Raw genomic sequence first — 275,233 nt, 5'->3', positions numbered from 1 at the left:
CTGATCAACCACCAGTAATCAAAAACCATTGTGGAACATTTGTCACAAACCGCCTCGAATTCCATAACAAAAATGGAGATAAGGAATAGCAAAAATATATTTATTAACTGAAGTAACTTAAATACAATTAACAATGGTATGTGTGTGTGTGTAGTCAGTAATCAGTAGTATAAGTGAGTGGTTGCGTGCATACACTAGATGTGATAATGAGGGGTGTTGAAAGGTGCCAACGCAGACAAACAAAACGGACACAAAATTGCCACAACCAAAATCTGACAGTGTGTCTGCATGGAGAGAGTCTCCTCAATGAATGGGGAAAAGGTGTAATTATTCCGGGACACACCCGAGCCCAGGTGTGTCCCATTTCGCTGACGACCCTCCCAGCTCCGCCCACCGACATCCTATTAAGGAAAACAAGAGCAAAGAGAAAGAATTCGGCAGACAGAGTGGGAGGGTCGTCACATATTCCAAATCCTTCTGGCTTGTGAACAAAACCCTGCAGCACTGCATGTTATAAGGGCTCAGGGCCAGACCCAGATGCAGACACAGGAGGCAGATGGTTTGAGTGTTTGATATTTCTTAGTTCCAAAAGGGGTAGGCGGGAGAATAGTCGTGGACAGGCAAAAGGTCAAAACCAGATCAGAGTCCAGGAGGTACTCAGGTAGGCTCGAGGTCAGTGCAGGCAGACTGGTCAGGCAGGCGGGTACAGGGTCCAGAAAACAGGCAAGGGTCAAAACCGAGAGGACTAGAAAAAGAGAGAATAGCAAAAGCAGGAGCACAGGAAAAACATGCTGATTGACTTGAAACAGACAAGACGAACTGGCACAGAGAGACAGGAAACACATGGATAAATACACTGGGGAAAATAAGCGACACCTGGAGGGGTGGAGACAATCCCAAGGACGGGTGAAACAGATCAGGGCGTGACACAATATATAGGATTTCAACAAGCAACCCAATCATTGCTGACAGCTGGGCTGGAGGATGTGCTGTGGTGGGCTATAGTTATCACTTGGACTGGACATGATATATACATTTTGATGTGCAGTTCCCCTGTTGGAAGTCCTAAAAAATACTGACGGTACAGTTAGCAGATCTAAATGGAGTTACCTGGGACATAGCAGATGAAACAAACCGATCCACCTATAATGCTAACTGGAAATCTTCTTCTTATAGACTGGGCCTGCAGTACCAAAAAAACGGACATTATGTCCAGTCAAAGGTTTCTCAGTGGATTATGCTTGTCTATCTTCTACTGTTGCGATTAAGCTTAAGGGCCACCCTGGATTTACCTGTTAATCTTGAGCCTATGGGGGGTGCTATTTCGATCTTGGAAAAATTGGTCCCCAAATTAAACTGCTTCGTACTCAATTCTTGCTCGTACAATATGCATATTATTATTACTATTGGATAGAAAACACTCTCTAGTTTCTAAAACCGTTTGAATTATGTCTCTGAGTGAAACAGAACTCATTCTGCAGCACTTTTCCTGCCAGGGAGTGAGATTTCAGAAATCTCGGCCTCTGTTCCCAGGTCAGTTTATAAGTCCCTGTGAACGCTGTGGGGCTACAAACACTGCATACGCCTTCCTCTAGATGTCAGTAAGTGGTGACAATTTGAATGGAGTCGATTGCGCAATCTGGGACCTTATATTAGACCCTGGAGCGGAAGTACCTTTCTTTTCAGCCGTGCGCTCGACGCAGAGTGGACGTCGGACTGGCCTCCTTCCAAGCTTTGGTTTAGCCAGTTCTATATCCCCGGTCATGTTTTTATTCGTTATAGGTGTTAAAGACATCATAAGGTAGTTAATTTAAACCGACTTATAGCAATTTATATCAGTTTATTGCGATTTTCTGGCATTTCTTTGTGACGCACTTTCAAGAGTTGGACACTTTTCCGGTACATGCCGAACGTTAGTGGCCATTTCGACAGGACAAGAGGACATCTTTCGACCAAAAGACGATGGTTCTGGAGAAAGGACACCTTGCCCAAGATTCTGATGGAAGCTCAGCTAATAGTAAGAACTATTTATGCTGATAAATCGTTGTTCTGTTGAAAAATGTTAAATGCATTAGCCGCCATTAATTTTTGGGTAGCTTCGCTTTAGCGCACCCTGTATTGCGCAGTAAGGTTAATTTTAAAAATGTAATTCAGCGATTGCATTAAGAACTAATTTGTCTTTCAATTGCTGTCCAACCTGTATTTTTTTAGTCAAGTTTATGAATAGTTTTCGATAAAAATAGGTGTCTTTCCAAGATGGCGCCGGACAGATTGCTTGAGTAGTTGGAAACTATTTTCATTTTATAAGCACGATTTGTGCCGCTAAATATGCACATTTTCGAACAAACTCTATATGTATTGTGTAATATGATGTTACAGGACTGTCATCTGAAGAATTCTGAGAAGGTTAGTGAAAAGATTAATATATTTTGGTGGTGATAACGTTATCGCTCTTTTTGCCTTGAATCAATGCTGGGGTAATGTTTGCACATGTGGTATGCTAATATAACGATATATTGTGTTTTCGCTGTAAAACACTTAGAAAATCTGAAATATTGTCTGGATTCACAAGATCTGTGTCTTTCAATTGCTGTACGCTGTGTATTTTTAAGAAATGTTTTATGATGAGTAATTAGGTAATACACGTTGCTCTCTGTAGTTATTCTAGTCGAGTTGTGATGGTGGCTGCAATGGTAAACTATGATTTATACCTGAAATATGCACATTTTTCTAACAAAACATATGCTATACAATAAATATGTTATCAGACTGTCATCTGATGAAGTTTTTTCTTGGTTAGTGGCTATTTATATCTTTATTTGGTCGAATTGGTGATAGCTACTGATGGAGTGAAAAAATGGTGGAGTAAGAAAAATTGTGTCTTTTGCTAACGTGGTTAGCTAATAGATTTACATATTGTGTCTTCCCTGTAAAACATTTTAAAAATCAGAAATGGTGGCTAGATTCACAAGAAGTGTATCTTTCATCTGGTGTCTTGGACTTGTGATTTAATGATATTTAGATGCTAGTATTTACTTGTGACGCTATGCTAGGCTATGCTAGTCAGCTTTTTTACTGGTGGGGGTGCTCCCGGATCCGGGTTTGGGAGGAACTAGAAGTTAATTGAAATGCATTCCAGTTGACTACCTCATGAAACTGGTTGAGAAAATGCCAAGAGTGTGCAAAGCTGTCATCAAGGCAAAGGGTGGCTACTTTGAATAATCTAAAATGTATTTTGATTTGTTTAAAACTTTTTTTGGTTACTACATGATTTTATATGTGTTATTTCATAGTTTTGATGTCTTTGCTATTATTCTACAATGTAGAAAATAGCAAAAATAAAGAACAACCCTTGAATGAGTAGGTGGGTCCAAACTTTTGACTGGTACTGTATATTTCATCAATAGGATGCTAACTAGTTAAAATATTACATTTGGAATCTAGCTAATGATTAACACAATAGTGTAAATGCAGATAGGCTGTCACACCTGCTCCTGCTCCGGCCCAACATTACGCACACCTGTCACCATCGTTACGCGCATCAGTGCTTCATTGGACTCGTCTGGACTCCATCACTTATTGATTGCCTCCCCTATACAGTATCTGTATATTCCTCAGTTTCATCCCCGTGTCAGCATTAATGTCGTTTATGTTCCACGTCCAGACGCTGTCCTTGTTGTTTCATGTCAGTTATTTATTCAATATTCACTCCCTGTACTTGTTTCGCGTCTCCCAGCGTCTGTCCTCACAGAATGCTGACACCACAATATTGGAAGCATCAGGGAGTTTTTTGTTGGTGACGTAAGATCCGGGTGCCTCTGCCGAAGGAACCGGGGATGCCTCAGCTGGCTCGACAGGCTTCCATGCCTTAGCTAGCTCGAGAGGTTTTCTTGCCTCGGTTGGCTCGGCAGGCTCCCATCCCAAGTCATACCTCAGCCGTCTCGTCGGGCTCCCACACCTCAGCCCTCTCGTCGGGCTCCCACGCCTCAGTCGGTTCGTCGGGCTCCCACGCCTCAGCCGGCTCGTCGGGCTGGGACGTCGGGTGGTGCGCCTAGAGGAGGGGTACTGTCACGCCTGCCTTCACTCCCCCTCTCTGGCTCTTGAGGGCGCCAGGCGGCCCATCGTTACGCACACCTGTCACCATCTTTATGCGATTCATCGGACTCACCTGGACTCCATCACTTATTGATTGCCTCCCCTATATCTGTCTATTCCTCAGTTTCATCCCTGTGTCAGCATTAATGTTGATTTTGTTCCCCCTGTCCAGACGCTGTCCTTGTTTTGTTTCATGTCGGTTATTTATTAAACATTCACTCCCTGTACTTGCTTCTCGTTTCCCAGCGTCTGTCCTCACAGAGGCAACCTCACCCCTATTTATTTATAGCAACTGTGATGCATCAGTTGGGCTACAGGTGATAATGCTTATTGATAATAGCATACCTGGCAATATGGACCATGGCCAGCCTATGGATAGGCTATATTTATGGTCCAATATGTATAAATAATTTAACCAATTTTGGGGTCATTTCTGGAGGTGAAAATTATATTTTCATTCATTTTGGAGTAGAATGTCCTTTTGAAAAGTCACCAGAACTGAGCTTCTCAGTACTTAAAAATAAAAATGATCTGGGGGGTCCCCGGATCCCCTTCACCCCAAGAAATTTGGCATGACACCCCAGGTCCTTTCCAAATACTACCGCTGCACCCTGGTATGGGAATTGCTCCATCCACAGCGGCAAGGCCCTCCAGCAGGTGGTGAAAATGGCCCAGTACATCAATGGGGACGTTTTCCCACCCATCTAGGATACTTTCTTGAAACAGTGCCTGAGGAAGTCCTGCAGCATCATCAAGGACTGCACACACTCCAGCAACGAGCTGTTCACTCCCTTAACATCGGACAGACAGTATCGGAGCATGAGGTCTGATGCCAACAGACTCAGATACAGATTTTATCTAAAAGTCATCAGACTGCTGAACACTTGAACTGGTCTGACCACCTGCACTGGAAAAACCAACTTAGCACACATGCACTCACGCACGCATGCACGCAAACACACACAAACACACACACACACACACACACACACACACACACACACACACACACACACACACACACACACACACACACACACACACACACACACACACACACACACACACACACACACACACACACACACAGTACAGTACATTCATGCTACACACTTCACAACTGCTTACTCTTATTATGATTGCTAAATACTGCACAATTTAAACACTTTCCCCCCCAATCCCCGTCCCCAGAACTTGTAAATATTGGAATATAAAATTGTGCCTTCCTGTATTACCCATACAGTGCATTCGGAAAGTATTCAGACCCCCTGACTTTTCCCACATTTTGTTTCGTGACAGCCTTATTCTAAAATGTATTAAATTATACATTTTTCTGATCAATCTGCAGCATTGAATGTCCCAAAGAACACAGTGGCCTCCATCATTCTTAAACGGAAGAAGTTTGGACCCACCAAGACTCTTCCTAGAGCTGGCCGCCCGGCCAAACTGAGCAATTGCGGGAGAAGGTCCTTGATCAGGGAGGTGACCAAGAACTCGATGGTCACTCTGACAGAGCTTCAGAGTTCCTCTGTGGAGATGGGAGAACCTTTCCAGAAGGACAATCATTGTTACAGAACTCCACCAATCAGGCTTTTATGGTAGAGTGGCCAGGTGGAAGCCATTCCCCAGTAAAAGGCATATGGCAGCCTGCTTGGAGTTTGCCAAGAGGCAACTTAAGAACTCCCAGACCATGAGAAACAAGATTCTCTGGTCTGATGAAATCAAGATTGAACTCTTTGGCCAGAATGCCAAACGTCACATCTGGAGGAAACCTGGCACCATCCCTACGGTGAAGCATGGCGGTGGCAGCATCATGCTGTTGGGATGTTATTCAGCGGCAGGAACTAGGAGACTAGTCAGAATCGAGGGAAAGATGAATGGAGCAAAGTACAGAGATCCTTGATGATCCTTGATGCTCCAGAGCGCTCAGGACCTCAGACTGGGGCGAAGGTTCACCTTCCAACATTACAATGACCCAAAGCACACAGCCAAAACAACACAGGAGTGGCTTCGGGACAAGTCTCTGAATGTCCTTGAGTGGCCCAGCCAGAGCCTAAATTTGAACCCAATCGAACATCTCTGGATAGACCCCATCCAACCTGACAGAGCTTGAGAGGATCTGCAGAGAAGAATGGGAGAAACTCCCGAAAAACAGGTGTGCCAAGCTTGTAACATCATACCCAAGAAGACTCAAGGCTGTAATTGCTGCCAAAGGTGATTCAGTAAAATACTGAGTAAAGGGTCTGAATACTTATGTCAATGTCATATTACAGTTTTTTTGTTTTTAATACATTTGGAAAAATTTCAACAAACAATTTAATCAATTTTAAGAATAAGGCTGTAACGTAACAAAATGTGTAAGAATTCAGGGGTCTAAATACTTTCTGAATGCACTGTGTGTATACAGTTGAAGTCGGAAGTTTACATACACCTTAGCCAAATACATTTAAACTCAGTTTTTCACAATTCCTGACATTTAATCCTAGTAAAAATTCCCTGTCTTAGGTCAGTTAGGATCACCACTTCATTTTAAGAATATGAAATGTCAGAATAATAGTAGAAAGAATGATTTATTTCAGCTTTTATTTCTTTCATCACATTCCCCTGGGTCAGAAGTTTACATACACTCAATTAGTATTTGGTAGCATTGCCTTTAAATTGTTTAACTTGGGTCAAACGTTTCGGATAGCCTTCCACAAGCTTCCCACAATAAATTGGGTGAATTTTGGCCCATTCCTCCTGACAGGGCTGGTGTAACTGAGTCAGGTTTGTAGGCCTCCTTGCTTGCACACGCTTTTTCAGTTCTGCTCACACATTTTCTATAGGATTGAGGTCAGGGCTTTGTGATGGCCACTCCAATACCTTGACTTTGTTGTCCTTAAGCCATTTTGCCACAGCTTTGGAAGTATGCTTGGGGTCATTGTTCATTTGGAAGACCCATTTGCGACCAAGCTTTAACTTCCTGACTGATGTCTTGAGAAATTGCTTCAATATATCCACATAATTTTCCTACCTCATGATGCCATCTATTTTGTGAAGTGCACCAGTCCCTCCTGCAGCAAAGCACCCCCACAACATGATGCTGCCACCCCCGTGTTTCACGGTTGTGATGGTGTTCTTCGGCTTGCAAGCCCCCTTTTTCCTCCAAACATAATGATGGTCATTATGGCCAAGCAGATCTATTTTTGTTTCATCAGACCAGAGGACATTTCTCCACAAAGTACGATCTTTGTCCCCATGTGCAGTTGCAAACCGTAGTCTGGATTTTTTATATCGGTTTTGGAGCAGTGGCTTCTTCCTTGCTGAGCTGCCTTTCAGGTTATGTCGATATAGGACTCGTTTTACTGTGGATTAAGATACATTTGTACCCGTTTCCTCCAGCATCTTCACAAGGTCCTTTGCTGTTGTTCTGGAGTTGATTTGCACTTTTCGCACCAAAGCACGTTAATCTCTAGGAGACAGAACGCGCCTCCTTCCTGAGTGGTATGACGGCTGCGTGGTCCCATGGTGTTCATAATTGCGTACTATTATTTGTACAGATGAACGTGGTACTCTCAGGCATTTAGAAATTGCTCCCAAGGATGAACCAGACTTGTGGAGGTCTACAATTATTTTTCTGAGGTCTTGGCTGATTTCTTTTAGATTCTCCCTCAAAACTTGAGACATCTGTGGCATTGTGTTGTGTGACAAAACTGCACATTTTAGAGTGGCCTTTTGTCCCCAGCACAAGGTGCATCTTTGTAATGTTCAGGCTGTTTAATCAGCTTCTTGATATGCCACACCTGTCAAGTGGATGGATTATCTTGGCAAATGAGAAATGCTCACTAACACAAAATTGTGTGCACAACATTTGAGAGAAATTAGCTTTTTGTGAGTATGGAACATTTGTGGGATTTATTATTTTGGCTCATGAAACATGGAGACCAACACTTTACATGTTGCGTTTATATTTTGTTCCGCAAAATAGGCACATTACCGTTAGCTACAGAATATCTTACCACTGTGCGTTTCCATCTCCTCTCTCTCCTTCATTCCTTTCTCAAGAGCACAGAGAAAGGGGCTGTCAACAGTTTAATTAAATACTATGTTTAGTTGTGAAAACTATCGATGTTTCCCAACCTATTTCACTTGGTTTCTCAAATTAAGCACTGGTTAGCTGCAGGAACATGGTTTGGGAGCCTATTGCTGTCACAAACGTCGTCAGGGAAATGACCGGACCAAGTTGCAGTGTAGTGAGCGTACTTTAAAAAAATTATGAATGTCGCCAACAAAAATAAGAAACAACAAAAACGAATGTGAAGCTTAGTAGGGCTATACAGGCCACTAACAAATTCAACTACCCACAACTAAAAAACAGGCCCGGTGGAGACACCGTGCGCTCCACCGCATAACACGGTGCCTGACCAGTACCACGCTTCCTACGGTAAGCACGAGGAGTTGGCTCAGGTCTCCAACCTGACTCAGTCAATCTTCTCGTGTGCCCCCCCAAAAATGTTTTGGGGAGTGGCATCCCAGTCTTTCGTGTCAGCCGTGACCCTGTGTAATCCTGGGCCCTTTTACTCGCTGCCTCCACCTTCCTCGCTGCTTCCACCTGCTCCCACGGCAGGCGATCCTTTCCCGCCAGGATCTCCTCCCACGTCCAGGATCCTTTCCCATTCAGGATGTCCTCCCATGTCCAGTCCTCCTTACCACGCTGCTTGGTCCGTTTGTGGTGGGTAGTTCTGTCACGAACGTCGTCAGTGAAATGACCGGAACAAGGTGCAGCGTGGTAAGCGTACTTTTTTAAATTATGAATGTCGCCAACAAAAACAAGAAACAACAAAAAACGAACGTGAAGCTTACCAGGGCTATACAGGCCACTAACCAAGTCAACTACCCACAACTAAGGTGGAAAAACAGGCTTTCTAATTATGATTCCCAATCAGAGACAATGATAGACAGCTGTCCCTGATTGAGAACCATACCCGGCCAAAACATAGAAACAGAAAACATAGAAATAAAGAAACTAGAATGCCCACCCTAGTCACACCCTGGCCTAACCAAAATAGAGAATAAAAGCCTCTCTATGGCCAGGGCGTGACAATTGCATACAGAGTTGAGGGAAAGCGGCCTCCATTCGCTATTCGAGTGCATTCACTTTTCCCTGTTTGTACCCATTTGATAATAGGCCATTCTAAATTGAAACAAATGTAACATAATAGTAAAGACAAGATTACATTGAGAATAGTCTGATGGGTGAAAATATGATTACTTGATGAGAGAACAGGTGTGCAGCCTGAGGCAAGGCACAGAGCACAAGCTTTTTTTGCAACTTTTCAAATCATCAGTAGCCTATAGCCGCATCATGCAGCCCATATACAGTATGTTTTGATTTCTAAGACATTCTAAGGTTTGTATAATTCACAACTAAATTAGCCTAATAACTTTAAATCTAGTGTATAGGACCTGTTTCAAATGATCACTTTTACGCTCAACATAGCCACTTCATATGCACATGTTTATTCAACTAAGTTCAATTATATTTTTCTTAATATAAAATCATATAAAATTATGGCATGGGACTTATAAGCATATCTTGTCTGCTAAATACACTAGCCTATAGCCTATGGCATGGCGTATAGCCAGATAACATACAGTAGGCCAACTCCTATTCAGTTCAGTTTCTTGAGATCATAATGTTTCTTTAGACCTGCCTAAAATAAATAATGGATTTATTTTGGTGTGTATTAAATGGATTTATTAGACTATATTTTAAATTGATATTTTCCCAAGGCGTGCATCAGCGGCTTGTATGCGTAGAGGCCTGGAGATGCTAAACATGTTTCTTAATTAACGGTCAGTCACTGTGAGACTGGCAGTGATTTGCAATGTCATGACCGCCACAGCCCTAGACCTACCAATTAGTTTGTGTTTTTACTGATAACAATTTGGTTTCAAATCAAATTTTATTTGTCACATACACATGGTTAGCAGATGTTAATGTGAGTGTAGCGAAATGCTTGTGCTTCTGACAGTGCAGTAATATCTAACAGTAATCTAACAATTCACCAACAACTACCTAATACACACAAATCTAAAAGGGGGGAATGAGAATATGTACATATAAATATATGGATGAGCGATGGCCGAGCGGCATAGGCAAGGTGCAATAGATGGTTTAACATACAGTATATACATATGATATGAGTAATGTAAGATATGTGAACATTATTAGTGGCATTATTTAAAATGGCATTGTTTAAAGTGACTAGTGATCCATTTGTTAAAGTGGCCAGTGATTGGTCTCCATGTAGGTAGCAGCCTCTCTGAGTTAGTGATTGCTGTTTAGCAGTCTGATGGCCTTGAGAATGAAGAACAGCTTCTGTCTCTCGGTCCCAGCTTTGATGCACCTGTACTGACCTCACCTTCTGGGTGGTGGGGGTGTGAACAGGCAGTGGCTCGGGTGGTTATTGTCTTTGATCTTTTTTGCATTCCTGTGACATCGGGTGCTATATGCACATTTGTGGCCTGCTGGAGGTCATTTTGCAAGGCTCTGGCAGTGCTCCTCCTGCTCAAAGGCGGAGGTAGCGGTCCTGCTGCTGGGTTGTTGCCCTCCTACGGCCTCCTCCACGTCTCCTGATGTACTGGCCTGTCTCCTGGTAGCGCCTCCATGCTCTGGACACTACGCTGACAGACACAGCAAACCTTCTTGCCACAGCTCGCATTGATGTGCCATCCTGGATGAGCTGCACTACCTGAGCCACTTGTGTGGGTTGTAGACTCCGTCTCATGCTACCACTAGAGTGAGAGCACCGCCAGCATTCAAAAGTGACCAAAACATCAGCCAGGAAGCATAGGAACTGAGAAGTGGTCTGTGGTCACCACCTGCAGAATCACTCCTTTATTGAGGGTGTCTTGCTAATTGCCTTTAATTTCCACCTTTTGTCTATTCCATTTGCACAAAAGCATGTGAAATTTATTGTCAATCAGTGTTGCTTCCTAAGTGGACAGTTTGATTTCACAGAAGTGTGATTGACTTGGAGTTACATTGTGTTGTTTAAGTGTTCCCTTTATTTTTTGAGCAGTGTATATATATTTTTTAATCTGATGTTGATCTAATTTATTCTGTGAAGTTAAATTTTTGTATTTTCTGTTTGGTTGTCATTCAGGCGCTGAAAGAGACATCTCAGAGCAACCTGTTCTCCAGAGTCTGGCGGTATCGACTGTTTCAGTACTTTGAGGAGAACGTCAAGGGCATTGTCCTTCGGAATTATCAGCTGCCGTGGTCATCGTGGCGATCGCCTTCTTGGAGCCGGGGTGTGAAGTACAGCAGACTGGACACCCTGTGACCCAGGTCAAGTGACGGGTGGAAGAGAGCACGAGATTTCTTGAAGTTGTGATCTTCTGAAAGAAAAGATGGCGTCGCATCGTGTCACCAAGCTAGTGCTGTTCCCTTCACCTGTAGGACTCATATCAGTCAAATCCCAGTCCAACTGGCTAGGACTGTGACCCTAGTCTTACTTTAGCTTTCTAAATAATTTTCTTTTGGAAAAGGTTTTTGAAAATGTAGAGCACTAATTTGAAAATCTATTTTTTTCTTGAGACACTTTGTAATTGCTGCTTTGTCTGCAGCAGATCTGGCTAATTTTTCAATAATATAGGGAAATTATTTTGTTCGCTTTGACCATGGCTGTAAGAAGTAGTTTAGACTTTTTGCAATTCTGGTCCAATAAGGTCTACCAAGTGCAAATCATGTCGCTGAAATGTTTTATTTGATAACCACAATGCCATACGCTATCTTGGAGAGTTTTAGATGAAAATCATTATTTATTTTTTAACAAATTACTTTTTTGTAAACTAAAACTTGGCAACAGTGCAATTTCTTGGAGACTTTTCTAACTATTTCAACAACTGTATTTTTCAAAACGAATGATGGCCCCAAAAATATTTTTCGATTTTTACCTTCTTCAAGATGGAACACTAAAAGCCAAAGAATCTGTGGAATTCAGAATTTTTCCAGTGCCTTCCTTAGATGGCAGTCCACAAGGTGGCTTGAGGCGGTTCCTAATGATCGTTCAAATCTTGTTCGCATGAATGTAAGAATAATAATGCCAGTCTTATGTGATAATTGGTCTCCCCAAAACAAAAAACTGTGAGATGAGTGAAATGTCCTGTTTATTTATTTATGTTTTTATATGTAATTATTTTTTCCACAGCTGGTAAGTGCTGTTATATCAATTAACAAAGGACTGTTAAGTTGTTTGGTAATGTCCTAATAATTTCGTCATCCTTAGCCAGTCTTGACTGTGTTCTAATCATGTTCCAATCCTATTACAACCATGTCCCCGCAAGACTGTGGTGCATAACCGTGGTCCCAGAAAGTTTTCAATCCTTTGTAACATGTCATTAACACTTTAAAGCTCATTGGCTTGCTAATCACCTTGTATCAAAGGTCTAGATTACTTGCTAACTTTGACAGAATGATGAAAACCTCAAGGACTGGAGTTGTGCAGCACACATACAAATATTTGTAAGCGATACTATCAGAATGTCTTACTGATAAAAATAAACTTATTGGGATTATTTATTGTCTCTTATCTACCTGCATATGCTATTTGTTCTAATAATGAATGTCTTGAACTCAATTTTAATTTTGCCTGTTAGCTTGAGGCAGCGGTGTTTGTTGTCTTCTAAACAAAGTTTGTGACACCTTAGTTGAAGGGGTATAAGACCATCTGTTTATGACTATATTAAAAGTACATCAACATTAATGAGTTTAGCATGTACCCATGTGACATTAGACATAAAGTGCTGGTCTCTCATTGACAGCGTAAGCATTGTCAGGTAAGTTTAGGAATATGATTGTGAAGATCAGATATATATATTTTTCCTTTATTTAACTAGGCAAGTCAGTTAAGAACACATTCTTATATACAATGACGGCTTCGGAACAGTGGGTTAACTGCCTTGGTCAGGGGCAGAACGACAGATTTTTACCTTGTCTGCTCAGGGATTTGATCTATCAACCTTTCGGTTACTGGCCCAACGTTCTAACCACAAGGCTACCTGCCTCCCCAGGATGATATATCTCTATGTATATATTGATGTAAACCAATCTAAAGCCATCTACAGTGCCTTCAGAAAGTATTCACAACCTTTGATTTTTTTCCAAATATTGTGTTACAGCCTGAATTTAAAAAGGATTCAATTGAGATTTTGTTTCACTGGCCTACTACACACAATACCCCACAATGTAAAAGTGGAATTGTGTTTTTATAAATCTTGATTTCATTTTTAGTTAATTAAGTATTCAACTTTGTTATGGTAAGTGTAAATACGTTCAGGAGTAAAAATGTGCTTAACAAGTCACATAAGTTGCATGGACTCACTCTGTGTGCAATAATAGTGTTCAACATGATTTTTGAATCTCATCTCTGTACCCCATACATACAATCATACAAGAGATGCATACAAGAGGACTGTATCTGGGAGGTTATCAAATAAAACAGTTTGCTATTCAGTATTTTAACAGTGTCCTCTGTCCATTATTGGAAGCTGTGGCCGAAGACGGACCCCAGTAGAAGAAGATTGTTGTGGTCTTATGTCCCATCTGGACAAAGATTGGGGCATAACAGACCTTGGGTGAAAATGTTGCAATGCACTGAAGGTGGTGCTATAACACAAATATTCAGGTAACTTTTCAACATGCAGTACTTTCACAACCTATGGGCTTTCCTCTTTATTGATTGTGTACATTCCTATTAATAATGGGTGTGGTCTTAAGAACAGATGGTATGGATTTGTTAGGGGATGAGATTTAGACCTTATTGCTGAGCAACCCTGTTCTTTGGGGTGATGATAAAATAACCCTGACCGTATGATGTATATGCCCATCAGAGTGAAATAAATTGGTTTGCATAACCTCCAGTGTAGTTCTAATGGTCTGTGAAAAGCTGGATAACTCTAAAGTGTAATTCGCTGAATGAAAATAGCAGCAGATTATATTTATCTCAAGTGCTGGGTCCTCGGCTCACTCAGGCCAGAGTGACCATGGTTTTTGGGAGTGTTGGAGAGTGTGAATCTCTTTTAGAATGAAGGCTTGTACATTCATGCATTTCTGTGTGCTCTATTTACTATGAATCCTCTGCATGTATAAGCTGCAAGACCTGCAATATTAAGAGAAACTGTCCTTAAAGACATTGTGTATTTTCTGGCAGAATGGGCCAGTCTGTCCTTCAATCTGCCCCTCTACTGTCCCCTGTTGTCAAGTCATCTACCAAAATATACAGTAATTCTACACATATACTGTATATGGTAATTGAAGAATGTGTTGGATTCATACACAATGTTTACCATCTCAAAAGCTATGCTGTGTACACACATAGTTGCAAATCATCTTGAATGATACAAAGATTACTTAAAATTGCTCTGTTACACAATGCTACAATTACAACATGATCAACAGGTGTCAAACTAACTACTAGTTAGTTCAATTACATAACCTGACCCTAAAACTGTCTGATACTAACATGGCCATAATAAACCAATACTAAAAAGAGGCTAGATGAAGCCATTATACTGTGCTGTCAGATCTGCCCTTCCTTTCATCAAGATGCTGCCAAGGCAAACAGCACTCTGATGGAGGAGTTCACAAATACATTCTATTCCAAGTAGTGGTGCATTCTCAAGCCGTAATACCAAACTTAGACTGGGACCATGTTCTTGGAGTGCTAATGGAGAGAGAAAACTATTCATGGATGACTGGAAAGAAGGCGTCATTTGTGGGTCAAAACTTCCATGGGGCTACTTTAGTGACACCCCCCCCCCCCCCCCCCGCAAGGTGGGCTACACACACCTTGCGAGCAAAACATTTTAGTGGCCCCTCTTGACAGTGAAGAGAAAACATTTAAGAGTTACATTCCTGCAATTCTACACATTTTACCAGGGCGTGTAGAGAAAATGTTGAAGTTTCACAGCAAGTTTGCTGCTATTCTAAACATTTTGCCATGGGGCGGAAATAAGATTTAGCAATTATAACTAATTCCATGCAATTCTACTCCTTTTTCCATGGAGAGGAGAAAACAATGAGCAGTTCTACAGCCAATTTCCTGCAATAAAAAAAAACAGAGGATGGAGACAAATGTTAGGCCGTTTTTAATATGATATCTGATGATCAAATTGGCAGGTCAATAATTCAACCATTATTAGATAGCTGGCCGCTAGACTAATTTACCAATCTAATTGAGTGACTGTCAGTAGCTTGGTTTCCATCCAATTGGCGACAGATGTTAATGCAAATATTCTAAAATCCGCATAAAAACAATAAGCATTTCTCACCAGAGATGTGTTTCCATCACATTGACATGTTGCCGATAAAAATGCTGTGCTTGATGACATGGTGCACATAAAAATACCTTTTGTGATTAAATTCCCATGAAACCGACAAATAAAATACAAGTTAAATGGGTTTCCATCACATTTTCAACACTACTGATGGTAGTTTCTTTCAAAACATGTTTCGTTATATAACGAGTGTGCCACAGCGTGCAGGGCTACTGTAGCTTTGAGGTTTGTATACATTTTAAAATAATGTAGGAGAATATAACACAATACATATGGTAGGAGAAAATGCAAAGAAAAACCAACCAGAATTTTTTTGAGAGAGAGAGACCATCCTCTTAGAAAGGCAAGAGAAAGGTCATATTGAAAATTAGCTCCCTGGATGCAATTCATATGGCTTCCACAGGGTGCCAGCAGTCTATGTTCAAGGTTTCAGGCTTGTACTTCAAAAATAAGAAATATCATTTTTAGCAGGACACAGTCTTGGAAATTCGTGTTTGTGCGCGCATGAAAACATTACGCACCCTGTGAAATCGGTTTCCTATTGAACATACTTCTTTCCATAAGAAATATCATAGTTTGATTACATTTTAGGGTATCTGAGGAGTATATAGAAACGTATTTTGACGTGTTGAAACAAAGTTTAGGGGTAGATTTTCGGATTCCTTTGTCTGCATGTTGAACGAGTGGATTACTTAAATCGATGGCGCCAACTAAACAGACTTTTTGGGATATAAAGAAGGATTTTATCTAACAAAATGACACTACATGTTATAGCTGGATGACAAATCAGATGAAGATTTTCAAAAAGTAAGTGAATATTTATTTGAATTGCGCGCCCTCCAGTTTCACCAAATGTTGTCCAGCTAGCAGGACTCCTATCCCATTAAGATTCTAAATCGCAAGTATACAATGACACAGCTATAATATAATTTGACAGTTCTGTTTTGCCTTTTAGTCAATATACTTTATGTAGGTTAATTGTACATTACATATACTCTCATACTTACTTTCAAGGCAAAGACCCCACAAGAAGTAACATATTGATGGCATGGGTGAGGAAGGGTACCACATGCCCATCTGGAGATATTACACCCCTTCTCTCTCAGGAATGATCTTAACATATATGTTAAAGTACAGCATTTTGAAACACTTTATTGATTACAATATAGAGATTAATAACAGAGGGGAATCTGAGAATGCAGGGATTCCAGCAGGGTATGAGTTGAAGTAGTCAAATCTGGAGCTGACAAGGGCTGGAATGTAAATGATGTGATCATCTGGGATTATCTAACATCTGAACATGGGCAGGCATTCCCTCGGATGAAGAGAATCTCCGTCTTGCTGATTAGGTGCTGTCATCCAGGTGGAAATGTCACCTGCATATCCGATGTAGGAAAAGAGATAAGAGATAAAGTGAGTGTCCTGTGAATATGTTTATGTGTCAGTACTGTACATGTGTGTGTATGTGTATATATATCTTGGTATATATTTTGATTTATTTTAATTTCTATTATTATTATTATCATTATTGTGTTTTGTGGTGGAGGTGTGGGGGAGGTTGATGGGGATAGTGGATGTGCTGGGGGTGTCCTACTGAGGGCGAAAGGACCTATTGGAGAGGGGATTCTTCATGGAGGCACATTCAGTCATAGTTTTGTTTACTATATTATTATACATTTATTCATTTTTTTCTTCTTTTTTCTATTATTATAACAGTTTACTGTGATTATGGATATGCACTCATGTTGACTTATATATTTGAACTTAATTTTTCACCCAGAGTACACATTTTTGATGTATTATTGTTATTATTATTTTATTACTCCTACTGTACCTACATTCTTAAAAACGAAAACAGAAATGTGTAAAAACAATGTAGGAAAAGCAATAAGAGGGAAAAGCACGATGGGCTGGGTGATTGAAGGATGGGTAGAGAGAACAGTAGAGGGCTCTGAAAACTATTATTTCTGAAATAACCACTTTCTTTTGTGACTAGAGTCGAATACATCCTGTGGCACACATCAGAGGGCATGATAGGTCACCAAAAAGTATTCTGAAGGGTGTCAGGTCTTGCAGTACCAAGATAGAAGTGGGGGGGGGGGGGGGGGGGGAGAATTTCGGCCTGCAAGAAAATGGCCTTGCTGAAAACCTACCCCCCTTCCAATATCCCTAATTTTGTGGCTAGAGTCAAATACTTTCTGTGGCACACATCAGAGTCAAATACTTCTATGGAACAAACTTCACGTCAGGATAGGCAACCAAAAATAATAATTAATATATGTAGAGGAGGGAGTAAAATGTAGGCAAGCAATAAACATTTCAGAACAACTACGAATAAGACATGGGAGAGATGGCGAATTTTGGTAAAGAGATTTTTTTATAGACTAATACACTTGAAACAAATAGCCAAACCGAAAACTGCAGACATTACCAGTGCTTCGCCCGCGATCTAAATGACATAAAAAAATCAAATGAAACGCAGCCTAACGTGATCAGAAATCTCAACTAGCAAGCAAGTCGCAGCAATGAAGAATTGAGTGCGTGCGCGTTCAAGCAAGTCGCAGCAATGAAGAATTGAGTCCGTGACGGTTCAAGCGAAGAGCGGGTGGGAGAATTCTGGCAGGGGGGTGCTTTTCGGCACAACACGCGACAAGTCGTAGTGAGAGGACCACACAACATGTCATCGCTTGACTCCAAGTTCACTTTGATATGGTTATTTAATGAATATTTGCACATAGAAGCGTTTCCGCCAACATTTCTGGCATAATTAATTTCACCCACAAAAAAAGATCCCACGTTGTGTAGCATATTTTGTTTTATGACATTTGTTAAGTTTACTGAAAAATAATTATGTTTCCATCAGACCTGTCATTATCTTTTTTATCCTACAGGTAGGGCCTACTTTACTTGCATAAAAAGGTTGGATGGAAACCTGGTTATTGACTGACAAGAGAAAAACGTCTGATGCACAACCAAATATAGATATTGCACTTTTCCCCAAATAAAAAATATGTACAGTACCAGTCAAAAGTTTGGACACACCTGCTCATTCAAGGGTTTTTCTTTATTTTTATTATTTTCTACATTGTATAATAATAGTGAAGACATCAAAACTTTGAAATAACACATATGGAATCATATAGTAACCAAAAAAGTGTTAAATCAAAATGCATTTTACATCTGAGATTCCTCAAAGTAGCCACCTTTTGCCTTGATGACAGCTTTGCACACTCTTGGCATTCTGTCAAACAGCTTCACCTGGAATGCTTTTCCAACAGTCTTGAAGGAGTTCCCACATATGCTGAGCTCTTGTTGGCTGCTTTTCGTTCACTCTGCGGTCCAATTAATCTCAAACCATCTCAAATGGGTCGAGGTTGGGTGATTGTGGAAGACATGTCATCTGATGCAGCACTCCATCACTCTCCTTCTTGGTCAAATAGTCCGTACACAGCCTGGAGGTGTGTTGGGTCATTGTCTTGTTGAAAACAAATGATAGTCCCACTAAGCGCAAACCAGATGGGATGGCGTATCGCTGCAGAATGCAGTGGTAGCCATGCTGGTTAAGTGTGCCTTGAATTCTAAATAAATCACTGACAGTGTCACCAGCAAATCACCCCCACACCATCACACCTCCTCCTCCATGCTTCACGGTGGGAACCACACATGCAGAGATTATCCGTTCACCTAATCTGCGCCTCACAAAGACAGGGTGGTTGGAACCAAAAATCTCAAATTTGGGCTCATCAGACCAATGGACAAATTTCCACCGGTCTAATGTCAATGGCTCTTGTTTCTTGACCCAAGCAAGTCTCTTCTTTTATTGGTGTCCTTTAGTTGTGGTTTATTTGCAGCAATTCGACCATGAAGGCCTGACTCACCCAGTCTCCTCTGAACAGTTGATGTTGAGATGTGTCTGTTTACTTGAACTCTGTGAAGCATTTATTTGGGCTGCAATCTGAGGTGCAGTTATTGCCCATTTCTGAGGCTGGTAACTCTAATGAACGTATCCTCTGCAGCAGAGGTAACTCTGGGTCTTCCTTTCCTGTTGCGGTCCTCATGAGAGCCAGTTTCATCAGAGCATTAGATGTTTTTTGCAACTGCACTTGAAGAACTTTCAAAGTTCTTGAAATTTTCCACATTGACTGACCTTCATGTCTTAAAGTAATGATGGACTGTCATTTCTCTTTGCTTATTGGAGCTATTCTTGCCATAATATGGGCTAGGTCAATTTAAAAAAAAAAATATGGCTATCTTCTGTTTACCACCCCTACCTTGTCACAACACAACTGATTGTCTCAAATGCATTAAGAAGGAAAGAAATTCCACAAATTAACTTTTAACAAGGCACACCTGTTACTTGAAATGCATTCCAGGTGACTACCACATGAAGCTGGTTGAGAGAATGCCAAGAGTGTGCAAAGCTGTCATCAAGGCAATGGGTGGCTACTTTGAAGAATCTCAAATATACAGCATATTTTGATTTGTTTAACCCTTTTTTGGTTCATAGTTTGGATGTATTTCATATGTTCTCCAATGTAGTAAATAGTAAAAATAAACAAAAACCCTTGAATGAGTAGGTGCATCCATACTTTTGACTGGGACTGTATATATTACAATTTATGGGGAAATTTATCCACAGGCCTACAAAAGGGGGCCGTGGGCCTCCAGTTGCCCATCACTGGTCTAGAGTCTTGAGTGGCCTCCTGTACTTGTCTCCTTCAATTTGTCTGCACTGATCTGGAAACACAGTAGATTGGAAGCAATGTCAGCACAGTAGCCAATGGTGGAACTTGATTTGACCACTCCAATATAAGATCTGGGTCCATGAAGTAAAGGGACGGAGGATAGGAAGCAAAACCATTTGGACATTTGCAACAGAATTTCTCACTCGCTTTCTTTCTCTCTCTAGTTCACCCATTATTGTTAGCACCTTTAATGAGTGGTTTTGGTGAACATGAGTATGATTGCATTTACTAAACAATATTTATTTTGATGGCCATTGTCCGGAGCACAGTAGATGCTATTGAAAGATGTGCTGTGCTGTTATGCAGTAGTGGCCTAACTTGCTACATTCAACAATGAATACAAATGCTTAATAACATGAAAAACTCTAAAACCATGAAACGCTAAATAAAGGCTTCACAGGAGTCAGAATGTGTTACATTGTTTTTGACACTGAATTATTTAGAAAAGAGACAACTTCAAAAAGAACACTTTCAAGATGTTAGAGGGCATGTCAAAGCAAGTCTTTCAGTTTGAATATCCCTTTGGCTGAGACTAAGATACAGTAGTATGTATCAATGTGCTTCGGGCTCTCACATGGAATTCAACCAATGAATATGCTGTCTTCTCCACGCGATCATCAGTGGCAGTGCATCAGAGTGGGTGACCTTCAGGGAGCTGCAATCTAAAGATTGTGGAGCCAACTAGGGGTTAAATCACAAGACCATGATTGTCTCCGAATAATCATCACAGTCACCAGGGTCTGACAGAGCCTAGAGTTAAAGGTCACTGATCTTATGAAGCTCTGTCAAGTCCACTATACTTTTACTAGGGAGATTATTTGGTTTCATGACGCTTGTCATAATAGTTTATATAACACTACAGTAGTGGAGTTACTACTAAGTAGACCTGAGGTAAGTGTCCCCCTTGTAGTACTAGCTCGATAGCCATTTAGTTTAGTGGTTGGTGTTATGTAGGCATTATGACCACTTCAAGCACAACTTGAACACCAAACATTACAGTAGACTACAAGTGTTAGAGTTCGTAGGCTCTACAGTAGAGCCACTTTTACATTGCAGGATCTCAGCATTAGCGAAACTAAATATCCTTCTGTCCTCCACAATTGTATGGTGCCAAGGAAAGTGACTTCTATACATCATCCTTTACCCAGAAATAAACTGTTTTAATCTCTGGCTTTTAGTAGGTTTATTTTGGTCGGGGTAGGGTGGAAATGGAACATGTTTCTGACAGTGTCTGAGCAGATGTTAGAATGTCTGTCTGGTCTTTAGCGACGCCTGTCAGAGCATGTTTGTCAGAGTCACATGACATGCTCTTTAACTCAACTCATCATAGTAGCTCTTCTGTATGGATTAATCATGGTCATATGGATTTTAGTAGCGGCTACAGTTGACACCTGTCTGTCTCATATTGTATGTACTGTATGTATGTAGACCCTGGAATAATAATAAAACACTTGTGACATCATGCAAGTAGAAACTATGCACAAGTAGGATATAAATTCATTTAAATAGATGTAGGAGCCTATAACGGTAGTTAACTCCTGGGTTGTTGACACAGCTGGACACTGCTGAGAGCCCCTGTGGGCACGGGTAGCTGAGATCAACTTCACAGCCTGGGACAGGAAGGGGGAAGGAGGAGCATTATTAAAATACAGTGTTTACTTTACACACAGTGCATCCACACTTGGCACAGGAGCGAGACAAAAAAGGACAACCAAAGAAATATGGTAATGTGTATTCTGTTTACTGTTTCCGGGTCCCACAAGTCATGTTCAATTCAGCTTTCAGCAATGCAAACAACATTTCAAAGTGCAAAAACAAAGTTTTGACAGACATTGTCTTCGTCAAGGAACTAGCCTATATAACTCAACACACATAAATATGGGCAACCCGTACTGTCCCTGTGGAACGAGCAGTCCAAGATGACATCAGTTCACTGGAGACAGAGGAACATTAAAGCAGAGTTATGACCTCCGTTCAGCAGTAGAATAGAGGTACACGTAAGCGTCTGGGTTTTAGCTCACTAATGTACTGCAGACAGGTTAAAGAGACTGTTTCAGCTTAGCAGAGGTTGGGGGTCAGAGGAACACTCTCTCCCCCATCAACGGGTCCTTCCCAGCAGCAGCAAGGCCCTAAGGCCATCTGATTTGTGGGTGTCCTTTTGACTGCCTGTGTCTATCTTTAGCCAGGCAAACTTTTATGAGAGTGTTTAAGTGAAGGCGTTCTGTGGCAGTGAGGGTAGGCCAGCCAAAACCCAGCCACTCGTGACAGGGCCTCCGCCGTGACTGACGTTATTTCCTACCTTTGCATAAACATACTCGGGATGCCTGTCATGGTGAGCATGTTTGGATGGCCGGAGGAAGACATGCTCAGAATGCCCGGTGCCAATAGAGATCTGCATGTGCTGGAGAGGAACAGAAGTATTTTATATGTAATAGCTGTTGGTTGAACTAGCTAACTCCTGTGGCACAGCTGCAAGGACTTTTCAGGTTTACTTATGAGGAATGTTTTTGAATTGTGCTGTTCTTTAAAGCCAATTTTGCTCACAGGACCTCCTGCAAATGATGTTTTTCTTTGGTCTTACGTTTTGAACATACAAGATTTCTTCCTGCTTTTGCAAGAATAATTGCAATTGACTACAACTGAAATGGAATTCCGCCTGCTGCAACCCAGGTGTTCAGTCATCATGTTGTTTACTCCACATAAACCGCTGTTTGAAAGCACATGTTTCTGTATATCTTCCACACTCTTCAACAGAGATTCATAATTCAACACACAGAACACAGCATGGTACCTAATGCTCCATGAGTCATGAGGTGTGTTCACGCTTTATTACGTAAAAACATCTCTGGAGATAAGAAGTATTCCCCACCGGTGTTGCCAGACGTTTCCTTCTCCCAGTAAAATACACAGCAACTCATCTTCCCTGACAGCTTTGTTCTCTGTGACTAAAACAGTATGGTATGGGTGGTGACCTTTTCAAACGGCTGCTTATCCTGTCTAGACAGACATTTACACACGCACGCACGCACGCACGCACGCACGCACGCACGCACGCACGCACGCACGCACACACACACACACACACACACACACACACACACACACACACACATACACACACACACAGAGAGGTAAGGTGGCGAGGTCAATGGGATCAATGCATTTTGTACGTAACCCCAATTACATCCAGTTATCCTGTGTATGTCTGGCTGTGTGTCTGACAGTATCACTGCATTAGTTTGCTGTGTTGTACGGTCTGCTACAAAGCCAGTGGATGAGAGAGCCTGTTTGTTGTCTTAATCCTTAGTTGGAGAAGAGGGATTGAGTCCTGCTTATATAACAAATCTTGTCATTTCAAATACATTGGACTTTGTCAGTCTACTCCATCAGTCCGTATCAGAATCATCTATTCGATTGGGTTGTTATTCAACGTTTTTTTAAGCTGCCAAATAAGCAACAGAGTATTCAGATAGAATACCCAGACCTAGACCCAGATTTAAGAAATAGTAATAGTACAACCATAGAATTAGGATAACATTTCTATGAATAAATTCCCATGCATTAGGCCAATAGTGCAGTCATAAAAGTCTACAACATAGCAATTTAAGAGTTCTGTTTTTGAGGGAATAGTTTAGCAGAAACAGATGGACAAAGACCAATATTAGGACCATAGTGTCACGTATACTCCCTCTCCGGCTTACGAGATCACCAGGCTGCTCATTATTACGCACACCTGTCACCATCGTTACGCGCACCAGCGCCTCATCAAACTCACCTGGACTCCATCAGCTGCCTGATTACCTTCCCTACATATGTCACTCCCTTTGGTTATTTCCCTAGGCGTTATTGTTTCTGTTTCAGTGTTTCATGTCTGTACGCTGCCTGTGTTTTTTTGTTTTGTTCTATGTTAATTTATTTATTAAATACACTCCCTGAACTTGCTTCCTGACTCCCAGCGTACATGTTACACATAGATAGAGCAGTCCAAGATGACTTTTTTTTACTGCCTCTACGACAGCATGGAAGAGATGTAGTAAAAGCTTGTTAAAAGCATACAGTAAAAGTATCCTTAAAGGATGATTGTCCTGAAGAAACCTAGTAAATTGCCCTGAAAAGGACACAGAATCTTATTTATGCTGCATTAGCTTATGTGTCGGGGGGCTAGGGTCAGTTTGTTATATCTGGAGTACTTGTCCTGTCTTATCCGGTGTCCTGTGTGAATTTAAGTATGCTCTCTCTAATTCTCTCTTTTTCTCTTTCTTTCTCTCTCTCGGAGGACCTGAGCCCTAGGACCATGCCTCAGGGCGACCTGACATGATGACTCCTTGCTGTCCCCAGTCCACCTGTCCCCAGGTTACCTGGCCAAATGTTCTGCCTGCGGCTATGGAACCCTGACCTGTTCACCGGACGTGCTACCTGTCCCAGACCTGCTGTTTTCAACTCTCTAGAGACCGCAGGAGCGGTAGAGATACTCTTAATGATCGGCTCTGAAAAGCCAACTGACATTTACTCCTGAGGTGCTGCACCCTCGACAACTACTGTGATTATTATTATTTGACCATGCTGGTCATTTATGAACATTTGAACATCTTGGCCATGTTCTGTTATAATCTCCACCCGGCACAGCCAGAAGAGGACTGGCCACCCCTCATAGCCTGGTTCCTCTCTAGGTTTCTTCCTAGGTTTTGGCCTTTCTAGGGAGTTTTTCCTAGCCACCGTGCTTCTACACCTGCATTGTTTGCTGTTTGGGGTTTTAGGCTGGGTTTCTGTACTGCACTTTGAGATATCAGCTGTTGTACGAAGGGCTATATAAATACATTTGATTTGATTTGATTTGAATCTTCCATTTCAGGGTAATGTTCCCTCAAAAACAGAACTCTTGAAATCACTGGCCACTTTAATAATGGAACGCTAGTCACTTTAATAATGTCTACATATTTTTGCATTACTCATCTCATATGTATTTTCTGTATTCTACTGTATCTTAGTCTATGCCGCTCTGACATTGCTCGTCCATATATTTATATATTCTTATTTCCATTCTTTTACTTAGATTTGTGTGTATTGTGTGTATTGTTGTGAAATTGTTAGATATTACTTGTTAGAAATTACTGCACTGTTGGAGCTAGAAACACAAGCATTTCACTACATCCGCAATAACATCTGCTTGACACGTGTATGTGACCAATAAAATGTGATTTGATTTGAATGACACTCCAGTGTACCATTTCCCTGATGGGGTATCGACAAAAATCAATGTCCTTTCAACCCTAGCAACAGCATAGATATACTGGTGCCCTAGATATACAGTATGCACAGAACATTTGCCAGTGTGATAAAGTGCACAGTTAGAATCTATTCTACGATTGATCTGCGTTGCCCACTGCACTGTTCCAGTCACGATCCTATAACCCAGAACCTGTCACATCCAGTTGGATCACAATTCATAAAAATGTCGAAAAATGTCGAAAAAGTCAAGGGGAGTGAATACTTTCTGAAGGCACTGTATGATGGACTTGGGAAGCGGAGCAGGAAAACAGAGGCATAATACGATGAACTCCACTTGCAAATTATGGATCTCCGGGCTCTATTTTTAACAGTCAAAGAATAACTTTCAATGAAAAAGACAGAGAATGACACTCGCAGTGTGCCATTGCTCTGATGGGGCAGCGTCAGACAGTTTGGGACAGGCGAGAAAAGCGATCCAGGAATAAATGGAGAAACAGGATCCAAAAAAGTCCTGCTTCAGCTCAGCAGACACATAGAGGAGACTCACCTCTCCTCAAAAATAAGACGATATGTGACTAACCTGGTGCTGAGTGGGGAGAATGACAGGGCATAATCAGACTGATTTGGCTGTCACTTCATATGACCTCCTCTGAGGTTACGCTGAGGTGTCCTTGTCAGAGGAGGCCAGCATCAACACTAAGACTGACTACATACAGCAGTGGCAAAGTGAAATCAGAATTTAGGTTATTGACTTTTCCATGGCAATAGTTTGCTTCTTAATACTCACAAATGCCTCCTAAATATGATGTTTTTAAGCAGCTAACTGGCAGAGAGGCCATAACATTTCATTATCTCAGCCTTACAGAGCATATGCTTAAAATTCCAAGAATTGCATAAGGACTATTTTAAAGTATTTTTCGAAGTAATATTGCCATCACATATAACCCAACATGGTGAATTGACCTGAAATAAACAGAGTATTGAGTAGAACATTTACTCTGTTGTCTTGTTTGTCCCCATCCCCCATCTGTCTGGATCCTGTTGGGCTTGCGGTCACATGATCTGGGTCATTTAGCCAGTCACTCACATGGCACACCTGGATAGTGAGGGGAGGAGAACATTCCAGCCTATGACCTCTCACCTGTTGCTAATCTCACATGCTTGTTCCCTGTGTGTGTCTCTCTACACACCCATCTAGCACAACTGTTCTGTAAATACTGTAAAAGGGGATCTGCCCAACCTCAAGCTGATTATGATGAAAAACTTAATTTTGCCAACCCAATTTCCAATTTTCACACACCAAAGAATTTCTAAGAGAGGAGGCACTAAGGCACTATGCTCTCAAATTCCAGAGGAGGGAGAACACTGGTTCCACTTCCAATAATCAGTCAATTTTGTTGTTGTTGCTGTGGTGTTATATGATGATGTGGGTATTGAGACCCAGGGACAGGTGGTCCTCGTCCCCTCTTCAGACTCCTCTGAAGCAGACGCCCCAGGCCTGCAGCCAGCTGCTGGCATCACTGCATCACAGACACCAGAGGCACCAGCAGCAACTCTATCAACCACCACACCCACCACCACCACCAACCTCTGAGTCACAACCCCTCTAGGGTCTCCATACGGGCAGCAGGCAGCCATGAGGGTGTGTGTGTGTGTGTGTGTGTGTGTGTGTGTGTGTGTGTGTATGTGTGTGTGTGTGTGTGTGTGTGTGTGTGTGTGTGTGTGTGTGTGTGTGTGTGTGTGTGTGTGTGTGTGTGTGTGTGTGTGTGTGTGTGTGTGTGTGTGTGTGAGGTTATGTACTGTATTAGTGAACATTTGTGGTAGGGGGTGGTTAAGGATTTATAGGGATGTGTGTGCCGGTATAAACGTGTGTGAGTTTGTATGGACGTGTAAAGTTGTGTCTATGTCTATATGCATCTGTGCATATGTGTATGCATACGTGTGTGTGTCTGTGTGTGTGTTACAGGAAAGCAGTGACTAACGTCTGCCCCTGCTCGTCTGTAACCTGATCGGTCCCAGGGTTTAGTCTGCCCAGACACTTTGGGAGCACTGCAAAAACATTGACTAATGCAATGGCTCGATGTGAAATCACTTGATAACAATGGAGCCACTCACATCCAGTCATACTCTCTGAGCCAAACAATGAAAGTTAACCAGGGCTACTCAACACATTTAGAACTGATTTTCAATGCTTTAAATTACCACAACCAACACCCTGTTTCTCAATTACGCTGACCTGACCTTTCTGTGTCAGACCCAGGCCTTTGTGCAAATGTCATTGGATAAACGTCCTTTCAACTCTAGCAACAGTATAGATATACTGGTGCCCTAGATATACAGTACCCCTTGACTTTTTCCACATTTTGTTACGTTACAGCCTTATTCTCAAATTGATAAAATAGTTTTTTTCCCTTCATCAATCTTTTTACAATTATTTTTTATTTAACCTTTATTTAGCTAAGCAAGTCAGTTAAGAACAAATTATTATTTACAATGACGGCCTAGGAACAGTGGGTTAACTGCCTTGTTCAGGGGCAGAACGACAGATTTTTCTAGGGATTTTTTTTTACTCAGTACTTTGTTGAAGCACCTTTGGCAGCGATTACAGGATAAACTGTGTGGAGTTTGAAGTTTGTGACAGCAACTATGTGATCTTATTACAGTAATAGAGTGCCTTCGGAAAGTATTCAGACCCCTTGACTTTTTCCACATTTTGTTAGGATAAAGCCTTATTCTAAAATTGATTGAATCGTTTTTCCCCCTCATCAATCTGCACACAATACCCCATAATGACAAAGCAGAAACTGAAATATTACATTTACATAAGAAATCAGACCCTTTACTCAGTGCTTTGTTGAAACACCTTTGGCAGCAATTACAGCCTTGAGTCTTCTTGGGTATGATGCTACAAGCTTGGCACACCTGTATTTGGGAAGTTTCTCCCATTCTTCTCTGCAGACCTTCTTAAGCTCTGTCAGGTTGAATGGGGAGCGTCGCTGCACAGCTATTTTCAGGTCTCTCCAGAGATAGCCAAGCGGGATCAAGTCTGGGCTCTGGCTTGGCACTCAAGGACATTCAGAGACTTGTCCCGAGGCCACTCCTGCATTGTCTTGGCTGTGTGCTTAGGGTCGTTGTCCTGTTGGAAGGTGTACGTTTTCCCCAATCTGAGGTCCTGAGCGCTCTGGAGCAGGTTTTCATCAAGAATCTCTCTGTACTTTGCTCCGTTCATCTTTTCCTTGATCCTGACTAGTCTCCCAGTCCCTGCCACTGAAAAATATCCCCACAGCATGATGCTGCCACCACCATGCTTCACCGTAGGGATGGTGCCAGGTTTCCTCCAGACGTGACGCTTGGCATTTAGGCCAAAGAGTTATGTCTTGGTTTCATCAGACCAGAGAATCTTGTAGTTAGGAGCCTTTTGACAAACTCCAAATGAGCTCTCATGTGCCTATTGCTGTGGAGTGGCTTCTGTCTGGCCACTCTACCATAAAGGGCTGATTGGTGGAGTGTTGCAGAGATGGTTATCCTTCTGTAAGGTTCTCCCATCTCCACAGAGGATTTCTAGAGCTCTGTCAGAGTGACCATCGGGTTCTTGGTCATCTCCCTGACCAAGGCCCTTCTCCCCCGATCGCTCAGTTTGGCCGGGCAGCCAACTCTAGGAGGAGTCTTGGTGGTTCCAAACGTCTTCATTTAAAAATAATGGAGACCACTGTGTTCTTGGGGACCTTCAATGCTGCAGAATTTTTTGGGTACCCTTCCCCAGATCTGTGCGTCGACACAATCCTGTCTTGGAGCTCTATGGAGAATTCCTTCGACCTCATGGTTTGGCTTTTGCTTTGACATGCACTTTCAACTGTGGGACCTTATGTAGACAGGTGTGTGCCTTTCCAAGTCATGTCCAATCAATTGAATTTACCGCAGGTGGACTCCAATCAATTTGTAGAAACATCTCAAGGATGATCAATGGAAACAATATGCACCTGAGCTCAAAGTCTCAACGCAAAAGGTCTGAATACTTATGTATTCAGGTATTTCTTATGTATGTACTTATGTATTCAGGTATTAAGGTATTTCCGTTCAAATTTCTAAAAACCTGTGTTCGTTTTGTCATTATATGGTATTATGTGTAGATTGTTGCGGAAAAAAATGTAATTTAATCCATTTTAGAATAAGGCTGTAATGTAACAAAATGTGGAAAAAGTCAAGGGGTCTGAATACTTTCCCGAAGGCACTGTATGTACAGAACATTTGTTAGTGGGATAGAGGATACAGTTAGGATCTAAGCTATGATTGACTGATCTACGCTGCCCAAGGCACCGTTCCAGTCATGACCCTGTCACCATGGCCGGCTGCAGGCATAAGCAATCATAAGCGGCCACTAGGGGTCCCCTGAACCAATTTTAGGAACTCCTTTGGGTTCTTAACTTACTCTTGAGAGTTAAAATAGTAGAATATACAAGGAGTAAGTTCAACATTTGGTTGTGTATCAGCAAATTTTAGCCATGTCAGCTAACAATTCCTTGAATAGTAAGTTTGTCTAGCCAGGTATCTAAACTTGTAGAAATCATGGCCAAAAACCGTCCGGGCATGCAGGGCACGTGCCCAGGGGCCCTGACCTCCAGGGGGCCCCCATTGATTTTGTAAGTCACTCTCACTCAGATATCATCAACATGGCATAAGTCATGGCACAATGTGTAGAATTGCAGGAAATAAGCTTTAAAACTGCTAAACTTGCACTACCCTCTGGAGAGCCCTGCGGTTGTGGGCGGTGCAGTTGCCATACCAGGTGGTGATACAGCCCGACAAGATGCTCTCGATTGTGCATCTGTAAAAGTTTGTCAGGGTTTTGGGTGACAAGCCAAATTTCTTCAGCGTCCAGAGGTTGAAGAGGAGCTGTTGCGCATTCTTCACCACACTGTCTGTGTGGTGGACCATTTCAGTTTGTCTATGATGTGTACACCGAGGAATTTAAAACTTTCCACCTTCTCCACTGCTGTCCCTGCGATGTGGATATGGGGGGTGCTCCCTCTGCTGTTTCCTGAAGTCCACGATCATCTCCTTTGTTTTGTTGACGTTGAGTGAGAGTTTTTTTTCCTGACACTTTCATTGATTTTGAGACACCCAGATATGATGGACTACTATGAACTCCACTTGCAAATGTTGGCTCTATATTTATCTCAGAATCTTAATGAAACATTCCCCCGGCAGCCCAAGTCGCTCTTACAATTAATTAATTGAGCTGAAATGGATTTAGTCAGTGGGCTCAACGTGTGTGTGGGTGTTTGCCTGTGTGTATGACAACATTGGCCTCTCTTTACCTTTACCCAATGCAAACTCAACATACAGATGAAGGATTTCAATTTCAATTTGATCACCCTGTTTGTAGGAGAACTTTCATGCAATGCAGGAAATGTACAACTTGTAGTGTATTTGAGTTTTAAAAAGGGTTCTAAAGTTTGCAATTTCCACTTTGAAATTTCAGAATTGATTTTCCCTTATGAAAAATGTATCAACCCCTACAGAAACGTCCAATAATTATAATCCACATAATAATTCAAATTTCCTGTTGCTGCAGAAATATTTTCCTGCTGTAGAAAACTGGCTCAAATTAATATCTACTACTCAGCTACAGACCACCAAGGATTGTGATAGTGATGTGCTGCTTGAACAGTTTAGTTTATATATTAGAGTTTTTTTTATGCGAAACATTGTTAGGTTGGTGGGACATCTCTTATGGAACCACAAATTCCATGTGTGAAGTAGAGGTAACTGCCAAAATAATGGAAACACTTGAGGGCTACAAAGGAGCTGCTTCAACATACGTGTGGTTCCTGAGTTAATTAAGCAATTAATATCCCATCATGCTTAGGGTCATGTATAAAAATGCTGGGCAGGGCATTATGTTGGCCTTTATTTTGGCTACCATCAGAGATCTGTATATAAGAATGAGATGCTCATGTACTCTACCTGTCAAAAGTTTTAGAACACCTACTCATTCAAGGCTTTTTCTTTATTTTTACGATTTTCTACATTGAAGAATAATAGTGAAAAACTATGAAATAACACATATGGAATCATGTAGTGACCAAAAAAGTGTTAAACAAATCTAACTATAATTTATATTTGAGATTATTCAAATAGCCACCCTTTGCCTCGATGACAGATTTGCACACGATTAGCATTCTCTCAACCAGCTTCATGAGGTAGTCACCTGGAATGCATTTCAATTAACAAGTGTGCCATTTTAAAAGTTAATTTGTGGAATTTCTTTCCTTCTTAATGCGTTTGAGCCAATAAGTTGTGTTGTGACAAGGTAGGGTTGGTATACAGAAGATAGCCATATTTGGTAAAAGACCAAGTTCATATTATAGCAAGAACAGCTAAAATAAGCAAAGAGAAATGACTGTCCATCATTACTTTAAGACATGAAGGTCAGTCAATATGGAACATTTCAAGAACTTTGAACATTTCTTTAAGTGCAGTCGCAAAAACCATCAAGCGCTATGATGAAACTGGCTCTCATGAGGACCACCACAGGAATGGAAGACCCAGAGTTACCTATGCTGCAGAGGATAAGTTCATTAGAGTTACCAGCCTCAGAAACTGCAGCCCAAATAAATGCTTCACAGAGTTCAAGTAAAAGACACATCTCAACATCAACTGTTCCGAGGAGACTGTGTGAATCAGGCCTTCATGGTCGAATTGCTGCAAAGAAACCACTACTAAAGGACACCAATAATAAGAAGAAGCTTGGCTTGGGCCAAGAAACATGAGCATTAGACCGGTAGAAATTTGTCCTTTTGGTCTGGAGTCCAAATTTGAGATTTTTAGTTGTGAGACGCGGTGTGGGTAAACGGATGATCTCCGCATGTGTATTTCCAACCCGTAAAGCATGGAGGAGGAGGTGTGATGGTGCCTTGCTGGTGACACTGTCTGTGATTTTTTTAGAATTCAAGGCACACAACCAGCATGGCTTCCACTGCATTCTGCAGCGATACGCCATCCCATCTGGGTTGCGTTTAGTGGTACTATTATTTGTTTTCAACAGGACAATGACCCAACACACCTCCAGGCTGTGTAGGGACTATTTTACCAAGAAGGAGAGTGATGGAGTCCTGCATCAGATTACCTGGCCTCCACAATCCCCCAACCTCAACCCAATTGAGATGGTTTGGGATGAGTTGGACCGCAGAGTAAAGGAAAAGAAGCCAGCAAGTGCTCAGCATATGTGAGAAATCCTTTAAGACCGTTGAAAAAGCATTCCAGGTGAAGCTGGCTGAGAAAATGCAAAAATTTTGCAAAGCTGTCATCAAGGCAAAGGGTGGCTACATTGAAGAATCTTAAATATAAAATATGTTGTTTAACACTTTTTTTGGTTACTACATGATTCCACATGTGTTATTTCATAGTTTTGATGTCTTCACTATTATTCTACAATGTAGAAAATAGTAAAAATAAGGAAAGACCCTTGAATGAGTAGGTGTTCTAAAACTTTTGACTGGTAGTGTATATGCCCTAACAATGGGAGTCATTCTCCCAAACGCAAGAAGGCAGGCGACAAGCATTGGGCTTATTTTGGACAGATTTTGGCGAGAGTGAAACCTCTCGCTTCGCCTCTTCCTCTCTGCTACCATGGCTATGCCCCCATAGGGTGACAATGCACCCATCCTCAGGGCACAAGTGGTCACTGAGTGATTTGATGAGCATGAAACTTACGTAAACCTTATGCCATGGCCGTCTGTCACCAGATCTCAACCTAATTGAACACTTATGGGAGGTTCTGGAGTGGCACTTGAAACAGCGTTTTCCACCACCATCAACAAATCACCAAATGATGGAACTTCTCGTGGAAGAACGGTGTCACATCCATCCAATACAGTTTCAGACACTTGTAGAATATGCCAAGGGGCATTGAACCTGTTCTGGCTCGTGGTTGCCCAAGGCTATGACACTTCATGTTGGTGTTTCCTTTATTTTGTCAGTTACCTGTAAATGTGTGGGTTGTTATAGCCTAAATGAGTTTCATATAGTCTAATGAGACAACAATGGGGTGAGTGTTTCTGTCTAACAGGCTCGTGAATCAGATCCCTAGCCAGATCGAGTTTCACTGGGCTGCGTTAGCTGCTCGGATCAAAGGGTGTTTGCTGCCATTCCAGAAGCTTGATTTCAAGACGGTGAACATTTGGAAAAACAATCTACATGGCTGCAGGAAGATGTTTTGGGGTGGGGGTGCTCTCATACAGGAGTAATTGTCACGTTCCTGACCTGTTTTCCGTTGTTTTTGTATTTGTTTAGTATGGTCAGGGCGTGAGCTGGGTGGGTAGTCTATGTTATGTGTTTCTATGTTGGGTTCAATGTGTTGCCTGATATGGTTCTCAATTAGGGGCAGGTGTTTGACGTTTCCTCTGATTGAGAACCATATTAAGGTAGGCTGTTCACACCGTTTGTTTGTGGGTGATTGTCTTCCGTGTCAGTGTTTGTTACCACACGGGACTGTTTCGTTTGTCTAGTCTGTTCCTGTTCGTGCGTTCTTCGTTTATATGTAAGTTCTCATGTTCAGGTCGGTCTACGTCGTTTATTGTTTATTTGTAATTTCTCAAGTGTACTTTGTGTTCGTCTGGTCTAAATAAATTCATCATGTCTTCACAACACGCTGCGTTTTGGTCCGATCCCTACACCTCCTCTTCAGACGAAGAGGGGGAAATCAACCGTTACAGTAATAATAAAGGCCTAGTTCACTAATTTGGTGGGTATTATTTGTATTTATTTTAAAAATATTATTATTTATTTTCGATTTATCAGGGGATGCTGCAGCAGCCTCAGCACCCCTATATCCTGCGGCTATGTCTCCCTAGCTTTGGGACACAACATCAGCAGTATGTGTATTGGTTGGACTTCCTCAGTTGCGAATTAATCGTTTCTAGGTGAGTGGCTACAACAATATAGCAGACTACACCAAACAAAAATGTTCCTTGTCAACAAAGGAATCATTTCCAGGAACTCTACTTACTATATATAAAGTGAACTGTGACCCTCCCTATCAAATAAAGGTCTGAATCCAACTTTTTGTTGAACCACACCATATTCCTGCTGTGTAGACAGTACATTTCATGGTAGGAGGTCTTGAGTGAATTGCGTGGTCTAATTGGCAGCCCACTGTCTAACTCAACAGGAATATGCTGCTGTTCGGACAAAAGTTGGATTCAGACGTTTATTTGATAGCGAGGGACACATTTCATTTTACATCTGGTAAGTAGTTTTCCTAGAGATTGTGAAAATGCCTTTGTTGACAATAAACCTTTTTTTTGTGAGAAGCCGGCTATTTGTGGTAAGTTTATTTTCTGTCAACAGCCACCAGAACGATGCACAACTCATGGAGTCCAACCAATACACAGACTACTGATGTTGTTTTCCCAAAGCTACAACCTTCCACACTATGACAGTCTAGTAGGCTATGTTTCTGTCCAGCATATGGCTTGCCTCCCCAAAGAGGAAGACTGCTGTATTGGTTTCTAAATGAAGGATCATCAATAGGTCCCTGGAGGGTCAGGATATATGTCTGTGGACCAGCCGCCCAGCGGACCAGCGTTGCGGATCTATCAACCGCCCGCTCGGCTGTTTAAACACCGATTTAAATCCCCTCCCTTCAGCACCAACCGAAACAAACACGTGGATTGCAAAGGGATCCTTCTCAATACGCACGGTGGAGCCCGTTTATGCATTGGAAACAACGGAATTCTGACCACTGCTTAAATATAGGAGTTGTGTTTTTCGAGAGTTAACAACGGTGAAGTTTCCGCAGATTTCAAAATGAGTGACCTGGAGGAGGATTTTTCCAAGATTTTAATGTTGAAGGAGGAGAGGATACGAGACTTGGAGATGCGTCTGGCGGACAGGGAGGACGAGATCCAAGAACTGAAGAGGAAACTGCACAAATGTCAGTCCGTTTTGCCCAGCGCTCAACTTATTGGACCGAGGACCAGGACTCGGGCACAAGGCATCTCGGCGGAGCCTCAAAACTACCAAGACCTGTCGAGGCAAGCCTTTCGGAAATATGACAAGTCCGACTGGTAAGAGTTTGAACCTGGTGTTATTGGTGTCAAATTATTTAGGGTTTTTATACAGCAAAATATGTCTGTTTATCCATCGTGTGCAGTTGATGAGGTAGGCTATAGAAAACATATAGAACAAAAATGTAGCCTAATGGTTTGAGTTGCATTTAGACTACTTTAAACAGATAGGTGTGATGTCAGGCTATTGAATGTCAATCATTCACAATGACAACAGGGCTGACCACTAGTTCTACTGTGGAGACGGAGACGCGCTTTCATGAATGGGGCAGTGCGAGCGCGTTCATTCTTGGGGCCGATGACGTAGCTCCAAGACAGGCTTCCAAAAGGAGTTTATTGATCCGATCCATCATTGCATTCCCAGCGGAGGTAAAGTGGAGGAAGCAAGAAGCATTATTGGCTTTTAGTAGCTGGATGCTAAGCGCTCGAAGTATACGTCTGAGGATATTTAATACTCCATTAGAAAAAGCTTTTTTGACCGTATCCTCTCCTTATCACCTTCCGTTGCACCTTTGTAGCTTCAGTGTTGGATGTTCTAAATTATTAGGGTTCATTCTTTGTAGGACCGACTCCCTTGGCCTGGTAACTGGATGAAATTTGATTACAGATGTCACATCATGAAAGTAAACACAGAGGAAATGAATGGATACAGAGCTGTTATTTTTTAAGGTAATGAATGCCTCATCTTTAGGCCTAATCAGATTGAGTCAATGGTATCCGGCCTAATGAGTTACTAAACATACACTTCAGAAAAAGTGTTTATCAAAAGATTCAAATATATTCCTGATGATTTAACAATGGTAGATCAAGTCATGCACAAAAAACACCAAAATGGCCATTTACAGTATGTAGTGTGATCAATTAGGTTTCCTTTAACTCAACACAAGCCCATTCATAAAGTCTTCACTGTGGATTTCACTGTAATTTCCATTTAACTTTAAAGTTTTTTCTTGTGAGATTGACACAGCAACTCATCTTCCCTGACAGCTTTGTTCTCTGTGACTAAAACAGTATGGTATGGGTGGCGACCTTTTCAAACGGCTGCTTATCCTGTCTAGACAGGCATTTTCACACACACACACACACACACACACACACACACACACACACACACACACACACACACACACACACACACACACACACACACACACACACACACACACACACACACACACACACACAGGATCTGAATTAGATTAGAAACTGTACCCACTGCACACACAGTAAAAGGCCAATATGAGCTGATTGTCAGGTAACCAGATAGCACTAAAATAACTATACAAGGAGGAGATTATAAGAGTGTTATTAATAATTCAGTGTTCTACTGTTATGTCAGGCCATAATGATCTGTCGGAAATTTTGAAATTTTTCAAATTATGTTTCCAGCCCTGCTGGTGTTCCATAGTGAGTCATGGGAGAGCGCAGTGATTTTATGAAGTTAGGAACTAGTGTCACGTGGACGAACAAAATCTTAATTTTTAAAAATGAGTTCCAAGACAGCTGGCTCCTGGCAACGTGTGTCGGTTTAGCATGACACCATCTGTTCGAAGACAATGTCATTATCCATAAAGAGTAATGCCATTAAGGTGCAAAATAATTCATTTCATGTCCTCTGGTATTTGTTCTCTTTCTATGGAAAATTATCCCTTTAAGGCTATTAGTACAGTGGTGGTCCAAGGCCACAGGCAGCTGATGAAAAGGATGGCATGTCTTGATTCCTGGTTAAAGAATGGGATGCGTGTCATTATTTAATGGATCTGGTTGTGCACCTGCTCGTGGCTCTGCTAGGGGTCAGAGACATTGAGACATAGTGACCTCAATTCGTGTCAGAACCAGGCACCAACGGACAGCCTCCTGATCATCGGATTACAGAACCATGAAGCAATGGATCCTGTTCCTATTGATCGCCATAGGAAAGGGCTGAGCTGGAAGCATAGCGAGGTGAAATTTAAGCCTGTCTCCAACACAGAGGTGGTTTAAAGGGCACAGGGAGGCTGGGAGGGATGGAGGATAAGAAGGGGATGTACTTATCTGGTTGTTGAAAGTTGACCTATTGCCCTTTATTTAGGAGTGGAAGTGTACCTAATGGTTCATTGTCAGTAGATTTAAGCAATGCCCAGGGCCAGGAGTTTATGTGATCAGTGCCCTACTCCCCACAAATGTAAAAGTATTGGTTTAAGCATGGGCTACATGCTCCACTACATGGTTTATACCAGTCCTTTTTAAATCCAGGAAAGGGAAGTATTGGGATGCAGGGCATGTTTCCCTGGTCAAATCACTTGGTCAGGAAAATATCCTGGACCTAGAATGCCTCATAGGTCAGTAGGTTTGTGTAATGAGGTCTCCAGGAAAGTATTTTGTTTAATACTAATACCTTATCTCACGAATTACATCTCAAGCTAAAAGGGAAAAGAGTATAAACTTGCCTCTTAAACTGTTCCCCTTGCAGAAGTGATTAGCATTCTCGTTTTACCAAATCATATATTATGTCAGAGTTGTTTAAACTTTGTTGTCCCTAAAGCACCCACTAAAAGGTTCAGGCTCTTGATCTTCAAGCCAGCTCTCATTGATACATTATTACAGCCAATATTATATATCACTGTCACCGTATCATAGACAGACTTACAGTGTGATAATTGAGCTGTGATAGCATTGTATAAACAGCTGTTGAGTGGTTCGGCAACACAAACTCTCCTATCCAGACCTTTTGAAAACACATAGAAGGATCCTTCAGACAATGTTTGTGGTCACAGTTTGCTGTCCTCTGTAGCTTAGTTTAGTATGGCGCTTGCAACACTAGGATAGTAGGTTAGATTCCCGGGACCACTTGTATGTTAAATGCATGCGCGCATGACTAAGTAGTTATGGATAAAAGCATCTGCTAAATGGCATATAATATTATTATTATGATATATATTATAGTTAAGCATGATTAAGGTACAATAATGGCATTTCTCTAGATCACTGGTTTCTGAGTTTCATTGATCCATAAGTGTGTGTGCACCAGACATTCTATTAGTCTTCAGATATTCTCCCTAACTGCACAGTCACTGTTATCACATACAACCACAAGAGGGCAGTTTTGATCTTTTTTTCAAGTCATCATACTGTCTGGTGACTGGCTATGGACAGAGCTACAGCACTTTCTTACCACATGTGATTCTAACCACTAACCCCAACCTTGAACTTAGCCTTGACCCTACCTTTAAATTAAGAATAAAAAGCTCATGTAGGCTAATTGCTTGTCGTTAGTGACGATAATGCCACTGGCGTTTCTAGTGACCACTGTCCTTTGATCTTACAATATCACACATCACTGCATTTTGATTTAACATCAAAGGTGATTATAGACGGGCCGCGATAAGCGGCGAAGGTCTCAGACTTCAATTGGATTAGGGCAGAAAAACGCAAGGAGTTTTGCAAGAGGCACGGTTTGTGGTGCTCACTCCCGTGAGCGGTGTTGCTGGCTCGGCGCTCGAGGTGGCAAAATATTAGCTGAAGTCTTGAGCGGTCGCCGCGCATGGTTGACCAATGAGCAGAGTTCATCTTGTCAACCAATCAAACAATGTTTTAATGACAACATTCGAGCTGACACCAACCGGGGAAGGAGGGTGGGAAGGGTAAACTGGTTATCTTTGAAGATGGAGGACAAGGGGAAAAAGGAAGAAACTGGAACATGTTATGAATAAATATAAAGTGGGGGATTGTACAAACCTTCAGGAAGACTTGGTGAAGGAGAAGATGGCGGACAAGGGAAACAGAAGGAAAGTGAAATATGTCCTTAGTGAATATGGAGTGGAGGTTTGCACAGAACTTCTGGAAGAGCTAGAGAAGGACATTGAATATGACAAAGGTGAGGGTGAATCAATTGTGGTGGCAGGTGTAGTGATGACAGTCAAGAAGGAGTTGAGTGTAGAGGGAAGCGGGGGGTAAGGAAGGTTGGCAACAAGTGTAAATTAGGGATACGTGCTCTAGTAGCTCGGAGATGGAACCTTACAGGAGCCTGAAGTATCCGCGGTGAGGACTGCCGAGTTTGGGACTTGTTCCGAGGATGTAAAGGATGATTCTGGCCCAGTGGGAGTGAGATTGGTGGAGAGAGTGGATCCTTGCAGTTTGGCTGAAGAGTGGAGGACAGTGATGAAGAAAAATTGAACAAAAAGGCAAACGTTGTTAATGAGTATAGGTTTTTGGTTGAAGTAAGGTTCACTAACAATGATGCTTTTTTTGGGAGATGCATTTGAAGTATCAAGGATGGTAAAGGATGCATTGGGAAAGGTGGAGATGGTCAGAGTGACCAGAAGTGGTTTTGTTTTGATTTCTTGTGTGTCGAAAGAGCAGATGGAAAAGGCATTAAGGATCGACTAACTATCGACTGGAGAGTTTAGATTTTTGTAGCAGAGCACTGTTAAAAGGTCTCATCTCTGGTGTTGCGTTGGATGTGGAGGCCTTGTGATTTATGAGGAGCATACCAGGAGTAGTTGGAGCATGCCGGCTGAACCGTGTAGTGGATGGGGGAAAAGAAGAAAGCCTGTCGGTATTATTGATGTTTGATGAAGAGTTTCTCCTTTCACATGTGAAAATGGGATATGTTAGATATGCGGTGAGAGCTTTTGTGTCCAAGCCGTTGTTTTGCCAGAATTACAAAAGGTATGGACATGTATCAAGTGTGTGCCGAAGGAATGTTGTTGAGGAATCTGAGGGTGTACGATGTTGTAATTGTGATGGCAATTCCCAATTCCCTCGGAGGGTAAAGGAGGGTAAAGGAGTATGAAGTGCCAAGGGTCAGAGATATACAGACAAAAGACTTTACAATTTACATACAGTACCAGTCAAAAGTTTGGACACACCTACTCATTCAAGGGTTTTTCTTTATTTTTACTATTTTCTACATTGTAGAATAATAGTGAAGACATCAAAACTATGAAATAACATGTTGTCGTGCCCTCTTCACAATTGTCTTGGGGTGTTTGGACCATGATAGTTTGTTGGGGATGTGGACACCAAGGAACTTGAAACTTGACCCGCTCCACTTCAGCCCTGTCGATGTTAATGGGGGCTTGTTCGGCCCTTCTTTTCCTATGGTCCACGACCGGCTCCTTTGTCTTGCTCATATTGATGGAGAGGTTGTTGTCCTGGCACCACACTGCCAGATTTCGAACCTCTTCCCTATAGGCTGTCTCATCGTTGTCAGTGATCAGGCCTACCACTGTTGTGTCATCAGCAAACTTAATGATAGTGTTGGAGTCGTGCTTGGACACGCAGTTGTGGGGGAACAGGGAGTACAGGAGGGGACTAAGCACGCACCCCTGATGGGCCCCAGTGTTGAGGATCAGCGTGGCAGATGTGATGTTGCCTACCCTTACCACCTGGGGGCGGCCCATCAGGAAGTCCAGGATCTAGCTTAGTGATGAGCTTTGTGGGAACTATGGTGTTGAATGCTGAGCTGTAGTCAATGAACAGCATTCTCACATCGGTGTTCCCTTTGTTTCAGGTGGGAAAGGGCTGTGTGGATCTGTTGGGGCGGTATGCGAATTGGAGTGGGTCTTGGGTTTCTGGCATGATGGTGTTGATGTGAGACATGACCAGCCTTTCAAAGCACTTCATTGCTACCGACGTGAGTGCTACGGGTGGTAATCATTTAGGCAGGTTACCTTCACTTCTTGGGAACAGGGACTATGGTGGTCTGTAGGTATTATAGACTCGGTCAGGGAGAGGTTGAGAATGTCAGTGAAGACACTTGCCAGTTGTCTGCGCATGCTTTGAGTACACATCCTGGTAATCCGTCTGGCCCCGTGGTTTTGTGAATGTTGACCTGTTTAAAGGTCTTGATCACATCGGCTATAGAGAGTGTGATCACACAGTCGTCTGGAACAGCTTGTGCTCTCATGCATGCTTTAGTGTTGCTTGCCTCGAAGCGAGCATAATAGGCATTTACAGTGGCTTGCGAAAGTATTCACCCACTTGGCATTTTTTCCTATTTTTTTGCCTTACAACCTGGAATTTAAATGGATTTTTTGGGGGTTTGTATCATTTGATTTACACAACATGCCTCCTACTTTGAAGATCCAAAATATTTTTATTGCGAAACAAATAATAAATAAGACAAAAAAACTGAAAACTTGAGCGTCCATAACTATTCACCCACCCAAAGCCAATACTTTGTAGCGCCACCTTTTGCAGCAATTACAGCTGCAAGTCTCTTGGGGTACAGTGGTTTCTCCTTTAAAAGTTGTGTCATACTGCGGCACACCTTGCGTGCTGCTGCAGCATTCTGTGGCATGTCATTTAATTCTCAGCCATTCTTTCTGTTACTGCAAGTTATTGCTAGTTTGACCACCAGAGGGGATCTTTGAGAAGCATTTGATAGTATTCCGTATTGGCATTACCAGAGAATTTAAAACCTTTTTTTGTAATAACATAGTATATGGGATTGATTTAAAGAAATTTGGCTTAATTAATTTGATTAATATTATGGTGTTTCTATTGAAAGAAAAAAAATGAAACCCTCAGGGTTTCCGTAAGGATGGAATGGAAAATATGGCAATGTACAACATGACCGTCAGGAGTAGGCTACAGGATTGGAGGATTCTAAATTGTTTGCCTTCATTAGACAACTTTGTTCCAATATTTCTGTAAATCAGTGATATTTATTCCCATTGTAATTCGTGGGAATTACTAAATCAACATCTGCATTTTGAAAGAGTATTTTTTATCATTATTTTATTCACAAAATGTGTTTATTTGTTTATTGGGCTACTGTGCAGTCTACAATACATACTGTAGTAAACATGGGAAAGTGCCTAATTCCTTACTTAAGGGAGAGCAGGCCATGTCTGTACTACAAAATGCAGGGCACGTGGGAGACCGGTGTTTTTTCATAGTTGTGATGTCTTCACTATTATTCTACAATGTAGAAAATACTAAAAATAAAGAAAAATCTTGGAATGAGTAGGTGTGTCCAAACTTTTGACTGGTAACGTTACTTGCTTAATTCATTTGATTCATATTACGGTTTTAATATTCCATGAAAAATGAAAAACCCTCTGGGTTTCCGTTAGGATGGAACAGAAAATATGGCGCTGTACAACGTGACGCTCATAAATTTAGAGCATCGTCAGTTTGTAAATACAGACCATTTCGCTCTCGGAGCGCACCCTGGACGTTCGGGCCGAGGAGTAGGGTTTATTTGAGTGTTCTGGCCTTACACCGGCAGGCAAGCACCCAAGCTAACGTTGGCTAGCTTTCTAGCTACTTCCAGACACAAATGAGACCACTCTGACCATTTTACTCCCCCTAGCTGAGCTGGTAAGGCAGTTTCCGTGTTAACCAGAGCGTTGGTGAATGTAAATGTGCTGCTGGAAACAATTTAATTACGCTTTTTTCCCGACGTTTACTGACACCGGCCATATACAACGGGTGTTGAGCGCTCGTAAATTAATTATTCTGGGCTCTGGTACACACAAGAGTGCTCTGAAATCCGTGTAGATAGTAGGCTGGACACATTACATTTTTAACAACGTTCTTTTCTGATAAAAACAAGTTCAACGCATCCGCCGTGGAGCCCAGTTTCATAATGACCATATTTCCCAGCTGCTTGCCGTCGTTTTGAAGGAATCGCGAAAAAACATTCCTTATTTTAGTGCATTTTTCATCATGCCAGCTCCTTTTAGTTCTATTGAGCACCGTGGCACCAACTCGCCTTCCGAAAGTTCTATTCCCAGCTTATTGTTAAACGTCACAATGCCTGCTTTGCTATTGTTGGCAATGATACGTGCTCATGTTGTGTTATAGTTAAAATGTAATCAACCCAAAAATTATATTGGAACTCTGCAGTCTTCCCATTGTTTCCTATGGGGGAAATATAGGCATGTCTGTCTATTTCACCAAATATCTCGCAATGTGTATAATTAGATTTTTTTCAGGTCGGACGCCATTTTAATCATGAGAATCTCCTCTTTCTAATTGTGTAAGCCTGAGCAGTGAGCTCATTTGTCATCGATCGCTAGACCAGAAATAGTCAGAAGTTTTAATTTTTTCCCTACTTTCTCATTACGCAGACATAAGCACAGTTGACACCACCGAGGTGCGGATGTTTACTTTCTACACAAGTTGTTTTTTTCCAGTTTTCTCCGACGAACAGATTGTAGTGGTAAAATAAAAAGGGCAAAATTGTTTGTGGCATTTAGACGAAATGGAATTCTAAGCATCACTCCAGTCAAAACACGCTCTGCGAACGTTCGATTCCATTAATTTGATATGGGCTCGCGCTAGTGTTCCAGCTTAGCCAATGTTCTTAAGCCGTTTTTCAGCCTTGGGTGAATTTTGACTTGTTCTATTGTCCAGCCTATAGCCAGAGCGAATTTACGAAAGCACCCGAACGTCCATTGAGAAAGCACAACGACGATACCATTTAGCTAAGCTAAGAATCACAAGAATAATCAAGTCAATAAACGTTAGGTAGTTAGATAGCCTATAGTTAATATACTGGCAAGTTTGATGTATAACTACTAACGTTAGGTAGCTAGCTAACATAGCATATCATTACAGCAGTATGTACCGGTATGTGGTTCATAAGGACAGCGTAGCAAACACATTGTCAGCCAACATAATGTGTAAGGTAACTTTTTTGAAAAGTCATTACTTTATTACATTGAGTAGCAAGCTACCCCTTGGTCGTTAGGGAAAATCTGGTCTGTGATAGGAGGGGTGGTTTTCACATCTAGCTCGGCTATTAGACTATTCTTTTGCTCAGCTATTAGCCCCCCTCCCCAACTTGCAACAAATTGTTGTTGTTCCCATCTCGTTCCTTTCCCTCTTCCATGCTCTCTCTCTATCAATCTGTCTCTCGTGTTCAAGTATGTTTTGATGTGAGAGAGTAAGCCAGTCCCATCATCGTCACTTCACCCACTCTTAAGATAACCTTCGGGGCATCTGGGGGCCCAATGCTGGTTAGGAGACACTGTAATTGTGATGAACTGAGAGAATATTAGGGTAGCACTGTAATTCATTAATCATATGCTGTCTGCCTCTGTTCTTACCTCTTTTCCATTCTGTCTTCTACACCTCTCCCCAACTCGTCTTTCTTCCTTGTTTTATAATGCACACCATATGTGCATTGAAGTACAGATTGAACTTGTATTTATAATATAATATTACAATTATCATAATTATAATGCATGTATTATGTATTTATAACACCTGGATAATGAACTTCTTTCAATAAAGCATTTCACATTCTCCACTGGTTGAAATTAAGTATCTTATTGAAAACCGTCCTGTGTCCTCAGATTAATGCAGATGAAGGGAGTTATATATCCATCGATTTTTTTATGTTTATAGGAATTACAAATCAGTCATGTTTCTAGTCTATTGCATAGTTACAATGTGTAATTGTAACAGTATAGCTTCCGTCCCTCTCCTCGCCACTACCTGGGCTCAAACCAGGGACCCTCTGCACACATCAACAACTGACACCCACGAAGCATCGTTACCCATCACTCCACAAAAGCCGCGGCCCTTACAGAGCAGGGGGAAAAACTACTTCAAGGTCTCAGAGCGAGTGACGTCACCGATTGAAATGCTATTAGCGCACACCCTGCTAACTAGCTAGCCATTTCACACCGGTTACATAATCATTGATGTCCCAGGAACAGGAGTGGTAAACACTGTTGAAGTGTATAATTGTAAAACATACATGCAGACACAGCATCATTCAAATAATGGAGTTTGATATGACTGAAAAATAATGTCTCAGGGATTCATACCTGAACCACACCTTTATTTGCCAAGGAAGAGTACATGATCAGTGAATATATTCAGTGTACAGGCTACAATGTGGGAATCTCATGCATGGTAATAACTATATATAGGACTTGCATCATTGGCACAATAAAGTTATTATATTCTAATCTATCCGTAGGCTTCATTAATGCCATTCAGACTTGAAGTTGATACAACAACTATGATAGCTGAGGTTTATAGAGAGGTTCTGAACTAATATTCATACCAAACGTTTTAGGGTCCATACACAGATCGGCTACATAGTGAAGCTAGTTACACATCCATAGGCATCCGGTTATTTTTATCCTCCACTACACAAAAAGCAAGTAAATAGTTAGTTAGCTATGTTACTTCAGCTGCATTGCAAGGCAAGCTTACACAATTGTACATTCAATTTGCAGTAAATGCTTTAGCTAGCTAGATTCTTTACATCCACTTTTTCACAAGACGACAGCCTGGTTTACTGGTTTTCTCAGGAGTCCCTAAAACATTAATCAACACGGATTACAAATTAATTCTCAGAACACTAGCTAGCTGGCCAATGTTAGCTAGTCCGATAACTTGCTAAATAGCGATTTTCATAAATTAACTTTATGACCAAAAAATATGCACAAACGTTTGTCTCTACATTAACTAACATTTTCCTCTCAATTGTAATTTTTTTGCTTGACTTGTTATGATGTTATAACTACTTACATTTGGTTCCACCGTAATGTTTTGTCAGCCATCTTTGTTGAAGAACACCACCAGGCACGGGTGGCTCGTGTCAAAATGAATCATTGGAACCACTCGATATGATTGGTCATATAAAAACCTTTGGACCCAAATGCATAATAAGTGCTCTAACTCCCCCTTGTGATGGTCGGGAGCATTGAAGCCGTGACGCTGGGTACCTCTAAGTCCCGCGGTGCAAGCTCGCAACTTTTAAAGGAGGAACTACTGTATGTCTCTATAAGCTTGACACTTCTAGCCACTGGGGTTTTTACCCATTCTTCAAGGCAATACTGCTCCAGCTCCTTCAAGTTGGATGGGTTCCGCTGGTGTACAGAAATCTTTTAGTCATTCCATAGATTTTCAATTGGATTGAAGTCTAGGCTTTGATTAGGCCATTCCAAGACATTTAAATGTTTCCCCTTAAACCACTAGAGTGATGCTTTAGCAGTATGCTTAAGGTCATTGTCCTGCTGGAAGGTGAACCTCCGTCCCAGTCTCAAGTTTCTGTAAGACTGAAACATGTTTCCCTCAAGAATTTCCCTGTATTTAGCGCCATCCATCATTCCTTCAATTCTGACCAGTTCCCCAGTCCCTGCCGATGAAAAACATCCTCACAGCATGATGCTGCCACCACCATGCTTCACTGCGGGGATGGTGATTTTGGGGTGATGAGAGGTTTTGGGTTTGCGCCAGACATAACATTTTCCTTGATGGCCAAAAAGCTCAATTGTAGTCTCATCTGACCAGAGTACCTTATTACATACAGTTGAAGTCGGAAGCTTACATACACCTTAGCCAAATACATTTAAACTCAGTTTTTCACAATTCCTGACATTTAATCAGAGTATAAATTCCCTGTCTTAGGTCAGTTAGGATCACCACTTTATTTTAAGAATGTGAAATGTCAGAATAATAGTAAAGAGAATGATTTATTTCAGCTTTAATTTCTTTCATCACATTCCCCTGGGTCAGAAGTTTACATACACTCAATTAGTATTTGGTAGTATTGTCTTTAAATTGTTTAACTTGGGTCAAACGTTTCGGGTAGCCTTCCACAAGCTTCCCACAATAAGTTGGGTGAATTTTGGCCCATTCCTACTGACAGAGCTCGTATAACTGAGTCAGGTTTGTAGGCCTCCTTGCTCGCACACGCTTTTTCAGTTCTGCCCACACATTTTTTATAGGATTGAGGTCAGTGCTTTGTGATGGCCACTCCAATACTTTGACTTTGTTGTCCTTAAGTCATTTTGCCACAACTTTGGAAGTATGCTTGGGGTCATTGTCCATTTGGAAGAACCATTTGCGAACAAGCTTTAATTTCCTGACTGATGTCTTCAGATGTTGCCTCAATATATCCACATAATTTTCCTACCTCGTGATGCCATCTATTTTGTGAAGTGCACCAGACCCTCCTGCAGCAAAGCACCCCCACAACATGATGCTGCCACCGCCGTGCTTCTCGGTTGTGATGGTGTTCTTCGGCTTGCAAGCCTTCCCCTTTTTCCTCCAAACATAACGATGGTCATTACGGCCACACAGTTCTATTTTTATTTAATCAGACCAGAGTATATTTCCTCAAAAAGTATGATCTTTTTCCCCATGTGCAGTTGCAACCCATAGTCTGGCTTTTTTATGGCGGTTTTGGAGCAGTGGCTTTTTCCTTGCTGAGCTGCCTTTCAGGTTATGTCGAGATAGGACTTGTTTTACTGTGGATATAGATACTTTTGTACCTGTTTCCTCCAGCATCTTCACAAGGTCCTTTGCTGTTGTTCTGGGATTGATTTGCACTTTTCGCACCAAAGTACGTTAATCTCTAGGAGACAGAACGCGTCTCCTTCCTGAGCGGTATGGCGGCTGCGTGGTCCCATGGTGTTTATACTTGTGTACTATTGCTTGTACAGATGAACGTGGTACCTTCAGGCGTTTGGACATTGCTCCCAAGGATGATCCAGAGTTGTGGAGGTCTCCAATTTTTTTTCTGAGGTCTTGGCTGATTTCATTTGATTTTCCCATGATGTCAAGAAAAGAGGCACTGAGTTTGAAGGTAGGCCTTGAAATACATCCACAGGTACAGCTCAAATGAGATCAATTAGCCTTTCAGAAGCTTCTAAAGCCATGACATCATTTTCTGGAATTTTCCAAGCTGTTTAAAGGCACAGTCAATTTTGTGTATGTAAATTTCTGACCCACTGGAATTATGATACAGTGAATTTTAAGTGAAATAATCTGTCTGTAAACAATTGTTGGAAAAATGACTTTTGTCATGCACAAAGTAGATGTCCTAACCAACTTGCCAAAACTATAGTTATTTAACAAGAAATTTGTGGAGTGGTTGAAAAACGATTTTTAATGACTTCAACCTAAGTGTATGTAAACTTCCGACTTCAACTGTGTGTTTGGGGAGTCTCCCACATACCTTTTGGCGAACACGAAACGTTTGCTTGTTTGCTTATTTTTTTCTTTAAGCAAATGCTTTTTTCTGGCCACTCTTCCGTAAAGCCCAGCTCTGTGGAGTGTACGGCTTAAAGTGGTCCCAAGGACAGATACTCCAATCTCCGCTGTGGAGCCTTGCAACTACTTCAGGGTTATTTTTGGTTTCTTTGTTGCCTCTCTGATTAATGCCCTCCTTGCCTGGTCTGTTAGTTTTGGTGGGTGGCCCTCTCTTGGCAGGTTTGTTGTGGTGCCATATTCTTTCCATTTTCTTAATAATGGATTTAAATGTTGCTCCGTGGGATGTTCAAAGATTCAGATTTTATTTATAACCCAACCCTGATCTGTACTTCTCCACAACTTTGTCCCTGACCTGTTTGGATAGCTCCTTGGTCTTCATGGTGCCGCTTGCTTGGTGGTGCCCCTTGCTTCGTGGTGTTACAGACTCTGGGGCCTTTCAGAACAGGTGTATATATACTAAGATCATGTGACAGATCATGTGACACTTAGATTGCACACAGGTGGACTTTATTTAATGACTTCTGAAGGTAATTGGTTGCACCAGATCTTATTTAGGGGCTTCATAGCAAAGGGGGTGAATACATATGCCCGCACCACTTTTCAGCAATTTTTTTTTTGTTTGAATTTTTTAAAACAAGTTATTTTTTTTCATTTTATTTCACCAATTTGTACTATTTTGTGTATGTCCATTACATGAAATCCAAATAAAAATCCATTCAAATTTCAGGTTGTAATGTAACAAAATAGGAAAAACGCCAAGGGGGATGAATACTTTTAGCTCATCTGGTAGGCTCCTGTCACTGGGCAGCTCGCGGCTGGGTTTCCCTTTGTTGTCCGTAATATTTTTCAAGCCCTGCCACATCCGTCGAGCATCAGAGCCGGTGTAGTAGGATTCAATCTTAGTCCTTAATAAACACTTTGCCTGTTTGATGGTTCGTCTGAGGGCATAGCAGGATTTCTTATAAGTGTCTGGATTAGTGTCCCACTCCTTGAAAGCGGCAGCTTTAGCTTTTAGCTCGGTGCAGATGTTGCCTGTAATCCATGGCTTCTGTTTGGGCAATGCACGTACGGTCACTGTGGGGACGACGTGGTCCATGCACTTATTGATGAAGCCGGTGACTGAGGTGGTATACTCCTCAATGCCATTGGATGAATCCCGGAACATATTCCAGTCTGTGCCAGCAAAACAATCCTGCGGCGTAGCATCCGCATTATCTGACCAGTTTAATCTGAATAAATGAATACATTGAGTTTTGTTTTGTTTTGTTTAGCTTTATTTTGTTAATTATGTGGGCTGATATACAGCCAAAACAGTAGGTGGCGGCATGCACCTATAGCATTTGTTTGTGGATTGCAGTGATAGCAAAGAAGAAGACCCCGTACAGTAGGTGGCAGCAATACAACAATAGGTGTAGTGTGCTATTAAACTTGAAAGAAGAAGAAGAAGGCAACATCCGGGACCGCTGGTCTCTACACACAATAGGCAGATTTTCTTGCGGTTCAATTGCCTATTACCGTGGCCCGTCTGTAAGCACCTAAACCCTCAGCTGCATTGTCTTCATCACTAATGTGACATCCTCTGGAAGAGACCAGTGAGTATAAGGCGATATAAGGTCTAATGAAGTTCAGTGGGTTTCAAATGCATCAATGGCATAACACTTGCCCACACTCATGACTCCAATTCCATTGCATTACATTGAGCCATTGAACGTCCCTTTTATTCTTGTGAGGAAAATGCCCCGATGCTCCGACACTGCCCAAATGCTCTGTCTAAACGCAAATCACCTCAAACGTGATACAGTTTTGGAAATATTTGGAACTTAACTTTCATATAAGCGAGAAATATTCTTTCAAAAACAAAAGATAGACTTTTGTTGCACCCTGCTGTATTTTCAAGAGCACCGCCTCCAACCGAGACTGCACCAGGGATACTGTAGTTAAGGAAATTAGGATATTGGAAACTCCATTGGATTCGTATAATGCCCATTGTGTACGTGGTCTGTACATTGTCAATGGGCCGCGTGGTGCATTCTGGGTAAAATCCACAAGGAGTGCACTCCTTCAAGGAGCGAATGGAAGTCAATTGGGCGCTAGAACAAGTAGCACATTACAAATATTTTCTAAGATCTGACATATTTAACTTATTCTTTGTAATATTGTGTCATTTTCAAATCGTGACATTACATACTTTTGAGGAAAATAAGCAGTTTCTTGACTTATACCCTGACTTTCTACAAAGGATTTGGTGATGATCAGCTTAGCAACCGCGTATTACAATGTAAGCTTACTTTTAATCAGTCTGTCTGCACATTTCAAGACATGGAATATGGGGGTGTAGTGATATACCCAATGGGCTGGACGATTCTATTCTCATCACTCATCTTGAAAAAATGTATATTAAAAACATGGAAGTCAAACATTCTGCCATCATTAACACAATGTAAAAATCAAATTATTTATTCGTTCAATATTTAAATAGCATGGGCGACCGGGAAAAACAAATTGGTATAATTTAAGGCCATGTGGCTAACAATAATACAGGCACTAGGAATGGGGGTGTGAGCATGCGGGTCTGGACAGATGAGATGTTTATGTGTGTCTTTGTTTGTGTCTGTAAATTGCTGTTTGTGTATGTATGTATGTTGCTTAAGTATTACATTTTGCTTTTAATAATTTAGCTAGCCTGAGTGGGGTTTCTTTCGAGAGAAAAAACTGTTGAGGGAGGTTATCTTTTGCACTGTTGAACCAATCCAGTAAATGTGGAGGAGGATTTGATTTGATTTAGATTTGATTTATTAGGATCCCCATTAGCCGACGCCAATGGCGACAGCTAGTCTTACTGGGGTCTGACACATATCAAAAAAGACATTACAGACAAAAGACTTTACAATTTACATACAGTACCAGTCAAAAGTTTGGACACACCTACTCATTCAAGGGTTTTTCTTTATTTGTACTATTTTCTACATCGTGGAATAATAGTGGAGACATCAGAATTATGAGAAAACGCATATGGAATTATATAGTAACCAAAAAAGTGTTACACAAATCAAAATATATCTTATATTTGAGATTCTTCAAAGTAGCCACCTTTTGCCTTGATGACAGCTTTGCACACTCGTGGGCATTCCCTCAACCAGCTTCACCTGGAATGCTTTTCCAACAGTCTTTAAGGAATTCCCACATATGCTGAGCACTTGTTGGCTTCTTTTCCTTCATTCTGCGGTCCAACTCATCCCAAACCATCTCATTTCGTCTTCTTCTTATTGGTATCCTTTAGTAGTGATTTCTTTGCAGCAATTAGACCATGAAGGACTGATTCATGCAGTCTCCTCTGAACAGTTAATGTTGAGATGGGTCTGTTACTTGAACTCTGTGAAGCATTTATTTGGGCTGCAATCTGAGGTGCAGTTAATTGTCGATTTCTGAGGCTGGTAACTCTAATGAATTTATCCTCTGTAGCAGAGGTAACTCTGGGTCTTCCTTTCCTGTGGCAGTCCTCATGAGAGCCAGTTTCATCATAGCGCTTGATGGTTTTTGCGACTGCACTTGAAGAAACTTTCAAAGTTCTTTACATTTTCCGAATTGACTGACCTTCATGTCTTAAAGTAATGATGGACTGTCGTTTCTCTTTGCATATTTGAGCTGTTCTTGCCATAATCTGGACCAAATAGGGCTATCTTCTGTATACCAACCCTAAATGTAACAACACAACTGATTGGCTCATTAAGAAGAAAATAAATTCCACAAATTAACTTTTAACAAGGCACACCTGTTAATTGAAATGCACTCCAGGTGATTACCTCATGAAACTGGTTGAGAGAATGCCAAGAGTGTGCAAAGCTGTCATCAAGGCAAAGGGTTAGCTGCTTTGAAGAATCTCAAATATAAAATATATTTAGATTTGTTTAACACTATTTTGGTTACTTAATGATTCCATATGTGTTATTTCATAGTTTAGATGTTTTCACTATTATTCTACAATGTAGAAAATAGTAAAAATATAGAAAAACCCCTGAATGAGTAGGTGTATCCAAACTTTTGATTGGTACTGTACATAAAATCATTAACATGTGGTGTGTGTGTGCATTTATCAGTTGCACATATATGTAAGTGCATACAACAAGTAGAGATTGAATATGGATTTGTTAACGTACAAAAGCAGAAATCGCTTCACAAGCTCTCTTTCCATTTACCCTGATCACCGGAAGCATCTGGTTGTTTTCAGACCCGCATATCACAGTCATAGTAAGCACATTTTTACGTCAATAAGTAGCTATCAGCAACATCAGTGCTAGTAAGAAAAGACAAGTGTAAGTGTTAGCTCAGCAGAGCCTTCTGTTACAATAAAGGGCTATGGGCTTGAGATGCAAAACCAATTTATGTGCAAATAGTGAATAAGCTTTCTGTTATTTTACCTGGAGTGTAATTCCATTTTGGGTTTGGTAATAACATTGATCCTGATATGCAGTTTGGTTTGCTTTGTTCATAAGCTATCCAAATCGGACTATAATGAAGTGCAAACATGATTGATGGTCTGTTTTGATGGTCTGATAGCCATTAATTTAGTTGCAGTATTATGATCAGAATTATGCCATTAGAAAATGCTGTGGCACATAGCTTTGATCTTATCAACACACACACACACAGACACAGACCAAAAAGACAAAAACAAAGACAAGCTTTTTTTTTTTTTTTACCACGTACGCTACATGGCCGTATGCAGTGGCTCATTACACCAATTTCAAAATATCTCCGTGTGTTTTTAAGGCCAACGCAACCTTAGCAAAATTCAACTTTTGTCATTTCTATTGTCAGTTGTGCCTGGGGTGCATAGTCCAGTTGACCTGTGTTTTCTTCTCACAGGATTGACGGCATTGTACCTCGGATTCCAGTAGTCGCCCTTCTCCCCTCGCGCTCTCTCAGGGTCGTAGCCTGACGCACTCCGGGAGGACCGGCCTGCTTCACCACTGACACTTTCAGCCAGAGAGAGAAAGACAACTTTACATTTCCAGAGACGGCGGTGCTCCCGGGGGTTCACTTTGATAGTCGTCTCATCCACTGTATTTGCTTAATTAGATATTCAGCACCGGTTGTCAACGGAGATCAAGACGTTTGGAAATCAAGTAGGACTGGAGGGAGGATATTATGTTTTAAGCTGTAGATGCGGGATAAAGTTGTCAATAAGAGCGGAAAAGGTATAGGCTACAGCATCGACTGGATAGCTTTGGTTAAAGGTTTGTTAAGTCCCTTTGGCGTCGGGATGAACATGGGTACCTTGCGCGACCTCCAATACGCGCTGCAGGAGAAGATTGAGGAGCTGCGGCAACGGGACGCGCTCATTGACGAGCTAGAACTGGAGCTTGACCAGAAAGACGAGCTAATACAAAAACTACAGAACGAGCTGGATAAATACCGGTCCGTTATCAAACCGGCAACCCAACAGGTCGTCAAACAAACTGAGCTGCACGAGCACCAGCGGACTAAGAGAAAGGCGATTTCTGCGGAACCCACCGCCATCGACATCCAGGATCTTAGCCATGTCAGGCTGCCTTTCTATCCCAAAAGTCCACAGTAGGTGTACAGTTACAACAGGGGTGCCTGTTTTTGCATTACTATGTTTCTGCATTACATGTTTTGACGTTATGTGATACAGCCCGTGGCTGTGTTTATCCATTGTGCATTATTCTTAGTGTGCGTAATTCTTCAATGGTGCATTTGGAGCATCAGGTGTGCGACCTCTCGGACTCATATTATCGATATTTCATCTAGGATCAGTCAGTATGCTAATATAATGTATTTTGCATTTTTTCCAGCTTCTTCTGAATGTGATATCACACTTGGTATGCATCAATGATATGCATCTATGTAAAAACAGTATGGGTTATTACTGACACCATCATGTGAGGTGAATGTGTCACCTCAGTGACGCTAGAGACCAGTGTTGTTGAGGTGTTAAAGGGTATGAATACAAGCCCGACTCTGTGTAATGTACCTGTGTTTGTTTAATTCAAACTGTGATAAAAGGCGGTGCCATGATATCTCTCTACGAATTGTTTACATTCTGATGACACACACACACACACACACACACACACACACACACACACACACACACACACACACACACACACACACACACACACACACACACACACACACACACACACACACACACACACAGGGCTCTAAAGTTTGACCAACCTGGAGTACAAATTTTGGAGGACAGATGTATTTTTTAAATAATAACTGTTCTAATGATAATGTTTCGCTGTGGTGTTATTTGTTGAGTGTAGCTTCGTTAGTGTCGTGCTTGCACCATTAATAGAGCGAAAACTGTTTGTTTCTAACCTAAACAATTCAAAAGACACACACACACACCTCTTGCTCTCTTCACACATGCAATATGCACCAGTGGCGGTCGGTGCCGTTTAAGATTAGGGAGGATGATAATTTGTTTAGGAGCATGGCCTTATTTCTATTGCAGTATATTGGATGACTGTCATTCATATTCCATTCACCCAGCTCAATATACATTCGATAGGTTTAGGCTGCTACATGATACAACATTTTTCCCTATACCCATCACGAGGTTGCTACAAACTAGCCTAGGAATTAAAGTTTACAATGTAGGTGCACAGATCGAGAGAAAATTTAGAATAATCAAGGTCACAGACAGTGATACATTTAATACCGCCTAGCACACTCTTGCGTGCATCTAGCTGATCTTGGGTGTAATCATTAGTCCAAACAGTTGCAAACAAGATTTTCTATTGGACAAATTCAGTTATGTTGATCCCCGTTTCGTTCCATTTGCTTCCGTTTAAGAAACGTTTTTCAACCGAATTGGCTGAATGAATACACCCCTGATCACCTGCAGACACAGTTCACTTTCATAGCAGCCACATACAAACGGCATGATTACTTTGCTCATTGTTTAATTCCTTCTCGAATTCACATGCTTTCCTCCTCTCACCTTTTCTCATCACTTGTGGACTTCAGTGTACAACACAACAGCTGTCTGTGACTAGGCAAAACCTTTCCAAGCGAAACCTTCATACCATAACCGCTAACCGCTACCCACAGCCTACATCAGTGTCACCATAGAAGCTAACGTCATAGTCAACATAGCTACTAGAACTAACGCGTTAGTAAACCCGCTATAATCATGCATTACAGTGTACAGCAAGCAGTTTTACAGGGCCCCGGTGGCAATAAATCAACATATCAAAATCTTACCTTGACTTGGAAGAGTTCCAGCGTTGGATAGCCATAGCCAGCTAGCTAACATAGCATCTCTCTCTGTTTGAGCTGGGTGTTTGAGTAGGCTAAACTGGCTAGCTGCATTCACTAGCTAAGAAAGTGAAAGTAGAAAAAAAGTCTCTCTCTCTCTCCCTTCTTTTTTGGGAAGAAATTAACTTGTTAAAAACTGTTATACTATTGTCTTTCTCTCTCTTTGAGTCAATTGCTCACCACATGTATGCACTGCAGTGCTAGCTAGCTGTAGCTTATGCTTTCAGTACTAGATTCATTCTCTGACCCTTTGATTGGCTGGACATCATGTCAGCTCATGCTACAAGAGCTCTGACAGGATGGAGGACGTCTTCTGGAAGTTGTCATTAGTGTGTAAATCTATGGAAGGGGGTGAGAACCATGAGCTTCCTAGGTTTTGTATTGAAGTCAATGTAACCAGAAGAGGACGGAAACGAGCTGTCTTCCGGCTACACCATGGTGCTACCCTACAGAGTGCTGTTGAGGCTACTGTAGAACTTCATTGTAAAACAGTGTGTTTTAAACAATTATTTGGTGACGTGAATATATTTAGTAAAGTTTTAACTAAAAAATATCATGTTTTTTGTTTCACACATTTGTTTTCCTTCTGAAATTCACTGAGGAGTATGTTCCTCCCCTCCATCCTCTGAGTAGCCTCCACTGATATGCACATATGCAATCAACACTCATCCCCCCCTCTCTCTCTGTTTCTCTCTCTCGCTTTCTCTCTTTTGCCAACAAACTTGTGTGTGGTCTCATCGGTTTAGAGACAGATTCCCAGTGGTGTAAAGTACTTAAGTAAAAATACTTTGAAGTACTTCTTAAATTGTTTTTATGGGTATCTGTACTTTACTGTTCAATAGTATTTTTGAAAATGTTTACTTCTACTCCACAAGATCCCTAAAGAAAAAACAGTTGAAGTTGGAAGTTTACATACACCTTAGCCAAATACATTTAAACTCAGTTTCCCACAATTCCTGACATTTAATAATCATACAAATTCCCTGTCTTAGGTCAGTTAGGATCACCACTTTATTTTAAGAATGTGAAATGTCAGAATAATAGTAGAGAGAATGATTTATTTCAGCTTTTATTTCTTTCATCACATTCCCAGTTGGTCAGAAGTTTACATAAACTCAATTAATATTTGGTAGCATTGCCTTTAAATTGTTTAACTTGGGTCAAATGTTTTGGGTAGCCTTCCACAAGCTTCGCACAATAAGTTGGGTGAATTTCGTCCCATTCCTCCTGACAGAGCTCGTGTTACTGAGTCAGGTTTGTAGGCCTCCTTGCTCACACGTGCTTTTCCAGTTCTACCCACACATTTTTTATAGGATTGAGGTCAAGGCTTTGTGATGGCCACTCCAATACCTTGACTTTGTTGTCCTTAACCTGTCTGGCTCTGGCGTTCCGCTAGCGGAACTCCTCCCACATTCCACTGAAAAGGCAGAGCGCGAAATTCAAAATATATTTTTTAGAAATATTTAACTTTCACACATTAACAAGTCCAATACAGCAAATGAAAGATACACATCTTGTGAATCCAGTCAACATGTCCGATTTTTAAAATGTTTTACAGCGAAAACACCACATATATTTATGTTAGCTCACCACCAAATACAAAAAAGGACAGACATTTTTCACAGCACAGGTAGCATGCACAAAGCCAACCTAACTAACCAAGAACCAACCAAACTAACCAAGAAACAACTTCATCAGATGACAGTCTTATAACATGTTATACAATAAATCTATGTTTTGTTCGAAAAATGTGCATATTTGAGGTATAAATCAGTTTTACATTGCAGCTACCATCACAGCTACCGTCACAAATAGGACCGAAGCAGCCAGAGTAATTACAGACACCAACGTCAAATACCTAAATACTCATCATAAAACATTTCTGAAAAATCGATGGTGTACAGCAAATTAAAGACAAACATCTTGTGAATCCAGCCAATATTTCCAATTTTTTAAGTGTTTTACAGCGAAAACACAATATAGCATTATATTAGCTTACTACAATAGCCTACCACACTACCGCATTCATTCATCAAGGCACGTTAGCGATAGCAATAGGCACGTTAGCGATAGCGAATAAACCAGCAAAAGATATATAATTTTTGACTAACCTTGATAAGCTTCATCAGATGACAGTCCTATAACATCAGGTTATACATACACTTATGTTTTGTTCGAAAATGTGCATATTTAGAGCTGAAATCAGTGGTTATACATTGTGCTAACTTAGCATCTTTTTCCCACAACGTCCGGATATTTTTCTGACACTTTTTCTGACACACATATTCTGACCAAATAACTATTCATAAACATAACTAAAAAGTACATGTTGTATAGGAAATGATAGATACACTAGTTCTTAATGCAATCGCCGTGTTAGAATTCTAAAAATAACTTCATTACGATATGCAGTTTACGTTATGGCGAGAGCATGCCCAAAACCTGGCCGCAAACTACTAGTTCACATGTACGACAGATATATGAAATAACATCATAAAATGGGTCCTACTTTTGCTGATCTTCCATCAGAATGTTGTACAAGGGGTCCTTTGTCCAGAACAATCGTTGTTTGGTTTTAGAACGGCCTTTTTCCCTCTCGATTTAGCAAGCACACTTGCCAAGTGGCGCGAATCTCTCCATCGTCAACAAACTCAGAGAACGGAACACGGCAAAACTCCAGAAAAAATTTCAATAATCTGATTAAACTATATTGAAAAAACATACTTTACGATGATATTGTCACATGTATCAAATAAAATCAAAGCCGGAGATATTAGTCGTCCATAACGACAGCTTATCAGAAGGCAAATCCAGGTCCCTTCTCGCGCTCTCCAGAAAACAGGAAACTGGTGACAAGTCATGCCAAGAGCTATTATTCGACCCCAGATCAAGTTACACACTCAATTTCTTCTCTCACTGCTTGTCGACATCTAGTGGAAGACGTATGAAGTGCATCTAAACTAATAAATATCAAGGACTTTAATAGGCAGGCCCTAGAACAGTGCATTGATTTCAGATTTTCCACTTCCTGTCAGGAAGTTTGCTGCAAAAGGAGTTCTGTTTTACTCACAGATATAATTCAAACGGTTTTAGAAACTAGAGAGTGTTTTCTATCCAATAGTAATAATAATATGCATATTGTACGAGCAAGAATTGAGTACGAGGCCGTTTAAATTGGGCACGATTTTCCCCCAAAGTGAAAACAGCGCCCTCTGTCCTCAACAGGTTTTAAGCCATTATGCCAGAACTTTGGAAGTATGCTTGGAAACATTGTTCACTTGGAAGACCCATTTGCGACCAAGCTTTAACTTCCTGACTGATACCTTGAGATGTTGCCTCAATATATCCACATAATTTTCCTTCCTTTGATACCATCTATTTTGTGAAGTGCATCAGTTCGGCTTGCAAGCCTCCCCCTTTTTCCTCCAAACATAGCAATGGTCATTATGTCCAAACAGTTCTATTTTTGTTTCATCAGACCAGAGGACATTTCTCCAAAAAGTATGATCTTTGTCCCAATGTGCAGTTGCGAACCACTGTCTGGCTTTTTTATGGCAGTTTTGGAGCAGTGGCTTCTTCCTTGCTGAGTGGCCTTTCAGGTTATGTTGATACAGGACTTGTTTTACTGTGGAAATAGATACTTTTATACCTGTTTCCTTCAGCATCTTCAGAAGGTCCTTTGCTGTTGTTCTGGGATTGATTTGCACTTTTCGCACAAAAGTACGTTCCTCTCTAGGAGACAGAACGCGTCTCCTTCCTGAGCGGTATGGCGGCTGCACGGTCCCATGGTGTTTATACTTGTGTACTATTGTTTGTACAGATGAACGTGGTACCTTCAGGTGTTTGGACATTGCTCCCAAGCATGAACCAGACTTGTGGAGGTCTACAATAATTTTTCTGAGGTCTTGGCTGATTTCTTTTGATTTTCCCATGATGTCAAGAAAAGAGGCACTGGGTTTGAAGGTAGGCCTTGAAATACATCCACAGGTCCACCTCCAATTGACTCAAATTATGTAAATTAGCCTTTCAGAAGCTTCTAAAGCCATGACATCATTTTCTTTGTTGTTGTTTAAAGGCACAGTCAACTTATGTACGTAAACTTCTGACCCACTGGAATTGTGATGCAGTGACTTATAAGTGAAATAATCTGTCTCTAAACAATTGTTGGAAAAATGACTTGAGTCATGCACAAAGTAGATGTCCTAACCGACTTGTCAAAACTAAAGTTTGTTTACAAGAAATTCGTGGAGTGGTTGAAAAACGAGTTTTAATGACTCCAGCCTAAGTGTATGTAAACTTCCGACTTCAACTGTAATTCACAAGTGATATGCTAATATTGTGATAGACTTATATATATACATTTACAAAATAATATATGTGTGACATTTGTTTTGATTTAAAAATGACCATTATCATGCACCTGTATCGAAACAGGGGCAGCGGGAAAAAATACATGTCATCTATGCACTTAAATAGCGAATGAGTACCAGACAGTTAGCAAGTTTGGTAAGCTACTAATGACCAGCAGCAGCAGCAGAGCTGGGAGAAATCTAATAACCATGACTAAACAGTCATGTGGAATTTGACTGCCTTCATGACTCGTGACTGTGGGTGTGGCGGTAATACGGTCACCGCAACAGCCCTAATCACCACCACAACCACAAAGGTACACTATATATACAAAAGTATGTTGACACCCCTTTAAATGAGTGGATTTGGCTATTTCACCCACACTCGTTGCTGACAGGTGTATAAAATCGAGCACACAGCCATGCAATCTCCATAGACAAACATTAGCAGTAGAATGGCCTTACTGAAGAGCTCAAAGACTTTCAACGTGGCACCGTCATAGGATGCCACCTTTCCAACATGTCAGTTTGCCAAACGTATGCCCTACTAGAGCTGCCATGGCTGTTATTGTGAAGTGGAAATGTGTAGGAGACACAATGGCTCAGCCGCGAAGTGGTAGGCCACATAAGCTCACAGAATGGGACCGCCGAGTGCCGAAGCACAAAAAAATTGTCTGTCCTCCATTGCAACACTTACTACCGAGTTCCAAACTGCCTCTGGAAGCAACGTCAGCACAAGAACTGTTCGTCAGGAACTTCATTAAATGGGTTTCCATGGCCGAGCAGCCGCACATAAGTTTAAGATCACCATGCGCAAAGCCAAGCGTCGGCTGGAGTGGTGTAAAGCTCACTGCCATTGTACTCTGGAGCAGTGGAAACAGCTAAGCCCCTTTGTTCAAGTGAAGGGAAATCTTAACGCTACAGCATATAATGACATTCTAGTCAATTCTGTGCTTCCAACTTTGAGGCAACAGTTTGTGGAAGGCCCTTTCCTGTTTCAGCATGACAATGCACCCATACACAAAGCGAGGTCCATACAGAAATGGTTTGTTGAAATCGGTGTGGAAGAACTTCAATGGCCTGCACAGATCCTTGACCTCAACCCCATCAAACACCTTTGGGAGGAATTGGAACACTGACTGCAATCCAGGCCTAATCGCCCAACAACAGTGCCCGAGCTCACTAATGCTCTTGTGGCTGAATCGAAGCAAGCCCCCACAGCAATGTCCAACATCTAGCGGAAAGCTTTTCCAGAAGAGTGGAGGCTGTTATTGCAGCAAAGGGGGCACTAACTCCATATTAATGCCCATGATTTTGGAATAAGATGTTTGACGAGCATGTGTCCACATACTTTTGGTCATGTAGTGTAATTTCTCAGCAAACTTTTGAGCCACTGGAAAGCATAGAGTTCAAATATCTCCCCTTCAAGACGGCTTTGCTGATTGCCCTTATATCTGCAAGCGGTGTGTGAGCTGCACACACTGTCAGTCCACCATGTGCCTACGGTTTGCCCTGCCTTTATGCCTAAGGTCAGCTGTAATTACAATTGTCTAGCCTTAGAGCTTATGGCCGCCATTTACTTCTACGGAAGAATGGCTCCTCCACCATTTATGTCCTGTACGTGCTTTGCATATCTACTTGGATAGAACAAGAGCATATCACAAGAGTGACCAACTCTTTGTGTCTTGGCCATCCCCTTGCAAGGGTGGGCCCCTCTCTCGTCAATGGCTATCCCATTGGATAGTGGAGGCTATTATATTGGCTTATAATAGCAAGTGTTTACAGTCCCCGGAGGGCCTGAGGGCTCATTCCAGCATAAGTATGGGCACTGTTCTTTTTACAAGAGATTTGCGAGGTGGAATGTTGGGCCACCCCTCGTATTTTTATGAGGTTTTACCGACTGGATGTCACTGCACCTTCATTGGCGCATACTGTCCTTAGTGTTTGAGTCTCTGAGGGATGATGCTGTTGGAACTACCCTGGCTTCAGAGAGCATGTCTGTGTTACAGGAGTTGGCCATATCCCATAACTGACACAAAACGAGTATTAGAAAAATTATTTAGGGTTACTAACGTTACCCCGGTTCTATTAGAACACGAGTGATATGTTTTACCTCTTTTCCCTGCTAGCAAGAGCGCAATGAAGAGAGGCATGTTTGAGAATGACCTGGCAAGTGTCTCCCTTTATGGAGGACAACGCAGACATATAATATAAGGTTGTGAATGCTGAGGTCATTGACAACTATTTTGGGTACAGAGGAATGAGTTTCAATAGAGCTGCTCCTCTATCGATTAGAACAGAGGACTGTGATGTTTACTCAATGGCTTGGAGATCGATGCCTCTTCTCTGTTTGACCAACTTGTTAGTCAGTTTGGGTTTAGATATCTGAAAAGAAAATGAGAAACCAGCACACTGTTCTTGCCAGTAGTACTGTTGATTAAGATTTTGTATTGTATTTGTATTTATATCAAATCAAATGTATTTATATAGCCCTTCTTACAACAGCTGATATATCAAAGTGCCTTACAGAAACCCAGCCTAAAACCCCAAACAGCAAGCAATGCAGGTGTAGAAGCACGATGGCTAGGAAAAACTCCCTAGAAAGGCCAAAACCTAGGAAGAAACCTAGAGAGGAACCAGGCTATGAGGGGTGGCCAGTCCTCTTCTGGCTGTGCCGGGTGGAGATTATAACAGAACATGGCCAAGATGTTCAAATGTTCATAAATGACCAGCATGATCAAATAATAATAATCACAGTAGTTGTCGAGGGTGCAACAAGTCAGCACCTCAGGAGTAAATGTCAGTTGGCTTTTCATAGCCGATCATTGAGAGTATCTCTACCGCTCCTGCTGTCTCTAGAGAGTTGAAAACAGCAGGTTTGGGACAGGTAGCACGTCCGGTGAACAGGGCAGGGTTCCATCACCGTAGGCAGAACAGTTGAAGCTGGACCAGCAGTACGGCCAGGTGGACTGGGGACAGCAAGGAGTCATCATGCCAGGTAGTCCTGAGGCATGGTCCTAGGGCTCAGGTCTTCCGAGAGAGAGAAAGAAAGAGAGAAAGAGAGAATTAGAGAGAGCATACTTAAATTCACACAGGACACCGGATAAGACAGGAGAAATACTCCAGATATAACAGACTGACCCTAGCCCCCTGAAACATAAACTACTGCAGCATAAATACTGGAGGCTGAGACAGGAGGGGTCAGGAGACACTGTGGCCCCATCCGATGATACTCCCGGACAGGGCCAGGGCCAAACAGGCAGGATATAACCCCACCCACTTTGCCAAAGCACAGCCCCCACACCACCAACCCAGACAGGAAGACCACGTCAGTGACTCAATCCACTCAAGTGACGCACCTCTCCTAGGGATGCCTTCGCCTTCATCAGGGGGTTTAGAAAATCGTTTTTTTGAAAAGAGTTGGCCATTAAAATGCTGATGTATATTACTGGCCCTGTTCTTTCTTTCCCAATTTCCCCCCTTTTATCTTTCTAACTGGATTAGTCCTCTGGAATGTGTCTATTGGTCTCTCTCATGTACAGTAGGACCTTAATTTGACTCAAGAACTTTCCTGCAATGCAGAAAATGTATAACTTGCAGTGTATTTGAGATTTAAAATAGCTTCTAAATCTGTGATAACACTTTGACATATCAGACATGATTTTGTCCAAAAATGTATCAACCCCTACAAATACGTCCATGAATTATAATCCAGACAATAATTCACATTCCCTGTTGCTGCAGGATTATTTTCCTGCTGTAGCAAACTGGCTCCAATTAAGAGCCTACAGCTGTATCTCTACTTTCACTCGCTCAGCCTCTCTCTCCCTTATTCCTCTAAAAGAGCATATTTTCTCCTTTTAAGGAAGACGGACCGTATTCGGTCCCCAAACCTGACTGAGTGTGTGTATCTTCCCTTCCAGCAGAGAGAAAGAGAAGGAGAGGGGGAGGAGAGGATAGAGGATTGTTGTGTAATGGGGTGGCTGGCTAGAATCTAGAGGACATGAAACAGAGAAATGTCACAGGACTTCAGGCTCCTCCACTTTGGGGTCTGTAGTGTAGTACGCGAGGCCAGGGATCCTCACTCCTTTCCTGTGTGTAAATCTGTCAAAGGGTCAGGGGTTAAGGAGAGAAGCTTCCGGAGGTATGCAGATATTGCTCTTGGGAAACAGGGGAGTACTATAACATTACCGCTCCCTGCTGTGCTTCTCTTTACTCTCTCATGGTTAGGATTAAAGGATATATTGAAAGATAATGTTGTTTTTAAAGTGTGCTCCTTTTATACCTTCATAATATCAACAAAGGATAGGCAGGCCATATGTTTTGGCACAAACTAAATATTGTAGACCTGTAAGTAAAATGTATGCACGCATGACTGTAAGTCGCTTTGAATAGAAGTGTCTGCTAAATTACATACTGTATATTATTATTATATTATGTTTGTGTGGCTGTATGTGGTCGCTCGTAAAAAGGAAGAGAGGGGTGTTAGGTGGTGTGTTGCCAGAGAATACTGGACGGGACTTTAGAAGCTTGGGACACACTTCAAACCGTTTCCCTTTTGTGAGTTCTATTCCCAGCATCTGTTGAGGGGTAGAAAGCATTTTCTGTCCCTTTTTTATCCTTAATGACATAGAAGCTTCTCTTTGAATGCACGAGTCCTTGTTACATGTGATTAGCCGCTTTTACAGTCGGGTGATAAAGCGCTAATTGACTGTCTGCTTCCTTGTGAAATTATTTCAATACAAAACAGACAATCTTTGTATACAGCACTCATTACACCCAATCTTGTCTAATCGAATTCTATGTTCTGGTCAAAAGTAGTGCACTAGGGAATAAGATATATTTTGTCTGTCTCTGTCTATGGAAGTTATTGAGATGCATCTTTGTAAGATAGTGGAAAAAGCAATCTTATCAGGGGGTGCGAAGCATCAGGCATCAGACGGAATCAGGTGCAATATTGTGGTATTTATCATGCATTCAGAAAGTATTCACACCTCTTGACTTTTCCACATTTTGTTGTGTTACAAAGTGGGATTCAAAATTGATTTATTTGTCATTTTTTTGTCAACGATCTACACACAACATTTGTAAAAAATGAATGAAAAACAAAACACAAATATATTTTGATTAAATAAGTATTCAATCCCCTGAATCAATTCATGTTAGAATAACCTTTGGCAGCGATTACAGCTGTGAGTCTTTCCGGTTAAGTCTCTAAGAGCTTTCCACACCTGGATTTGTGCAATATTTGCCATTTTTCTTTTCAAAATTCTTTAATATGGCTGCAAGGCAAAGTGTTGAGTAGCCAGTGAAATCGTGCCCATTTCAAACGGCCTCCTACTCAAATCTTGCTTGTACAATATGGATATTATTATTCTTTTTGGATAGAAAACACTCTCTAGTTTCTAAAACAGTTGGAATTATTTCTCTGAGTGAAACAGAAGTCCTTCTGCAGCACTTTTCCTGACCAGGAAGTGAAATGTCAGAAATCGATGCTCTTTTCAACTTGATGCCTATACATGGTCTTGACACTTAGGAGTCTACTTACACTCCATACGCCTTCCTATTGGTGTCAAGAGGATGTGAGAGGAGAAATGTTGTGCTCATCTTGGTCTGTGGTGGAAAAAAACCTATTTCTTTGACGTGACCGTCCACTTCCGGTACTCTGAAGGAAGTGGGATTGACTTCTGTTTTGCTGCCGTAACGGACGACAACTAGCCCCGGCTCGAATTTTTTTTGATACATGTGACCATATCATCGTAATGTATGTTTTTTCAATATAGTTTAATCAGATTATTGAAATTTTTTCGGGAGTTTTGCCGTGTTCCGTCCTCTGACTGTGTTTACGTTGGAGAAATTTGTGCCACTCGGCTAGTGCCAATGCTAAGTGAAGAGGGAAATTTGCCATTCTGAATCCAAACAACGACTCATCTGGACAGAGGACACCTTGTTCAACATTCTGATGAAAGATCAGCAAAAGTAAGACTCAATTTATGATGTTATTTCATATATCTGTCGTGCATGTGAACTGGCCGTGGGCGCCCAAGTGTTTCTGTCTATTGTGGCTACGCTAATATAGCGATACATTTTGTTTTCGCTGTAAAACATTTAATAAATCGGAAATATTGTTTGGAATCACAAGATGCCTGTCTTTCAATTGCTGCACACTATATATTTTTCAGAAATGTTTTATGATGAGTAATTAGCTATTTGACGTTGGTGTCTGTAAATATTATGGCTGCTTTCGGTGCAATTTCTGATTGTAGCTGAAATGTAAACTATGGTTTATACATGAAATATGCAAATTTTTCGAACAAAACATATGCTATACAATAAATATGTTATCAGACTGTCATCTGATGAATTTGTTTCTTGGTTAGTGGCTATTTATATATTTATTTGGTCGAATTTGTGATAGCACCTGATGGAGTAAGAAACTGATGGAGTTAGAAAAGTGGTGTCTTTTGCTAACGTGGTTAGCTAATAGATTTACATATTTTGTCTTCCCTGTAAAACATTTTAAAAATCGGACATGTTGGCTTGATTCACAAGAAGTGTATCTTTCATCTGGTGTCTTGGACTTGTTAATGTGTGAAAGTTAAATATTTAAAAAATATATATTTTGAATTTCGCGCCCTGCACTTGAGCTGGATGTTGTCATAGGTGTACCGGTGTCGGGCTGCAGCCATAACAGGTTTTAAGCTAGGTTGAATTGGTTGTTGATCATTGCTAGACAACCATTTTCAGGCCTTGCCATATACAGTATTTTCAAGCAGATTTATGTCAAAACTATAACTTGGCCACTCAGGAACATTCACTGTCTTCTTGGTAAGCAACTCCAGTGTAGATTTGGCCTTGTGTTTTAGGTTATTGTCCTGCTGAAAGGTGAATTAATCTCCCAGTGTCTGGTAGAAGGCAGACTGAACCAGGTTTTGCGCCAGAATTTTGGCTGTGCTTAGCTCCATTCCGTTTCTTTTTTTATCCTGAAAAACTCCCCAGTCCTTAATGACTACAATTATACCCATAACATGGTGCAGCCACCACTATGCTTGAAAATATGGAGAGTGGTACTCTCTAATGTGCTGTATTTGATTTGTCCCAAACCACTTTTTAGTCAGGACAAAACGTTCATTGCTTTGCCACATTTTTTGCAGTATTACTTTAGTGCCTTGTTGCAAACAGGATGCATGTTTTGGAATATTTTTTATTCTGTACAGGCTTCCTTCTATTCAGTCTGTCAATTAGGTTAGTATGTGGAGTAACTACAATGTTGTTGATCCATCCTAAGTTTTCTCCTATCACATCCATTAAACTATGTAACTATTTTAAAGTCACCATTAGCCTCATGGTGAAATCCCTGAGCAGTTTCCTTTTGTATCTTTGTAGTGATTGAAAGTATTGATACACCATCCAAAGTGTAATTAGTAACTTCACCATGCTCAAAGGGATATTCACGGTCTGCTTTATTTTTACCCATCTACCAATCTACCCTTGAACACGGTAGGTAAAACTGCTCCCCGGGCGCCGATGACATGGATGTCGATTAAGGCAGTCCCCCGCACCTACCTGTTTCAGAGGGGTTGGGTTAAATCCGGAAGACACATTTTGGTTAAATGCATTCAGTTGAGCAACAGACTAGGTATCCCCTATCCCTTTCCCAATAGGTGCTCTTCTTTGCAAGGCATTGGAAAACTTCTCTGGTCTTTGTGATTTAATCTGTGTTTGAAATTCACTGCTCGACTGAGGGGCGATACAGCTACTTGTAATCATGTTAAACACTATTATTGCACACAGTGAGTCCATGCAACTTATTATGTGACATGTTAAGCACACTTTTACTCCTGACCTTATTTAGGCTTGCCATAACAAAGGGGTTGAATACTTATTGACTCAAGATATTTCAGCTTTTCATTTGTAATTCATTTGTAAAAAACAGAATTCCAGTGATAGGGTATTGTGTGTTGGCCAGTGCCCCACAAAATCTCAATTGAATCCATCTTACATGCTGTTTAAAAATATGTGTATTTTTATTAAACCTTTATTTAACTAGGCAAGTCAGTTAAGAACAAATTATTATTTACAATGACAGCCTACCCCGGCCAAACCCTAACCCGGATGACGCTGGGCCAATTGTGCGCCGCCCTATGGGAATCTGAATCACGGCCGGTTGTGATACAGCCTGGAATCAAACCAGGGTCTGTAGTGACGCCTCTAGCACTGAGATGCAGTGCCTTAGACTGCTGTGCCATTCAGGAGCCTAAACACAACAGGCTGTAACACAACAGAATGTCAAGGGGTGTGAATACTTTCTGAAGGCACCGTATTTACAGGTGCAGAGGGTGAGCCGTAACCATGGATATCAACAAAACGTTGACTAACACTGACATATAAACATAGACTATCAAAATCATAAACAGTAATATAAATGGGATTATCCTACATGCACCTTAACCCTACCAGTCCTAAGACCTGCATTTCATTTATCTGACTTTAATTTATCTGCATGTATTTACATTATATGAGTGCTGTAAGTACATAAATTGTTGTTGAAATGAATGTCCAACTAGTCAGTGAAAACTGTGTGGAGTTAAGAACAAATTCTTATTTACAATGACTAGGATCAGTGGGTTAACTGTCTTGTTCAGGGGCAGAACGACAGATTTTTCTAGGGATGGTTTTACATTTTTTTGCAAAAAACCCCAAACTTTATTGAAGCACCTTTGGCAGTGATTACAGGATCAACTGTGTGGAGTTTGAAGTTTGTGACAGCAACTATGTGATCTTATTACAGTAATAGAGTGCCTTCGGAAAGTATTCAGACCCCTTGACTTTTTCCACATTTTGTTAGGATAAAGCCTTATTCTAAAATTGATTGAATCGTTTTTTTCCTTCATCAATCTGCACACAATACCCCATAATGACAAAGCAGAAACTGAAATATTACATTTACATAAGAAATCAGACCCTTTACTCAGTACTTTGTTGAAACACCTTTGGCAGTGATTACAGCCTTGAGTCTTCTTGGGTATGACGCTACAAGCTTGGCGCAACTGTATTTGTTGGAGTTTCTCCCATTCTTCTCTGCAGATCCTCTCAAGCTCTGTCAGGTTGGATGGGGTCTATCCAGAGATGTTCGATCGGGTTCAAATCCAGGCCCTGGCTGGGCCACTCAAGTACATTCAGAGACTTGTCCCGAAGCCACTCGTTTTGTCTTGGCTGTGTGCTTAGGCTGATGGTCCTGTTGGAAGGTGAACCTTTGCCCCAGTCTGAAGTCCGGAGCACTCTGGAGCAGATTTTCATTAAGGATCTCGCTGTACTTTGCTCCGTTCATCTTTGCCTCGATCCTGACTAGTCTCCCAGTCCCTGAAAAACATCTCCACAGCATGATGCTGTCACCACCATGCTTCACCGTAGGGATTGTGCCAGGTTTCCTCCAGACGTGACACTTGGCATTCAGGCCAAAGAGTTCAATCTTGGTTTCATCAGACCAGAGAATCTTGTTTCTCATGGTCTGAGAGTCTTTAGGTGCCTTTTGGCAATCTCCAAGCAGGCTGTCATGTGCCTTTTACTGAGGATTGGCTTCTGTCTGGCCACTCTTCCATAAAGGCCTGATTGGTGGAGTGCTGCAGAGATGGTTGTCCTTCTGGAAGGTTCTCCCATCTCCACAGAGGAATTCTAGATCTCTGTCAGAGTGACCATTGGGTTCTTGGTCACCTCCCTGACCAAGACCCTTCTCCCCTGATTTCTCAGTTTGGACGAGCAGCCATCTCTAGGAAGAGTCTTGGTGGTTCCAAACTTCCTCCATTTAAGAATGATGGAGGCCACTGTGTTTTTGGGGACTTGCTGCAGAATCTTTTTGGTACCCTTCCTCAGATCTGTGCCTCGACACAATCCTGTTTCGGAGCTCAATGGACAATTCCTTCAACCTCATGGCTTGGTTTCTTCTCTAACATGCACTGTCAACTGTAGGACCTTATATAGACAGGTGTGTGCCTTTCCAAATCATGTCAAATTAATTGAATTTACCTCAGGTTGTCTCCAATTAACATGTAGAAACATCTCAAGGATGATCAATGGAAACAGGATGCACCTGCGCTCAATTTCGAGTCCCATAGTCTGAATACTTATGTAAATAAGGTATATCTGATTGTAATTTTCAATACATTTGCAAACATTTCTAAAATCTTTTTTTCGTTTTGTCATCATGGAGTATTGTGTGTAGATTGCTGAGGATTTTTATTTATTTAATAGATTTGAGAATGCTGTAATGTAACGGAATGTGGAAAAAGTCTAGGGGTCTGAGTAGTTTCCGAATGCACTATTTAGAGACTATGTCTTGAAATTTCATATCATCTTCTATGTAGAATAACCTCTAACCTTCTAACAACTGTTGTGTAGCTTGTGAGCGTCATAGAGCCAAACATTACATGTGTGTTTGTGAGATTTTCAGCTTTTCATAGAAATCTTTTAATATGGGTTGTAGCTCAAATCATTCGGACTCTTCAGACGTTTCTGTAAAAAGAAACACCTAACAAGTCCCCAACTGGCAGCTTCATTAAATAGTACCCGCAAAACACCAGTCTCAACATCAACAGTGAAGATGCGACTCCGGGATGCTGGCCTTCTAGGCAGAGTTGCAAAGAAAAAGCCATATCTCAGCCTGGCCAATAAAAAGAAAAGATTAAGATCGGTAAAAGCACACAGACACTGGACAGAGGAACTCTGCCAAGAAGGCCAGTATCCCGGAGTCACCTCTTCACTGTTGATGGTGAGACTGGTGTTTTGCTGGTACTATTTCTTTCAAAAACAAGGACATTTCTAAGTGACCCCAAACTTTTGAACGGTAGTGTATATTATTTAGTACATGTAAAGACAAGATTGAGAATAGTCTGATGGGTGAGAGTATTATCAGGTGTGAATGATGCCCAGTAGTCTAAGAAACGGCGCATACTTTACCCCCTACTTTTTAAAATCAGAGTCACATGCATCATGTAGCCTAGCCCATTGATAAGGTTTGTATCCCAACTAAAGTGGCCTAATAACTCTGGAACAGGGTTGGAGAGCCCATAGCCTAGAGAGCCTGGTGAATTGTGTTCTTATAAGCCCAGTCATTGTGCAATTCTGTGTGAAAACAACGTTTTGACAGGCCACTATTTAAAAGAGGATCCCAGCTTTCTCGTGCTGCTAGATTTATTTCTCAATTCTTAAAATTTTACACATTCATCCTCTTTACAATCGGTGTAGCCTACCTGGCATAATAACTGAGGGAAGCGCTTCCTCCATTCGCTATTCTAGTTCAGACCAGTCTACGGGTGACATATTTTTTTGTGGGCCATTTTAAATAAAAAATAAACACCAGATTAAATTGAGAATAGGAGGACCTGTTTCAAATGATCACTTTGTTACCCGCTCAACACAGAATGTGTGCATCGGAAATCGTTCAGGGAAGATATACTTTCTATTTTATTCAGCTATGATCAATTGTGTTTTTCTTACTATACAATAATATAAAATAATGCCACAGGAATTATAAGCAAGTCTTGCCTGCAAAATGTACTAGTGTAGCCCACAGCCATATGGTATAGCCAGATCAGGGCCTAACATGAGAATGACTCAGAATATGCTATTCTGTTATTCTGAAATAGGCTTCATTTTCTTCTTCATATCATAATGTTTCTTCCTGCCTAAAATAAATAATGGATTTATTGAGATGGTGTAGGATATATTACATTGATTTATTAGGTTTCTTAAAATGTAGATGTTCTCGGTGTCCCCCCTGTGGGACGGTTGAGCTAACGTAGGCTAATGTGATTAGCATGAAGTTATAAGTACCAAGAACATTTCCCAGGACATAGACATATCAGATTTTGGCAGAAAGCTTAAATTCTTGTTCATGTAACTACACTGTCCAATTTAAAGTAGCTATTACAGTGAAATAATTCCATGCTATTGTTTGGGGAGAGTGCACAGTTATGGACTTGAAAATGTATTAATAAACCAATTAGGCACATTTGGGCAGTCTTGATACAACATTTTGAACAGAAATGCAATGGTTCATTGGCTCAGTCTAAAACTTTGCACATACACTATTGCCATATAGTGGCCAACATCTAAATTGCACCTAGATTCCTTAGTTAAATATTGGCCTTCGTCTTGCATTTCAAAGATGAAAAAATATTTACGTTTTTTCTTTGTATTATCTTTTACCAGATCTAATGTGTTATATTCTCCTACATTAATTTCAATTTCCACAAACTTCAAAGTGTTTCCTTTCAAATGGTATCAAGAATATGCATATCCTTGCTTCAGGTCCTGAGCTACAGGCAGTTAGATTTGGGTATGTTATTTTAGGCGAAAATTGAAAAAAGGGGTCCGATCCTTAAGAGGTTCACACCTGACCTCTTGATTACGGCACTTTGAATTAGAAGTGTTCATTATACCATCCCCTAGCAACAGGTTTCCCTGCATATTCATAGCACAAAATAATCTCAGTTCACATCTCTTAAAAGAGCTTTGTGGATTACCCTTGTAGAAAAGTCTAAGATAAATTTGTCTTTACACAGTGTACTTATGAATCAAATCAATCCATTTCTATTCGGCATGGATTTCTTTTGTTTTTTGGGTTGTTGCGGCTGTTGAAACAAATTGAAATAATAAGAGTCATCTTGAAACCACAGAATTTAGAACATATTTTGTTAACGGGGTATTTTCTGAATATTCAGTTGAATAATGATTTTAAATTCAGCAGGCTCACAATACTCCACCTTAGACAAACTGCTGAATGTCTAAACAAGGTACACTTTTTTGTAGGGCATTATGCAATCAGTGTTTCCAACATGCTTTTCTAGGTACAGTACGGTGTAAAATAGAGGCAGAAAAATGGGTAGGGGGTATCCACTCCACCTAAACAATGCCAAGGAAAACACTAATCCCCAATGAGTGTTTTACATGTCCCTTACAATGACATACGAATCCCATTTATCTATCTCCTCCTCTGTCCCCCCAGGTCCAAAGACCTGATCAAGGAGGCCATCTTGGACAATGACTTTATGAAGAACCTGGAGCTGTCTCAGATCCAGGAGATCGTGGACTGCATGTACCCTGTGGAGTATGGCAAAGACAGCTGCATCATCAAGGAGGGCGATGTGGGCTCACTGGTCTACGTCATGGAAGGTACATACAGTATCTTTACTCACTCCCTGCATCACACACTGTGATTTGTACATCTGGCATTGGGGTTTTGTGAGGTTGTGTGAGGCTCTAAAATGTTGTTGTTGTTGTTGTTGTTTGAAACAGGATTGGATAACCATTAGTGGGAATAACCATTAGAATTGCAGTGCCTTGCAAAAGTGTTCATCCCCCTTGGCGTTTTTCCTATTTTGTTGCATTAGAACCTGTAATTTAAATGGATTTTTATTTGGATTTAATGTAATGGACATACACAAAAAAGTTTAAATTGGTGAAGTGAAATGAAAAAAATAACTTTAAAAAATAAACAACGTTAAAGTGGTGCGTGTGTATGTATTCACCCCTTTCACTATAAAGCTCCTAAATAAGATCTGGTGCAACCAATTACCTTCAGAAGTCACATAATTACTTAAATAAAGTCCACCTGTGTGCAATCTAAGTGTCAAATGATCTCAGTATATATACACCTGTTCTGAAAGGCCCCAGAGTCTGCAACACAACTAAGCAAGGGGCACCACCAAGCAAGGGGCACCATGAAGACCAAGGAGCTCTCTAAACAGGTCAGGGACAAAGTTGTGGAGAAGTACAGATTAGGGTTGGGTTAAAAAAAATAATCAGAAACTTTGAACATCCCACAGAGCACAATTAAATCCATTATTAAAAATGGAAAGAATATGGCCACAACAAACCTGCCAAGAGAGGACCGCCCATCAAAACTCACAGCCCAGGCAAGGAGGGCATTAATCAGAGAGGCAACAAAGAGACCAAAGATAACCATGAAGGAGCTGCAAAGCTCCACTGCGGAGATTGGAGTATCTGTCCATAGGACCACTTTAAGCCATACACTCCGCAGAGCTAGGCTTTAAGGAAGAGTGGCCAGAAAAAAAAGCCATTGCTTAAAGAAAAAAATAAGCAAATACGTTTCGTGTTTGCCAAAAGGCATGTGGGAGACTCCCCAAACATATGGAAGAAGGTACTCTGGTCAGATGAGACTAAAATTAAGCTTTTTGGCGATCAAGGAAAATGCTATTTCTGGCGCAAACCCAAGACCTCTCATCACACAAAGAACACCAACCCTACATTTAAATTTGATGGTGTCAGCATCATGTTGTGGGGATGTTTTTCCATCGGCAGGGACTGGGACACTGGTCAGAATTGAAGGAATGATGGATGGTGCTAAATACAGGGAAGTTCTTGAGGGGAAACCTGTTTCAGTCTTCCAGAGATTTGAGACTGGGATGGAGGTTCACCTTCCAGCAGGACAATGACCCTAAGCATACCGCTAAAGCAACACTCAAATTATTTAAGGGGAAACATTTAAATGTCTTAGAGTGGCCTTGTCAAAGCCCAGACCTCAATTCAATTGAGAATCTGTGGTATGATTTAAAGATTGCTGTACACCAGTGGAACCCATCCAACTTGAAGGAGCTGGAGCAGTTTTGCCTTGAAGAATGGGGAGGGGGGGGTGAATAGTTATGCACGCTCAAGTGTCAGTTTTTTTGTCTTAGTTCTTGTTTGTTTCACAATAAAAAATATTTTGCATCTTCAAAGTGGTAGAAATGTTGTGAAAATCAAATGATACAACACCCCAAAAATCTATTTTAATTCCAGGTTGTGAGGCAACAAAATAGGAAAATTGCCCAGGGGGGTGAATACTTTCGCAAGCCACTGTAGGAGGACAGAGTTTGACCAGTCTGTCCAGACTGGATGTGAAGGGATTTTGGAATGGGCCATTTAGTTGAAATTAGATAATTTCTGATCTTTTTAGACACTAAAAGTTGTCTAAATGGCTCCATTCCAGAATCCTAGTGTTACTTTCGTCGATGGAAGGATTGGACCAAGGTGCAGCGTGGTAGGCATACATTTTAATTTATTAAATGAACACCGAAAAAACAACAAATATGAAACGTAACGTCTAGTAGGGCTAAACAGCACAGTACCAAAAACAAGATTCCACAAACACCAGGTGGGAAAAGGCTGCCTAAATATGATCCCCAATCAGAGACAACGATAGACAGCTGCCTCTGATTGGGAACCATACCAGGCCAACAAAGAAATAGAAAACATAGATTTCCCACCCTCGTCACACCCTGCCCTAACCAAATAGAGAATTAAAAGGATCTCTAAGGTCAGGGCGTGACACCTAGAAGTTAAGCCTGTGTCTATTCTGGAAAGGAAAAAGAACTCTGAAAGCTTTATTTGTCTAGGACTTTTTTTATACAATGTCATTGTGGCAAAGCATTTAAGTGACTTTAAGGGATCATGACAATGACAAAGGCAATGTACTGCACTATAAACCCCCACAGACCCATAGCAATAGTAATGGAAAAAATATTTGTTTTGTTTGGTGTTATATTCTCTACTTCTCTGTGGGGGGATACTACTCAGAAATAAATGTGTATGTGTGTCTAATAGTTACAGTGGCATTTCAAGTTAATTGAAGCGGTTATTGATTGACGCCACTGGAGGAGCATTGATTTTATACAGGCCACTCATTTAAATTATGCAATCTGTAGCAGCGTTTATGGATTCCTTATTGGATAAAAAATTGGGAACTGGGAGTTTTCCTAGAAAGACAAAACAGAAGTCTATTTGTTCTGCAAGAGAGAATGATTGAATACCAAGTTTTTTTGTGTGTACAGTAAACATGTGTGTGTTCTTGATTAAATGAACCCAAACAGGCTTTTGCTCTCTTTAGATCAGGGCATGGGAGGAATCCCCATCACTGCCAATGCTGACTGAATATATTTGAATTGATAATATAAATCACATAAAGCCCCAACATCACGGAAATAGCTGCACAAACTGTACAATAAAAGATTGAGAATGATGGAAAAATGTCAGGGACACATTTGCATTGTGGTCGTCTAGCTCAGCTAATCCATGTAGGCTACTGAGAAGCGACATAGTGTTGAAGGAAGTACACTCTCTTGACTGATCTTTCTTATTGTCACTGACACAGTGTCACTGACACTGATGGCTCTTCAACAGGATGGCTGCTAAAATAAACTCCTTCAAGATGAAATATTACTTTGAGTTCAGAGCAACAGCAGTTTTCTTTGCCTCTAGACCTAAAATACGAACACATCAAGAGGTAGATATCAGAACTGTGGCATTTCAATTTGATTGTGTTTGTGAGAAGGTTAGCCTCAGTCAGATTGATTGACATTTTGGGTGTGCAGAGGTTTTCAGATTGTATTGTTTATACAGTGCATTCAGAAAATATTCAGACCCCTTCACTTTTTTCCCACATTTTGTTACATTAGTTTTATTCTACAATGTATTAAATAAATGTTTTTCCTCATCAATCCACACACAATACCCTGTAATGACAAAATGAAAAATAGTTGTTTTGATTTTTTTCCAAATCTAAAGAGAGCAAAAGCCTTATTTACATAAATATTCAGACCAATTGCTATGAGACTCGAAATTGAGCTGTTTCCATTGATCATCCTTGAGATGTTTCTACAACTTGATTGGAGTCCACCTGTGGTAAATTCATTTGATTGGACATGATTTGGAAAGGCACACACCTGTCTATATAGGGTCACACAGTTGACAGTGCATGTCAGAGCATAAACTAAGCCATGAGGTCGAAGGAATTGTCCGTAGAGCTCTGAGACAGGATTGTGTCGAGGTACGGATCTGGGGAAGGGTACCAAAAAATGTCTGCAGCATTGAAGGTCCCCAAGTACACAGTGGTCTCCATCATTCTTAAATGGAAGAAGTTTGGAACCACCAAGACTCTTCCTAGAGCTGGCCACCCGTCCAAACTGAGCAATCGGGGTAGGAGGGCCTTGGTCAGGGAGGTGACCAAGAACCCGATGGTCACTCTGACATGTCTCCTGATTCTGCCCCCTTGACACTACTCTCCTCCCTTTCCGCTACCTATGACTAGCCCTGTCCCCTTTCCTTCTGGCCGGCTTGGCCCTCCCCTCCTGCTATGCGGCTGAGTGACTCATTGCGAGCTTACAGAACAGGGCTGCGTGCAGCTGAGTGAAAATGTATCCTTTCACTCCCTCCTCTCTACCTTTTCTTCCTCTGTATCCGCTGCTAAAGCCACTTTCTATCACTCTAAATTTCAAGCTTCTGCCTCTACCCTTGGAAACTCTCCCTCCTTTATTTCCCACCTCCTTCCTCCCTTTCCGTGGACAACTTTGTCAACCACTTTGAAAATAAGGTTGATGTCATCCACTCCTCATTCACTCAGCCTATTGAGTCCACTGGTCCCACTCACACAGAACTACCCTTACGCCTTGACCTCTTTCTCCCCTCTCTCTCCAGATGAAATCCTGCGACTAGTGAGGTCCGACCGCTCGACAACCTGCTCGCTTGACCCCATCCCCTCCTCCCCTCTCCAGAACATCTCTGTAGACCTTCTTCGAGTCCTCACTTTTCTCATCAACTCAACCCTGACCCCTCTGACTTCAAAATGCCCAGAGTCGCTCCCCTCCTCAAGAAACCAACACTCGACCCCTCTGATGTCAAACACTTCTTTTTTTTCTTTCCAAAACTCTTGAGTGTGCTGTCTATGACCAACTCTCTCGCTATCTCTCTCAGAACAATATTCTTGACCCTAACCAGTCAGGCTTCAAGACGGGTCCCTCAACTGAGACTGCCCTCCTCTGTGTCACAGAGGCTCTCTGTACTGCCAAAGCTGACTCTCTGGTTTTATCCTCCTATCCACCCTCTCAGGGCTTTGCGTCTCAGGCTCTGCACACTCTTGGATTGTCATCTTACCTGGCAGACCGCTCCTACCAGGTGACCTGGGGAGGATCTGTGTCTGCACTATGTAATATCACTACTCGTGTTCCCCAGGGCTCGGTTTTAGGACCTCTCCTCTTTTCTCTATACACCAAGTCACTCAGCTCCATCATATCCTCACATGTTGTCTCTTATCATTGCTATGCCGATGTCACTCAACTACTTTTCTCCTTCCCCCCTTCTGACATCCAGGTGGCAACACACATCACTGCGTACCTGGCAGATATCTCAGTTAGGATGTCGGCCCACCACCTCAAGCTCAACCTCGGCAAGATGGAGCTGCACTTCCTCCCGGACTTACATGCCTGCTCCAAGACCTCTCCATCACGGTTGACAACTCCATGGTGTCCCCTTCCCAGAGTGCAAAGAACCTTTGTGTGACCCCGGATAACGCCCTGTTGTTTTTTTGCAAACATCAAAGCATTGACTCGCTCCTGCAGGTTCATGCTCTGCAACATCCGTATAGTACAACGCCACCTCACACAGGAAGCGGCGCAGGTCATAATCCAGGTACTTGTCATCTCCCATCTGGACTACTGTAACTCACTGTTGGCTGGGCTTCCCTCTTGTGCCATCAAACCCCTGCAACTTATCCAGAACGCCGCAGCCCGCCTGGTCTTCAACCTTCCCAGTTCTCTCATGATACCCCGTTCCTCCGCACACTCCACTGGCTTCCAGTCGAAACTCGCATCCACTACAAGACCATGGTACTTGTCTACAGAGCAGCAAGGGGAACTGCCCCTCCCTACCTTCAGGCTATGCTCAAACCCTACACCCCACAGCACACCTTCTGTCCTTACTTCCCCTCCCCTCTGTCCTTACTTCCCCTCTTCCTACACACAATCTGCTTTAGTGGTAAATGTTAGTAGTTTCACCCTGAGGTCAAGAGCCTTGATTTAAGTTGGAAAAAGTCCAGAGTCCGTGACCTTTAAAACGGGACTGTCGACAGGACTGCTGGCTGTGTCCTCCCAAAGCCTGTGACAGTCATCCAGCACCACAGTGCCAGCATCTTCTGGCCATTGTTTCTGATGTCATTGGTTTGACTCAATTGCATTGCTGTTTGTGATGAGCTGTTAGCCCCATGGTGGCCGCTCTTCTTCAGTGGATAGCTCTCCTTCAGGGGAGAGCTATCCACTGTTAAATGTACTGTTAAATTGACCTTTTTTTATGAAATTGTTGCAGAACTTCTCAATTTGACAAGTAATGACCTAAATGAACGGGTTTGACTTAATGTTCTGTTCTAGTGTAGTCGACATGGAGCTGCTCTTGAACACTGATTACAGTTAAGGAATGAGACTGACGCCCATGTTTATCGGGGGTCCTGATTGGATGTTTAAAATCTGAACACTCTTGCAGGTCGATAATGGGGATAATAATGTGGTTATTCAGATCCAATTACTATCAAGTGTTTAAATCACTATACCGTTTACAACTCCCATTTTGTTATAAAGCTGTAGTAATGAAACATTTTCTGTTGGGTGCCTGTCTTGTACTGGATTCCCTGCTAAGTAGAGGCAGCTTTTTTGCATATACCGTATACCGGGGTATTTGGAAATAGCCACAGGATGGTTTTTGAATACTGTCAATACCGGTGAAACTGTTTAATTGTTGTTTAAGTTTTTCAATACATTTTAATATTTGCAGCAATTTTTTAAGTAAATACCTGCAGTCAACTTGTGCAATGTGTTAGGAGATAAAGCAGATGGCGTTCTTATTTCACCTGTCACATTATTTTACATTATGAAGCTTACATAGGTCCCCAGAACAGTTGAGCCAGTCACGTGTTTGTTTGTAAATAGCAGAACGTGAGAAAGTGGGAGCAGGTGAATCCCAGCTGTATATTGACAGGGGTCACATTTTATATTTAAAGTCAACAGTGTTTGTCAAGTATGCTCCCTCTCCGGCCTCTAGGTCACCAGGCTGCTCGTTATGGCGCACACCTGTCACAATCGTTACGCGCACCTGCGCGTCATCAGTTTCACCTGGACGCTATATGTCACTCCCTTTGGTTCCTTCCCCAGGCATTATTGTTTCTGTTCCTGTGTCATGTCTGTGCGTTGTTCGTGTTTCTTATTTTGTATTATGTTGTGTTATATATTAAAACACTCACTCCCTGAACTTGCTTCCCGACTCTCAGCGCACATCGTTACAGAATAACGCCTCACTCACCTAAGGGAAGCATCAGGGAGTGTTTTTATTTATTTTTTATTTTTTTGGTGGGAATGACGTCGGATCCAGGAGCCGCTAAAGGCTCTCATGCCTCAGACAAATCGCCAGGCTCCCCTGCCTCAGCTGGTCTGTCAGGTTCCCACGCTCCAGTCAGCGACAGGTTCCCGCGCATCAGCAGGGGTGACCGGTCCGCTCCTGATCTCTGGGATTGTCCCTTTGGTTGGCGTACTGCGGCTAGAGCCTAACGCGCCGGGGAGGGGGTACCGTCACGTATGCTCTCTGTCCGGCGCTCTAGGTCGCCATGCTCCTGCGTCTCTGCCAGACTGACAGGTTTCCCGCGCCTCAGCAGAGGTTACTGGTCCGCTCTTGATCCCCGTGATCGTCATTTTGGTCGGTGTCCTGCGGCTAGGGCCACGCGTTGGGAGGGGGTACTGTCACGTGTGCTCCCTCTCCGGCCTCTAGGTCACCAGGCTGCTCGTTATGGCGCACACCTGACACCATCGTTACGCGCACCTGAGCGTCATCAGACTCACCTGGACTCCATCACTTCCCTGATTACCTTCCCTATATATCTCACTCTCTTTGGTTCCTTCCGCAGGCATTATTGTTTCTGTTCCTGTGTCATGTTTGTGCGTTGTTCATGTTTCTCATTTTGTATTATGTTGTGTTTATTTATTAAAACACTCACTCCTTGAACTTGCTTCTCGACTCTCAGTGCACATCGTTACAGTGTTATTTTTGCTTCAATAGTGATCAGAGACGTGTCACAATTGTTTTCCTTCACAGAAAATACACTAGTGCAAAAACAATCGGCAGAAAATAGCTTCATTTTCATCAGATGACAACAGAAGTGCAACGCTATTTGGCTAGCAGCCAACACAAGTAAAAGAGCTAAAAATGAAAAAGCAAGGTATTTTTTGTGAAAACGATGCATGGCCAGGTACATTTCCCAATGTTTTGCTTGAAGTTAATCTTGCATTTTACCTGAAAAAAGTTGGCTGGCTACAACGAGAAAAGTACAGGAAAAAAGTAGCTACACATCAGACAGAGCACTGTCCGCTGATATAATCCCTGTTCGTGAATTCTCATCCGAGTTTAGAAGTACAACTGAAGCACAATATTATTCTGATGCTGAGCATAAATTACAATAAAAAGCATTTAAAATATTTCTTATATGTCAGTGGCTGAATTAATAAGGTGACAGGCATCATATTGTTTTAGCTTTCTGCCGTGTTTACGAAGTCAAAGCCCTTTGGATTAGTTATTTGTACACCTGCCTATCTTGATTTCCTTGCGTTTTTTCTCCTCTCTGTTCTCGGCTGTTTGCTCCTCCCCCTTTTCTCCGAGCAGAGCAGGCAGGCCCGTTGCCTTAGTGACTCCAGACTCCACACAGCATATAGCCATGCTGCTGGAGAGCCAGTATCTGCTTGTGTCAAAACTTTGTTCATTTGCACAATGTCTCGCGTTCACATTTGCTTGTAAATGTCCAAACTCACCAAAAATGACATTTGTTAGCTTCTACCTATATACAGTGCGTTCGGAAACTATTCAGACCCCTTGACTTCTTCCACATATTGTTACCTTACATCCTTATTCTAAAATTGATGAAGTAAAACCATTTCCTCATCAATCTACACACAATACCCCATAATGACAAAGCAAAAACAGGTTTTTAGATTTTTTTGCAAATTTATAAAAAATAAAATCTGAAATACCATATTTACATAAGTATTCAGACCCTATGAGACTTGAAATTGAGCTCAGGTGCATCCTGTTTCCATTGATCATCCTTGAGATTTTTTCTACAACTTGATTGGAGTCCGCCTGTCTATATATGGTCCCATAGTTGACAGTGCATGTCAGAGCAAAAACCAAGCCATGAGGTCAAAGGAATTGTCCATAGAGCTTCGAGACGGGATTGTGTCGAGGCACAGATCTGAGGAAGGGTATCAACAAATTCTGCAGCATTGAAGGTCCCCAAGAACACACTGGCCTCCATCATTCTTAAATGGAAGAAGTTTGGAACCACTAAGACATTTCCTAGAGCTGGCCGCCCGGGCAAACTGAGCAATTGGGTGAGAAGGGCCTTGGTCAGGGAGTTGACTATGAACCCATGGTCACTCTGATAGAGCTCCAGAGTTCCTCAGTGAAGTTCCTCGGTACATTTGCAAAAATTTAGAAAACCTATTTTTGCTTTGTTGTTATGGGGTATTGTGTTTAGATTGATCAGGAAATGTTTTTATTTAATCCATTTTAGAATAAGGCTGTAACATATATTTTTTTGAAAAGGTCAAGGGGTCTGAATACTTTCTGAATGCACTGTATGTATAACGTTATGAGCTGGATTGCCTGTCTTTGCAATTCGTTAATTTTAGTTTGCACTCGTTAGCATATTTGCTAGTAGCATCCATGTAAATTCTTTATTACTTGTGCTAATTTTGTTAGCATTCTTGTACTAGACACCCGATGGGCTTTTTTTGCATTTTCTGGTGCTCCCTTTTGTACTAAACCAGTAATACTGTAAATCCTGGGATGAAAGAAGGACAGTATGACAATATTAAAATCTGAATACCTCCAACCCTAAGCTGAACCCACATCTTTTGATCCCACGTTTGTCCAGACTTTCCCTTGTTCTCTTCTCAGAACTTCTCTAAGAGTCTAGTTAATCCACACAATTGGATTCAGGGGATTTAAAGTTAAAAGGGTCATGCTGTGTGATTTAGTGCTTTGTTGACAAAAATTGGACACACTCAATTGGACACACTCCCAAATGATTTATTTCGACCGCACTTGAGAAATGTTGTACTGTGATGTATTTGCTCCTATTACAGCTCAGTTCGTTGGATTGAAGGCCGGTTTTAGATGTCACTACCGTGTATAGAACCAGTCAGACAAAAACTGACACATTTTGGCAAACGATTCACACTGGCTGAGGCTTATGCAAATTCCCTCGAAAGACGTTGTTAGACTAACAGAGCATTTACATTTTTTTGTATCCATTTCCTGGTATGTTTCCAAAACTAACAATGGCCAACTTTGCGTGACGCTTGATTTGATTGTTAATGTTGTGAAATACCTTGCCTTGTTTTCCTATGATACTCTAGTTGATATTGTCCAGCTATACCCCCATTCAGATGTGCTCTGCATAACGGTTAATTTTCTAGTCTTTTTTGCATATTAATCTAATATAAAAGCTATCAGAAATTTATACAGGTGTTTACTTCTCATTCACTTTTCATTCATTGTGGATATTTTATTCATGTGATGGGCTAATCCCCTAAATTTCCCTGCCATCCCCTTCCATCGTCATCTTGTAGGCTACTGGATCTCTTAGACTCATTGCAATAGACTTGAAATGCGGAGAGACAAATACTTGTTCCTGTACTCTGTGACATTTGCTGTTATAAATGATGTACTTGTGTAGATATATTTTCGTTTGTTTATGATAATTGGCAATATAGATTTTGTCGATGTTTGACATTATGCTAATGTACATTTTAATCTGTTAGAATTAGGGCTATGACGGTCATGGAATTTTGGATGATGGTAATTAGGACTGCGATCACTGTAATAACTGTTTGAATAGCACCCCCCAAAAAATGGACACAAATTTTCTCCTCTCCTCCACTCCTGATTGCATGTGCTGCCATAGAAATATAATGAATAGAACGGGCATCCCCATTCAAGTCAATGGTGTTATAATGGGTGGACTGGCGGCCATTGCGAGTGTACCCATAAGAGCAAAGCAGGAAGTAAAATAGATTATGTGCTGTGATTTGTTGATTCAGCTCAACTAACAATACAAAACATACCTTCCATTGCATGAGCCACATCAGTTTATATAATTTGAATGAACATTCTACATTACCATGGAATTATTGCATCATAATATTAGGCAGCCATTGCGAGTGTACCCATGAGTTTACCAGTCAAATTGCCAGGGTTAGAGGTTCCAAGCCTGTTCTATTTAATCTATTTCTATGTGTGCTGCATTGTGGTCATTCAGTCAGCTGTTCGTGACGGTCTTCACCCATAACCGTCAGTTACATGGTCAGGAATCAGATTTGTATCTGACTTCAAACCACCTACGAAGGTGGTTTGAAATGTGGATTGAAATATCCGATTCCCTTTTGCCTGTCCAGACTGCAGGAAAAAGAAGATTAGAATCGAATATGCATTTATCAATTTTTTTGAATCACTTCAAACTTCCAATGTGAACAAGGCTTTAGAGAGTTGGGCTTGGTGCTCACTGACCAATGAGTCAAGGCAGTGAAGAAGCGCCATCTGGCTTGTCTTTCCCCTCGAGTGAAGCTCAGAAGTGGGATCAATGATATGTCTTTTGACACAGTGCCATACAAGCAATTTATAAAGAGAGGCAATCAAAAGGAAATCAAAACTGGTTTAAATCGTTCTAGTGAGTGTAAATGGTAATGAAGGACTCATGTTTCACCAATCAAAAACATATTAAATGACATGCAATCAAAGCAATGGAGTTATTTATGTATACTGAACAAAAATATAAATGCAACATGAAACAATTTCAAAGATTTTACTGAGTTACAATTCATATAAGGAAATCACTGAATTTAAATTAATTAATTAGGCCCTAGTTTATAGATTTCACGACTGGGAATGCAGATAGTTTATGCATCTGTTGGTCATAGAAAACCAGTAAGTGTCTGGTGTGGCCAACATTTGCCTCATGCAGTACGTCACATCACCTTCACATAGAGTTGATCAGGCTGGTGATTGTGGCCTGTGGAATGTTGTCCCACTCCTCTTCAATGGCTGTGCGAAGTTGCTGGATATTGGCGGGAACTGGAACACGCTGATGTACAAGTCGATCTAGAGCATCCCAAATATGCTCAGTGGGTGACATGTCTGATGAGTATGCAGGCCATGGAAGAACTGGGACATTTTCAGCTTCCAGGAATTGTGTACAGATCCTTGCGACACGGGCTGCACCTTTTCATGAGGTTATGGGGGCGGATGAATGGAATGACAATGGGTCTCAGGATCTCGTCACGGTATCTCTGTACATTCAAATTGCCATCGATAAAATGCAATTGTGTTCATTGTCTGTAGCTTATGGCTGCCCATTACCATAAGACCACCACCACCATGGGGCACTCTGTTCACAAAGTTGACATCAGCAAACCGTTCACCCACATAATGCAATACAAGCTGTCGGCCATCTGCCCGGTACAGTTGAAACCGGGATTCATTTGTGAAGAGCACACTTCTCCAGCATGCCAGTGGCCATCGAAAGTGAGCATTTGCCCACTGAAGTCGGTTACGACTCCGAACCGCAGTCAGGTCAAGACCCTGGTGAGGACGACGAGCACGCAGATGAGCTTCCTTGAAATGGTTTCTGACAGTTTGTGCAGATACTCTTTGGTTGTGCAAACCAATAGTTTGATCAGCTGTCCAGGTGGCTAGTCTCAGATGATCCCGCAGGTAAAGAAACCGGATGTGGAAGTCCTGAGCTGGCATAGTTATACATGGTCTACGGTTGTGAGGCTGGTTGGATGTCCTGCCAAATTCTCTAAAATGACTTTGGAGGCAGCTTATGGTAGAGATATTAACATTACATTCTCTGGCAACAGCTCTGGTGGCCAGTCCTGCAGTCAGAGATGCCAACTGCACGCTCCTTCAAAACTTGAGACATCTGTGACATTGTATTTTGTGACAAAACTGCACATTTTATAGTGGCCTTTTATTGTCCCCAGCACAAGGTGCACCTGTGTAATGATCATGCTGTTTAATCAACTTCTTGATATGCCACACCTGTCAGGTGGATGGATTATCTTGGCAAAGGAGAAATGCTCACTAACAGGGATATAAACAAATGTGTGTAAAATTTGAGAGAAAGAAGCTTTTTGTGCATATGGACATTTTCTGGGATCTTTTATTTCAGCTCATGAAACATGGGGCCAACACTTTACATGTTGCATTTATATTTTTATTCAGTATATATTAAATGGATGAATGAATTAAGACATGTCCAATTGCATTCTAATTTACTTCAATTGATTAATTATTTCATCATATTGAAAGCAAGACAAGTAAATTTTTTTCCTGCACTCAGAGCAACATCGAAGGAAACCTCCAGCTGTCAGGAAATGCACAAAACGGTGACACACACCTGATGGTTGCTAGGCAACTAAAATAATGTAATCTCCGGTAGTAGTTATTCGTGTTTGGTACTCTGCAGTCAGTGAATTAGAAGTAGAGATGTTTGGAGGTCTTGACAGAAATGTGACATGTTTTCACTTCCATACTGCTTTGAATGCAAAGTGATGGTAGGTAAATAAGGTTTGATTCAACCCACTGTTGAACACTGGTAGATTTGTCCATTTCTATTGAGAAAGTTTCAGAAGTGGAATGTCACACACTTTAACCCTTCTCAATTAAATATTGTAAATGGGCTGTAAAATATGTGCATGTCCGTTTGTGTTTGTGTGTGTGTTGTATGTGTGTGTGTCTCATAGGCCCTTGCTAAGACCATCACCTTCCACACTGATTCTAATTAGTCCAGGAAGCCCCGTGGAGGTGTACTGGTGGCCCCAAGGGGGTCCAGGTGGGGGGCCTTTAATTAAGATGACATTTACATGATTCCCCCTTCTTGCATTCTCTCCCATGTTCTTTCTGACTGAGGATTAGCACGGGGTATTATTCTGTAAGCCCACAGGGTTAGCGGGCTGGGGAAACCCGTCAATAGTATTTAGTGTGTTTTTATGTGTGTGTCCTCTCCCAGAGTTGATGGAATTTCTGATGTAATCAGGAAGTATGAAAAAGAGATCGTTCTGAAAATAGAGCAGTGAAACAATCCTATTTTTCCCCTCTTTCACTTTTTTCTCATTTGATTTCTGCTTTATAACTGAGAATGGGGAAGTGAAGTAGCTACATATACAGTGCATTCGGAAAATGTATTCAGACCCCTTGACTTTTTCCACATTTTGTTACGTTACAGCCTTATTCTAAAATGTATAATTGTTTATTTATTTTTATCAATCTACACACAGTACCCCAAAATGACAAAGCGAAGAAACAGGTTTTTGTAATTTTTTGCAAATGTATTAAAAATAAAAAACAGAAATAACTTATTTACATAAGTAATCAGACCTTTTGTTGCTCAGGTGCATCCTGTTTCCATTGATCATCCTTGAGATGTTTTACAACTTGATTGGAGTCCACCAGTGGTAAATTCAATTGATTGGACATGATTCGGAAAATCACCACACACCTGTCTATATAAGGTCCCACAGTTGACAGTGCATGTCAGGGCATAAACCAAGCCATGAAATCGAAGTCGAGGCACAGATTTGGGGAGGGGCACCTAAAAATGGCTGCAGCATTGAAGGTCCCCAAGAACACGGTGGCCTCTATCATTCTTAAATGGAAGAAGTTTGGAACCACCAAGAACCCGATGGTCACTGACAGAGCTCCAGAGTTCCTCTATGGAGATGGGAGAACCTTCCAGAAGGACAACCATCTCTGTAGCACTCCACAAATCAGGCCTTTATGGTAAAGTGGCCAGACAGAAGCCACTCCTCTTTAAAAGGCACGACAGCCCACTTGGAGTATCCCAAAAGTCACCTAAAGGACTCTCAGATCACGAGAAACACGATTCAGACTGGGACGAAGGTTCACCTTCCAACAGGACAACGACCCTAAGCACACAGCCAATACAAAGCAGAAATCAATTTGGCACAAGTCTCTGAATGTCCTTGAGTGGCCCAGCCAGAGCCTGGACTTGAACCCAATCAAACATCTCTGGAGAGACCTGAAAATAGCTGTGCAGTGACGCTCCCCATCCAACCTGACAGCTTGAGAAGATCTGCAGAGAAGAATGGGAGAAACTCCCCAAATACAGGTGTGCCAAGCTTGTAGCGTCATACCCAAGAAGACTCGTGGCTGTAATTACTGCCAAAGGTGCTTCAACAAAGTACTGAGTAAAGGGTCTGAATACTTATGTACTTATGTATTATTTCCGTATTTTTATTAGATTTTTTTTTAAATGTAAAAACCTGTTTTTGCTTTGTCATTATGGGGTTTTGTGTGTAGATTGTTGAGGATTAAAAAAACAAACATTTTTAGAATAAGGCTGTAACGTAACAAAATGTGGAAAAGATTCAACGGGTCTGAATAGTTTCCGAATCCACTGCACATAATATCTCTGCTCTGTTAAACCTCTTGACGCTAGGGGTCAGATTTATTTTTATTTTTAAATAACGTTCCCAAGGTAAACGGACTATTTCTCAGGTCCAGATCGTAGAGTATGCATATACTTTACAGATTAGGATAGAAAACACTCGAAAACCTGAGAAAATCTAACCCGGAAGTGATTAAAAAAATAAAAATCTGTGTTTCCTGGCCCGTCTTTCTTCCATTTAAAGGGGTATCAACCAGATTCCTTTTCCAATGGCTTCCTCAGGCTGTGACCAGGCTTTAGACATAGTTTCAGGCTTTTATTTTGAAAAATGAGCGACATTTTTCAAAACTAGTCAGGTGTCCTTTGATTAGTTCCTGCTCGCGAGAGAGGTAGCTCTCCATTTTCTTTTTCTCTCTTATTGAATAGGTTACGGTCCGGTTGAAATATTATCGATTATGTTTGTTAAAAACAACCTGAGGATTGATTATAAAAAACATTTGACATGTTTCTACGAACATTACGGATACTTTTTGGAATTTTCGTCGAACGGAACGAGGCTTTGGTTTACTGAACATTTCTGAACATTTTTTTGTTATAAAAGTAATATTTATCGAACAAAAATAACATTTCTTGTGTAACTGGGAGTCTCGTGAGTGTAAGCATCCGAAGATTATCAAAGGTAAGCGATTCATTTTATTGCTTTTCTGACTTTCGTGACCATGCTAATTTGGGGCTCGCTGTTGTAGCATTGATTGATACACTCACAAAAGCTTGGATTGCTTTCGCTGCAAAGCATATTTTCAAAATCTGACACGATAGGTGGATTAACAACAAGCTAAGCTGTGTTTTGGTATATTTCACTTGTGATTGCATGATTATAAATATTTTTAGTAGTATTTTGTTTAGGAAAATGATCCCGTAAAAGGGATCCGTAGCGCAGAGAAGTTAAAATAATTATGTAATTTCAGAAATAGATAAATAAAATTAAAATAAAAAATAAGCTGTTTGCAAAGCGAGAGTTTGTGGTTAAAAGGACATGTAATAGAGACTAATACACACCATTCAGCATGTTATTATTGATTTGCTTGCAGAAGCGAACACACATGCACATGGCCAAACAGACTATCCTTCTAGCACGCACAAAATTAGCAAATGTGTCATTTGTGCAAATAGTTCCTGGACATGGAGTGCAAACTAATCTAAACTCAATGTGGACATTCACTCTGTCTCTTTATCTGTCCACCTATTTCCCCCATCTTGGTCCTCCTGTCTTTCTCCATCCCTCATCTAACCTTCTATTCCTCTCTATTTGACTACGGCCTATTCTAGTTTCACCTATCATTCCCAACATCTCTTTCTCACTCTGTCCTCCTCCCTTCTTCACCCTAATGTTTCCTTCTCCTTATTATTTATCTCGTTCTCTATTTGTCCCTCTTTTCCCTTTCTATCCACTTATTTTATTTTCTCTGTCAGTTCCCTCTTCTTTTTCTCTCTGTATGATTAGTATGTGAAGAATTTTTTTCTGCTGCTCATCCCAGGAGAGAATATTGGTTATTTTTCCCAGTCCATGGGTTAGATGAATATGCCTTAGAGAGAGCCTTAATGAGTCATTTGTGAAGGATCTCTGAGTCTTTAATTCTCACTCTGTATAAATCTGCTGTGAAGAGCTCCTCAACAATAAGGTCATACATTTATTCTTCATACAGTGGTTCCTCCTTTAAAAGTTGCGAGCTTACACCGCGGGACTTGGAGGTACCCAGCGTCACGGCTTCATTGCTCCAGACCATCACAAGGGGGAGTTAGAGCACTCATTATGCATTTGGGTCCCAAGGTTTTCATATGACCAGTCATATCAAGTGGTTCCAATGACAAATTTGACGCGGGCCACCCGTCCCTGGTGACTTCAGCAAAGATGTCTGACAAAACATTACGGGGAAGCAAATGTAAGTAGTTATAACGTTATAATGAGTCAAGCAAAAAATGTACAATTGAGAGGAATATATTAGTTAATGTAGAGACAAACGATTGTGCATATTTTTTTGTCATCAAGGTAAGTCCAGCGGGCTATCGACTGTTCCCAAATGTATTAATTGGGGTTGGGGCAGATTGTGGCTAAAAACACTTTATCAATTGGAATCTTTAACATGTGGAAAGGGGAAAAAGTATTATTATTCGTTTTTCTCAAGCGTAGCAGGATGGGCTATTAGCTGAACAATAGACTATTCAACCTTTACTAAAGAATTGTCTAATAGCCGAGCAAGGTGTGAAACCCCCCCTCCCCTCCAACTTGCAACAAATCATTTTCAGGACTATCTAGAAAAGGCAGTGGAGTTGCGCAATAGGTTTCTAAGAAGAGGCTATTCTCCACAATGTGTGGATGAAGCTCTTAATTTGGCATTGGGGAAAACACGAGATGAACTGCTACAAAAAAGACCCGCTAACACTCTGTAATGTTCACAACCACATATACTTTGAACTCCAGAAAAGTGGGAGATGCGGTCAAGAAACACTGGCCTGTTTTATCATCGGACCCAGTTTTGCCTGCTGAATTTAAGAATCCACCACTGATTGTAAATAGGAGAGGTCGCAATTTACGCGATAAATTGGTCAATGCCGACTGCCAGCCACAAAAGAAAATTAGCCAGGCTCTTTTACGCCTTCTTCTTCTTCCACATGTTAGCTATAAATGCAGAGGTTTCGCACAGTGCAACAATATGATGAAGTGTGAATATTTCTGCCACCCACATACAGGAAAATGGTTCCAAATAAATTACATTATTACGTGCTCCACCACCCATTTTATCTACATTATTAAATGTCCATGTGGGCTGTGCTATGTAGGTAAAAACTCTTGTTCTCTCAAACAGAGAATCAGTGAACATAAAAGTTCAATTAGGAGAAACGACAGGGATTATCCAGTCACAGTACATTTTAATGACCTAAAACATGACATTTCTACCTTTTAGATTTTGTGGCGTAGAGAAAGTTAAGATATCAGACAGCGGAGGTGATATAAATAATACTCTGAGTAAAAGAGGATGTTTTGGGATTTTCACCCTCCAGACATTATTTCCTAAAGGTCTTAATGATGAAATGCCTATGTATGTTATGTTGTAAATTTGAACATGAATTATGTCCCTATTTCAGATTACTCTGATGTTTAATTTATGAAAACTTGCTTGGTAGGAAGCTTGTGGAAGGCTACCCAAATGTTTGACCCAAGTTAAACAATTTAAAGGCAATGCTACCAAATACTACTTGAGTGTATTTAAACTTCTGACCCACTAGGAATGTGATGAAAGAAATAAAAGCTGAACTAAATCATTCTCTCTACTATTATTTTGACATTTCACATTCTTAAAATAAAGTGGTGATCCTAACTTACCTAAGACAGGGAATTTTTACTAGGACTAAATGTCAGGAATTGGGAAAAACTGAGTTTAAATGTATTTGGCTGAGGTGTATGTAAACTTCTGACTTCAACTATATATATATATATATATATATATATATATATATATATATATATATATATCAAACATTTCTTACCGAGCCTTTCCATAAGTCCACGCAAGTTTCTTCAATTGTCTTCTGACTGAAATAGAGTGATGTTGATTTCGTGCCGTGATGCCAGCAGATTACAGATTGCCTTTGCCTATCGCTCATCATCTTCATGAATATAAGCAAGTGATGTCTGCAAAATAATCAAGTTAGGTTTAACCAGAAATAAATAATTCTAAATAACAAACTGGCTTTATTTACAAATTTCTGAGAATGTCTCACCCCATGTTCAACAATTGCCTTTTTCTCGTTCACTCTAGGTTAAATGAAAACGAAATCTCAAGCAATTATTATTAATTCATTTAGAATTGTATTAAAGCCCCTTAGATATTCTCACAGATCCTAATGGAAAATGCCCCTTAGATATTAATTTAGAGTCCTCTAATCCTCTAATTGTAATTTTTGGCTGAGAGTCACGTCATTGAAAAAAATATTTTTCAATATACTGTAGGCCTACCATAGGCGAAATGAAGATTATAACAGAACATGGCCAAGATGTTCAAATGTTCATAAATGACCAGCATGGTCAAATAATAATAATCACAGTAGTTGTCGAGGGTGCAACAAGTCAGCACCTCAGGAGTAAATGTCAGTTGGCTTTTCATAGCCGATCATTGAGAGTATTTCTACCGCTCCTGCTGTCTCTAGAGAGTTGAAAACAGCAGGTCTGGGACAGGTAGCACGTCTGGTGAACAGGTCAGGGTTCCATAGCCGCAGGCAGAACAGTTGAAACTGGAGCAGCAGCACGGCCAGGTGGACTGGGGACAGCAAGGAGTCATCATGCCAGGTAGTCCTGAGGCATGGTCCTAGGGCTCAGGTCCTCCGAGAGAGAGAGAAAGAGAGAGAGAGAGAAAGAGAGAATTAGAGAGAGCTTACGTAAATTCACACAGGACACCGGATAAGACAGGAGAAATACTCCAGATATAACAGACTGACCCTAGCCCCCCGCCACATGAGACACTGTGGCCCCATCCGATGATACCCCCAGACAGGGCCAAACAGGCAGGATTTTTTCTGCATCATTTTTGGACAGAAAATGTCAGATTTTTGCAATGATACGTAGATGGAAAAAAGCTGTCCTTGTAACAATCTTGATATGTTCGTCAAAAGAGAGATCAGGGTCCAGAGTAATGCCGAGGTCCTTCACAGTTTTATTTGAGACGACTGTACAACCATCAAGATGAATTATCAGATTCAACAGAAGATCTCTTTGTTACTTGGGACCTAGAACAAGCGTCTCTGTTTTGTCGGGGTTTAAAAGTAGAACATTTGCAGCCATCCCCTTCTTTATATCTGAAACACAGGCTTCCAGCGAGGGTAATTTTGGGGGTTTACCATGTTTCATCGAAATGTACAGCTGTGTGTCATCCGCATAGCAGTGAAAGTTAACATTATGTTTTCGAATGACATCCCCAAGAGGTAAAATATATAGTGAAAACAATAGTGGTCCAAAACGGATCCTTGAGGAACACCGACATTTGTCAGAGGACAAACCATCCACAGAGACAATCTGATATCTTTCCGACAGATAAGATCTAAACCAGGCTTATGTCATGCAATAAAATGCAAATTAATTACTTAAAAATCATACGTGATTTTCAGCGTTTTTGTTTTAGATTCCGTCTCTCACAGTTGAAGTGTACCTATGATAAAAATTACAGACCTCTACATGCTTTGTAAGTAGGAAAACCTGCAAAATCGGCAGTGTATCAAATACTTGTTCTCCCCACTGTACATTGTTTGTCTTCAGGAAGGCAGTGAGTTGCTGCGCAACAGCTTTTTCGAACATTTTTGAGAGGAATGTGAGATACGATATAGGCTGATCATTTTTTGGGTCAAGGTTTGGCTTTTTCAAGAGAGACTTTATTACTGCCACTTTTAGTGAGTTTGGTACACATCCGGTGGATATTGAGCCATTTATTATGTTCAACATAGGAGGGCCAAGCACAGGAAGCAGCTCTTTCAGTAGTTTAGTTGGAATAGGGTCCAGTATGCAGCTTGAAGGTTTAGAGGCCATGATTATTTTCATCATTGTGTCAAGAGATATAGTATTAAAACACTTGAGTGTCTCCCTTGATCCTAGGTCCTGGCAGAGTTGTGCAGACTCAAGACAACTGAGCTTTGGAGGAATACGCAGATTTAAAGAGGAGTCCGTAATTTGCTTTCTAATGATCATGATCTTTTCTTCAAAGAAGTTCATGAGTGTATCATTGCTGAAGTGAAAGCCATCCTCTCTTGGGGAATGCTGCTTTTTAGTTGGCTTTGCGACAGTATCAAAAATAAATGTTGGATTGTTCTTATTTCCCTCAATTAAGTTGGAAAAATAGGATGATCGAGCAGCAGTGAGGGCTCTTCGATACTGCATGGTACTGTCTTTCCAAGCTAGTCGGAAGACTTCCAGTTTGGTGTAGCGCCATTTCCGTTCCAATTTTCTGGAAGCTTGCTTCAGAGCTCGGGTATTTTCTGTATACCAGGGAGCTAGTTTCTTATGACAAATGTTTTTAGTTTTTAGGGGTGCGATTGCATCTAGGGTATTGCGCAAAGATAAATTTAGTTCCTCAGGTGATTATTAACATATTTTTGTCCTCTGATGTCCTTGGGTAGGCAGAGGGAGTCTGGAAGGACATCAAGGAATCTTTGGGTTGTCTGAGAATTTATAGCACAACTTTTGATGCTCCTTGGTTGGGGTCTGAGCAGATTATTTGTTGCGATTGCAAACGTAATAAAATGGTGGTCCGATAGTCCAGGATTATGAGGAAAAACATTAAGATCCACAACATTTATTCCATTGGACAAAACTAGGTCCAGAGTATGACTGTGGCAGTGAGTAGGTCCGGAGACATGTTGGACAAAACCCATCAAATCGATGATGGCTCCGAAAGCCTTTTGGAGTGGGTATGTGGACTTTTCCATGTGAATATTAAAGTCACCAAAAATTAGAATATAATCTGCCATGACTACAAGGTCCGATATGATTTCAGGGAACTCAGTGAGGAACGCTGTATATGGCCCAGGAGGCCTGTAAACAGTAGCTATAAAAAGTGATTGAGTAGGCTGCATAGATTTCATGACTAGAAGCTCAAAAGATGAAAACATCGGGGGTTTTTTGTAAATTGAAATTTGCTATTGTAAATGTTAGCAACACCTCCGCCTTTGTGGGATGCGCGGGGGATATGGTCACTAGTGTAACCAGGAGGTGAGGCCTCATTTAACACAGTAAATTCATCAGGCTTAAGCCATGTTTCAGTCAGGCCAATCACATCAAGATTATGATCAGTGATTAGTTCATTGACTATAACTGCCTTGGAAGTGAGGGATCTAACATTAAGTAGCCCTATTTTGAGATGTGAGGTAAGATTGCTAAGGCGAACACCGCCATGTTTAGTTTTGCCTAACCTAGGTCGAGGCACAGACACGGTCTCAATGGGGATAGCTGAGCTGACTACCCTGACTGTGCTAGTGGCAGACTCCACTAAGCTGGTAGGCTGGCTAACAGCCTGCTGCCTGGCCTGCACCCTATTTCATTGTGGAGCTAGGGGAGCTAGAGCCATAACGAATTACTTTGGGAATAAATTTCACTGATTTACAGAAATATTGGAACAAAGTTGTCTAATGAAGGCAAACAATTTGGAATATTCCAATCCTGTAGCCTACTCCCAACCGTCATGTTGTACAGCGCCATATTTTCCATTACATCCTAACAGAAACCCTGAGAGTTTCGTTTTTCATGGAATAGAAACACCATAATATTATTAAAATGATATAGCAAGTACCAGTCAAAAGTTTGGACACACCTAATCATTCCAGGATTTTTCTATATTTTTACTATTTTCTACATTGTAGAATAATAGTGAAGACATCACATCTATAAAATAACACATATGGAGTCAGTTAAGAACTAATTATTATTTACAAGGACAGCTTACTACTTCCTCCCCATCGGGAGATTGAACCCCGGTCTCCCCTTCTGCACGACACAGGGATTCTTTAGCTAAATAGCGCAGTACTGTACCGCCGACCGTCATGTTGTACAGCTCCATATTTTCTGTTCCATTCTAACAGAAACCGAGAGTGTTTTTCATTTTTCATGGAATAGAAACACAATAATATTAATCAAATTAATAATGCAAGTACCAGTCAAAAGTTTGGACACACCTACTCATTCCAGGTTTTTTCTTTATTTTTACTATTTTCTACATTGTAGAAAATAATAGTGAAGACATCACAACTATGAAATAACACCGGTCTCCCACGTGCCCTGCATTCTGTAGTACAGACATGGCCTGCTCTCCCTTATGTAAGGAATTAGGCACTTTCCCATGTTTATTACAGTATGTATTGTAAACTGCACAGTAGCCAAATAAACACATTTCATTAATAAAATAATGATAAAAAAATACTCTTTCAAATTGCAGATGTTGATTTAGTTATGGATCCATAACAAATTACTATGGGAATAAATATCACTGACTTACAGAAATATTGGAACAAAGTTGTCTGAAGGCAAAAAAATGAGAATCCTCCAATTCTGTAGCCTACTCCCGACCGTCACGGTTTAGGGCCATATTTACCATTCCATCCTAATTCGTTTTTTGTTTTTCTCTGAATAGAAACACCATAATATTAATCAAAATAATTAAGCCAAATTTCTTCAAATCAATCCCATATATTATGTTATTACAAAAAAGGTTTTAAATTCTCTGGTAATATCAATACAGAATACTATCAAATGCTTCTCAAAGATGCCCTCTGGTGGTCAAACTAGCAATAACTTGCAGTAACAGAAAAAATGGCTGATAATTAAATGACGTGCCATAGAATTCTGCGGCAGCATGCAAGGTGTGCCGCAGTATGACGCAACATTTAAAGGAGGAACCACTGTACAGTATGTGTATGTGTGTCTGTAGATTCTCTTTGAAGAGGTAGGGTTTCAGAAGTTTTCAAAAGATGGGCAGGGACTCTCTTCTCTGTAATGGCATGACAATGGCACCCCGCCATTGGGGTGCCATTACAGAGAAGAGCTTGGACTGAGCTGAGCAGAAGCTGAGAGACCGGAGAGACCGGAGGTGGCAGAACAGAGTACTCGGGTTGGGGTGTAGGGTTTGGACATAGCCTGAATTTAGGGAGGTTCTGTTCCTCTTGCTGTTCCATAGGCAAGTACCATGGTCTTGTAGTGGAGGTGGATGCTTTGACTGAAAGCCAGTGGATTGTGCAGAGGAGCGGGGTGACATGGGAAAACTTGGGAAGGTTGAACACCAGGCGGGCTGCAGCATTTTGGATAAGTTCCAGGGGTTTGATGGCACAAGTGGTTAGCCCAGCCAACAGTGAGTTTGTATTTGTATTTATTATGGATCCCCATTAGCTGCTGCCAAAGCAGCAGCTACTCTTCCTGGGGTCCAGCAAAATTAAGACAGTTTACCTTATGGAACAGCAGGGACTGTGAAGCAACACAAACGTTGGCACAGACACATGCACACGCACACGCACACACACACACACACACACACACACACATTGGCACAGACACATGCATACACACACACACACACACACACACACACACACATACGATAACATATGCACTATACATACACATGGATTTAGTAATGTAGATATGTGGTAGTGGTGAGTAGGGGCCTGAGGGCACACAGTGTGTTGTGAAATCTGTGAATGTATTGTAATGTTTTAAAATTGTATAAACTGCCTTAATTTTGTTGGACCCCAGGAAGAGTATAATGGGGATCCATAATAAATACAAATACAAAATACAAATATCAGTGGGCTTTGTGATGAATGAGCCATCTGATTAAATGAATGAAGGAGCCGATTAGTTTTTTTTGCCCAAAATGTCATTTAAGGTGCCCCAAAGCTTTTCACTATCATTCTTTATATAATTTATCTTTGTTTCATAGTGTAGTTTATTTTTCTTTAGTTTAGTCACATGATTTCTTAATTTGCAGCACATTTGCCAATCAGCTGGGCTGCCAGACTTAATTGCCTCATCCCTCTCAACCATACAATTTTTCAATTCTTCATCAATCCAAGGGGATTTAACAGTTTTTACAGTCATTTTCTTAATGGGTGCGTGCTTATTAGTAACTGAAATAAGTAGATTCATAAATGTGTCAAATGCAGCGTCTGGTTGCTCCTCATTACACACCACAGAACAGCAAATATTCTTTACATCATCAACATATGAATCACAAGTTTCAGTAGTCCAGACATGAGATGACAAGTGCCTGGATTAGGACCTGCGCCACTTCCTATGTATGGTAGGGTTGTACTCTACCGATGTTTTAGACCATGAACCTGCAGGAGCGAGTAACTGCTTTGATGTTTGCAGAGAACGACAGGGTGTTGTGCAAGGTCATGCAAGGTTCTTTGCACTCTGGGAGGAGACACTGTGGAGTTGTCAACCGTGATTGAGAGGTCTTGGAGCGGGTAGGCCTTCCCCGGTAGGAAGAGCAGCCCCGTCATGTCAAGGTTGAGCTTGAGGTGGTGGGCCGACATCCAAGCAGAGATATCTGCCAGGCACGCAGAGATGCGTGTTGCCACCTGGGTGTTAGAAGAGGGGAAGGAGAAAAGTGTCATCCACATAGCAATGATTGGAGAGACCATGTGAGGATATGACTGAGCAGATGGTCTTGATGTATAGAGAGAAAATGAGAGGGCCTAGAACTGAGCCCTGGGGATGAGAGTATGTGGTGAAGATGCAGATTCTCTCCACGTCACCTGGTAGGAGTGGCCTGCCAGGTAGGATGCAATCCAAGAGTGTGCAAAGCCTGAGACGCCCAGCCCTGAGAGGGTGGATAGAAGAATCTGATGGTTCGATCATGTTTTAGGGAAGACCCAGATGCAGACAGCGTCGAAGTAACAAAAGTTTATTACTAGAACAGAGGGCAGGCAAAATGACAGGTCAAGGGCAGGCAGAGGTCAGTAATCCAGATCAGAGTTCAAAAGGTACAGAACGGCAGGCAGGCTCAGGGTCAGTGCAGGCAGAATGGTCAAAACCGGTTAATCTAGAAAACAGGAACAATATAAAAGACAGGTGCAAGGGGAAAAACACAAATCGAACTGGCAACAGACAAACAGAGGACACAGGTATAAATACACAGGGGATAATGAGGGGAGATGTGAGACACCAGGTGGGGGGTGGAAACAAGCACAAAGACAGGTGAAACAGATTAGGGTGTGACAGGTTCATGGTGTTGAAGGCAGATGATAGATCTAGAAGGATGAGAACAGAGGAGAGAGAGTCCTCTTTGGCAGTGAGAAGAGCAGTCTCGGTTGAGTAACCTGACTGGTTAGAGTCAAGAAGATTGTTCTGAGAGAGATAGTGAGAGAGTTGGTCAGAGATAGCACGCTCAACTGTTTTGAAAATAAAAAAATAAGAGATACCGGTCTGTTGTTTTTTACTTCAGAGGGGTTGAGTGTTGGTTTCTTGAGGAGGGGAGCAGATCTGACATTTTGAATTCAAAGGGGAAGCAGCTAGTAGTCAGGGATGAGTTGGGTCTGAAGAAGGGAGGGGGGTGGGGTCAAGCGGGTAGATTGACGGGCCGCCAGAACTCACTAGTTGCAGGATTTCATCTGGAGAGAGAGGGGAGAAAGAGGTTAAGGTGTAGGGTAGTTCTGTGTGCGTTGGACCAGTGGACTAAATAGGCTGAGTGAATGAGGAGTGGATGATGTCAACCTTCTTTTCAAAGTGGTTGACAAAGTAGTCCGCAGAGGAGGAGGAGGGAGGGATGGAGGATTAAGGAGGGAGGAGAAGGCAGAAAAGAGTTTCAGAAGCTTGAAATTTAAAGTGCTAGAAAGTCCACTAGTTGAGCCTAAAGGTAAGGCTCTCTCTCTCTCTCTCTCTCTCTCTCTCTCTCTCTCTCTCTCTCTCTCTCTCTCTCTCTCTCTCTCTCTCTCTCTCTCTCTCTCTCTCTCTCAAGCTTGTAACCTTCTAAAAACGTTCTTAACCCTCCTGTTGTTTTCATTTCATGTTAATTAATTCTGTGTTCCCGGTCCAAAATGACCGCCAATTATAGCTGATTATAAATCCATAATAATACATATATTATCACCTAATGTTGTGTTAGATCTTTTTATCAACTTATGTTCTTGTGAACATTACACGTTTTTAACTTCTTGACGCATGGATCCCTTTAGCGGGATCATTTTCGTAAACAACCGCTGAATTGCAGAGCGCCAAATTTTAAAAAAAAATGCTAAAAATATTTATATTCATGAAATCACAAGTGCAATACAGCAAAACACAGCTTAGCTTGTTGTTAATCCACCTGTCGTGTCAGATTTAGAAAATATGCTTTACAGCGAAAGCAATCCAAGCGTTTGTGTATAGTTTATTGGTCACGAAAGTCAGAAAAGCAATAAAATGAATCGCTTACCTTTCTTTGATGATCTTCGGATGTTTGCACTCACGAGACTCCCAGTTACACAATAAATGTTCCTTTTGTTCGATAAAGATAATTTTTATATAAAAAAAAATCTATTTGTTTGGCGCGTTATGTTCAGTATTCCACAGCCTTAGGCAGGTCATCAAGGCTTGACGAAAATTACAAATAGTATCCGTAAAGTTTGTAGAAACATGTCAAACGTTTTTAATAATCAACCCTCAGGTTGTTTTTAACATCAATAATCAATAATATTTCAACCGGACTGTAAACTATTCAATACTGGAGAGAAATAGAGATTGCGTCATCTGTGGATCTGTTGGGGCGGTATGCGAATTGGACTTGGTCTAGAGTTTCCGGGATAATGGTGTTAATGTGAGCCATGACCAGCGTTTCAAAGCACTTCATGGCTACCGACGTAAGTGCTACGGAGCGGTAGTCATTTAGGCAGGTTATCTTCGCTTTCTTGGGTACAGGGACTATGGTGGTCTGCTTGAAACATGTAGGTATTACATACTAGGTCAGGGAGAGGTTGAAAATGTCAGTGAAGAGACTTGCCAGTTGGTCCATGCATGCTCTGAGTACATGTCCTGCTACTGGCCCCGCGGCCTGTTTAAAGGTCTTGCTCACATCGGTTATGGAGAGCGTGATCACACAGTCGTCCGGAACAGCTGGTGCTCTCATGCATGCTTCAGTGTTGCTTGCCTCGAAGCGAGCATAAAAGGAATTTAGCTCGTCTGGTAGGCTCGCGTACTTGGGCAGATTGTGGCTGTGTTTCTCTTTGTAGTCCGTAATAGTTTGCATGCCTTGCAACATTCGACGAGCGTCAGAGCCGGTGTAGTAGGATTCAATCTTAGTCCTGTATTGGCGCTTTGCCTGTTTGATGGTTCGTCTGAGGGCATAGCGGGATTTCTCATAAGCATCTGAATTAGTGTCCCGCTCCTTGAAAGCGGTAGCTCTAGCATTTAGCTCGGTACGGATGTTGTCTGTAATCTATGGCTTCTGGATAGGATATGTACGTACGGTCACTGTGGGGATAACGTCGTTGATGCATTTATTGATGAAGGTGGTATACTCCTCAATGCCATTGAATGAATCCCGAACATATTCCAGTCTGTGCCTGCAAAACAGTCCTGTAGCGTAGCATCCACGTCATCTGACCACTTCCGTATTGAGCGAGTCACTGGTACTTTCTGCTTTAGTGTTTGCTTGTAAGCAGGAATCAGGAGGTTAGAATTATGGTCAGATTTGCCAAATGGAGGGCGAGGGAGAGATTTTTATGTATCTCTGTGTGTGCAGTAAAGGTTGCTCTAGATTTTTCCTCTGGTTGCACATGTGACATGCTGGTAGAAATTAGGTAAAATGGATTCAAGATTAACTGCATTAAAGTCCCAAAGCCACTAGGAGCGCCACTTCTGGATGAGCATTTTCTGGTGTGCTTATTGCCTTATACAGCTCGTTGAGTGCGGTCCTATTGCCAGCATCGATTTGTGGTGGTAAATAGATGGCTACAAATAATATAGATGAGAACTCTCTCGGTAGATAGTGTGGTCTACAGTTTATCATGAGGTACTCTACCTCAGGCGAGCAATAATATTAGACATTGCGCACCAGCTGTTATTGACAAATAGAGACACCCCGCCCCTTGTCCTACCAGAAGTAGTAGCTGCTATGTCCTGCCGATGGTTAGGAGCCCATAAAACGGCTCCATTGTTAAAATCATAGTCACACACCTCATGTAGCCTAACCCATAGGCCTACTGTATATGTTTTGATAATATTTGTATCAAAACACTAAATCAGACAATTAACTTCTTAAAATGAAGCACATGAATCCACTTTACAACGGGTGTAGAGCCTAATTGGCATACAAATTGTGAATGAGAGACTGATGGAGTGTGTGCAGCCTGCACGAGAAACAAATCAGAGCTCATGCCTTTCATGCAACTTTTTTCAGATCATCATAAATAAATAACTCTAAATGTTTCTTCCTTAACCACTTAACACAGAATGACACTTCCTTAGAAATCGTTTGGAGGAAATATGCTTTTTATTTTATTCAGCTATGGTCAATTGTATTCTTCATACTATAAAATAATAAAAAATGCTACGAAATTCTGAGCAAATCTTGTCTGCTAAATGAAATAGTGTAGCCCGCAGCCATATGGCATAGCCATACCAGAGCCTAACATAAGGATAACTCAGAGTATGCTATTCTATTCTTCTGAAATAGACTACATGTAGGCTACATTAAATGGATTTATTTTAATTTTTATGGAGATGTTCCAAATGTCTGCATCAGTGGCTTGTAGGCTATGCATGGAAGCCAGGAGATGCTAATCGTCTTTATGTCTATTAACGGTCAATTACCTGACAACATTTTATGACCGCCACAGCGTTACCCTTGGTCTGTAAGGACCACGGCTTTTGTGGAGCGATAGGTAATGATGCTTCGTGGGTGACATTTGTTAATGTGTGCAGAGGGTCCCTGGTTCGAGCCCAGGCTGGGGCAAGGAGAGGGACAGAAGCAATACTGTTACACACGCCAATGCTTTGTGTGAACACTGTCCTTACCTCATGTTCTTGCTAAAGAATACAGAAGTTGTACGTTTTCAAACTCAATTAAAATGTTATTTTTTGCAAAGTGAAAGTAAATTTTTTTGGAAGTGGTGGGGGTGTGCACCGCATATGCATGTCTGACACAATTGTATTATCACAAACTCTGACAGGAGCGTTTCTCCTTCAAGAAGTTAAAGTTTCTAATGACTTTTCTCCTCTCTTTTTCTCATTTCTTCTCTTCTCTTACACTATATATATAGAAAAGAATGTGGACATCCCTTCAAATGAGTGGATTTCACTACAGACCCGTGTTCGATCCCGGGCTGTGACGCAGCCGGCCCCAACCGGTAGACCCGCCGCACATTTGGCCCAGCGTCACCCGGGTTAGGGGAGGGTTTGGCCGACCGGGATATCCTTGTCCCATCATGCTCTAGCGACTCCTTGTGGCGGGCCGGTTCGCATGCACGCTGACTTCAGTCGCCTGCTGGTCACATTGGAGCTGTTGGCTTCCGGGTTAAGCGAGCAGTGTGTCAAGAAGCAGTGTGGCTTGGCAGGGTCGTGTTTCGGAGGATGCATGGCTCTCGACTTTCGCCTCCGTATGGGAGTTGCAGCGATTGGACAAGACTGTAACTACCAATTGGATATCACGAAATTGGGGGGAAAAAGCAGTAAAAAGTACAAAAATAAATAAATAAATATATATATATTAATTGTGGATTCAGTTATTTCAGTCACACCCGTTTCTGACAGGTGTATCAAATCGAGCACACAGCCATGCAATCTCCATAGACAAACATTGGCAGCAGAATGGCCTTACTGAAGAGCTCAGTGGTTTTCAACGTCACACCGTCATAGGTAAAATTTCTGTCCTGCTAGAGCTGCCCCGGTCAACTGTAAGTGCTGCTATTGTGAAGTGGAAATGTCAAGGAGCAACAACGGCTGTCCTCTGTTGCAACACTCACTACCGAGTTCCAAACTGTCTCTGGAAGCAACATCAGCACAATAGCTGTCGGAAGCATCATGAAATGGATTTCCATGGCTGAGAAGCCGTGCACAAGCCTAAGATCACCATGCACAATGCCAAGCATCGGCTGGAGTGGTGTAAAGCTCGCCGCCATTTGATCTGGAGCAGTGGAAACACATTCTCTGGAGTGATGAATCACCATCTGGCAGTCCGACGGACAAATCTGGGTTTAGCGGATGCCAGGAGAACGTTACATGCCCAAATGCATAGTGCCAACTGTAATGTTTCGGGGAGGAGGAATAATGGTCTGGGGCTGTTTTTCATGGTTTGGGCTAGGCCCCTTAGTTCAAGTGAAGGGAAATCTTAACGCTACAGCATACAATGACATTCTAGACAATTCTGTGCTTCCAACTTTGTGGCAACAGTTTGGGGAAAGCCCTTTCATGTTTCAGCATGACAATGCCCCCATGCACAAAGCGAGGTCAATACGGAAATGGTTTGTTGAGATCAGTGTCAGAACATTACTGTCCTGCACAGAGCCCTGACCTCAACCCCATCAAACACCTTTGGGATGAATTGGAACGCCGACTGCAAGCCAGGCCTAATCGCCCAACATCAGTGCCCGACCTCACTAATGCTCGTGGCTAAATGGAAGCAAGTTCCCGCAGCAATGTTCCAACATCTAGTGGAAAGCCTTCCTAGAAGAGTGGAGGCTGTTATAGCAGCAAAAGGAGGACCAACTACATATTAATGCCCGTCATTTTGGAATGACGAGCAGGTGTCCACATACTTTTGGTCATGTAGTGTATCTTCTGCTTCAGTTATTTTGATCAGATACCTACCCATCACTTTGTTTACTGCCACAGTCTTTTTTCCAAGTGAACCTTTTTTTAAGCAATCAGAGCTCTAGTTCCTCTGGAGTATGCATATTTACGTGATGAGGCGCATCCAAAACAAAATAGCTGCACTCGGCTCCAATCACAGACAAAAAGGCTTTGCAATCACACCCATCACCCTCCACAAGCCCCAATCCCACAGAAAGGATGTCCTTAAATTTAACCAGTTCAGGACATAACTGTGTCTCTGTACCATTCCCGTGTTTTGGATTTAATCTTTTATATTGATCTGTCTTACTGTTGCTGAGACATTGTGAAATGTGTGATTTCACAGTCTACTCTATTATGCATCATCGTGCTTAGCTAGTGCATACTAGTTGAAAATAATGTATGATCCATACAGGGATTTAACCTACAGTCTATCAGTTTATTAGCATCATGCTCTGATGTACTTTGCTAGATGGGCGATGATGATGTGCAAAGTCAAGTACAGGTGATATGTCACTTCTCTGTGTATTTTTCAGATACATTTAGGGTGTTTGTGTGTATTTTCATGATACATTAAGATATCGTGTGTTTGTGTGCATTTTGCAGATGGTAGGGTGGAGGTGACAAAGGAGAGTGTGAAGCTGTGCACAATGGGACCTGGGAAGGTGTTCGGAGAGCTGGCCATCCTCTACAACTGTACTAGGACAGCAACCATCAAGAGTGAGTCTACACACACACACACACACACACACACACACACACACACACACACACACACACACACACACACACACACACACACACACACACACACACACACACACACACACACACACACACACACACACACACACCAACCCAGTGATGTGCGGTGAGGTCGGTTTCTGGGTAAGCAGATTTACTCACAAATAAACCTTAATGAAGCCCAAGTGAACCATACAACAGATGGCTCCAACAACCAGAGTGACATAGGCTATTACCCAAAATTGACAAACAATTTTTCACCATATGTAAATACCTATGTAGCCAAGATACTGTACACAAGCGGTAGCCTCCGATGGTGGTATATTTCATATAATTTCATACTCCATAGCCTTTTCCAACGTACCGGCGCTCACAAACACACACAATAGTTGTATTATGTGAAATATTATTACACACACATACACTGATTATACCAAACATATACTGAACACCCCCCCCCCCCCCTCCCCACAAGAGTGTGCAATGATGTCATCAAGGCAAAGGGTGGCTACTTGGAGGAATCTCAAATATAAAATATATTTTGATTTGTTTAACACTTTTTTGGTTACTACATGATTCCATATGTGTTATGTCATAGTTTATATGTCTTCACTATTATTCTACAATGTAGAAAAAGGTAAAATAATCTCAGTCAAGGTGAAACAGCCCTCTACCCAGTGGGCACACACTGGTTGAATCAATGCTGTTTCCACACCATTTCAATGAAATTACGTTGATCCAACATCGAATAGAAGTTGAATTGACGTCTGTGCCCAGTGGTTAGCCACAACATATTGGATTTTGCTCTGGTTGAGTGGCTCAGTAGACAAAAGTGGTGCATGCAGCTCACCATTTTTGTTATTTCCTAATGGTTGTGCTTAAGTTTACACCTTAGGTGTTACCACCATAGGCCTACACACATTCCAGTGAGCCCGTGTGTGCTATGAGAGTGTGTCAGGATGAGAGACATGTGTTTATGGAACACAGAGGACATGGGTACAGGCTGGAGATGTAGGGTTGGATAGGACTAACACAGGAAAAACACAGGTTGGCAGATAGCCTAGTGGTTAGAGTGGTGGACTAGTAACTGTAAGGTTGCAAGATCAAATCCTTGAGCTCACAAGGTAAACATCTGTTGTTCTGCTCCTGAACAAGGCAGTGAACCCACTGTTCCTAGGCTGTGATTGAAAATAAGAATTTGTTCTTTAACTGACTTGCCTAGTTAAATTTAAAAAAACAGGATCAACAAATCACTTTGTGTTAGGACATCTACAATGGATGTATGCAGATTCTGTACAGCTCAAGAATGTTGTATCTGAAACTTTATCAGTTTCCTTGGCAGGTCCCAGTCAGATTCACATAATATCTCTTAACGTAACCTCTATTGAGTCATTAATAAATTACTCACATAAGGCTGTGATGTATCAGTGGCCCAGGTGTGAAGGATAGAGGGTCCCTGAGGAGGGGGGTTGGGGAAGAGGAGAGGGCATGAGGGGGTAAGTTATTTACCTTCCTCACCTATGATTGCTAGAGGTGAGGAGGCTGTTAGTCAGCCACCTTCTACCTGTTCCTCTGGCCGAAGTGTTGCATCTCCTGGCTCCGTTGCCATGGTGTTGAGTCCTCAGAGAGGGTTGAGACTGGGTCTCTGGGGTATTCCCTACAGTTACAGAGTGTCTCACCCTTCACGGTCCCCTGCCTCCTTACACTCCCACTCACATGTCCCCCACTACCACTGCTCACACATTGTGGAATTACTCTGTGTGTGTTTTTGTATGTGTGCATGTGAGTTATTTAATAAACAAATTCTATTTTGCTGCTAGTATGAAGCATCTAGGAATGGATATGTACAGTATATGTTCTTCCAGGTGGATTTTCAAGTGCGCACTCCTCTATGTATCATTTCAAATCAAATGTTATTGGTCACATACACATGGTTAGCAGATGTTATTGCGAGTGTAGTGAAATGCTTGTGCTTCTAGTTCTGATAGATATTACTGAACTAACAACTACCTAATACACACAAATCTAAGTAAAGGGATGGAATAAGAATATATACAGTTGAAGTCGGAAGTTTACATACACCTTAGCCAAATATATTTAAACTCAGTTTCTCACAATTCCTGACATTTAATCCTAGTAAAAATTCCCTGTCTTAGGTCAGTTAGAACCACCACATTATTTTAAGAATGTGAAATGTCAGAGTAATAGTTGAGATAAATATTTATTTCAGCTTTTATTTCTTTCATCACATTCCCAGTGGGTCAGAAGTTTACATACACTCAATTAGTATTTGGTAGCATTGCCTTTAAATTGTTTAACTTGGGTCAAACGTTTTCGGTAGCCTTCCACAAGCCTCCCACAATAAGTTGGGTGAATTTTGGCCCATTACTCTTTTGGCCCATGACAGAACTGGTGTAACTGAGTCAGGTTTGTAGTTCTCCTTGCTCACACATGCTTTTTCAGTTCTGTCCACAAATCTTCTATAGGATTGAGGTCAGGGCTTTGTGATGGCCACTCAAATATATTGACTTGTTGTCCTTAAGCCATTTTGCCACAGCTTTGGAAGTATGCTTGGGGTCATTGTCCATTTGGAAGACCTATTTGAGACCAAGCTTTAACTTTCTGACTGATGTCTTGATGTTGCTTTAAAATATCCACATAATTTTCCTACCTCGTGATGCCATCTATTTTGTGAAGTGCACCAGACCCTCCTGCAGCAAAGCACCCCCACAACATGATGCTCCCAACGCTGTGCTTCACGGTTGTGATGGTGTTCTTCGGCTTGCAAGCCTCCCCCTTTTCCCTCCAAACATAACGATGGTCATTATGGCCAACAGTTAAATTTTTGTTTCATCAGACCAGAAGACATTTCTCCAAATAGTATGCCGTTTTTTTTATGGCGGTTTTGGAGCAGTGGCTTCTTCCTTGCTGAGCGGCCTTTCAGGTTATGTCGATATAGGACTTGTTTAACTGTGGATATAGATACTTTTGTACCTGTTTCCTCCAGAATCTTCACAAGGTCCTTTGCTGTTGTTCTGGGATTGATTTGCACTTTTCGCACCAAAGTACGTTCATCTCTAGGAGAAGGGATGTGTCTCCTTCCTGGGCGGTATGACGGCTGTGTGGTCCCATGGTGTTTATACTTGCATACTATTGTTTGTACAGATGAACGTGGTACCTTCAGGTGTTTGGAAATTGCTCCCAAGGATGAACCAGACTTGTGGAGGTCTCCAATTTCTTTTCTGAGGTCTTGGCTGATCCTTTTGATTTTCCCATGATGTCAAGCAAAGACGCACTGAGTTTGAATGTAGGCCTTGAAATACATCCACAGTTATGCCTCAAATTGACTCAAATTATGTCAATTAGCCTATCAGAAACTTATGTTGTTGTGTTACAGCCTGAATTTAAAATGGATTGAATTGAGATTTTCTGTCACGTATTGACACACAATTCTGTATAATGTCAAAGTGGAATTTTGTTTGTAGAAATACATTTTTTTTAATTAAAAGCTGAAATGTGTTGAGTCAATATGTTTTCAACCCCTTTGTTATGGCAAGCCTTAATAAGTTCAGGAGTAAAAATTTGCTATGCAGCTTTTTTGGATGACTACCCCATCTCTGTACCCACACATACAATTGGTACCCGATTCAGGAAACTAGGTGTATGTTGCAAGTCACGACTTCACTTGAGAGCCGTTTGAACTTAAACATTTTTTTTTATCACAATGCGTTTTTTGTCAGAAATGCCTTTTTTTAAATGTATTGTGTTGCTCTCCATTTTCTGGAGGATCAAGTTTTGAAATCAGTGGAGTTAGAGTATGATAGCTAAAGAGATGGAGAAAACACCTGTCTCCGGATAACATCGTCAAACTAAGGTCAACCGTCGTATGGCATTTGTGACAGAGAGACCCGTCTAAGATGCATGTGGATGTATAAAGGCAAGATCGCTAGCTACATTTTCAGATATGACACATTTCTAATTTTGACAGAAAGTGATTTCTTTTCAATCTAAAGTGTACTGTTAGCTAGCTAGCTAACGTTAGCTGGCTGGCTCCCTAGCTGACGTTATTATTTGTTTCCCAGAGCCGTTTGCTTTTCTAGTTAGAGCTTAATGTTAGCTAGCTAACATTGGACCTGATTGGTTAGCTCCTAGGTCTGTGGCATTGTTGCCACTTTGTTCATTGTTGTTTAACTAGATAATGTTAGCTGGCTGGAACATTAGCTAACGTTACGTGACATGTGTGATCTTAAACGTTGTTCACCTAGCTAGGTTCATTGTTTACCTAGCTAGCTAGCTATATGTCTTAAGCTAAAGTGTACTGTTAGCTAACTAACTAACATTAGCTGGCTCCCTAGCAGACGTTATTATTTGTTTCCCAGAGCTGCTTGCTTTTCTAGTTAGAGCCTAAGGTTAGGCATTGTTGGCACTTTGTTCATTGTTGTTTAACTAGCTATCGTTAGCTGGCTGGCTTGTTAGCTAGCGTTATGTGAGGTTTGTGCAACACCCGTTGAATATGGCCGGTGTCAGTAAATGTCTGCAAAAAAAGCGTAATGAAATTGTTGCCAGCAGAGCTGGGTTTTTTTTTCATGTTATCCAGAGGTAAACAAATCATCGGCCAGAGCGTCAAGTGTACACTCCGAGAGCTCTCCGAGATGGTTGGGGCTAAAGCTTAAGAGGATGTGAACGATGCTGAATGGGTGTAGACAAAGAGGACCTCTTCACTAGATACCAAAACATTCAAAGGAGATTTTCTTAAAAAGTGAGTTTACAAGTTGATCAACTTTCAAAGCAGAATTACTTTCCCATTGTTCCTCAAATGCAGTGTATGTTAAACAATTTTGTGGCTCTGAGTCTCTACTTTTTTCCAATGTAAAAAACACAATTTCTCATTTTGCTACATAAGACCGAATCCAGGTGGTGAGTTCCAATTACATGTAAAGTTCCTCAATTGAGTTGTGAATTTCAAGAACAGATTAAACCACAAAGACCAGGGAGGTTTTTAAATGCCTCACAAAGAAGGGCACCGATTGGTAGATGCAGGGGCACAAATTTGGTTTTAGAAGTGGGGGGGACAAAACTTTTATTTTTTAGATTTTTTGTCAGAATAACACTCCAAACAGCCTGCCCGACTGTTTGGATGCATCCGCATGGTCCTAAAGCACACTGTTTTGTATCACATAACAATGAGAAAACTGGGGGGGGGGGGGGGACATGTCCCCCCTGTCCCAGTGAAAGTTGCGCCCCTGGGTAGATGTGTTAAAAAAAAAGAAACCATATGCTGCATATCCCTTTGAGCATGGTGGAGTTATTAATTAGGCTTTGGATGGTGTATCAATACACCCAGTCACTACTAAGATACAGGCGTCCTTCCTAACTCTTAGGGATTTCACCATGAGGCCAACAGTTACAGAGTTTATGGTTTTGATATGAGAAAACTGAGGATGGATAAACAACATTTTAGTTACTCCACAATACTAACCTAAATGACAGACTGAAAAGGAAGCATGTACAGAATACAAATATTCCAAAACATGCATCTTGATTGCAACAAGACACTAAAGTAATACTGCAAAAAAAATAGTCAAAAAAAGTATATTTTCTTGTATACAAAGCTTTATATTTGGGGTATATCCAACACAACACATCACTGAGTACCACTCTTCATATTTTCAAGCATGGTGGTGGCTGCATCATGTTATAGATGTGCTTGTCATCGGTAAAAGTACTGTATATCTGCCGTTGTGAGTATTAGACTCCACTCTGATCTAGAGATTGAACCTGATGAGATTGTAGACTCCTAAATTGATAGTGAGCATCCTGACCGGTTGAATCACCGCCTGGTATGGCAACTGCTCGGCATCTGAGCGTAAGGCACTACAGAGGTTAGTGCGTACGGCCCAGTACATCACTGGGGCCAAGCTTCCTGCCATCCAGGAACCTATATACTAGGCGGTGTCAGAGGAAAGCTAAAAAAAATTGGTCAAAGACTCCAGTCACCCAAGTCATAGACTTCTCTTTCTCTCTGAGGACTCACCACCAGGGCAATGGAGCCAGGAGATTCAACACTCCGGCCAGAGGAACAGGTAGAAGGTAGCAGACTGACTGACAGCGTGACTGCCTCTTCACCTCTCTACTCTCATCTTTCTCTGCCTCACCTATTAAGGTGAGGAAGGTAAACATGATTCCAATAAAGATCAAATAAATACAATTTAAAAAAAGTTTTATTTCGTAGTTGATGTTTTCACTATTATTCTACAATGTAGAATATAGTAAAAATAAAGAAAAACCCTTGAATGAGTAGGTGTGTCCAAACTTTTGACTGGTACTGTATATACACAGTATATATTAAAATTAAAACATATATTCGACTGTCAGTCCTTTCATGAATAGCTCTATGAATATGAGAGCGGTTTCATTTCTCCAGCATCATCGCTCAGCTTTTAACCAAAAGAGGCGGGGTCATGCTTTGTTATTGTTTCAACTGCGGATTGCCCCTTTAAGCTAAAGCATGAGTGAGGGTGAAACAATTTCAAATCAACTGGTTTAAAGCAGACATCAACTGACTATGTGTCCTGCTTGATCACATTTCCACTAATATACTGTATATGGAAATGCTTATGTGATTGGGGCTTGTCTTCTCCCTGATGTATATTACTTTCAATTAATTATATAGGAAGTAATAGTGGTATTTAAAATGAATAGAACAAATGTTTTTTCTCCCACAGTGTGACTGAACATGTACTAGTCTTTAGACAGGGACTGTCTGTGGAGATGAGGGCACTCAGAACAGAGGGAGGCAGTGAGAGGAGAGCACTTGTACTCTCAGGAGGAGGTGTGCTGTGTATTTGTGTCTCCACTTGTCACACACATCTCATATCACCACAAACAGGAGTCTTTATAGAGTTGGAGTGTCTGCCCTTGAAAGAGAGAGAAAAGGAAATAGAGGGGGCAGAGAGCTGCAGACATACAGAAAGAGATAGAGGTAAAATCAAATGAGTGTTGAGAGAGGGATGCAGACAGAGAACGAGATGAAAAGTGAGGAAGGTGAAGAGAGAGAAATAGAAAGCTCCAGGAATTCAGTGTGAGAATAGCCGTGTATCTTAACAAAAATGTTTTAATGGACATTTCTATGGTAATATCTGTCAATACGGACATAGGCATGGTAAAAGAAAACTATTGAAAATAACATGAGTGATCATTAAGATTCAACTTCAGACAAAATCATTTCTGACATTTTTGTAGGCTATTGTTAGTCAACATGTCTGTAATTAGATACATGCATCTTCTCTTATGTCATTATACATTGCCATAGAAGACTAAATAAACCCTTTGTCACCAGAATAATGTCATAAATCGATATAATAAATCCTTCAACTTAGTTTACGTTTGTAAATCTCTGTCATCTTTCACGGAGCAAAGACATTAGGGACCAGGGAGAAAATGCAAAAATAGAAAGCTGTGAAAACGACCCAACATGTTCCGGATAAGATTTCAGTTCGGCTTGGATGCATTTTTTATGTGGTTGAAATACTATCAGCTTTTATGATGCTGATAAAGATAGCACCTCTACAGATGGTATCTAACTGAGCTTTCACATTCTCTAAAGATGCTGAAGAAAATCACATTTCTCCACTCCTGTTCCCGAGACTAAATTTTGCCACCATTTGGTATATCGTTTTACTCAAGAAATGCTGAATTTTGCAGGAGTTAATATTAAGGCTGTGTGAGGGGTTATAGACCTACAGTCAGTGTTCAGATTTCTGTTTCCATTTAACCCATCTAAACAGTAGGGTAATGCTAAGCCTGTCAATGTAGCCTATATAAATAAATTGCACAAGAATGATACATGTATGGATGTTTTCTCTTTATTCAAGCCACCCACCTGCCCTTCATCCACACAATATTCGATGACCCTAAACCCGTCCGCCTTGCGGATATAACCATGGGGACTGCAGTTATGAGTCAACCCCGCGCATCACTAGTGTGTGCGTGACTGTGTGCGGGTATCCTTTTTTAGACTAAGCTGTCAGTATCCCACGAGAACAGCTAAACCGAATGGACAATGTATTTTGAGTCACACCCTTGAAACAAGAGTCAATGCAAAGTTCCCACAAAAATGTGTCTTATTTGGCTTTTTTTCACAGTGATTTTGAACCATGGTTGGTTGCTCGTCTTAATGAGCTAGTTCCCACATGGGCTTATGTATGTGTAGTTGAACGCTGGGCCTCTGCTGAGATAGGAAGCTTTTTAGTAAGAGTAATTGGTGTTTCTGTAAAGAGAAGGATGCCCTCTCTGACCCAACTATACTAAGGGCTCTATTTTCGACTGGCGCTAAGGAGCTGCAAGTGTCAAACGCACATTAGTTTGTAATTTTGCCATGTAAAAACTGGCACATTGGTATTTTCCAGCCCTAACGCCAGGTTCGGCAATTTACCTCTCTAACATCAGCTCACTTATGCTAAGATGGGAGGGGCGGGTATGAGAGGGCTTTCAATGTTGTTCAGATGATGGATATACTTTTATAATGAATTATACGTCTTATTTATTTATTGTCCTATCATGGGGAACTACATTTTTAAAATAAATTATATCTAATTATTTATTATCCTATTTTAATGGTACGGTCCATGGCCCTATACCCTAGACACCCACATGAATGGCCCAGATACTAAGGAGAAGTCCCTAACTGTTTTATGTGCATGCTGTAAGCGGTCTGTATGCAGCCAAAATGAGGTCAGGGACCAAGAGCAGCACTGCCCCCTCAAGATTCTGAGCCTGCTTGGCAGGGTTGGTCCTGCAAAGCCAAAGCCCCCTAAAGGGAGAGCATAATAAACAAGGAAATTCTCAAAGCTGCTAATGAGAACCTTGACGACCTTGTACCTAGCCGGTGGGGATTCCGGTGGGGTGCCCCCACCCAGGCAGTGGCAGTGCTGGCAACACTAGCTGCAGTAACCCATGGGGAGGGGGTCACACTCGGACATTCAGAGAGGGGGTATATTATTGTGGCCCTGGTGGCACGAAACCAATCGGACTGCATGGAGATGCTTGGGAACATGGTCAAAATGGATGACCGTATTGTGGGTGTTTCAGGAAGAAGGTGTACATTTGACCTCCATCATCTAGGATGTGACAATGGTAAATAAATCTCTACATTTATGCTCATTTTTTGCGCGGTCTTGCAGGCCTTCTCATGCAGCTGCAACTGCAAGTACATTTGTAAATCATGACCCATCTTGAGTTGGGCTCTGGGATGGTGCAATTGTTGAGAGGGTGAGCTTATGGTTGTGTGGGGGTAAGGGCTGAATGTGTGTGGGTGTATGTGTGTATCCCACAACTGTTGCGAAGGAAGAAGTAAAATATGTTAGGGACTATAGAGGATGATTCACAGCAATATGTAATAAAAATCGAGGTGAGGGCGATGGAAATGCATTTGGCAATGGATCTGCTTCGGTTCGGTGGATGGCGCTGTGTGCACTTTTCGAAGGATGGATCCCAGTCGGTCCGGGGCTGTGCGATGCGGGGGGTCGGGGGTGGTCTGCCGGGCATTGGGATGACAACCCAACTCGAGATGGGGGCTTTTGGCGGGTGGAATAGTGGGGACCAATTGGAGGTTTGCTTAGTGGAGATGCAAATGTCATGGTACAACTATATAGAAACTCAATCATTATGTTACTTTTTAATAGGACGTTTACAAACATATATTTTGATAAAAATAATTGAAAGGTGTGTCTCATTATGGTAAGTGGTGAAATAAGTATAGCCAGTTACAATTGTAATGGCTTAGCAGATAATAAGAAAAGACGATCAGTATTTACCTGGCTAAAAGAGAAGGATTATAATATCTACTGTTTACAGGAAACCCATTCGACAGTTTTAGATGAAGTTTTGTGGAAAAAGAACTGGGGGGGCGAAATATATTTCTCCCATGGGCAAAGAAATTCAAAAGGGGTGATGGTTTTAATTAATAATAACTTTGATCCAAATGTGCAACTTGTCCAAACAGATCCTCAAGGTAGATGGATTATTTTAAATATGTTATTGGACAATAAACATATATGGCTTATTAACCTATACGGTCCGAATAATGATGATCCAAGCTTCTTTGACAATATATATAAGAATGTATCAACTCTACAAGCAACACTAGACTCTATTATTATAGTGGGAGATTTTAATACGGTCTTAAATACCTCTATGGACCGGAAAGGAAATCACACTACAAACTATCACCCTCAGGCACTTAAGGAAATCAGGAATGTCATGGATATATTGGAATTAGTGGATATATGGAGACTTAAATACCCTGACCTAGTGAGATATACATGGCGGAGGCTTAATCAAGCTAGTCGCCTTGACTACTTTCTTATATCATTCTCTCTGGCACCAAAAGTTAAAAAGTGTTTGATAGGGGACAGAATGCGGTCGGACCATCACATAATTGGCATATATATTACTCTTACAGAATTTCCACGTGGGCGAGGATATTGGAAATTTAATCAAAGCCTACTAGATGATAAATTGTTTAGAACTAGGACAGAAGAATTTATAACTGACTTTTTTAGACATAACATAGGTACAGCAGATCCCCATATTGTATGGGACACTTTTAAGTGTGCCTTTAGAGGCCATGCAATTCAGTACTCATCTATAAAACAAAAGCAATTTCGATCAAAAGAGTCCATATTAACAAAGGAAATTGAAGGACTAACAGTACAGTTAGATAACAATAAAAACGGTACCATAGAGGCACAGAATAAGTTAGAGGAAAAACAAAAAGAAATGGAGGAACTTATTCAAGAAAGATCCAGTGTAATATATTATAAAAATAAAGCGAACTGGATGGAATATGGGGAAAAATGCACCAAATTCTTTTTCAATCTTCAATATAGAAATGCTACCAAAAAAAAACGTATTAAAACTTGTTACAAATGATGGAGTCACGCATGATTCACCAAATGATATTTTGAAAGAGGAAGTAAAGTACTTTCAGAATATATTTTCGTTTCAGGCTCCTCCATCTCCACTAACTGAAACTAATTGTATGGATTTTTTCCCTAATAATAATGTAAAATTAACATCTGTACAGAAAGACTCATGTGAAGGCCTAATTACAGAGGAGGAACTACTTGATGCAATTGGGGCCTTTAAGGATGGGAAAACTCCAGGACTGGATGGCATACCAGTGGAAGTATACAAACATTTTTTTGATATACTCAAAGGACCATTATTAGCTTGTTTTAACCACTCCTATATAAATGATAGATTATCAGACACGCAACAAGAAGGTGTGATATCATTATTACTGAAACAGGACCCAAGTGGTATATATAAAGATCCAGTCCATTTAAAAAATTGGAGACCTCTTACACTTCAGTGTTGTGATGCAAAAATCCTAGCAAAATGCTTGGCGCATAGAATAAAAAAAGTTTTGTCAGATATTATTCATCCTAATCAGACAGGTTTTTTACATGGACGATGCATTGGAGATAATATAAGACAAGTACTGGAAACAATGGAATACTATGAAATATCGGGGACACCAGGCCTGGTTTTCATAGCTGATTTTGAAAAGGCTTTTGATAAAGTACGACTGGAGTTTATATATAAATGCCTAGAATATTTCAATTTTGGGGAATCTCTTATAAAATGGGTAAAAATTATGTATAGTAACCCTAGGTGTAAAATAGTAAATAATGGCTACATCTCAGAAAGTTTTAAACTATCTAGAGGAGTAAAACAAGGTTGTCCACTATCGGCATATCTATTTATTATTGCCATCGAAATGTTAGCTGTTAAAATTAGATCAAACATTAATATTAAGGGATTAGAAATCCAGGGCCTAAAAACTAAGGTGTCATTGTACGCTGATGATTCATGTTTTCTTTTTAAACCACAACTAGAATCTCTCCACGGCCTCTTAGAGGATCTAGATACATTTGCTATCCTCTCTGGATTAAAACCAAATTATGATAAATGTACCATATTACGTATTGGATCACTAAAAAATACACATTTTACATTGCCATGTAGTTTACCAATTAAATGGTCTGACGGTGATGTGGACATACTCGGTATACAAATCCCAAAAGAAAGAAATGATCTCACTCCAATAAATTTTTATAGAAAGTTAGCAAAAATAGATAAGATCTTGCTACCATGGAAAGGAAAATACCTGTCTATTTGTGGGAAAATCACCCTGATTAACTCTTTAATCATATCACAGTTTACCTATTTGCTTATGGTTTTGCCTACACCTAGTGACCTGCTTTTTAAATTATATGAACAAAAAATATTCAATTTTATTTGGAACGGCAAGCCAGATAAAATTAAAAGGGCCTATTTATATAACGAATATGAATTCGGAGGGCAGAAATTATTAAATATTAAAGCATTAGACCTCTCACTAAAGGCATCAGTCATACAAAAGTTATACTTAAATCCAAACTGGTTCTCTAGTAGATTGGTACGAATGTCTCATCCTATGTTCAAGAAGGGCCTTTTTCCCTTTATTCAGATTACACCTGCTCACTTTCGGTTGCTTGAAAAGGAAATAATCTCCAAAATATCTTTATTTTTTAAACAAGCCTTAGAAAGTTGGTTGCAATTTCAGTTTAATCCACCTGAAAGGACGGAACAAATAGTACAACAAATCTTGTTGTTAAATTCAAATATAGTAATTGATAAAAAAACTGTATTTATCGAAGAAATGTTTAAAAAAGGTATAATTTTTGTGAATGATATCATAAATAGGACTGGTGGAGTAATGTCACACATGCAGCTAACACAGACATATGGAAATGTCTGCTCTACCCAAAATTACAACCAATTAATTGCAGCATTACCACAAAAATGGAAGAGGCAGGTGGAAGGGGATAAAAGTAAGGAACTTGTATGTCGGCCTTATATTAAAGAACATAAATGGTTAAAGAAAAGTGTGATAAATAAAAACATATACCAATTTCATTTAAGGACCAAAAAACTTACAGCTGTGCCATATAAATTGCAAAATAGTTGGGAAGAGATTTTCGATGTACCCATTCCATGGCACATGGTTTATGAATTGATACGCAAAACAACGCCGGATTCAAAACTTCGAATTTTTCAATTTAAATTATTGTACAAAATTCTTGCAACTAATAGAATGTTATATATATGGGGGATACAATCTTCCCAGCTCTGTAGATTCTGCTGTGAGGAGGCAGAGTCATTAGACCATTTATTTTGGTATTGTCCGCATGTAGCTCGTTTTTGGTCACAGGTCCAGGAATGGTTGAAGAATTGCAACATTTGCGTAGAACTAACGCTACAGATAGCAATACTGGGGGATTTGAAAAGCCATAGTCAATCAATCAATAATATAATAATTATTTTAGCAAAAATGTTTATTTTTAATTTACAATCCGTGGAAGCTATGAGAATAGGAAGATTCAAATCTTTTGTGAAGCATCACAGCACAGTTGAAAAATATATGGCAAATAAAAATCCGAAATGGATGATGTTGGAAGATAGATGGGAAAGGTTGAGTGGAGCTGAAGGGTGGGACTAATAACAAGATAAACAATGTAGGGCATACGGGATCTGTGAAATGTGTATAGGTGCGGAGCTATTGTGAAATAGCACAGTTACAAGTGGAAATCAAACTGGATGGACAACAGAAATAGAGGAAGGACTAAGAACAAACAAGAGAGAACTATTATAAAGTAGACTGTGTCTGTAAAATGTGTATAAGATGTATAAATTGAAGGTAAAAACAGAAATGTTTATCAGTTTACTCCAATTGGGGGATCGGTGGTAGGGTTTGCGGGGAATAATAATAAAGGTATACTCTTTAAAAAAAGTATGTATGTCTATGTAGGTATGTGTATGTATATATGTGTATATGTATGCATACGTGAATGGATATATATATTTACCCAAAAAAATATGGGGGATTGGAAATGATGCAGACAATTACATTGGAAGCAACATTCTTTCCGCAATATTAAGCTGATCCACCCCCCAAAAAAAAGAGAAAAAAAAAAAAAAAAAAAGATGGGAGGGGCGGCAATATTTGAGGTGTGTACTTAAAAACAAGTGCAAAAGTGATACATTTGCGCTAATGTGATGTTAAGACTCACAAAAAGCAGGTCTTAATGTTAGCAGTTGATATTGGCATGGAATTTGACTGCGGAAGCGCAGCCTATCCAGCCGTGGTGCACAGTGCCCGTGGAAGAGAGATGTGCTTTTTGTGCCTGCGAATCTTGCATTTAGAAGCATAAAACTATTGCCCCCCCCGCCCACTTCTTTAATTAGATTAAAAACCAAGCACACCCTCGCCTTAATCAAGGCTGGTTTATCAGCAACGCATAGGTGTGTAACTTTATCCTGGCCATTAGCCAAGTAGCCTATGAATTAAACGTTTTTAAATGGTCTACTGAGTGTACTTTGAAATATTTTAGGTTTTTGCCATCATGCTTTTTCATTATTCATAATTCACATACTTCATTATGCTTGTTCAAGTAGGCTGTCCATCCCGATTTTCAAAGAGCGCACACCCTCCTCCACAACCTTTGTCCTCCTATAATGCCATATCAACTGCAGATTTTTTTGAGAATCTACCTCACACATTACCAACGATTTAATTGACAGGAGCCTAGTAAATGTATAGACGTGTGAATGTTATGTGTAAGGACATTAAGGCTTACATGTGCACACAGTGCATTGAATGAGAGAAGAGATTTATGATACCTGTCACGCCCTGACCTTAGAGAGCCTTTTTATGTCTCTATTTGGTTTGGTCAGGGTGTGATTTGGGGTGGGCATTCTATGTTTTTGTATTCTATGATTTTGTATTTCTATGTTTTGTCCGGGTATGGTTCTCAATCAGGGACAGCTGTCTAGCGTTGTCTCTGATTGGGAACCATACTTAGGTAGCCCTTTTCCCTTCTTTCAGTGTGGGAAGTTGTCTTTGTTTGTGGCACTATAGCCTTAAGCTTCACGGTTGTTTTTGTATTGTTTATTGGCGTTGTCCTAAATAAAGGGAATATGTACGCTCACCACCCTGCACCTTGGTCCACTTCTTACGACATCCGTGACAATACCTACATTGGCTACTTTTAGACCTAGGCTACTAAGGCTGGTTCAACAGCAATGCGCTGTCTTTTTTATCCTGGCTTTGCAAAGTAGTCTATCCATAAAAGTTGTTCAAAATGATCTATTCGCCAGAGTGCCTATAATTGGAGAAAAAAAACACACACACCTGCATACTTCATTTCAGTTGATGTATCCATCCCCATCTCCAAAGAGCACCTCTCATCTGGTTACCAAAGACGCGCTCCTCCAAACGTATTTCAATGAATGTACTATAATGCATCAACGGTAGGCCTAGGCCATATTTTGCTTATTGAGAATGTGCGAATATTAAAAATATTCCCTGCCCCGAGCCAAATTTAGCCAGCAGCATACCACCCTGCATACCACTGCTGGCTTGCTTCTGAAGCTAAGCAGGGTTGGTCCTGGTCACTCCCTGGATGGGAGACTAGATGCTGCTGGAAGTGGTGTTGGAGGGCCAGTAGGAGGCACTCTTTCCTCTGGTCTAAAAAAATATCCCAATGCCCCAGGGCAGTGATTGGGGACACTGCCCTGTGTAGGGTGCTGTCTTCCGGATGGGACGTTAAACGGGTGTCCTGACTCTCTGAGGTCATTAACGATCCCATGGCACTTATCGTAAGAGTAGGGGTGTTAACCCCGGTGTCCTGGCTAAATTCCCAATCTGGCCCTCAAACCATCACGGTCACCTAATAATCCCCAGTTTACAATTGGCTCTTTCATCCCCCTCCTCTCCCCTGTAACTATTCACCAGGCACCGGAGAACCAACGGACTATGTCAGGGCTGTGGCAGCGTTAAACGCATATTTCGTGCCACAGGTGAACACAGTGTTTGCGGGACAGACATTTTATCGACTTACACAGAAAACTGGTGAGACAGTTCAGCAATTTGTTACTCGTCTTAGACAAGCAGCTAAAGACGGACTTTGCTGGAGATGAGGACAATCAGATTAGAGATGCCATAATGAGCAAATGTAATACTGAATGTGCGCTGAAAACTATTGGAGGGCCCTGGGCTAACATTAGGCTGTCACTCGAGCTAGCGACACAATGTGAAAGAATTGAAGTGCACATAGCCGCCATGCATGTGAGTACAGGGGCAGCAGATAGCCTAGTGTTTGGAGCGTTGGGCCAGTAACCAGAAGGTTGCTGGATCAAATCCCTGAGCTAACAAGGTAAAAATCTGTCGTTCTACCCCTGAGCAAGTCAGTTCACCGGGCACCGTGGATGTTGATTAAGGCAGCCCCCTGCACCTCTCTGATTCAGAGGGGTTGGGTTAAATGCGGAAGACACAGTTCAGTTGAATACGTTCAGCTGGACAACTGACTAGGTATCCCCCTTCCCCTCATAATGCAAGATATGCTGATTTCATAGCTGACTGTAACCAAAAACAATACAGATGCTAAATATGAGACGGTGCATCATGTTTTCATACAGATATAAAAAGACTCATATTTGGAGTAACATCGGCGAGCAGAAAGGGAAATCCAAGACCTATGCAGACAACCGTCGTAAAGCCAAACGTGGACGTCGGCGATCAGGTTCTCCTAAAACAGGACAAAACAGACAAGTTCACAACAAGATACCGAACACTGATCAATAATGAGGGAAACAATGTGATTGTTCAATCTCCAACTGGAGCCAGGTATTCAAGGAATACAACAGTCGTGAAGAGGTATATATTTGAGGAGCCGGATCCACAATCAAAGGACAACACACAACTGAAAGAGACTGGAACAGAGTCCTAATCTGAGACCGTAGATAGAATCCAAACCAGAGAGCATCTGTGAGGGATCACCACAGACACCCAAGCCAGTCAGGCCTCAGACAAATTAAACTGCCACAGAAGTTAACAGACTTTGTCATTAAATAATTATCCTGTACTTAAAGGCGTGAAAACAAGTATAAACGGAAAAATTTGAAATATAAAAGGACTAATGCGAAGACTCTGAATGTTTGAGTTGTTGTGGAAAAGTGCAGAAGGTTTTGTTACAAGAAAAGGAAAGTCCATTAGAATAGAAATAAGACATTAAACAGAATTCAGTTGTTTATTGATAACATAAAGGTTGCTATACAGATAAAGAATAAGTGCTGTTGTGTATGTCAGGTTGACATTGAAGTTCATATCCAAGTAAAAGGGGGATGTCGTGTATTGATGTGACATACTGAGATACGACATCACAATAGGAATGTGAGGGGATTACATGGAGAGTGATGGAGTAAAGACATGTTTAAGTTTACCTCAGTCTGGTTGATTTAATTCGATATAATATCTTAACTTAGCACGAGTTGTAAGTATAGGATTGAACAGGTACATGTGGGAGCCCAGCCAACGGCGAGTTGCAGTTACAGAGAACAGGGTGTTGTCCAGAGTCATTCCAAGGTTCTTTACTCTGGGAGGCGGACGCCGTGGAGTGGTTAACCGAGATGGAGGTCTTGGAGCAGGCAGGCCTTCCCCAGGAGGAAGAGCAGCTCTGTATTGTCTTGGTTGAGCTTGAGCTGGTGAGCTGACATCCAAGCTGAGAAATCTGCCAGGCATGCAGCGATGCATGTTGCCACCTTGGTGTCAGAAAGGGGGGAAGAAGAAAAGTAGTTGAGTGTCATCCGCATAGCAATGATAGGAGAGACCATGTGAGGATATGATGGAGCTGAGTGACTTGGTGTATAGAGAGAAGAGGGCCTAGAACCAAGCCCTGGGGGACACCAGTAGTGAGAGTACGTGGTGAAGACACAGATCCTCTCCAGGTCACCTGCTAGGAGCGGCCTGCCATGTAGGATTCAATCCAAGAGTGTGCAGAGCCTGAGACACCCAGCCCTGAGAGTGTGGATACGAGGATCTGATGGTTCATGTGTCGAAGGCAGCGGATAGAGGAGGATCAATGAGAAGATGGAAAATAGTTTCCTAGGGTTAGAAAGTGGCTATAGCAGCAGAAGTTTAGTTTGCCTTCATTTTCTCTCAGCCCTGTTCTGTAAGCTCGCAATGAGTTTCTCAGCCACGGACCAGTAGGGGAGAACTGAGCCGGCCAATGAGAGTCATAGGATGCGGAAAGGGAGGAGAGTAGGGTCGAAGAGGCAGAATCAGGAGACACGAGGGAGAAAGATTTAGCAAAAGGGAGAGATGATAGTTTAGAAGAGGAGAGAGAAGTGGGAGAGAGAGGGAAGATTGTGTATTGTCTGACAGGTGAGTGGGAGGGGACTGGGAAAGCATGAGGTCAAAACAGGCAAGTAGGGGAAAGAAATAGTTGGATTTTCTTTTAATCAAAGGCAGACATTGGAAGGTTGAAGCAGCCCGGTATGTAGATGGGTGAGACATCGTCAGGAAATTTGCTTATCAAGGTGTCAATCACATTGAGGAACTCTAATGTACGTTGTCGGCGATAGATGACAACAATGTTAAAAATTAGTGGACAAGTGACAGTGACAGCATGGAATTCAAATGAGGAGATGGACAGGCGAGGGAGAAAAGAGAAAAACTCCACTTAGGAGAAATGAAGAGCCCTGTACCACCACCGCGACGACCAGATGTATTCGGACTATGAGAGAACACGTAGTCAAATGAAGACAGAGCAGATGGACTAGCAGTCTTCTCTGGGCCAAACAGTCTAGGGACTGAAGGGCAGGATAGGCTGAGATGAACTCGGAGTTCTTCACTGCAGATCGGCAGTTCCAGACGTTGCCAGAGACCAGGATTTCCACATTGATTGTGTGTGCAAGGTACACTACATTTCAAGGGTTTCAGCCAAGTGGTGGGGAGCATCTGTAAAGCCTACAGGGAGAAGAGCAAACAGGTATCGAAAACACACATAGTTAACAAAGCTACAAAAGAGCAAAATGAGATTCAAAGTGAGAGAGAGTGGAGACTTCCTCTCTTTTCTTTCTCTAATAACTTGGCAGAACCATCTTTATTTCAGCGACACGATCGCCTCTTACAGCTGCCGCTGAGAAAACAAGGGAGACTGAAGTACTAACAGTAATTGCTAATTGCCTAGCAGAGGTGAAGGGTACGTCTCACGGTACTAATTGCTGATTGCCTAGGAGAGAAGAAACCACTCTCCCTCCAATATATAGCCACTGATTACGAAGACAACAACAGTCACAAATTGCCCTGCCCCTTAATCCTGGTTGATGTGTCAACAATCATCTGCAAATTATGAGCAGTCAGCTGTTTACACACCAACTAGGCTACTGGGAAGACAGACAACACTTAAAGTAGATGGCCCTGGCAAGTAAAAATACAGTACTAGACAACAGATTAAGACAAAAAGTATACTTATCAATCCTGGAGAAATCAGGAGTCCTCTAGCTATAGATTGTCACTGTTGCCTAGAGCAGTGTTTTGATGTTTGTTCCATTTTCCCTCAGCAGGAAATGCCATCCGTGAGCTGTCAGGGGACACATTTATGACATTCAGCTACAGCGTTCTACACAGACACAGTTATTGTTATGGTTATCAGAGGTGAAAGAGGAAGGAGGAATTATGCATATTGTTAAGATGCTCACAGACATTACATCTAGAGCCAGAGTGGTCAAAACAATTCTGCAGTAGGCTCCATGTATATCTGCCTCTGAAATGTTTGGTACATTGAGGCTATTTCAGGAAGGTGCTGGTACCTTGATGTGGTTCCAAAGTGCAACTCAGGAATCAAATATTCCTTGGCAACAGAGATGCATAAACCTGTTGTGGTAGCAACGGTAAAAAGCTTTCAGGGAAAAAAATGTAATCTTTATCAATAAATAAATAGTTGTATTCTACATCTGATGATCTAATGTTGAAGCAGTTTGACCTCTTAAGCTGATGGACAGACAGACAGTCCAGACAGTCTCCTGCTGCAAGGACTTCCCTTACTGAAAAAACTCATACATTCCACGTGATGACATGTGAAGTGTTCCAAAAATATGTTTTCATTTGATCACATGTGATATTATGTGAAGTTAATGTGATTACGTGACAATGTGTAAAGCAACATGTGATAACATTAAACTACAGGTGAAAACGTGATCATATGTGAAGTGTTCCAAAAACATGTTTTCACACGCTTTCACGTGAAATTTCATGTGAAATCATGCAATTTTGCATTTGAAATCATGTGGTTTTTCTGTAAGGGCTTGGAAACAATGTCCATTTCATTTCTGCAGCCCTGCTCTGTGACACAGGCTATCAACAATGTGACAAAACTAAGTCAATTGTGACAGACTATAGAATGAGTTAGAGAGATGTGTAAGCAGATATGAGCAGGCTGTAGCTCCCGAGTGGCGCAGCGGTTAAAGGCATCTCATTGCTAGAGGCGTCACTACAGACCCTGGTTTGATTCCAGGCTGTATCACAACCGGCATTGATTTGGAGTACCATAGGGCGGCGCAAAATTGACCCAGCGTCGTCTGGGTTCGGGTTTGGCCGGGGGTAGGCCGTCATTGTAAATGTTCTTAACTGACTTTCCTAGTTACATAAAGGTTAAAAAAATAATAATGTACTCACCTATTGATGAATAGAGGAGAACATTCATTTCTTCTATAGGATTTTCTCAAAATGACCAGACTGAAATGGATCAGGCCACGCCAATAGTAATTTCCTCGGTGGAGAATGATTTTCTGGGTGGTTTTATGTAATGATGTGGAAAATAAACAATTATCTTCGAAGGAAACAGTCTATGGTGGAAGGACAATATTGTCTCTGCATTCTAAACTAGCGGGAAGCAGAATCATAACAGCAACAAAGCGTTCTCATTGTCCTCTGTTTCAATTGAGAATTGAAAAGGTAGTTATTATTCACACAATTTTTCCTGACCATTGAACTCACAATTTGGGGCTTTGTAAAGCAGCAGCATTAAATAGAGATATAGCAGAGAGAAGAGAAGACTGAAACTGTCTGAAAAGGCTGTATAATTTTAAACTCTCAGATCAAAGTTAAGGAGATCGTTTAAAGTAAAAGTATCAATCAATCTATTAAAAAATATAATAAAGTTTATTCTAGGAACAACATTCTTCTTCTAGGAGCAGACTTAATTTATAAAAGTATTAATTTTCTCCCCACATCGTTCCCTATTATTTCCTCTGTTTTCTTTTGCTTTGAAAGCCTCTTCTTGAACCACACACACACCACAGGAGGTTGGTGGCACCTTAATTGGGGAGAATGGGCTTGTGGTAATGACTGGAGCGGAATGGTATCAAATACATCAAACACAGGGTTTCCAGGTGTTTGACGCCATTCCATTTAAAATGAAAATAAAGTCAAAATACAAATTATTTGTCACATGTGCCAAATACATGCTTACTTACAAGCCCTTTAACCAACAATGCTTTATGTTTTAAGAAAAAATAAATGTTCAGTAAAAAATAGATAAGTAAAAAAAATAGAAAATAAAAGTAACACATTTATTAAACAGCAGCAGTAAAATAACAATAACGAGGCTATATACAGGGGGTACTGGTACAGAGTCAATGTGCGGGGGCACCGGCTAGTCAAGGTCATTTAATTTTTTTTATTTGACCTTTATTTAACCAGGTAGGCCAGTTGAGAACAAGTTCTTATTTACAACTGTGACCTGGCCAAGATAAAGCAAAGCAGTGCGACAAAAATAACACAGAGTTACACATGGGATAAACAATCGTACAGTCAATAACACAATAGAAAAATCTGTGTCCAGTGTGTGCAAATGAAGTAAGGAGGTAAGACAATAAATAGGCCAATAGTGGCGAAGTAATTACAATTTACACTGGAGTGATATATCTGCAGATGAGGATGTGCAAGTAGAAATACTGGTGTGCAAAAGAGCAGAAAAACAAATATGGGGATAAATGTTGGTATTTGGTTGGTTGGATGGGCTATTTACAGATGGGCTGTGTACAGCTGCAGCGATTGGTAAGCTGCTCTGATAGCTGACGCTTAAAGTTAGTGAGGGAGATATAAGTCTCCAACTTCAGTGATTTTTGCAATTCGTTCCAGTCATTGGCAGCAGAGAACTGGAAGGAAAGGCAGACAAAAGAGGTGTTGGCTTTGGGGATGACCAGTGAAATATACCTGCTGGAACGCGTGCTAGGGTGGGTGTTGCTATGGTGACCAGTGAGCTGAGATAAGGCGGAGCTTAACTTAACAAAGACTTATAGACTTATAGATGATTTCTTCAAACCAAGCTGCTTACCTCTTGCAGATTCAGTCTTCCCAGCCTGGTGCAGGTCTACAATTTTGTTTCTGGTGTCCTTTGACAGCTCTTTAGTCTTGGCCATAGTGGAGTTTGGAGTGTGACTGTTTGAGGTTGTGGACAGGTGTCTTTTATACTGATAACAAGTTCAAACAGGTGCCATTAATACAGGTAACGAGTGGAGGACAGAGGAGCCTCTTAAAGAAGAAGTTACAGGTCTGTGAGAGTCAGAAATCTTGCTTGTTTGTAGGTGACCAAATACTTATTTTCCACCATAATTTGCAAATAAATTCATTAAAATCCTACAATGTGATTTTCTGGATTTTTTTTCTCATTTTGTCTGTCATAGTTGAAGTGTACCTATGATGAAAATTACAGGCCTCTCTCATCTTTTTAAGTGGGAGAACTTGCACAATTGGTGGCTGACTAAATACTTTTTTGCCCCACTGTAGTTTGTTAACAAGAAATTTGTGGAGTGGTTGAAAAACGATTTTTAATGACTCCAACCTAAGTGAATGTAAACTTTAACTTTAACTGTAGGTGTATGTCGTGCGTCACTACTTCACCTGAGAACCATTTGAACGTAAACTTTTTTCAAAAAGCGTTTTTTTGTCAGCAATGCCTTCTGGAACATGTGAACTTTCATGTGCCTTAGTTACACACTTGTATCCCATCTGTAAATACAAATAAAATGGTTAAATTACGAGCCTAGTTGGTTTAGCCACAGAAAAAGACAGTTATCTTCCTGCTGGCCATGATTGGATGAGGTAGTGAGTGGGCTGGAGATGCCGAGAGGTAAGTTTGGATTGGTCTGCCATGTAGCACCCTTCTGTCTATTTGAGCTGTACAGTATGTGTAGGTGACGATTATGTAGCGAGGACCAGCCAACATCATTTTCTTTTTTGAAAGAATATGGCACCACAACAAACCTGCCAAGAGAGGACCGCCCATCAAAAAACTCACAGATCAGGCAAGGAGGGCATAAATCAAATCAAATGTATTTATATAGCCCTTTTACATCAGCTGATATCTCAAAGTGCTGTACAGAAACCCAGCCTAAAACCCCAAACAGCAAGAGGCAACAAAGAGACTAAAGATAAACCTGACGTAGCTGCAAAGCTCCACAGTGGAGATTGGCGTATCTGTCCATTAGGACCACTTTAAACCGTACACTCCACAAAGCTGGACTTTACGGAAGAGTGGACAGAAAAAAGCCATTGCTTAAAGAAAAAAAATAAGCAAACATGTTTGGTGTTCACCAAAAGGCATGTGGGAGACTCCCCAAACATATGGAAGAAGGTACTCTGGTCACATGAGACTAAAATGTATCTTTTTGGCCATAAAGGAAAACGCTATTTCTGGCGCAAACCCAACAACTCTCATCACCCCGAGAGCACCATCCCCACAGTGAAGCATGGTGGTGGCAACATCATGCTATGGGGATGTTTTTCATCGGCAGGGACTGGGAAACTGGTCAGAATTGAAGGAATGATGGATGGCGCTAAATACAGGGAAATTCTTGAGGGAAACCTGTTTCAGTCTTCCAGAGATTTGAGACTGGGACGAAGGTCCACCTTCCAGCAGGACAATGGCCCTAAGCATACTGCTAAAGCAACACTCGAATGGTTTAATGGGAAACATTTAAATGTCTTGGAATGGCCTAGTCAAAGCTGTTACCATGCTCCTGCCATGCCCTCTGCTGCTCATCCTGTGTCTCATTGACCTGCCGCCACTCCCTCAGTGCTCTCTCCCTCTCTCTCTGTGTGTGATTGTGTGTGTGAAGACAGGTCTGCTGGAGTCAGAGCAGATCCCCACCAGCTGCAACCTGTTCCATAATCAAGACCTCTAAAAATACTCAGTCCTGCCACTTCCACACTGACAGATCGTAATCTCTGCTCAGTCAGTCTACTTTTCTAGCCGTTTGTTACTATTTAGATCCTGTTATTCTGTTGTGCCTGTTTTCCTTGCCTGACATGGTTTTCCTCTCCGCTACAATTCTGCCCGCTCTGACTCTGGTTCCTGTCTCCAGTCCCACGTCTCCTCATCCTGCTACTGTGCCCTGGATTACCCACTCTACTGCTCCTTTGGATACCTGCTTACCCTTTCCCAACCCCTCTCGCTCCATACTCAGCCTCCTCAGCTGGTTTCTTGCAACCCACCTGCATTCCATCTTCCCCCTGTGTTTCAATAAATACCTTGGTTACTTCATCCCAGTCTCCTCGTCTGAGTCTGATCTTGGGTTTCCCAGTTCCACTCCGCATAAAAAGAAGTCCAGACCTCAATTCAATTGAGAATCTGTGGTATGATTTAAAGATTGCTGTACACCAGCGGAACCCATCCAACTTGAAGGAGCTGGAGCAGTTTTGCCTTGAAGAATGGGCAAAAATCCCAGTGGCTAGATGTGCCAAACTTACAGAGACATACCCCAAGAGACTTGCAGCTGTAATTGCTGCAAAAGGTGGCTCTACAAAGTATTGACTTTTTGGGGGTTGAATAGTTATGCACGCTCAAGTTTTTTGGTCATATTTCTTTGTTTCACAATAAAATATATTTTGCATCTTCAAAGTGGTAGGCATGTTGTGCAATTCAAGTTATACAAACTCCCAAAACATCTATTTTAATTCCAGGTTGTAAGGCAACAAAATAGAAAAAATGCCAAGGGGGGTGAATCCTTTGCAAGCCACTGTAGCTAACGTTAGCCAGTTTGTTTGGGTGCTTGACTGCTGTTCGGTCAGCTAGCTAACGTTACGTGTTTGCTCTGTGTAGTAATATTATTTGTATCTCAGAGCCATTTTTCTTTGCTAGTTATAGCCTAATGTTAGCTAGCTAACATTGAACCTGCAGATTCATGCAGGGTAGTAGCATCATGAGTTGGGATTATGGTTCATTGTTTAGCTAAATAGTTAGATGTCTTAACAAAATACTCCACTATGCAAGTAACCATTTCAGTAAAATGTTAATGATGTCACTGCGACAACTGTTGATAGACGCAGCTAATAAATTCACAAAAATAACTGACAAATTTACGAACGCTCAACAACTGTTGAATATGGCCGGTGTCAGTAAACGCTGGCAAAAAAAACGTAAATTGTTGCCAGCAGCACAGTTGCAGTCACTAACGCTCTGGATAACATAAAAACAGCTTAACTAGCTCTGCTAGGGCGAGTGAAATGGTCAGTGAGCTGTTCTCTCATTTGTGTCTGGAAGTAGCTAGCAAGCTAGCCAACGTTAGCCAGTTAGCTTGGGTGCTTGGGTGCTGTTGTTAGGACAGAACGCTCGGATCAACCCTTAAAGAAATGGGTGCGGCTAAAGCTTAAGAGGGTGTGAACAATGCTGAATGGGTGTAGACAAAGAAGAGCTCTCCAGTAGGTGTACCAATAATATTCAACGGCCATTTTCTCAAAAGTGAGGTTACAAGTTTATACATTTTCAAAGCAGAATTACTTTCCCATTGTTCCTCAACTGTAGTGTATGATATACAATTTTCTAGCTCTGAGTCTCTACTTTAATCTAATGTAAAAAACACATAATTTTGCTAGTTAAGAATGAATCGAGCCGGTCGGTCACATTTGCACAACGGCAGCATCCTGTTCGTCTGTAAATAGACGCTTTCTACCACCATGTGGTGGTCTTCTTTCAGTTCTAAAAAAACGAAATAGCATACAGTACAGTAAACACTACAGTAATACAGTATACAGGATAAACATGTTACAAAGTAGTATAGCTCCTAATTTCATACATACAGTAATACATTAAACTTTTACTTAGTTTCCCCTTACAGTGTGTATTGGAAACTACAGTCTTTACTGCGCTTTATGTTGTATTACTGTGAAGTAGTACATGTAGTAGATAGGTCCATTATCTGCAGTACATACCTATTCTCATTTTGGAACGTCCGGATGATGGATGCTACAGTGAAGTGGTTCAGATTGGGCTGCACCTTTTGCCCCTCTTAATGTCAAACCCTGGTTGACAACATGTCGCAGTCACCCAAATTTCATCAGAGATGACTCTCCTTGTTCTTGGTCTTAATCCACCTCCACCTTCACCTTCACCTCTAACCCCCCCTCCACCTCCACCTCGACCTCTACCTCTCTCTGCCAGGTTAGTTTCCATTGTTCTCCAAACACAGAAGTACTCAAGAGTTTAGTTGTGAAGGTTGTGCCAAATGTAGAGAATTGTGTGTTGTGTTTGAAGTATCGGTGATCTATGTCTATATTAGTTACTATGCTGTTACCTAATAGGAATTGCACACGTGCACTATTGGCCTGGGGGTTGTAGGGCAGGAGATGTTTTTGCTAAACCACACTGAACTGTACTCCCGTGTCCTGTCTGGTAATGTTCTCCAATATTTGTGTTTTGCCAAATGTTTGTTACAGAATTGCAAATTGAGTGTAAAGCAAAACATGTGCCAGTAGTATTGCAGATTTGGTGTATGTTTCTAATAAAATAATTACTATTGAAAGGTTTGGGTCATTGTGCCTCATGGGCCAGTTTAGGTGTATAAACAATTATGAAGAACTGTAGGTTCAAGGCTACTGGTGGTGAGGTTTAGCCCATCTTTAGAATGTTCCCCGGCTTGAGTTGTCGAACTCTGTGCAATGTAAAACAAAACAATCTTGTCCGCACATGTCGTGTGGTAATGTTATTCCTGGTACATGAATAACATTGCAAACCTGCAATCACAGAGCATGCTGGGAACTACTGTAGTTTCTGCCTGTTAATGGGGAAATGTTTATGGTGAACTTCCAAACATATCCAAAGTTATATGATGAGTACAGGCTTAGAGGAGGTCTTGTTAATATTATAGAGGGGGTTGTTGAAGCCATGTCTCCACCATGACGCATAGGCTAGAGTCACATAAACCTCTCAAAGCCCTGTTCAATCAAACACTGACAACGGCTATAGTAGTTTCCGGAAGGTGAAGCAAAACAACTCCTGCACTGTGAGAAAACGATGACTGTCCAGTTCAGTTTCCTTTTGTTTCATATTGTAAGATTTGACTACATAATCCCAAGGGTGCAATCTTTCAATCTACAATAAAAACAAAAACAGGCCTTACCATCGAAACCCGGTCACTAGTTTGATAGAGTAGGACCATCATTGTGTGACAAACATGTCTACTGGGCAAGCCAGAATTACTTCAGCTCAGGTGAAAGACTTCCCTGTATTATTTTGCATACATTAGCACTGGTTTGAGTGAACAGTGTTACCATTACCAAACAAACAACTTTTTTAACAGCTAGCTTGTTTGCACTCTCCGGCATACATTATCACCTGGGTAGCTTGATGTATTGTGCGGTATGTAGTATCGTAATTTTGGTATAGAAAAAGTTGGATGTGATGTTGTGTTGAAGGGTAGTGTTTTGTATTCTGAACCTGGTGAGGTTGGTGGGTGTGGGTTTCTCTAGCGGCTACCCCACTGTAGGGACATGGATTCCTCTCTCCCACATAGGGAGAATATTGGCCGCTATGAGATAATGTCTGCCTCTTGCATCTGATTTAGTTACTCAGTCGTGTGTTATAACGTATCAAATAAATTTAAATTATGATTAAGTTTAAGTGCATCATTTTGTCCCATAAAACTACCACTGACACCAATGCATGAAAGTGGGAGCAATGCATATACAGTATATCACAGGTTACACATTAGTTTCTGGTCACAAATTAATCTTAATACACTTTCTTGCAGTACAAGTATTACCATCCGTATTTTTCAATAAATAGTCAATCCATTCTTTGAGGCTATAACCCATATTTCAGCGTGCATCTTTAGTAAGATGCTTCCGTTTTTCCAAATAGGTTGTTTTGTTTTGTGCTCTGTCCTACTTTGCCTGGTCGAAATGGCCTGTCTCACACTCCAAAGAACTCATGCAGATGTAATCAAATAAGACTTGAGTTATTAATGACTTTGGGGAGATTAAGCCTCTTAGTCTTTTACACCCCACGGCTCTCAGACAAACCATTGGCCCTATGGTAAAAGCCCTGTAAGATGCTCCCCTGAGACAAGACGGATATCCCTTTCATACTAAGACATTTTCCCCCAACTTTACCATACCACCAAATTGTTCAGCATTTTCCTTGTCTAAAAGGTAGAACTAAAAGGGAACTAAGTAAACACCACTGTGGGGCCCCTGTGATGAGGGTCACGGTGGCGGAGGTGATATTTCCTACCCTCAACACCTGGGGTTGGCCTGTAAGGAAGTCCAGGATCTAGTTGCAGAGGGAGGTGTTCAGTCCCAGGGTCCTAAGCTTGGTGATGAGTTTGGAGAGGACATTTGTGTTGAACGCTGAGGTAGAGTCAATGAACAACATTCTCACATAAGTATTCCTCTTATTTTGGTGTTGAGGGCAGTGTGGCGTGCAATTGAGATTCCATTATCTATGATTTGGTGGGGTGGTATGCAATTTGGAGTGGGTCTAGGGTTTCTGGGATGATGGAGTTGATGTGTGCCATGACCAACACTTCATGATTACAGATGAGTGCTACAAGTCGGTAGTCATTGTGGCATGAAGCCTTAGAGTTGTTGGGAGCAGGAATGATGGTGGTCAATTTAGGACATGTGGGGATTACAGACTGAGACAAGGAGAGGTTAAAAATGACAGTGAATATTGGTGCCAGCTGTTCTGCGCATGCTCTGAGAAAGCACCTTGGAATACCGTCCGGACCTGCGGACTTGCGGGTTTTGACCTGATTAAAGACCTTACTCACGTCGGCCTCAGAGAGCGAGATCACCCAGTCCTCTGTGTCAGCACCGGCCCTCATGCGCGGCACTGTGTTGTTATTGTCTGGGCGTGCATAAAAAGCATGGAGTTCATCTGGTAGAGAGGCATCATTGGGCAGATCACGGCTGGGTCTTCCTTTGTAATCCGTAATGGACTGTAGCCCCTGCCACATGCGGAGGGCATCAGAGCCTATGTAATATGATTCCCCCTTATTCCTTTAATGTCCTTTTGCTTGTTTGATGACTCTTTTGAGGTCGTAGCGGGACTTCTTGTACGTGTTTCAGTCTTTAGCCGTAGGCTCAGGGTTGTCTGCAATAGCCTTGTGTGTGGTAACCCTGTCCTCTATGTTAATCCAGGACTTTTAATTGGGGATGCAGCGAACCTTCACTGTGGCGACAACGTCGCTGAAGCATTTCCTAATGAAGCCAGTGACCGAGGTGGTTAGCTCGTCGATGTTATCGGCGGAGTCTTGGGAACATATTCCAATCAATGCTAGCAAATCAGTCCTGTTGCATAATCTCTGATTCTGATGACCATTTCTCAACGGAGCGAGTCATGGGTAGTTCCTGTTTGAGCTTCGATTTGTAAACAGGAACCAGGAGTATAGATGTATGATGTGATTTGCCTAATGGGGGACAATGGAGGGCCTTGTGTGCTTGCTTGTGGGTAGAGTAACAGTGACTGAAGTCAAGCGTGAATGAGGATACACATATAACAACAGTGACACTAAGTTTACAAAACATTAGGAACACCTTCCTTATATCGAGTTGTCAGGATTTGGCATAAGCAGCATAAGTCCATGGCCCCATCCTGCCAGGTGTCAACGGTACAGGCTGGTGGCGGTGGTGTAATGGTGTGGCGAATGTTTTCCTGGCACAGGTTAGGTCCCTTGATACCATGTTTCCAAGAACTCTGTTCTGGAGGGAAAGGGTGGTCCAACCCGGTATTAGATTGCTGTACCTAATAAACTGAGTATATACTGTACGTGTGTTTGAATCTCTTCAATGTCACACACTACAATTGTACAACAGCATGTCACTTCTCACTGTGAATGTTCAGACCAAATTTTGTGCCCAGCAGCAGCAGTTGAGACAGACAAGCCCCTCGTCCTCTCAGAGCTACCTAACTAACCTCAGGTTAATTATAGAGAGGGCTTCATAATAATTCTCAGAGTAGCTAATACCCTAATAACCACCGCTGAGAAAGTTTAGATAAAGACAGGTGTTAATTAACATTCCTTCAGTATTCCAACACATTTGCCTTTCCATGCGACAGTGATATAATTATAGAGTATGATGAGGGGAAATGGGCCTCCGGAGTGAGGGATGGAGAGAGAGAGAAACATTTGGAAGAGAGAGGGGAGGGGGGATAGAGAGGTACGAAAGGAGCTAGAACCTTAGAATCTTAAAGGGTTCCTCGACTCTCCCAATAGGATAACCCTTTGAAGAACCCTTTTGGGATCCATGTAGAACCCTTTCTATAGATAGTTCTGTATAAAATAAATAATAATAAATAAATATTGTCTCTTGCGTCTCTCTGTGTTTTAATAATTTTCTGTCTGTTCACTTTGTAGCCGATGTATCTGATGCTGTCTGGAACAAAAGAGTATGACATGTTGCCACCCTAGCATTTGATTGATTGATGCCAGCAAGCATTTGGCCTCCCTTAATAAAAAGGATTAGTTGAGATCAACTGTTGGTTTTCCATGCGCAACAAAACTCTCCCCAAGGGAGGCCAGTTTGAATTTGGGTTAACACCAATCAAATCACATCCTAAGCAAAATGTGTCAGTTTTTGGTCTGCTTGTGTTGATGTCCTGCAATAGCTAGCTTGCTAAATCGGCCCTTTCCTAAGCCATGGATGGAGATGGGGATTTGGATTTGGTTTTGACTTAATTCTCTGTACAGGCCAATAGTTATGACGGCGATTCTGATCTAACCACTAATTCATAAATTGTGGCACTGGCCTGAAACGATTGAAGTTCAATATGTAGCCTAGGTGTAGCCTAGTAGGCTCACGTTAACTAGCTAGCTAACTTAGCTGGTTCATTGTTAACCATGCGAGGAAGTTAGGCTAGCAAGCATTTTAGCTAGGTAGCCTTTAACAACAAAAACTTAAAGCGTACTGTACGACAGAGCCATTGATAGTTTTGCCAACATGAAAGAGAGGAGGATTGCATTGGCGTTCAACTAGTCTACAAGTAGGGTGAGTCCAAAAAAAAGTTTACTTACGCACGTACGTACGCACACACACAGACACACACAAAAATCAGTACCATCGAAGGCCACATAATATTTAGCAATACTGATTGGACTAAATTGTTTAAAATTAGTTTTCAGTATATTAAACTAAGATGAGAAAAAATAAGAAACCCACACATTGCTCTTGCTAGTGTCACTGCTTTTTATTAAGCTTTACGTATCGGCCTTCAACAGAGAATAGTTTTTTGATATCTTTACATTTGTTTTGAATGTATTAAACTAAGCATACAGTATATAGCTTTGTAGATTTGATGATGTTTAAATGTTTAAGTTGAAATGGTGCTGGAATAGTGAACGCAGTGCTCCTGTTGTCTTTGTGCTGACTTGCGGTAACTCTCCGTGGTTCTAAATCAGTAGTTGTTCAGTAAACTGTTGAAACCTTGATTGACTATGCAGCAGGTCATAAAACTATTTGTTACATGCAACATTTGCTTTGTGGACTTCACTGGATAGATGTTGCTCCGGTTTTGTGATGAAGCAAACATATGTGTAGTTGAATTTATTCTGCCACTTTGTGACTGTTGTCTTTTTGTTGTCAAAGCCTTAATAATGTATATCACAGTGGCATATGAACAAATGGGTTACAGAGCAAACAACGCAAATTTCACAACATAAGTTGTAATATGGATTTTTTACTGACTTGGCTTCCTTAGTGATATTATACCGATACAGCTGCTGTCTACAGAGGGTTCTATGTGGAAGCCAAAAGGGATCTAGCTGGAACCAAATATGGTTATCATATAGGGACAGCCAAATAACCTTTTTGGAACTTTTCTTTCGAAAAGTGTTAATCAGAGAAACATTGTAAGAGAAATACAGTCATTCTATCCTCCATTATAATAGTGGGGTACGGCTGATGTAGAAAACCCTGAGCCCCCTTACAAAGTGTGACTTTCTAACTATCACTTTCTTCTTCAGAAAGCAGTGCCCATGAGTCTAGGCTCATAAACTCTGTGGCATCTCTGTAACCAGGAACTCTGGTCCTTTTTTCCTAATGAGACCGGTTAAAGGTGGCACTTTTTTTCATGGTCCTTCGAGACAGATATGAACAATTGTCATCCATCCTTTGTAGGAGCCCTTTTTCAGATGTGTTTTTCAGATGCAGTTGTATTCTGTGTGTCTCTTTTCACTGCTGAGAAAGATACACACTATTGTTCTCCCTCCATTGGATAGTACAGGATTATGGGACTTGACCTATGTAAGGAAATTCACAAAGTACCTTATTTATGTGTATTTTCTTGTGGTTGTCTTTGTTCCCGTGAAACTGATATGAGGGGCATTTGTCACAGCTCATTATAATGCTGGTGCCATGCAGCTTTTCAAAGCCAAGCTGAGCCATACGGGACCAGAGAGGGGCTGTGTATAAAAGATACTAGAGTTATTTTCAACTTCATTACACTTCGTAGCACAGCAGAGAATATTTGACAAGGGATGAATAGTTCAAGGGACTCCCACCCAATATGTTTTGTTCTGTGACCCAGAAAACAGAACTGCACATTTTCAGCAACACTATGTTGATAATGTGTGATTTAAAACTTGCAAAACTTGTATATTCATATTTTATCTTTAAAAGGGCCGGACCACATTTTATTGGGGTGGGTTGGTTGAAATTTAGAAAAATATATATACTATATATATTCAACCCCTTTGTTATGGCAAGCATAAATAAGTTCAGGAGTAAAAATGTGCTTAACAAGTCACACAATACAGTAATTTGTGCACGCTATTACACACACACACACACACACACACACACACACACACACACACACACACACACACACACACACACACACACACACACACACACACACACACACACACACACACACACACACACACACACACACACACATAATCAGTACCATGGACAGCCCCATGATATTTACAGTGACTTCGGAAAGTATTTAGACTCCTTGACTTTTTCCACATTTTCTTACGTTACAGCCTCATTCTAAAATGGATTACATATATTTTTTAATTCAGCAATCTATACACAATACCCCATCATAACAAAGTGAAAACGTTTTTTTTTTTAAATTGTTGCAAATGTATTAAAAATAAAAACAGAAATACATTTGTAACATAAGTATTCAGGCCCTTTACTATGAGACTCGAAATTGAGCTCAGGGGCATCCTGTTTCCATTGATCATCCTTGAGATGTTTCTACAACTTGATTGGAGTCTGTCTGTGGTAAATTCAATTGATTGGATATGATTTGGAAAGGCACACAACTGTCTATATAAGTTGACTGTGCATGTCAGAGCAAAAACCAAGCCATGAGGTCGACAAGTCCCATTGTGTCGAGGAAGAGATCTGGGGTGGGGTACTAAAACATTTCTGCAGCATTGAAGGTCTCCAAGAACACAGTGGCCTCCATCATTCTTAAATTGAAGAAGTTTGGAACCACCAAGACTATTCCTAGAGCTGGCCGCCCGGCCAAACTGAGCAATCGGGGGAGAAGGACCTTGGTCAGGGAGGTGACCAAGAACCCGATGGTCACTCTGACAGACTTCTAGAGTTTCTCTGTGGAGATCGGAGAACCTTCCAGAAGGAAGCCACTTCTCAATAAAAGGCACATAACAGCCTGCTTGGAGTTTGCCAAAAGGCACCTAAAGACTCTCAGACCATGAGAAACAAGATTCTCTGGGCTCCCGAGTGGCGCAGCGGTCTAAGGCACTGCATCTCAGTGCTAGAGGCATCACTACAGACCCTGGTGTCGATCCCGGGCTGTAACACAACCTGCTATGATCGAGAGTCTCATAGTGCGGCGCACAAATCGCAAAAGCATTGTCCGGGTTAGGGGAGGGTTTGGTCGGGGTAGACGTCATTGTAAAATAAAATGTTGTTCTTAACTGACTTGCCTAGCTAAATAAAGGTTAAATATATATAGTTTTTTTAAGATTGAACACTTTGACCTGAATGTCACGTCTAGAGAAAACCTGGCACCATCCCTACGGTGAACCATGACGGTGGAAACATCGTGCTGTGGGGATGTTTTTTAGCGGCAGGGACTGGGAGACTGGTCAGGATCGTGGCAAAGTACAGAGAGATCCTTGATGAAAACATTCTCCAGAGTGCTCAGGACCTCAGACTGGGGGGAAGGTTCACCTTCCAACAGAACAATGACCCTAAGCATACAGCCAAGACAAAGCAATAGTGGCTTCGGGACATTTCACGTCTCTGAATGTTCTTGAGTGGCCCAGCCAGAGCCCGGACTTCAACTTAATCAAACAACTCTGGAGAGGCCTGAAAATAGCTGTGCAGCGACTCTCCCCATCCAACCTGACAGAGCTTGAGAGGATCTGCAAAGAAGAATGGGAGTAACTCCCAAATACAGGCTGTAATCGCTGCCAAAGGTGCTTCAACAAAGTACTGAGTAAAGGGTCTCATTTCACTGTATGATCTACATCTGTTGTGTTCGGCTCATATAATAAATACAATTTGATTTAAAGGGTCTGAATACTTATGTAAATGTGATATTTCAGTTTAAAATGTTTAATACATTTGCTAAAATTTCTAAAAACCTATTTTTGCCTTGTCATTATGGGTTATTTTGTGTAGATAATTTTAAAAGCTATTTAATCTATTTTAGAATAAGGCTGTAACGTAACAAAATGTGGAAAAAGTCAAGGGGTCTGAATACTTTCCGAATGCACTATATAGGCTACTGTATCAATCAATTAATCATTCATTCATTCATTCATGTAATCACACAGCATACATCTCATTTATTCTTTGAAATGCAATCAGGCATTTTAGTTTAAAAATAAAATAACAATATTAATAATAATAAAAATTAGCCTCAACAACAAACCACAATTTACGAATGTATGCAGCAGTTTTTAGTCTTTGCTGTAATAAAGGCTCTCTGATACACTTATAATTTATTTAGCATTGTTTACACTTTTTCAAATGGTCAGAAAACATAATAACAGCACCTGTTTGGCACACATAATCCTCCAGCAGCTCTTGCTCTTATACCCCCATTTTGATCTCCATTAGTTTCCACAAGTCATATGTCCACAGATCTGACTTCCTCTTTCCCTCCTGAGCAACCAGTAAACACTTGCCCGTTTCGAGTTTCTTATTCACGTCCTAAAACATCAATTTTTCTGTCACATGTGTTACGGTGTTCTGAGTTTGTTAGAACCAATGAATTGATGTGATTAGGATAGGCTATAATTCAGGCCCTTTTGGTCACATGCATGTGATGCATACGTGTTTCACGTGTAGAGCACAAGGGTTGAGGGAATATGGAATGTTTTTCCTAAATAAATGAGGGATTTTGTTAACAGAACTTTGCAGTCAGAGAAACAAGTAAGAAATTAATGGCTAAAATTACGTTGCAGCTTCAGCAAGGACAACGCAATAAACACTTGCCTTTTCGCTGCAGCAGGGAGGAGAGAGACAACGTGCGGAGGCACTCCCTATCTTTTTTTAACACAACGTGGCCCTAGTCCAAACACACCAAGACAGTCGTAAAAAGGGCACAACAACGCCTCTTTTCCCTCAGCAGGCTGAAAAGATTTGGCATGGGCCCACAGATCCTCAAAGTTCTACAGCTGTGTCATTGAGAGCATCTTGACTGGTTGCATCACCGCTTAGTATGGCAAGTGCTTGACATTCGACTGCAAGGCGCTACAGAGGGTAGTGCATACATCCCAGTTCATCACTGGGGCCGACCTTCCTGCCATCTAGGACCTCTATTCCAGGCGGTGTCAGAGGAATGCCCTAAAAATTGTCAGTCTCCAGCCACCCTAGTCATAGACTGAGTCGGGAAGCAAGTTCAGGGAGTGAGTGTTTTAATAAATAAACGTAACGTAATACAAAACAAGAAACCACGAACAACGCACAGACATGACACTGGAACAGAAACAATAACGCCTTGGGAAGGAACCAAAGGGAGTGACATATATAGGGAAGGTAATCAGGGAGGTGATGGAGTCCAGGTGAGTCTGATGACGTGCAGGTGCGCGTAACGATGGTGACAGGTGTGCGCCATAACGAGCAGCCTGGGGACCTCGAGGCCGGGGAGGGAGCACACATGACAGTGCTCCTTTTCATGTACAGTGGGGCAAAAAAGTATTTAGTCAGCCACCAATTGTGCAAGTTCTCCCACTTAAAAAGATGAGAGAGGCCTGTAATTTTCATCATAGGTACACTTCAACTATGACAGACAAAATGAGAAAAGAAAATCCAGAAAATCACATTGTAGGATTTTTAATGAATTTATTTGTAAATTATGGTGGAAAATAAGTATTTGGTCAATAACAAAAGTTTATTTCAATACTTTGTTATATACCCTTTGTTGGCAATGACAGAGGTCAAACGTTTTCTGTAAGTCTTCACAAGGTTTTCACACACTGTTGCTGGTATTTTGGCCCATTCCTCCATGCAGATCTCCTCTAGAGCAGTGATGTTTTGGGGCTGTTGCTGGGCAACACGGACTTTCAACTCCCTCCAAAGATTTTCTATGGGGTTGAGATCTGGAGACTGTCTAGGCCACTCCAGGACCTTGAAATGCTTCTTACGAAGCCACTCCTTCGTTGCCCGGGCGGTGTGTTTGGGATCATTGTCATGCTGAAAGACCCAGCCACGTTTCATCTTTAATGCCCTTGCTGATGGTAGGCTTTGTTACTTTGGTCCCAGCTCTCTGCAGGTCATTCACTAGGTCCCCCCGTGTGGTTCTGGGATTTTTGCTCACCGTTCTTGTGATCATTTTGACCCCACGGGGTGGAGCCCCAGATCGAGGGAGATTATCAGTGGTCTTGTATGTCTTCCATTTCCTAATAATTGCTCCCACAGTTGATTTCTTCAAACCAAGCTGCTTACCTATTGCAGATTCAGTCTTCCCAGCCTGGTGCAGGTCTACAATTTTGTTTCTGGTGTCCTTTGACAGCTCTTTGGTCTTGGCCATAGTGGAGTTTGGAGTGTGACTGTTTGAGGTTGTGGACAGGTGTCTTTTATACTGATAACAAGTTCAAACAGGTGTCATTAATACAGGTAACGAGTGGAGGACATAGGAGCCTCTTAAAGAAGAAGTTACAGGTCTGTGAGAGCAAGAAATCTTGCTTGTTTGTAGGTGACCAAAGACTTATTTTCCACCATAATTTGCAAATAAATTCATTAAAAATCCTACAATGTGATTTTCTGGATTTTTTTTTCTCATTTTGTCTGTCATAGTTGAAGTGTACCTATGATGAAAATTACAGGCCTCTCTCATCTTTTTAAGTGGGAGAACTTGCACAATTGGTGGCTGACTAAATACTTTTTTGCCCCACTGTACATACTACCTCAATTGGCCTGACCAACCAGTGCTCCCGCACATTGGCTAACCGGGCTATCTGCATTGTGTCCTGCCACCCACCAACCCCTCTTTTACGCTACTGCTACTCTCTGTTCATCATATATGCATAGTCACTTTAACCATATCTACATGTACATACTACCTCAATCAGCCTGACCGGTGTCTGTATGTAGCCTCGCTACTTTTATAGCCTCACTACTGTATATAGCCTCGCTACTCTTTTCACTGTCTTTTTACTGTTGCTTTTATTTCTATACTTACCTATTGTTCACCTAATACCTTTTTTTGCACTATTGGTTAGCGCCTGTAAGTAAGCATTTCACTGTAAGGTCTACTACACCTGTTGTATTCGGCGCACGTGACAAATAAACTTTGATTTAATTTGTCCAGGTGGGAAAGGGCAGTGTGGAGTTCAATAGAGATTGCATCATCTATGAATCTGTTAGGGCGGTATGCAAATTGGAGTGGGTCTAAGGTTTCTGGAATAATGGTGTTGATGTGAGCCTTTCAAAGCACTTCATGGCTACAGACGTGAGTGCTACGGGTTGGTAGTCATTTAGGCAGGTTACCTTAGTGTTCTTGGGCACAGGGACTATGGTGGTCTGCTTGAAACATGTTGGTATTACAGACTCAGACAGGGAGAGGTTGAAAATATCAGTGAAGACACTTGCCAGTTCGTCAGCGCATACTCGCAGTACACGTCCTGGTAATCCGTCTGGCCCTGCAGCCTTGTGAATGTTGACCTGTTTAACTTCTTTGGGAAAGGGGGGCAGTATTGAGTAGCTTGGATGAATAAGGTGCCCAGAGTAAACTGCTTGTTACCCAGGCCCAGAAGCTATGATATGCATATAAGTAGTAGATGTGGATAGAAAACACTCTAACGTTTCCAAAACTGTTAAGATAATGTCTGTGAGTATAACATAACTCATATGGCAGGCGAAAACCTGAGACAAATCCAACCATGAAGTGGGAAATCTGAGGTTTGTAGTTTCATTTAACTTCTTATGGCTGCAGCCCGGCGTCGGTACACTTATGACAACAGCCACTTCAAGTGCAGGGTGCGAAATTCAAAATATATATTTTTTTTAATATTTAACTTTCACACATTAACAAGTCCAATACAGCATATGAAAGGTACACATCTTGTGAATCCAGCCAACATGTCCGATTTTTAAAATGTTTTACAGGGAAGACACAATATGTAAATCTATTAGCTAACCACGTTAGCAAAAGACACCACTTTTTTTACTCCACCAGTTTTTTACTCCATCAGTAGCTATCACAAATTCGACCAAATAAAGATATAAATAGCCACTAACCAAGAAACAACTTCATCAGATGACAGTCTGATAACATATTTATTGTATAGCATATGTTTTGTTAGAAAAATGTGCATATTTCAGGTATAAATCATAGTTTACATTGCAGCTACAATCAGAAATTGCACCGAAAGCAGCCATAATAATTACAGGCACCAACGTCAAATACCTAATTACTCATCATAAAACATTTCTGAAAAATACATAGTGTACAGCAAATGAAAGACAGGCATCTTGTGATTCCAGCCAATATTTCCGATTTATTAAGTGTTTTACAGCGAGAAAAAAAATGTAGCGTTATATTAGCTTAGCACAATAGCCAGAAACACTTGGGCGCCGACGACTACGACAGATATATGAAATAGCATCATAAAATGTTTCTTACTTTTGCTGATCTTCCATCAGAATGTTGGACAAGGTGTCCTTTGACCAGAACAGTCGTTGTTTGGATTTAGAACGGCAACTTTCCCTCTTCATTTAGCAAGCGCGCTAGCCTAGTGGCACAAAGCTCTCCATGTCAACAAACGGAAGAGAACGGAACACGGCAAAACTCAATAATTTCAATAATCTGATGAAACTATATTGAAAAAACATACTTTACAATGATATGGTGACATGTATCAAATAAAATCAAAGCCGGAGATAATAGTCGCCTATAACGGCAGCTAAACAAAAGGCAATCCCACTGTCCACCTCGCGCTCTTCAGAGTACCGAAAATGGGGGACACGTCATTCCAAGATGATGTGTTCCATCTCAGACCAAGATAATCACCTCATTTCTTCTCTCACAGCCTCTTGACACCCAGGGGAAGGTGTATGACGTGCATGTATACTAATAGGTCTCGTGCCCATTTATAGGCAGGAAGAAGAACAGAGCATCGATTTCAGACTTTCCACTTCCTGGTCAGGAAATGTGCTGCAGAATGAGTTCTGTTTCACTCAGAGAAATAATTCAAACGGTTTTAGAAACTAGATAGTGTTTTCTATCCAATAGTAATAATAATATGCATATTGTACGAGCAAGAATTGAGTACGAGGCCGTTTGAAATGGGCACCTTTTATCTGGCTACTCAATACTGCCCCTTGCAGCCCAAACAGGTTAAGTGATTGCCTATCCAATATGCTGTGTCTATGGGGCCAGATTGCACTTCCCAAGGCTTCCAGCAGATGTCAACAGTCTTTAGAAAGTTGTTTGAGGCATCTATTGTGGAAGGGGGTCGAATAAGAGCTGTTTCAACAAGTGGCCTAAGCTGTGGCCAATGAGTTGTTTACTGCGCGGTCATGCAGGTGCACCGTTACTTCTTTTTCCTCTGTAATGAATACGCTATTGTCCGGTTGGAATATTATTGAAGATTTATTATAAAAAGACCCTAAGGATTGATTGTAAACATCGTTTGACATGTTTCTACAAACTGTAATGGAACTCTTTTGACTTTTCGTCTGGATTTTGCACTCATGCATTGTGCCTTTGGAATAGTGACCTAAACGCGCGAACAAAACTGAGGTATTTGGACATAAATATGGACGTAATCGAACAAAACTAACATTTCTTGTGGAAGTGGGAGTCCTGGGAGTGCATTCCGACGAAGATCAGCAAAGGTAAGTGAAGATTTATAATGCTATTTCTGACTTTTGTTGACTCCACAATTTGGCGGGTAACTGTATGGCTTGCTTTTGTGGCTGAACGCTGTATTCAGATTATTGAATATTGTGCTTTTGCCGTAAAGCTTTTTTGAAATCTGACACAGCGGTTGCATTAAGAACAAGTTTATCTTTAATTCTATGTAAAACATGCATCTTTCATCAAAGTTTATGATGAGTATTTCTGTTATTTGATGTGGCTCTCTGCAATTTCTCCGGATGTTTTGGAGGCATTTCTGAACATGGCGCCAATGTAAACTGAGGTTTTTGGATATAAATATAAATGTGAACTTTATCGAACAAAACATATATGTATTGTGTAACATGAAGTCCTATGAGTGTCATCTGATGAAGATCATCAAAGGTTAGTGATTCATTTTATCTATATTTCTGCTTTTTGTGACTCCACTCTTTGGCTGGAAAAATGGCTGTGTTTTTCTGTGACTTGGCTCTGACCTAACATAATCGTTTGTGGTGCTTTCGCTGTAAAGCCGTTTTGAAATCGGACACTGTGGTGGGATTATCAACAAGATTAGCTTTAAAATGGTATAATATACTTGTATTTTTTAGGAATTTTAATTATGAGATTTCTGTTGTTTTGAACTTGGCGCTCTGCAATTTCACTCCCAATGATTGCAGGTTAGCTAGTAGAATGGAAGGCAGGGGGGTTTATTCGATCACCTACAAATTCTCAGAAGGCAGCCCGACCTCATCTTCTTTTTCTCCGTCGTCTCTTCACGCAAATGACGGGATTTGGGCCTGTTCCCGGGAAAGCAGTATGTCGTTCACATCGCGCTCGTCAGACTCGTTAAAGGAAAAAAAACGTCTGCCACTTCGTGGTGAGTAATCTCTGTTCTGATGACCGGAAGTTATTTTCGGTCATAAGAGATGGTAGCAGCAACATTTTATACAAAATAAGTAAAACAATGTGTTACAAACAACGCAAATAAACGAACATAAACAAACATAAAAACACAATCCGTTAGGAGCACATAAAACGTCAGCCATCTTCTCCAGCGCCATTAGCTTGCAGGCGCCTTGCCCACCACAAGGAGTCACTAGCACAATTTTCCCTTTGCCAAGATAATCCATCCAGGTGTTGCATATAAAGAAGCTGATTAAACGGCATCATCATTGCACAGGTGCACCTTGTGCTGGGGACAATAAAAGGCCACTCTAAAATGTGCAGTTTTATCACACAACACAATGCCACAGGTGTGTCAAGTTTTTAGGGAGCATGCAATGCATGTAAAGGGTTCACTTCTCTATCCTAAGCCGCCTCAAACATCATTTTAAACAATTTGGTAATACGTCAAACTGGCCTCACAACCGCAGAACACGTGTAACCACGCCAGACCAGGACTTCTACATCCAGATTCTTCACCTGCGGGATTGTGTGAGATCAGCCACCCAGACAGCTGATGAAACTGTGGTTTTGCACAACCGAAGAATTTCTGCACAAACTGTCAGGAACCATCTCAGGGAAGCTCATATGCGTGCTCGTCATCCTCATCAGGGTCTTGACCTGTCTGCAGTTCGGCGTTGTAACTGACTTCAGTTGGCAAATGCTCACCTTCGATGGCCCCTGGCACTCTGGAGAAGTGTGCACTTCACGGATGAATCCCGGATTCAACTGTACCGGGTAGATGTGTGGATAAGTGGTTTGCTGATGTCAATGTTTTGAACAGAGTGCCCCATGGTGGCGGCGGGTTTATGGTATGGACAGGCATAAGCTATGGACAACGAACACAATTGCATTTTATCAATGGTAATTTGAATGCACAGAGATACCGTGACGAGATCTGGAGACCCATTGTTATGCCGTTGTCTGCTGCCATCGCCTTGTGTTTCAGCATGATAATGCAGGGCCCTATGTCGCAAGGATCTGTACACAATTTCTGGACGCTGAAAATGTCCCAGTTCTTCCATGGCCTGCATACTCACCAGACAAGTCACCCATTGGGCATGTTTGGGATGCTCTGGATCAACGTGTATGACAGCGTGTTCCAATTCCTGCCAATATACAGCAACCTCAAAAGCCATTGAAGATGAGTGGGACAACATTCCACAGGCCACAATCAATAGCATGATCAATTCTATTCTATTCTAATTCTATGAAGGAGATGTGTCTTGCTGCATGAGGCAAATGGTGGTCACACCAGATACTGACTGGTTTTCTGATCCACGATTCGGGTCTTATGTATCAACATTTGAAATTGTGCTTTTACTTTGGATAAAAGTAGAGACTCAGAGCTAGAAAATGGTATATCATACACTGCAGTTGACGAACAATAGTGAAGTAATTCTGCTTTGAAAGTTTAGCAACATGTAACCCCACTTCTGAGAAAATGGTCTTTGAATGTTTTGGTACTCCTATTTGAGAGATCCTCTTTGTCTACACCCATTCAGTTTCAATCACACCCTTTTAAGGCCATGTGGTAAACATAGTTATTAGTTTAGTAAACAACTAAATATTTCAAGACTAAAGGTGGTAAAAGTAGTAGCCTACAATAAGGAAAAACTCCAGGTAAAAATATACTTTATCTAGTCCTTGGCCTGCATAATCACCCCCAGACACACCTGGTTTACTTGATGGGTCATGTAATCATCTGGCAAAGTCTTTTGTCTTTTGTTTCGACATGTTGCTAGCTAAACAATGAACCGAGATAATCCCATCTCATATTACTACCAATACAAACATTGTCATAGCTGTAGTATGAATCTGCAGGTAGCTAAAGCTAACAACTAGGTTCAACGTTAGCTAGCTAACATTAGGCTATAACAAGCAATGCAAATGGATTTCTGATCTGAATAATATTACTAAACATACACGTAACATTACCTAGCGAGCTAGCAAGCTAACGTTTGCAAGCTAGCGAAAAGTACGCTTCATCTTGCAATGAAAATGACTTTCTGACAAAATTTGAAACTTATATAATTTGAAAATGTAGCTAGACTCTTACCCGTAAACACTGACCATGGCCTGTGCAGAAAGTAGCCCATCACTTTGTTCAACCAATCTGTCTATAGCGCCCGCTAAATTCAGGGCATCAATGTTGTTCAGAAAAGTAGCACAACTTTTGTAGTTCTCGATGGTGAACATTATATCTTTCAAAAATGGTGTGGTAGAAACAACGATCAACACATTCTGAGCAGCTCACGTTATAGACAGAAGCAGGCTACATGGCAGACCAATCCAAACTCATCTCCCGGCATGTTCAGCCCATCCATTATCTCAGCCAATCATGGCTAGCGGCAAGGTTCCTGTCTTTTTCCGTGGCTCAACCAACTAGGCTCATAATTTAACAATTGTATTCATATTTACAGATGGAATACAAGTTTTTTATTAAGTTCAGATGTTCCAGAAGGAATTTCTGCCAAAAAAATGCATTATGATAAAAAATACATGTTCAAATACCTATCCTGTGAAGTAGTGACGTGCGACATACACCTAGTTTCCTGAAATGAGTCATATATGAACAGTAACTCAGTAAAATCTTTTGAAATTGTTGCATGTTGCGTTTATATTTTTGTTCAATGTACATAATGATGTTGAAACTTTGTAGATTTGTTTCCTGAGTCACGGATTACCTTTTCTGAAGCCTTTTCTGGTGGGTGGCCCTTGGACTATAACATTGGTATGATAATTAAACATTTGCCTGCTTGTAACAATATTAGTACACAAACTGAAACTTTAAGTAATTAATTGGTGACTTCTATATAAAAAAAGTTGTTGTTTGTTTGACATTATTCTATTCTATTTAATTATATTATAATTCATTTTGGCAGTAGCCCCACCTAGGGCTGTGGTCAGCCGGTTATTGTCATGCAAATGAGTGCCTGTCTCACGGTAATTGACCGTAACTAACATAAACATGTTCACCATCTCCAGGTCTCGCGCATACAAGCCACTGATGCATGCCTTTGGAACATCTACAAATGGCTGGGCTTATAAAAACACTTATTTCACTTTCTGCATCAACCACTGTTTGAGGAGCATGCAGCCTCTCGCTGTGCGACAGGTAATATTCCGCACAAACTGTATGAAATGGGCTCTCCAACTATGTTCCTGCATCTACCCAGTGCTTCATTTGGGAAACCAAGTGAAACATTTTTGGGAACATTCATAATAACATGTTTTTACAATGAAACATATAGAAATAATTACGCTCAAAGTGAAAAATCATTCAACTAAATAATGAGGATTTCTATCATCCTAATCAAGGTGTAGATTAGGCTACATGTGACATTCCAGTGGATTATGGCTCTAGGCAGAAGTTTTGCTTCGGCGTTTCCGATTTAATCTACAATTCAAACATGGAGATTATTCAAAACTCCTGTTCCGCCTACACCGAAAGACGTGCATGGAAATATTCACTTTCATAGTGTTAGCAGTTGAAGTTACTCTTCAATAACACAGACCCCAAAACAAATCAGAGGGAGAAAAATAAGGTTATTCAAAGAGGAAAAATCATAGATGTTATGCTGTATGACCATCATAATCATATAAGTCAGATAGGCCTATCACGTACATCCCCTTATGTCAGTCATCAGTCACAAAGAGGGTGTCTTGTCCTGCTCCTGAAATCTGCTCCTGCATTCATCTCAGTCATCAGCAACAGAGCACTGGGGTAGGTACATGTCTGACATCAATGTGTGCACAATTACAATGATATTTTAATATGGTCAATTTCATAAAATGTTATATACTCATGGATAGAAAGTTTGGAGCACAGCATAAGGTAACCAGTGTTTTTTTCGGTATGAGTAAGCTCTAATTATGCGTATGGTGGTTCTACATGAAATGTCTTAAATATCCTTGAATTATTCATCACCTTAGAAAGTACCATCCGTTTTGTTGTGTTTGGCTTAGAGAAAACATCCGTAATGACTATGTTTTTCACTCAGATTCAACCTGTTGTTGAATTTCTTTCTTCAAATTGATCATCAAAAAATTAAGCCTAACGGTGAGTTGGGCACCACCAACGTATGTCCAGAGTGCATAAGAGGAGATTACTGTGACTCAATTCATGATTGCTGGTGTGGCGTTAATACGGTCACTGCAACAGCCCTAGCCCCACGTGAAAATGTAATGTTGTGACATACATTCAGAAGTAAAGATATTCAAATACTTTTTTCTGGTGACTTTAGGTGTAGTATCTTGTTCAATCCTTTCTCTTTTGCTCTGTGATATATTCTCTCCAGCCCCTGACAAGCAGAGCTCTGGCCTTAGCTGCTGTACAAGGGATTTAACAAAGCCTTTCTCTCGCTGAGTGACACGAGGCAAATCAACTGATCCTTGATTACTCACAGACTGAGGTGATCACAATCAACAGCTCAATCGATCAATAGCTTTAAATATTAGTGCTGGCTGGACGGGAGAGGAGGACTGCATAGTAATGGCAGGGCCAGGGGAGCCCATCCCACTTGGGCAGGAGAGACTTTTTCAACCGATGGCAATTTCATGTTTTTTTTCCGTGATTGATATGTCAGTGTTTCTCATTGTTAATAGTTGGAGCACAAAGGCTCCTGAAGCAATGACCAACACCATTTTTATGTGACACAATTCCAGTGAAACAAAAAATATGGGTCTGAGACAGATAATGTTAGATAGTTGTCTTATATGACTCACAGATGTCCTCTGAACAGGTGCTTTTGAGTGATGGTTGCATTACTGCACTTTTACCTGCTAGGATAATAACAAGAACCTACCCAAGAGCTAGTGGGACAGTTCAAGAAGGGGGAGGGGAAACAACTACAGACTATCAGTACTGCCGCTTTTGGATAAGGGAAGTGGGGAAGAAATGTATGGGCGAGTGGAAGGATTTTGGCAGTGCAAGTATTGGACAGACAGGCTGAGCTTTTCTGTCAAGGACAAGGTAGAAGCAGAGACTGTTAATGACACCAAATTGAGGGGAGATCACACTCGGTCTGCTGTGGGAACATAAATCCTGATGTGACTTGTCCTTTGTACGATGAAGACATTAGCAGACTTGATCACACACCTTTTTTGTGTTAGCAATAGTGTTATTCCAATTTCTGTAAGGGATTATGAGATCCCAGGTGTGTGTGTGTGACTGTGTGTGTGCCTGCGTGCTTGTGTGTGTGTGTGTGTGTCTGTGTACTTAGAGATCAACACACGTTTATGCGTATGCTGATTTATGTGGGGTACTTCATATGCAGTATGCATCATGCATGTATTCTCAGTCCATTTCAACATAATTACCTCACTACCAGACTCCCACACTTCTCAAGCACCTTACCATTCCACCTGCTTCCCTGCCTGTTTGTCTACCCAGGGCCTAGAGTGGCTTTAATTTGCCCCTGTGTTAAGCTGTCAAGCTAATGGCCAACGGCTCACAAGCATTAAGACATTAATCTACACACACTGCAGGCTAACTAGCTCCCTAAATCTCACTGCAATTTAGTCAAGTCTCCAAATAACTCACTTTTTACCTCACTGCAATGCTCTCCAGGCCTCTCAATATCTGATTTCCCCATAACCTGTGAATTGTCCACTTACCGATGTAGCACTCTGTTGGGTCTGTGTTTATACCACCACGTCTCTCCTCTTTAATGGTTGTTGCTTTTGGGCCTAACAGGAGTGTTACTCCAAAAGCTTTTCTAGCCCTCTTCCCTGAGGCTTGGGTTTAGAGGTCTGGAATGGCAGTCTCTTCCCTAGCAATCATAGGTTGGATCCCTTCTCACTGGGCACACACTGGTTGAATCAATAATGTCAATTAAATTACATTGAACCAACGTGTAATAGACATTGAATTGATGTCTTTTCCCAGTGGGTTTCATCTGCCTTTGATTTCATGCAGTAGACAGCCTGATAGCACTGGAAAGCTGAAAGCAATATTGTAACGAGGTCATTTCACTAAGCCCTTTTGCTAGGCTGTGAAATCTCCATCTGCTATATTGCGTCCATTTAACCAGTGTTTCAGCTCCATGTGTGTGAGTTATCTAGGCCTAAGAGAAGTAGGTTTTTGGAATGGGACCCAGCCTCAGTTTTAGTTATTCAGTTTTAGTTTTAGTTATTTAGTGCTGAAAGAAGGATGCAGAGTGTTTGTTGCGGTCTCCTTCCTCATTAGTTGGTACGAGGGCTGCAGACAGTTTCAGACTGTTAATAGAAATACTAAAAAGAGGGACTAAAAAGAGCCTGAATGTCTAATGACAAAATCTCTCCTTTGCTCTCCTGTGTTAGAATACACAGCTAACACTGGGCTCAAGTGTTGCTCCTGGGAGGTGTGGGTGTGCTCATGGGTGGGTTTATGTGTCTGTTATCTTGCCTGCCCACAAGTGTATGTTTGTCCATGAATTTGTGATTTGTGCTCGTGCGTCTGTGTGTGTGTGTGTGTGTGTGTGTGTGTGTGTGTGTGTGTGTGTGTGTGTGTGTGTGTGTGTGTGTGTTTGAAAACCTACTGTATGAGATTAGGAGTGGATGATTCAGTGTCACAGTGTCACAGACAACCAAGTTGACCTGTCATAACCAAAACAAACAAATAAAGCAAAAAACAGATAAACATGCACGGACAGGCTCAGCCCCAAAAACTGTTTTACATTTTATTGAACCTTTATTTAAGTAGGCAAGTCAGTTAAGAGCAAATACTTATTTACAATGATGGCCTACCAAAAGGCAAAAGGCCTCCTGCGGGGACTGGGGCTGGGATAAAAAAATAAAAAAATAAAAAAAATAAAATAGGACAAAACATACATCACGACAAAAGAGAGACCTAAGACAACAGCATAGCAAGGCAGCAACACATGACAACGCAGTATGGTAGCAACACAACATGGTAGCAGTACAAAAGATGGTACAAACATTATTGGGCACAGACAACAGCGCAAAGGGCAAGAAGATAGAGACAACAATACATCACGCAAAGCAGCCACAATTGTCAGTAAGAGTGTCTCTGATTGAGTCTTTGAATGAAGAGATTGAGATAAAACTGTCCAGGTTGAGTGTTTGTTGCAGCTCGTTCCAGTCATTAGCTGCAGCAAACTTAAAAGACGAGCGACCCAGGGATGTGTGTGCTTTTGGGATCTTTAACAGAATTGGATACATTGAAATGGATCCACTCATCATTGATGAACGTCATGCTAACGATGATCCTGTTATACTACGGAGCCTTTCTGCTGTGGGCTTCTTAGGGGATAGCCTGGGCTGGTTTAGGGTCTGACAGTAGATTATCTCTGTCTCTCCTCATCTCTCCAAAACTCACCCATGTTGTCCAAGTAGATACCTGTTTAATAATTATAACTCATTTTATTGTGAAAATGCCCTGATATCCATGTTTCTCCCTGACTATTCTAATCACTCCTCTCTTCTCCCTCTCCAGCTCTCACCAATGTGAAGTTATGGGCCATCGACCGACAATGCTTTCAGACTATTATGATGAGGACGGGCCTAATCAAGCACACTGAATACATGGAGTTTTTAAAAAGGTGAGGAACAGAAAGACTATACTTCTAGATACTACTACAGTACAAGGGTTGGCTATATTGTCGTGATTTACCATTGAAATCCCACGCAAGTAAGTAAGCACCCACCGTACCGGAAAAAATAGACATCCGTTCTTCCTGCTCTATTTCTTCTCTCCATCTGATGTTGACATTAGCATAGGGTTTGCAGAAGAAAGGAGATGAATATTGGGAAGCCTATTATCATATTAAAGGCAGATAGAATCATATTGTTGCACCCACACACAGCGTGGAATAAAACAAGTCCTCTTCAAAAGATAGAGGGAGAAGAGAGTGTTATATACATCATACAGGAGGTATGAGATGCCTTGGAAGTGTACTGCCTTCACTGCTTTCCCTCTATGTCCCTCTGTCTGTCCCTCTGTCTGTCCCTCTGATTGTCCCCCTGTTCTGTCTTTTACTATCTGACATCTGTCTTTCGCTCTGCTTTTGTTTTGATATTTTATGAAAATGGAATGACATCGCATTTCCTTTCGATGTGTTTTTGTCATGCAGAGTTAATCTGTTTCCCGTAGTTCAAATGTGTTATTGCATAAATATTTTTAATCCATTGAGAGGTTCTCAGAAATACCCTGCAGGGCCCACTACCACTCAGAGGTTTACAGATGTTATTTACTCAGAACAAAGGCCGCATGAATCACACAGTATTCTCTCTCACTCGCTCCTGTCTGAGTTCTAGTGGCAGCCAGGTGAAAGTGAAAGCAGGAAACCAGTCAGCCTTTCACTGTAAAAGGAGATGCCCTCAATAGGGGACATTGCAAGGGCAGCCAAGGAAGGTAGAGAGCTTCCTCAGCTCTTTCTATACTGCCATCATAATGGAGATATACTGTAGTGTACTGTACCGGAGATACCTTTCTGACCAGATAAAGTAGTTTGGAGGTATATTTTGATCTCAATCTAAAGTCATTTCTGAGACTGAGACTGAGTGTAGCGTGTCTCGTGGCAGGTAGGGCAGCTGTGTGTTTGAAGCAGATATTTCTGAAAGCAGGATTGATAGGTCAACAAGCTAACTTTCATACATGTTCAGATACAAATCCATATTTCTTGGTTCAAAACGAGAGTTAAACTTACAGCTGGTTCTTTATTATGGACTTCCTTCTTTTTCTCGTAATTATTGTTGAAGTTAGCTTGCTATATTATTGATCTTTATACCCTGGGAGGGCAAGTAATTTTGTAATTGTTGTAGTTCACTCTATGGATTTTAGATCCCAAGAAGCTCTGCTTGTAGACAGTTCAACAAATAAAATATTATTAAAGAGCAGTCAGATTACGGTAAACCAACTGTCTCCATGTGTAAACCTTTATGCATTTTTTATCTGCTATGAAATTAGACATTTGTCCTCCCTGGAAATAGATGAGGGATATTAATTTAAAACTTCTGCTAGGAGAGGGATAGAAAGAGGGGGAGTGTGTGTGTGTGTCTCTGTGTGTGTTATCTGGAAGGTATTATTCTTAGCTCTGTTTGATTACACTCTGGAGCTCAGGAGAAACCGACACCCCAGCCAATCCCCCTGCTTTCATGATTTGTTTTGCCTGCAAAGTGTCATTTGGATGGCAAGAGAGCTATTGCTGATCCCCTATCTCACCAGGAACAGCTTTTAGATTGTCCAGGCGCCTACAGCTATCAGAGTTGAGATAGCTAAGAATGTGAAATGATTGATCATGTTAAAGTTAGATAGACTGCAGTGGTGTGTAGCTCTGGGCCTGGTTTCCCAAAAGCATCTTAAGGCTAAATTCAACATTAAATCCTTTGTAGGAGCATCATTAAACATCTGAGCTGTTTCCCAAAACCATTGTTACTAAAGTTGCACCTGAAAACGTTCGTAATTTAAAGAGATTATTTCTGTCCCCGAAATGAGCGTACTACAGATGTAGGATCTTAATTTGTGCCAGTTTGCTACAGCAGGAAAATAATCCTCCAGCATCAGGAAAATAATCCTCCAGCAACAGGAAATGTGAAATTATTATGTGGATTATAATTAATGGAAATTTTGGGGGGGGGAGGTTATACTTCTTTTGTTAGTGCAAATCAAGTCTCACATTTTAAAGTGGAAATTACAGACTTTAGAAGCCTTTTTATAAATCCTCTTCTGGATAGGACCCTTCATCTCAATTTCCGCCTAAAATGACATACCCAAATCTAATTGCCTGTAGCTCAGGACCTGAAGCAAGGATATGCATATTCTTGATACTATTTGAAAGGAAACACTTTGAAGTTTGTGGAGATATGAAAATAACACAGTATAACACAAGAGATCGGGTAAAAGATAAAACAAACAAAAAAACATGCATTTTCTATTTTTAATGCATCATCTTTGAAATGCAAAAGAAAGGCCATATTTCGAGATAGGAAGCTGGTGATAATTTAGATGTTGTCAACAACAGGGCAGCAATGTGTGTGTGCAAAGTTTAAGACTGATACATTCAAGAATGAGAGAGCTACATCATATTTAGTATGAAGTCTCCCAGGTGTCCCTCACGAGTTTGCCCAAATGTACACAAGTGGCCTCCAAGTGGCCGAATTGGTCAATTGACACATTTTCAAGTACATAACTATAGAGAACATACAAAAATACTATAGTAATAAATGTTTTTAGTTTTAACACAAAGATGAAGGGGGCTGTACTTTCTAGTCACGTCCAGCTGAGGTCCTGACTGCCTTTCAGGTCGAAATGTTGGTGGAAGTAGCTCCACATCATCCTCTACCACAGCGTGCCAATGGTCTCCCTCTGTGGTGGTTGCCGATGGTGCACTGGCCCTCCTCCACTTCTGGGCTAGCCTCTTCACACCTCTAGATGGCCGGGCAGGGTTGGGTCAGAGACAGCAGCAGGGGTCAGACAGGAGGAACCAGTTCCTACATTTGAATGAGTGGGGGATGGAGGACTTGAATGTGGTGTCCTTGGAGTTGGTTCCCAGAGGTCATCTGAGTCAGTCTCTACCACTATTGAGGATTTCTAAAAATTCAGTTATAACTCAAGTTTACTATTACTTATTTTATTTAGCCTTTATTTTAGCAGGGGGTGAGCCCTGCATCAACAATTTTACGGATGAGCCCTGCATCAATACATCAAATACAAAACACATATCTATAAACATACAGTTGAAGTCAGAAGTTTACATACACCTTAGCCGAATACATTTAAACTCCGTTTTTCATTATTCCTGACATTTAATCCTAGTAAAAATTCCCTGTCTTCCCTGTCTTCATTTTAAGAATGTGAAATGTCAGAATAATAGTAGAGAGAATGATTTATTTCAGCTTTTATTTCTTTCATCACATTCCCAGTGGGTCAGAAGTTTACATACACTCAATTAGTATTTGGTAGCATTGCCTTTAAATTGTTTAACTTGGGTCAAACGTTTCAGGTAGCCTTCCACAAATGGAAGACCCATTTGCGACCAAGCTTTAACTTCCTGACTGATGTCTTGAGATATTGCTTCAATATATCCACATAATTTTTCTACCTCATGATGCCATCTATTTTGTGAATTGCACCAGTCCCTCTTGCAGCAAAGCACCCCCACAACATGATGCTGCCACCCCCGTGCTTCAAGGTTGGGATGGTATTCTTCGGCTTGCAAGCCTCCTCCCTTTTCCTCCAAACTTAATGATGGTCATTATGGCCAAACAGTTCTATTTTTGTTTCATCAGACCAGAGGACATTTCTCCAAAAAGTATGATCTTTGTCCCCATGTGCAGCTGCAAACCGTAGGCTGGCATTTTTTATGGCGGTTTTGGAGCAGTGGTTTCTTCCTTGCTGAGCGGCCTTTCAGGTTATGTCGATATAGGACTAATTTTACTGTAGATATAGATACTGTTGTACCTTTTTATTCCAGCATCTTCACACGGTCCTTTGCTGTTGTTCTGGGATTGATTTGCACTTTTCGCACCAAAGTACATTCATCTCTAGGAGACAGAACGCGTCTCCTTCCTGAGTGGTATGACGGTTGCGTGGTCCCATGGTGTTTATACTTGCGTACTATTGTTTGTACAGATGAATGTGGTACCTTCAGACGTTTGCAAATTGCTCCCAAGGATGAACCAGACTTGTGGTGGTCTACCATTTTTTTTTGAGGTCCTGGCTGATTTATTTTGATTTTCTCATGATCTCAAGCAAAGAGGCACTGAGTTTGAAGGTAGGCCTTGAAATACATCCACAGGTACACCTCCAATTGACTCAAATTATGTCAATTAGCCTACCAGAAGCTTATAAAGCCATGACATCATTTTCTGAATTTTTCCAAGCTGTTTAAAGGCACAGTCAACTTAAACTTCTGACCCACTGGAATTGTGATACAGTGAATTATAAGTGAAATAATCTGTCTGTAAACATTTGTTGGAAAATATCTTGTGTCATGCACAAAGTAGATGTCCTAACCGACCTGCCAAAACTATAGTTTGTTAACAAGAAATTTGTGGAGTGGTTAAAAAACAAGTTTAAATGACTCCAACCTAGGTGTAAGTAAACTTCCGACTTAAACTGTATATATATTATATAGAGTATGGGGAACACAAACACTATAATGAAATATGTGAACCAATAGGCAATAAAACACTCAAAACTACAGACACAGCATGTCATAGCCAACATAACATACACATAGGCTATACTAATACATCGTGTGCCTCAGGTATATACACTACCGTTCAAAGTTTGAGGTCACTTAGAAATGTCCTTGTTTTTGAAAGAAAAGCACCAAGAAGGCCAGCATCCCAGAGTCACCTTGATGTTGAGACTGGTGTTTTGTGGGTACTAATTAACTTCTCTAGGGTACGTGAGACGGTAGCGTCCCACCTCTTCAACAGCCTCTGAACCTGCAGGGCGCCAAATTCAAATACATAAATACTCATTATAAAAATTCAGAAAACAAAACATATTTTACATAGGTTTAAAGATTAACTTCTTGTGAATCCAACCACGGTGTCAGATTTAAAAAATGCTTTACGGCGAAAGCATACCTTACGATTATTTGAGAACATAGCCCAGCAGACAAATCATTACAAACAGTAACCAGCCAAGTAGAAGAGTTACACAAGTTAGAAATAGAGATACAATTAATCCCTTACCTTTGATGATCTTCATATGGTTGCACTCAGCAGACATTCATTTACTCAATAAATGTTCCTTTTGTTCGATAAAGTCTCTTTATATCCAAAAACCTCAGTTTTGTTTGCGCGTTTTCTTCAGTAATCCACAGGCTCAAACGCAGTCAAAACATGCAGACAAAAAATCCAAATTGTATCCGTAAAGTTCATAGAAACATGTCAAACGATGTTTATATTCAATCCTTAGGTTGTTTTTAGCCTAAATAATCGATAATATTTCAACCGGACAATAACGTCGTCAATATAAAAGGTAAACAAGAAAGGTACTCTCTCGGTCGCACGCATGAAAAAGCTCTGTGACACTTTAGGGTCCACTCATTCCGACTGCTCTTACTTCCTCATTTTTCAGAATACAAGCCTGAAACAATTTCTAAAGACTGTTGACATCTAGTGGAAGGCATAGGAACTGTAATTTGAGTCCTAAGTCAATGGATACTGTAATGGCATTGAATAGAAAACTACAAAACCAAAAAAAAACTACTTCCTGAATGGATTTTTCTCAGGTTTTCGCCTGCCAAATCAGTTCTGTTATACTCAGACACTATTTTAACAGTTTTGGAAACTTTAAAGTGTTTTCTATCCAAATCTACCAGTTAAATGCATATCATATCTTCTGGGCCCGAGTAGCAGGCAGTTTAATTTGGGCATGCTTTTCATCCAAAATTCCGAATGCTGCCCCCTACCCTAGAGACGTTAATGAAGCTGTCAGTTGAGGACTTGTGACGTGTCTGTTTCTCAAACTAGTACTTGTGCTCTTGCTCAGTTGTGCATCGGGGCCTCCCACTCCTCTTTCTATACTGGTTAGAGACAGTTTGCGCTGTTCTGTGAAGGGAGTAGTACGATAGGTGGTCATTGGACCAAGACACTGTCAATCCGCTCGTCTCATTGGTGCGTAATGAGGTCTGACCTTTAAATCAAATCAAATTGTATTTGTCACATGCGCCGAATACAACAGGTGTAGACCTTACAGTGAAATGCTTACTTACAAGCCCTATTTCACCAAATTTTTACAAGCATGTTAAATGTGTAGCCAGAGGGAAAATAAACTCTAGACCACCTTTATTCCACACACAGAGACAGACACGTACAAAGGTCTCCCTTGCCCTCCATTTGGCAAATCTGACCATAATTCTATCCTCCTGATTCCTGATTATAAGCAAAAACTAAAGCAGGAAGCACCAGTGACTAGATCAATAAAAAATTGGTCAGATGAAGCAGATGCTAAGCTACAGGACTGTTTTGCTAGCACGACTGGAATATGTTCTGGTTTTCTTCCGATGGCATTGAGTACACCACACACATCACTGGATTCATCAATAAGTACATGGATGACGATGTCCACACAGTGACTGTACGTACATACCCCAAGCAGAAGCCATGGATTATAGGCAACATCCGCACTGAGATACACTTTCAAGAGCAGGACTCTAACCCGGAAGCTTTAAGAAATCTCGATATGCCCTCAGACGAACCATCAAACAGACAAAGTGTCAATACAGTACTAAGATGGAATCATACTACACCGGCTCCGGCGCTCGTCGGATGTGGCAGGGCTTGCAAACCATTACAGACTACAAAGGGAAGCACAACCGAGAGCTGCCCACTGACACGAGCCTACCAGATGAGCTAAACTACTTCAATGTTCGCTTCGAGGCAAGTAACACTGAAACATGAATGAGAACATCAGCTGTTCCGGATGACTGTGATCATGCTCTACGTAGCCAATGTGAGTAAGACCTTTAACCCTTGAATACATTACACGTTTGCATTTCCTGCTGTACAGGAAAATTCTCAGCAACAAAAAGTTATCAAATTAAGATCCGACATCTGTAAGTCACATACAGTAAGTGCACCACGACATTGCTCTCTCTCTCTCACTCTGATGTGTGTGCATCTTGCTAGCTGTCACTCAAATGGTAAGGGGCTGAAGCTCATTGGCTAGAACTCAAATTGCAAGGGGGCTGGCCCGGCACAGCTTCCAGAAAAACAGTTGCTTTCAAACTAGGGATTTCGTGACTATTTGAGGTAAGACAGTAATTCTGCTAATAGATTATATGCATGTATGACCTACACATTGACATATCCAGCCCAAAGTGGGAGGTTTTAAAAATTCTTAGTAGTCGCCAAAGTTCCAGAGCATATCTTTAACAACTGACTCATAGAACAGCTAAATAAGTCTTCAGATATTTTTCCCTTCCACATCACTTAACACACAGACGATCTCTGCTAAACTTAATATCAAAATGTGTATCAGTCTCTCTGAAACTTCAGAACAATGTTTGCAATGTGTTTATAATTGTTACAAATAAACAAAGGATAAAAATATGTTTCAAATTAAACCTGAGATCACTGCATTTAAATATAAATTCAGTATAGGCAACATCCCAGTAGGCAAAATAGGTATAAAATAGATATTTTCCGGACGTTGAAATCAGGTTCATTTTCGGTTCTGAATTAAAGTTGAAGAGACATAACTTACAGATGTTAAAAATATACATATTTTTTTGGTAATTGATTCTATGGCCAAATTTCAATACATTCTCAATTAAGCATTCATATATTTTTTTATCCATTTAATATAGGAAAGAGGAGCCAACTGAAGATTGCAGCATATGCTATGTATTATTACTCCCATCTGTCACAAAAGCAACTTATGTTAGCTTTTTCAAAAGCTTTTAAACTAGCAGCGATGATATTCAAAGCAGTCCAATTATCATGACTCAGGATATGACCCAGATGCAGACACAGGAGGAAGGCAGTTTGGTTCTCAGAATATTTATTATTACAAAGGAGCAGGCAAAGGGCAGGTCGAGGGCAAGCAATGGTTCGTAATCCGAGTCAATCAGGAACAGAATGGCAGGCAGGCTCAGGACAGGCAGAAATGTCAGAACCGGGAAGACTAGGAAACAAAAACTTGGGAACAGGAGAAACAGGAAACACGCTGGTAAGACCTGACAAAACGACGAACTGGCAACAGACAAACAGAAAACGCAGGTATAAATACACAGGGGATAATGTGGAAAGTAGAAGACACCTGGTGGGAGGTGGTGACAAGCACAAGACAGGTGAAACAGATCAGGGTGTGACACTAATCAAGAATATAAACCAACAGACAACTTCAACTACAATAACATTCTCAGTAACAGGTGCATATATCTTTTTCTTGCTATTACCTTGATATGTTAATGTTGATCTACTTAGTTGAATGCACTGACTGTAAGTCTCTCTGGATAAGAGCGTCTGCTGAAAGACCAAAATGTAAATGTAAAAAACAAACATTTGCAAAATATACTGGGTATTATTCTAATGAGCTCTGTCCCTCAAAAGGTACAAATTTGAACGATTCATAGACGTCTTTGATCGGAAAAAAATAAAATTTAAAAATAATTTAAAAAAAGAATGTCCGTGGATGTTGAAATTAAGGTTGATCCAGACCACATAAAAAAAAATGACAGCCGGTCCGGACAGGACCAAAAAAAGACGTCCAAACGATATCTGCTTTGGTCCGTGCTTAATGAAATAGGCCTATATAGTTAAATCATATTGAAATCAATTTCATGCTCAATCAATTAAATACAATTTTGTCAATTGTGGGCTACTTTCTATAATTTTTGCCTCACAGTATTTCATAATGTGTATCAACATGTGCGCAATGATGTGCCAAGCCGCCTCAATATTTGTAGCCATATAGGTGATAAATGATATCTCTCTAGGAGCTGATCCGTCGCCAGTTTTGTGGAATAATTCTAATATAAAGGTAAGGTCAGAGAGCAGCACTGCCTTTCTTTTGATCCTATCAGTATCGACCCATTGTCCAATGACGCAATAACCAAACGTTCTCCATGGTTGGTGTTTTGGGAATTTGCATTGTTAACACTCATAAGCTTAAAGTAATTGCCCACTGTTTCCAGATTTCTATGAAATATGACCTGTAATTACTTACAATATGAGTGAAATAGTTTTCCTTCAAAAACAAATTAATATTAAAGGTGCACTATGCAGAAATCAGAAATTTCCTGGTTTCTAAGATTCTAATAGTTCACCTAATTTCAGTTTATGTGACAAAACAAGCATAGTGTAGAGAACAAGTATAGTGTAGAGAATCATTGTACCATCTAAACCGCTGTGAAATATATTTTCCATAACCCAAAATATTGTATTTTCAGCTGTTTGAAGCTGGTGTACAAAACGAAAGTTAAAGATGTAAAAACTAAACTTGAGAGGGAAGCATAGTAATAGCACCGATCTAGCGCTTCTTAGACTTGCTTTCAATGAGAATGACAGATCTATAACTCACATTTCTATGTGAATTTGATCAGGTAGCCCAAAAAGTTACATATTACCGCTTTAAGTATGTTAAAAAACAGCTTCTCTGTGTTGGAATGGTGTGGTCATACCCCAACAACAGAATGGTGTGGGCGTATATCGGCCATGAAAAATGGCCAGCCCATCCTTCTTTAGACCGCTGATAGGCCAGCCCATCCTTCTCAGGGAGATGACATCATGTTCTATGAGGAAATAGCAAGCATTTTTTAAACAGGCTGTTTGAGAAACACATTTCTGGTGTGTTTTTTTTGCTTTGGCTACAAATATGAGTATAGGACGAGTCAATAACATTATATGGATTTGAGTTAACAAAATATGAACTTTTAAAATTGAGATTTTCACTGGGCAGTTACTTTAGGTGCCATCACTATCGGCAAACCTGTCCCTGGCATGTCGGCTGCTTTTCATCATTGCCATTCAATTAGAGATTGATTACACCTGGGTAACCCAGATATCCATCCAATCAATTATCTTAATTGATCTATTAAGGGCCGGGAGGAGTGAAAATCAGCAGCACTCAAGATCAGACGGTTCACATTCACATCTAAGAAGACTGGGGGCTAAGCTATGTGCATGTACATCTTCACATACACACCATCCTATTCCACTGTAACAGTTTTTAACCTAACTTGCAAAGAACATGATAGAATTAAACATTTTATTACAACCCAATTAAGTTTTTAGATAGAGGACTATCCATAACACATGCTTTTTGTTTGCGCTGACTGTTTCATGGCTCGGTCACATTTCCCATAGTAATGAGCCATCTGACCAGCAATTTTCTGGCCGGGGTCCATGTAGGAAATTCTGCACCATGAGTCAGTGCTGAGGCGAGATGGTTCAGATTACTGTAATAAAGCATGGGAAATGAGAGGGGGGGGGAGATGGAGAAACAGAGAGATGATATGGGGAGATAAAGGCCTTTGTTCCAATGCCTGGGTTATTTGCTTTCTCCTCTGATAAGCATTGGTCCATTTTCTTTAGTCCATGACGATAACGAGCAAATAGGATTCAGAGGACTGCCAGGAAACGCACAGAACAAACATCCTTTTCAATGTCAGTCAGTGTGTGTGTGTGTGTGTGTGTGTGTGTATATACTGTACATACAGAATAGCAGTGTATTTATATAAAGTTTATTTCTGGAATATACATTATCCAAAATGATGTAAACTGAGAGAGCGTGATGAACAGAAACTCTTTTCAGGTTAACCTATTGACTATGTAGCTGCCGATATATCATTACGTTCAGATCAATGTGTCTATTAACGTCAACACCCTGTAATTTCCAATACATTGTGAATCTCTATTCTTCCTTCTACACTGACTTTCTGACTATTTTCTTCCTGCAGCGTTCCGACGTTTCATGAACTTCCGGAGGAGATTCTAAGCAAGCTCGCTGATGTCCTTGAAGAGGTAGGTCCTCTGTTGAAAGGCTGTGATGTACACAAAGGTGTTTGCCAAGGCTACACATTTCTATGGAGACAACAGTGTGTTACTTGAATGGAGAATAAATAACTATAGTTGGGGATGATGTTCTCACTATGCTCGAGTCAGGTTTGAGAGTTCTGAACAACTAGGTATTCTGGATGCATGATATGATGTTGATATACTGCATATGATAAAATGTACTTTATTGTCCATTTACATGGAAAATCCTTCTGTGATGTCAACATACAAAAACCAAACACAATACAATATATTACATGCATTACGAAAACTGTAATGTTAGTACACAAGTCACACATTTACATTTCCACATATTCAGTCTCTGCAGCCTATTGTCCGACCATGTATTGGGCCTGCATCTGTCGTATGTCCCACTGTTCAGCCGCCCGATGGCTGATGTAATGAAACTTGACTTGCTCCTATCCTTACTGAACATTCTCCTTCCGGAGGGCAGCAGCTGAAAACATTGGGCAAGATTGTGTGTGGGGTCCTCTATGATGCGTTTGGCCTTGTCCCTTGCCTGTTTATCATAGAGCCACAGAAGCCCCCTGCACTGCAGCCCGCAGAGCTTGGACCCCAGGTTCACAGTCCGCCTGAGGATATCATTATTAGCCACTGACAGCCCACCGTAGCAGACCAGGAAACAGAAAGTCAGCACACTCTCTATATGGCAGGTGTAGTAGTTGGAGAGTATCTGGGTGTTGACATTCAGTTGTCTCAGTCTGTGCAGGAGGTAGAGTCGTTGTTGGCATATTTTATTGATGTTGTGAGTGTTGGCATTAAAAGAGAGTGTGCTGTCCATAATGGTTCCCAGGTACTTAAAACTCCCCACTCTCTATGGCTGTTCACCCCCCAGGACTAGGTGGTTCACTGGGTCTGCCTTCCTCCAGAAATCAATGAGCATAAATTGTCTTTTGTTGATGTTGAGTAGAGGTAGATGTTATTGCACCAGTCATGAACCCTGTTTACTTCTGTTTGAAAATGCAGTGTGTCAGGGCCTCCCGAGTGGCGCAGAGGTCTAAGGCACTGCATTGCAGTGCTTGAGGTGTCACTACAGACCCGAGTTCGATCCCAGACTGTGTCACAGCCAGCCGTTACCGGGAGACCCATGAGGCGGTGCACAATTGGCCCAGCATCATCTGGGTTAGGGGAGGGTTTGGGATTTCCTTGTCCCATCACACTCTAGCAACTCCTTGTGGCAGGCCGGGTGCCTGCATGCTGACACATTGGTGCGGCTGGCTTATGGGTTAAGCGAGCAGTGTGTCAAGAAGCAGTGCGGCTTGTGTTGTGTTTCGGAGGAAGCATGACTCTCGACCTTCGCCTCTCCTGAGTCTGTAGGGGAGTTGCAGCGATGGGACAAGACTGTAACTACCAATTGGATATAATGAAATTGGGGAGAAAAAAGGGGTAAAAGTACACCCCGAAAATATGCATTGTGTGTCATAACACTGCACTAGCCATATCCACCCGCCCACCGCCTAGTACTGCCTCTCAGGAACCTTGTTGCATTACTCTCTTTGCACTCTTCACGGTACTACTGGACTGTTATTGCTTTGCAAAGTCTGATTAAGTACATTATTCAGTGGTACATGTCTACCTCGGTAACCTCATTGCTGCTATCCCAGTATTTCAGTTGCATGCCTCCTTGCACTTTCAATTTGCCCATTTATACTTGCCATTTGCCTTCATTGCACATGTATACATCCCACTTAATAATATACATTGTACTTAAATGTATCTCTGGTAAATTTTTTGTACTCTTTTATATGCACTTCTGGTCTAATGCTAACTGCATTTCGTTGTACTGTACTTGTACTTGTTCAATGACAATAAAGTTTAATCTAATCTAATAATGCAACAACACATACAATTGAAATGGAATTCAAATTCTTGAAAGAGTCATTTAAATTCTTGAAGGATTCTCTTTGTTCAAATACTTCAGATCATCACTTCTTCGTCAGAGTGATTTTTATACCTGTTCTCTGGCTTTATCTGTATTGCTCATATTATCACAAACAAATTACTAGGGTAGTGAATTGATGACAGCTTCAGCTGTAAGCTAGCAAGGAAAGCAACCGGTATCTTCTTGCAGTGTAAAGTGTTCTAGCCTGTAATGGAGATTGTTTTGCAAACAGTAATTAACAGCTGCAACATTTCAACATGCCATGTTGTGTTATTCAAGTGTGTTAACTTCTGTGCAGCATGAGGGGTGAGCTAACATGATGCAGCCCAGACTCCCAGTGAGTGAAGTGTTTCCTCAGGACAGGCTTGAGCTAGCAATGAGTAAGTGGGGGCAGGCATGGTGCTCTCGTGCTATAAGGGGACATCAGATGCGCTGATAGGCAGACTTGATCCTCTCTCAATCAGTAGACAACGTGAGACACATTTTATAGAAGTTCCGAAAGTGTTGGTATATCGTGCAATGCGAGTTCATTTCAGCTATAATGTTTTGGTAACACTTTATTCGGATAGTCCATCTGTAGATGCTTTAGTAGCATTTCAACTAACTATCTACTAACCCTAGTTCTAACATTAACCCTTATCCTAACCCTAAACTTAATCCTTACCCTAGCATTAACCCTAACCTTAACCCTTACCATAACCCTTATTCTAAACCTAACCCTAACTCTAAATGTAACCTCAGTAAGCAGTTGCTTATCAACAAAAGTACTTGTTACCTTTTGAGTACGTAGCGGGACCAAAAAATTGTCCAATTCACACACTTATCAAGAGAACATCCCTGGTCAACTCTACTGCCTCTGATCTGGCGGAATCACTAAACACAAATGATTTGTTTGTACATTATGTCGGAGTGTTGGAGTGTGCCGCTGGCTATCCATATATAGAAATAATACAAAAATGGTGCCGTATGGTTTGCTTAATATAAGGAATTTTTAATTAGTTATACTTTTACTTTTACAATTGATACTTAAGTATGTTTTAGCAATTACATTTACTTTTGATACTTAAATATATTTAAAACCAAATACTTAAAACTTTTACTCAAGTAGTATTTTACTGGGTGACTTTTCTATTAAGGTATCTTTACCTTTACTCAAGTATGACAATTGGGTACTACCGTGGTAAAATAAAACAATGGGCTAAAAAAGAACAAACCATCTGACCAACGTTTGGGACATACACTGACTGTCAAACACAATCAAAAACAACGATAATAACATGTTAACAACATGTTTGTGAGCGCCCCTCTGCGTCATTCAATACTCTTTTGTGTTCACCATAGTACTGTCAATCAGGTGCGGTCATCTTTCTCTCTCTCTCACTCTCTCTCTCTCTCTCTCTCTGACTCTCTCTCTCGTTCCACTCTGACTCTCTCTCTCGTTCCTCTCTGACTTTCTCTCTCGTTCCACTCTGACTCTCTCTCTCGTTCCACTCTGACTCTCTCTCTCGTTCCTCTCTGACTCTCTCTCTCGTTCCACTCTGACTCTCTCTCTCGTTCCACTCTGACTCCCTCATACAGATAACATACAGAGTCACTGCCATGGACTAAAGTACATAAAATAGTATAATTTGAAAGAGGAAATACACAAGGGTATTGTGTATTTTGTGACTGAGGAAAATGTCTCTATTTTCTTGTGTAAATCAAAACAAATCAAATTTTATTAGACACGTGTCAAGTGTCAGTTGTGCAGAGGTGAGGACGGAGTCAGGCGCAGGACACAGAACTGAGTAAAATAACGTACTTAACTCTGAAAAAATAAACAGCCAATAAATCCACGCAGGGGTAACAAACCCTAACACAAAAGACTAACACAAAACCAGGAACAATCACGCACAAAGATAATGAGAACCAGAGGGTTAAATAGGGAAATAATAATAACGTAATGGGAACCAGGTGTATACAATCAAGACATAACAAATGGAAACAGAGACGTGGATCGGTGGCAGCTAGAAAGCCGGTGACGACGGCTGCCGAACGCCGCCCGAACAAGGAGAGGCACCGACTTTGGCGGAAGTCGTGACAATCTGGTAAATGGTGTCACCATAGTCAAGGACTGGCAGGAAAGTTGACTGTACAATCTGCTTCCTGCTATTTCTAAGAAAGAAGCCCTCTATAAATTGTTGCTTTTTAACTAGCACATCCGTATGTTTCTTAAACATTAAATCTTTGTCAATCCAATTGCCCAGATATTTATAGACAGGAACCCGATCGATGGGAGAACCATCCAATTAATAAATACATAGTCCATCTGAAACATTTTGGTGAGAATTAGAGAACAATGTATTTAGTGTTGCCCGCAAATACAAGTTTTAAACCAACCTAGGCTTTCTGTAAGGCAACAAGATCAGATTGAAGCTCTAACATAACTAAGATCCAATCCAGAGGAAAAACATTTTCACCAAGGCAAGGTGTCCAAAGTGTCTCACCCATGGGGCGATAGGGTGTATTAGACAGAGGGAGTTGAGAGAGGTGTCTCGGTGACTCATCCTTCTCATTTCTCTTCCCCTCTCTCCTCTTTCATTACAGACACACTATGAGGATGGAGAGTACATCATAAGACAGGGAGCCACAGGAGACACCTTCTTTATCATCAGTAAGGGAATGGTGAGACCATCATCATCCTCATTGTTATCATTGTCATTATTATTAAGACCATCTTTAATGAAAAACATGGGTTGTCACTGCTACGATCATCATCATCATTAACATAATTAGAAAGCAAATCATCAGACACCGTAATATTGATCAACCAGTCAGGTGTTGTGTGGTCTGGTGCAGTACTGAAAGTGGTTAGAGATGGTGGTAGAGATCCAGAGCTCTCAGCAAGACATGTCACCTTCTGTCCCAGCCAAGGAGCCAAATAAGGTCAACAACTCACCCTATTCAAATTATCAAGATGTACTGTATCTGTCTGTCTCAACTAGTAGAACAAACGGCTGAGATTGATGGCTGAGATTGAGTCTGTCCCATAGGTTCCTTCTCTCAGAATGTGTGATTGCTCACTCCCCCTCATGGATTTAAACTGGTACCCCCACCCCTGTGTCCAGGTGAATATGACCAGGGAAGACAAGTCCAACGGGGATCCTGTCTACCTCCGCAGCATGGGGAAAGGAGACTGGTTTGGAGAGAAGGCCCTGCAGGGGTAAGACTGATAACCCCTCTACCTGCACCTCTCTCTCCCTCTCCTTGCCCTCCTCTCTTCTCTATCTTTCTCTTTACCTCCCTCCCTCTCTTTCCTTAATCTATCTTTCTTTCTCTCTCTACCTCTACCCTCTGTCGCTCCCTTTCAATCTCTTTCCCTCTTCCCCTTTCTCCTTGACAGCTGCTCTGTGGCAATGAATGCTAAGAGATGTATTATTTCAGAATTGTGACTAGAATGCATGTTGTGTGCATTCTCCGCATTAACCACATGCATCTCATGGATCTCCCTCCTGACACAATTTGAAGTGCCTTGAGAACCAAATCTATTGGCACCCTTGCACTATTGGCACCCTCTGTTTTTTTCAGAATGTTCTGTTTTTTCTTTTCAAAACTAGTTGAATGGCATTTTTACTCTAGGCACATGTAACTTACCACAGGTAAGTTAAATGAGAATCATTGCCTCCAACCAAATTAATTAGAATTTTGAATATTTTGTTCTTGATCCTGTAGAGTTGTAAACACCAAAAGTGTTCAATTTAATCTTATTTTAGAATAAATAAATAGTGAAATAGTGAATTGCAAACAAAAATGCACCGACTCTTTTGCACTGCTGCTATGCACACTCACTGGACTCTACCCACACACTCAAACATCCTACACTGACACTCCAACACACACACACACACACACACACACACACACACACACACACACACACACACACACACACACACACACACACACACACACACACACACACACACACACACGCTCACAAACACAAAACTTTGCCTTAATGACAGCTTTGCAGACTCTTGGAATTTTCTCAACCAGCTTCATGAAGTAGTCACCTGGATGCGTTTGAGCCAGTCATTTGTTTTGTGACCAAGTCCATATTATGGCAAGAATAGCTCAAATAAGGAAAGGGAAACGACAATCCATCATTACTTTAAGACATGAAGATCAGTCAATCCAAAAGATTTCAAGAACTTTAAATGTTTCTCAAAGTGCAGTCACAAAAACCATCAAGCGCTATGATGAAACAGGCTCTCATGAGGACCACCACAGAAAATGAAGACCCAGAGTTACCTCTGCTGCAGAGGATAAGTTTATTAGAGTTTACCAGCTTCAGAAATAGGCAATTAACTACACCTCAGATTGCAGCCCAAATAAATGCTTCACAGAGTTCAAGTAACAGACACATCTCAACATCAACTGTTCAGAGGAGACTGTGTGAAACCAATACTAAAGGACACCAATAAGAAGAAGAGACTTGCTTGGGCCAAAAAACATGAGCAATGGACATTAGACTGGTGGAAATCTGTCCTTTGTTCTGATGAATCCAAATTTGAGATTTTTGGTCCCAACCGTTGTGTCTTTGTGAGAAGCAGAGTAGGTGAACGGATGATCTCCACGTGTGTGGTTCCCACCGTGATGCATGGAGGAGGAGGAGTGATGGTGTGGGGGTGCTTAGCTGGTGACACCGTCTGTGTTTTATTTAGAATTCAAGGCACACTTGACTAACATGGCTACCACAGCATTCTGCAGCGATATGCCATCCCATATGGTTTGCGCTTAGGGGGACTATCATTTGTTTTTCAACAGCACAATGACCCAAAACACACCTCCAGTCTGTGTAAGGGCTATTTGACCAAGAAGGAGAGTGCTGAGTGCTGCATCAGATGTCCTGGCCTCCACAGTCACCCAACCTCAACCCAATTGAGATGTTTGGGATGAGTTGGAACACAGGGTGAAGGAAAAGCAGCCAACAAGTGCTCAACATATGTGGGAACTCCTTCATGACTGTTGGAAAAGCATTCCAGGTGACTACCTCATCAAGCTGGTTGAGAGAATGTCAAGAGTGTGCAAAGCTGTCATCAAGTCAAAGGGTGGCTACTTTGAAGATTCTAAAATCTAAATTATATTTTGATTTGTTGTAACGGCCGTTGTAAGGAGGAGACCAAGGTGCAGCGTGGTATACGTACATTCTTCTTTATTCTAAGAATGAACACTGAACAAAACTAACAAAATAACAAAACGAACCATGAAGCTATACAAATTAGTGCTGAACAGGCAACTACACATAGACAAGAACCCACGAACACAAAAGGGAAAATGGCTACCTAAATATGATCCCCAATCAGAGACAACGATAAACAGCTGCCTCTGATTGGGAACCATATCAGGCCACCATAAACCTACACATCACCTAGACCTACATAACCTAGGCTTACAAAAACCCTAGACAATACCAAACTAGCATACCCACCCTAGTCACACCCTGACCTAACCAAAATAATTAAGAAAACATAGATAACTAAGGTGAGGGCGTGACATTTGTTTAACTCTTTTTTGGTTACTGCATGATTCATATGTGTTATTTCATAGTTTTGATGTCTTCACTATTATTCTACAATGTATAAAATAGTCAAAATATAGAAAAACCCAGGAATGAGTAGTTGTGTCCAAACTTTTGACTGGTATTGTATATTTGACCTTACTGCTATTAGCCCATACAAATGCATTTAATAGTAGATTCACTACATGGAACAACAGAGAGTCCGCCAAAAAAATCTAAACGAAGTTTGTTCTGTAGTGTGTGTCCTATATCTGAGAGATATTAGAAAGATTGTGGTTGTTAAATCAAATTAGGAGAGACAAACTTATCACACAAGTCAGAGTTATACTTAAAAAAATGTTTTATTAACCTATCAACCTTTCTAGGACACACGTTCCGCTAGCGGAACCCCCCCACAACATTCCGCTGAAAAGGCAGCGCGGGAAATTAAAAAATATTCTTTAGAAATACAGTATGTAGCTTTCACACATTAACAAGTCCAATACAGCAAATGAAAGATAAACATCTTGTTAATCTACCCATCGTGTCCGATTTAAAAAATGCTTTACAGCGAAAACACAACATATGATTATGTTAGATCACCACCAAGTTCAAAAAACACACAGCCATTTTTCCAGCCAAAGATAGGAGTCACAAAAACAGAAATAGAGATAAAATTAATCACTAACCTTTGATGATCTTCATCAAATGACACTCATAGGACATCATGATGTCCTATGAGATGACACTCATAGGACATCATGTTACACAATACATGTATTTTTTGTTCGATAATGTGCATATTTATATCCAAAAATCTTAGTTTACATTGGCGCCATGTTCAGAAATGCCTCCAAAATATTCGGAGAAATTGCAGAGAGCTACATCTAATAACAGAAATACTCATCATACACTTTGATGAAAGATACATGTTTTACATAGAATTAAAGATACACTTGTTCTTAATGCAACCGCTGTGTCAGATTTAAAAAAAAACTTTTACGGAAAAAGCCCACCATGCAATAATCTGAGACGGCGCTCAGATAAAAACAACATTTCTCCGCCATGTTGGAGTCAACAGAAATACGAAATTACATCATAAATATTCCCTTACCTTTGATAATCTTCATCAGAATGCACTCCCAGGAATCCTAGTTCGACAATAAATTGTTGTTTTGTTCGATAATGTAATTTATTTATGTCCAAGTAGCTACTTTTGCTAGCGCGTTTGTACACATATCCAAACGCTCGTGCAAGTCACGCATAACGTCGGATGAAAACTTCAAAAAGTTATATCACAGGTCGAATAAACTTGTCAAACTAAGTAGAGAATCAATCTTCAGGATGTTGTTATCATATATATCCAAGGAAGGAATGCTCCGGTTCCTCCAGTATCGAAGGAATGCTCCGGTTGGAACGTTATTGGATATATATGATATATCCAATAACGTTCCAACCGGAGCATTCCTTCGTGTCTGTATAAGTTATGGAACGCAAGGCGATATCATGTGGAATGCACGTGACCAGGAACTGGCAATCTGCCAGACCACTTACTCATTCCACTCTCATCCGGCCCCACAACACAGTATAAACTTCATTCAACGTTCTACCGACTGTTGACATCTAGTGGAAGTCGTAGGAAGTGCAAACAAATCCATATCTTCCTGGGATTTGAATAGGCGATGAGTTGAAAAACAACCAGCCTCAGAATTTCCACTTCCTATTTGGAAGTTTGCTGCCATATGAGTTCTGTTATACTCACAGACATAATTCAAACAGTTTTAGAAACTTCAGAGTGTTTTCTATCCAATAGTAATAATATTAATAATAATAATATGCATATATTAGCATCTGGGACAGAGTAGGAGGCAGTTCACTATGGGCACGCAATTAATCCAAAGTGAAAATGCTGCCCACTATCCCTAAAAAGTTAATAAGGGAGCAGGTCACTACAACACACACATATAAAGTGAATCGATTGAGTGCTCTATGATAATGATGGCTGGTTGACGAATCACCCTCAGATGATTTGTTGAGACCCCTGAGACAAAGGTACAAAGGTCTTTTATATCCAAGATACTCCCCCTTCAGTCTTCATGACAAACAACAGATGTATGGAATGGGTCCCAAGGTTAAGATTTGTATGAAAGATAGACAGTATCTGCTGTAAAAACTGTTCTCATTGTGTAGAGACCAGGGTCTGGGCCCAGGATTCATCTCTCCCTGGTACCTTATAGAACAGAAACATTAACTCATGCTATGGAATGCGGTCTCTTTAGGTTTATCACCCAAAGACATCATAAATCTTCTGTCAGTGTTAAATCTCCCAGTGGCCCATCCTCAGTAGAACATACACAGATGAGTGTTCTAACAACCCCTTATTGGGTTGAATAAAACAACCATTTGATGTAATAACAGTATTATAACATAGTCTTGTAATTTCTCTCAGAAGATCAGGAGTTTTTTTGTTGTTGTTTTTTTTTACATGTATTGAAACCCTTATTTTTGGAACTAAACCATCTCCAGATATACTTCCATTCACTAGTACCAGGGGACCTTCAGACGACTCGTGTGAGGCCTGTGGCGTCCTAGAGCAAAACAACTGACATGTACGTGTTCGTAAGAGTCTCACCTTTCCACATATTAGTGTGTTGCGCAAACTGTTTGGATGCTACAGACAGAAGTTGGCAGATTGACTGTACCGGCTTCAGACGAGTCCCAAGAGGTAGAGACATGGAGAACACCATCGTGTTCGTGAGAGTCTCATCTTTACATAGAGGGGTCAGAATAATTTGTAGGCCAAACCGTTCGGACGTTACAGATGATTTTGTGAGAAGACACATTTTCGGGATGTTTCATGATCTGAAAAACACTACTTTAGTTCTGTCACCTTTCACCGCAGAGTGCGACATCGGCGGATGCGGTGGATTGAGTGAAAAATACATTTGATTTGATACTATAACCTAGGAAGAGAGTGTATCATGTACATTCATCTCGTTGGTAGATGTTCTAGGAAAAGGGAAAAACTTTCCTACCATTGTGAGGTAGATTCATCAACAGTTCAGACAATGTGTTCTATGCTGCACCATTCTGTCCTTCCTTCGGGGGAGTGTGTGTGTGTGTGTGTGTGTGTGTGTGTGTGTGTGTGTGTGTGTGTGTGTGTGTGTGTGTGTGTGTGTGTGTGTGTGTGTGTGTGTGTGTGTGTGTGTGTGTGTGTGTGTGTGTGTGTGTGTGTGTGTGTGTGTGTGTGTGTGTGTGTGTGTGTGTGTGTGTGTGTATTCATGTGTGTGGGTTGATTGGAGGGTCAGTAGAGGATGAGAGATTTTTAAAGAGTGTGATGTTGTTGACAGAAAATGGAAACAATTTGATTGTTGCTGGTCTGTATCCCACCCCAGTCTGTATTTCCATAAACCCCTCCTTGGGACACCAGAGCACCATCCAATTACCAGTTGAATTAAAACGTTCAAATGTAAATGAACACCGCCGGCCGGCTCTCTGCTGTGCTGCTCTAAAGGACATTTCAGAAACATGCAGCTGCTCTCTCTCTCTGTCTTTCTCTCTCTCTCCCTCTCCCTCTCTCTCTCTCTCTCTCTCTCTCTCGCTCTGTGTCCCTCTCTCGCTCTTTGTTTACAAGCAAATGTGAAGGTGCAAATACATTATTTGCAGAGGTTAACAGACAGCAGAAATTGTTTTACAACTACTATTGTCAGTATCAACAATTTGACAGGAACAAAATAAATTAACGGGATCCACTAAGGTCCACGATTTCTATCCCACCCACTAGGCTGTATTGGGTTGTTGGTGTCATAATGAAAGGGAATCACCATGTGTGTAAATAATACATTTTTTTATGAGGAAAATTAGCGCAGCTGGCAGCTTAGTCTCTGTGTGTTTGTAGTAGTTAGGGTAAAGGGCTCTGTTCATTGTCTGAGATAGAAAGCAATAAGGAACTCACAGGGATATAATGTGTGTGTGTCCATTTTTTTTTCAACATGGAAAAGGAAAAATAAACGTACCCTGTCCTTTTGAGACAGGTGTATCTGCCAAAACACTGTTGACAACAGTAGCACAATGGCATAGGGTCTACATTTGGCACATAGTCACAATTCACACTGAGCAGGTGTTTACTATTGCAAGTACTAGTATGTACCACTCAGGGACTGGATTTAGTTCACTTAATACCCCCCTTCAGCCTCCCTCCTCCACATGCCTTGTGCGTGCCCATGTGAGAAAAGCCCCTCTCTCTTTACCCCATATTTACCCCAGCACTCCGAAATGATTGGCTCTTCTCTTTTCTTCTCCTCTCCTCTCCTCTCTTTTCCACTGGAGAAACCCTTTCGTTTCCAGCAGCTGTGACCTTTTCAGATAGGGCGTGTGTGTGTGTGTGTGTGTGTGTGTGTGTGTGTGTGTGTGTGTGTGTGTGTGTGTGTGCGTGCGTGCGTGCGTGCGTGCGTGCGTGCGTGCGTGCGTGCGTGCGTGCGTGCGTGCGTGCGTGCGTGCGTGCGTGCGTATGTGTATGTTTGGAAAGTGGGTGGTGGTGTATAAGGATGCTGGATGGCATGAGAAGGACTTGTCACCTTGGTCCATGTGAAATAAGTTGCGTAGCTACGAATACATATGGGTCATTCCTCCCCTGCTTTGACACCAGAGTGTGACTTCACTGACATGTCAACAGCTCTAATGGTGATATGCATTCTCACTGTTCTGGAGTAAAGCTTGATTACGTTCTTGTTTAGTACTGTATTTAGTGTATGCTCGTCTTTTGGCAACAGGGTTTACCTGTTATGAATTTGGATAAAGTAGAATAGGTTTCAATGTGTCTTAGAGTGGTATCACTGCAGACTCTGAGATCTGCAAGTGTGTGTAGACAGCTTGCATGGACTCGCCTGCCCAGCTACAAGTGTATATTTGACTGTGCGCAGTGATACAGTCTGTGTATGAGGACCTGTCGTGCGAGTTAGACAAGAGGGCTATAGAGTCCAGGGATGACTCAGACTCTGAGAGCGACTGGGCAGACGAATCCTCGGAAGAAGAGGATATTGATGATACAGAGTAAAACTGGTTATACTTTTGTTACCATTACCTGTCGCTAATGTCCATGTATTTGTTAAAACAAAGCTTTATAATTATATGATGAAATGTTTCTATCGGAAAGTCTGTGTTTTTTTAGGTATCAAATGTCTTTCTATGGAATATTATTATATTGATTGTAACCCGTATTTGAATGATTTATCAAAATTAGGAACAAATTGTTTTTATTGTGTAGTAACAATTTTTCATTTTTAAGCACAAACCAAGTCATTTATGTTTGATCAAATAAAGTGCTGCTGTATTCTGTGTGATGTGTGTTACTAATGATGTATGTGTGTTCCAGGGAAGACATCAGGACAGCAAACGTCATCGCTGCAGAGACCGTTACATGTCTGGTCATTGACAGAGAGTGAGTGTTCAAAACATCCTCAGTACCTACTTTTGTATTCTGAAATGCTTTTGATAATTTGGTCTACAATATCACATAGCAAATGCCATTTAGCAGACACTGTTATCCAAAGTGACTTACAGTCATGCGTGCATACATTTTTTGTATCAGTGGCCCTGGGAATCAAACCCACAATCCTGACATTGCCAACACCATACTCTACCAACTGAGCCATACAGGACCACTTATTGAATGAATTACATCATTTCAAAATAAATTAATGTTGATCTACAAGATATGTACAGTAAGTGACATTATTCCTTGAGAGTCTAAGCTGTGGGGGTTCTACTAAGCGAACATATGGAATTGTTTTAAGATGGTCATACCATTTAACTATTTGTTCTTGAATTTTAGGACCCCTTTAGGTGTGATTTTTTAAATAATTAAAGCATTTTTTGATGAAACATTGCATTTAGCCTTACTGCTATTATCCAATAGATATGCATTGCATAACAGATTCATCCATGGAAAAGCATATAGTCAATGTTTTTTGTGTGTCCTGTATCTGAGAGATTTAAGAAAGATCAGCATTTTTCATTTTTACCCATATAAAAATAATAATTGGGACACTAAACTACATCCATGTATACTGTACTTCTATCCATTTTTTAAACTGGAACCGGGCTACCATCAGACGAGTCTTGTGAGGCTCGTGGGCGCCCTAGGGCAAAACATGTACGTGTTCGTGAGAGTCTCACCTTTCCATAGAAGGGTCATTTTAGTGTTTAGCCCAAACTTCTCGGACGCTACAGGCGTTTTTGTGAAAAGACAGCTTCTTGGGATGTCTCATGGTCTGATAAACAATGCAATAGCTAGTCCACCTTCCATGCATATGCGGAAGGCCGCCATTAGCGGATGTGGTAGATTGAGATGCAGCCCATGTAAAAAATCATCTTTAGTTTAAACAGATGGATTTTGATGGGGATTTTTTTATGATGCTAATTACATTTTTCCGCGGGTGTGCAGGCGTCGACTTTAAGTTAAACAAGGTCTCATTATTAAATCATGGTCTGTCATTGTGTCACCACTAACATCATGCAGTATTATAAGTTAGCTGTAATGCAAGAGCAAGGCTGGGTGGTATCAGTTGAGCCCCTGTCATGGAGCAGGCCTCTCATGGGCAACCCTGTGTCTTAGTGAGTGAGTCATCTGAATGAGAGTGGTGATTATTATGTTCTGTCTCTCTGTCTGTCACACAGACTCCAAATGCTCTCTCACCTCACATAGCCAGCTTACCATATATGTTACCCAGAACTGGTTGGGTTTGGAGCCAGCGTGAGAGAGAGGTTAGGGGTGGCAGGCAGCCTGCTATTTTTCTGGAAAGAAGGAGAGGGAAGAGAGGGAAGAAAATAAAAAGAGAATGAGAGTCAGGGGATAATGGTGAGAAGGAAATTCCAGCACAGATGTGTGTGCTTGCATGTGTGTGCGCTCGTGTGTGTATTTTGGGAAGAGAATTTAACCTTGTCAGCCACGGTTGTCAGCTGGTATTTCAGCTGTAAACATCTTAATTGAAATAGATTTTTATCAATATTATGCATCATTTTCATATTCATGTGTATTAGGTTAATGATTTATGGGTCTAGGGTTCATGTACATCCAAATAGAGATGATATGTGCAAGGAATCTGGGTATTATAAAGTAAACAGATGGTCTTGGGGTCTTGTAAAGTGAGACCAAGTGGTTATCACTTCAAACAACAATCTTATAAAGGTTTATTAAACATTCATAAAGTTTTCATATGTACTATAAATATGCAATACACTACTGCACTAGATGAGTCATATGGAGAATAAGTGTCTATAGATACCTGCTTATTAAGTATGTACTATCAATTACAAATATGAAGGGGCTGTTATGCCACAGTTAATGAACCAAAACACCAATTAGCAATGTTTTTGTCATTTAGACAACTGGCGTGATTACTTAAAGAGACAACAATACATACAGTATATATCAAGATATAACAGCTTCTTCAATGGAATGGGATCAATGTCTTGAACTCATATAACATTTCTCACAAACACTGTTTCAATTCCTGTGCTGCAGCTCGTTCAAGCACCTGATTGGAGGGTTGGAGGAGGTGTCCAGTAAAGGCTGTGAGGATGCTGAGGTCAAGGCTAGGTAAATCGCATTTATTTACTAATTTTGATAGCTGGCTTTACTTGGCTTTGAGGTTTGGTCAACCTAAGGTCTGTTACGTAACAACGCAATTCTCTGGTGACAGACCAGGAAGTGAAAGTCGTGACCTCTACCCCTTGGAGGAACCAGTATGTTATCTGTAACCGTGGAAGCAGGAGCATAGCACCAGGCACCCTGGTAAAGGGGCACCTTGGTGCTGTGGTGTGTTGTTGTTGGCATAAAGGGATGCCAGCTCGGAACAAGGTAATCTTGTGAGACAAGTTGAGGAGAAACAAAAACTGTGGTTTAAACCATAAACCGTGGTTTAAACATGGTTTCATGACAGCTTTGGGAACTCTTTGGTAGTATTTCGTTCTTTGTTGAAAGTAAGTATGGCATATTTAAATCTGTTGTTGTAAACCTTACATACAGCTATTTCAGGATACATGGCTTTGTGTACCTCATAGTGTATGGTACATTTGAAATGTCAGCCTCTCAAACTGAAATGTAGTTTTTTGGGAAGTATAAATAAAAATAACGGTTCACTGTTATGCTTACTTCCTGGAAAAGGGATGAGAATGGAGAGAGAGACTTGTGTTGGTCACTGTCGTGAGGCCTCTGTCTGAGACAGACAGTGAATGGAGTCTGTCCTGGAACCTACTGGACAATATGCTGTATCGTGTTCAATATGATACATTGTTAATGTCTTTCAGAATAATTCCATTCCAGGTTGTGCAGTTGGACGGAAGGTTGTTGTATACAATACAAAATGTTGTGTTCTATTGTTGTATCTCATAAAGGATCTCATCTTTCAAAATTAATTTGGCTAGATTTGCAAGAAACAGGGGGGTGCATGTATGTTTCATCACACTTGTATAGAATAACTAATTGTTTTTCAGAATACCAATTCTCTGCAATTCTACACATGTTAATGAATTTATTCTTACTTTCATTCTCAACTGCAGAAATAATAGTTGGTTTAGCTGTTGCAGTCTTTTACCAGTGATGGTAATGGTACAAGTTTGCCATCTAGTGGCCATTAACTAGTCTTACAACGTCAAATGAGCTATTGACTGAGGTAGGGCTGAATTGAGCTCTTACGCATCCCTCCTCAGGGCACTTGGTCAGGAAAAACTCCTGGCCTCAACCATCAACTGGGTAGTTCTACCTCAAAAAACACAAGGAAGAGGATTTTGACAATCACCATCTCAGATTGTTCTGAAATAGCTTGCTGCAACATTATTTTGTTGAAATATAATTTGATCTCTGGAAAATAAAGCTCCTTGATTGCATCCAAATTGGCCATTTTAATTTATAGGATTCATAGCATATTCAATAAATATAAAAATATTCTTTAACTAGGCAAGTCAGTTAAAAACAAATTCTTATTTACAGTGACGGCCTACCCCGGCCAAACCCTCCCTTCATTAACCCGGAGGACTCTGGGCCAATTGTGCTCTGCCCTATGCGACTCCCGATCACGGGAGGTTGTGATACAGCCCGGGATCGAACACGGGTCTGTAGTGACGTCTCTAGCACTGTGATGCAGTGCCTTAGACCGCTACGACACTCAGGATCCATACAAGTAGTATGGAGCTGCGGCTCAGAGTATAGTTTCAGCATCCTATGTAATGTATTCCCAGTGAATTTGGTGATGTTTTTTTCCCCTGTTCAGAGAAATTAGTATTAGAATCCCCCCACCCCCCTCAATGTTTAAGGGATAGTTCACCCAAATTACAAAATGACATTGGTTTACTAACCCTGTAAGCAGTCTATTGACAAGGTATGACAGCAACCTATGCTTTGTTTTTTTTTGGTCACTGTTTCAGATGCTAACTTTTTAGCACTTGTGGCACAAATCCAATGCAAGTCAATGGTACCTATTGTATATTAGCATTTTCATGCTTCATGTTCAAATCATCCTAAAGTATCTTAAAATGCATTTTGTAGCTCAATTAATGTTACTTATAGATGATTTGGATATGAAGCCTGAAAATGTTAATATAGGTACCATTTGAAACAGTGGGGAAGTGAACAAAACTAAAGCATGAGTTGCTGTAATACCTTGTCCATATACTTCTTAAAATGGAAAGGAAATAATATGCAATTTGAAATTTCGGCGAAAAATCCCTTTAACATTGGGCTGGGGGATTCTTCAAACTATACGTTTTTTATCACCTAATAGCAGGATTAGCACAATCTAGTGGTCAGACGAACCTGGTAATATCAGGATGTAGGATGGGACAGAAACCCAACAACTTCAATGATTAATTTCTCTGAACAGTGGAAAAAAAATAAGGACCATTTCTTTGGTTTCCTAATGTCTTACTCATTGTTAGAAAAAATAGATCCAAATAGGATGTTAGGTACTATATTTATTGAACATTATATGAATCCTATAAATTCAAATGACAATTTTGTGTGCAATAAATTAGCTTAATTTCTCAGAGAACAAAGACCGAAGGTGTTGAAGATCCTCTGGCTTGGTTGACCCAGAAACCTTTTATCCTGAGGGCTCAGGCCTCTATCTGTACTGATTCTCCCAATCACACCATTGAACTGATAAGGCCCACTGGATTAAACAAAAAACAAGAGAAGACACTGGGAGTTGGGGATATCGGCGACTGGGCATGTGGAAAATGGCCCTGTGTCTTGCAAGGATGAGGGGAGGGTGACAGTTCAATTGAATTAACATGTCCTTGTCTTTCCCTGCAGGTACGAAGCAGAGAATTCTTTCTTCTCCAAACTCAGCCTGGTTGACTTCAACATCATCGACACACTGGGGGTTGGTGGCTTTGGCCGTGTAGAGCTGGTAGGAACCACAGCTGCCACTTGCCGGTCTCCTGACCTAATATCAAGCTATAGCTTTACGAAAAGTTCCTTGTATAGACTTGTGTTGAATGTTGAATAAACTGTCATTTGAACTTCCTCTGCCGGTTGTCCACTTGCCCACAGAAAAGTATCATTAAACCAACTTTTTAAAATGCTGGTACTGCCATTGAGATCTCTATTACCTGGCACATGTGCAAAACCGTGCAAACACCTGCATGAGCTTGATTAGTATACATGCATCGCAAGCATGTATTTACAATGTGTGTGCCTACGTCAGGTGAACAAACAAACCGTGGGAGATCTGTATTTCTGCACTTTCCTGTGGATATTTTGTTTCAAATTTCCAACGGCATAACAACGGATTTAGTGGACAAATGGCAAAGTTAAAATTACCTTTATTTAACATTCTGACTTGTAAAGGGATTGTTCACTCTTCTGGAATCTACGTTAGTGATGAGTGTGGGACGTCCAGACTCGGAAGCGTAAGAGGCTAAGCTGCCACTTACAGTGCATTCGGAAAGTATTCAGACCCCTTGACTTTTCCACATTTTGTTACGTTACAGCCTTATTCTAAAATGGATTACATTTCATTTTTTTTCCTCATCAATTTACACAATACCCCATAATGACAAAGTAAAAACAGGGTTTTAGAAATGTTTGCTAGTTTATAAAATATAAAAAACTGAAATATGACATTTACAGAAGTATTCAGACCCTTTACTCAGTACTTTATTGAAGCACCTTTGGCAGCGAATACAGCATCGAATCTTCTTGGGTATGACGCTATAAGCTTGGCACACCTGTATTTGGGGTGAGTTTCTAGAGCTCTGTCAGAGTGATCATCTGGTTCTTGGTCACCTCCCTGACCAAGGCCCTTCTCCCCCAATTGCACAGTTTGGTCAGCTCTAGGAAGGGTCTTGGTGGTTCCAAACTTCTTCCATTTAGGAACGATGGAGGGCACTCTGTTCTTGGGGACCTTCAATGCTGCATTATCTTTTGCCGTCCCTTCCCCAGATCTGTACCTCAACACAATCCTGTCTCTATGGACAATTCCTTCGACCTCATGGCTTGGTTTTTGCTATGACATGCGCTGTCAACTGTGGGACCTTATATAGACAGGTGTGTGCCTTTCAAAATCATGTTCAATCAATTGAATTTACCACAGGTGGACTACAGAGAAGTTGTAGAATCATCTCAAGGATGATCAATGGAAACAGGATGCACCTGAGCTCAACTTAGAGTCTGAATACTTATGTAAATAAGGTATTTCTAACAACCTGTTTTCACTTTGTCATTATGGGGTATTGTGTGTAGATTGCTGAGGAAAAATATATATTTAATCCATTTTAGAATCAGGCTGTAACATAACAAAATGTGGAAAAAGTCAAGGGGTCTGAATACTTTCCGAAGGCACTGTACATTGTATTGCTTTGATGTTTATTTTAACCGTTGCTTAGAGCTGACAGAGCTCTCCTCTCTCCTGTGTCGACAGGTTCAGCTGAAAAGTGATCTGGTGAAGACGTTTGCCATGAAGATCCTGAAGAAGCGTCACATTGTGGACACGCGACAGCAAGAGCATATCCGCTCTGAGAAACTCATCATGCAGGAGGCCCACTCTGACTTCATTGTCAGGTAGAGACATGCATGCAACGCCTTTCCACAGACACACTTTTAATTCACAGTAAATCCTACAGTGGACACACCCTCCCCCCGCCACTGTCTTGATATCTTTGCACTCTGTGTTTTGTATTCAGACTGTACAGGACGTTTAAGGACAGTAAGTACCTCTACATGCTGATGGAGGCTTGCCTGGGAGGAGAGCTGTGGACCATTCTTAGAGACCGGTGAGTCTTAGATGGTCAATATTTCAACTAATGTCATTGTGCCCACATGTGTTTCAGTGAGACTATGGAAGATCTGGCCGATGTGTGCCTGTTTAAAATGTGACTTATTTTAAAGAGGTTATTGTCCCGTCCTTCTCCAGGGGTTCGTTTGAGGATTCAACCACCAGGTTCTACACAGCGTGTGTGGTGGAAGCATTCGCCTACCTACATTCCAAAGGCATCATCTACAGAGACCTTAAACCAGAGAACCTTATACTGGACCACAGGGGCTATGCCAAGCTAGTAAGAGACACACAACATTGTGGATTCAAAGCTTAATGACCTAAACATCTAACCCTTTGAACTATTAACATTGCAGGTTACCTCTAAGAATGTGTTTCACATGTCCTTTGTTTAGGTGGACTTTGGCTTTGCCAAGAAGATCGGGTTTGGGAAGAAAACGTGGACGTTCTGTGGAACACCAGAATACGTGGCACCAGAGATCATTCTGAACAAAGGCCACGACATCACAGCTGACTACTGGTCTCTAGGAATCCTCATGTTTGAGCTCCTCACCGGCAGGTATACAGACAAAGCTGATAATCTTAAATGAAAGTGTAAGGCCAGATGTTAACTGAGATAGACACTCAAATGTATACCTATCTCCACCCCTGTCTTCCAGCCCTCCCTTCTCTGGCCCTGATCCCATGAAGACATATAACATCATCCTGAGGGGCATTGACATGATCGAATTTCCAAAGAAGATCACCAAAAACGCTGCCAACTTAATAAAAAAACTATGCAGGTGAGTCCCAAACCATTTTGTACACCCTCAACAATTACTGTTTAATGTAATTTAGTGTTAACGAGAGTATTAATGATGATGTGTAATTTTAGGGACAATCCTTCGGAAAGACTAGGAAACTTGAAAAACGGTGTCAAAGACATCCAAAAGCACAAGTAAGTTCATGGATAGCCATATTATTCTACTCATCTTCCCACATTTATATATTTAAAGTAACTGTTCAGTGTTTCCAGATTTCTATGATATATGACCTGTAATTAATTACAAGATGAGTTAAATAGTTTTCCTTCCAAAAAATAGAAACAAAGTATCTTATAAAGCAGTTTTTCTTTGCTGGAATGGTGTAGGCGTATACCAGTCGTTAGAAATATTAATGCAAGTAGACGGCTGTTTGGCCAGCTCATCTTCCTCAGGAGAATGACCTCATCCTCTATGAGGAAATATAAAGCATTTTTTAAACTGTCTGTTTGAGATAGGTGGGATTTTATTTCTTTAACAATTTCTATACATTTCCAGATGGTTTGAGGGCTTTAACTGGGAAGGTCTAAGGAAAGGAACGCTGACACCCCCTATCATCCCTAATGTAAGTCACAAACCAACATTTCAGCAGCAAGCTGCTTTCATCAGGGTTTCAAGTGGCTCAATACTGTCTGTCTTTTTCTGTCAATCAGGTGATATCACCAATGGACACGAGTAACTTTGACAACTTCCCAGAGGATAAGGAAGACCCGCCCCCAGATGACAATTCTGGCTGGGACAACGATTTTTAAAATGTCACCCCCACCCCCAAAACCAAATTAGCTTATGTCATTGGCCTGGAGGCCTACTTCAGGATATAGCTGAATTCTAAAGACTGCGATACAGAGGAAGTGGAGAGGGGAGGAGAGGAAGAGGACAAAAAAATGCTCTGGGTCAGCAATATGTCTTCGCTACACGTGGCTCTGGGACTAGCATGTAATGACCATAGTACTTCCTCAGGGTTCTCACACATATGCACATGCAAGCAAATACACAAGCAAGCACGCACACACACACACACACACACACACACACACACACACACACACACACACACACACACACACACACACACTCACACTCACACTCACACTCACACTCACACACACACACACGAGGCAAGTCCTGGAGCTAAAACAATGCCTATTTATTTAGCAGAGAGAGTGTGTGAGAATGAGAGTATGTACAATATACAGCCCAAAATAAAGGAAACACCAACATAAAGTGTCTTAATAGGGTGTTGGTCCACAACAAGCCAGAACAGCTTCAATGCACCGTGCCATTGATTCCACAAGTGTGAGGGATGTGACATCATTCTTCTACGAAAAATTCCATAATATGGGATTTTGTTGATGATGGTGGAAAATGCTCCAGAATCTCACATAAGTGTTCAATTGGGTTGAGATCTGGTGACTGAGACAACCATGTCCCGAGTGGCGCAGCGCATCTCAGTGCTAGAGGTGTCACTACAGACACCCACGTTAGAATCCAGGCTGTATCACAACCGGCCGTGATTGGGAGTTCCATTGGGCGGTGCACAATTGGCCCAGCGTCGTCCATGTTTGGCCGGTGTAGGCCATCATTGTAAATAAGAATTTGTTCTTAACTGACTTGCCTAGCTAAATAAAAATAAATAAATATAGTTTACATAATTGTCATGCTTATCAAACCAGTCAATGACCACTCATGCCCAGTGGATGGGGGCATTGTCATCCTATGGGGGCATAGCCATGGTCTGCAAAATAATGACCTCCCCAGCATTTTTATACATGACCCTAAGCATGATAGGATGTTAATTGCTTAATTATCTCAGGGACCACCCTGTGTGGAAGCACCTGGTTTCAATATACTTTGCATCCTTCATTTATTCAAGTGTTTCCATTATTTTGTCAGTAACTTGTATATGGGAGTATATGAGTGTAAGAACACTACAATAACTGATAAAACAAGTCAAATTTAGTATAGGGTGGAATATTCGTTTTCTGTTGCTGCCACGTAGCTGCACTGCTCCTAAAAGGTTGGACAGACAGACTGGCTGGGCAGGCTGGGTCCATGTTTGGAAGGCTTTCTCTCTGCACCCTGTTTTCTTGAAAGACTCCTATTACTGTAGCTGGTCCACAAGGTTTGACTTACCTACAGTACATCACTGGTATGTGGGCCTCCTCAATAGGGAAACAGGATCTTACCACTGAGTCTGACAAGTCAAACAGGTATCAAGTGCTCATGACGAACCTGAATGTTACTGTTCTTAATATTACTTTTAGACACAGACAGACAGTATAGTGCTTTGCAAAAGTATTCATCCCCTTGGCGTTTTTCCTATTTTGTTGCATTACAACCTGTGGATTTTTATTTGGATTTCATGTAACGAACATACACAAAACAGTCCAAATCGGTGAACTGAAATGAAAAAAATAGCTTTAATGGAAAAGTGGTGCGTGAATATGTATTCACCCCCTTTCCTATGAAGCCCCTATATAAGATCTGGTGCAACCAATTAACTTCAGAAGTCACATAATTAGTTAAATAAAGTCTACCTGTGTGCAATCTAGTCCACCTGTGTGCAATCTAATCTATAAACACCTGTTCTGAAAGGCCCCAGATTCCACACCACCACTAAACAAGGGGCCCCACCAAGCAAGCGTCACCATGAAGACCAAGGAGCTCTCCAAACAGGTCAGCGACAAAGTTGCGGAGAAGTACAGATCAAGGTTGGGTTATAAAGAAATATCAGTAACTTTGAACATCCCACGGAGCACCATTAAATCCATTATTAAAATATGGAAAGATTATGGCACCATACCAAACCAGTCAAGAGAGGGCCACCCACCAAAACTCATGGAACAGGCAAGGAGGGCATTAATCGGAGAGGCAACAAAGAGACCAACGATAACCCTGAAGGAGCTGCAAAGCTCCACAGCGGAGATTGGAGTATCTGTCTATAGGACCACTTTAAGCCGTACACTCCACAGAGCTGTGCTGTATGGAAGAGTGGCCAGAAAAAATCTGTTGCTTAAAGAAAAAAATAAGTAAACACATTTGGTGTTGTGTGGAAGACTCCCCAAACATATAGAAGAAGGTACTCTGGTCAGATGAGACTAAAATTGAGCTTTCTGGCCATCAAGTAAAACATTATGTCTGGCGCAAACCCAAGACCTCTCATCACACGAGAGCACCATCCCCACAGTGAAGCATGGTGGTGGCAGCATCATGCTGTGGGGATGTTTTTCATCAGCAGGGACTGGGAGACTTGTCAGAATTGAAGCAATAATGGATGGCGCTAAATACAGGGAAATTATTGAGGGGAAACCTGTTTGTCATCCAGAAATTTGAGACTGGGACGGAGGTTCACCTTCCAGCAGGACAATGACCCTAAGCATACTGCTAAAGCAACATTCAAGTGGTTTAAGGGGAAACATTTAAATGTCTTGGAATGGCCTAGTCAAGGCCCAGACCTCAATCCAATTGAGAATCTGTGGTATGATTAAAGATTTTTGTACACCAGTGGAACCCATCCAACTTGAAGGAGCTGCGGCAGTTTTGCGTTGAAGAATGGGCAAGAATCTAAGTGGCTAGATGCGCCGAGCTTATAGAGACATACCCCAAGAGACTTGCAGCTGTAATCGCTGCAAAAGGTGGCTCTACAAATTACTGACTTTGGGGGGGTGAATAGTTATGCACGCTCAAGTTTTCCGTTTTTTTGTCTTATTTCTTGTTTGTTTCACAAGAAAAAATATTTTGCATCTGTGAAGTGGTAGGCATGTTGTGTAAATCAAATGATACAAACCCCCCCCAAAATCTATTTTATTTCCAGGTTGTAAAGCAACAAAATAGGAAAAATGCCAAGGGGAGTGAATACTTTCGCAAGCCAGTGTATATGTACATATTATATGAAGTTACAATCTCACACATACACAGCTGCTACACCCATCTACTTTACTCATTCATGTACAATGTATATAACAGCTACTGTACTTACCTTAAAAAAACACAATTTCTGTTCTGTGCTTCTGATAGAAAAATTGTGACCTTTCTAATTTCTTGAAATCAATTTGTTATTACGCAGTTATAAACTAATTTAACCAACAACAATAACTAACATACTCAGACCAACTTTAATTTCACAGGCATAGGACGAACAGTCAATAATGATGTAATTTAAAAGTCCACTACATTTGTTTTATGCTTAGCTACACATCAACCTTATGTATTGCAAATGTCTGACATTCTCATCCTCTAAGTTGCTCTGTCATCATGTAGCTGCTAACCAATCAATATAAATGCCATCCCTTCAATTAGGTAAGTCATATTTTCACTCCACAATAGTTTAATTTACCACTTTTAAATGGGGTTCTAATGCCTTCAGTGCTGTCGTTTCTACTGTACTGTAAATATAAGTACTGTATTAAATATGAATGGATACAATATTATGAGCACTGGATATTGTTTCTGTGTATTGATATTTAAGTGCTGGATTACTTTGTAATGCACTTGCTTTATTTCTTTAGGAGAATTGTGTTGTTTTGATAATCTGTTTAATATGTAACACCTTTGTTGATTGTGTTAATTCTCCATCTTTAGTTAGTAATAATATGGACCGCTAAATCCAGAGGACAATGCTAAATAGGTTTACATAGTACAGTAAGTAGCAACCAATTAGTATTCATTGTTGACATTCTAAGTATGAAGTGTGCATCAATCATATTTTGGAGTAGGTATATTTTTAAACTTCTTAGGGCTAGGCCCCTTTTTTCTCAATTTCCGCCTGAATAACATGCTCAAAGTAAACTGCCTGTTGTTCAGGCCCTGAAGCCAGGATATGCATATAATTGATACCATTGGACAGAAAACACTTTGAAGTTTGTAGAAATGTTAAAATAATGTAGGAGAATATAACACAATAGATATGGTAGGAGAAAATCCAAAGAAAAACCAACCAGAATTCTTTTGAGAGAGAGACCATGCTCTTACAATGGCAATTATAAGGGCATACTCAATTCTAGCTCCCAGGTTTCAGGCTTGTAACTTCCAAAACGAATAAGAAATATCAGTTTTAGTACAGGGACACAGTCTTGGAAATTTGTGTTTGCTCGCGCCATGAAGAAAGGAAACACCTGCTAAAATCGGTTTCCTATTGAACATACTTCTTTCTGTAAGAAATATTATAGTTTGATTACATTTTAGGGTATCTGAGGAGTAAATAGAAACATATTTTGACTTGTTGAAACAAAGTTTAGGGGTAGATTTTCGGATTCCTTTCTCTGCATGTTGAACGAGTGGATTACTCAAATCGATGGCGCAAACCAAACTGACTTTTTGGGATATAAAGAAGGATTTTATCTAACAAAACGACACTACATGTTATAGCTGGGACCCTTTGGATGACAAATCAGAGGAAGGTTTTCAAAAAGTAAGTGAATATTTAATCGCTATTTGTGAATTTATGAAACCTGTGCCGGTGGAAAAAGATTTGGATGTGGGGCGCCGTCCTCAAACAATCGCATGGCATGCTTTGGCTGTAATAGCTACTGTAAATCAGACAGTGCAGTTAGATTAACAAGAATTTAAGCTTTCAACCGATATAAGACACTTGTATGTACCTAAATGTATAAAATCCATAATTTTTATGATTATTTATTTGAATTGCGCACCTTCCAATTTCACCAATTTTAATTAGCCCTTAAAAACAGTTGGTGTACTGTACAACCAACATGGTTATGTTTAATGAGTAATGCCTGTCATTCATTCATCATTATCTCTACACATGCAGTTGTCACTCACTGTCCAACACCAGTACTCATGAATCATCAGTATAACAATGCAAGTGTCTTCAATCAATGGAATCCCAATTAACATTCACATTTACATTTAAGTCATTTAGCAGACGCTCTTATCCAGAGCGACTTACAAGTACATACATTCATACTTTTTTGTACTGGTCCCCCGTGGGAAACGAACCCACAACCCTGGCGTTGCAAGCGCCATGCTCTACCAACTGAGCCACATCACGTCATCGTTTAAACACTGCATGAACAGTAAGCGACTCAAATCTGTTGTCACGCCATCTCCTCCTACATAGCTGATTATGATCATTTACAAACATTTAACACTTAAATAAACAAAACACTGTAGACCAGGGGTTCCCTAACTTTTTCACTGTGGTCCCCCCTTCCAGCATTGGGGAACATCACAGGTATGCAATGACGAACATGACAAGAGGAACTGATGATACAATGCCCAATTTCGAAATTGCACCTTGTGCATTCTAGTAAGTTTAAAGCCGGACTGAGTTCCTTAAAAATATATTATTTAAAATATATATATATTCACATATAAATATATATATATATTTTCATCATATGTATTTTTTTAAGGAACTCAGTATTGATATATATATATATTCAGTAGAAGTCAAAAGTTTGAACACACCTACTCATTCAAGAGTTTTTCTTTATCTTTTATCTTTTACTGTTTTCTACATTGTAGAATAATAGTGAAGACATTAAAACTATGAAATAACACATATGGAATCATGTAGTAACCAAAAAAGTATTAAACAAATTAAAATTATTTTATTTTTGACATTCTTCAAAGTAGCCACACTTTGACTTGATGACAGCTTTGCACACTCTTGGCATTCTCTCAACCGGCTTCACCTGGAAGGCTTTTCCAACAGTCTTGAAGGAGTTCCCACGTACTGTATGCTGAGCACTTGTTGGCTGCTTTTCCTTCACTGGGATGAGTTGCAGTCCAACTCATCCCAAACCATCTCAATTGGGTTGAAGTTGGGTGATTGAGAGGCCAGGTCATCTGATGCAGCACTCCATCACTCTCCTTCTTGGTCAAATAGCCCTAACACAGCCTGGAGGTGTGTTTTGGGTCATTGTCCTGTTGAAAAACAAATGATAGTCCCACTAAGCGCAACCCATATGGGATGGTGTATCGCTGCAGAATGCTGTGGTAGCCATGCTGGTTAAGTGTGCCTTGAATTCGAAATAAATCACCCCCACACAATCACACCTCCTCCTCCATGCTTTACAGTGGGAACCACACATGCGGGGATCATCACCTACTCTCACCTACATTCACCTACTCTCACAAAGACACGGCGGTTGGAACCAAAAATCGCAAATTTGGATTGATCAGACCAAATGACAGATTTCCACCGGTCTAATGTTCATTGCTCGTGTTTCTTGAAATGGTGTTTTTTACATTGGATAAAAGTAGAGACTCAGTGCTACAAAATGGTATATCATAGACTGCATTTTTCAGGAACAATGGGAAAGTAATTTTGCTTTGAAAGTTAATAAACTTGTAAACTCACTTTTGAGAAAATGGCCTTTGAATGTTGTGGTACCTACTGGAGAGCTCTCCTTTGTCTACACCCGTTCAACATTTTTCACACCCTCTTAAGCCAGCCCCGCCCATTTCTTTAAGGATTCACATGTAAGGTCATGCTAAACAGTAGTAGTGTAGTAAAGATTAAGACTAAAAATGGTAAAAGTAGTAGCATCCATAAGGACAAATTACAGGTAAACAAAAAGTGTCCAGATAAAAATATTTTCTAAATATTAGATGACGCTTACCCAGACACACTTGTCTAAATTGATTGGTCGTGTGAAAGAAATGTCATAACCCCCAGCCACCCATCTTACTAAGTGGATGGGTCTCTACAGAAGGTACAGCCAAATGATTACTTAACTTCTCTGGGATATGTGGGACGCTAACGGCCAAAAGCCAGTAAAAATGCAGAGCTCCAAATTCAAATAAATTACTATAAAAATCAAACTTTCATGAAATCACACATGAAAGATACCAAATTAAAGCTACACTTGTAGTGAATCCAGCCAACATGTCAGAATGTCAGAATGTCAGAATGTCAGAATTCAAGGATTTACGACGAAAGCACACCAAACGATTATGTTAGGTCAGAGCCAAGTCACAGAAAAACACAGGCCATTTTTGCAGCCAAAGAGAGGAGTAACAAAAGCAGAAATAGAGATAAAATGAATCACTAACCTTTGATGATCTTCATCAGATGACACTCATAGGACTTCATGTTACAGAATTCATGTGTGAAAAAACCTCAACCAATTTCTAAAAACTGTTGACATCCAGTGGAAGTGGTAGGAACTGCAAGAAGGTAAATTAGAAATCTGGATTCCCAATGAAAATCCATTGAAAAGAGAGTGACCTCAAAAAAAAGAAATCTGAATGTTTGTCCTCGGGGTTTCGCCTGCTAAATAAGTTCTGTTATACTCACAGACATGATTCAAACAGTTTTAGAAACTTCAGAGCGTTTTACATCCATATCTACTAATAATTTGCATATCTTATCTTCTGGGGATGAGTAGCTGGCAGTTGAATTTGGGTATGCTTTTCATCCAAACGTGAAAATGCTGCCCCCTATCCTAGAGAAGTTAAATAGTAGCAGTATCAGAAATAGTGTCAATATAAATCAAATATACAGTATGTACCTGAAAAATAGCAATAGCAATATCAGTGATATAGGAGGTAGTTAAAGGCATACAATCATGGGTAAAGTGGCTGAGCAGCAGGATAAAAAAAAGTAGCAGCAACGTATTAGGAGAGAGTCATTTGAATAGATGGACTGCAGAAAGTGCTGATGACTGGTCCGTCCAAACCACGCATGAACAAGGGAATCTATATTCGGAGAGCCTGTTTCTGTCCTGCCCTTGACTTTAGTGCAGTGCATGTGATGTCCATAGCCTCTTCATCACAAAACTCCCTGATCTTCACAAAAAGATATGTTTGTCTAGCTGTGTCCAGTCCAGGTGGTGCTTGTACAGGCAGACCATCTATGGGAGGAAGGATGTCAGCGTCGCGCAGCAGCTGAAACCTGGCCCCAACTGAGTCCGAACTCTCCTTGGCGACAACAACACCAGGCTCCAGAGCATCGAAGCTGTAAAACAGGAAACAACATAAAATGTAGAAGACATTACAACCTTGCACACCATCAATTCACCTCCCAAGTTTAGATAAGAAGAATAACCTCATACAATGCAATGAAAATGATATTCACCTGAAGTGCTGGTACTGCTTAATCTGTGGCAGCAGCCTGAAGTACAGAGTCAGGTGTTGTTGCCAGCTATAGCTTTCCACCAGCACTGTACCATCATCCAGTCCAACCAGCTGTGGGATGTTGACCCCTGTCACAGTGCTGAATGATGATTTGCTATTCAAAACAAGACTACCAAGTCTATAATACAAAGAAGGACACACCCACAGCCACAAGAGGGAGCATCTTGCTGTTCACCCCAATGTAGCCCGATTCAAATGAAAGTGACCTGTATAAGGCTGCAGCCTATGACAGGAGGACCTACCTCTTTTAAAATATGTTTAATCTGGTTAGTAAGTATTTCAAATGGCAGTAACAATGAGACCAATTGACATGCCCTGTAGGCTTACATTTTATTCTAAGTGTGGCCTTTATTTAAAGAGAAGGAATTGACTCACTGGGCAAACTGGTTGAATCAACATCATTTCCACGTGATTTCAATGAAATTATATTCAACCAACGTGGAAGATGTTGAATTGACGTCTGTGCCCAGTTGGATAGGCCTAACAGCGTGTCATGATCACCTCTGTGTGATCTTTTAAACTGTTCAAAAATGGTTCTTGTTAACCCACAGTATTTTACACCTAAAGGTAAAGCACCAAACTGAACCACCAGTCATAGCGCCAATTCATGTTCAGGTAGGCAATATTTGTTTGGCATTATAAACTGGGTAGTTTGAGCCCTGAGTGCTGATTGGCTGAAAACCATGGTATATCAGACCATATATGGGGCGGCAGGTAGTCGTATGGTTAGAGCGTTAGACTTGAAACCGAAAGGTTGCAAGATCGAATCCCCGAGCTGACAAGGTAAAAATGTGTTATTCTGCCTGTGAACAAGGCAGTTAACCCACTGTTCCTAAGCCATCATTGAAATTAAGAATTTGTTCTTAACTGACTTGCCTAGTTAAATAAATATGAAATACCATGGGTAGGACATTTTTTTGTTGTTGCTGTTTTTGCTGTTCTAATTACATTGGCAACCAGTTTATAATAGCAGTTAGGCACCTCTGGGATTTGTTGTATATGGCCAATATACCACGGCAAATTGGCTGTATCCAGGCAATCCGTGTTGCATGGTGTGTAAAAACAGCACTTAGCCGTGGTATATTGGCCATATACCTCAGGCCTTATTGCTTCATTGTCTATACAGTTATGGAACCACCAGATGGGGTCCAAGTGCCACACGTTTCTGTAGCATACAGGAGAAGCTTGCACATTCTATTAACAAGCCCCGCTTTCTCACCCCACACAGCACCTGTTTTGATGCCTTTTCTGGATATTCCCTTCAGAGGGTACCATGACATTGTAAACACAAATGCTGGTGTTGGTAAATTATGAACGCACAGCAGATTATTTGTGTGGGAGTGCGCTGGAAAGAGCAGAGCGTCACTCTGTCCAATTGGTAGCCATCGGTACTGTTGTACCTTCTTGTCAAATAAATACTAAAGAAAACAACTGTTATTTAAAACACAAGTCCTTCTTTATTCAAGTTAACTGGAGCCGTACAAGTACAGTGCATTCAGTCAGGATCTCCCACTCACCCAATGCTGTGTGCGGGCTGAGCATCCCCTAAGTGGTCACGTGGCCTCCGATACAATATGCAACATCCCCCTTATCAAGATATGCCTTTCCCTTATGAGAAAAAACCCAAACAATTGTCTATAAATCCTGATAAATTCTTTGCATAGTGAACACTGCATTTCAATACCACATTTATACTTCCTCAATCAGCCTCTGAGTTGCTTTTACTTCTCTACCTGACCGTCTCATTTCCACAGGCTGCCCTGGTGGGTCTGACACAGGAGTGTCTAGGCTTGATGTTGTCTGACCTGTAATGTCTCTCTCTCTTGCCTGTCTGTTTGCTCACACTCAGGTACATGTAACAACTGTCTCGTATTTCTCCTGTATGTAACTTCCTCAGGTGTCATTACATCATATAACCTGGTTGCCACTGTTTTCACAACATGGGCCTCAACGCTCCATGTTTCACCATCATGCATTTTCACCCTATCACTAGGAATGAGTGCACTGAGCACCTCGAACCCTTTGTCATAGTAACTTTTCGGTTCACACTTTTCTCTCCATTAGTTAAGAATGACCTTGCCATCCTTCTCTGTTTCTAGGAGTACTGGCAACCTAGTTTTTAGTTTCCTGTTGAACAACAGCTCTGCAGGAGACAACCATGTTTTAGTGGAGTTGCCCTGTAGTTTAACAAAGCTAGATTTGGATCTGTCTTTGAGTCGAGTGTCACGCCCTGACCATAGAGAGCCTTTTTATTCTCTATTTTGGTTAGGTCGGGGTGTGACTAGGGTGGGTAATCTAGATTGTTTAATTCTATGTTGGCCTGGTGTGGTTCCCAATCAGAGGCAGCTGTTTATCGTTGTCTCTGATTGGGGATCATATTTAGGCAGCCATTTCCCCACTGTGTTTTGAGGGATCTTGTTTATGTGTAGTTGCCTGTGAGCACGCCATAGCTTCACGGGTCATTGATTCTTTATTGTTTTTGTGCGTTTCATTAAATAAACATGTGGAAACCATATCACGCTGCGCTTTGGTCCGAATGTGATTACGACGCTCGTGACATCAAGAGCTTTCTTAAGCAGTAGGTTTACTGTTTTGACACCATTCTTGACTAACCCATTAGACTGTGGGTACAGTGGGCTGGAGGTGACATGCTTAAACCCATTTAGCAAAATCACTGAAAGTTTAACATCTGAAATGTGAGGCATTGTCCATACGGACTATCTCTGCGACCCCATGGCGAGCCCAGATGGCCCTTGTGAATTTTGATCAACATGTTTTTCTTTAACAGGACTTGGTATCACAATTCTTGAACCCTTAAACAGAATTCCATCAAGTACAGATAGCTCATCCCTGTATTGACCTTACGGGTATGGTATAGCTTGTACATACCACCCGCATGTTATGGCTTGAATTGCCTTTTGCAAACACTAATCTTTTGCAGTAGCAAGTGAAATAACTATCCACATTTCATCTGAGACTGGGCAACTCTTTCTGATAAGGTTTACATGCACGGTATCTTCATGCTCATATATCTGGTTTGGTTCTGAGCTGTAAAATGCCCTGGACAATGTGTCTACCACTAACAATTCTTTGCCTGGCCTGTATGCGAGTTGCAAGTCAAACTTATGATGTTTAGAGTCAAGCCTGCTTTAGTCATCAGCTGAGATTTTGGTTTTGCGCTTTCATCATAGAACTTCAATACTGGAGCATGCATAATTCATGCCTTGAGCTCCTTAAACTCTTTCTGGTGATTACTGTTCCAACACCTTTCTGTAGTTTTGCACTGTAGACCTCTCATCTGACTCGTGTGAGTTGCCAGATTAGGTACACATTTGCCCACATAGTTAACCATACCTAAGAACCTCAAATCAAATCAAATGTTATTGGTCACATACACATGGTTAGCAGATGTTAATGCGAGTGTAGCGAAATGCTTGTGCTTCTAGTTCCGACTATGCAGTAATATCTAACAAGTAATTTAACAAATTCACAACAACTACCTTATTCACACAAATGTAAAGGGATGAATAAGAATATGTACATATACATTTATGGATGGATGATGGCGTGCGGAATAGGCAAGATGCAGTAGATGGTATAGAATACAGTATATATATATATACAGTATGAGATGAGTAATGTAGGATATGTAAACATTCTTTTAAAGTAGAGTTATTTAAAGTGACTAGTGATACCTTTATTAAGTCAGTTTATTTAAGTGGCCAGAGATTTGAGTCTGTATGTTGGCAGCAGCCTCCCTATGTTAGTGATGGCTGTTTAACAGTCTGATGGCCTTGAGTTAGAAGCTGTTTTTCAGTCTCTCGGTCCCAGCTTTGATGCATCTGTACTGACCTCGCCTTCTGGATGATAGCGGGGTGAACAGGCAGTGGCTCGGGTGATTGTTGTCCTTGATTATCTTTTTGCCCTTCCTGTGACATTGGGTGCTGTAGGTGTCATGGAAGGCAGGTAATTTGCCCCCGGTGATGCATGTACAGACCGCACTACCCTCTGGAGAGCCTTGCGGTTGAGGGCAGTGCAATTGCTGTACCAGGCGGTGATACAGCCCGACAGGATGCTCTCCATCAAATTATTTTCTAACAAGTTGTATTTTCTAACAACAGTTTGAATTGAGGTGTGTTCCGCCTCCTCATTAATTCACATAGAAATAGCCCATTTCAGCGTTGCAGGCAATTTATGTTTGAGGCTTTACTGAGCCGGACAAACTTCTCTCTTCGAGGAGAGCCCATGCACTTCACCAATGTTTACGTAGATCAAGTATGCAGACATTTGTGCAGTTATGCACAAATTGGCACATTACCTGGCTGGCGCTCGCATTGCCTTCCTTGTTGTTTTCCTTACAAATAATAACTTTGGTCAGAGCCTACCAGTTGATGTCTCAATCGCGTTGTGCTTGTTTTGTCCAGCAGAGGGGGCTGCTCGCTATAGCGGCTTCATTCACTCTCCTTCTACTAACTTCCTGCTCACGATAGTTTTAGAGAAAACTGCTGTGGAAAACTCGGCCAGAAGCTAGCAAGTGTCAAGTGAATCAACAATATCACCACAAACGTCTTTTTAAACCAGGTAAGTTACAATCGTTTGAGATACTAGCTAATGATGTTATAATGTCACAATGTATTATATAGATAGATTATCTGCTTTATAAGGTTTTAAATAGGTTATGCTAGCTAACATTAGCTATGTTGACTAAGTTATCTAGCTAGGTTAGCTAGCTACTGTCATGGTAACTTAGCTAGGTTAAAAAACGTTCACATGTAAACATGCAGTGGTCCTGCTGTTTTGAAAATATGATTATATTAAATTAATGCACAATTAATTATGAGAATATTTATTTGTAGATTACAATGTTAATGGTTTGGCGTTATAATAAGTCGTGTGAAAATATATTTTGACATTTTCATGGATAACATTAGCATAATGTTTTCTGCTAGAGGGTGGAGAAGAAGGAGAGGAGGAAGACTGGATAGGAAGAAGAGGGAAAGGGAGAGAAGAGGAAAGGTAAATATATGATTACAGAGCCTGCCAATTTATTATTCCAAACAATGTTTTTGAGATAAAATACAAAAATGAGGCAAGCAATGGGAATCTGTTAACCAAAGTATTTTATCTAATAGTTTACTATTTATTATTAAAGATTGGAGAAGAAGGAGAAGTAAAAATTAAGGGAGTAAAAAGAGTGAAGCGAGGAGAGTGTGGAAGAGTGAGGTGGAAAGGTAAAGAGAAAGAAAGGAAGAAAGAGCAGGAAGACGAGTGAAGAAAAGAGGAGGAGAAAGATTGGAGGAGAAGAAAAGTTTGGCTGGCCTTTGTCCATGGAAACCCGACCGTATTCAGTGACACGATCAAGATGCTTGAAGGCCAGGACCGCTGTGCTGTGGAGTCAATTGCAATTCTGAGAAATGTTGAGGCAAAATTGACTGCAAGACGTGATGACAACTTCATTCCAGTTTTGGTCAAAGGACTTCTGAGAGAGCTAGAGGAAAATGGAGCCATGTCTAAAGAGAGCTTTCTCAAAACATCCCAATCATTCGTCACTACGGCTGTGAACTACTTGCAAGCATGGGGAAAGCACACAGATAATCTAAAAGATTTTACATTGTCTCCTTTTAAAAAGGAAACCTCAGCGTGTAGAGATCCAGAAGGCAGCAGACACACTGCAGGAAATATGCCCCAATGTGAACATCAATGAGGATGCATTGTGTGACGAGGTTACTGGCCTGCAAGAGTTCCTAAAGGGGGGATCGCTTGAAGAATGGAAAACATCTGAGACACCGCTTAGTCAGAGATAGATCACGGTGGTTACCCACTTCAAAGAGAACGACATCACACACTAACCTGGCTAGATTAGCGTCTGTTGTCATGTGCTTACCTGGAAGTACTGCACCAGTCGAGAGAGTGTTCTCCAAAATGAATGATCTATGGACAGCAGCAAGAAATAGGTTCACTGTTCCTACCATCAAGGCCATGCTTATTGTGAAGACAAACTTCAACCTCCCCTGCCAGGAGTTCATGGAGAAGCTGGCCAAAGACAGAGCAATCCTGAAGAAGATACATTCTTCTGAGAAATATACAGATTAGGTTGATATAAGTATATTATGTAGTTACCAATCTCATCATCGTCTTATTTCTTTATTATGTTGTTAATTATTTCACATATACTATTGTCTCTGTTTTTTAAATTTTGCTCATGTTCTCTTCTGCTCTTATTCTACCCAGACTACCAGGACCACGGAATGGCTGTTCAGATCGGACAGTTCTGTCTTGTCTGTAGTGTTTCTGTAATATAGTTGTTTTCTCTATCACAGTGTGCCTGGTAGACTAAATACATGAAACCGGAAATGTCCCCTTTTTTATTTCATAGATAATAACATTGGATATTTTAATGATATATTGACCGCCGAACTGGAAATGTCCCCAGTTTTAATTTCAGGAATCTGGTCACCTTAATGTAAGTATGTATGGAGCATAATGTATTTACAGTTATATTCACAAGTACTTGTTTTCAAGTCCTGGTGACAAATAACGCAATCCGATTATTGTATAGGTTGTAATGGACACCTATGATATTTGTAAAATACTTTTTTGAAGGTTGTACTGATTATAATGAGCTAATGTTAAGCTATTTGCCAGCTATGTGTGGCGCCATGTTTGTTGACATTATACAATGCATTCTAGGTGTCAAGTAAACGTCTGTCAGACCAAAGATATTATAATGAGGTGAAGGAATGGTTCACTCATCTTTCGGGTAAACTTCCAGAAGTGAATGATCGTAGACGACACACCCCCTTCAACATGCATACTGCAAACAGACAAAACTCATCTTTTCCGCTCTTATTATCTTTGGTTGACGCGAAAAACAAACATGGCGGCACGCACAAAATACTCATCATCGGATTACTTTCGATTTCTAAAAAGTGTTTTACTCAATTATTTTGATCAATGATGTGATGAATTATAAATAGTAATTGCTATTAGCTAATTCATATTGTGGTTTCTGTCAGCTGAGAGTTATCTAAATATGACCGCTTGTGTTATTTCAATATTTCCTCAGTTAGTGCTAGGACTAATGTAGCTTACATTTTACAGTTTGGATGATTGTGTATGCGGTTGCCAATTCAGCGAATGTCTGAACATTGTAACTAAAATATTACTTGTCACATTCAGGACATAACTTTGTAAGGACTGTGTTTGTGCAAAAATGTTTCTGTGGAAAAACAGTGTGGATAGCTCAAATGCTGACTGTTGCGTCAATTGAAACAGGACGTTCTAAATAAGCCTTCTAATCAAACCAGTTTGAGCGTATGCTTCAGGGACCACTGTAGAATGATCACACCCGTTTGTTGGTACGTGTGAAGAGGTTAACTATTGATGAACTCACAAGTAATTAACTTCACACTCACCATTACACTCACCATTGGTAATGTATTGTTTTTAATATGCGAGAGAAGCCCTAACCCTGGTGGAAAGAGGCTGTTCGGCACACAATGAGTAGCATAATGCGTACGTTTTTTTCAAGATTTCTCCAATACTATTGGTCCATTACCATGTCAATCAACGCTTGAATATAAATGTTTTTTACACCCCAGATTTTTCATTCTGACATCTACTGTTGAAAGCATACCTATCAAATATCTTGTTTCTTCTGGTAGTACAAAAACACTGAAATATTGCTAATACTAGTTCATAATCTGCTTGCTCCTCATCCGTTAGCTGAAAGCTGTTGTAGATATCAATGGCGTCCGAGCCAGCTAATGAGAAACAGTGTGATCTTCTGTGCGTCGTCTTTTTCAGTCACTCTTATCTTCGCTGTCAAATAGAGGGTGAAACACGGTTTGAACCGCTTCCATTGCTCTTCAACGTTGCCTTATGTTTCAATTATGTTGGAGGCTTTAGTTGCACCATGTCGTAGCCAGCAAGCACTTCAAAACGACAAGCTACATGCACTGCACACTCCGTTAGCTCCGGCATGGTTATTTTTTACCTCAGTTTCGTTAACCCAGTGCCTAGTTAGCTATGTTAGTTAGTTGATGTGAAGCCTCTTGGCGCCGTTCTGCATTTTTGAACAAAACTCAAAGGGGAGTCCTATCACTCCTGGTACCATGTTGTATCTTCTTGTCAAAGAAATACTGAAGAAAATAACTATTCTTTAACCTCTTGGCGCACAGATCCCTTTAACGGGATCATTTTCTTAAACATCCGCTGAATTGCAGAGCGCCAAATTCACAAAAAAATACAAAACATATTTAATTTCATGAAATCACAAGTGCAATACACCAAAACACAGCTTAGCTTGTTGTTAATCAACCTGTCATGTCAGATTTTGAAAATATGCTTTACAGCGAAAGCAATCCAAGCGTTTGTGAGTTTATCGATCACTAGACAAAACATTACGAACAGCTAGCAGCAATGTAGATTGGTCACGAAAGTCAGAAAAGCAATAAAATTAATCGCTTACCTTTGATGATCTTCGGATGTTTGCACTCACGAGACTCCCAGTTACACAATAAATGTTCCTTTTGTTCGATAAAGATTATTTTTATATCCAAAAACCTCAATTTGGGTGGCGCGTTATGTTCAGAAATCCACAGGCTCGAGCGGTCATGAAGGGCAGACAAAAATTCCAAATAGTATTCGTAAAGTTCGTAGAAACATGTCAAATGTTTTTTATAATCAATCCTCAGGTTGTTTTTAACATAAATAATCAATAATATTTCAACCGGACGGTAAACTATTCAATACAAGAGATAAAGAAAATGTCGAGCTACCACTTTCGAGCGCATAAACTAATCAAAGGACATCTGGCAGTCCACTGACGAAAATCTCGCTCATTTTTCAGAATAAAAGCTTGAAACTATGTCTAAAGACTGTTCACAACCTGTGGAAGCCATTGGAAAAGGAATCTGGTTGATATCCCTTTAAATGGAGGAAAGGCAGGCAATGGAACAGTTCTGTTATACTCACAGACAATATTTTGACAGTTTTGGAAACTTTAGACGGTTTTCTATCCTAATCTGTCAATTATATGCATATTCTAGCATCTGGGCCTGAGAAATAGGCAGCTTACATTGGGAACGTTATTTTTCCAAACATAAATATACTGCCCTCTAGCTTCAAGAGGTTTTAAGACATAAAACCTTCTTTATTCAAGTTAATTGGAGCCCAGTGGCTGATTTAGGTATAGGCGACATGGGAAGTCTTGCCAGGGGGTGGCACGGGTCGCCCGCACCCAAAAAAATCAGAATGGTGACATTTGCGCAACCGGTTTTCTATCGCTCATTTGCACGTCACATGATATTATGTCGCCGTGTGGGACTGTAGGCCAATTAACCTTGTCGGAGTGGGCGCCCTGATTCTACTTTGTGAGCTAGGCAGGTCTCCCACTCAGAAGTACAAGATGGGGAGGGGGGCAGGGGTAGGTTGACTTCAGGTCTCCCCACTGGAAGCCTGAGGTAGGGGTAGCGGGGAATCTATCAAATAGTGCACCTCTAACTCTGTACAGTACTAATGCAATTAGTCAAATCAGTCACACTACGAAATGTTACCAAATAAATCACAATTCATTCATAATACTGTGAATATATAGTTTCACAGACATATTGTTGCAATTTTTTCTGGTTTGTGCGAGATCGTTAAGAATAATATAAAACCAGTCTGCACACCACCAAGGTGAATTGGTTTAGTCTTGACTCTTGGTTGACAGTGTTGGGGGATGGGTAATGTATTGATGCTCGAGTGCCAAATCAACACACATTTGTTTCTATTTGTCTTTGTTACTTCTTTTTGATATTTATGAGTCTTATTTTTGTATACATTTTTATATTTATATAGTTTTTAATGTTATGATTATTTATTTGTGTTGTTCCAAATGTCTGAATAAAAATTACAGTTAGTGCTGAATGGTGTTTTGTTTTTTTGGTGGGGGGGGGGGGCTGAAGGGGGGCGGCTGAAGTGGGGGTTCGCCCAGGGAGCCATACAAGCTAGAACTGCCACTGCCAGAGTATAGTGAATTCAGCCGGGATTTCTCGCTCTCCCACTACTGTGCGTGGGCTGCGCATCCCCTAAGTGGTCACGTGGCCTCCGATGCAATATACCACAGTTCCCAAGCGCAACCTGTGGTCTCATTTCTCAATGTGCCAGTCAGCCCTGAAACACCTCTCCAAGGACCATGAATTCTGTGCATTTTTCACACATCTTAATGGTTTGCATATCCCGTAATCAATCACACTTCCCAGCTAGCACAGAATGTCCCTGTAACATTCTCTAAAGGTTCTCCTTTAGCTCTTTCACAGAACATTCTGGGAACATTGTGGGAAAGTTATTTCTAAGAAATGAAGGAGAACCTTTAGGGAACATTGTTTTTTTTAAGGTAGAAACACATTGTTCTGATTGATTTTTGGGGGGTGAATTCAAATTTTTACGTAATGTTCCCCTGTGGTTCCAATTTGGTTTTTGCTGATAGAGGAGATAAAGTGTGTGTGGAGGTGAGTGCACATCATTTTGTAAATAACGAACACATTTTTTATTCCCCCCCCCCAAAAAATATGTGAACTCTCCGTTACAAGGCAAACAGTCATGTGACACCTTGGTCACCATTACTGTTGACAGTAGGGAAATGGCTGACAGGCAGTTTAGCTTGTTTCAAGTACTGCTAATATTACTATTTTTACAGGTGATTAGTCAGAGAAAGTAGAACTACAACACGTATTTATATGAACATGTTAGGAGGTAGCATAGTTATTTTTGAATGTGTTGTGTATGCAGAATATATTTTTTCACGCGTAAGTCAGCTAGCTTAGCTAACATGTTCTCCAGCTGCATTGGCTGCTAGCTAGGTCTAACCATAAAAAAGCAATTTTAAAAACATGTTTCCATGGAGAGTGACAAATGAGGTCTGATAACCCTCTTGCTATGTCATAAATTGGGTTATAGTTGTAAATTGGGTTATAATTGTTGAGTATTTTGAAATGGATGGCAATAGATTTGATTCGTTGAATGGCTAGGCTACTTGGCTAGTACCTGACGATGGTAAAAAAAGTCACATGACCTGTCATGTAAATAAGGAAGTGATTGCAATTAAATGGTAAAGAGAGGTTTACATAAAAAAATCTATGGGATACCACATTTTTTCCACTGAAATACATTCGTAAATTAATTTTATTGGTCAAAATTGAATAAAAAACGTTTCATTTACATAGAAATTGATCACTTCCGGTTTTACTTTTAGCTTGCTTGGACAGTTTCTCCACCTGCACCATGTGAGTTATCTTCTAGTCCCTGTAATTCTCCACCTTGTATTTGAAGCAGCTTAGCAGAAGGCCACCACAGAGTTGATAAGTGGATGAGAAAACAATACATTTACTAAGTGATTAATCGGTTTCTGATTCTTTGCGTCATTTGGACATCCATTTTGTCCAGAAGTCTACTAGTTAAAGGTGAGCAGGTTTACTTTACTTAGGTACACCACCCGTTCACGAAAATTGATTGCTCCTACATCTACTAGTCCATTTATCCAATCTCCTAGCTACCGTTTTTAGTTTTTTACAGATGGAGCAATTGTGGGACACAATTGAACAAGTGAACACCTACTCAACCTTTAAGGTAAATGGCTAATAGTGACTTGATAGCACTGAAGCATTCACATAAAAACAATGGACCTTATTTTTGTTGTCATAGGCCCAATCACAAATGGACCCCCATACCCTGTGCACTTGTGGATATCTGAGATTATTTGATGGGTCTAAACAATATGGTGAAACTTCCACCTAGCCTATCAAAGGGACAATTGTAAGTATTACCAAATGGGGCTGATTTGGGATTGGGCCATACTTTTGGAAGCAGAACTTGCAAATGAAGTGTGACATACATTAGACATATGTTATTGTTAACATGTGATTAATTTTGTCTCAAAGACATCTCTCCACCCAACCGTACCACAACACAGTCCCAAAGTCTCTCCACCCGGAAGAGGAGGACATGTCCTCTGTGACAGTAAATAAACACTGAAGCATACATATTAAGTCAAATTATAATGTTCCTTGTTAGATTAAAGCTAGAATCCTTAATAGAAACAATTACAAAGCAGACATCCTGCCTCCATTTTGGTAAAAAGCTGAGGGATGGGCCAGGAGAAATGTTACCACTCTCAAATTCCTAGACAGAGCTATGGATGCAAGGACTGACCATCCATCATATCAACATTGTTTAACCATGCTTTGGTCTATACAGTGTTAATTTAGATGTTTATAAGAGTTGCCGCATGTTTTAAGGTTAATAAACCAATTAGGCACATTTGGGCAGTCTTCATACAACATGTTGAACAGATATGCAATGGTTCAGTATAAAACTTTGCACATACACTATTGCCATCTAGTGGCCAAATTTAAATTGCGCCTGGGCTGGTATAATACATTATGGCCTTTCTCTTGCATTTCAAAGCTGATGGTGCAAAACAAATACAAAAAAATATGTTTTTTTCTTTGTATTATATTTTACCTTATCTAATGTGTTATATTACCCTACATTAATTTCACATTTCCACAAACTTCAAAGTTTTTCCTTTCAAATGGTATCAAGAATATGCATATCCTTGCTTCAGGTCCTGAGCTACAGGCAGTTAGATTTGGGTATGTCATTTTAGGTGAAAATTGAAAAGGGTCCGATCCTTAAGAGGTTTTAAGACCTACTGCATAAAAGTATCATAGACACTATTTAATTTGGATAATCACAGATTACAGCCAACTTGTTTTAGTGTATTTTGACTAGGGTGTGAGGATTTTATGGTGAAATTATTATTCACCAAGCATAGAAAAACATTTAAATGATTTTGACTATTGACTACTACTATACCCTTTGTTCTCAACTTAAAACTATTGCAGGATTCCAAACAACCGTTTTAATGAGAAACAGGTGGAACTTTTTGCAATTCAGTGACAGCTGCTAGCTGCTGAAGAGCAAGAACTGCCAGATGAAGTCCTGCATATACCTTGTAGGACCAAGGAGGAGTTGGAGGATCTCTGCAAGTCTGGAGGAGGCCACCACAAGACGGTAACAGATGGTATGTATCTTAATCTTTGAAAATGTTCCCAGAACCTTTGGGTGGTGGACTATTCTTGATACACATGGGAAACTTTTGACGTAAAAAAAACAGCAGCGTTGCAGTTCTTGACACAAACCGGTGCGCCTGGCACTTACATACCCTGTACAAAGGCATTTATATTTTTTGTCTTCCCCATTCAACCTATGAATGCCACACATACACAATCCATGTCTCAATTGTCTCAAGGCTTAAAAAAACATATTTAACCCATCTCCTCCCCTTTATCTACACTGATTGAAGTGGATTTAAACAAGTGACATAAACAAGGGATCATAGCTTTCACTTGGATTCCTCTGGTCAGTCTGTCATTGAAAGAGCAGGTTGTTCACAATATTTTGTACACTCAGTGTATATGTTTTTCTAGGGTTGCAAAATGATTGAACTTTCAATACATTTCCTTGTTTTCCTGAAATCCTATTTGGATTACTGGGATTTCCGGGAAATCTAGGAATTTATTAAACTTTTTTTGCAACACTAAGTCTGTCTGAATCTTTAGTACCCATTTTTGTAACTTTGACCACATTTTAGCCATGCTGAAATCCACATAACCCACGTTATCTTGACCTATTGCGTTTCTTAAATGATAGGCTACAATCGCTATACATTTTAGTTCATATTTAATTGTGTAATCCTGGGAGTGTTCTAACTTTAACCTCCAGAGAACGTTGCCAGAACGTTCTCTGCTACCTTCATACAACCAAAAGAGAAAGTTCAAAGAATGTTAAGAAAAGCTTGTTCCTTTGGGGAACATTGGTGCAATGTTCAGGGAACGTTCCCACACCTTCAGAGAACATTCCCAGAACCAAAATGAGTTATCTTTGCAGTGCCATAATAAACCAGGAGTTATTTTGAGCTGTAGGCTATTCTAATGGAATCCTATACCGTTTAAAGGAGGTCTCTGTGTATGCACGTGATGGACGAAATCACAAGAGAGACTTGTTGATCACTGAAACATTGTGAAACGAACGCTGGAAACGATTTCGTCCATCACGTGTTGCCCATTTCCGTACAGTAGAGCTCGGGAGTTTAATAAGCGCATTTGGAATTCCACCCGCCACCTTTGTTGTGCGCTGGGAGGGGCGGGAATGCAAACAGATCTTCATGTATAAAGAGAACATCGCAGAGTCGTGCGTCAGGATACCTCAAAATAACCCACTAACATACTCTTGAGACTGTGGTATGATTCAAGACTTCGCGGACTTTTTAACAATATCCTACATTTGACGATTTTTTTATTCATAAAACCGATCATTTACTTAAAGAAGTATGCCTAATCTGTCAGTCGGTCGTTTTATGGCCATGTATCTCACGCTGTTTGGATACCTTGGGGATGCTTACGCTGGGGCTGTTTTACTGAACTATAATGCCATCAAGACCTTGTCCGGTGTCACTGACACGGTTAGCCCGAGCCCACGTCCTTCTTCTTCAGGTAATGACGGACAGAAGGCAGTCGTGGACACTTTGCAGGTAAGCAACTGCACTAGAACGCTCTTGCAGCTGTGCGTAATACCAACACTAACCTATGCCTGAGCGCTTATTGGGCACTTTACCTTACCTACGCTTTTACTGAAATGCGTTTTGCAATTGTGTTCCAATTAAAGTTAATATTGTATTATGTTTTTTATGTTAGCCTACTTGCACATACAATGCTGAGTGTGGGGCCGATGAATTCTGCAACGATATCCGAGGCGCGTGTCTCCCATGCCGAAAGACCCGGAAGCGGTGCGCCAGAGATTCTATGTGCTGTGCCGGGAAGCGCTGCATCAATGGTGAGCTCAACATATGCAAACGCAACATGTTTGTTTTTCCAACCATTTTCAGATCATCACACTTTTAATTCATGCGATGACTTTGATGTATTTGCGTTTAATGTGGTAGTAAGATAGGTATTGGTAATATAAATGTAAAAACTTATGGTGAGAAAGATGGGAAATCGTGAGATATTGTAAGTATCTTAAAAACTTTACTTGTGTTCAACTGAAGTGACTGTATGATAACGTGTGCCTTTTTCCTCAGGTGTTTGTCAGGCCAGTGATCAAGATGCTGAAACTGCAGTCACTACCCGTGGTGAGAATAGGCAGAACAACACCATGGAACACTATGGCAAGAGACTGCCTCTGCCCCAAAGTCAACATTCTATAAAAGGTAGGTGTGCATTACACATGCACACACATTATCCAGTACCACCCATAAAGATCCTATAGATTTGTCCTTCCCACCAGTCCCCTAAGAATAAGTTACTATAAAAACACAAAGCCAAGGGGATTGAAAGGAAACATTTGATTATCAAAATTACAGCTACGAGACCTTTCCAACAGAATCCTTCATTTTCCTTCTCTCTAGGTCAGGAAGGTGACAACTGCCTAAGGTCCTCCGACTGCTCTGAGGGTCTGTGCTGTGCACGCCACTTCTGGTCTCGTATCTGTAAGCCGGTGCTGACGGAGGGCCAGGTGTGCACGCATCACCGTAGGAAAGGCGGCCATGGCCTGGAGCTGTTCCAGCGCTGCGACTGTGGAGATGGCCTCTCATGCAGACTAGAGAGAGGAGAGAAAGACCCCGGAGTCAGCAGGACCGCAGCCCGGAACCTGCACACCTGCCAGAGACGCTGACACACATCCAGGACATACACACTGCCTCAGATTCTGACACACAGTCTCGAACATACACACTTCCCACAACCGACACATATCTGACAGATGTCAGAGACGCTGACATGCACAGAACACAACCGGAAAGGACAAAAGGGTTCCGGGGAAAAGTGATGCGCCCAGAGGGATGCGATGGACCAATCCAATTCCCCCTGATGCTGGAGAATGCAGAATAAAGAAGTTGTCATTGGATGTGTATTGGAAAGATCGATACATGTCATCAAAAATGGCAGAGTTGTTTTGTTTCTTTTAATGAAACTTAACTTTGATTGCAGTAAATTACTGTATTGTAAATACTATACTGTAGGTGGCACTTAACTGAGAATTTGAATTATGTCTACACCTGTATTATAAATAACTTGGTGCTGCGTTGTTCATTTCCAATATTGTAAATGTGTACACAATGATTTATATTGTTATTTACTGTGTAATGTAAATGTATTTTTTGTTTACTTGTAAAGTGTAAAGATATTTGTTTAAATAAAACATTCTAATTACCTGACCCATGTTGTAAGTGGCTGCTCGAGCTCTACAAGCACAAAGCTTGTCTGGCTGTTACAATGGCCATCGAACAATAAACTGGTATTTGATATTGTGATCCAGGGGAAAGGTACAAATCAACCCATATGCCAACAGTGTTTGAATATCCATCCCAAAAATGATGTCCAACAGCTTAATGATTCAGTCAAGCTCTCCAAAGACGGGGTAGGAAATGTTTTTAGCGTTCCAAGTGTAAGGTGGGGAAATACATAAAATACTATTCCTGTAGCTGTATTAGGTCAACTAATACAGTCTTCGGGACTAAACTAAACACAGGTTCTTTGCATCAAGGAGTGGAGCATGGAAATTAGTCACTTTCCGCATCACAAGGCAGTCTCCATAGGCCTACATAATATCCATACATCTTCAGCTCCAGGAAATAAAACTGTCCTACAAAAAAAGGGAGAAGGAGAGCAGGTCTAGTTGGAATATGGGCACCAACGACTAAAAAAACACTACATTTACAATAATTCCTATTTCTCATACTTCACCACTACTGTCCTCCCAAGGCACCCCAACCAGCACATAGTACGAGGATCCCCTGATTGACCCAAACATGAAGGCCTTCATACAAAAGGCCACGCCCTTAATAAAAAATTGCATACACCTGGCACAGGCAAACCAACAAGGGTGCGTTCAAAATAGGTAGACGGTTCTACCCCATTACACAAGCTTGCAACCACCCCTTTTGGGAAGCAAGGAGTTATTCAGTAACGCCTAACCCGGGCAACACAAATTAATGGTCAGGACTGGATGGAAAGTTTAAATGTTTGACCCAGATATCCTGGTCATGGTTTTTACGCATACACACTAGTGGAGGCTAGTGGGGGGAGCTATAGGAGGACGGCCTCATTGTAATGGCTGGAATGGAACGGCATCAAACACAATACACATATGGAAACAATATGTTTGACTCAGTTGCTCTTATTCCATTCCAGCCATTACAATAAGCCCGTCTTCCTATAGCTCCTCCCACCAGCCGCCCCTGACACGCACGCACGCACGCACGCACGCACGCACGCACGCACGCACGCACGCACGCACGCACGCACGCACGCACGCACGCACGCACGCACGCACGCACGCACGCACGCACGCACGCACGCACGCACGCACGCACGCACGCACGCACGCACGCACGCACGCACGCACGCACGCACGCACGCACGCACGCACGCACGCACGCACACACACACACACACACACACACACACACACACACACACACACACACACACACACACACACACACACACACACACACACACACACACACACTCAAATATCACGTCACAAAACATCATACCTTTGTGACAATGTGGGGTTCTTGACCATAGGAGAAATGTCATAGTGGTGAGACAGTCCTTGGGACATGCATGGCTTTCTGTAAAAACAACACCTATTTCATTACAGACAGGATCACTATAGCAGGGCACTACAAAGACAATAACACTGTATCTAATGACAAGCGGCCATATCAAATGAAAAGAGTCAATAGCTAGGTTTCCATCTAATTGGCAACAGATTTTCATGTGAATATTCTAAAATCCGCATGGAAACAATATGCATATTTTCCAACCATACATGTGCTTCCATCAAATTGAATTGTTGTAGTTAAATTCTCATTTACCGAATAAAAAATGCAAGTTAAAAGGTACAATATGCAGAATTCGCTCCACCATTTCTTGGTTGCTACAATTCTAATAGTTCGCCTAATTTCAGTTTATGTGACAAAGTGTAGTGTAGAGAATCGTTGTACCATCTAAATCGCCATGAAATATATTTTCAGTAACCAAAAATATGATTTTGGAATGAGATGTTCGATGAGCAGGTGTCCACATACTTTTGGTCATATAGTGTATAATATCACCAAATTCTACCTGTGTATATCTAATTAGGACGAAGTGTATCACATGATGGTAAGGGATTGACTGTGTCTTCTGTCCCAGAATAGCAGACCGATTCTTTTGTTGATATCCCAGTGATTTGGATCAAAGGCTGACAAAGAGAAACATTTGATTTCTAATCATGCAAAGTACCCCCCTGCAACATTTTATGGCACAGCCATATACAGTATGATGGTTAAAGATGGATGGTGTTCATGCAGTATGGGCCCGATTAAGACAAAGGAAATGTATGCCTTTCCTATGCATTTTGATTTAAGCACTTCTCAGTATTTGGTATTCAGACTTACCTTACGCAGGTGTGCAACAAGCTCTTTGGGAGTGGCTCCCTTATGCGTATGGAATACATTTTAGAGTTTTCATTCAATAGGGTTTTTAGTACATTTATCTAAAGCCATCCCTTTTAATACGGTGTACCCTTAATTAAAATGTTCAGACTCAATATAATATATTGAGAGAATGGGTTCAGAATATTAAGGATCAATGAAAGAAAGCCATCAAAATATGAAGACTTTGATTCTAAAACACTTTATATCTATTTTCAAAAATGTTGGTATATTAGGTAAATTGTTGTGTTTTTTCACTATCTAATCATGACACGAGGTTGTTAAATGACAGACATTTCAGAGAGACAAATAATCATGTTTTTTTGCTAAATGCTATATACCCGCCTCACTCTCAGATAAATAAGTAACACTGCTAGGTTTTACACAGTCAGTTACAAATAACTACATTTTTAATAAAGAACTGTAAAAATGCTACATTTGTGACATCAATATATTGTATTTGAAAAAACTATTTAATACAGCAATATGAGATCTGTATTTTAAACATTTACATTTGACATTTTAGTCATTTAGCAGATGCTCTTATCCAGAGCGACTTAAAGGTCCAATGCAGCAATTTCTTCTATATATTTCAAATAATTTCGGGGTAACAATTAAGTACCTTACTATGATTGTTTTCAATTCAAATTGTCAAAATGAAACAAAAAATGCTTCTTAGCAAAGAGCAATTTCTCAAGCAAGAATTTTACTAAGACTACCTGTGAGTGGTCTGAGTGGAGAGGGGAAAACGAAAACAAGCTGTTAATTGCAGAGGTTTGGAACTCTCTTTCTTATTGGTCTATTAACTAATTCACCAGGCAGGCCAAAAATCCATCTCACCAAAACAGGGAGAAATTTCAGGCAGTCTTTTCAAACAGCTCTTATTATAAACAGTATTATTTCAACCTCACAGTGTGGACATATACTGTTTTTAAAACACAGGGGGATTTTGGGGGGGGGGGCTGCATTGGGCCTGTAAGATACGATCTTAAATTGACCACTCTTTTGTTGCTGAGAATATTCCTGTACAGAAAGATTGTAATTTCATTTAGAAAATGTAGACTTAATCTGCCCTAACGAAAAATGTATTAACCCCCCTACAAAAATGACCATGAATTATAATCCATATGATAATTCATATTTCCTGTTGCTGCAGGATGAACTGGGTCAAATACAGACGATACATCTGTAGCTAGGGGAGACAATCACATATCACAGTCAAATATACAGGATACGAACATTCCATTAAAGCTAAACAATGGATATACAGCATTTTGCAAAATAAAATAAAACAATTTAATTATACACATCTAAAATCAATTAAAAAAAAAATCTGAGTGCATTAATAATATTTTACACACACATGAAGGTACCCATAACCAACCATTCAGTTGTTTAACAAATGAAATATTGAAAGGGGATAAAACTGCAACAATAAGGGTTCTACCCTACTCCTCACTGTTAATGGAACTGATATGACAACGGTCCAGTCGTTGTAAACCATGCATCAGGCTCCAGGTTTAAACTGCCAGGCCTGGTCTGTATTCCATGATGATTCCATGAAGTGGGCTACATGCACCAAATTATTGAGCAACTCAAATATTTTCCACTGTTGCTAGTGACCCTCAGGATCAACCACACGGACGTGACAGAGTAAAGAAAATTAATCTACTGATGTAATGGAATGATGCCAAATGTAGGCTTCAATTTGAAGTTAACTAACACTAAGATGTAAAGAATGTGTGTGGGTATTACTGATGCTGGCTACTAATAGTGGCTAATTTTTAACATGATACAAAAACATTTTTAAAAGAGAAAAGTCTGAGCTGAAATTAAAACATTCTAGAATGCACAAAGGTTGAATTTGGTCTGACTGAGTCTGCACGGATTTGGCTTGTCATCTCATTTGGCTTGCGTCTCCAAGATTCATTCCTGCAAGTTATAAGGGCGTACAATTTAAATTCTGCGTACCGGCACAGCATTTCATATACTCCACTCTGGGAAAAGGGCACACATAGCCTACCTGTCATGTTGATATGCTTCACTTTTCGGGCAAATTAATGGGTTAACATTTGTTTCCAGCGATCATAAGGTAAAATATATCTAAAACAATTGTCATTTATATTTACAATCTCCTCTTCCAAATGCAGTGGGGAAATCTGAGGACCTTCTACTTCTTCAAAATAATTGTTGTGGTTTTAAAATTGAAATGTTCTTTTCATTTCTATTTCGTCTTTTCAATTATATTTCAATGATATTCTAATTGTATTATGTTCAATGATATTCTGATTTAATCTCTTGAATTTGTGTCCTCTGAAGAGAAAAAAAGATCCAATCAGGATTTTTCTTTGGTGGTCTTTCGGGAGATACATTTGCCTAGCTAAGTCAGCCATTGACTAGACCATCAGAAGCTATATAGAAGGCAATATTAGGGCAGTATTTTGTAGTGACAGTGGAATCAACCAATCACATTTTGACTAGGTGGGACTGTTTTTACAAAAATGTATGGAAACTTCCACCTTTTGAAGGCTGACAGGTCACTGCACAATAGCGAGCAGTAGTTTTCCTATGGTCTAGCTAGCTAGCTTTTGTTGTAGGTTATTGGGCAGAGGCTCAACAGGTGTTATCGAAGAGGATGTTGCTGCTAATTTGTTAGCTTTGCCATTTTCAAGATTAACTTTCATCAAGAAGTACATTTTCAAATAATTTTGAGTCAATGAGTCAATACATGTTAGAATCCCCTTTGGCAGTGATTACAGCTGTGAGTCTTTCTGGGTAAGTCTCTGAGAGCTGTGCACACCTGGATTGTATAATATTTGCAGATAATTATTTTTTAAATTCATCAAACTGTCAAGTCGGTTGTTGATCATTGCTACACAGCCATTTTCAAGTCTTGCCATAGATTTTCAATTTTTTTAAGTCAAAACTGTAACTAGACCACTCAGGAACATTCAATTTCGTCTTGGTAAGCACCTCCAGTGTATATTTGGCATTGTGTTTTAGGTTATTGTCCTGCTGAAAGGTGAACTTGCCTCCCAGTGTCTGTTGGAAAGCAGACTGAACCAGGTTTAACTCGCGGATTTTGGCTGTGCTTAGCTCTATTCCGTTTCTTTTTATATAAAAAAACTCCCTACTCCTTGCCGATTACAAGCAGACCCATTAAATGATGCGGCCACCACCATGCTTGAAAATATGAAGAGTGGTATTTAGTAATGTGTTGTTGGATTTTCCCTAAAAATAACGCTTTGTGTTCAGCACATAAATTTAATTTCTTTGTCACATTCTTTTGCAGTTTTAATGCCTTATTGCGAAAAGGATGCATGTTTTTATTTTTTTAAATTCTGTTCAGGATTCCTTCTTTTCAGTTAGTATTGTGCAGTAATTACATTGTTGTTGATTCATCCTCAGTTTTCTTCTATCACAGACATTAAACTCTGTAACTGTTTTAAAGTCACCATTTGCCTCATGGTGAAATCCCTGAGCGGTTTTCTTCTTATCCGGCAAATGAGTTAGGAAGGACACCTGTATCTTTGTAGTGACTGGGTGTATTGATACACTATCAAAGTGTAATTAATAACTTTACCATGCTCAAAGGGATATTCAGTGTCTGCTTTTTAAATGTTTACCCATCTACCAATAGGTGCCCTTCTTTGCACGTCATTGGAAAACTTCCCTGGTCTTTGTGGTTGAATCTGTGTTTGAAATTCACTGCTCGACAGAGGGACCTTACAGATAATTGTATGAGTGGGGTACAGAGATGAGGTAGTCATTCAAAAATCCTGTTAAACACTATTGTGACACACAGAGTAAGTCCATGCAGCTTATTATGTCACTTGTTAAGCACATGTTTACTGCTGAACATATTTAGATTTGCCATTACGAAGGGGTTGAATACTTATTGACTCAAAACATTTCAGCTTTTCATTTTTTAGTAATTTGTAAAAAAATTCTAAAAACATAATTCCACTTTTACATTATGGGGTACATGTGACACAACATTTCAATTTAATCAATTTAAAATTCAGGTTGTAACACAATTTTTATTTTCTGATGACATTATGAGTGCATTCTAAGAATAGAAAAGTGACATTTGACAATAAATTGAATACCCAAATTCCTACTAAAATCCCTGAACTCCATTCATAATTTGTCCGTGCCAGTTCAATGTTTTACGTGCTATAATTCCAATATCTGATCGATAAAAACAATTGTTCAAATGTTGCATTTATTAGAATTGTTTTTAAAACCAAACCTTTTAACAATTTTGATGACCATTGCTAAAGTAATAGTTGTACATTTCGATTGGGAAACGCTTAGCCTAATAGTTGTGTTTTTGTATTCTTATGATTGGGACCTACTGACTTATTATGTTCAAGTGCTTATTCTTTAACATCATGCTGTGTGTGACTGCTGTCTTTTTATCAGCCCTATGTGTGTTACAAAAAGTGTGCTGTCATCCATGGAGTGTGCTGCATATTATCGTCGCTGTCCTTTCAGCATCACACTCACATCCTTTGATGTGTCACTGTTGTCACTTCTGGAGATAGTGTGATAGTGATGGTGTTAGGCTACCATAGGTTGTATAAGCAGTGTGGTTGTGGTTGCGGTTGTTGTTGTTGTTGTTGTTGCTGGTAGCATTATCCGTGTGGGTGCTGTCTGTGTGAGTGGCAGCCTGAAGCATGGCTCAGCCTCAGGCCTGTTTGATTCAGTTGGTCGAATTAAGTGATGCTATGTTTCTGTTGTTTTTCTTGATTTCAACATGCTGACTAGACCGGGAACGTCTAGTCAGCTAATTTGTCCTGGGACACAAACATTGGGTTGTTATTTTAACTGAAATGCACAAGGTCCTCTACTCCGACAATTCATCCACAGAGAAAAGGGTAAACCTATTTAGTTTCTAGTAATTTCTCCTCCTTCAGTATTCTTCTTCTGACTTTATATGACGGTTGGCAACCAACTTTAAGGTGCATTATCACCACCGACTGGAGTGTCCACCTCAGTTCAGCTTTCAATCAACCACGTGGGTATATGCTCCTAAAAACCAATGACGAGATGAGAGAGGTGGGACTTGTAGCGCTTCAAGCATCAAAAATAGAACCAAGTTCTATTTTAGGGCCTGGCTACACAGACGCTCGTGAGCAGTTTGGATGAAATGATTGAATAACATGTAGTATTTTTTTAATTTTTTTATTTTTTTAATTTTCTCCCCTTTTCTCCCCAATTTTCGTGGTATCCAATCGCTAGTAATTACTATCTTGTCTCATCGCTACAACTCCCGTACGGGCTTGGGAGAGACGAAGGTCGAAAGCCACGCGTCCTCCGAAGCACAACCCAACCAAGCCGCACTGCTTCTTAACACAGCGCGCCTACAACCCGGAAGCCAGCCGCACCAATGTGTCGGAGGAAACACCGTGCACCTGGCCCCCTTGGTTAGCGCGCACTGCGCCCGGCACGCCACAGGAGTCGCTGGAGCGCGATGAGACAAGGATATCCCTACTGGCCAAACCCTCCCTAACCCGGACGACGCTAGCCCAATTGTGCGTCGCCCCACGGACCTCCCGGTCGCGGCCGGCTGCGACAGAGCCTGGGCGCGAACCCAGAGACTCTGGTGGCGCAGCTAGCACTGCGATGCAGTGCCCTAGACCACTGCGCCACCTGGGAGGCCCAACATGTATTATTTGTACATTTATTTTGAGCACATAATGCGAGCGGTGTGGTCAGCATGTAAAAGTTTGGTACAACGTGTTGGAATAATTTTTTACCCCACTGAAGTCCAATACCCACAGTTCACAACTGTCCAAATGGATTAGTCATTTATCTAGCTCTTATCAATAGCTCTTATTAATTTGTAAATTACATTGCATGGAGAATGGTATCATTTCTATCAGGGATATTTTTTTGTTTATGTTTTTCCGCTTGGAACTGACAGGTTGCTCAACCTTATTCATAATTTCCTCGCGCTTAAAAGTGGTGGAATTATGAGGGGATTAAGTCAAACACCTCCGCCACACCGACATTTCTTTGATATTCACACAAAACGCGTACCTTGCTGGCACTGGGTAAGTTCAAGGTCAGAATAGCGAGAAAAGTGCATAAACTCAGGTCTGAATTCCCCCCTTAAAGACCCAGGTCTTTAAAAGTTCAATGCATCTGTTTTTATCTCAATATCAAAATATTTCTGGATAACAATGAACTACCTTACTGTGATTGTTTTCAATTAAACTTTAGCAAAGAGCAATTTCTCAAGTAAGAACTTTGTTAGGATTGTTTGGAAATGGTCTGAGTGGGAGGGAAAACTGAAAACTAGCTATTATTGTCAGAGAGGTTTGGAAATCTCTTTATTATTGGTCTTATTAACTAATTTTCCACCTAGTGATGTCACCAGGCAGGTGAAAACTCCATCCTACCAAAACAGGCTGAATTTTTTCAGACTGTCTTTTCAAACGGCTCTTACACTAAAAGGGCATTATCATAATTTTCACAATTTCACAGTGTTATTCCAAATTCATAGTGTGGAAATATATATAAAACACAGAAAAATCTGTTTTTTGAGTGCACTGGGCCTTTGAGGTCTTTATATTGTATGGGGGTAATTCATCATATCCACTGCAAATGTAGCACCCAACCCCGTGTAGTACATGGCAGTTGGCAGACTGACAGGCGCTTGGGTGGAATAACACACAGATTTTTTTTAACAAGAAGTTGTAGGCCTAATGTATGTAGCCCATATCTCCTTTAAATTACTGTCCATTTCTATATCGTCATCATAATGCTGCAGCATCAGCTAAAACATGTTTTCTGGGAGTCCTGGAATCAGTGTCTCTGTAGAGCCACTTGTAGAGCCACTCTGTAGAGGCACTGTAGAGCCACTTGGCTAACCACACATTCCTACATCCCACAGGCATGTTCGAGAAGGGGGGGTCTTCGTGTTTGCAAAATCAAATAAAAATTTAATCACATTTTATTGGTCGCGTACACGTATTTAGCAGATGTTATCGTGGGTGTAGCAAAATGCTTATGCTCCTAGCTCCAACAATGCAGTAATACCTTACAATACAAAACAATACATGCAAATCCCCAAAATAAAAAGAAAGAAATTAAGAAATATAGAAATATTAGAATGAGCAATGTCGGAGTCCGAAATATAAATATATATGTATATAATGGTGTACAGCAGTAGTTATGTATGATGAACCTTGACTGTAAAGCAGTATGTAAATATTATTAAAGTGACCAGTGTTCAATGACTATGTACATAGGGCAGCAGTCTCTAAGGTGCAGGGTTGAGTACCGTGACAGTGACTAATGGCACTTTTCTACTGCAGGGCCGTGCAGTGAATATCAAGGTTCCTATTTAATTTCCATTTGCCCATGGCCTGCTTGATTCCTGTAACCAAGCGGGATATACAGCCTCGTTGATATCTGGTACTGACCTCAAACCAAGTAGGCCGGTGTGTGGGTTTACACATTTATGTACTCATTGATTGGTTTCATGCAAAATGTCCCAGTGTTGTAAATACTCATGTGCGAGTCACTGACTCCATGTTTTAAAAGAGAAGGTGAAATCTGACCAGGAACAGTACAGCTACACAAACTAATAACACTAAAGCCAAAAAACAAATAATGGAAGCAACAAATTGGTCAGTTGGAGATGTCTAAGCACTTTTGAGGATCTGAGCAGACGCCAGCATCCAGAGGTAACTTCCACAAGGAATGAAAAGGTCTTCAAAAAAATATTGGCTACGTTAGTCGTAAAAGATTCAATGCTGTGTTTGGCTACAGACCAGTGATGTCTAGTCTGGGGATGCTGGATTTGACATCACCGACAATGATATTTGAAGCCCTGATAACGCAGAGCAGCGATGATCAGAATGCTAATACATTGTTTTTAGCCAAATTACTATCTAGCTAGCTACCAATGTCTTTAGCGTAGCTAGCTGCAGCGTGTGAGAGTGAGCACTGTGCGAGACATGAACCAGGGTCAAAAACTTGTCATATAAACATCCATGGAAGGCTTCGCTACATTTTTTACATTAGCCGGAATATCCAAATTTACATTAGAGAAACATTTTTTTTTTAGAGGGCATTCCTGAACCTATGGAATCAGAGGAATCTGTGTGATCGAATGGTGAAGCCACAACCTCAGAGGCCTGCACCCCCAGATGTCCAGGGTCCATCAATACAATCAATGCTCCTGCAACTCCTGAGCCCTGCACCCCGAGGCACCAAGGGTCCATTCTCATTTGGTAAACAGTTCAATGTCAATTGATTGTCATGTTCACTTGTTTAGCCCTAATTACACAATTTAGCTGTCTTCAACAGGAGTGGGCAATCTCATCCACAGAGGGCTTTTGTCATGGCAGGGTTATGTTCCTAAACATTATTCAAGGAGTAGGTTTGGATTTATGAATTTATATATATATACAGACTTGTATCATTTGCATCATTTGGTGTATCTGGTTGGTAGATCTGGTAGGCCCCACACTGGCCTTTGCTGGATAAGATTATGTAATTTTGATGAGACAATAAATGGTTGGAAAACAACACTGCACTCTCATAGCTGTACTTGGACAATTTGTCCAGGCCATAAAAGGACATCAGACACCAGCAGCAGACATGTAACTAGACTAAACTGGAATAAAATAAACTGGCTGAAGTTCTATGTGAAATACTTTCTACTGCACCAAAATTATGTGGCTTTCAATTACAGTATATTGAATTTAGCCAACCATAAACATTGAAAACAATGTACATTTTTGAGAAATAAACTTCTTAAACATGCTTATTTGTGTTGATTTTCAATTTAGGAAATAAAGATACAAAGATTTTGACAGTTGCGTGTATTCATGGATGCCAAGGGAAGCCGGCTTCCCCAAAAAACATACTTTTTTTCATAAACATAGACATTTTCCTTAAATTTGCTAGGTGATGAATGTATCTCATTGGAGATTGTATCTCATCCCCAATGTCTCTGTAAGCGTAGGCCATCTATCTGATGCTCCTCTGGTCAAAAAGAGTAGAACATTGTTGCCACCCGTAGCTTTGAATGCAAGGGAAGCAAACATTTCGCCTCCATTGATAAAAAAAAGTTGAAAATAATATCCAAACAGCGTTGAGCTAAACTGTGAATGGTCATGGTGCACCAAAAAAAAAAGTGTCAAAGGAAGCCAGTTTGGATATGGCTTCACACCTATCACAGGGCATCGAGAGCATACATCATTACAGACACAACTTGAATTGTTGCAGCTCGTTGTGTTGTTGTCCTTCGGTGGCTAGCTAGCTAGCTAGTTAAAATTAGCCCTTCCTAAATTAGCCATGGATGGAGATTTGAACTTGTGGTTTTACTTAATTCACCGTACAGGCCAATGATTATAACGGAGATACTGATCTAAACATAAATTCAAACATTGTGCCCCTGGCCTGAGAGGATGGAAGTTCAATATGTAGCTAGATGTAGAAGGCCAATGTTAACTAGCTAATGTTGCCTATGAAAGGAAGTTAGGCTAGCGAGCATGCATTTTAGCCAGGTAGCCTCTTACAGCCAAAAATAAAAGCGTGTACTGTTTCGTCAACATGAAACAGAGGAGGATGGCATTGGCATTTGTCTACAAGTAGGGTGAGTCAACATGTCTTTTCTACTTGCACGAATGCATGCACACACACACACACACACACACACACACACACACACACACACACACACACACACACACACACACACACACACACACAAATCAGAACCATTGAGCATAGGTGATTTGATGATGTTGAAATTATGAAGTTGAAATGGTACTGGAATAGTGGAAGCAGCTCGACTTGTGGTAGCTCTCTGTGGTTCTAAATCAATAGTTGTTTAATATTCTGAAAATGTCGGAAAAATTAACTTGTTTGACCATGCTGTAGGTAATGTAACTGTTTGTTACATGCAATATGGACTTCGCCGGACAGAGGTTGCTCTCCGGTTTTGTGATGAAACACTGTCTTCTTACTGTCTCGGCCTTCGGCCTATATAGCACGGTCACAAATCAAATCAAATCAAGTTTATTTTATATAGCCCTTCATACATCAGCTAATATCTCGAAGTGCTGTACAGAAACCCAGCCTAAAACCCCAAACAGCAAGCAATGCAGGTGTAGAAGCACGGTGGCTAGGAAAAACTCCCTAGAAAGGCCAAAACCTAGGAAGAAACCTAGAGAGGAACCAGGCTATGAGGGGTGGCCAGTCCTCTTCTGGCTGTGCATTTGAATTATAGAGCAAACAACGCAATTATCACAACACATAGCTTGTAATATGGCTTTTTTGGGGGGCTTGGCTTCCCCAGTGATTTTACCAATGCACCGCTACTGGATTTATTAAACAACAATCAAACATTTGTCAACAATAGAAGATACAATTGTGTAGTTGGCTATTCACAGGTAAAAAATTAAACTTATAAGAACAGACGTCTAACATAAGGGAGTATATAATGTACTTTATTAATCCCCAAGGGTAAATTCATGTGATGGGCATACAGTAAGCAAGAAAGGGAGAGAACCACTGAGCTTATGGACCAGGGCCCGGTTTCCCGAAAGCATCTGAAGGCTAAGTTCATTTTAGAGCAATGGGATCCTATGGTTCTAACAATGAACTTAGCCTTAAGATGCTTTTTTGGTAAACTGGGCCCAGGCTTTGTCTGTTATGCTAATAGTTCTCTTGTTGGTCCAGGCGCTTTGTTGTACAGAGGGTGTTCGTGGAGCTGGGTGTCTGTGAGAGGAGGGAGAAAATCACAAAGAAAGAAAAAAGAGAAAATCTGTTATTAAACATTGTGTTTATTTGCCTAATGGTAATTTTCTCTTTATTTTGCCTACCTACACACCAGAGAGCACCAGCCTTCATTTTAGCAATACATAGCAATCCTGTGTAATCCACTCTGATGTACCTAGTTGTTAAAGTGTTCCAAGAGTCCATCACGCACTGTGTTTGCATTATCCCCCATCGTCTCCGGAAGTGGCACTGCAGGCTGCTGAAATGCTCCATTCCCTGGGGCAGCATTCCACTCCCTTCAAACACTTAATTTTGTTGTCACAGATTGTGCAATATAGAACATGCAACAGTCATCCACATTGCAGTCATTGCATTTCATAAGGCAGGGCCACCTTACCTTCAGTCTGCCAAATGCATTTTTGACCACCACTACCCTTTCCCTTCAGATTTTCTCATTGAATTGAACTTGTTGGTCATTCAGTCTGCCAGTATCTGCAAAAGGCTTCACCAGCACCACACAGTTGTTTTACCAACTCCAAAAGGTGTGCTACACTGCGATATTCTGAATTTGTGGCAAGCTTCCACAGGGCAATGGCAATTCACTTTCGGAGAGGGACACAAAGGTGGAACTCAGCCTGTTGCTGAGTCTCTGCCAACATGCGGAAGTTATTGATCCATTGGGTGTCTTTAAATTGTGAAACACAGTGGTCCCACCACTCAGTTGACTGGGTGCTCGCCTGCGGCTCTGCAACGTGATAGATCTTAAACACATATCTTAAACACATATATTGCAGATTGTTATTATAAGTTCATGATATTGTAATGTTCCTTAGAGAAATAGTACTTTCTCTGGCCACTCGAGTCATTGGGACACACATCAAATCACCATAGGTTAGGTGGAGATAATATAGTTGATTGGGTTGATTAACTATCATCTGATTAGGTCAGGCAGTGGTTCTCATAAGAATGTTCAGCTAAATTACTCTTGCAGTATTGAACGAGGACAGCTAGCTAGTACACCTGCAATAATGTGCAGTCCTGCAATATTCCTTTTGCAGTATGTCGTGTACGATGCAACGCTAGGCCTAGGTATGTACAATGTATATCTATACCAAAGACAGATTCACATTTGTATTTGTATCTGTCCATCTGCCAAAGCAGCAGCTACTCTTCCTGGGGTCCAAACACACCAAAGCACCCACATTACATATAAAACAAAAGATAAAACAGTGAACTATGTTTGTACTGAATGAGCTAAAGATAAAACAGTACATCACATAACATCCCTAACCACCACATATCCACAACACAAAATGTGTTATCGACCATACAACAATATCACAATGTGTGTGTATGCATGTGTCTGTAGCTTTGTGTGTCTCTTCACAGTCCCTGTTGTTCCATAAGGCGTATTTTTACCTGATTAAAAAAAATCTGATTCTACTGCTTGTATCAGTTACCTTATGTGAAATAGAGTTCCATGTAGTCATGGCTCTATGCAGTTCTGTGCGCCTCCTATAGCCTGTTCTTTATTATGGACAGACTTCCCGCCATTTTAGCTACTGTTGTATCAATATGTTTTGACAATGACAGTTTACACTCCAGGGTTACTCTAAGCAGTTTAGTCATCTCAACTTGCTCAATTTCCACATTATTCATTACGAGACTAGCTTATTCCTTGCTACCCATTCCGAAACTAACTGCAGATCTTTGTTAATGCTTTACTGGGAAGCTTATCAGAAGTAGAATTGCTCATGTCATTTATATTGGAGCTGAAAGTGCAGGGTGAGCTGCTCAAAGTGGTCTTCCTAATAGGGCACACTGCCTCAGTGCTAACAGTGTAACTCCGGTTCATAGGCTCATGATTAATGCATACAATAGCTGTAGGATCAACAGAGGTACTCAGGGCAATTAGGGGGAGATGAATTAAGTTACTTACATTGTGTCTGCCAATGACCCTAGGATAATGTCCATTTGATGCTACATTATGACGGCTCGTTGTCACAATGGTAGGGATTAACTGAGCTGGTCTTGGGTCATTGAAAAGTCATTGTTTCAACGCAGCCTTGAAATGTGTGGACAGGGTCCAGGAGCCAAGATGATTTGGATGGACTCGGACATTATTACGTAGCTATTTAGCTAAATAGATACATTGTACTATCACACACAGCATACGGCAAGAGTAATACCTTATTGCAGGACATCACCTTATTGCAAGCAACTGTAATTGCTGTCCTCATTCCAAATAAGTTTTGAACAATTCACAAAGACAGATAGCTACACAACAGCTAGCTATCTAAACAGATACACATACCTCTCTTGACTGTTATTTCAATGCATAAGCTAGTCTCTTCTTGCAGTCTCTCGGTGCCAGCTTTGATGCACCTGCACTGGCTCTGCCTTCTAAATTGTAACGGGGTCAACAGGCCATGGCTTGAATGGGTGGCCAGGTCCTTGATGATCTTCTTGGTCTTCCTGTGACACCAAGTTCTGTAGATGACCTGGAGGGCAGGCAGTGTGCCCTCGGTGATGCGTTGGGCTGACTGCACCACCCTCTGGAGAGCCCTGAGGTTGTGGACGGTGCAGTTGCCATACCAGGCAGTGATACAGCCCGACAGGATGCTCTCAATGGTTCATCTGTAGACATTCCTGAGGGTCTTAGGAGCCAAGCAGAATTCCTTCAGCCTCGTGAGGTTGAAGAGGCGCTATGATGCCTTCTTCAATACACTGTCTGTGTGGATGGACCATTTCAGGTTGTCCTTGATGTGCATGCCGAGGAACATTTTCACCCTCTCCACTGCGGCCCTGTCAATGTGCATGGGTGCGTACTCCCTCTGCTGTCTCCTAAAGTCCACAATCAGCTCCTTCATTTTGTTGACGTTGAGGGAGAGGTTATTTTCATTGTTGTGTCATCTGCAAACGTGATGATTGAGTTGGAGACATACGTGGCCATGCAGTGATGGGTGTACAGGGACTACATGAGGGGCTGAGCACACCCGTGTTGAGGATTAGCGTAGAGGAGGTGTTGTTGCCTATCTTCACCACCTGGGGCTGGCCCGTCGTGAAGTCCAGGACCCAGTTGCACAGGGCGGGGTTCAGACCCAGGGCACCAGGCTTAGTGATGAGCGTGGAGGGCACTATGGTGTTAAAGGCTGAGCTGTTGTCGATAAACAGCGTTCTTATATAGGTATTCCTCTTGTCCAGATGGGATAGGGCAGTGTGCAGTGCAATGGCGATTGCGTCATCCATAGATCTTCATGCAAATGGTAGTTTGTTTGTTAGTAATGTATGATCCTTTTTTTTATATATATATTTCTTCCCCCCCTTTTCTCCCCAATTTCGTGGTATCCAATTGTTAGTAGTTACTATCTTGTCTCATCGCTACAACTCCCGTACGGGCTCGGGAGAGACGAAGGTTGAAAGCCATGCGTCCTCCGAAACACAACACAACCCAGCCGCACTGCTTCTTAACACAGCGCGCCTCCAACCCGGAAGCCAGCCGCACCAATGTGTCGGAGGAAACACCGTGCACCTGGCGACCTTGGTTAGCGTGCACTGCGCCCAGCCCGCCACAGGAGTCGCTGGTGCGCGATGAGACAAGGATATCCCTACCGACCAAACCCTCCCTAACCCGGACGACGCTAGGCCAATTGTGCGTCGCCCCACGGACCTCCCGGTCGCGGCCGGCTGCGACAGAGCCTGGACGCGAACCCAGAGTCTCTGGTGGCACAGCTAGCGCTGCGATGCAGTGCCCTAGACCACTGCGCCACCCGGGAGGCCTATGATCCTTAACTAGCCTCTCAAAGCACTTCATGATGACAGAAGTGAGTACTAGAGGCGATAGTCATTTAGTTCAGTTACCTTTACCTTTCTTTGGTACAGGAACAATGGTTAACATCTTGAAGTGGGGACAACAGACTGGGATAGGGAGAGATATGTTTGTAAACACTCCAGCCAGCTGGTCCGCACATGCTCTGAGGACCAGGCTATTGACTCCGTCTGGGCCGGCAGCCTTGCAAGGGTTAACGCGCTTAAATGTTTTACACACGTCGGCCACGGAGAACAAGAGTTCACCGTTTTTGTGAGCGGTGGTGCCCCCACGTCGGCGGGACTGTGTTTTCCTTGAAGCAGACGAAGAAGGTGTTTAGCTTGTCTGGGAGCAAGGAGTCAGTGTCTGCAAAGTGGATAATTTTCCCTTTAAAATCTGTGACTGTCTGGAGTCCCTGCCACATACGTCTCATGTCTGAACCGTTGAATTGTGGCTCCACTTTGTCTCTGTACTGATATGTTTGATTGTCTTTCGAGGGCATAGCTGGACTGTACTCGTTCATGTTCCCAGTCACCTTGCTGAGGTTAAATGCAGTGGCTCGCTTCCACGTTTTTTGATTTGACTAAGTTCTAATCATCACAGTGGGAACAACATCCTCTGTACATTTCCTGATGAACTCAGTCACCGAGTCAGTGTATATGTCAATGTTATTCTCAGAGGTATCCCAGAACATATCCCAGTCCACGTGATCAAAACAATCTTGAAGCATAGATTCCGGTTGATCAGGCCAACGTTGAACAGTCCTTACCACGAGAACTACCTGTTTAAATTTCTGCGTATAGGATGGGAGGAGCAGATTGATAATCTGATGTGTCGAAGGGAGGGTGGGGAAGGGCTGTGTAGCCGTCTCGGAAGGGGAAGTAGCAATTGTCAAGAATTCTTGATGAGCGAGTAGCAAAGGCGATGTGTTGATAAAACTTCCTCCGTCCAGCTGTGCGATGTACAAAGAACCCTGTTGGCTGTATGGACAGGGACAGTATATCCGGAGAAGAGCCATGATTCTGTGAAACAGAGATTGATATAGTCCCTGATGTTTCACTGGAAGGAGATCCTCGCCCTCCGTTCGTCAACTTTATTGTCCAGGGACTGAACATTACAAGTAATATACGCTGAAGCGGTGCATGGTATGCACACCTCTTGAGTCGGACCGACACATGCCGTCGGCTCTGTCTTGGAGCAACCCATGGAATACTTCTAGGGGTTTGAGATGTCTCTATTATGACATGGTGTTATCTGTAAATCTTAACGTAACATAACATTTGAAGAGTTACAATCCAAAACGCTATATATCAATTTTCAGAAATGTTGGTAAATTAGCCTTTATTGTGTAGCCCTTTACTAAAGTCAAATGATCTAGTGGCCTCATGGGTGCAATGTTATTAATATTTTTCATAATTTTATAATTAATAAACATATATTTTTTTTATGCCAAAAATATGGTGTTTCTATGTCAAATGGTTTTGTTATTTTTCTGAATTCTGTGATGTATATCAAGTTTAATATTGGGATGCAAACTCAAAATGGAATACTTTTCAACTTTATATCTGACATGTTACAGGTGTCTTATTTTTTGTAAGCCCATAACCGTGTGTGTGAGGTGTATACTTTTGTTTCAATGTAGATATGTTTAAGACTAACAAGAAACCGTCTGTGTGACCCTGATTTAGCCCACTGTAGTAAAAGGTTATAGAAATTATGAAAGAGATTAGTGTGTTTTTTCACCATCTAATCATGGCATGGGGTTGTTCAATAAAATACCTGTATTATTTGATGATTTCATTTCAGATAAATAAATAAATAGCAAAATACTATATATCTGCCTCACTCTCAGAGAAATAAGTAGTACAGCTAGGTTTTACACAGTCAAATGTAACAAAAAAAACGAACATTTGTATAAAGAATATATAGAATTTTGTAAAATAAAATGTTAAATCTATGAATAAAAAATCGGAGAACACACATGAAGATACCCATAAGCGATCATTTCCGATGAAATAACACACGTGAAAAATTGGTGGATATAGCATTTTGGAAATAAACTCTTCATAAATTGATCTTATCGAGAAGATCACAGAACTGCTCCTGTTCATCAAGTGCACTGAAATTTCAATTTACCATAACGTCATAACACTGATGATGATAGCCACCATTGGTAAGTTTTTGAGGTATGTGTGTGTGTTCAGAAAACCATTTTTACATTTTCCAAATATTTATTGAGTTATAATGACACCCTGCGTACTTGTGTTTATTTTCAAGCTGTATTCAAATCTCATATCTCATTTTAAGATCTGATAATCACAATAAACCTTTTCTCTGCTAGAGTACACAGTGTAACTTTCATTATTACTCTAAATGGGAATCCAAACATCCCTGACAAGGCTGTGCTGTTTAAACAAATGTACAGTGACACCCATCACAGATAAAAGGCCAAAGAGATGAGGCCGTGTACACATGCGTAATACCTGTTATTCTGTCACATGAAAGGGGCATGTATCTGCGGAATGTGGATCCTGATCCAAACAAGTTCTTATCAAAAAAATGTTCTCAGGAAGGTGTCATCATACTGTTGGGTGCTGGCACCGTTTGCCCTATAGAGAGGCACAATGCACACTATTCATCTTTGTGAAGTAATCGCAGTGACTATCTGAGAGATTGAGCAACGGTGGAAATCTCCCTATCGCTGGGAAATTGGTCATTAAAATGGTACACACCATACTATACAATGCTTTGTGTGTTTGAGCAACTCATTTGAAAACATTTGATTGCTACTGATTCAAATTCTCGATGACGTATAAAAAACTACTATGGAGTCTTTCACACAGTGAGGAAGTTGGCTTGTGTGTCGTAGACTGACCTCACCTGGTGAGTCAATGTTGTGGATTGCTCTTGTTCCTCAAAGGCCATGATGGGACCTACACTTTCCCCAAAAAGTCAATACATTGCTAATATACTAGTAATAACTAATTAGTAGTATTGACATATGTGCTCAAATGGATTTATGGTTTATTTGAGTTATGTTACAGTGATGCATCATGTTGACTAATGTATTGCTGTGGCAAATCTGAGTCAATTGGTTCCATTGAAACCTACAGAAGATAGCATATTTCCCATCATATGTATTTCTTCCCAATCTGTTTGACTTTGTCACAGTGATGTCTGCAAGGCTCCTCATGAGGTGGCCAGAAGGCACGGCATCTCTCTGTCCTACCCCAAAAACGCTGCTCTGACGCTGGGCTGGCTCTCCTATATTCTTAGAAAAAACCCAAAGGGGTTCTACCTGGAACCAAAAAGGATTCTTCAAAGGTTTCTCCTATGGGGACAGCCAAATAACCTTAATAGGTTCTAAGAGTGTAGGGGGCCCCTGGGTGTCTGGTTTGGTCCAGGCTGGTGTTCCATCTATCTGTGGCCAACAAGTCCTCTGTGGTCTCAGGTCCGTCCTACTCTGATGATGTCATGCTAAAGGATATTTATCACCACATGCAGTACTTGAAAATGGAGGGAATTGTGAATATTCTAGTGATTTGTGGACCCTTTTCTGTCAAATAATTGGATTGCATTGAGTTGAATCACATGTGAAATATCAGAGGCCCAGTCTAGATATTGAAATAAGGAGCATGCATGTCTTGAAGAGAAACTACAAGTCATACAATATAATTTGAACAAAACATTTCCTATGAACACATTTGCATTGCACTTGATCCTTCTTTTATGTCTTTCTAATGTATGTCAGCAAGTGAAGTCAGCCTGTCTACTTAAAGTGCTATCTTGGTAAGTGTCCAGTTTTGAATGTCTCATACACCTGCATTCTTCAAGTGGATTCCCTTGGTCAACTCTTTCTTCCTGATGTGCCCGATATTCCAGCTCGGCCACAGCTTGGTCCCATTCACTGCAAACAAACAATCTGCCCATTGTTAATACAAATTGTTAATTGTTAATACAAATAACAAGCCAATGTTCCCAATATTCCCTCTGTGCCAGACAAAACACAGTAAACAGATGAACCAGGGGGGCAAAATTACAGCCAGGAATATAAATACCAAAACTTCTGAAGTCGAGAACAACATAAATACCTATTCTACATTATCCCTGATCCAGAACCTCTTCTGTTAGCTTGAATTCTGCTCTATAAAGTGTCCCCGAGCCACAACCACTTTGTGCAATGCCGTTTCACACGTACACTGAGTATACCGAACATTAGGAACACCTTCCTAATATTGAGTTGCACCCCCCCCCTTTTAGCCTCAAAAAAGCCTCAATTTGTCGGGGTATGGACACTACAAGGTGTCGAAAGCGTTTCACAGGGATGCTGGCCCATGTTGACTCCAATGCTTCCCACAGTTGTGTCAAGTTGGCTGGATGTCTTTGGGTGGTGGACCATTCTTGATACACACAAATAACTGTTGAGCGTGAAAAACCCAGCACCTACTACCATACCCCGTTCAAAGGTACTTAATTATTTTGTCTTGCCCATTCACCCACTGAATGGCACACAATCTACAATATATGTCTCAATTGTCTCAAGGCTTAAAAATCCTTATTTAACCTGTCTCCTCCCCTTAATCTAAACTGATTGAAGTGGATTTAACAAGTGACATCAATAAGGGATCATAGCATTCACCTGGATTCACCTGGTCAGTCTATGTCATGGAAAGAGCAGGTGTTTTTAATGTTTTGTATACTCAGTGTATAAATTACTCAATATTAATAAAGTAAAACGAGTAAAATCCCCCCTTTCTCTGATTCATATTGCAATATAATCTTGCTTTCCTGTATTATATTTATGCTAAAATGTTCTTCTACTGAGCCATTTACTTTATGTTAGTATTCTTATCTTATATTATTTCTTATTATTGTTGCATTGTTGAAAAGGAACCAGCAAGTAACCATTTCATTAGACGGTGTATACCATGTGTATCCTGTACATATGAGTAATAAAACTTGAAACTTGAGATAAAAATATTTGCAAATTGAGCTATGGAGGAAAATCCTACACTGACAGAGAAAAGACAAATTACTCAGTAAAAATGAAAGCTACGCTGTTATATACTGTTCCAATTCAGCAGACTTGTGGAGTGGCAATGTTTAGAACAGCTGACTCAATGGCACCATATAGTTAATATCCATCCATGACAGAGACACATTTGTGGAACGCCTGAAGAAGTGTGAATAGTCAATAATGCAATGCGTGTGTAGACATTTCTGGTGACCATAGGTAATTCAGTATGCTCACAGGAGACATAGAGAACTACCCCTTAAACAGGAAATAGGTGTCTATGGACTTCCCGTATGCAACTGGGTCCTGGACTTCCTGACAGGCCACCCCCAGGTGGTGAAGGTAGGCTACAATACCTCCTCGACACGAATTCTCAACACAGGATCCCCACAATGGTGCGTCCACTGTCACCTTCTGTATTCCCTGTATACCAACGACTGCGTGGCCTCACACAGTTCCAACTGCATCATCAAGTTTGCTGACGACACAACAACAACAACAACAAGACAGCCTACAGGGAGGAGGTAGGCACTCTGACGGCATGGTGCCAGGTAAACAACCTCTCCCTCAACGTTTGCAAAACAAAGGAGCTGATTGTGGAATTCAAGAGGAACCAGGCTGGACAAGCTACCGTCCTCATCAACGGGGCCGCTGTGGAGACAGTCAATAACTTCAAATTCTTTGGCGTACACATCTCACAGAAGCTGAAATGGCCTAACCACACTGACACTGTGGTGAAGAAGGCACGACAGTGACTTCAACCTCAGGATGCTGGTGAAATTTAGCCTATTTCCCTAAAGGACACCTACAACACCAGGTGTTGCAGGAAGGTCAAGGAGATCATCAGGGGACCCAGCCACCCAAGCCATGCCCTGTCCTCCCCACTGCAATCACTAAGTACAAGAGCATTATGGCAAAAACTGGAACACTACAATACTTTCTACCCTCAGACCATCAGGCTGCTGAATAGCCACCACTAGTCAGCTACCTACTCCCTCTATGGACTCCCCCCCACCTCTACGACATTCATCACAGTTGTTAATATGTATCTTATAGATTTTTTTATAATAATTGTTATTGTTTTTATTTCACTTGGTCCCCACACCCCCTCATTGTCCATGCTGCTCCCCCCATGGTCACCTTGTATATAGTGCTATTTCTATTTCTAGTGTTGTTGTTGTTTTATTATCATTTTCATTATTTATTTCACTTAGCCCTGCATGTTGGAGATCGGAGCCTAAGATTTCACTGTACCCTTCAATCACACCTGCAACCCTGTACATTTGACTATTAAACACTCGGAATCTGAATCCTTATCTCTACCTCTGCCTCTCACTCCCTTACAAAAACATATTATTGCAGTTTCACATGTGAAAACGCATGTGAAATTACATTTGAGTTGCTTTCACATTTTGAGCTTAAATTTGAAACCATATTTTTACATGTATTACGTTATAAATTCACACATTCACACATTCAAATGTGAGGAGAATAACATGTTTTCACCTCACATGTGAATTTCAGTTTTACATGTGAAATTTGCAGTTTCACATGTTCAAATCAGATATGCAGTTCCACATGCATTGAATAAAAACAAATATATATTTTTTAAGGTTAATTTGTAAGAAATGTTATGAAAAACAATCACATTTAAAAATGCAATTTGTAGTTTCATATAGTACCAGTCAAAAGATTGGACACACCTATTCATTCAAGGGTTTTTCTTTATTTTTACTATTTTCTACATTGTAGATTAAAAGCGAAGACATCAACACTATGAAATAACACATATGGAATCATGTAGTAACCAAAAAAGTGTCAAATCTAAATATATATTATTTGAGATTCTTTAAAGTAGCCACCCTTTGCCTTGATGACAGCTTTGCACACTCTTGGCATTCTCTCAACCAGCTTCATTAAGGTAGTCACCTGGAATGCATTTCAATTAACAGGTGTGCCTTGTCAAAAGGTCATTTGTGGAATTTCTTTCCTTCTTAATGCGTTTGAGCCAATCAGTTGTGTTGTGACAAGGTAGGGGTGGTATACAGAAGATAGCTCTATTTGGTAAAAGACCAAGTCCAGATTATGGCATGAATAGCTCAAATAAGCAAAGAGAAATGGCAGTCCATCATTACTTTAAGACATGAAGGTCAGTTAATGTGGAAAATTTCAAGAACTTTGAAAGTTTCTTCAAGTGCAGTCACAAAAACCATCAAGCGCTATGATGAAACTGGCTCTCAAGAAATCTGTAATTAACTGCACCTTAAATCACAGCCCAAATAAATGCTTCACAAAGTTCAAGTAACAGACACATCTCAACATCAACTGCTCAGAGGAGACTGCGTGAATCAGGCCTCCATGGTCAAATTGCTGCAAAGAAACAACTACTAAAGGACACCAATAAGAAGAAGAGACTTGCTTTGGCCAAGAAAAATGAGCAATGGACATTAGTCCCGTGGAAATCTGACCTTTGGTAAGATTTTTGGTTCCAACCGCAGTGTCTTTGTGAGAAGCAGAGTATGTGAATGGAAGATCTCCGCATGTGTGGTTCCCACCGTGAAGCATGGAGGAGGAGATGGTGTGGGGGTGCTTTGCTGGTGACATTGTCTGTGATTTATTTAGAATTCAAGGCACACTTAAGCAGCATGGTTACCACAGCATTCTGCAGCGATATGCCGTCCCATCTGGTTTGCGCTTAGTGGGACTATTGTTTGTTTTTCAACAGGACAATGACCCAAAACACACCTCCAGGCTGTGTAAGGGCTATTTGATAAAGAAGGAGAGTAATGGAGTGCTGCATCAGATGACCTGTCCTCCACAATCACTCAACCTAAACCCAATTGAGATGGTTTGGGGTGAGTTGGACCGTAGAGTGAAGGAAAAGCAGCCAACAAGTGCTCAGCATATGTGAGAACGCCTTCAAGACTGTTGGGAGAGCATTCCAGGTGACTACCTCATGAAGCTGGTTGAGAGAATGCCAAGAGTGTGCAAAGCCGTCTTCAAGGCAGTGTGGCTACTTTGAATAATCTCAAATCTCAAATATATTTGATATGTTTCACACTTTTTTGGCTACTACGTGATGCCATATGTGTTATTTTATAGTTTTGATGTCTTCACTATTATTCTACAATGTAGAAAATAGTCCAAATAAAGAAAAACCTTTGAATGAGTAGGTGTGTCCAAACCTTTGACTGGTACTGTATATGAAAAACTTTCATGTGATTTTTTTTCACATGTTAAAGTGAAATTCGAATTAGCAGTTTCACATGTAAGAAAACGCCGCATTTACTCCATTGTTTGTAAACAAAATAAATGTAAACAAACACTGTATAGGCTAAAAACATGTTTAAAACTATCATTTTAAAATCGTGGATGGTCAGGTCTTGCATCCATAGCGTAGTCTATGTTAATGTTTCAAAGGATTGCCACTTTAAACACCTTAATGAGTAATAGTGTTGTTATATGATGCAATCCTATAGTAATAATGTTATTATATTATGCAATCCTATAGTGAGTGAGTTACTTTTGTACCATTACTATCAAGCAAAACTTCTGAAGTCGAGAACAACATTCTTAGTATTGCAAACAAAATATAATGATTTTGAAAGCAAAACACAAACCCAAAGTATTGATAGCAAAACAAAATATTGCAAGGGAATAATTGTTTAAATGCGAAAGCAAACTAATTGTAAATGAATGCAACAAAAAAAGGTTTTTAATGAAAACTATTTATGATATATTTATGATAACGCAATTAAATGAAATGCCGCCCTCTCTCCTGCAATTTTTCTTTGGTTAGGTTAGCCTTTGCTTTCGCTGTTTTTTTCCCCTTTGCACGTTTTGGCACATTCATTCCAGCAACATATCACCCTGCATCCCACTGCTGGTTTGCCTCTAAAGTTAAGCAGGGTTGTTTCTAGTTAGTCCCTGGATGTGACTGGATGTGTGAGAAACATGTAGAACCTCACACACACACATGTCCCAAAAACTATTTTCACAAGGGGGTCTCTCTCACCCCCTGCCCTCTCCTAGCACATGAGACAATATAATACCCTGCCTCTCTCTCCCTCATGCTGATCCCCATGCCTCTACCCCTTCACATTACTTCCTCCCTCTCTATCTCACTCCCCTTTCCATGAAAACATGGACACTCCTCACCCTGCCTAGGGTCAGCACAGTGGCATCAGAAGAGCAGAGCCCCCGAGCAGCCTCCTCAGCTCAGAGGGGAAGCATCCTATTAGACAATGGCACAGTAATGGCCTCTGAGGTTCCCCCATTGTTCCATTAACAGTCATTAGGGCTTAATGGAAAATGCTTGCCCCCCCCATCCCTACATCCCCCCTCCAACCCGCCACTCACCTAACCCTTTGATTCTCTCCTCCTTCCTCCCTCCAACCCTCCTTCCTCTTAATGCCCCTAATTGTTTTGCCATCAAAAGACTGTCTTTAAGTCCTACAAAAGAGGGGGGTGGAGCGCAATCTCATTTGCATGAGAGGACTTTACAAAGTTGGAGTCTGGTAGAATAGAATGAAAAGGGAGACGGTGGGCCTCCGGTGCTTTGATCTCAGTGAGGGGTAAATGGACTGGATTGTCTTGTACCCTGCTGGTGGGCTAAACTGAGACAGAGTGAGTGCAGGGGGTTAAATCAAAGGTTGGGTTGTCTTCACTGGGTCATCTCCATCACATTAGAACGTTGTCTAAATGTTGATTCGTTCACACCAACATCTGAGGGGACTTGAGGTGCCAAAAGGAACACTCAACAGACCGTCAACGCCCCTAAAGGAAGGCAATGGTCAAGTTCACCTCTATATGCAGACAATATATTCTGATACTCGTCAGTTTTTTCCCCTGTCTCTTTCCTTGGTGAACACTGACCTTCAAGGACTATGTCTGTAATGTAAAATATCAGCATTTTATTTCTCTCGGCATCATACTCACTCACAGTCCTTACTAGTTGAATCATACTCATAACTGAGGCCCTACAGTTTGACTGACTACATCATCCACATGCCCTGACCAAGAGAATCTACCTGACAAAAAGAAACTACAGGCCTACAGAATTTTCTGGTCAAATCCATATATTTATATTTTAGTCATTTAAGTAGACACTCTTATTTTACTGGTCCCCTGTGGGAATCGAAGCCAAAACCCTGGCGTTGCAAGCGTCTTGCTCTACCAAATCAGCCACATGGGGCCCTATAGCCAGTACAAACACAGGGCCCTACTCATAACCAATCCCCAATTGCTTGCATGCTTTGTGACTGCACTGTGGGTTTACAGTGTGACTGAGAACACATGACAGCCGTTGGTGGGGTCGTGTTGAGTTTGCAGTCTCTGTGTTCCTCTGTTGTGGGTGGGAAACATCACATTGCTGTCACCCTCACAACTGACATGAAGAATGGGACATAATTCACACTAACTCAGCCCTGGACTGTCAACTTGGTCTGAGTAAAATGTCTTAATACTGATCACGCTTGACACACTCTCCTTATGTCGTTGACGATGGTGATGGGACTGGTTTGCTCCATTTGTGGACGTTGAAAGTATTTGTGAAGTTGTCATGCTCTAAGGTAGCCACCCAAGTAGCCAATTGATAACATATTTTAGATAATTTGTTGATAGAATCAAAATGTCCTTACATGTCAGATGCTATCCCAGAGATGTCTTAATTCTCCAGTAACCCCAAACTATTCCCTTGGCTCGAACTACACAGTCACATCAACTCTTAGCCAAGCACCAAATCCTCCAGAATCCTTGGGGACATTTTTGGGCCTATTCTGAAATTCGGTAAGACATGGTGATTAAGCAATATCAATATTAAAATACTTACTACTTTTGTTGCTATCAGCCAATGCCTCCATGTATGCATTTGACCGTCACATTACACTGTACAAATCTGAATTTAAGAGCTCTTCCATTTTTGGCACCTTAAAAAAAACCGGACAACCCCAAAACAACACTGGCAGCCTCACAACAATGTTACATCTAATTTAACCTGTGTTTTGGGCTTTCGGACAACAAAAAACATCTGTTTAGAAGAGGATGGTCAGCACTCTTCATAACTAAACCACTCCACTGTCTCCCTCACAAACAATCACACAACATAGTGATAGCAGGGGTTCTGAACAAATACTACATTTTTGTGAAGTGCGCAATCTCCAACATGCCATTCAGTTCTGTCCCACTGGTCTACTAATTACAGTGGCTTGCGAAAGTATTCAACCCCCTTGGCATTTTTCCTATTTTGTTGCCTTACAACCTGGAATTAAAATAGATTTTTTTAGAGGGTTTGTATCATTTGATTTACACAACATGCCTACCACTCTGAAGATACAAAATATATTTTATTGTGACATAAACAAGAAATAACACAAAAAAAACTGAAAACTTGAGTGTGCATAACTATTCACCCCCCTCCAAAGTCAATACTTTCTAGAGCAAGCAAGTCTCTTGGGGTATGTCTCTATAAGCTTGGCACATCTAGCCACTGGGATTTTTTGCGCATTCTTCAAGGATAAACTGCTCCAGCTCCTTCAAGTTGGATGGGTTCCGCTGGTGTACAGAAATCTTTAAGTCATACCACAGATTCTCAATTGGATTGAGGTCTGGGCTTTGACTAGGCCATTCCAAGACATGTAAATGTTTCCCCTTAAACAACTCAAGTGTTGCTTTAGCAGTATAATTAGGGTCATTGTCCTGCTGGAAGGTGAATCTCCATCCCAGTCTCAAATCTCTGGAAGACTGAAACAGGTTTCACTCAAGAATTTCCCTGTATTTAGGGCCACCCATCATTCCTTCAATTCAGACCAGTTTCCCAGTCCCTGCCGATGAAAAACATCCCCACAGCATGATGCTGCCACCACCATGCTTCACTGTGGGAATGGTGTTCTCGGGGTGATGAGAGGTGTTGGGTTTGCGCCAGACATACCGTTTTCCTTGATGGCCAAAAAGCTACATTTTTGTCTAATCTGACCAGAGTACCTTCTTCCATATGTTTTGCTTATTTTCTTCTTTAAGCAATGGCTTTTTTTCTGGCCACTCTTCCGTACAGCCCAGCTCTGTGGAGTGTACGGCTTAAAGTGGTCCTATGGACATATATTCCAATCTCCGCTGTGGAGCTTTGCAGCTCCTTCAGGGTTATCTTTGGTCTCTTTGTTGTCTCTTTGATTATTGCCCTCCTTGCCTGATCCATGTGTTTTGGCGGGTGGCCCTCTCTTGACCGGTTTGTTGTGGTGTCGTTTTCTTTCCATTTTTTAATAATGGATTTAATGGTGTTCAAAGTTTCTGAGTTTTTTTTATAACCCAACCCTGATCTGTACTTCCCACACCTTTGTACCTGACCTGTTTGGAGAGCTTCTTTGTCTTCATGCCACCACCTTCTTGGTGGTGGCACTTGCTTAGTGGTGTTGCAGACTCTGGGGCCTTTCAGAACAGGTGTATATATACTGAGATCATGTGACACTTAGATTGCACACAGGTGGACTTTATTAAACTAATTATGTGACTTCTGAAGGTAATTGGTTGCACCAGATCTTATTTAGGGGCTTCATAGCAAAGGGGGTGAATACATATGCACGCACCACTTTTCTTTTCTTTTAGAAAAAATACAAAAAAGTACTTTTTTTCATTTCACTTCACCAATTTGGACTATTTTGTGTATGTCCATTACATGAAATCCAAATAAAAATAACAGGTTACAGGTTGTAATGCAACAAAATAGGAAAAACGCCAAGGGGGATGAAAACTTTTGCAATTCACTGTATGCAACTGCTATCACATATCTCTAGTCAAGTTATCTACTACTCCAATTGAAATAAAATAAAATAACATTTTATTTGTCACATGCGCCGAATACAACAGGTGTAGGTAGACCTTACATTGAAATGCTTACCTACAAGCCTTTAACCAACAATGCAGTTTATCAGAAAAAGAAATGTAAGAGATAAGAAAAACAAATATTTAAAGAGCAGCAGTAAGTAACAAAAACGGGGCTATAAACAAGAGGCAAAGGTGTCTAGGTAAATGAGGAAATATGGTCTGGGTAGCCATTTGATTATCTGTTCAGGAGTCTTATGGCTTGGGGGTAGAAGTTATTCAGGAGCCTCTTGGACCTAGACTTGGCGCTCCGGTACTGCTTGCTGTGCGGTAGCAGAGAGAACTGTCTAGGACTAGGGTGGCTGGAGTCTTTGACCATTTTTAGGGCCTTCCTCTGACACCGCCTGGTATAAAGGTCCTGGTTGGCGGGAAGCTTGGCCCCGGTGATGTACTAGGCCATACGCACTACCCTCTGTCATGCCTTGCGGTCGGAGGCCGAGCAGTTACCATACCAGGCAGTGATGCAACCCTTCAGGATGCTCTCGATGGTGCAGCTGTAAAAACCTTTTGAGGATCTGAGGACCCACGCCAAATCTTTTCAATCTCCTGAGAGGTTTTGTCGTGCCCTCTTCCTGACTGTCTTGGTGTGCTTGGAACATGTTAGTTTGTTGGTGATGTGGATGCCAAGGAACTTGAAGCTCTTGACCGGCTCCGCTACAACCCTGTCAATGAGAATGGGGGCATGCTTGGTCCTCCTTTTCCTGAAGTCCACAATCATCTCCTTTGTCTTTATCACGTTGCGGGAGTGGTTGTTGTCCTTGCACCACACGGTCAGGTCTCTGACCTGCTTCCTATAGGCTCTCTCATTGTTGTCGGTGATCGGGCCTCACACTGTTGTGTCATCAGCAAACTTAATGATGGTGTTGGAGTCGTGTCTGGCCATGCAGTCATGAGTGAACAGGGAGTACAGGAGGGGACTGAGCACACACCCCTGAGGGGCCCCCGTGTTGCGGATCAGCGTGGCGGATGTTTTGTTACCTACCCTTACCACCTGGGGGCGGCCCGTCAGGAAGTCCAGGATCCAGTTGCAGAGGGAGGTGTTTAGTCCCAGGGTCCTTAGCTTAGTGATGAGCTTTGAGGGCACTACGATGTTGAATGCTGAGCTGTTGTCAATGAATAGCATTCTCACATAGGTGTTCATTTTGTCCAGGTTTGAAAGGGCAGTGTGGAGTGCAAAAGAGATTGCATAATCTGTGGATCTGTTGGTGCGGTATGCAAATTGGAGTGGGTCTAGAGTTTCTGGGATAATGGTGTTGATGTGAGCCATGACCAGCCTTTCAAAACATTTCATGGCTACAGACGTGAGTGCTACGGGTCGGTAGTCATTTAGGCAGGTTACCTTAGAGTTCTTGGGCACAGGGACTATGGTGGTCTGCTTGACACATGTTGGTATTACAGACTCAGACAGGGACAGGTTGAAAATGTCAGTGAAGACACTTGCCAGTTGGTAAGCGCATGCTTGGAGTACACATCCTGGTAATCCATCTGGCCCTGCGGCCATGCGGCCTTGTGAATGTTGACCTATTTAAATTCTTACTTACAGCAACTTTCGGAGAACGTGATCACGCAATCGTCCGGAACAGCTGATGCTCTCATGCATGTTTCAGTGTTACTTGCCTCGAAGCAAGCATAGAAGTTATTTAGCTCGTCTGTTATGCTCGTGTCACTGGGCAGCTCTCGTCTGTGCTTCCCTTTGTAGTGTGTAATTGTTTGCAAGCCCTGCCACATCCGACGAGCTTCGGAGCCGGTGTAGTACGATTCGATCTTAGTCCTGTATTGACACTTTGCCTGTTTGATGGTTCGTTGGAGGGCATAGTGTGATTTCCTATAAGCTTCCGTGTTAGAGTCCCGCTCCTTGAAAGCGGCAGCTCTACCCTTTAGCTCAGTGCGAAGCCTGTAATCCATGGCTTCTGTTTTGGGTATGTACGTATTGTCACTGTGGGGACGACGTCCTCGATGCACTTATTGATAAAGCCAGTGACCGATGTGGTTTACTCCTCAATGCCATCGGAAGAATCCCAGAACATATTTCAGTCTGTGCTAGCAAAGCAGTCCTGTAGTTTATAATCTGCTTCATCTGAACAGTTTTTTAAAGACTGAGTCACTGGTGCTTCCCACTTTAATTTTTGCTTGTCAGCAGGAATCAGGAGGATAGAATTATGGTCAGATTTGCGAAATGGAGTGCGACGGAGAGCTTTGTACGCGTCTCTGTGTGTGGAGTAAAGGTGGTCTAGAATTTTCCCCTCTGTTTGCACATTTGACATGCTGATAGAAATGAGGTAAAACTGATTTAAGTTTCCTTGCATTAATATCCCCGGTCACTAGGAGTGTCTCCTCTGGGTGAGCAATTTTCTTGTTTGCTTATGGCGGTATACAGCTCATTGAGCTCGGTTTTAGTGCCAGCATCAGTCTGTGGTGGTATGTAGACCGCTACGAAAAATACAGATGAAAATTCTCTATGTAGATAGTGTGGTCTACAGCTTATCATGAGATACTCTACCTCAGGCGAGCAAAACCTCGAGACTTCCTTAGATATCGTGCACCAGCTGTTGTTTACATATATGCATAGGCCCCCGCCCCGTGTCTTACCAGAGGCTGCTGTTCTGTCCTGCCGATTGAGTGAATAACCCGCCAGCTGTATATTCTTAATGTCGTCGTTCAGCCACGACTCAGTTTTTAATGTCCCGTTGGTAGGATATACGTGCTTTCAGTTCGACCCATTTATTTTCCAGCAATTGAACGTTAGCTAGCAGGACAGAGTGCAAGGGCAGATTAGCCACTTGTCAACTGATCCTCACAAGGTACCCTGATCTTTTGCCTCGAAATCTCTGTTTCCTTCTCCAGCGAATCAAGGGGATCTGGACATGGTCGGGTGTCTGTAGTATATCCCTCCCATTTGACTCATTGAAGATGAACTCTTCATCCAGTTTGAGGTGAGCAATCTCAGTCGTGATGTCCAGAAGCTCTTTTCGGTCATAAGAGACGGTAGCAGCAACATTATGTACAAAACAAGTTATGAACAACGCAAAATAACAAACAAAATAGCATGGTTGGATAAGAGCCGATAAGACGGCAGCCCTCCCCTCCGGCGCCATCACATCACCATTCCTCTTAGATAAATCTATGATCATTCAAAGAAAAAGCAACGCTAGGACTGCAGGGAGGGATCCTAAGCAGCTGATTGGGAGCCTTGATTAGCAAGGAGCTAACTAGAACCCTTGTGCATAATTCAACATGGTGCCCCCCTCTCTCTGTCCCATCACAAATATTGTCTTTAGTTAAACTTCTGTTCTTGTCCTTATCATGTATTGATTATGTCTCATAGATTAACCTCTCTGGGATATGTGGGACGGTAGCGTCCCACCTGGCCAACATCCAGGGAAAATACAGAACCCCAAATTCAAATAAATTACTATAAAAATGTAACTTTGATGAAATCACACATTCAATATACCAAATTAAAGCTACACTTGTTGTGAATCCAGCCAACATGTCAGAATTCAAAAATGCTTTACGGCGAAAGCAAACAATGCTATTATCTGAGGATAGCATCCCAGCTAACAATCACAGACCATCATATTTCAACCCTACCGGCGCGACACAAAACGCAGAAATAAAGATATAATTCATGCCTTACCTTTGACGACCTTCTTCTGTTGGCACTCCAATATGTCCCATAAACATCACAAATGGTCCTTTTGTTCGATTAATTCCGTCGATATATATCCAAAATGTCCATTTATTTGGCGCGTTTGATCCAGAAAAACACAGGTTCCAACTTGCACAACGTGACTACAAAATATCTCAAAAGTTACCTGTAAGCTTTGTCCAAACATTTCAAACTTCTTTTGTAATACAACTTTAGGTATTTTTTTACGTAAATAATCGATAAAATTGAAGACGGGATGATCTGTGTTCAATACCGGAGGAAAACAATGTGTAGCATGCTTTCTGGTCACGCGCCTCTAATAAACAGTACTCTTCACTGGAGCCTCATTCTGAACAGTCTTACTTCTTAATTTCTCAATGAAAATTGATTGAAAAGAGAGTGACCTCAAAAAAACAAATCTGAATGGTTTGTCCTCGGGGTTTTGCCTGCCAAATACGTTCTGTTACAGTCACAGACATGATTCAAACAGTTTTAAAAACTTCAGAGTGTTTTCTATCCAATACTAATAATACTATGCATATATTAGCATCTGGGACTGAGTAGGAGGCAGTTTACTCTGGGCACGCTTTTCATCCAAACGTGAAAATGCTGCCCCCTATCCTAGAGAAGTTTTAAAGACCGGCTTTCATTTCCACAAGAATATGCCCCCCTCTTTGTGTACATATGGAAACAATTCCAAGACAGATTGGTTGTGCTTTCCTTTGGACCAGGTCCTACTGGTCAAAAGAGCTTTAGCCTCCCTTAGTATCATGTACTGATTCAATCTTTGTCAGGTGTTTTTATTTTGTTATGCAACGTTTGATGTATATGGTTTGTTTATATTTTTCTTCATCTTAATGTTGGCCAAATATGTGAAATATTCTCAGACAGGTCTCATTGCTCTTTCATTGCTTGTTGCGAATTCTGTAACAACAGCAAACCCCCATGAGTAATTTAAAGATAACTACTAATAATTTGAAATTAATTAATTTGAACATTAAATGTAAAAAATGATTGACAGCTTAAAAGAGAAAAGGTACAGATTTATCTCCTACAGGAGACACATCTGACTGACTTGGAACATGAGAAATTAAAGCGAGACTGGATAGGCAAAGTATTTTACTCATCCTATAATTCTAAAAGCAGAGGTGCTGCCATTCTTATTAACAAAAGTCTCTAATTTATACTGGATAACATTGTTAAAGATTCTCAAAGTAGATATGTGATTATTACTGGTTTTCTATATGGCAAGCATATTCAGCTGGGATCAATTTATGCACCTAATATTTACCCTTATGGTAAAACTTGTAAATGATGTGGCTTCACTGGCAATACCATTTTGTGTTTTAGGAGGAAACTATAATTGTCCATTGAACCCACTGGTCGATCAAAAACCACCCAACCAGAAGGCATCTAGGAAAACTACGGGTATACATAATATTTGTTATGCTTTCTGTTTGCATGATGTCTGGAGAATTATGCATCCAAATGAAAAGGACTTTACTTTTTTTCCCGTCAGCCATAAATCTTGTTCTAGAATTAACTAATTTTTAACTTCACAACTGGTTTTAGACCGAACACAGTCTTGTGATATCAATATCATGTGTTTGTCGGACCATTCATAGGTCAGCATAGTAATTTACCCACCTTACAGGGATCCATCTAACAGAAGGTGGCATTTAAACCCTATGCTATTTAACACACTTGAATTCACTGTGTTTTTAAATAATCAATGGAATCTCTATATGGAGAATAATGACTTCCCCAATGTATCTCCTTCAATAATTTGGGAAGCAGACAAGGCAGTTATGAGAGGGAATATTATTTCCTATGTCGCAGCTGGACTTAAAGTTAAAAGTAAGGCAACTTGAAGATTAATTTTAAATAACTTCTTCCAAACTGCTCTTCAAATAATTACAAGCTGCAAGATGAATAATAGACCAACTGTTTACAGACAATCTAATTTCCCGGCTAAACAAATTGACTACTCTCAAGACTGTCAAAGAATAAAACTGCACCAGACACAATACCCTTATTAAAGGAGCAATCAGGTATGGAACGATTCACCACTAGGGAAATAAATACCATTATGAGGGACTACTACCTGTCACTCTACAGCTCTGACTCCAGCAATAATCTTTCCCGACGATACATGTGGAAGACAGAGAATTATTATGCAAGGAGATATCCAAAGAAGAAATACAAGAGGCAATTAAAACCTATAAAAATGGCAAATCCCCAGGACCTGTTGGCTTTGGACCAGAGTTCTATAAGAATTGTCAAGATTTTATTACGGAACCCCTTCTCAGAGTGTTTACAGTCTCCTTTGCCAGGGGTGAAATCCCTCCCACTTTAAACCATGAAAATATTTTTCTCATTCTTAAGAAAAATAAACCAGGTGAAGATTGCTCTAGCTATAGGACTGTCCCCCTAATTAATGTGGACAGTAAGATCTTATCTAAGTTCCTAACTAGGAGACAAGAAAGCTTGCTACCAACTTTAATAAAGCCGGACCAAACTGGTTTATAACGCAAAGACATTCATTTACAAATGTCAGACATCTCCTCATCATAATACAACACTGTGAGCAACCATAACATAGAGCAGTGTCTCTATCATTGGATGCCGAGAAGGCATTTGATCAAGTAGAATGGCAATACCTATTTAAAGTACTTAACTGCTTTGAAGTGGGAGAACATTTCGTTGACGGATAAAGTTGATATACCATGCCCCTCAGGCCGCTGTGATAACAAATGGAATACAGTCACCCACTTTCTTTTTGGGTAGAGGGACAAGCCAGGATTTCCCACTGTGACCTCTGCTATTTGCCTTGATATTAGAGCCCCTGGCAGAGGCTATACTGTACATACCCAGGAAGGTCTTATAAGTGTCAAGATTCGAAAACAAACTCATATTATATCTCTATATGCAGATGATATTTTGCTATTCATTTCTAACCCAGAAGCCTTCTTTTCCCATTGTTACTGACTTCATGTAGAGGTTTAGCTGTTTTTATGGCTACAAAATACATTGGAATAAATCAGAAGCTATGCCCCTTGTGAGCTTGAGTGACAACAATTTGAATGACTTCCTTTTCAACTGGACAAAAAATAGTTGGTTTAAACATTTCAAATAAACTTCACAATCTGTCTAATAGCAACTTTGCACCTGTACTTAGGGCAGTTAATGAAGACATACAGTAGATAGGTGGATGGACCTGCCATTATCATGGTTGGGTAGATCTGATTAAAATGATTTTTCCCCCCAAGACTTTTGTATCCTCTTCAGATTGTCCCATTATGTATAACGAGCAATACTTTTAATAAACTCAATAAATACCTCTCAGACTTTATATGGCACAGAGAAAGACCAAGGATGAAAATGATTGGCTACCAAATAATTTAGGAGGCCTGGGAATACCAGGCTCAGAGATTAACTCAGAGATTAACATTGCTCCAATTGGGTGAATCCAAGATGGTGTTCTCCCTACAGAACCCAAAATGAACCCCAGTGGACAATCCCCTGTTGAAAGCTGAAAGACCTCAACACTGTATTTCTTCATTTCATGCTGCTATATACTCTAACCTGATGATGATAGGGGGCGCTATTTACACTTTGGGGGAAAATCGTTCCCAATTTAAACGGCCTCGTACTCAATTCTTGCTCGTACAATATGCACATTATTATTACTATTGGATAGAAAACACTCTCTAGTTTCTAAAACCGTTTGAATTATTTCTCTGAGTGAAACAGAACTCATTCTGCAGCACTTTTCCTGTCAGGGAGTGAGATTTCAGAAATCGAGGTCCCTGTTCTGAGGCCAGTTTATAAGTCCCCATGTAAGCCATCGGGCTACATGCACTGCATACGTCTTCCTCTAGATGTCAGTAAGCGGGGAGAATTTGAATGGAGTGGATTGCGCAATCTGGGCCTTATATATAGACCGTGGAACGGAAGTACCGTCCTTTTCAACGGTGCGCTTGACGCATGAAGACATCACAATGGCGTCCTGCAAACGCTTTCGTTTTAGTAGTTCTATATCTCCGGTCATGTTTTTATTCGTTATAGGTGTTAAAGACATCATAAGGTAGTTAATTTAAACCGACTTATAGCAGTTTATAGCAGTTTATTGTGATTTTCTGGGATTTCTTTGTCATGCGCATTCACGAGTTGGACACTTCTCCAATTGGTGGCTAACATTAGCGGCTATTTCGACCGGACAAGAGGACATCTTTCAACCCAAAGACGATTGTTCTGGAGAAAGGACACCTTGCCCAAGATTCTGAAGGAAGCTCAGCTAATAGTAAGCAGTCTTTATGCTGTTAATTCGTACTTATGTTGACAAATGTCAGATAATAATTCCGCTATGAATTATGGTGCGGTCTCGCTTTAGCGCACGCTGTATGCTTGAAGTAACGTTAATTTTAAAAATGTAAGCCAGCGATTGCATTAAGAACTAATTTGTCTTTCAATTGCTGTCCAACCTGTATTTTTTAGTCAAGTTTTGGAATAGTTACTGATTAGAATAGGTGCCTCTTCAAAGATTTCTCCTGCCATTTTCTGGGCAGCTTTGCTACTTTTCTCATTGTATAACCACGATTTGTGCCGCTAAATATGCACATTTTCGAACAAACTCTATATGCATTGTGTAATATGATGTTATAGGACTGTCATCTGAAGAATTCTGAGAAGGTTAGTGAAAAAATTAATATCTTTTGGTGGTTTATACGTAATCGCTATGTTTGGCTTGAATCAATGCGGTTGTGATGTTTGCTATTGTGGTATGCTAATATAACGCTATATTGTGTTTTCGCTGTAAAACACTTAGAACATCTGAAATATTGTCTGGATTCACAAGATCTGTGTCTTTCATTTGCTGTACGCTGTGTATTTTTAAGAAATGTTTTATGATGAGTATTTAGTTATTCCACGTTGGTCTCTATAATTGCTCTGGCTGCTTCGGTGCTATTTTTGACGGTAGCTGTGATGGTAGCTGCAATGTAAAACTGATTTATACCTCAAATATGCACATTTTTCGAACAAAACATAGATTTATTGTGTAACATGTTATATGACTGTCATCTGATGAAGTTGTTTCTTGGTTAGTTTGGTTGGTTCTTGGTTAGTTAGGTTGGCTTTGTGCATGCTACCTGTGCTGTGAAAAATGTCTGTCCTTCTTTGTATTTGGTGGTGAGCTAACATAAATATACGTGCTGTTTTCGCTGTAAAACATTTAAAAAATCGGACATGTTGACTGGATTCACAAGATGTGTATCTTTCATTTGCTGTATTGGACTTGTTAATGTGTGAAAGTTAAATATTTCTAAAAAATATTTTTTGAATTTCGCGCTCTGCCTTTTCAGTGGAATGTGGGAGGAGTTCCGCTAGCGGAACGCCTGGGCTAGACAGGCTAATGTTGAAAGTAACTCAAGTGCTCCGATTAGGGTATGGAACAAGGTGCAAGAGATGCAATATACGATTATGCAAATGGTTCATAGAACTCCCATTATATGTAATACAACGAAAGCAGAATGATCTGATACCTGTTGTAAGTGTAAGAAGGAAAAAGGCACTCATGGCCATCTGTTTTGGACTTGCCAGTTAATAAAAAATGTCTGGGAAAACGTTAGAACGGTACATTTAAAAATATATTTTCTATAAGAATGGACCCATAGCTATTTGTACTGGGTGTCGTCGGGAACAGGCCTTGGCACAGCTCAATCTTCTTAAAAAATTACTCTTTGCAGCCCGCAAATGCAATCTCCTTAACTGGATAAAAGACCAGCCACCAACAATAAATTGTGAGATTTTCTAAGTATTACCACTGGAGAAACTTTTTGCTATATAGTAAAAAGGAAGGAGATTTCTATACAATATAGGACCCCTTTTTCCGATCTCTTCTCCCTTATCTTGCAGATAATATATAAACATTCATGCATTTATGGGTCAACTGGACCCTGGACGCTTTCTTGTATAAAATAAATATATTCTTGTATAGGCCTCTATGCTCTGTTAGAGGTATTTTACACACTACAGCCACACATTTTGCGACAGTCAAATTATTAAAGGTATGTAAGGAAAATAAAAAATAATAAGGTTAATGAGAAAAAACATTTAAGTAATGAAAAATTAAGAGCAGAGAACTGAAAGGGGATGTATGATTCTTATTGTTTTTGTATGTTTTGATTTTGGTGTTTGTTGGTTATGTTATGTTTTGTTTTATGTTACTTTGTTTCATTTTGGAATTCGAAATATACGTACAATTTGTTTATGATGTTGACCTGAAATAAGGAAAAGGATATAATAATAATAAAGAAAGAAATATCTAAAAATAGGATTCACCCTAACTGACAGTTGTTGCTGCTTTGCGTGTTGTATTGTTGTCTCTACCTTATTGCCCTTTGTGCTGTTGACTGTGCCCAATAATGTTTCTACCATGTTTTGTGCTGCTACCATGTTGTGCTGCTGCCATGTTGTGTTGCTACCATGTTGTTGTCATGTAGTGTTGCTGCCATGCTATGTTTTTGTGCCCAATAATTGGGACCTTGTCTTAGGTCTCTCTTTATGTAGTGGTGTGTTGTCTCTCTTGTCATGATGTGTGTTTTGTCATATATATATATATATATATTTTAATTCATAAAAAAAAATAATGGATCCCCCGTCCCCGCAGGAGGCCTTTTGGTAGGCCGACATTGTAAATAAGAATTTGTTCTTAACTGAATTGCCTAGTTAAATAAAGGTGAAATAAATAAAATTACAAATAAATAAGGACTTGCAATATCTGTAGCTGTCTTATGTGTCAGTGTAAACATTTACAGGACATATTGTATATCTAAACAGGTTTCTTTGCTCATTCTCATGGGCAATTGAGGACATAGCAGCACTCATTATATTGTTGGACTACAGTAGCATACCAATAATACAGGAACTGTTGTCCTAGGGTGGAAAAACATGGCTGACTGGCATTTAGTCTGCTGAACAACCTTAAAAGGACTTTTCTTAACTCTGTTTGTTATGTGTACTAAACCCAAATCATATTTAGTGCAGCGATATATGATACTCAGCAGCTATGAAGCAGCTATGAAGCACATCAGTTTTATCATTCTCAAAAAGTCATTTTGATTACTCCAGGCAATAAATTGGACTGGCAAATGCACCTCCAAACCTCTCCAGACGTAATACCATGTGCTGAGAGACAGAATTGCCTCAATGTTGGTTAAACACAAACTACGGCCATTTTGTCTCAGGATAATCTCTAATATGCCACTGTTGTTGCCAGGGCTTCCAGTCTCTGGTTCTGAGTTTAAATGTCATATTTTCTCTCTCTTGGCTGTGTGGTTTGCAGCAGCTTAATCACAAGGCATAGGCATCCCAGTAAATTTGATAGGAGCCATCCTGTATATTGTACGACTCTTACATCAAGCACTTTTTCTGTATGCATGGTGAGCAATTCAAAAATATGGTATATGTTGACAGTCATACATAGATAAATACCAAATATGAGAGACGGTATTGTGAAGATATTGAAGACAAATAGGGTCATATGGGGCCAAGATCCACCTAGAGAAAGATGGAGAGAGAGGGAGGATAACGAAGAAAGAGGGGCAAGACATTGCAAGACAATGAGGGATACAGATTCACATACCAACCTAAAAATTATCATTCCAAGACAAACACTAAGGTCTGGTAGATAGCCAGGATCAATGGTTGTCCGACATGCTGACAGCATTACATGTAGTTATCAGTAAGAGACAGATTCCAGAGCATCTGAGTGTCCTGATCACATCTCTCCCTAGTACACAGGTGTTTCCTATCCCTTCCAAACAACCTTGTTTACAAAAACAACAGCATTTAGAGAAGAATGTCAAAAAGCCAGGACCCACTGCTGTATCACTTTGGCTGCCCCATTTCATCTCTAATTGTGTGTCTGAATACCAAGCGTATGTTTTATTGAGCGTTCGAGCTGCTAGCCATCCTAAAGCAGCCACAAAGGATGTATTGAAACCATGGTGAGTTTGAACACTCAAGTTTGTCCTGATCTGCATGTAATTTACAATCAATTTGATGCACTTAAAATGTGCTACTGTTGACTCCCATGGTGCACACTAATCATCTAATTTACAGTACAGATGTTTTTTATATGTGTTTGATTTGTGTGGTATGTTCTGAGACTTAACAGTCACCACTTCATCCATGTTGACCGTAGGAGCTTTCCTGTATTGTATATTCAACAGATGCAGATTCCTTTGGAAAACAAAACTAATTTGGAGAGGCCCGAGACAGTGTTTTAATGTTTGGTAGACCATTGATCAAGACTGCCTTCTTTTGCTTTCCCTGTCTCACTCTTTATCTTGTTCTTTGGCTTCTTCCCTTCCTTCTTTCAAGTTCCCCACTCCCTCTCCTTTTATCTCTCTGCCTTCCTTTCCGTCTCCCCTTCTGATCTGCTGGAGACATTGCATGACATCTCTCCCCTTCTCCTCTGAGATCTGTGAATACGTACAGAGGAATGTGTGTCCTTCCTGATATTACAACTCTCTTTATCGCCTAAAAAGAGGAGTAGGAGGCGAGGGGGAGTAAGAGAGGAGGCTGTCAAGATGTTAAGAATGGTTTGGGATCCGGAGAAAAAAGAGAGGCCTTTGTGGTATCTTATCTGACAGGATATGAAGAAACAGTCAATGGCTTTGGCATTCGGCAAAATAGTTTCCTTCAATGGGCATTCACTACAACCGACTTTGGCTAACAAGAGGCGGCATAAACATCAGAAGAGTCCCTCAAAAACCACTGAGACAGAAAGAAAGAGGAAGAAAGAGATATAGGAAGAGAGAGAGAGAGAGAGAGAGGAAGACAGCCAGAGGGTGTTTTAGAAGTTCCGTATTTTGCTAATTGCCAGCGATAATATGCAGCAGTTTGCCAGTAGTTGTGATTACTATCAATGGAAGCGATTGAACAGATGTTGCTGTGCTGTTAGGGCTGTTTGAAGGCATCATTCTTTCCAACAACAGCCTGCCTGCAGGAGCTTTTCTAAGGGACGTAATTATCTGTCTCTAAGGGGGCAGTTTAAAAAGTCAGTCATTTCAAGTTAACTGAATTTGTGATTTGATGAAATCCTCATTGACTGTCAGTGCATTAACTCCAATAATGACTACGTAAGGCCAAACGAAATTCCAAACCAAGGTGAACCATCCTCACGATGACACATGCACACGTGTACACACACTATTCCTTCCTTCCGTGTCCGTGTTCCTCTCTTTGTGAATGAGCTCTATCACGGCATCCTTTTCCTGATGCAGTGTAATTTAAGCTTTCTTATTACAGGGCTGGCTGTTTCTCCCTCTGCTGAGACACATCCTAATGCAGACCCCTGCAGTCTATGACTGCCTGGTTATTAGCTCAAGAAGTCCCTGTGGTGTAAAAACACTCTAATGAGAGAGCTCTACTCTTATTTAAAGTTTTCATTTAGATCCTACCCTTTTGACCTTGTGCTGCTTATCCAAAACACATCGTGTCTGGTCCTGGAGACTCCATGGCTCGGCCGGATGAACTATTCCTGTACCCAAAGGGGGTCACAGTGTGCGCTTGTTTCCAACGTCACTCTCTGTGACCCAATAACTTTGAAAAGCTTAATTCCTTGCATTTATTCTCCTTTGACTTCATGACAACTTTGTGTGAAAGAACTTGATAGATATTAACAATATAACAGTTATATTACAGCGGTCATGAATAAATAAAGATTATTTTTTCTTTCATAAGCACTGATAAGTGAGGAGTCCTCTCAGACGGGGGGGACAAGGAAAGTAGACTATTTGGAATGCAGCCACTGCTTTGATTGCACTTTTCCTTTTGATCATTATCTTATTTTAGTCCATTATAGTAGTTTATCCACAATTATTGACTTTAGCTAATCAAAGTGTTGATTTAGGTCCACTTAGGCTAGGGGGTGGGCGTTGTCCAGTCATGCTCTATAGCAATGTTTTCATGATACCTCTGTATGTGTGGGTGATGACACATCAGTTGATGAAACCCCATGATGACAAGAAGGATTATTTCACAATGTGGCGAAAGTTATATTATTCTATCCATCTACCTTCATTCCATCCCATGTTATTCTGTTGAATGACAGGTTTACTTATTGTAACTGAGTTACAATGTTATAATTTTCCATTTTCCGCAATAGTTACAATTTTCCATTCACTAACATGTAATTAAAAGTTAAATTGTAATGTGCCATGGGATAATTTTCATGTTAGCTCTCATTGTATTGTTGCACTCAACACTCAACACATGCAGCCTCAGTACAATAGGCCTTCTCAGAACACAATAGGGCCTTGTCTCTAAACAAATGAACACAAATGTTTCTTAATAAGGTAGAGATTACAAGCCCATGTATTATAAGGGCACTTTCTGACCGGCTCTGGAGTTCCCCGCGGTTAACTCTGATTGGTCATCTCATTCTCCCTGATCGCTCAGGGCACCTGATTGGTTGCACTTGATTTACCTCCAGTAAATTTGTTTATACAGTTTTTCCAAGTCACGTCACATGGTCAGAAAATCTCCTGGCCCTGGAGACAATATAAGACAGCTCTAGCACAGAACACATTTCTCACAAAACCCATCACAGATAAATTGGTGTACTTTATTTTGCTCTCTTTTAAAAATAGCATGGTGAGTTCACTACCCATTTGTTTTCATTTACAGTCAATTACATTCAGACTTGAGGGTGGTCCTTTCCACTGTTCACAGCACACCCCTGCAGCTTTGACTATGGAGCACAAAATATTAAGCTAATCAGAGTTTAGCCACACGATTCAGAAGTGTGAGGTATCATGTTCATATATTCACAGCCCATGTTACATTACAATAAGATAAGAATATGATTCTCAATTACTGCCAAGAATAGAGGAGATGAGTAGACATGGCTACAGCAATAAATGTATCAACCCAATGTTTTGTTAGACTACTGAATAAAACGCATCACTCCTGGGAATTATATGTCACCGAACTGTGTTTGGCAGATGAAAGTGAGGTGTCTATTTCATGAGGTGGCATGAGTCAGACATGTTCTAGCCTATTTGGAAAGGATCATGAAATTCAAATAAGAATCTTGTATGGCAGAAGAAGATTATTTGTACAAAAATCTAATAAATCATCTAAAATAGATCTGGTAAGATTTTGTATGTTTTTCCTTATATGTCAGTGGTCTATTTGTTAATGTATATGCCTTATATGACATACACAATTAAATACATGATTGTGGTGAATTTTATACAAAGATATGGAGACATATTTGAGACAAAATACATGAGTTATAGGAGTCATCTAGTCATCTACATCTCTCCTTTGTCTTTTATACAATAAATGCAACAGCTTGTTATTACTATGATCCAAGCGCTTTCAATTTCTTATTGCCCATGTATGTGAGACCTTAGAAGGTTTCGTTTGCATGTCTCTTGTATGTTTTTTTATATAATACATGCAACATTTCTATTGTCTAAATGTTAACCAACCGTATAAATCAGATATTACATTAATCTTCAATGAACCTTGTAAGTATATTTGCTACCATATGTATTATACTGAACAAAAATTTAAACGCAACATGCAGTAACGTCAAAGATTTTACTGAGTTACAGTTCATATGAGGAAATCAGTCAATTGAAATAAATAAATTAGGTCCTTGTCTATGGATTTCACATGACTGGGAATACAGATATGCATCTGTTGGTCACAGATACCTTAAAAGAAATGGGCCTTACAATGAGCCAGAGGATCTCGTCACGGTATATCTGTGCATTCAAATTGCCGTTGATAAAATGCAATTGTGTCCATTATCCGTAGCTTATGCCTACTTATACCATAACCCCACCGTCACCATGGGGCACTTTGTTCACAACGTTGACATCAGTGAACTGCTCGCTCCCACAGGACGCCATACATGTGGTCTGCGGTTGTGATGCTGGTTGGACGTACTGCCAAATTCTCTAAAACAGCATTTGAGGTGGCTTATGGTAGACTAATGAACATTAAATTCTCTGGCAACAGCTCTGGTGGACATTCCTGCCGTCAGCATGCCAATTGCACACTCCCTCAAAACTTGAGACATCTGTGGCATTGTGCTGTGTGACAAAAATGTACTTTTTAGAGTGGCCTTTATATTGTCCCCAGCACAAGCTGCACCTGTGTAATTTTCATGATCTTTAATCAGCTTCTTGATATGTCACACGTGTCAGGTGGCTGGATTACCTTGGCAAAGGAGAAATGCTCACTAACAGGGATGTAAACCAATTTGTGCACAACATTTTTGAGAAAAAATTATGTATGGAACAAAGATTTCTGGGAACTTTTATTTCAGCTCATGAAACATGGGACCAACACTTTACATGTTGCTTTTACATTTTTGTTCAGTGTACTTACAAGTTCCAGGTAGAACATATAAGCTTCTTGTTAAATTCTTATTTAAAAACAAATGATTAAAAAACAAATATTTCTCCCACCTTTCGGAAAGGAAGCATACATATAATGACATAGATTTTATAATTATGAAAAAAGCATATATACAATTCATAACATAATTATTAACCTTAAGGTGTCCACATGCTTCCCATCCGAAACAGCTCGGAACAGTTTATGCATATTATTATCATGCATATTATGATGACATTCTGTGACGTTTTTATTTGTTTTGGTCTTCGGCAAGGTTTTTTTTGGCTGACAAGCTGAAGTCTGTAGGTAAAGTCTACCCCCTTCATCTGTGATCAATGGTAGGGGATTATTCAATTAAGTGGTTGTTGTCATTCAACGAGAGGAATCATTTTTATGCACATTTTATCATTTGGAAAATATTCTACCAAACATCTTCTTTAGATGTAAAATTGCACAACTAAGATCTCCTCAACAAAAACGTTGACAGATTTCATGAGATATCTTAGATTAATTCGGACTATTTTGAGGAAATGTATACTGGCTACGGTGTCTCAAGAAGAACGAACCGTACTATTGGAACAATTCATGCATACACTACATAACCAAAAGTATGTGGACACGTGCTTATCGAACATCTCATTCCAAAATCATTGGCAGAAGAGTGGAGGCTGTAATAGCAGCAGGTCCTATTCTCTTCCCATCTGTGACATTCTCACTCTTCCATAGTGTAATTTCTCTAAACGTACTGTATACCCTTATGCGATGCAAAGCTTATTTCTATTAAAGTCTTCCCACTCTTCTGGGAAGGCATTCCACTAGATGTTGGAACATTGCTGCGGGACTTGCTTCCATTCAGCCATAGGAACATTAGTGAGGTCGGTCACTGATGTTGGGCGATTAGGCCTGGTTTCGCAGTCTGAGTTCAAATTCATCCCAAACCAATTCTGTATGGACCCCACTTTGTGCACGTGGGCATTGTCATACTGAAACAGGTAAAGGCCTTCTTCAAACTTTTGCCACAAAGTTAGAAGCACAGAATCGTCATTGTTTGCTGTAGCATTTAGACTTCTTTACACTAGAACTAAGGAGCCTAGCCCGAACCATGAAAAACAGCCCCAGACCATTATTCCTCCTCCACCAAAATGTACAGTTGGCACGATGCTTTGGGGCAGGTAGCGTTCTCCTGGCATCTGCCAAACCCAGATTTATCCATCCTGCCTGATGTTGAAGCATGATTCATCACTCCAGAGAACGCATTTCCACTGCTCCAAAGTCCAATGACGCGAGCTTTACACCACTCCAGCTGACGCTTGGCATTGCGCATGGTGATCTTAGGCTTGTGTGCGGCTGCTCAGTCATGGAAACCCATTTCATGAAGCTCCTGACGAACAGTTTTTGTGCTGATGTTGCTTCCAGAGGCAGTTTGGAACTTTGTAGTGAGTGTTGCAACCGAGGACAGACAATTTTCTTTTCAGTACTCAGCGGTCTCATTCTGTGAGATTGTGCGGCCTACCTCTTCACTGCTGAGCCGTTGTTGCTCCTAGACGTTTCCACTTCACAACAACAGCACTTACAGTTGACCGGGGCAGGTCTAGCAGGTCACAAATTGGACAAACTGACTTGCTGAAAAGGTGGCATCCTATGAGGGTGCCATGTTGAAGGTCACTGAGCTCTTCAGTAATGACATTCTACTGTACATTTTTGTCTATGGAGATTGCATTGTTTTTAGAGAAATCAACTTTGTAAGGGTATTCAAGCATCTGGGTGATATGAAGGCAGTAAGGTGATGACACATGAGATGCAGTCATCCAGAAACTGCCAAACAATTAGTACGGTGGTAAACTGGAGTAAAGAGCTCAGAGCTTTCGCCAAATCTGCTTTGGTTTATATGGAAATACTGTGGCTGAGGGGCCTGTTCTCATAGAAACCACATAAGAAGGGGTCATGAGGGAGACTGGCCCCTGCACTGTGTGTGATCCCACCGCACGTTGTCTCAGTCCCACTTTTGATGTTCTGCTCCAACATTTATTCTAGACTGGGACAAAGTCTCTCTCTCTCTCTCTCTCTCTCTCTCTCTCTCTCTCTCTCTCTCTCTCTCTCTCTCTCTCTCTCTCTCTCTCTCTCTCTCTCTCTCTCTCTCTCTCTCTCTCTCTCTCTCTCTCTCTCTCTCTCTCTCTCTCTCTCTCTCTCTCTCTCTCTCTCTCTCTCTCTCTCTCTCTCTCTCTCTCTCTCTCTCTCTCTCTCTCTCTCTCTCTCTCTCTCTCTCTCTCTCTCTCTCTCTCTCTCTCTCTCTCTCTCTCTCTCATCCTTCCAGAACCAGCAGCATCCAACCCGTTCTCATAAAACTATTTTAACAAACAGATAAAAAAAAACACAAAATGGTGGCTTTGGGATGCTGCGTTTTCTGCCGAGGATGAAGTGAGCAATGGGGTGGGGGTATGGGTGGTTCATATTGGGCTGAAACGTGATCCGGAGGCTGCGTTGCATTAGCCTTAACGGCCCAATGGCAGACGGACTGGCACCACAGATTGGGAGATGGAGGAGGAGGAGGAGGAGGGGAGTGAATCTCTGGACATCCTGTTGCAAGGGAGGCATGTGGAGCCAGCGGAAGAAGGAATGTCACCTTCCAACAGCGGAGTCAGTCTACAGGACTGGTTAATCATAGCTCATACCTCAGTCTGTTTCACCTCCGTAGACACAGCTCACAACACCAACCAGCCTCTCATCTCATCAGACAAGGTCATGGTCAAGCAGACACTCTCTGTCTCTCTCTCTCCCCCCTCCATCTATCTCTTTTTGGGTCATGTCATTCTCTTTTGGCCTGTAATTTCCTCTATTTTCCTCTCCTCTTTCCCGTAAAGAATGTGTTTCCCGTTGTTCCTCAGAGTCAGGGTTAAACAGCCCCTCTTAAAGTGTCTGAGTCAGTCACGGAGACCCGGATGTGTCTGAACTATTCCAAGAATCCCAGCTCTCACGTCGAGAGCACTGACGCTAGCTGAGAGAATCTGATGGAGAATACTACAAACACACTTCCTGATTAGAACAACGCAGTTTGGTTACATGGAAACCTACATTTCAATTGGAATCCTACAAGATATGAATCCTGCTGAATAGCCACTTCTAATGGTAAAAAATAAAAACTATCATTAACAGTAGCTTCATTTCAAATACTTGTTTGATGTCTAAGTATACTATTCGAAAAAAAAGTGCCATTTAAAACCAAAAAGGGTTGTTCGGCTGTTCCCATAGGAGAACCCTTTGAAGAACCCCTTTTGGCTCCATGTAGAACCCTTTTGGTTGCAGGTAGAACCCTTTCCGGTTCCATGTAGAGCCCTTTTCATAGAGGGTTCTACCTGGTACCAAAAAGGGTTCTCCTATGGGGACAGCCACAGAACCCTTTTGGAACCCTTTTTTCTAAGAGTGTATGGGATACGCCTAGGGGCATGTCACATGCTCGAAGTTTCCAATCACACAGCGTCACACGACCCTCGGTTAGCCTTCGCCACAAGGCTTCAGCTAACTTTGTTAGCACACGCCATAAGGCTTTAGCTAACGTGGCTAACCAGCTGCAAAAAGCTAGCTAACAACAGTAACAAAGAGATAACTCCTGCGGCAAGGCTTAAGCTAACCTGGCTAGCGAGCTGCAAAGCAAGCTAACCACACTAACAAAGGGATAGCTCCCGCCGCAAGGCTTAAACTGTCTTGGCTGGCTAGCGACAAAGCAAGCTAACCCAGTGTTGTACTAGTCCGGTCTCGACCACATATTGAGTGTCTCGGTCTTGTCTCTGTGTCGGATACATTTGTACTCAGTCTTGACTTGGTCTCGGACAGTGAGGACTGGTATTTTTTATACATGTTTTATTTCACCTTTATTTAACCAGGTAAGCTAGTTGAGAACAAGTTCTCATTTACAACTGCGACCTGGCCAAGATAAAGCAAAGCAGTGCGACACAAACAAAAACACAGAGTTACACATGGAATAAACAAGCGTACAGTCAATAACACAATAGAAAAAAAAGAACGTCTATATACAGTGTGTGCAAATGGCGTGAGGAGGTAAGGCAATAAACAGGCCATAGTAGGGAAGAAATTACAATTTAGCAAATTAACACTGGAGTGATAGATGAGCAGATGGTGATGTGCAAGTAGAAATACTGTGTGCAAAAGAGCAAAAAAAGTAAATAAAAACAATATGGGGATGAGGAAGGTAGTTGGAGGGCTATTTACAGATGGGCTGTGTACAGCTGCAGCGATCGGTAAGCTGCTCTGAAAGCTGGTGCTTAAAGTTAGTGAGGGAGATATAAGTCTCCAACTTCAGCAATTTTTGCAATTCGTTCCAGTCATCGGCAGCAGAGAACTGGACGGAAAGGCGGTCAAAGTAGGTGTTGGCTTTGGGGATGACCAGCGAGATACACCTGCTGGAGCGCGTGCTTTGGGTGGGTGTTGTTTTTGTGACCAGTGAGCTGAGATAAGGCGGAGCTTTACCTAGCAAAGACTTATAGATGACCTGGTTAGCCAGTGGGTCTGGCGAAGAACATGTAGATAGGGCCAGCCGACGAGAGCATACAGGTCGCAGTGGTGGGTGGTATAAGGGGATTTGGTGACAAAACGGATGGCACTGTGATAGACTGCATCCAGTTTGCTGATGTAAACACCCTGTTTTCACTGTTAAAACTTCTTTGGGATAGGGGGCAGCATTTTTAACTTTTGGATGAATTGGTGCCCAAATTGAACGGCCTCCTACTCTGTCCCAGATGATAATATATGCATATTACTATTGGATAGAAAACACTCTGAAGTTTCTAAAACTGTTTGAATTATGTCTGTGAGTATAACAGAACTCATTTGGCAGACAAACATCCAAATAGGAAGTGAAAAATCTGAAATGGGTCGATGTGAAAGTCATCGCCTATTCAAATCTCTGTCATTTATGGATCTGTATGCACTTCATACGCCTTCCACTAGATGTCAACAGTCGGTAGAACGTGGAATGAAGCCTCTAGTGTGATGTGGGGCCAGATGGGAGCTATTTGAGTGACTGGTCTGGCAGAGTTCCAGTTCCTGGCCACGCACGCTAGCCATGTGATGTCCATGTGTGCCATGAGTTATATAGACATGAAGAAATGCTCCGGTTGGGACGTTATTGGATATATATGATAACAACATCCTAAAGATTGAAGATTTCATCCGACGTTTGCCTTCAATGCGCTGGTGTTTGGACACGTGTACTACACATGCTAGATAAAGTTGCTAATATGACATAAGTAATGGACGTCGAACAAAAAAAACGATTTATTGTGGAAATAGGATTCCTGGCATTGCATTCTGATGAAGATATTCAAAGGTAAGGGAATATTTATGATGTAATTTTGTACTTCTGTTGACTCCAACATGGCGGAGAAATGTTATTTATATTTGAGCGCCGTCTCAGATTATTGCATGGTGTGCTTTTTACTAAAGTTTTTTTTTAAATCTGACACAGCGGTTGCATTAAGAACCAGTGTGTCTTTAATTATATGTAAAACATGTATCTTTCATCAAAGTTTATGATGAGTATTTATGTTAGATGACGGGGCTCTCTAAAATTTCTCCGGATATTTTGGAGCCATTTCTGAACATGGTGCCAATGTAAACCAAGATTTGTGGCTATAAATATGCACCATTATCAAACAAAACATAAATGTATTGTGTAACATGATGTCATATGAGTGTCATCTGATGAAGATGTTCAAAGGTTAGTGATTAATTTTATCTCTATTTCTGGGTTTTGTGAGGGCTATCTTTGCTGGGAAAAATAGCTGTGTGTTTTTTGGATTTGGTGGTGAGCTAACATAAATATATGTTGTGTTTTCGCTGTAAAACATTTTAAAAATCGGACATGTTGGCTGGATTCACAAGATGTTTATCTTTCATTTGCTGTATTGGACTTGTTAATGTGTGAAAGTTAAATATTTCGAAAAAATATTTTTGAATTTCACGCGCTGCCTTTTAAGCGGAATGTTGGGGGGGGGGGTTCCGCTAGCGGAACGTCTGTCCTAGAAAGGTTAACTTCTCTAGGATAGGGGGCAGCATTTTCACGTTTGGATGAAAAGCATACCCAAATTCAACTGCCAGCTACTCATCCCCAGAATATAAGATATGCATATTGTTAGTAGATTTGGATAGAAAATACTCTGAAGTTTCTAAAACTGTTTCACTCATGTCTGTGAGTATAACATAACTTATTTAGCAGGCGAAACCCCGAGGACAAACCATTCAGATTTTTTGTTGTTGTTGAGGTCACTCTCTTTTCAATGATTTTCATTGGGAATCCAGATTTCTAATTGACTTTCTTGCAGTTCCTACCGCTTCCACTGGATGTCAACAGTCTTTAGAAATTGGTTGAGGTTTTTCCTTTGTGTAATGAAGAAGTACGGCCATCTTAAATGAGAGTCACTTGAAGTGGATTGTTTGAGAGAGGCACATTACCAGAAAAGTTGCGTCAGTTTGTTTTCTTTTTGTATAGAACACAGATCATCCCGTCTTCAATTTTATCGATTATTAACGTTTAAAAATACCTAACGTTGTATTTCAAAAGTAGTTTGAAATGTTTTGGTAAAGTTTACATGTAACTTTTGAGATATTTTGTAGTGACGTTGCGCAAGGTGGAAGCTGTGTTTTTCTGGATGAAACGCGCCAAATAAATGGACATTTTGGATATATATCGACGGAATTAATCGAACAAAAGGACCATTTGTGATGTTTACGGGACATATTGGAGTGCCAACAAAAGAAGTTTGTCAAAGGTAAGGCATGAATTATATTTTTATTTCTGCGTTTTGTGTCGTGCCTGCAGTGTTGAAATATGCTACTCCCTTTGTTTACTGTTGTGCTATAATCAGATAATAGCATCTTATGCTTTCGCCGAAAAGCCTTTTTGAAATCTGACATGTTGGCTGGAATCGCAACGAGTGTAGCTTTAATTTGGTATCTTACATGTGTGATTTAATGAAAGTTAGATTTTTATAGTATTTTATTTGAATTTGGCGCTCTGCATTTTCCCTGGCTATTGGCCAGGTGGGACGATTGCGTCCCACCTACCCCAGAGAGGTTAACATCATTAAGCATTCTGCGCTGTGCTCTTGCAGTCATCTTTGCAGGACGGCCACTCCTAGGGATAGTAGCAACAGTGCTGAACTTTCTCCATTTATAGACAATTTGTCTTACCATGGACTGATGAACATCAAGGCTTTTAGAGATACTTTTGTAACCCTTTCCAGCTTTATGCAAGTCAACAATTCTTAATCTTAGGTCTTCTGAGATATCTTTAGTTCGAGGCATGGTTCACATCAGGCAATGCTTCATGTGAATAGCAAACTCACATTTTGTGAGTGTTTTTTATATTGCAGGGCAGCTTTTATCTTTTTATCAGCTCTTATATTTTGGAGAAGTCATTAGCCTAGGGGTTCACATACTTTTTCCAACCTACACTGTGAATGTGTAAAGGATGTATTAAATGTAGACAAAATACAATAATTTGTGTGTTATTAGTTTAACTTCTCTAGGGTAGGCGGCAGCATTCGGAATTTTGGATGAAAAGCATGCCCAAATTTAACTGCCTGCTTCTCGGGCCCAGAATATATGATATGCATATAATTGGTAGATTTGCATAGAGAACACTCTAAAGTTTCCAAAACTGTTAAAATATTGTCTGTGAGTATAACAGAACTGTTTTGGCAGGCGAAAACCTGAGAAAAATCCATTTGGGAAGTAGTTTTTGTTTTTGTTTTGTAGTTTTCTATTCAATGCCATTACAGTATCCATTGACTTAGGACTCAAATTGCAGTTCCTATGCCTTCCACTAGATGTCAACAGTCTTTAGAAAATGTTTCAGGCTTGTATTCTGAAAAATTAGGAAGTAAGAGCAGTCTGAATGAGTGGACCCTAAAGTGTCACAGAGCTTTTTCATGCGTGTGACCGAGAGAGTGCAATTCTTGTTTACCTTTTATATTGACGACGTTATTGTCCGGTTGAAATATTATCGATTATTTAGGCTAAAAACAACCTGAGGATTAAATATAAACATCGTTTGACATGTTTCTATGAACTTTACGGATACAATTTGGATTTTTTGTCTGCCTGTTTTGACTACGTTTGAGCCTGTGGATTACTGAAGAAAACGCGCAAACAAAACAGAGGTTTTTGGATATAAAGAGACTTTATCAAACAAAAGGAACATTTATTGAGTAAATGAATGTCTTCTGAGTGCAACCATATGAAGATCATCAAAGGTAAGGGATTAATTTTATCTCTATTTCTGACTTGTGTAACTCTTCTACTTGGCTGGTTACTGTTTGTAATGATTTGTCTGCTGGGCTATGTTCTCAAATAATCGTAAGGTATGCTTTCGCCGTAAAGCATTTAAAAAATCTGACACCGTGGTTGGATTCACAAGAAGTTAATCTTTAAACCTATGTAAAATATGTTTTGTTTTCTGAATTTTTATAATGAGTATTTCTATATTTGAATTTGGCGCCCAGCAGTTTCACTGGCTGTTGAAGAGGTGGGATCCTAACGTCTCACGTGCCCAAGAGAGGTTAAGCACACTGTGTTTGGCTTAGTGGGACTATCATTTGTTTTTCAACAGGACAATGACCGAACACACCTCCAGGCTGTGTAAGGGGTATTTTACAAAGAAGGAGAGTGATATGGAGTGCTGCATCAGATGACCTGGCCTCCACAATCCCCAGACCTCAACCAAATTGAGATGGTTTGGGATGAGTCGGACCGCAGAGTGAAGGAAAAGCAGCCAACAAGTGCTTAGCATATGTGGGAACTCCTTCAAGACTGTTGGAAAAGCATTCCAGGTGAAGCTGGTTGAGACAATGCCAAGAGTGTGTAAAGATGACAACAAGGCAAAGGGTGGCTATTTGAAGAATCTCAAATATAAAATATATTTCATTTGTTTAACAGTTTTTTGTTACTACGTGATTCCATATGTGTTATTTCATAGTTTTGATGTCTTCACTACAATGTAGAAAATAGTAAAAATAAAGAAAAACCCTTGAATGAGTAGGTGTTCTTAAACTTTTGACCGGTATTGTAAGTGAAATTTTGTATGGTTGAAATTTGGCCTGAGAAACAATTACAAACAAATCAAATTTTCTACTTTTGTAAAATACGTCTTTTTAACTTTCATTTCGAACCAAATATGATCTTGGCCTCAACATCAGTAAAATACGTATTTTTAACGTAAATTTGCTCACCGCCCACTGGGCACAGACTTGAATTCAATGTCTATTCCACGTTGGTTCAGACATGGAAACAGCGTTGATTTAACCAGTGTGTGCCCAGTGGGTGGGTTGTTTCCCTGTTCATGGTCTTTTTCAGCTCTTTTTCTGCTTCAGGTAATTGTCTGAACAGACTAATGATGCAAACACAGATTGAGCTCTCTTCTTGTCTCCATCTATTCAACAATAGTCTACTGATCATAGAGGACTCTAATTACAGGATGTGGCTGGCTCATCAGGCTTAATTTGTAAGGGGTGGTGGTGGGGGTCAGTTGGTTCATGGAGTAGGAAGAAGTTGACCCTAAACACCAGTCTTAGGTCAGTTATGCATATTTTTCCCCTCTATCGGTTTTGGTTAGGATTTGGCGATGGAAAGCTGATCCTAGATCTGTGCCTCTGGGCAACTTGTGCCCTGAGTTTGGATAACAGTGTTTGATGAGGCACACTTGGTCTCCATCACTGGTGAGCTGGTTGCAGCCACTGTTTTCCAGACCTGTGACTGTGGTCTAGACTTCCTCCAATCAAAGAGCCAATCCATCCCAAGACAAACAGACAAAGTGATTACAATTAAGCACTGCTGTTAAGGGACATGCTTCAGGCAGATTAGAGAAAAGAGTTGAGTCTCTAGTACATATATATTGCTATTGCAATATAGTTTTCTCAAAGATGAGCGTGAGATTGAAGTGTGGTCAATTGTATATATAGTTAGATTATAATTCATGTGGTTACACTAACAATGTTGCAGGTAATACATAAGGTATACAGATGTCTCTCGCAAGGGACAGTTTCTTCAATAGCTCCCTCTGTCTTTGGCTAGTCAGAGGGACAGTGAAAACATTTGGGAAGAGAAACTGGAGGTGCACCCAGATCCGCAGGAGCCGTTGTGATTGAGAGGATTACGATTAGTGGGCGGTTCCCTCTGAGTGACTGACAGTACAAATTGAGGGCGGGAAGTGGCGAGGGCAGAGCAAGAGTCTGGGTGGAGTACCAGCAGCAGCTTTACTCTTCAATCATTTGGATGAAAATTGCCACTCCTGTCAAGGTGGAGGTGTTTACTGAAGAGAGTATGAGAGAGAAAAAGAGAGACAGTTATGCAACCTGTGTCTGTGTGTGTGTGTGTGTGTGTGTGTGTGTGTGTGTGTGTGTGTGTGTGTGTGTGTGTGTGTGTGTGTGTGTGTGTGTGTGTGTGTGTGTGTGTTGAAGTGATGACATGTGGCGTTGCTGCTAACATAATCTCAGTTAACCCAGAACTAAAATCTTGCGTAATTTGGACAGACCATTTATTTTTACTTAGTCTGTCCACAGGAGATTACTGCTGACACAGATCCTCTTTCCTGTGCCTCATCTGGATCTCTGTAGAGTTTCAAGTTCCAAGTTGTATTAGTCATTTGTACAGGCTACACATGGTATACACTGTCCAACAAAATGCTTCTCAGCAATGCAACAATAAGAAATAATACTAAAATATAAGAGCTCAGCAGAATAAAATAAACATTTTAGCTTAAGTACAATACAGAAAGGCACACTTTATAGTCCAGGGGAGTGCAGGGGAGATGGGGGGAAAATGTTTAAACTGTGCAATCATAATAAGTGTCTGGTAGCAGCAGTTGTGATGTGTGTGTAGCATGAATGTATACAGTGGCTTGCGAAATACTTGCGGAAGTATTCACCCCCTTGGCATTTTTCCTATTTTGTTGCCTTACAACCTGGAACTAAAATGGATTTTGGAGGTTTGTATCATTTGATTTACACAACATGATTTACACAACACTTTGAAGATGCAACATATTTTTTTGTGTGAAACAAACAAGAAATAATACAAAAAAACAGAACTTGAGTGTGCATATCTATTCACCCCCCCTAAAGTCTATACTTAGTAAAGCAACCTTTTGCAGCAACTACAGCTGCAATTATCTTGGCATATGTCTCTATAAGCTTGGCACATCTAGCCACTGCGATTTTTGCCCATTCTTCAAGGCAAATATGCTCCAACTCCTTCAAGTTGGGTGGGTTCCACTGGTGTACAGCAATCTTTAAGTCATACCACAGATTCTCAATTGGATTGAGGTCTGGGCTTTTACTAGGCCATTCCAAGACATTTAAATGTTTCCCCTTAAACAACTCAAGTGTTGCTTTAGCAGTATAATTAGGGTCATTGTCCTGCTGGAAGGTAAACCTCCGTCCCAGTCTCAAATCTCCGAAAGACTGAAACAGGTTTCCCTCTAGAATTTCCCTGTACTTAGCGCCATCCATCATTCATCCACTTCTGACCAGTTTCCCAGTCCCTGCCGATGAAAAGCATCCCAACAGTATGATGCTGCTACCACCATGCTTCACTGTGGGGATGGTGTTCTCGGAGTGATGAGAGGTGTTGGGTTTGCACCAGACAGCGTTTTTCATGATGGCCAAAAAGCTCAATTTTAATCTCATCTGACCAAAGTACCTTCTTCCATGTGTTTGGGGAGTCTCCCACATGCCTTTTGGCGAACACCAAATGTTTATTTTTTTAAATTCCGTAAAACCTAGCTCTGTGAAATGTATGGCTTAAAGTGGTCCTATCGATACTCCAATCTCCACAGTGGAGCTTTGTTCTCTTTGGTCTCTTTGTTGCCTCTCTGATTAATGCCCTCCTTGCCTGATCCGTGAGTTTTGGTGGGCGGCCCTCTCTTGGCAGGTTTGTTGTGGTGCCATTTTCTTTAAAAAAAATTATAATGGATTTAATGGTACTCCGTGGGATGTTCAAAGTTTTGGATATTTTTTTATAACCTAACCCTGATCTGTACTTCTCCACAACTTTGTCCCTTACCTGTTTGGAGAGCTCATTGTTCTTCATGGTGCCGCTTGCTTGGTGGTGCCCTTGCTTAGTGGTGTTGCAGACTCTGGGGCCTTTCAGAACAGGTGTATATATACTGAGATCATGTGACAGATCATGTGACACTTAGATTGCACACAGGTGAACTTTATTTAACAAATGATGTGACTTGTGAAGGTAATTGGTTGCACCAGGTCTTATTTAGGGTCTTCATAGCAAAGGGGGTGAATACATATGCACGCATCACCTTTCTGATTTTAGTTTTTTTTTTCATTTCACTTCCCCAATTTGGACTATTTTGTGTATGTCCATTACATAAAATACAAATACAAATCTATTTAAATGACAGGTTGTAATGCAACAAAATAGGAAAAACGCCAAGGATGAAAACTTTTGCAAGGCACTGTATACGGTATATGTGTGTGTGTGTGTGTATGTCTGTGTGGGTGTGAGCGTAAGTGAGTGCATGTGTGCTAAGGTGCGTAGAATCAGAGCAGGTGGTCAGTCCAGGTCAATTGTTCAGCATTGTCACGAACCGGCTCGTAGCCCGCAACAAAAAAGGAGACAACATGGAGACTACGGAATAACAAAAATATATTTATTTACTAAAGTAAACTATAAACAAGTAACAATGGTTTGAGTAGTCAGTAGAGTAAGTAAGTGGTTGCGTGCATAGACGTGATAATGAGGGGTGTTGAAAGGTGCCAAAGTAAACAAACAAAACAGCCACAAAAATGCCACAACCAAAATCCAACAGTGTGTCTGCGTGGAGAGAGTCTCCTCAATTAATGGGGGAAAGGTGTATTTATCCCCAGAACACACCAGAGCCCAGGTGTGTCCCATTCACTGAAGTCCCTCCCGGCTCCACCCACCGACATCCTACTAAGGAAAACAAGAGCAAAGATAACCAATTCAGCAGAGTGGGAGGGTCGTCACAGCATGGCTTGTAGATAGAAACGGTCTCTGAGCCTGTTGGTATCAGACTTCATATCGTCTGCCCTGATGGAAAAGAGTGAACAACTCGTGGCTCCCTCAGGCACGGTTTCGAGAAGATGGCCTGGATGGGTATGAGCACGTTCCCAGTGATGTACTGGGCCGTCTTTACCAGGGCCTTGCAGTCATGGACAGAGAAATTCCCGTACCAGGCCGTGATGAAACAGGTCAAGAAGCTCTCGATGGTGCAGCAGTAGTATTTGGAGTATTTCATAGTATTTGTAGAAGAAGTGGAGAGGGGTTATTTGGGTTCGTTCCATGTTGGCATTGGGGGATCCAAGGAAGTTACCTGGGAGACCCCCACCGATGTCCTAGGAAATTGTCTGGGGGTCCAAGACAATCATTTGGGGAACTCTACCATACCAAGTCTGTTATTGCCATAACCCTCTTAACTCTGTGCTCAACCCTAACCACTAGCACTGGTGCAATGTACTGCATACAGTTGTAGATAGCCTACAGGTCTTTTGACAATTGTTGCCTTGTAAGTATAAGTGATCACACAACAGCCCAACAGCCCAAATAAAATGCCCATCCATTTTGGCTTCAGAAAAAGAGGATCATTCTATTTGTGGAATGGGTTCTGACGTCTTCATAAATCAGGCTAATGGCAGGATTGTGGTCCACCTCTGTCTTGTTTGCATCTTTGTTATTGCCATGCACATGTGGCCAATGACAAGCTTGTATATACTGTATCACCAGCTGCCACCACTCACTCAGTTGTAAGGCTGGTTTGTAGTCTGCTGACATGTAACATATAGGGGGAATGCTAGACGTGGTTGGGATATTTGCACTGTCATACATCTTTGATGCTATATAGACCATGTAGATAGTCCGGGTGGCCATTTGATTAGTTGTTCAGCAGTCTTATGGCTTGAGGGTAGAAGCTGTTAAAGAGCCTTTTGGTCTTAGACGTGGCGCTCCGGTCTATGACTTGGGTGACTGGAGTCTTTGACAATTTGTTGGCCCTTCCTATGACACCGCCTAGTATATAGGTACTGGATGTCAGGAAGCTTGGACCCAGTAATGTACATGGTGTAGAGAAAACATCCTCTTTGAACAATATACAGGTAACTGACAAAATAAAAGGAAACACCAACATACAGTGCATTCGGAAAGTATTCAGACCTTTCACCTTTTCCACATTTTGTTACGATAAAGCCTTAGTCTAAAATGTATTAAATAGATTTTTTTCCACTCATCAATCTACACAAAATACCCCATAATGACAAAGCAAAACAGGTTAAAATAAATGTTGCAAAAAGAGGGTACTTTTCCTGGTGACTTCAACCCCCTTTCAAAACAGACAGAATTGATCTTAACAAAAACATGTTTTTTTTCCTAGAGCAAGTCTTAGTTACATCTTTTACATTTAGCTAAGGAGTTTTGTGCTTGATGGAGCATTATTTTTTAAGTTTGACAATGTGCACAAAAATTCCGTAGCTACAGTCGAGGCTCCTCAGAGGAGGAAGGGGAGGACCATCTTCCTCATTGAATTCCATTTAAAGAAAATTGTGAAACATTTTAAAACTACACAACCTACAGTTTGGACACACCTACTCATTCCTGGGTTTTCTTTACTTTGACTATTTCCTACATTGTAGAATTATAGTGAATACATCAAAACTATGAAATAACACATATGATATCATGTAGTAACCAAACAAGTGTTAAACAAATCAAAATATATTTTATATTTGAGATTCTTCCAAGTTACCACTCTTTGCCTTGATGACAACTTTGCACACTCTTGGCATTCTCTCAACCAGCTTCATCTGGAATATTTTTCCAACAGTCTTGAAAGAGTTCCCACATATGCTGAGCACTTGTTGGCTGCTTTTATTTCACTCTGCGGTCCAACTCATTCCAAACCATCTCAATTGGGTTGAGGTCGGGTGATTGTGGAGGCCAGGTCATCTGATGCAGCACTCCATCACTCTCCTTCTTGGTCAAATAGCCCTTACACAGCCTGGAGGTATGTTGGGTCAATGTCCTGTTGAAAAACAAATGAAAGTCCCACTAAGCGCAAACCAGATGGGATGGGGTATCACTGCAGAATGCCATGCTGGTTAAGTGTGCCTTGAATTTTAAATAAATAATTGACAGTGTCACCAGCAAAGCACCTCCACACTATCACACCTCCTCCTCCATGCTTCACGGTGGAAACTACACATGCGGAGATCATCCGTTCACCTACTCTGCGTCTCACAAAGACATGGCGGTTGGAACCAAAAATCTCAAATTTGGACTCATGAGACCAAAGGACAGATTTCCACCGGTCTAATGTCCATTGCTTGTGTTTCTTGGCCCAAGCAAGTCTCTTATTATTGGTGTACCACAGACAGTATATGGTGTGCCTGTGCTCTTAGATTTGACCCATTGGAAACAAGCCACAGCTGGGTACCACATGGAATCATATATCTGCTGCATTCCATGTCCACATTCATATAGAAGATGAGATGACTGTTCCCCCGAGTTGCGGTTTCCCACTTTCTTTCACTCTATCTCTCTGGTTTCTTCGCACTTCACCTCTCTCTCTCTTTCCTTGTCTAAGCCAAAGACATGTTGTTAATTTATATAGAGGCCCCCCAGCAGACACGTGCTGTCTGAAGTGGAGAAAGCGACGGTTCATACAGCTGATGAATGTTGGAATGCGTTTGGTCGTATTCATTTTGCTGACATGATCAGACCCCAGCGATGCATGCTCGCGGACCTAGGAAAATACAAGCCCCCCCGGTCAATGCCTCTGAAGTGTGAAATTCTCGCTAAATCAATATGGCAGCTTTTTCATTTATCACAGAAAGGCACAGAAGTGCACATGCAGACGGCAGAACAGCAGCATCACTAATATTAATGTCATAATAATTAAGTATTGAAGCTTCTTTGGTTGCTAATGCATTAACTGGTGTAGACCATAATGCTTGAACTTTTGTTTTCAGACATTGTCTCTATTCAAAGTGTGAATTCAGCCATTTCAAAAAGACAAGAGCAAGTTACAGCATTGATGTGTACTGTTCATCAAACAATTTTATAGTGAAAGTCAGTGACAATGTAATGCCAATATCCAAAATACAAAAATGTCAGTTGGTAGAGCAATATAGATATTAAAACTGATTGAAATCCATAGCTGGAGAAGTTCCCAACGTTTTTTATAAGGCCAACCACTAGAATACATCTTCATTCTCATTAATACGTAGAGCTTATGTAGAATATTAACTAACGTTGATTGTACATTAATTATATCCATGTCTGGCTAAATTGCTATAGTTACCATAAGGCTAACCACTGAACTAATAATACGTCTTAGATCTCATTAAATATGGTGACACCAGAGACAAGCGGGACTCTATGACTGTCACCTTTTCCAGTAGTCTGCAGTGCACTGCATACCAGTCTGGCTGTGATTACACTAACATAGACAGTAAATCATGACTCAGTGTGAGGCAAATTTGTGGTGTGTGAAAATAAACTAGTCCTGGGTTTATTGAATCGTCGTTGACTAAACCCGACCCATTAACACGTGTGTGGGAGAGAGTCACAGTGGCAGCGAGAGAGAGAGTGGGGAGGAACGGGCATTTAATAAAACAGGCTATTTAATTGCTATTAAGTTTTGTCTCGTTTTGAAACAGTAAAAATATAAGAAAGAGAAATAGCAATATTGAAAAGTCAACTTCAGAAAAAAAGACCTGGATCCATGGGTAAAGCCACTTAGAGTTGTGGGATGCATCCCTTCATATTGCAAGGCCTGATTGTGCCACGCTGTTCTCCTTTTTACTTTATACTGTTGCTTGTACTTGATAGTGAAAAATATCACTAAGTGGTTTCAAAAGTTCACCTGTATTTATGACATTTATGTAACTCTGCTTTCATTTGAGGACCAGATTGCACAGGGACACACTGACTCAAAAGTTTCCACTCTGGTTGAAAGCTAAGCTAGTGAGTCAGTATCAATAAAGTGTTAGAGTGATCATGCCTCCTTTGAGTCTGAATATAGCTCTACAAACCCATCAGATAAACCAGGATCCCCTCACATATCATTTTACTAGGCCAGTGGGGATGAGACGAGGCTTTTCCTCAGCTCTTTCTGTTAGGGAGTCTCATCTCTGTTTGTTTGTTTTGGAACAAAATATGTCATACAACTGCAAACCACAAAATGTGTAAAATGCAAAATGCGAGTCCTTCCAGGTTGAAAGGGTTGGAGTAACGAGGGGTAGGCCTTACAAAGAGTTATCTACTGAATGACACATTATAAATGTATTATTGACACAATTATCTTCCCTGAATATCCAGTGTGATACAACAAGCCAAGGTATTTATGAACATTAACCAATATAATTCAGCATTCAACTAGAATAGACATGAACAGTACAAATACTGTAGAAGCCATCGGTGTTATTAAATAATGTCTCAAGTCTCTTTTGCCGCACAAACAAAGGGGGAAAGAGTCTCCACCACAATCTGTGGCTGCTACTGTGTTTTGTCGCTGCTGCTCCACTTTTCTGTTTTAACCCTTTGAATCATACCCGTTTCTCTCTCGCTTCTTCGGGTCAAATTATTCCCTGGCTTAACAGAGAATGGTTCTGTAGTGGCTCCAGTAATGTCATTTTGTATCTGCTTTGGTGTGCTTCCATCCTGACCGTCATATTACCCGAAGTCTGCTTAGTTGTGTGATGGCTGGAGCAGGCTAAGCTAGCTCACTGCTCCCTGCAGCCTAATTAGATGTAATTGCTCCATTTTGTAGTGGTGCCCGTGTGGAGAGGGGAATCCTTATAATAAATTAGATTGCGCGAAGGGTCCAGGGATCACAGACGCCACGAGAAGACGACTCCCCCTGCCCGCCCTCCTGTCCTGAGCAGACCTGGTCCTTACTCCCTCCACCCCTTCCCTTTCTCCCTAGTGTGGCACACAGCATGCAGCATGTTGAGTCATCATAATTGTTTTTTGGGGAAGGCGGGCATGTGTACAGATAGGAGTCTACCTATACCAAGCACTGGCCATCCCACCTGGCCAAGTGTCATTTTGGGTGGTGTTATAATTATTATTTTTTGTAAACAGTTTTTGTCTTTGTTGTTCTGAACCCACTTCCCAGAAGTCGTCATGACGTTGTCAAGTTTGCCACAGCGCCAACCCCACCCGTTGGTTGTGCCTGTTGGTCTGCCCTGTAAGGAGCTCGCACACACCCATGTTGCACCTGTTTCCCAGTCTGACCCTGTTACAGAGATTGAGCACACCCGTTATCCAAACATGCATGGCTTGAGATGCGGTCACCGGTCCAGTGTGTGTAG

At 41.0% G+C, this 275,233-nt stretch overlaps 2 protein-coding genes across 3 annotated transcripts; both read left to right on the top strand.

Annotated features, from left to right (window-relative positions):
* Positions 1 to 35,201: 35,201 nt before the first annotated feature.
* On the top strand, positions 35,202 to 186,790 carry LOC120045630 (cGMP-dependent protein kinase 1-like). Of its 2 annotated transcripts, none has more exons than XM_038990540.1 (18): positions 35,202 to 35,461; positions 73,058 to 73,224; positions 105,237 to 105,350; positions 154,200 to 154,305; positions 165,124 to 165,187; positions 169,710 to 169,787; positions 170,231 to 170,325; positions 178,037 to 178,102; positions 180,188 to 180,262; positions 182,975 to 183,071; positions 184,584 to 184,723; positions 184,846 to 184,935; positions 185,076 to 185,217; positions 185,333 to 185,496; positions 185,597 to 185,719; positions 185,812 to 185,874; positions 186,236 to 186,302; positions 186,391 to 186,790. In XM_038990540.1, exons 1-18 carry the CDS (start codon positions 35,202 to 35,204, stop codon positions 186,487 to 186,489), a joined length of 2,010 nt encoding a protein of 669 aa, XP_038846468.1. In that variant the 3' UTR covers positions 186,490 to 186,790. The 2 variants fall into 2 exon arrangements, with proteins under 2 accessions (XP_038846468.1, XP_038846467.1); XM_038990539.1 differs by lacking the exon at positions 35,202 to 35,461 and adding an exon at positions 53,679 to 53,983.
* A 22,275-nt stretch (positions 186,791 to 209,065) lies between these two features.
* LOC120045629 (dickkopf-related protein 1-like) lies at positions 209,066 to 210,984 on the top strand. Its single transcript, XM_038990538.1, has 4 exons — positions 209,066 to 209,417; positions 209,581 to 209,719; positions 209,967 to 210,095; positions 210,294 to 210,984. Exons 1-4 carry the CDS (start codon positions 209,217 to 209,219, stop codon positions 210,557 to 210,559), a joined length of 735 nt encoding a protein of 244 aa, XP_038846466.1. The 5' UTR covers positions 209,066 to 209,216; the 3' UTR covers positions 210,560 to 210,984.
* The last annotated feature ends 64,249 nt before the right edge of the window (positions 210,985 to 275,233 follow it).

This window comes from Salvelinus namaycush, chromosome 4 (genome assembly GCF_016432855.1).
Source record: "Salvelinus namaycush isolate Seneca chromosome 4, SaNama_1.0, whole genome shotgun sequence".
NCBI lineage: Eukaryota > Metazoa > Chordata > Actinopteri > Salmoniformes > Salmonidae > Salvelinus > Salvelinus namaycush.
The sequence above is the reverse complement of the archived record's forward strand: the minus strand, read 5'-3'. Positions and strand labels throughout refer to the sequence as shown.

Bases quoted from the DNA above. Each gene is read 5' to 3' on its own strand.
- LOC120045630 (XM_038990539.1), top strand. From the start codon at position 53,679: ATGGGTACCTTGCGCGACCTCCAATACGCGCTGCAGGAGAAGATTGAG. The intron at 170,326-178,036 runs GTAAGACTGATA...TGTGTGTTCCAG, and splicing joins GGAGAGAAGGCCCTGCAGGG to GGAAGACATCAGGACAGCAA. The intron at 178,103-180,187 runs GTGAGTGTTCAA...CCTGTGCTGCAG, and splicing joins TGTCTGGTCATTGACAGAGA to CTCGTTCAAGCACCTGATTG.
- LOC120045629 (XM_038990538.1), top strand. From the start codon at position 209,217: ATGCCTAATCTGTCAGTCGGTCGTTTTATGGCCATGTATCTCACGCTG. The intron at 209,418-209,580 runs GTAAGCAACTGC...TTTTTATGTTAG, and splicing joins CAGTCGTGGACACTTTGCAG to CCTACTTGCACATACAATGC. The intron at 209,720-209,966 runs GTGAGCTCAACA...CTTTTTCCTCAG, and splicing joins CGGGAAGCGCTGCATCAATG to GTGTTTGTCAGGCCAGTGAT.